At 38.6% G+C, this 208,970-nt stretch overlaps 1 protein-coding gene across 1 annotated transcript; it reads left to right on the forward strand.

The window, feature by feature from the left end:
* The first annotated feature begins 53,978 nt into the window (after nt 1-53,978).
* PAPPA2 (pappalysin 2) lies at nt 53,979-207,911 on the forward strand. Its single transcript, XM_088153871.1, has 22 exons — nt 53,979-54,945; nt 69,158-70,217; nt 93,203-93,348; nt 106,190-106,483; nt 109,437-109,629; nt 122,031-122,152; nt 127,034-127,523; nt 134,882-135,010; nt 136,155-136,246; nt 137,939-138,132; nt 141,297-141,428; nt 147,202-147,337; nt 148,878-149,088; nt 159,045-159,216; nt 167,469-167,646; nt 170,042-170,255; nt 184,232-184,400; nt 186,152-186,284; nt 189,372-189,481; nt 193,103-193,174; nt 199,468-199,566; nt 201,254-207,911. Exons 1-22 carry the CDS (start codon nt 54,435-54,437, stop codon nt 201,326-201,328), a joined length of 4,932 nt encoding a protein of 1,643 aa, XP_088009997.1. The 5' UTR covers nt 53,979-54,434; the 3' UTR covers nt 201,329-207,911.
* Nucleotides 207,912-208,970: the final 1,059 nt, after the last annotated feature.

Genomic DNA, 208,970 nt, shown 5'->3' on the forward strand with positions numbered 1-208,970 from the left:
GAAGTTCTTGGAGCCATTCTTCTATGAAAGGGTATGCATATGTGACCCTAAACTAAAATGCAAAATTTGCAGGTCCTACTGGTGGAGGCTCTGGACAAGAGACAGACAAACTTCTCAGAAGGAAGAGTATCTTAACGGTACCAACAACTTCTTCAGTCTGTCACATCCTTTCCTCAGGAGAACAGCCTTGAGGTCCAAAGTTTAAGGGGTTGTGATGTCAAAACAGTAACTATTCCTCCACAATGATATTCACACTGTTGGGATGTGTTAATTGAAGGATCCAGTGATCTTTGTGAATACTGGGCAACTGACAGCCAGTTGTGATCAGCTTGGCTTCAGCTGCTCAGCAATATCGCGTCCACCCACCAGTGTTCTTAGTGAAAGGGGTTTTCCATGGCAGGTGGCATTGTTACATTCTGTTGCCATTCTTTGGATTATGATTTAATGCAGTATTTGCTTTTCTCTAAAAGTTAACTTCTGATTCCTCAGCTTTCTTGAGGTCTCAGAAAGAACAACCCTACAGCTTCTCCAGCACCAGCTTCTCCTTTTCTCTTTCTGCTTTTCTTTTGGTTCTTTTCTTGGTTTGGTTTGGTTCATTCTTCCCAGTGACTGCCTTTGTCTGTGCTTCCTGGCTGTTGTTGCTTCTCTTACTGCTAAGACTCCCCCCCCCCTAATATTCACTTCATTATGCCATGTCCTACACTCTGGAGCAATAGAGAGCAGATTTTGATTTTTTAGATGTGATTTTCTTTCTTTTACTTTAAAAGTATTTATTTCTTTAAAGTATCTTTAAAAAGTATTATTGTGTCTCCCTCCCCTTCATCAGTCTTCTCAAGTCTGAACTCTTTAAATTCTAAGCATTTGGAACTAGTATATTCATGATTTAGAAACAATGCTTCTGCTGATGTAGCCTAAAATTACATTTTGCCTTTTTTGGTATCACACCATGTCACACTGATGGCTCATATTCCATTTGCAGACAGCTACAATTTCAAGATTTTTTTTACAAGTGCTATTACCAAATCAAATATCTCCCATCCTATACTTATGCATTTGGTTGCTGTTTCCAAAATGAAAAAAGTTCCATTTATCCCGGTTAACCTTCATTCTTTATTTTCAGCCCATTTCTATAATTTGAATACTCATCTATAGTACATGCTTTCTCACTCAATTTTGGGTCATCTGCAGATTTAATAACCACTTCCTCCACCTCTTTACCCAAGGCATTTATAAAAATATTGAAGAATAGAGGAATGAGGACTCCACCTTGTGGTATCCTTTTTAATAACTCACTCCAGTTTACTGAGGAATGATTGATAAGCATTCTCTGAGTATGATTTTTGGGCCAGATTATGTACCTACTTAAGTGTCATGATATCCAGCTTATATTTAACTAGAATGTCATTACTTAGAATGTCATAGGGTACTTCTGGTCCAACTACTATAATCAAACAGTGGTTTTATCAGAACTAGAAACAGATTTCTGCGCATTTTATTATTTGTTTTTATCTTATTTGTCTGGATGGCACCCCAAAGGTTCTGCCATCTTCTTGTCCCACCAAAGCAACAATGTCAGGACTTCAGGCAAAATGGCAATGTGCTAAGATGTAATTTATTTCTTTCTCCCTTTGAAAGTTACAGAGACAGCACTTGTCAGTTGTTTTTGAAGAAAGTTTTTAAACAGAAATACTAATTAAGTTCTTTCTGTTACTCCTGGTATTCGGGGGAGATAAAAATGCCTTGAAAATGTAAGAAGCCATCTCTCACTTTCATGCAGACTTCCTTCAGGCAGCTCCCCCCACCTCTGGCTTCTGGGGAGTGAGGCTTTGAGTGCACAATTATCAATATCCCCTCATAGGTTGGGACTCTGGCCGAAACTCCAGTTCAGAGACAGAAGTACATCTCTGCACCTCTTAGAATACAGTGCGAAAGTAGATCATATGGAGGAAAAAATATAATAATATTAGGAAAAAGTTTTTTAAAAAGCAAGAAGCTAAAGAATGAAGCAAATGAGACACTGAACGCAGCATTCGTTTTTCAACATACAATACTGAAAATGAAGCCTAAAGGATTGCGGGGGGGGGGGGGCGGGTTGTTTTTTTGTTTTTTGGCAAGAAACTCATACTCTTCCTGAAGGGAAAAAAATAGATGTGGACTGAACACATTTATATACATGAAAAATCAAATTTTGATTAGCAATTTTAATGACATCATATTTGAATTTATTGTTGAACAAGGTATTTTGGATTCTGAAGGATGTTATATAGTTTTGGTTGTTCAAAAGGAAATGCCAGATAGCTTTGAAAAAGTTTTCTGGCCCCACCTGATAAATGTAATACTGGCTCATTCACAGTTTCTGATCATGCACCCCTTTCTAACATTATTGATTTTGTAAGGGACCTAGGGAGACACTTAGTGGGAGGTAGTATTTTCATACTTTATTGGATGATCCTTGGTTTGCTGAACCACAGAGAGAAGGTATGGACAGATTTTTTTCAAACAAACAGTCAAAGCACTAGTAGATAATTTAAAGCATTTACAGTATGTAGTATACGATAATAGCCTAGGCATCTTAGGGAAAAAACACGTTCAAATTGTACTGCAAAAAAGTAGAAAAGGGGAAAAAAGCATTGAAATATTTTTGGCAGATCTTGTAGTCTGGATGCATATCAAGGTTTTAAATCAATTAAACTGGAGTTTTATCGATTACATGCATTAAATACTAAATACCAGCTAATGTGGGTGAAGCAAATGTATTGAGAGCTGGGAGAAAAAAACTGGGAAATATGGCTTCTGGCTTCAAACCACAATAACCCACAGGGAAAATTCACGGTGACTATGATGAAATTAACTTCCAGTTTATGGAGTTTTATACAGGGTCTGTTCAGCAAATAGAGAATTGTCTAGTGATCAGAGTGGTGTTTATTTTAATGAAACCGGTCTTCCAGAAATTTCAATTGTACGGTTGGGGAATTTTGCCTTACCTTTAATGGTGCAGGAGACTGGTAATACTATAGATATGATGAAATCTAGAAAAGCCCCCTGGAGTGAATAACCTCTGAGTGGCATTTAAAAAAATTAAGGGCACTGTAACTCCTATACGGATAGAGATAGACAAGAATCTTTTGAAAGATCTGGCCAGTCTCATACTACAAAGCTTATATAACAGTTATTTTAAAAACTGATAAGGATCCCATGAAATGTGCAAGTTATTGTCTAATATCTTCGATAGTCTGGATAATAAGATGTTAACAGTAACTTTGGTAAGATGATTACAAAAGACAGTACCTTCAGTACGATAATTTATCTATCACAATCGGGTTTTATGAAAGTCTTCAAATAATATGAATGTACAGTATAATAGCTTTATGCAGTTTGCTAATACAAGTGACACTACTCTTTCGGGTCAATTAGAAGCAGAAAAAAGTTTCAGCACAGTTAAATCAAGTTCCTGTACAAATTATGAAGACGTACAAATTTCCCATATAATTTTTTTTGGGGGGGGATAAAAAATGTATTGTTCCAATCTCTGGGGTCATGTAATTATGAATGGGATTGTTTTTTGTGTAGTCTAAATGCAATGCAGAATTTGTCAAAAATGCCATTTATCTCCTTTAATATTTAATTTGATACTGGTCCCCTGCTGTCTTTAATAAGATGAACTAGGGAATGCATGGGCCTGAACTGGATTATAAATTGTTACTATATGCAGATGATATTTTGGATTTTTTTTTGTTTAATAATTATGAAAGATCTTCACCTAAATTTGTTGAAATTATACAGTTACATGGGATATATCCTGGGTGTACAATAAACTGGAATATACTGTATCTAATATGCCTATTCACAATATTGCAGCTAAGAACGTAGATAAAGATTTAGAGTTCGTTTATTGCTCAGAATCTATCAAATACCTGGGGATTATAATTCCTAGGAAAACACTGTGTTTAGGTGAAGTAATTATTTTAAACTCCATTAATCAAATTAAAGGGCATATTAAGAGATGGATTAAACATTCCCCTCAGATTGTGAGGTAGAATGAATATGGTAAAAATGAACATTTGCATGAAGATTTATATATTTATTAAAAGGAATGCCAGTGTTGGCTCTGCTTAAATATTTTAATCAGAATGCCTAGTTAATGGTTAAATGGAACAAATACCCAGGATTTGTTTATGGAAGGAACAAATATCCAGGATCTCTTTCAAGCTACAGCTTTCATACAATGAAGGAACTTTTAATTTTCAATCTAAGAGGTTCTAATCTGCCACGGGGGTGGGGGGGCACCAGTAAGACAAAAGCAGTCAGAGATTAATGGGTCCCTATCAGTGGACTGATGTGTGGAGATAAGTTTGTGTGAACCGAACCAGTGTTCAATTTGTGGTTCATTTGTTTTCATTAATGTAGGTTTATTCTCTTTGTATAAGTTTCTATAAGGATCCATAGGCCAGCAAAATGATTACAATAGTCTTGAGTGGTGGGTGTCCACTTCATTTCCAGTGAGCCTATGATCCTGAGAGTTGAATTTCTCTGAGGAGAAATCTGAATCTGAGGAGACAGATAACATAACCCAGACATGGTATTTCCTGTGGACAGCGTGAAGAAGCTCATCTTGCTGTAATAAAGGGATGCAGGTAGTCCTTGACTTACGACCATTCGTTCAGCGACCATTTAAAGTTACAACGGTGCTGCATGAATATGGTTACGACCGGACCTTGGACTTCTGGCTGTCCCAGTACCTCCGCAGTCACGTGATTGCGATTTGGGAGCTTGGCCACTGGCTTGCACTTACAACTAGTTGCAGCACCCTGTGATCACATGATCACCATTTGTGACCTTCCCTGCTGGTTTCCCCAGAAAGTCATTGGGGAAGTCAGCAGGGAAAGTGGCAGGTTGCTGGGATAAATCTCTCCCACCCATGCACCCTCCCCCAGCCCTTCTGCACTCGCACTGCACCAGCCACTTGTGCACCCTCCCTCAGCCTCGCTGCACCTCTCGTGCACTCCTATGCACCCTCACACACCCTCCCCGAGCCTCACCACACCACCCTCACACACCATCCCTGGCCCTCACCACACCTCCCTCACGCCCTCATACACCCCCGTGCACTCTCACGCACCCTTCCCAAGCCTCGTCATGCTCCCTTGCACCCTCTGACCCTCACTGCACCATCCTCATGCACCCCAGCACATCCTCCCCAAGCCTTTCCACACCTCCCTTGCACCTTTGTGCATCCCCTCACACCCTCCCTGAGCCTTGCCGCACTCCCTCACGCATCCAGCAGCAGCCACTTACCTGCCTTCCAGCCTGCTTGCAAAGCCGCCTGGGACTTGCAACTTCCTTCCCCACTGACTTGGTTGTGATAAGCTGACAGGAAGTTGCCTTGCCTAACGACTGTGGCATTCGGTTAACAATGGCAACTGGGACTGCAGGGATTGCTGTTACTAAGTGATGCAGTTGCACTTTATGACCACATTGCTTAGCAATGGAAATTCCAGTCCCAATTGCCATCATAAGTCAAGGACTACCTATAGTTGAGTCTGGAACATTTATACTATTGTTTGGCTGAAATGTAAATTGTGAGCAGCAGGAACCTTTTATGGAAATGCAAACAATGAAGTTGCCTACTTACTAGGCTGAGTACTATCTACCCATGTTATCAAATTGTTGCCATTGCATCCCTGGGTCATAAATTAATTATTCATGACATCTTGTGACACCTTTAGCATCCTCTCCTTCACTATATAATCTTTATTTCTTTGAATACTCAGGGCTCTTGAATTCTTTGGCTGGGAGCCCAGTGATCTGTGTTTTCTTATATGCTAATAAAGTAGCCTTGTTGCAGTTTCCATGTGCTTTGGTTTTTCTTAAGGGTGGGCATTCTTCCTGCAACAAATGGTAATGTTCACAGTACCTAGATCATATCGCAACTGCCCCAAGATAAAAACCAGATTTAGTTTGTGACTGCCAATACTGTATGTTGTGAACTCTCAGTTACTTGAATCACATCCATGATTATCATGGCGGATATGAATTCCTGACTGTCCCAGATTCAACACTGCTGCAGAGGAGACTGAAGTCCTCAAAGACCACAGACCTTTTGCCATCAGTCTGGCAATGGAGTTTAGCAGCTCAAGGAGTGATGTTGCTGCAGAATATGGAGGCAAGTACAACAGCAGCAAACCCATCTCCTCTTTAGAACCTAGCTTCAGTCAGACAATCTCACATCCAGTGACCTATGGAGTGGGGCCTCTGCAAGCCCCCAAGGTCTCCCAAATGACAACTGCCATCCCACCCACCCCTGTCTTGGAGTCATGGCTGGTGCCAGCTCAAAGCCCAGGCGGGCATGTCTCTAAAAGGGGAACTGTCCCCGGTAGACCACTCAGATCTTGGTTATCCACACCAAATCACCTCATCCACAATTAAGTCAGGGATGAAGAAGATCTTATCACATACTGACCTGGCATTCAAAAGCATCATCACACCTTAAAAAACTAACGGTGACAGGATTGGATTTTAAAGGGGAGGGTTCCCCCCCCCCCCCCGGAGCAGGTTAGGAACAAGGACTAGTTTCTTGCCTCCCTTTTCCTACTAAAACAGTTTGATAGACAGCATTGTTCCATATAATCCTCTACTCTTGACCCATCACCCTCTCCAGATGGGGAAGGTGTTTTGTTCTGTTCAGTGTCCTACATATGCATCTCAGAACAGAGTAAGGCAGTATGAAATGCGCAGGAGCTGAAGGTCACCCTGTTTTTCTCTTCATAAAAACTTACAAGGGGTAGTAAGTGATCCAAGGTTTTCTAATGAAGAATGGAAGGCATTTGCTGATTCACCTTTGGCAACAAAGGTCTTTTGGCAACCCTTTATCTGGGTGTCTCTTTCCTGTCCTGTTTGATCAGGGAATGCTTTTGGACTGAAAACATGTTGCATATGCTTTACATGAAATGGCTACCATAATGGACTTTTTTGTTTAAGAAATGGTTACCGTGGGATGTGTGGCCAATTGAAAAACAGCAGCTTAACATAAGATAAGCTAGTGAGGTTGTGTCTGCCACAAATTCTGTCCTTTTAGGATGCCTCTATCACCCCAGTTTATCTTAATCTCTCTCTCTCTCTCTCTCTCTCTCTCTCTCTCTCTCTTTTTTTTTTAATGGGTGAATGGCATGCTTCCAAACAAAGCACTGAGTTGATGCTATGATTTTTATTTTCATTGAATGCCTATGGGGACACTTCTCGCTTGAAGGCATTCCTGGAAGTAAAGTTGCTCTTGGAAGCTCTCCCCTTTATTTTCAGCATGCCAGCTTCACAAAAATGAATACAAGTCTCTAAAATAATTCAAAACAGATGAGGTCCATATTCACAATTCCTGGGATTGTTGTGTTTGAAGCAATGAAATAGTCTTATCTCTTCTGTAAGATGTGGTTATATGTGTGTTTTGAGAGAGATTTTTTTACATGGAATGAGCAAGTGTGATGCATGTTTGTTCATCTGTTAGTCATGTCCTCCAGGCAATATACAAAGAATTGAAGTGCAAAAACTAAAATGTAATACAGGCAGTAATATAAAATACTACCATACAATGAAACAGCAATACACAGAACAACATAGAAGCAATAACCATTGCTTAAGGGATAAAATGCAATACTACCCATACAAGATTTGATTTGATTTGATGCTACCTGACTCTACTAGTATAGCGGTGCTATCTATCAGTACTTAAGAACAATGAAGAGATGTTTGGACCAGCCAACCTTTACTGAGTGAAAATGCTATTGAGGAAAGGTTTATTTCTGCAGTATTGTCTCTGACCACGAGAGGGCAGACTTAACTTAAAGGAGAAGAGGCTCTAATTTCTAGGCCATTTAAAAAGGAGATGAGATAAAATACCAGGATTTGTAATTAGAATAATAGGAAAAATTACATTCCAATACTGGGGTGGGGGGATGGGGGGGAAGAATGCACAGCCATTCAAATGAAATGAAAAGTGTACAATCCATTTCTGAGTGATTGATTTAATTAAGACAGTTAAACATGCTTAAATTTCTCCATTGAAATAAATGTGATCTACAAATGTTTAGCTTCAGTGATTGCATCCACATTCTTTAAAAAAATGCTTGCAATTTGGAGAGCCAGTTTCAGGAACCTCACTAAGCCATACTGGGTTGCTTCCAACAGTATTATAAAATTTTACAGCATTTGTGAAAATGAATACCTATACTGTGATGTGAATTTTCCTGACTCTACTTTGGTGGATGTACGCATGAAGCTGTCAAATTCTACAAAGCTTACTGAATGACCTCAGGCTAGTTTTTTTACATCTAGACTATATCACAGATGTTTTTTGGATGTTCAAATGGGCTTTTTTTTTCCTTTGGTCACTTGGCAGGCGTCTGGGTTGGTTGGGTTGACCCCAGAGTCAATATGTCATTGTTGGTGCTACTGAACTATGGATGTTTCTTATAATGGTTTTTCATGTTTTCAGATTAACAGTTTCTTATTTTACACTATTAAAATTGAGCCTTAAATTTTTCAGTTTATCTCCAATTTCCTTGCTGCTGTTCATTGCACCATCTACTTATGTTTGTGACCTCTATGTCACTGTCTGCAAATATTACACTGCAGCCATCAGCAACCTTGAAGTTGATTATATAGTGGGCTTCATCATACTGTATTCTTTGCTTGTTGTCAAAAACTTTCTTCATTATAGTATCGACTATGACACTGAAAGCAGGGATGAGATCACATAACGTTGCCTAATGCCATTTCAGATTGGGAATTCAGATGTACACACAGCGGCTGGAACTACTGCAAGTTTCTTGGAGTAGGCATATGATTTTTATGAACGTGTGTTCAGTTTTCAGTGCTTTCCAGAAAGCTAGCCAATATACACTCTTGAAAGCTGCTTGAATACAATGACTCTTCATTTGCTTCGTCAAATTCTTTCTTCCTTGAGTTGTCTGATGGTGAAAATCTGATCACGGCATCCTCAGTTTGGGCAGAAACCAGCTTGCTCTTGTCTGTACTTGCTGTTTTTGGAAACATAGTTGGTTGATTCCCATGAACATTTTTCCAGTGATTGGTAAAGGCTTATGCCCCAGTAGCTTTTGCATTGCAGCTGTTGCCATTTTTCAAAATAGGGATTATAATCACTTGTTTCTTTGAGTGCCAAATGAAAGTGAATGCAGTCGGTGAATGAGATGATCTCCACCAGTTCTGAGTCCCTTGGCTGTGACTCCATCCATTCCAGCTGCTTTACCATCTTACAGTAACTTTATTGCCAGTTATATTACATGTCTAGGCTTAGCATCTGAGGCCTAATTTTCTGGTGCTTTAATGAAATGGATCTGCTGGTGGTCCCTGTGGGACCTCCTCATGGTGGCATAGTTGTTGGAAAAATTCTCTCCATATTTGAAATTGCTCATTTGAAGATTGTACTCATGTTTTTGTGTGGCCTTTTCCAGTTCCAGGGCCACAGCATTCCAGCGTGCCTTACACTCTAGCTTTATCTGATGACAAACTTCAGACAAGTTTTACTTGACAAATCTGGCTCATTTGTGTTGGTCTCCCAAGTCTAAGCATATGTGAGATCCATCCTTATGTTTGGTGATGTATATGTGAGATCCATCCTTATGTTTGGTGATGACATTACCACATACAAAAAATAAATGCAACTTGCATTCTCTTAACATGAATTCCTGTCCCTTGATGCCCAGGAGGAATGTTCTTTCTGCAACATAGGTTTGAAAAACTAACTTCTCACTAACCATCTTGCCCTCCTATTTGTGTGTGATGTAATGGTCTGTGGGAATATCCTTGAGAGACAAGAAGAGAAAGAGCTGCAACCAGGACCAGCCAGCGGTCCGATAAGAGACATGTCAGTCCACAGAAGGAATGGAGGTGTAAAAAGCATCTCAGAAGGGACCCTCCCTGGATCCTTTGGTGGAATGCTGGCCTCTTGGACGCAAAAATGCCCCATTCTTAAGCTTTTCTTACTGGAACGTGTGGCTTGGTCTACACTTTTATCACATTTCTCCTCTGAGTAGTTTTTAACTCTTTTGCAATTTGAGGATGCATTCCAAGGTCTCTTGTTCTCAGTCTAATAAGAGACATATAAGTATTTCTTTCAATATTTGTTTTTGAGCAATGGGATTTGAGTCACTTGCATAAATATCAACTTTTAGCTTTCTTAATCCTGCTAAATTCTACGGAGCATTTAAAATGCCTTCTTTTACACTGTGATAATTTTATTTTCTTGGACGAAGCATGTTTCAATTTTCCAGGTGACTTGGAAATAGGCACCTTCACGGTGGGGTAGAGGGGAGAGGAATAAGGCATATGTAACCAGTTTCTCATATGGAATGGATGGGAATAAAAGGTTTTATAAAATGAGATTAGGTTGTGTCCAAATTTGGACTTAATCTTGATACAATCACATCCTAGCAATAGTTATTTTCCTTCTTCACACCATGATCTTGCTTTCATCTTATCAGCACACAACAGAGACCACCTTAACTCATTGTTAGCTGTGTTGGTATTAAAGTGGTATTTTCCCCCTTATTCCAACTTCATCCAAGGAAAGCCTTGAGGTATGTAAAATCTGTTACACTGTGCTCCCCTTATCTTGCAGGGAAGTCAAGTAACTGGGAACAGATATCACGGAGGCAAAATAGGGATCAATCAATGGGGACAAATTTTATGCTGGTATTGCTTTCTGCCAATTCAAGGATGGGTAGACAGCATTTATTAGTGGGAAAAGGTCTAAAAAAGTAACTTTTAAAACGAAAGCTCTGTAAAAGGGTAAGGAATCACTCTCTTTCCCATGTCTGTCGACAAAATAGTTGTTGCTATACAACAGTAAGCTAGTATCTGCCAAACTTTTCAGTAAATAAGGCTATGTTCACACACTGTGTAAAACCGTACTGTGTTTATATATTATTGGTTTAGTGTTATGAGTGAACCCAGCTATTGTAACTTGTTCAGCAAAACAAGGTTAAAGATTAAAGCAAGCTCTTAGCATGGCATAATATATGGATTCAGGCCATAGCACAGGATGGGGCACTGAGGTCTTGTGAGGGATTCAGCCTTGATGTCAGCCTTACAAGGTAGTTTAGACAAGAAGCACACCCAGAAGTACTAGCTTTAATTTTATTGTAAGGTTACATTAACAGAATCTTGCAAGACTGAAAGTACATCTCTCCCCCTTGCCTTTATAATCCAGGAAACTGGGGAAGGTTCCTTACCATGTCCCCATTCCTTCTATTAGCTAAGCTGCCTCATCTGACCATTGTCTAATCTGTGGCTCTTCCTCCTGTCTCCCAAGGTCATTTCCACAAACCATTACACTTCCAGCCCCTCTTCTGCAGTCCCCAAAACATCCAGAGCTCCCCCAATGGGCAGAGCAAAATTTTTAGCACATTTTATTTTTTTAAATATGACAAATGTTTCCTGTTTGGGGGGAAGAGCTTAAGGGGAAAAATGGATACCTCAAAACTTGAAACTCTCTTTTTATTCCTTAACTTCCTCTAACCCTGAAAGGGGCAAAAGTTTTGATCCTGCCCATCGCCTGCATTGTCTGTGACACTCAGATTTGCTACTCCATTAAAATGTAGCTTTCGGCACTAAAAAGGTTATGTATCATTGCATACAGAATGGTGCTAATTTACTAATGCCAAATTATTTAAGTGACACTTGCTACTTAAACTGTCTAATTAGACATTTTCCTTACTCCACTTTCACCATTCTTACATTGTTATTTCAAACTTGCTCCACATGGCCATTTTCTGATCTTAGCCTTTAATGTACACATTTTATTTTTTACTGCTGCCTGATTTATGCTAATTGAGACTCCCCCCCATTTCTCTGTGAAAACTGTTAGCTATCAATCTTTAATAAGATAATTTTACCGTAAAGAAATAGGACAGTCCTACTGAAGAGGAAAGTGTAATTAAAATCATACTTTTTCAATGGAAATATATAGAAAACAATAGCACTTTGCTCTTTGCACACCATGTTAGCTAGCCTTGGGTAGTAAAGAGTCATTTGCTTATATTATTAATTCACTACTACCACTTGAACAATTTTTCTAATTGTCTTCAAACTTTCAAAAACTCAAATTAATAAATAGGTTTAGGAAACTAAATCAAAATAAAAAGAAGTACAAATAATTTTCTTTTAGGCCCATACTTTTTAAGTACCGCTGATCTAGTAAAAACTGGATTTTAAGTTTCCAGTGTTGTGTGTTGTGTGTTGTGATAACAAACTTAGCAGTTAACACAGAAATAGAATTAATTTCTTATACTGCATCAATATATATTTCTTAAGAAACAAGAATAAAGAGCCAAAAGCAGGATTCATGCCAAAATGCTATTGCATGATTTCCTGATATTTTCAAGCATTTTTAACTAAAAGGAACAACTAATTGGGAGTCCCACCAAAGATAGTAATGTGTACCAATTTATGTACAATCCCACCAACACAATCTAGACATTTCTGTTAATTTATTGGACATAAAGATTTACTGAAATAGATTAAAAGTGATTCTATGCCACAAAGAGTTTTAATTAAATTTATCATTAAAATCCTCAAAACACCATTTATTTATTTGGTGAATTTATATAGCCACCCATCTCACATATATGACTCTGAGTGGCTTAAAGTTAAAAATACAAAAACAATACAACAAAAATTAAAAACCGAAAAACAATATAACAAAATAACAAAAAACATAACAACAAAAATCATTTAACAAACCATTTAAAAAAGTCTGTGGGAGAATGCACTCAATTTCCTTAGTAATACAGCCACTTTGCATGCTCCATATTCACATTACCAGATCCACAGGCTAGATGCAAAGCCATGTTTTCAGGACCTTCTGGAAGGTCAGCAGGGTTGGGGCCAATCTGACCTCGGGGGAATGATGTTCCAAAGGGCAGGTGCCGTGGCAGAAAAGGGTCTCCTCCTGTGTCCCACCAGATAATATTCCTTCATGGACGGGACCTGCAATATGCCCTTCCTGCCAGACCTGATGTGTTTGGATAGATGTGATTGGGTAGATGTGACTGGGGAGAGGTGGTTCCTCAAATAACCCAGCCTCATGCCATGTAGGGCTTTATAGGTCATTACCATCTTGATTTGAGCCCAGAAGCAAACTGGTAACCAGTGTAGCTCATGGAACAGAGGTATAACATGCACTGATCTAGGTGTGTACATAATTGCCCATGCTGCCATATTTTATACCAGCTGAAGTTTCTGGATGCTCTTCATGGGCAGCCCCCTGTAATGTGTGTTACAGTAATCCATGTGTGAGGTGACCAGGGCATGAGTGACTGAGCATAGGGCCTTCTAGTCCAGGAATGGGTGCAACTGACACACAAACCGAAGCTGCACAAAAGTCCTCCTAGCCATGACTACCATCTTCTCATCAAGCCAGAATTGTGAGTCCAGAATGACCCCCAGATTACACACCGTGTCTGTTTGGGGCAGTGCCACCCCATCAGACTAAAGATAGTAAATTCCCAGATCCTGGTGGACCTAAAACCCAAAGCTACTTAGTCTTGCCAGGGTTAAGCTGAAGCTTGTTGTTCCCCATCCAAACCCCCACAGCCTCCAGGCACTGAGACAGGATGTCAACAGCATTGCTTACTTCACTAGGGGTGAAGATATACAGCTGGGTATCATCAGCTTATTGATGATACCTCACCCTATGACTACAGATGTCCTCACCCAGCGGTTTCATGTAGATTTTAAACAGGAGCTGAGAAAGCACCAAACCCTGTGGCACCCCACAATGTAGGGGCTGAGGGCAGGACCTCTTACTTCCCAATCGACACCGACTAGAACCAGTCGCAAAAGAAGGAGAATCAGCACAAAACTGTGACCCCCCACCCCCATCCCTTGCAGCCAGTTCAGAAGGATATCCCTGTTTTCAAGACTTTCAAGAAATGCGTTGTGCCCTTGTGTCATATATAATACTGAAGTGATTCTCCTGATTTTAAACAAAGAGGATTTACACAATTCTTCAAATAATGTTAATTATTATAAACGAATGTCTTATGAAGGAATTAAGCAACCTAATTCATCTCAGTTCTACTGTAGATGAAATTTGTGGATATCTTTTTACAGAACATATTTATTAATATCAGGTTTCCATCAACAATTTAGTCTCAAGTTCTGTAAAATCCTCAGTTTTTCTATTCTTTGTACTGAACAAATTAGCTTTGGACTTTAAAAAAAAGGGGTGATGAAGGAAAGAGAAAGAAGAGAGAGATCAGAAGCTAAAGATTATTTCCACCAGTTCTAAACTTGTAAAGTTACTTAGAAGAAGAATACTTAAGAATAGTTTGAGACAGTTAAAGTTATTTTCTTAACATCAGGGAGAAATGATGTCCTCTAACTAATAGGAATCAAATCAACTTTGTTAATATGATTGAATTGTCTTAATTTGAAGAACACAATAACATTTCAAATTTTATATTCCTAAACTCTGTCATGCTTTTCCTTACATTGTAGATATTTATAGCTGTTATAAATTAAGATAAAATTTGTTGCCATACACGAATAAAAAAATAGGCAATGCAGTGGGAGGGGTTGAAACAAAGTAGAAACAAAGGAAGAATACTTATTTGGAAATATTCTATCAATCAGTGAAATTGAAAGTTGTTGCCCTGACTTTAATTCCAGTTTAATCTTGCTCAAAAGAGTGAGCAATTACATTCTTTTATTTAGTGCTGAGCTTAGTAATGATTTTTGCATATAAAAATCCAAATAGATTGATATGAAGCCCAATACAGTACCTTTTTGAAATTATCTTTATATGGAAACTGCAAGTAGTCTATCAGATCTAACTTCTAAACCTATTACTGACTAAAATGAATGCAGTTCAAACTGCAGTTGGGTTATATTTCTATTAGCATTTTCAACAAAAGTGAGCATGCCATCTACAGATTAATTGCCAGGGCTTTTATATATATATATATATATATATATATATATATATATATATATGCTGAGACTTTTATTGTTTGCTAGCAATATTATATTCTTTGTTCACACTTCCATATTGAGATCATACAGCATAGAAAAGAATGGGCTTCTTGATTTGATGCTTACGTATATTTGAAAAATATCCATATCTAATCCATTTGAAACCATCCAGGATTTAATATTATTTGAAAATATTATTATGATACTGCATATTTCATCTTCAGTTATAATTTGACTAAGATAATCTTTATGTTCATTCATTACTTTTGTGAGTTTATGATCCCATTATCCTCAGAACTGGTGGATGTATAACTAGAGAAATAATATTGTATAATTGCATTCTATATATCTTTTTTCTTGGATAATGGGACTTAATTTTTGTCGGTTATACTGGTAATAAAATTTTTATTCTCTTTCTGACTTCAGGAGCTAATAATTTTGAAGAATGATTTCCAAACGCAGAGTATCTATGTTACCAATAAATGAAAGTGATAAAAACTTTAGCATTTCCAGCTTTTGCATTTTATCCCTTTTTGCTTTTAAGCTTTGCTTCTTGCTGTGCTTATGGTATGTCTTCTAATGGCACCTTAGGGTTGCCATTAGACTACACTATGACTACACTATGTCCCACTTTTGTAGTTATGTTTGCTCTTTAACTTGAAAACAATTCTGTATTTCTTTTGAAGTTTAGTCTTGTAATCCAAGTGCTGCATAATAATTAAAGGCCTGATCACCATCTAAAACAATGGAAAGGTAAAAACAACGGATTAAAAAAATCTGGAGCATGATCAGAATTGTTATTGTGGCGATTGTACATTTATTAAATATGCAACTAGTTATAAATGAAGTTAGAATACCATGTATTCTTGAATAAATGTAATAAAACACAGAAGATATTCTTGACTGATAAAAAGTTGTCAACCTTCTAGATGTTTTCTTAATTCCTAGTTGTCTAGTTCATAGCACATCATGTACTACTCTTAATAGATACAATTTCTCTGGCACAATTCACTGCTTCAAGGATGATTATGCAGTTACATCATCTGCAGTTATCCAAAATCTATCTAGTTCCATACCAGTTGCTCCCTATAAGCTGATACGAAAATGAGACTCCTTGGTTCAAGCCAGCCTTCTTAATGTTGCCATGCTGGAGAATAACATGACCTGCTGGTTAAATTCTTTCTTATTTATTTATCTGGCAGATTATTATATGGCTCAATTCCAATGGCTCTTGGAAACTTTAAAAAAGGAGTCTGTCTCAAATCCAGTAGCAGTTAGTTCTATACTAAAGGTGTTTTCCATTAGGGCTGTGCTGATCCTCTGATGTGACACTTTATTTTTCCCCAGAAGGGCCTCAAAGCAGCTGTGTAGAACCTTGGAAACCGCTTCTTTGTGGTTTCTCACCACAGATCCAGTAGGTGCTTTGCTCAACACGTCAAAGGATCTGCACAAGACTACTGCTCAAATATATTATCTGTCCACTCGCTGCTCAACTGCTGGTTTGATTCTCATCCTTTTTTATTCCTTTGCTGCCATTTCAACAACTACCTTACTGAAAACTCTTACATCCTCAGATTTATTCCACGCTGAACCCACAAGATGCTCTTGTGTGGCTGTTTAGGTCATCAAATTCTCCAACAAAATTCTCTTCTTTGCTCTATATTCTTCCAATTATGTATCACAACCCATATCAGAGCATTATGCTCACAACATATCTCTTTCCAACAATCTGGAAATACTGAATTTTTCATCCATTTCATATGTCTTTTTCCAGTTTCCCCATTGGGGAACCAAACTTCCAAGAGGCTCTCCTCACTTCCTCAATCTGCCAGGTTTTCTATAACTGTGTCCTGAGATGACACCAAATCAATTATTATAACAGTGCCAGATTATACATAGCTAAATATAATCCATGAATCCTGATTTTCTAAAAGTTTTGTGTTTGAATTTGGCTGGTCGATTGTCATGTCTTCAAGCAGCAAGGTGATCCCAAGAATAAATGGGAACATGAGAGAATCTGGTGGCGCTTTAAGTATTATCATTGCTAGTGACTTTGTTAGAGGTTAGGCTGGTTCAGGAATAGAATATATTTAGAGATAGCCATTTCAAGTTACACACTTAGATAACTTTGATGTGAGCTGGTAGTGTGATAGCTCCTATTCTCTGCATACACACATGCGGGCTATCCCTAGATAAGTCAAATGTAACAAAGAACTAATGGTTCATAATCATCAAGTTCATTGAGAGCTAGTAGCACTCATATTGCCTCCTGGGACCTTTTTTACTTGGGCGTCTTTCCCAGGCCTCTTGCTCCAACAGCTTTCCAGAACAATATAAATAGTTTGCTAGAATGCTGCTTACAAATAAATATATATGAAATAACCCAAGATAGAAAAGGCCTTTCTCAGGAGAACCACCACCAATCTGTCTACAGTGGGCTGGATGGATCAATGGCAATTATATGCTCATTGGTATTGGAGCAGTAGTTTTTACTGCAGCACAAAAATTGGTAGTCTGTAAAGTCCAGCAAGACTCTGCTGTTTTCACTTAAGCAAGTGATTTGCCCTATATTTATTATCCTATTGTATTATTAATATATTTTTACTTAAAGCAATATGTTGTGGGTGGTAGTAAATCTGTCATTTTATTCATCATAGTTTATTCTCAGCGAGCGTACTCCTCTCACAGATATTTCTATGAACAGTGTTCATAGAAACATTTACAGTGTTTTACCAGCGGTTCTATCCTTACTCAACAATCAGTTCCAGTTGATGTGGAAGCCAGTGGCCTCTTACATGTGGAATGACACAAGATGTAGTTCCCTCCCTTCTACTTTTTTACATGAAGCTACTAGGAGTGGTCATCTGTCAATTTGAGATGTGGTATTACCAATATGCTGATGATATCCTATTGTACATCACCACCCTGAGCCACTGTCAGTCATCTGGTCAAAGTCTTTTTCCAGTTTCTGGAAGCTGTAAAGATCTGGATGGAAAAACAAGGTTATTTTGAATCCAAGCAAGACAGAGTTACTGTTTTTCATCAAGGTTCTCTGCCAATTGACCCTGAGAGAGCAGGTCTGTGGTTTAGGAGTCCTTCTATACTGTCATGGCTGGTGCTAGATGGGAAGGTGTCAACCTTACGAGGTAGTCCAGACAGGAAGCATGGCCAGATGAACTAATTATACTTTACTGTAATTTCTGTTAATATTATTAACAGAATGTTGCAAGTGTGAAAGTACATTTCTCTCCTGTCACCTTTACAGCCCAAGAAACTAGGGAGGGCCCCTTCTGAGACATTTGCCATGCCCACATTCCTTCTGTGGGCTAAGCTGCCTCTTATCCAACCATTCCCCTGCCTGTGGCTCTTCCCCCTATGTCCCAAGGTCATTCCCACATACCATTATAGCAGGTGAAGGCCCCGGCCCGGCGGTCCTTTGTCCAACCTCAGTTGGTACACCAGTTATGGCCCTATCTAGAGGGAGACAAACTCACAACAGTAATTCATGCTCTCATCATTGCAATGTGTTCTGTCCTGAAAGAGCACTTGGAAACTGCACTTGATGCAAAATGAAACACCACACGCGTTAATTGGCACTAGATGCTAACAGTACATAATCCTGTGTACAGATCCTGCACTTGTTTCCAATAACATTCTGAGTATAGTTTACAGGTTTGAGCTATAAAACCCTATGAAGCTTGTCTCCAAGGAACCTGCAGGATTGCCTCTTCCAGCTAGAATTGACCCATGCAATACATACATCTTGGGGAAAACTGCTTGTAATCACTCACTTTTGTGAAGTTAGAGGTGCTGAGACCAGAAGGAGAAGTGTCTCCAAAGCTATGTTGTTATGTAACATCTTTTCTCCTGAAAAAGACCTGCCCCTACACTGATGGTCTTCCTAAAAGCAAGTGAAGATGGAGTCTTCCAGAAGGCTATCTTATCTTATCTTATCTTATCTTATCTTATCTTATCTTATCTTATCTTATCTTATCTTATCTTATCTTATCTTATCATCTTTTAAATTTTGTTAAGATGATGCCACTTTGTAAAGTTTTGATATATTGTAGATTGTGTAGAGAGTAAAGAGGTAAGGAGATATGCAGGCTCCATTGCTAAGACAACAGGGGCCAAAGCATTGTTTAGGCTAGAATGTCCAGATAATGTTTGGAAACAGATCCCTGAACTATAAGAAGGAGGATGACTTCTTATAATCAGACTTGCAAAATTCTGTTATGACAGCCAATCTCATTAAAATAGTTTTAGTGCAGTTTAGTTCGGTGCAGTTGCTTTCTTGGTCTGATCTAACTAGTGGGGCTGGCAATTGTATGTTGTTTTGATTGTGATTTAGTTTTTTATTGGTTTTTTTTAATAGTATTTTATTGGAATTTTAGAATTACAAAGTTAAAAGTTAGAAATGAAAAAGAAAATTGAAAATACAAATTATAAAGAAAAGGAAAAGAAAAAGTGAGATAAAGTAAAAGAAAAAGAAAAAAGATATGAAAAATAGAGAACTTCCAATCTATCTCTTAGGAATAATAAGAGTATCATAAGTGCTAGTTTTTAATGCATTAAGTAGGAATAATTCTTTGTCAAAATATATCCCAGTACATTTATAATCTAATCTTCAAATCCCCATGTAAGCTTCGCCCCGCCTGCATTTTGTGATTTAGTTTTTTATTGTGATGCTTTATGTCATGGATCTTTTATTTTTTTTAGCACAAATGTCTTTTTTTTTTATACCACCAAGAGCCTGAAGATTCTGGTGATAAAATCAATCAATCAGTCAGTCAATCAATCAATCAATCAATCCACATGGGCAAATTTAGACTTCCAAGATTCTGTTACTGTAACTTTATAATAAAAGTAGCTTTAGAGGTAATAACTTTGGTTTCCTTGTCTGGTCTACCTTGAAGGGTTGACATCAACCTTGCAGGTCTGAATACGCTTCCCCCTCCCTCCCTTTATGTTCAAGAGAACAAGGGAGGGTCAATCTGAGAGGCTTTCTCAAATTACAATTCTGCTTCAGACTCAAATTTCTCTTGTCTGACCATTTTCTTGGTTCCAGCTCGTCCTCCTGTTCCTCAAAGTTATTGCTACTTCTCATTACGCAATCATGTAGCTCCTGGATAAAACACAGACTCCAAGGATAACCAAACTGTTGTGCCTGAGCCTGGTAGGAAAACACTTAGCAGCACTATGGAAGTGGGAAAGATTGAAAGTTAACAGAATTTCCTCACGGTTGATGCTTTCCAACTTGGATGAGCTAAGTCACTGGAATTTTTTTTTCTTGACATGGTCCCTAATGTAATTTTTTTTTTTTTTTTTTTTTTTTACAGAATGGGCTGTCAATTAAAAGATCTGTGTTTTAATCCTTCAACTCATGACTGGCCAGAAAATATCAGGCAGAGTGGAAGCAATCTGTATCTTCTAAATTCCATCATGCAGTTTCCTGGAACTAAAGTTGTCTGCGCTTCAAAATTGCCTTCCTCTCCTACTCATTGTTGCTGAGGCATCTGAGTTGCCTTTGAGAAAAAGGAAATGAGCTTGTATTCCAAACTTGCTTCAAGTTATTTTATTCTTTTAGGGAGTGCACAATAGTTAGGCAATATATACCTAACTGTTTCAGGACGTTTCTGCTCCATAAAATGCTTAGGCATTTCTGGCACCACAAACCCCTATCAAACAGACACAGTGACTCCTATAAATGCCAGTACTTTTAAAACGAGTCTCCCTCCCACAAAACAGCTCATAGTTCTCCATAAAGCATCACAGATGCCTGATCTAATGTGATTAACTGGAAGACATTCCCTCTGTACCAGAGATGTACAGTCTTTTGGGGCCAAGGGTTATGCTTGGCCATTGTGCAGCATTCTAGCCACTTTCCAAAAAGTGAGGGTGGGGCCAGGACGAAGACACTTGGATTTGATTTAAATTAAATATGAATGAAGTATATACAGTTAATATGATTACTCCCTATGTATTTAATCATTTCACCAAATTATTTTGTGAGCCACAAAATTAATATTCTGTGAGCCACATCTGAAGCTTTGGGATGCACGTTGTATATCCCTACATTGTTATCTCTCTAGCAGTTTCATAGGTTTAATCATTTTCCTTTTCATGCATTCTTAACACTAATATTAGGCACATAAATTTCACAGATGGGTTTTTTATTATATTAGATCATGATCTTTTGAGTCCAGCATTCCTTTTCCAAAGTAAGTTAAGATACCACTGGAGGTTAAAAGTCTTCCTGTGCTTTCTGTATCAGATAGTATTATCTTAAAATTTAAATTTATCTGATGATAAATTTATTCTTAAAATGGAAGTTCCATTTAGAGTGGTGGTAGAACTACTAGAGACAGTGGGCAGCACTTGGTGACTCATAGCAAATGGAGCCTGATGGACAGGCCTATAAGCAAAAATGATTTAAGGTAGCAGAAGAAGAAAGCCAGCACAATTCTATCCTTGTCTATTAAGATATTAATCCTTCTGTTAGAGATCCCAAGGAAAAACTAAAACCTTCAGATCAGACATAAGTTCTTACAGCCCAAGACATGGCAAGATTAGTTAGTTATCAAAAGTAATAACAAAATATAGCTGATAAAGATTTCCCCAAAAATCTTAATTTAAAATATCTGTACGTCTGGTTGTGGTTGAAGACAAAGGCACAAGAACAAGCCTTTGTTTAAGCACCAATCCTTGGACTATCTCAGTATTAATTCCCATCTCACTACTAGCATTATTGATGCTATATTACTTTTTCTCATTGCTATGTGATATGTTTTTCATTATAGTCCTATTCAAGATGACAGTAGCTCATAATAGAATATTGTCTTTAAAAAAACAACTTTTCTTTGAACCAATTGTAAAGAAAAAAAGCCAAAATGGGATAAACATTTATAGATCTATATACACTTGAGCTTGTAGAATAAAACATACATTTCCTATCCACAAGAAGTTTTAGATGTCACTCTTTTTGCATGGGCCATTTGGTTTCTTTTTTCTCTGGTATTATTATTACTATTTTTTTACTTTTCACATTAAAAAGAACAAAATAAGAAAGAATGGAATTGTTCTGCAAAAGCCATTCTAGCCTCTTTCCAGCAAAAATTACATCTGTTTGCACTGTCTCTGTGCCCCACCTATTCTGTTTTAACTTTCTATTTTATACCAATGGAAGAATAGCATCACAAATTCATTTTTAAAGAAAAGAAAGCTTACAGATACCCTTGAGAAAAGTAGAAGTGGGAAGAGTAGAATCTATTCTAATTCAGGGTGGGGAAGCAATTCATTCCATCAAGATACAAATTTACCTCTTCCTTTACCTCTTCATATCTTCTCAACCGATATATTAATCAGAACAAACTTGCACATATGTGATAAAAGCTGCAATGCTTTAAAAATATTTTAAAAATGGGTCTTTTGATGAAGAAAACATAAACAAAAACATTTATTAGGAAAGTTGTTTCCAAAAAGCATATTGGGAACTATGTAAAAAATGTTTTAGATCTTGGGGGCTCATACAGTATTTTCACTCATCCTGAATGAATGGAAGAGAGTCTTGGTGGGATAATTCATTGGCTGGAATGTAGCGGTGAAAAGAAACAATTTGCTCAAAAGACATGGAGGCAGTGAAAGGGAGGAGGATTCCCATTATATGTTAGAATTATCCATTCCTACTCAAAAATCCAAGTGAATGAGCTTAGCAGTGCTATAGAGACCATCTGGGTTAAAATAAGTGGAAGAAGCAATATCCTTGTTAGTTTCTACTCTTGCCCACCCAAACAAGGAAAAAGCATGACTGATGCCTTCCAAAACAAATTGCAGGTCTTCCAAAGAGGCATGAAGCCATAGTGATAAGAGAGTTAACTACCCTGACATCTGCTGGGGGCAAACTCTTCCATTCATGGCCAAGAAATTCCTGACTTGTTTTGCTATACACACAGTCCTTCAGACAGGAGATAGGCACAAGAGGACCAGCTATCCTTGACTTGATACTAACAAATAGGGAAGGCTTAGCTGAGAAAATGGAAGTAGCAGGAACAGTGGGGGAAAGTGACTATATAATGCTGAAATTTTTGAGTTTAAGGGAGAATGAGAGTAGTAAAACGTATATCTTGGGCATCAACAAAGATCATTTTAACAATCCAGCAAACTATAGACTGGTGCGTCTGACTTCAATATCTGGAAGATTCTATAGTAGTTCATAAAAAGATACATCTGTAACTACTTGAAAACAATATGGAAATTACCAGCGCTCAGCATGGATTTCACAGTAGCAAATCTTGCCAGAGTAAACATATCTCCTTTTACGATTTGGTAATAACCTTAAAAGGTTGTAAGAATGTTGCAGAAATGATTATCTTGACTTCAGCTAGGCATTTCATAAAGTGCACCATGGCATGATATACTGACAAGTACACAGTTCTTCATTAGGAAACAAAAGTCAAATGAACAGGTATAGGATGGGAGGTACCTGGCTTACTGATGGTATTTGTGGGGAAAGATCTTGGAATAAGCATTAGCTGTAAACTGAATATGAGCTGTAGTGTGATATGGCTGCGAAATTAGTTTCAGCCCTCGTCAAGAGAAGCATCATTTCCAAACCGTGGAAAATAATTGTTTTACTTTGATTTGCTTTGGTCAGGCCACACCCCAAGTACAGTGTCCAGTTCTGTCATTTTAGGAAGGATTCAGCAAAATTGGAATGGGGTTACGGAAGGGCAGTGAGGATGATCAGGAGACTACACACTAAATCCCCTGAAGAGATGCTAGGTATATTTAGCCTTGAGATTGTTCTCATTCCAGAGCGCACAACACAGAATAATAGATTTAAGTAAGTTACAGAAAGACAGAGTTCAATTTAATGTTGGGAGGGGGGAACTCTTAAACAATAAAAGGCTTTTTGACAGTGGAGCCAGTTACCTAGAGAGGTGACGGCCCCCCCTTTATTGGATGCGTTCACGTGGAGGCTGGACAGCCATCTGTTCAGGATGCTTTAATCTGAATCCTTGCATGGAGCAGAGGTTTGGCCTCAGGGGCCTAAAAGACCCTTCAAACTTTGTTATTCTCATGCATATGTTAAAAGAAATGCAAACACATTTTTGTGTACACATTTTTGCGCATACTTTATTTTTGCCAGGAAAAATTAGAAACTGGCAAAAGCAGAAAAGAGATGAATCACCCTGAAATTTGGTGGAGCTGTCTTGTCCTAAATACCTGAGACAGCATCATACTTAAGATTCTTGGGGCCTGGTGGAAAGCCACACAAGGGGGACACAAGGTTGTGATGAGCAGAGATCTAGACCTGGGGAAGATGGCCTGGGGCAGAGCACAGGAGGGAAGAATTGGTTCAGAGAGTACTACAAGTGGAAGGTGATGTATAGGAAGATGTATGGGGGTTGCAGCTCAGGGGAGACATTCATCCACTTCACTAAGCATAGTTTGTTTAACTCCATGCTATAACACAACATGCTAAGTCAAAACCAAACAAGCTACAGCATGGTTAAGTGCAATGTTTCAGTCTGGTCTTGCTCTCTTTCAGCACAGGGACCTATAGGTTTCATTCTCTTGGTAGTACCATACACCTTAAGAAACCATTCCAGCTTTTGAGAAGCCTGTGCTGTCTTCTCAGTTCATTCTTTAAGTTGGAAGTTTCCTTTGGGCAAAGTCCTGAACATCAAGGCCAAGTAAGCTGATGTAACAGCCAGGTGGGCCCATCGAGAAGTTATGCTTCTCTTTTGGGAAGCATTTACCCTTTGGAAAGGGCAGTGCAACACTACAGTTTCACACTCCTCCAAAGCAAACCTTCCCCTCCCTCCCTCTCTTCTCCCCACTGATTTAACAGTAACCCTCACTTCTTTCCAGATAGACTAAGCGGGCTGTGGCAGAGCCTGAAGTCCATGCAAATGAGGATTTATGAATGACAAGTGAAAATTGTCCAAGACAAACTGGATCTCAGTGAGAGATGAACCAGGCAGCTTTTCCTGTGTACTCAGTTTTATAGGAATGCACCTTGGGAAATCTTTTATAGAAGACTGCAAAAGAGGCCGGGCCAACTTTCCTCACTGATGTTGGTCATGTAATACAAACATAACTCAGGTAGCTGGATACCATTCAAGCAGTATCGAGTTATTTGTCACACCTCTAGAATTGTTGTCTCATGTTACCTTCCTAAAAACTCTAGGAGCAGATTTAATTGAGCTCTAAAGATGCCAGAAGCTGCCAAAGAACTCCATTCAATTTGCCCCAATACAGGTGTAGCACTTTATCCACTACCTTAGACTGGTGGTTTTGTTTTTTTGTTTTTTTTAATACATAGAGCATTTTTAGTTGTTATGAAGACTTTCTACAGATTCTATGGAAATTCCTGGGAGAAAATGAAGTAATTCCTCACAGTCATCTTGAAAATTATAATTGTTGTTATAATTTTATGCCATTAATTTAATAAAGCAGTCAACGTTTACTAAGAGATTAAAAACCAAAGAAATGTGCATCAGACAGCTAAAGTATACAGAATGTAGTTCAGGAAGGGAAAAAAGGAAAAAATGTGATTGAAGGGAACCATACAAAGCACTGAAATTCTGACCCTGATGGAAAACATTCAAAATATATTTCAGATGTTAAATGTTATTGAAAATATGAAAACAAAGTGATGTTTAAATTTGTTTCACAATATGGAAATACATTTCAAACAGAAAAATAAAATTATGCTTAAAACATAAACATATGTTTCAAGGATGGAAATATTAAAATATAAAGCTGATGATTTTTTAAAAAGGGAAAAGACAACAATTTGACCTAGACTATGCCACGTCTTAGTCCCATTAAAGTCAATGGGAATAAAATATATCCAGAATTATCCTCTACTTCCATTTACATCCAGATCACTGATGCATTGTCAAGCTGGTATTGTAGTATCCTGTGACTGCTGAGAAAGACTCTATTTGTAAAACTACAATAATGATGGGAAAGTTGTTTTCATTTCTAGACTTTCCTTTCATAAAGCAATAAGGCTATTCTACCCATTTCCTTCCTGAATACAAATTGAATCCATGCTACAGCCAGCAATCAGGATCAGAGTCCCCAACTATACTCCCATCCCATAGGGTGATGGGAAGCATCCCATGATACCATTTTAACAATCTTGCCACTCAACTTCCGGGGAAGAAATGGCAAACTCAAGATGCAGAGCTGATGACTATGGCAGAATGAAGAGCCAGCAAGTAGACCAGCTCTTTGTAATTCCTCTCAGGATAAGGAGAGGATTTGAGATTGCCCACAAGTACTCCATACAGTTGCTCCTCGTGAGGAGACTGCAAGACAGCCATCTTGCTCAAACCATGGTTGGCACCTTCAAAGGACACTGGGTTCACATACTTCCTTTTCACTTTTGGAAATTGCTTGTTAACTGCTTTTCTGCTATTAGGAACCTTTGGATCGGCACGTTTTACAGCACCGAGTGAGCTTCCTTCAATCCTTAGCGAAAGAAGTTTTAAATACAAGTTTAAGGACCTAATTTTTTTTTTTTTTGGAATAAACAGCAAAAGGGTGATCAAAACTTTGATTTTGGAAAATTACAAATCAATTAAGGGTCCAGATGGATTTGAAATAAGGTTTTAGAATTAATTGTAAGAATCCTTCCTGTGGGAAAATGCTTTTGTTTTGAATTCTCTTTAAAAAAATGATATGATGAGACCTTGAAGGTTGGACACTAGAGGGAACCAGAAGGAACTAAAGATTTCACTTAAAGGAGAAGAATTCTTACATTTGACTTACTAATACAGAATGAAGCAAAATATTTTAATATTAGACATACTGAAGGGTATTTTTGAACAATGGACTCAGAAGTTCATTTTAAGAGTGCCTGCCACTATAGATAGACTGTGTTTTAAAGTTGTTATGAAAGAGGAACAAGTTATATCTGACAAGACTGAGACTGATTTGAAAGTGGATTTAAAAATGACAGGCTACAAGAATGATATGGAAAAAGATGGTACACTGGGCATACAAAAGAAGCTGGCTGATGTCTTAATAATTCAAAGGGATATACAAACAACAAACCAAGAGAGTGACCTGAATAATTTTCCTATCCTGGATTTACAAAAGTTGGTTTATTTGATCAAGATTAAAATACATACGTTGTTATCTCTGGTAACCCTTAATGGACTTTTGCTGACATCAGAACTGAAATGACGAGGCTTTAAGGACCTGTTTATAGATAAGAGATGGGCTATAGGAAGAAGAGATCATTTGTTGTATTTTAAGAGAAGGTGATAAGTTACTAAAATTGTTTATACTTGTTGTGATGAAGGGGGAAGTAACTTCTTTTTCTTTATTCTTATTTTTTCTTTCTTTTCTATTCTTTCTATTTTTTCTTTTCTGAACTTTTTATTTTTTCTTTCTTTCTTTTTTAAGTTTGTATTATCTTTTTAATTATAATTTTTAATAAAATTACTATTAAAAAAAACATTCTTGCCACTCCTTCACCTTGACACAGGAGGAGAATCAGCATCACCAGAGTAGGGCTATTCTATTTAGCCATTTGCTTTGGGGATAACTTTCTGATCTGGTAAAATTTTGTTCTGCTTCTTAATAAATTTCTTAGAGGAAAAGTAATAAACCCAAGAGGAAGAATGATAATAAATAGGCAAGTCAGAGATTAACAGAATAAAAATGGAAATTATATGGTTGGTGACTTCTCAAAACCATAGCAGTACTCCAGAATGAGCTTCAATGCAAGAATAGCCTCAGACTTTAAAACAAGTTTTTCCTCAGTAAAATAAATCCTTGTATAGCTGAATTTCTTTTGATTTTGGATATTCGCATACACAAGGCACCAGGCTAGAAACCAGGAGACCATGAGTTCTAGTCCTGCCTTAGGCATGAAATCCAGCTAGGTGACTTTGGGCCAGTCACTCTCTCTCAGCCCAACTCACCTCACAGGGATGTTGTTGTGGGGAAAATAGGAGGAGGAAGGAGTATTGGGTATGTTCACTGCCTTGAGTTATTTATAAAAAATAAGAAAGGTAGGATAATAATTTTTTTTAAAAACTCACCTAAAGAAATGTTCAACAACTGGAGAAAGTCATTTAGAATTACTATAAAGGTCATTTTGATAGTTCTAAAGCTAGTAGATTGACTGGTCTCTTGCACTCAAACCAACCAACAATAAAAGGCCCATGTTATGTAAGTCTTATATAGAATGTGGATTGAAGTATCATCATGTGCGTGTATCAGAAGAGACACAACATTGCTTGACAACTGATAAGGATGCAAGATAACCAAAAGGGAGACATGGGTATCATTCAAAGTCTGAAGACAACTTCATACTTATTCTTTGAACTGTAATACAGCAGCTTTGCTATACGAGAGGTGTCAAGTCTCTCCTTGTTATTCTAACAAGCCGACTCTGTCCTTTACTGCAGAAGGAAGAAAGAGAGAAGAGGGTACCACCACATCTTCAATCTATTGCATAACTAAAGGCACACATTTTATAAGCACTCAAATGCTTATAATAAGCACTGACAGCACAATTCCACACCGAAATAAGCATATACAAAATATAATGAGTTACACAGTAACATGAAAAACAGTATGTATAAAATAAAACTATAGAAAGACACATAAGCAAATCCTAAATTCTTATTTCACTTCTCCACCGTTATGGCTTTTGAGACGAGCAATTTACTTGCATTAAGAAAAAGATTTGTAGCAAGTTACAAAATGCAAAAACATCCCGTGTTTCAAGGAACAAAAAACACAGAACAGAAAGAATCGTTGCAAATCATGGACATAATATTTGGAGAAGAGAATTTATTAGCTGGCATACTTGATTCAAAACAAAGACTCTCTCCCACCCACACAACCCCAGACACCGACACTATGGATGCAGTTTACCCGAAACTCCTCCATCTAATCTCCTCTCAGGTTTTCTCCCTCAGTCCCATCCCCATTAGACCCTTGGTACCTGCCTGGGCTAATGGAGTGACAGAGGAAACGACAAAAGGAGAATTTTGTAAAGAACCCTGAACACAAAGTGACAGCAGGGAATGCTGCTCTTTGAATATTGGATTAAGACTGTCTCCAGGCATATTGATATACCCATAAGAAAGCCGCCAGCCACTCCACTCGCTTTAGTATCCTATGAATATTTCAGTATCTGATTTAAGCTCTGTGAGAAAAAATAATTTCACTGCTCAAAGAACCTTTTTGGCTCCCAAAGCGCGTTCCCATCAAATGTCTGGCGGCTGCGTCAGCCGTGGGCTCACGGCATCTGACCACTAGAGCCACCCAACACTTTACGCTTTAGATAGCTGCCCAACGTAAGGAGGTCAAAGGCAGAAATTTGGTGGAGACTGATAGTTGATCTTGATTTCAAATGCATTTGCTGCTGAGGATTTCCCAGAAAGCCCATAGGTGCCCTCTTACCTCAGGTTTCCCTCCACAAAACAGTTTTTCCTAAACTGGGGCAGTGCAGTGCAGAAAAACTGGTAGTCAAAGGGTGGTTCCAAACCACCCTTCCGTCACTTTCCCCTCTCATACTTGCTTCATACAGTACTTTTCGACACTTGCAGCTGTAGCTAACAACCCGAGCTTCCCACTGCAGCTACTTCCTCTTGGTTATCCAGGCAAGAGGAAAATTGGTGAGCAGCTGTAAAGCAGCGCCTGGGCTATTCCTGGCCCACAGCATATCTCAGAGCCTCTTTAGACATTTTAGACACTAAAAGTCTCTCATGTTTTTGCTGTGACACAACATGCTCTGTTCTCATGAGAAATGGGTCTGAATCTCCCTTAGCAAGCAGTTCAACTTAGGGCATTCCAGGTCTCTTATAGTTCAGAATAAATGTATGGTTTCCCAACAAGGACAAGCTAAAAGAGTAGTTGATTCACAAGGAAAGATAATGATAAAAAGGCTGGTGATTTTCAGATGCTCAGACAAGTTACTGCTATTTAGCCACCACTTCTTCCAGCAAACCTGCCATGGATGGCTAGTCCCTGAAGGAGAACTCTGGGATCTCATTGGATCAGGTGGTGCCCAGGCTTGAATAAGTGCCAGAGGATTTTAGGATTTAAGTGGTTATGAAGCAAATGGTTACAGCCATTCACATGAATAGGGCAATCCATGCTAGACATTGCATGGAAAGATACATTAAAGGGGCTAGAGGGACATATGGAAGATGACACAAAGCACTTGGTGGAAAACACAGCAACTGATAAGGATTTACTTAAAATGTTTAAGTGTCTCTCTTAAAAAAATCAATGCAGTGTAAAGAATTTGCAGTTTACAATCCAGTTGTAAAGAATGGGTTGTTCTCAACTGCATTCTACAGGCACTGTCATACAGAGCCAGAAATTAGCTGCAGTTTCCTATTAGGTGACTATTCTTTGGAAAGCAGATTTGTTGCTGTTCTCTGTAATACATACATGAAATAGCTTTCAGCTTTGAATTTACTAGTTCTTCTGACCTAAATTATCACAATAATGTATAGCAATCTGAACATTCAAGAAGTTCTGATTAATTACTACTGCTATCCATTCATCACAGAATTGTGCCTTTGTGCCTTTTTCAAGACATTTCCACAGCAAAGTCAAAACTTCAGGCAGCCTTCTCAAACTAACCCAGTCCATCCTCCTTAAGAAAGAGAACAAAATCCTTTTTCTTTCCTAGAAACTTGTTCACAATCACAGAGGATAGCATTCCAGTTCTTCACAACCATTCAGAAAAGATGGAGTGGAATTTCCACCTCACTTTCCTAAGCTGACATCTTCCATTCATAACCATCAGACTATGGCTCTTATAATCTTCTGCCATCATGGTGAGTGGATGTGGAAATAGTGACTGTACTTTAAATATATATGGAAGATTCAGTTTTAGAGGGGAGGGGGGTAACTGTATCATTTCTGAGATTATCTAGCAAGATGATTCTAGGGATCACCAAGTCATGATCAACAGTCTCCACTACAGCTTGTGTTGACTCTGAGTGTGAAAGGTCTGTTTAAATAAATAAGTATCCACCTAAAATGTCAAAAGTTCCTTAGATAATACATGTTTTTTGCTTAGTTTTGCTACTTTTCCAGTTCATGCCCAAAGTAGCTCACAATGCCAAGAAGAAGTTCATAATTTAAAAAATCATGAAGTTTTTCCGATAATTAAATTTGACAAAATTTATATCATCATTCAAATATAAGTTTGCACTAAAGCTGAACAATATCCTGGGAATTCGTACAACAATATATCAGTAAAAACATACAGTCCAAATAGCAAGAAAAGTAATACAACTGTATTACAAAAGTAATACAAAATATGTCTCTAGCAGCAGTCCCAGAACTCAGCATTTTCAGTGGCAAAAGAAGCCCTTGTAACTGGAGTCAGCCAGGACTTCATGTCCCATGCCAAGGGGAGAAAAGTACATAGCCCAACCAAGCCCTTCAAGCATATTTAGATTCTGTGGTTGTATAAGCTTTAACAAATGAATGGTTCTGATGTCTGCTTCCTACATGTTGGTTCATGGATTGTGCCTTGAGCCTTTTGCCATTACTCTAGAGCAGTGTTTCTCAAGCTTAGCTACTTTAAGGTATGTGGATTTCAACTCCCAGAATTGGCTGGCTGGGGAATTCTGGAAGTTGAAGTCCACATGTCTTAAAGTTGCTAAGGTTGAGAAACATTGCTGTAGAGATCTGGAACTCAGTTCTGCAGGTGGGTTGAAACAGCCTGTATATCTCTAAGGCTCTCACTTTGAAATGGTCTGTCAAGCTCCTCTGTCTTTAAGGTTTCTCCAATTCCATGCATCTTTGAAATAAGTCTCATCAAACTTGGTGGGACATATACTAGGTCCTGGATTATGGTTGGGCTATATTGATGTTGGGCTGCATGTACCTCAGAACCAGTGATGCAGGGATGGGAAAAGGCCCACTGAAGAAAAAACAGTTGGTACCTAATGTTTCACTACATGCTTGGATGGATGAGAAGAATAAGTGATAAAAGCTCCTAACAAATAGTTAATAATAATCATAGCATGGTTACTTTTAAACAACCTGGAAGCCAAATACTTTTGAAATTAGGGCCAAAGGAGCATAAAACATTGAGAAATTTAACTACTTTGCAGATTTCTTTTCTTGCTTTCTTACTGAAATTATTCAGTTCTATCGATAACATAACGTGAATTCTGCAGAATCCTGAACTGGAGAAAAGGCTAGTTTAAGATCTATCGATAAATGTCTGGGACTTGTGCAAATCCATTGGTTTCTGGCTCCCAGTGTACAAATACAGCCACAGCCCAAAGACTCTTTTTTTTTTTATTTTGCACTGTTCTAATTAAGAGAGCTTGGGAATGAAATCCAATCTTGTGTCACTTCTGGTACTGAAAACAAATTCTTGAACAGCACTTGGCCTCTGCTCAGAAACATGCTGTTCCTTAATTTAAAGAGTACCTCTAGTTCTAACTCATTGTTTGATGCTTGGTCCCCAATGCTTTGGGCTGGAGATATATTTGACAGCATGTAGTGGGTGCTCTTGCAAAATAGCTGCTGGAGGAGATGGCCTAAGAGGAGTTTGCCCCATCACAAAGTGGTTGCTCTAGAGCAGTGTTTCCCAACCTTGGCAACTTTAAGATGTGTGGACTTCAACTCCCAGAATTCCCCAGCCTTCAACTTCTAAGAGTTGAAGTCCACACATCTTAAAGTTGCCAAGGTTGAGAAACACTGCTCTAGAGGACATATTCAGTTTCAAAACACCAGTCTGCTAGCATGCTATTTAGTACTCCCTTTAGTTCTCCTCCTTGCGGATCTCTCTCTTACCCATTTTTATCCTTTTTCTGACCAGATGAGTGCATTTTCAAGTTAATCACTAGGCTGTGCCACCCATACATTTATTTTCTAAGAAAACCAATGGTAGCCACAGGCATTTTTGGAGGCAAAGAAGATGTTGGAGGACCTGCCTGTGTTTCAAATTAAAACCATTTATTTTTAATTAAAAAAAATTTTTTTTGAAGAAGGAAGCCTGGCAGGTGAGCATGTAATGGCACCCCTATTGGTCATGTTGCAGATCAAATGCTTTGGAATTTCACAGATCCTTGAAGCCTGTATTCCATGTTATTCTGACATATGGGTGTTTCCAGATAAATCTTTTATTTAAATGTACAGTAATCACCTAGTCTCATTTACAACATTTTAGAGGGGCTACAAGTTGTTGTCTTTGATTTATAATCTCCATGTTTTCCTCAATACTTTTACAATCTTTCCTCTTGGAAAAACATCCATGAAGAAGGAAAAATTGGAACAGCTGAACTTAGTAGCTCTAGGAGTTCTGTGCATGGAAGCACTATTGAGCCACAGCACATCAAACCCCTGAAATGACCTTGTTGAAGTTGCCATACTTTTCACAGTGCTAAAAAGGTCCACTGTTGTGCCTTAGCTGGTACAGGTAACAGCAAGGAACATGATCTACCCATTCACTGCTTGTGTTTTGCATATATTAGGAAGAGCATTATGTTCTTTCCATAATAGATGAGAACAGGAGGCACACCATGACATAGAAATGCAGGTTTCTTTGCAACAAATAAGGGGAATCTAAAAAGACAGGTAAAATAAGCACACATTTTTATGCAACATAATGGTCTGCTGATTTATTCATTGGAATGACAAAACGAAAATTGAAAGAAGGAAAAAGATACAAGATATGGTTCACAGTAGAAAAACCTTTCTACTATGCTTCTGATTCAAACATGCTTTGAGAGATTCCTGCCCAGGTATCTCTCGAAGCATGTTTGAGAACATATAGGTTAGATAAATATATAAGTCAAAACTACTAAATCAGCATGCCTGTTACGTTAAACATAATGGGTTTCTATTATGAAGAAGAGTCATAGTTAGCTGAGCTTGCTCACTTGCATGTGTATGCAAGTGTGCACACAAAGACAGACGTAGACACTCTTGTCCTCTTCTAGTTCAGCCAGAAGGAAAATAAAAGCTCTTGCTTCTGTTGTAGGTAGACATAGTTTAGCATGTCACTGGAATACCAATTGTCATTAATCATTCTAATGATGGTGGTAAACCATGGTTTGAAATTGACTTGTTTCTACTAGCCATAATTAAGTTAACTTTGGTGGGACTGAATGGCATCACAAACCATAGTGGACATAAATGGAAATGAAAGGATTTTAAGGACTTGCTTTTCATCCTGTTCATGCAAACAGGTAAGCCAGAAGATCTTCTAAGTCAGGGATAGGCAACTTGGTATGTTTTTCTGCAATTTTGGGGGGTACTATAGTATTTTTTTAGAGTCAAAATTTCATGAAATCATATGTAAGAACCCATAGATCTGTTAAGGTTCAATTACATTTTACCATATAATGTACTATTATATAATAATATAATATTAGAGATATAGTGCTTAGGGTTGGACCAATTCATGGAAGTCACGGGGATCAATGGCTATTGGCCTTGATGGTGGTGGGACTGCCTCTGAAAGCCATGTGCTGGGAGACCAGTGGGCTTCCTTGTGCAGTTGGTTGGCCACTGTGAGAACAGACCACTGGACTAGATGAGCCGGGTGTCCAATGCAGCAGAGCACTGCTTATGTTCTTAGATTAAAGAGAACCATATTTCATTTTAACATGAATGATAATTTAATTTTGGAGGTTAGTAGAGACTGTCTAGCAGCAGTTTGGGTATCCAAGTGCTACTATGATAATTTCTGCCTTAATGATATGTGTGGAAGTATCTTTCCCAAATAAACATATAACAGTTGTGGAATGAAGAGCTTTGATTTATGAAATCTGTTAACCAAGGTGTTACACATAGCCCTGTCCTGCATCAAGAAAACTCATATTCTACTACAAGAATATCTGAAAATTGGGACATTTTGAAAATTCTTATCTCATGAATCAATGGAATACATATGCTGAACATTTTGGGTTTTTATTGCCAGCCTTGTGCTATTCAAAGAACTAAGACTTCAAAGACAAATGTAAGATTACAGTCTTATACACACTTATACAATCTTACTGTATTTAAGGTGTCTTATTTCTGTGATGATATCCGGTGGAAAATTATTCTCTACGTTCAGTGGAGGTTTAATTATGTTTATTGACTGTGTTCACAGAACACATTAAATCATGGTGAACTGAATTAACCCTATTTTCTGGATCCAAGCAAGAAACCCCAAAATTAACCAACCGCATTTTAATCTGACATGTTTATGCTAAGCCATACGCTAAGAGCCTTTGAAGTTGTTGCTAAGGCTGAGCAATGGGAGGCAAGGGAAGAAAGTTTGGAATGCCTTAGTGCTAATTCTCCTTCCCTGTTTGCTGAGAACTTCTACATCTGTAAAATATTAGTAAAAGTTGTATAAATGTGTGTAAAAACCTACACATATGCATCAGTAAAACACCTTCCCTAAAAGTATATTGGTGATTAAATACATGTAGAATTACTTCAATATTCCACTGTTTGCAGTATCTCCCCAGTGCTTTCTGTACCATTTCGTTTTTTTAAAAAAACAGAAATATTCTTTGTTTTTTACATTGATATTTAGGCAGATTATTTTGTTTACGTACACTCCAACAGTGATGCTTGCAATATGTAGAGATCTATGCAAGACAACAAATTTTCTAACAACATGTGTCTATTTCCATGCTTGTAGAACTGCAGCTGTTTGCAAAAACTTTAAATGTATCCAAGGGTAACTTCTAGGGGCAGCAAGGGAGCCATTGCCTTCTGTTCTGTGGATCTGGCTTTGCAGGTATTATCTAAAGGTATATACAAGGTTCTGAATGTACACAGGTTTCAAACATTTCATGCTTGAATATATGAGGAGGGGATGATTGCTGACACTCCCCTGACTCATGCCAATGCCCCCCCCCCCATCACTTGAGATTGTACTCTAGCCCTGTGCAATTCCCATTTTTCCATTACAGGAGTAATAACGATCCCATATGGAGAGATCACACTAGTCTACAGTGAAAGAAGCTGAAATGCATTGTGAAAGTTGAAATGCCCCATGCATTGTTATGCACACCTTTCATTCTAAGGCAGGAAATAAGGTTTTTCCAGGATAGCTGGCTGTTGCCATGCAGTGCTTCAACTCATAAGCAATGGGCAAGTCGTAGAAATGTAACTATTGTCCAGAAAATATGGTTCAATTTCTGGGCCTAGATTAACTGGGTAAAGGTGGCAAAATGTTTAAAAGCAATGTGTGGAATGTATGAGATGAAACAGGAAGCCCCATGCAGCTCAGATTTCTCTCTGACCAATTCAAAGCAAGAGGGACAGAGTATCGATGCCTGAGGATTTGCTGATGCAGCTGCTCTGAAACTAACCAGCACTGGGAAATCTTGGAAACCTCATTGCTGCCAAAAGCCATGACTGAACTGGACAAAGAGGAGACTGAGGAAGTGACCAGCAACATGAATGGAATCATCTGCAGTTGTAAGAAAGGAGTCTGGCTAAGTAAGAAAAAACTGCGTAATTTGAACTCGGGAATCTCATGTGCCAAAGAATCCAAAATTTCAGGCCAGGAGCATTTGTGAGAGGGGTGGAGGATAAAAAAAAAAATCAGGATGTTGGGCACAAGTGCACAAAGACCTACCCCTTTTTAATATACCTCTTCACTTTAATCATGTAATCATACTTGCCACGGTAACTTTTTTGATCCCACCCTGCAGATGTCCCTGTTTGGGATATGTAAGTTATGTCATTATCTTTCTCCAGTGGATGTGTTGGTTGAGCAGGATGGAATTGGTCCATTGTGGTTGCAGGGCATTAAGGGCAACTATTCTACTGGATCTTTGAGAATGTATTTCACATACCATTCAATAAAAATGAACAAAGTTAATGTTCCAAGTTCTTCAAGCCCTGCCATTCAGTCTGAAAAACTACCAAATGGATGGAGGGACTAACCCATAGCTTTCCCAGCCCTGCCTTATTGACGTTTATTTTATATTTTCTTCTATACCACTGCCTTCCAATGTGCCCCAGTTTTTTCCCACTAAAACAACCACTGACTTTGTCAGTTTCTCTCTGTCCAAGGCAACCAACTCAGAAGATTAAAATGGCAATACAAAGTATCCTGTTTTTGTCTTTATCTTGCTTTCCCTGGGCTTCTTACTCTCTGCTGTTGCTCATAACCAGCAGCAATTCAAAACAGCAGGTGAAGGAGGAGAAAATGACTGTGAGTTAACAGGGAATGTGAAACAGATCCTTAATTGCATTATTCTGGCAGACAGCCTCTATACCAGTGCTTCTCAACCTTGGCAACTTTAACACGGGTGGACTTCAACTCCCAGAATTCCCCAGCCAGCATGTCCACCCGTCTTACAGTTGCCAAGGTTGAGAAGCACTGCTCTATACTTTCTGAAGTGAGAATGTCCTTCCCTGGGGAACATCTGAGCTCTATATGCAGAACAGGAATGCATACTTTCAAGTGGAAGATTCCTGGACTACTTGTAGTCTGATGCTTTACTTAGGAGGAATATTAATATAAGACAATCAACAACCACCACAACAACCAGTTGAGGTTTACTTCTTCTATCTGTCTCTCAGAGGACCCTTATCATCAACTGTCCTGTGGGAAGAATCTAGAAATGTTTTGTTTTTAAATAATATTTATCATGTTTTTATTTATAATTGATTATATAGCTTGTAAAGGGCTTTGGGAGGACTATTATCCTAAAAGCCAGGATACATATATAATTTATATAAATAAATGCTATATTTAAGAAATATTAAATAGTCAATGCTTAGGCTGATTATCTCATGAGGGAAGGGATTTCTTCATAAATCTGGGGACAGGCAAGCTGGACTGGAAACAGGCACAACAAGCATTCAAGGATACAAGAGCCTCTGATAAGGAGGAGAAAAGCTAGTGACAGAATCCAGCAAATGCTGGGTCTCAAATGCAAGCCCTATTTATAGTGAAAACAAGGCTTAATTTTTTCATGGCTCTTTCTCTCAGTTGCACAATGTAATTGGCTTGATGTCACTTTCTTTTGGTAGGAAGGATGGTTTCTACCTATTTCTTGTTTGGGTAATGGACCAGTCTGGTTTTAGATTATTTGCTTCTGACCTTGTGAGAACTAGTTCCCATTTTCAGCTTGTAGACTACCCTATTTGTATTCTCAGTCATGGTCTTTGCACCACATATGAACCCATGGCCACAATTCATACATAGTGCTAAGTTAGGATTTCTTACACCATGGATTTTTGAGCATGCTGCAGTGTTCATTTTTTTTTATAGGATTACTTTAAGCCATAGTGTGAAGATTCACATATCATAACTCCTGTGGATGGATTCCGGTATCACATTACATTACCAGTTTAAGAATGAGTTCCGTTCCAAGGTCTGTCCTTTGTAAGCCAGAACAATATTACTGTAGAATACTGTATTATTGTATAATACTGTACAAGTAGTATTGTGTAATGAACTCAAACCATTGTGTATTTAATTTGAATCATTGTGCATTTCACTCAAATTTTGCTACAATAAGCTACATTCTTAACTATGGGTCATCCTTAAACTGGGTGTTCTTAATTTACAGGGACTACCTGTAAAGTGAAACAAGCCACTTTATGGTTTAGGTGTCTCACTATTCTGCCAGCAGTCATTTCTATTATGTATGACATCTCTCTCTCTCTCTCTCTCTCTCTCTCTCTCTCTCTCTCTCTTTCTCTCAGTCTCTCTCTCGTAAGATGGGTACAATCTTTGGTGCCAACTGCCCTTTTGCCACCCAAATTCCACTATCATTTTCCTCCCCTTCCCCTCCTACACTGTTTCCACATTAAAAACAAACAAACAACGTATGGGTTGCTAGTAGACAGCTGGGCTCAGTTTCAAACTCATTCATCAGGATTCCATCCTAGAGCTGGTTTCCAGTGCCAGGGTGTAGCAATTGAACACATACATCAGCTTCCCTTGCTAATAAAAGATTAACCTTTCCAGTACTTCTGGAAGAGATAGCCAAGTCCTTCACCAGAGTGGGCATCCCTGAAGACTGAATGCCCATTAGGTACAAAATATACTAGCCCACTGACTGGCCATGGCGGCTGGGAATTCAGGGTGTTTTAATCCAACATATCTGTAGGACTCTAGATTGAGTAGACTGAACTTGATTATATTTGCTACCCAAGCCTTATTAGCCAGATAATTTTCATACTTAGAACAACAAGAATACCAGAGTGTTGCTACTCGCTGATTTGTGAGGCTGATAAATCTGCTTCAATTGCCAGTATGAGGTTCTGCAATCCATTTCTTCTGGAAGGGCAACAGAGAGGTTGAGCAGTTCTTGTCCACATAAGCTAAGTGGATGCTCCAGACCAGGGATCTATGGGCTCTTCTGAGCTGAAGCCCACATTTTAAGTGGTGTTTGGAGATGCACCTAGGACAAAATCTTATTTTCATGGACATTTAACATTAAATAAAATTAAATATAATGAAGAGATTATTATCTAATCACATATTTAATATTTTTTTTCTCTGTCCCATTAAATTTACAATTCTGTAATAAGTTTCAGAAGTCTCTGAAACCTACATCCAATACTCCCAGGAGTCACCTATGGCCTTAGGGTCTCAGTTCATGCCAATAATGTTTTTCAACACGTTTGTAAAGAAAAACGCTTAAGTAAAACAATAGGAAAGAAGTCTACCAATACCGCTTTGCTCATTTGGTCAGAAAAAATTATATATTTGTGAATGATTAAATGGGAAGTGGGGCTTGTATGTCTCTCACACATGGCTTTCATTTCTTGGAAATAATCATCAGTTTGGGGTGGCTAAGAATGGAATAAAGAGAGCCTTTTTTAAAGCCATTGATATATCTTGTCATGTTCTTCATGCTGCTGAGGACCAGAGCCACATCTAAAACACTTAACCTAGCCTGAATTTTCACTGCTTTCTGTGTGTTTGTTAGCAAAGCTAAACCAACAAAATGACATGGGGGTAACTCTTTTTTCCACTAGTTTCTTTGTGATTTTTTTTTTTATTTCGAATTTATGGAGAAATATTCTTTTTGCTATTTTGTCAACCAAATGCCCATCCATCTTTTAAAAAGGTTTAAAAACCATTTTAAATTCTTCAATGTCAAAAGAGGGGAAGCATCATAAGTATCTCCTGCAATGCCTCATGGCTGCATAAAGGTTTGTCTGGGATGCCAGGAACCAACTAACATCACCTGCTGCTGAATAGATGCTTTGTGACTGGCCATATTCATCCCTGGAGCCAGCTTGGTGTAGTGGTTAAGGCATGAGGCTAGAAGCCAGAAGACTGTGAGTTCTAGTCCCGCCTTAGGCACGAAGCCAACTGGATGACCTGGGGCCAGTCAGTCTCTCTCAGCCCTAAGAAGGAGGCAATGGCAAACCATTTCTGAAAAGCCTGGCCAAGAAAACTAATCCAGGCAGTCACCAGGAGTAAAAAACTGACTCAAAGTCACCAAAAAACAAATGCCCCCCCCCCAAAAAAAACACCAAAAAATTTTGTGAGTGTACTTACTACATGCTATCAAAATCCTAAATCTGATCCTTGCCCACCTCTGCTAAGCCATTGTTTTTGTTTTAACCAACCGCAGGGCTTATAGATAATATTATGCCACAGGCCATGGTTTTAGGGCTATAAAAATCCACACGACCATCAGATGTCAGCAAAAGGTACAGAATCCTCTGTCCCCGGGTTTCTGCAGCCCAGATCAGGTCCACCTAATAAATCATAATGGCTGGGTTCATGTTTTACGCTGAATCAAAGCAATTTTCTTTGCGTTCCAAAGAAAACGTGAAAGCCATTGAAATAGGCTCAAGTGATACATCTCAAATGCATGGGTAGGAATATTCTTTTGCTTGACGTAACTGTTTATCAAGGAAATGGCATCCATTTGCATTTAGAAACCTTTACTACCCGCAGCCCCAGTATGACACTGGTGTGGGAAACTGAATGTAAAGAAACCGAGGTTCACATTCCACTTAGCTGTGGGCTCCCTGGGTAACCCAGGTTCCCAGTCTTTGCAGTGCCTGTTGTTCACCTTGCATTCTGAACAGAATTTTATAAGAGGAACAAACAATGACATTTTCCATTTGCAAAATTTCTATGCATTCACTTTTTCTTCTTTCCAAGAAAAAAAAAGGTTAAAGGGGAAAGCGCTGGATTAGCTGAACAAGGACCTTCTGAGTTGTTAGCTGAATAGGAGTCACTAGTCTGGAAGCACACTCACTCTCATTTCCTTAGTTTGTAAAATAAGAATTTCAGTATTCTCTTTCACCAGCATGCTAAGGAATACATGCTCCTATGTGTATTATATTAAGATATCTTGATTAACTGTCCTGTATGACAGGTCTCCTGCTGAAGACCTTTAAAATCATAACATTCTTTCCTGGGTCCCAGAGATATTTCTGTCCACTGCACCTGATTGTGTTTGCATGCCACATGGCCTGACACACAACCAGTTGTAGAGAGCACTCTTTGACTTGGAGCAGTGTTTCTCAACCTTGGCCACTTTTTAAGATGTGTGGACTTCAATTCCCAGGATTCCCCACCTAGCAAGGCTGGCTGGGTAATCCTGGGAGTTGAAGTCCACACATCTTAAAGTGGCCAAGGTTGAGAAACACTAACTTAGAGGAAGCAGGAGAATGGGGTACTGCCTAGGCTTGGGGACTGTCAAGTTTGGGTACTTATGCAACTCACACGAAGACCCCAAGCTGTAGATTTCCCAAAGGTGTCTGCAAGGCATGGTAAAAAGGACAAGGTAGCAGCCACAACGTGCAAAGTTCTGCCCAATTCTTATGCATGTTGCTATATAGTAGACAACCACCAATTTTCAAATATGCATATCCAAAGGAAGATAAGGGAGAAAACCAGAATATGAGTCTTTGGTAAAGGGCATACAAATACAGCAAATAAGTAAATCACTATATTGATGAAAGCGGGGAATGATATTTAATAAAGAACCGAAGATATTCAGAGCAGTTTAATCTGAAGAACAGAAGAACTTTAAGGCGAAGAGAAAGGGAATGCTATTACAGCAGCTAGAACAGACCCTCTGAACGGCCCCAGAATGTTTCTGTCCGCTGCTGATTGAACAATTTGTTGTAGTAGCATTGTGAGGATTAGAGAGAGAGAGAGAGAGAGAGACAAGATTGCACCTTTTGCAGCATGTAACCTAGCTCTGAGTTCTAATGCCATTGCCTCTCCAACCCCCCTTACCTCCCCTGGCCAGGGAAAAAGATAGGTTTTCATTGTGGAGAAGAATCTATTTACATGTTAATCCATCACATTATGAGGTTGCATAACTCCAAGCACAGTGGTCCACTTTCCAGGCACAGAGTAGCCAAGACATCCAGGACAATCACTGTATCCCTTCTCTCTCTCTCTCTCTTTCTCTCTTTCTCTCTTTCTCTCCCTCCCTCCCTCCCTCTCCTAGGTAATACTCCTTTGCCAATTGTGCCATCTTTCTGCATACTTTTTTGTTTGTTTGCTTCTTTATCCTTTCCCCATTGCCAGAAGAAATATTACCAATGGAGCTGGAGGAGTTCCAAGTGCTTAATGCACTAATAAGGAACTGGCTATAAAGCTTTCCAACATTACTTCAGACGTGCCATGGAAACTTTCTCTTTTCCATGAAAGAGCCAAAACGAAATAAGATAAGGCCTCAATGCCTCAGAACAAGATTTGGGGGGGTGGGGGGGTGGGGAGAAGGAGAGAGAACGAGCTCTGACCAAATCTGAAATTTCATTTCTGCATCAAGGAAAATTGGATGTGGCTCCCAACACTGGATTTTCAAAACGCTGATATTTTACCATTCCCAACCTTTCTCATTGTTGGTTTTGTTGCCTAGAAGCAATGGGAGCAATGCAAAAACTTTACATGATGAAGAGCCAGTTTTTAAGAATGGATATCTTTGTTGCAATGAAAGAGTGATTTCCTGAGCTAACCATTGTTTGACATACCATCCTATGCCTACAGCTTCTGTTCTGAGACCATCATATATCAGCTTATGTTGCACAGGCAACTCCTCCTTTAATTTTGATCTTTATCTCAAGATTTTACTCCTTCTCTTGAAAAACCTTAAAGTCTTGTGATGAAAATGGATGAGGCTGACTAGAAAAATTAGAGAAAAGCATGGAAACACTGGAGATGGCAAAGGAATCAATAGCAACTTAGCATGCCCAAGGAGGTTAAAATTATACATACTGAACACAGCTCCTTAAGACAAAATAGCACATTCATAGTGTAGTGATTTTGTGTCTTTCTACTTTTGGGAACTTGCCACAACCACATACATTTCAACGAATTTTCTACATCTGCTGCAGAATCCTTGGAAAATGCAGTGGACGCAAGAGTATTTTCTAGCATATGCCCCACATCGATCCTCTGTGAAAGAGGGTTCAGCCGCGTGCAACAAAACTTCAGATGTAGGCACAGAGCTAAATGCCTGAGACTGTCTCTGAAAGCACACTTACTGGCCTTGCACTGCAGAGAAAAATCAGTCGTTCTATACAAGATCAGCCCTCTTTCAAAATGCTTTGAATAGATCCTGTGCTGTGTCATGACAGCTTGAATGCATGTGATAGAAGACATTAAACTATACATTAACAGTGGAAGGTATTGAAATATTTTTTAAACTTAAAAAGTTAAAAGCACAAACTGATGAATTAAATAATGAGAATGGGAAGTGTAATGCAATAGTAAAACTCATGGGAAAGACTGTAATTTAAATTTAGTGTCAGATTGGGAAGAACAATTTTTTTTTTAAAACAAAGGAAATTGAAATTGAATAGAGCAAGCATACACAGTGAATCTCATTTCCCTCAAAAGAAGTTTTCAAGACATATTTTCCTTCATAAATTTTCATAAATTTAAGGAGAATTTTGCACAAGATCTGAGATATATAGAAGTTAGTTTTGGAAAGACACAGGAAATTTGATTGAAGAAAGACAGGATTTCTTACCACGTTGTTAAAAGAAGGGAACTCCTCTATAAATGGTATGAAAAACCATTTGAATTCAGAATAATTGTGACTCCTATAAAAGCACCACAACTGCCTTATATTCTATCAAATGTCCCAGCTCAGACAAATTTAAATACAATGAAAAGATGATAAAACTAATACTCACTTTTCCATCATTCAATATTTGCTGATCAGTAAGTATTTTTATTCATTCTTTTTAAACTATTTAACAATGACAATCATATATTATGTATACATATACATACATACTGATATATGTAGATAGACTACTGCAATGCGCTCTACATGGGGCTACCCTTGAAGAGTATCTGGAAGCTTCAGCTTCAGCTGGTCCAGAATGCAGCTGCGCAGGCTATTTTTGGGGCCCAAAGAAGGACCCATATAACACCACTGCTTCGTGAGCTGCATTGGGTACCAGTTTGCTTCTGGGTCCAATTCAAGGTGTTGGTTATCACCTTTAAAGCCCTACATGGCATTGGACCAGGTTACCTGAGGGACTGCCTCTCCCCCACGAGTTCATCCCATCCCACCCGATCACACAGAGAGGGCATGCTCCGGACCCCTTCACCAAAAGAACTCCAACTAACAGGGTCCAAAAGATGGGCCTTCTCTGCTGTAGCCCCCACCCTTTGGAATATCTTGCCCCTGGAGGTGAGATTGGCCCTCTCACTCCTGTCCTTTCAGAGGGATCTGAAGACCTGGCTCTGCCATCTGTCCCGGGGCGAGGAGGGGGATCATCAAGTGTGGGGTTGGCTTGTCCCTTAGTGGCCTGATGTTGCTGCCTTGAACCATCAGCCTCCTGGATTTTTTCCCTTTTATTTTTATTTTTGTGAATGTGAATTTTATAGGTTTTAATTGTATATTATTTATTGTTTTTCACATGCTAGCAAGGTTATGCTCAAAATCCTACAAGCTAGGCTTCAGCAGTACGTGAACCGAGAACTACCAGATGTACAAGCTGGGTTTTGAAGAGGCAGAGGAACTAGAGATCAAATTGCCAACATTCGCTGGATCATGGAGAAAGCACGAGAGTTCCAGAAAAACATCTACTTCTGCTTCATTGACTATGCAAAAGCCTTTGATTGTGTGGATCACAACAAGCTGTGGCAAATTCTTAAAGAGATGGGGGTACCAGACCATCTTACCTGTCTCCTGAGAAATCTGTATGCGGGCCAAGAAGCAACAGTTAGAACCAGTCACGGAACAACCGATTGGTTCAAAATAGGGAAAGGAGTACGACAAGGCTGTATACTGTCACCCTGCTTATTTAACCTATATGCAGAGTACATCATGAGAAATGCCAGGCTGGAAGAATCACAAGCCGGAATTAAGATTGCAGGGAGAATCATCAACAACCTCAGATATGCGGACGATACCACCCTAATGGCAGAAAGTGAAGAAGAACTAAAGAGCCTCTTGATGAGGGTGAAAGAGGAGAGTGTAAAAGCTGGCTTGAAACTCAACATTAAAAAAACTAAGATCATGGCATCTGGACCCATCAATTCCTGGCAAATAGAAGGGGTAGAAATGGAAGCAGTAACAGACTTCATTTATTTGGGCTCCAAGATCACCGCAGACGGAGACTGCAGCCATGAAATTAAAAGACACTTGCTCCTTGGGAGGAAAGCTATGGCAAACCTAGATAGCATATTAAAAAGCAGAGATGTCACCTTGCCGACAAAGATCCGCATAGTCAAAGCTATGGTTTTTCCAGTAGTAATGTATGGCTGTGAGAGCTGGACCATAAAGAAGGCTGAGTGCTGAAGAATTGATGCCTTTGAACTGTGGTGCTGGAGAAAACTCTTAAGAGTCCCCTGGACTGCTAGGAGGTCAAGCCAGTCAATCTTAAAGGAAATCAACCCTGATTGCTCATTGGAAGGACTGATAATGAAGCTCAAGCTCAGATACTTTGGTCACCTAATGCGAAGAGAGGAGTCTTTGGAAAAGACCCTGATGCTGGGAAAGATTGAAGGCAAAAGGATGAGATGTGACGGCAGAGGATGAGATGGTTAGATATCATCACTGAAGCAATGAGCATGAAACTGAGCAAACTCAGGGAGGCAGTGAAGGACAGGAAGGCCTGGCGCGATATGGTTCATGGGGTCACAAAGAGTCGGACACGACTTAACGACTGAACAACAACAACAACATTTATTGTTTTAACATGTTGTAAGCCTCCCAGAGTCCCCCATTGGGGGGAGATTGGCGGGGGACAAATTTAATAAATAATAAATAATTACCAGCATTAAATATTGTTAGATGGCCTGTCATATGACTTTTTCCAGTATTTTAGATTTTCTGGAATGCCTTTTGAGATTTTCTGGAATGCCTCTTGAGATTTATAAATGATAATACTTCATCATCAATATGCAGACTAACTTGAAAATTAAAACACTATTCACTATATTTAAATATTATTATTTACTTAATATATCAATACTCTCTCTATATATATGTACATATATGTGTGTGTGTGTATTGTGTATATGATGAATATGATGTAAATACACATTATCAGAAGATCATAACTAATACTGAAAATAGTTTAAAATGAAGAAGAAAAGTTTGATTGAAAAAAAGTGCACACCTAATTTTTTGGTTTCCTAAACTTCCCACAAACATTTCAATTCCAATGTATAGAAACTAACCGTTTTGTGAGAGAGCCACAATGGATAGTGACCATAGAAATATGTGGCTGACAGCAGTGTTGAGTAGGTCCTGGGCTGATGGGAAAGGACAAGACTTGCAATCTCTCTTCTCTTTTTCCCCCACACTCTTTACTTCTCAGATAATTAACTTGTAATTCACACATATTTTTCACAACTATCTCTCTCTCTATTTGTTTCTGTGAATGAAAGTGGAGAGGATAAATCTTCTTCATGTATCATATTAGGCACAGCACCAACAATTAGATGTAGGGAGTTAAGCATGAACAGATATTTACACACCATTATTTTCACTGAAATTTCCCTACCTGACAGTGCTATAGAGAAAGGCATGCATGAAGTCATCGCCATATACTTGCTTTCCCATTTAAGTAACGCTGATCTTTAGTTGTAAGCATAACTTATTTTATATGATCTGTATAGTTTAAGAAAGAGTCTGAAATAATTATTTTTCCTACAAGTATTTGTAAAAATGTGTACATATTCTATATGATCAAAGGCCTTTTCTGCAATTAAGTGTTTATATGTCCCTTTTTTTCTGGCATTAATAAGTATAACTACTGCTGTTGTTCTACCTTAAAACAAATTCTGTTATATACCCAGTTTTGTCAAAGAAATGTGTATTTAAACTACTTACAAAGAACATCCTGAATTACTCCATGGGGCAATATCATGTCACAAAGTTATGTCTTTCTTTAATGCTATGTAATCCTGGAATTTTATTTGGTTTCAGAGTCTGAATAATTTGCTCCATTTCTTGTGTTTAATGTCTGATCTCCTCACTAAAACCAGAAAAATTCAGTTTATCAAATATGATTAGGCTGATATAATTTATTTGTTTGGCTACAATAAATTCTTATTAATATGTAACAGATTTATTGTAAGGTATACGGGAATGACCTTGAGAGATGAGGGGAAGAGATGCTACCTAGGGAACAATTAGATAAAAGGGGGAGGAGCCCGCAGCTGCATAATGGGCACAGAAAGAAACTTAGAAAGGATCGGCCCTAACTTGTCGGGCTGTAAAAAGAGATGGTGGGAGATTTGTACTTTCAGACTTGCAAGATTGATATCAGCCTTCCTAGGTAGACGAGACAGAAAACATGACTGGATGAACTAATTCTACTTTATTGTAAGGCTACATTAACAGAATCTTGCAAGTCTGAAAGTACAAATCTCCCGCCATCTCTTTTTACAGCCTGATAAGTTAGGGCAGATCCTTTCTAAGTTTCTTTCTGTTTCCATTATATAGCTGTGGGTTCCTCCCCCTTTTATCTGATTTTTCTCTAGGCAACAACTCTTCCCCTCATCTCTCAAAGTCATTCCCACATACCATTACATTTGTGGATTAATTGCACTTAGTTACTTGTTGTTGCCTTCTAAATTATTAATAGTTTGTGAGCATATAAACTGTCCCAAATCTGATTTGGAATGGAATAAAAAATTATGATTTATTTGTTTTCTCTGGGGGATAGAGAATATCAGATAAACCCCATGAACAGCACGTAACAGAACTTCTGTTAATTTTCTACACTCATGTTTACTATCAGATTTTTAAGAATGTGCCCTGTTTCCCAAACCATGCTGTTCTTAGCAAATTCTTAATAATTTTCTGATTGAAAAATATTTCACTTTGATTATGAGCTGTAGTTGTATGACACTGTAGGTGTCCAAAGTTGGTCTATGGGAACCAAATATGGAAACCCTATATCTCATGAAGTGTTGTGGCTCACGAAATCTCGCACTTTATAATAAGTGGTTAGTCTTAAAAGGTGCTACCAGGCTCTTTCTGAACGTATACAGTAAGTAAGGCCCTTTCTTGATATCTCTAAATTATTTTTAACATCCTGGTCTTCAAGATTGCTGTTTTTTTCGAATAGCTTGAACAATGCTAAAGTATACAGACTGCTCTCTTGGAATGAAAAATAGGAGAAAACAATGAGTTTTATAACTCCTAGGCCTGACGTAGAGTGTGTACATTGTTTTAGAGATCTGTAAATAAAAATACAACAATGGATTAATGTTGCCAGTACATTATTATTTCATGAAAAGGGGTTTTGAGATTTTTGCCCAAATTTCATTTGGTGTTTCGCTGTTGAGATATTATTAGTTTAGTTCACTTGAGTGTGAAGTCTGAAATTATGCTGCTAATTTAGGCCCTATAGGTGACAAATATAAACTCCCTCTGTTCTTTATATCTCTAATATCCCAAGGCCCTTGGCAGTGGGATATTAGAGATGCTTCACAAAAATGTTTTAAAACCCTAAATGTTTATCTGCTTCTTACAAAAAAATTCAGGAGATGGTCCAATATCTGCTAGATCTGAAGAAATGGGCATTAGATAGGCATTCATGTAAATTGTTTTTTAATACATATTTCATGTTATGTTACTTAACATTTCTGCCACATGTTGATTTTTTTTCTAACCGTTCATGCCAGCTTTTATTACATTTAAAAAGTATCCTGTCACCAGCCTGCTGCAGGCAGACTGGGAAGAAAAGTTGACAGTTAGGAGACTGGAACTGTTATGAATATACTTTTTTATTGCTGGTTCACTCTGTGTCATAAATAAATGTACTTGGCTGGAAGGCAGTGGTCAAGCGTGTTACACATGCAGTAAATAAACTAGTAATTTTGGAGGAAGAGGCCAAAAGATAAGGTCTGAAATGTTTCATTATGTGCTATGATTCTTAAATTATTTATGGAGAACACCCCTCCCTCTCCCAACACACAGGATCCTTATTAATAACCCTGAGAGACAAGTCTTTGCTAATCCTTTATTACTTATGGAAAAATTGGCCTACCAAAAGGTGGTAGCAGCTTTTAAAAATCATGATAAGGATGCCTTTAAGCCCAGAATGGCTGACTTCTGAACGTTGCAGAGGCTTTGCAGAACATAAAACAAGTATGTTTGACCAACGTAATATTTGAAGAGCGCATCTGAATTCTATTGGCTTTCTGTCTTGCACTAAGTCAAAAAAAAATTTCTGCCTATTTATGCTTTGGATTTATACTACGGGGACAGGAAGTAGAACAATGTCACTTAAGCCTCACACGTGGAAATCCCCTTATAAGAACAGGAAATGTGCTTATTTTAGTGCCACATGGAAACATGGAAAGCAGTCCATGTTTCTCAAGAATATCACCTTTTGCCTTCTTGGGTGACTTTGGGCCAGTCACTCTCCCTCAGCCCAACTTACCTCACAGGGTTGCTGCTGTGGGGAAAATAGGAGGAGGAAGGAGTATTAGGTATGTTCACTGCCTTGAGTTATTTATAAAAAAAAATAAGAAAGGTGGGATTAAAAAAAATCTAAAAAACATTATCTGTAGAGATGGAAAATACATATGAGTATTATCCATATATCCCTATAACCAAAGTAAGTTCATCCCCATATTGTAGAGGGAGGCTGATCAAATACTGGATTATTTAAGCCTGGGCCACTTAACATAACCTTTCCCTGCATAATATAATTTACACACAGCCACATTTTCTTATATTTAAGTTTTATCTATTTTAGAAGTTATTTCTAAGTAAGCATACTTATGATTTAGAGTTCTTGATTTGAAAGAGGGCAGGAACATCTCACTCTTATCTTTGCAACATCAGTCTGGAGTACATATGTGTTTGTGGGTGCTCGTCCTTCATCCCATTTGCTGGTAGGCAGATCCTCCTCTTTTGTGAGCCCCAGATTCAAATCCTTCCCTTTCTGCAGCTCTCTTTGTCCTTGTTTGCCCTAACAGAGAACAGAGCAGCGTTTTCCTTCTCTCTCCCTGTTTATCCAGCCATTCCTTCCAATGCTCTTTCTTTATAAATATACCTGCACTAAATGAGATTCCGCTCCTGCCCTCTCAATTTCATTCACTGAACTTTTCCAACCAATTTTGTCACCCCCTCTTCTCTTAGGTCACCCCTAATTTTTTATAAGGAAAAAAAAAAGCAGGTCTCACTGTACTTTCTTAAATCTATTCCCTCCAAGTGTTTTTGTTTCGTTCTTTCTTCCTTTTCCTTTTCCTTTTTTTCAGATTTGAAAGCCTGTACCCTGGAAGGGGCCTCCCACTCCCAGCTTTTTGCTGGCAACCTTGCTTTTGCCTGATTGCCACAGATAGAGCTTTGGAGAGAAGAAAGAGAGTTAAAGACAGAAAGAGAAAAAAAGAGAGGGGGCGGTAATTCACCGATGAGATTTCAAAACAGATCACACTAGCCTTTGAAGACCCTCACTTGTGTAACATCAGGACATGAGCATTTTTTAAAAAAAAGTAGCCAACTTTCTGAAGTTTTCCCCCACCCCTCCCTTAAATGGGTTATTTTTGGCACAGAGTAGTTTTTCCTCCTCCTCTGACACTGCGGGTGGGTTTAAAACACTTTCAAAGTGCATGTGTGTGTCTCCTCTGAGGGCAGTGACTGCTGCAGGGTAAGTACTGCACAGGGAAGCTAGGGGGCAGCGTCTGCTTTATGTACTCTTGACCCCCTACCTTTTCTTTGTTTTTCCATATTTCTTCGGCCAGCTTTGGCAGAAAGTTCTAACACGTATAGGTTACTTTCCTGCACATGTCAAACAGAAGTTTTGCTTTAAACTAAATTCAAAAGGGAGAGGGAAGGATTGCCCAAAACCTTAGACTGGGGCTGAGTAGGTCGAGAGAGGAACATTTTCCTGTTTGGCTTGGTAAACTTCACGTAATGGAACTGAGGGAAAGCACGCCTGGGTTCCAGACTTTGCTTTACTCCTTCCTGGCTTTAAAGGCAAAGAATGTGAGATGGTACAAAATGTGAGATGGGGTGCCAGGAATGTGATGTTACCACAGTTGAAGCAGGAAGGAAATCCCAGGAATTCGAGCAAAGGGAGAAAGGAGAGGAGGAAGAGGCTGTCAGTCCCTAGAACCTTGTGGTGTCAGGCATGAAAACTGTCTGGTCTACATGAAATGAGCAGTGCAAAGGGAAAAGCATGCGTGTGGCACAGCAGATTTTAACTGGTGGCTGGAGGGAGTTCTAGATGCAATTGCTATTTGGAAAATCTGTATGAATGAATGGCTACAAGAGTTGAGCTCTTATTTACAAAACCTGGTTTTGTTTTCTCTTTTAAATGGAGAGAGCAAAGTGGCAAGAACCAATGTTTTTATTTAAAAGACAGCTTGTGCTGATTTTTGTGCTAAATTTGTGCTAAATTCAAGCACAAAAACGACTTCTGGGAGAGGGTAGGAGTTTCTTTTATTATTTATAGATCATTGTCCTTTTTCTTTTCACTCCTGTCTTTGGTGGCCCAGATATTCTACTCTGTTATACGCTCTGCTATTTTTCACATCAGTGGTAGCTCTTTTATTCTTATATTGAAATTCCAGCTACAATATCATAAGGTTGGCATTCCTGAGTTTTGCAATTATTTAAGAAGAAACAAAATCTTTAATATGAGGATTCACAAGGTCAACTAATGTATAGAGGAATTGGACATTATCTGCTATAAGGCTGGGGACTAATTTTGAAGAAGAAACAGGCGCATCTATAAATGTACATTTGCAGAAGATCATCTGTCCTTTTACGTACCCAGGGAAAATGTTACTTCTGCTCTGAAAAGAAAGGCAAACAAATGCGATACAGCTAATTCCAATTAGCAGTCCAGAAATTTTAAATCCCCCAAAACACCAGTGTAGAAACTCACAATCCTGGTGTTTGAGGAAGGCTTTGTCATATTACCTGTTCCCAAATCTACAAGAATATCCATAGGTTTGGAGATCTGCATCTGATTTGATTTTTTGGCTAAACGGATTACCTTTTCCCCAATTAGTAGCTGGGGGTGAGGGGGAGATGAAGATAGATAAACAAGCTGACCAAAGGATAAGGACACTTGGATTCTCTCTGAAATTGTCATAATGGTGTGGGTATGTTAATGAATTGTGTGTGTTACACATTAAAAGGTTTGCTTGAAAGCAGCCTGTGTGTTTCTAGTAGAGTTTGTGTGCACTCCATTCACTCTGCTGCCACCAGATCCAGAGGGCTGTCTAACCCCACCTGACTGATATCCCTAACCCCACAAGACAGTTTTCCTAGGCTACTTTGGCTATTTGGCATCTGTACCAGTCTAGAGGAGATGGAAGTTTTGCCACTCCACCCCATATTTTGGAATGGAACAATCTTGCTGCTCATCTCTAGCAAATGTTTACTATTATCTAATTCTCTTATTACAAAAGATTCTCTGCATATCAGCTGTAAGTCAGAGCACTGGAGATCTCTCCTGGTCCATTTAGGGAATTATTGGCATCCCTTTGGAACCAACTGTAAGGCTTTGATTGAATTTAATGACTCTGAATTGAACTGTTAATTAGATCTCAGCATTACTGACTTGCATAAAATGAATCCTAAAATGCCCTAATTCTAAGCGTATTTTTCTCAGAAAGTACCCTTTGGTCAAAGCTTCAATACTGTGTCAAAATGAGTATATTCAATTGAACTCAATGGGACTTACTTCAGAGTAAACAAGCAGAGGGATCAGGCAGCATGTCCAGAGCATTACTTCGGACTGTCTGAACTGTCGCAGGGTACCCAAAGACAAAGTGCTGAGTGTCAGGATTTTATTGGAAGACCAAGTACCACCAACATGTTTTTTTGCAAGACTTACTTCTCTGCAAATGTATTGAGGACAAGGATCCCCAGCAATTCTTAAGTCCAGATAACTCCAATTCAAAATCTAGAGGCTGAACACATTTACCTGTAAGTTAAAACACCAGGATTGGTCTGAAATCCACATCTATTTGCATGCAGTTTAATCCAGTATATGTGTTTACTGGGAATTAGGTACCTCTGAGTTGAAGGAGACTTGCGCTCATGTAAATGTGCATTAGGCTATAGATAATTATGCAGTGCTGGAGTTGCTGGTATGAGATGGGAAACAGGGCTGCTGCTGGTGAGTTGGGCTGCCTGTCCGTTATTTACTTAAAAATCAGCATATCAAGCCTAACATTAGTCAGGAATAAGTTCCGATTTCACTCAGTGGTGGCCCCCTTAGGCACATTTTCCTGGAAGTAAGCCCTGTTGATCACAGCAGTATTTAGCCCATAAAGCTGAGAGCAGCTTTCCCCAGACAGAAGGCACTTTGGCTCCCATCATCCCCAACCAACAGAATCCTTAGTGGGGACAAGCTGTTAAAGAAACTACAAGCAACTTCCAAAGCAGTGGGGAGGAGCCAGAGCTTGGAAGGTGGGAGCCAGGATAGAAGGGGCAGGGAGGGGAAAAAAGCAGGAGGTGGAGTAACAAGACAGAATTTATGAGGCTGGTCAACAGGAGCAGCAGCAGCATCAGTCTTTTTCAAGAAGGTAGGGAGGCTCCTCCGATCCATCCCTCTTCTGGCTACCTCTGTTTCTCTTACTCAGAAATCTAGCTGGACTCCCAGTTGCACATCTCCTAGAAGAACTGGGGATACCCCCAGCACAGAACCGCCACATCGTCCGCACTAACCTGCCTTTGACCTCAGGAGCGCAGCTCTTTGGAGAAGAGGAGGAAGACTCGCACCTGAGCGACCGAAAAACAGACAGAAAGAAAGAGAGCGCGAGAGAAAGCGCGAGAGATCGGGGAGGGACCGAACAAAGAGGCTTTGAGGATGATCTAACGATGCCGCGGGCGGCCACTTGTCCTCACGGATCCTTCTGGGAAGGGCGTTGCTGGCCGAAATGATGCTCCAAATCTTTCCTCGGCGCTCCAAGCAGAGAGACCAGAGGCAAAGCGCAACCTAAGCCTAGGAACGGTCCGGAGCAAAGAAACCCTCACGTGAAGGGGATCAAGCCGGGATCGGAAAGGGCCTAAGCGGGAGAGCGCCGTGAGAAAGCTGCGCGTCGGAGGATGGCTGGTCCACCCGTCTCGTCGCTCCTGGTGGCGGTCGTGTGCCTGCTGGGCGTGGAAGGCTCGCACCCCTCCTGGGGAAGGCAGAGCGAAAGCCGGTCTGCGGCATCCCTGGACGGGGAGCCCTGTTGGGTTAGCAAAGCCACAGCCGCGGCTCTCCCTCGGCACCCTTATGCGAGCTACCCGCGTCCAACAGTGGGAGCAGCAGCGCCGGCGGGGCGCAGAACGGCGCCCTCGAGGCTCCGCCGCGCTGCTAGTTCCGACGGGAGCAGCGTGGAAGACACGTGGGAAGAGAGCAACGTCTTCCCGCTACGCCCGCGCGCAAAAGCCGGGCCTTCTGCCGCAGCCGCGGGTTGGGCGCCGGATTCCGTCGCTGCGCTTTACTTCTCCGGCAGAGCCGAGCAACTGATGTTGCGGCCGGGAGCCCTCGCCGAGTTGCCCCGCGGCGAATTCACCATCGAAGCTTGGGTGAAGCCCGAGGGCGGGCAGAGCAATCCGGCGATCATCGCAGGTAAAGTTGTGGAAGTGGGGTAGGCTAGGCCCAAGGGGAGAACGGGGGCGCCTTGGCGTCCGTTCATAATTTATACGGGCTGATAGCGAACGTAGGTTCGTAAGAGGCTTAAGGGCAGAACTAGGCACAAACGACGGGCACGTGACCAGTGACGCGTGGTCGAATCTCCTGTCCTGTCAAAATAGCCGCGGAGAGTTTCAGTCGGGTCGGTGTCTTCGGACGTTGCATTACTTGAAGTTTCAGAGACTGTATCAGTCAGAGGGGAGAAGGGACGTCTGCAAGCAGCACAGAGCTAGAGTAGTTCATGTCAAGCCTAGAATCCTGCGTGCTCGCAGTTGGCTTGTCAGTGTACAGCACCATATATTGGTCAAAAGCATGATGAAAAGAAAGAAAGAAGGAAAGAAGGAAGGAAGGAAGGAAGGAAAACTGGCTAAGAGCTGTAATACCCAATAGACGTTTGGACTGGCTTTGATCTGTAGTTATCTTTTGCTTCCCCATTTCTTGATTTGCACTACTGATATAATGAATGCTGGTGTGCTCAACAGTTATATTCTGCATTCTATAGTTGTATAGTATGCATTCTCTATTTAGTGTTATATTAAACATGTTTAACTTCTTAGAGACACAAACCTGGCAGTTCAGGAATCCTCTTGTTCCTGTGTCAGAATGTAGTATTGAATGTACATTTCCCCCTCTTCTGTATTTTATTCTGCAGCAGACTGTCATGTGCAGTCTGTATGCAACAGCAACTTTTGCTATTTAAAGCTACCTTGCATGCATTATTCAGAAGGAAACTCAGTGAATTCAGAGAGGGAGACTGCTAGATTATTAGTGCCCTGCCTTGCTGGTTAGTCCAGCAAAAGCTGGTTCTCTAAAAAAAAATGGCTCTATCCAATCTGTGGTTTTGTTCTGGAAATATGAAAGCAGTTTAGGATGGGAAACACCTGGGAGATCTTGGTTGGACCTGGTTAATACTTGGTTGCCCATCCAAGGCTTTAGGCTAGACTGGAAGCTGAAAGACATCAGTGACAAACCACTTCCTACTGTTGCCAAGAACGTTACAGGATTTCAGCTCAACTCAGATCACACTTTACAGAATTTAAGCATGCTGTATTCCATAAGCAAGCAGCTTTGGGATCCTGTAGAGTTCTTGAAAGCCTGGTTTGTGATCCACCACTTGTGTTCATGGATCTCTTCCTACCACTTCCATTACAGTGCTGCTTGCTGTCTTTTACCCTGCCAGAATTTCCATTGGGATCACACTTCTGCTAGCAGGCAGTGACAGTTCTGAAAGAACACTCTGTGGTTGATTATGGGGTCCTTGCAGAGTGACAAAGATTGACTGGGGCTGTGAGTGGTCATAGAGTTTCAATTCCTGAAAGGTCCTATTCGTAGCTGCATTTCAACCATGTCAGTGGCTTGATGGAGCAGGTGAGGTGTTGGGGGAGCAGGAATGTGTGAAGAGTCAGTGGGGTATATGTTCACATGCATATGAAGTCTCCCAAGTCATTAGCCTTGTGGGCTAAAAAGGATTCTGGGCTCCTTTTGTATTGGAATATATTAAAATGCTAGAAAACAATGGGGTAGGTTCTAGGTCTACAGTAGAGGGAAAATATAATTGCCTAGGAACGTGACAGGAAGCCTCTTCCAGGGTATTCCTGTTAAAACTGCTGGCTTTAACACCCGTGCTAATGTGTGATGAGCGATTACATCCAAGTGGGTTTTGTCAGTGGTAGTTTCCCTGGCCCTTTGGATTGGCTTCCCCAGTGAGGCATACCTGGGTCTGATTTTATCATCTTTCTGGCACCAGGCAAGCTATTTTTATCCTCCTGAACCTTTTAATATATTGCTATGTCATTTTAAATAATTGGGATAAAGTTTTAAACGAATCTCTCCCCTTTTTATGCTTGCATTTTTTAATATATTGTAAATAATTGTTTTAATTTAAAAAGTGACATTGCAATTTCAGTATGTTGTAAGCCACTCTGGAAGAATTCTGTTTTGAAGGGTGCCATGTAATGTTTTTAAATAAGTAAATTGCAGTATCTCAGGGGTTTTCATCAAGCTGGATGATCCAAACAGCTAGAGGTGGGAGGGAGGGAATGATGAAAAAAATCCTGCAGTCCACCAAATATTGTAGCAGGGATGTCTGTATTTAGACCCTGTTGCAAGGTGGAAGTCATAGATTAAATGAATCAAACTGGTAAACTGCTGTAGATACCAGATTCTGGGATAAAGCAGCAGTGGCTTGTCTCACTGTTACTTAGTTCTGCCTCTAGCTTAAGAGAATTGCTTCCTGATAAGTCAGAAAGCAAATGTAAAAGTAAAAGAAAGTAGAAGCAAAAGTAAAGAGAAATATAACAATTTTTATTGTGAGATTACATTAGGTAATAAAGTAGTTAGTCAGTTGAAGCAAAATGCAGTACTGTCCAGCAAGATGAATTGGGTTGCAAAGTGTTTGTTTTCTATTATTATAAATCGTCAGTGTTACAGTTTTTCTTAAAACCATTGACCAACAGGGCTGCTTTGGATGCATCTGTTAAAAAAGGCGTAGGGAAAGGCTCCCCAGGTGGGGGCTGATACAGTATGCACGTGTCTTTTTCTCTTTTGGTGTCTTCGAGTCAGTTTTTGACTCCTTGCGACTGCCTGGACAAGTCGCTGCAGTTTTCTTGGCAAGGTTTTTCAGAAGTGGTTTGCCATGGCCTCCTTCCTCAGGCTGAGAGAGAATGATTGGCACAAGCTGTCATTCACCCAGCTGGCTTCGTGCCTAAGGCAGGACGAGAACTCTAGCCTTAATCACCACACCAAACTGGCTCTCTATAAGTCATGTAGATTGTACTATTTGATGCTACAAAGTATGTGTGTGTGTGTGTATAAATATATATATATATATATATATATATATATATATGTATGTATGTATGTATGTATGGTTAGCTTGCTATCTATTCAAGAACAAATGTTCTCTAGAGAGATTACAGTAAAGCCAGGATGTTAAAATAATTGGTGCATTCTGTTCATTTACGTAGGTTTGCCATGTGGTGGTTAACTGTTAAGTATTTCTGATTTTAATTGTGAGCTGCCCAGAATCACCCGTTGGGGGGAGATGGGCGGCATACAAATTTAATAATGAATAATAAATAAATAAATAAAATTCATCAGTAACGTTAAAGACAAATAAGTAAAAAACAATGGAGATGGAGCCCAAGCATTTGCAGATAAATGTAGCAATGAAATCAGGAAAGTGCCTCTTCCACAGCCTTTGAAGTTTATTGTATAGAATACAGGAGACAAATAATACAAGCCTGAAATCCTAGCATAGTGAGAATAAAGATATTTGACCTTTAGTGTGATGAGGCTCATAATTTCATTTATTTATTTATTTATTTAAATTTATTGGCCACCCAACTCCAGTGGACTCTGGGTGGCGCATAAAACTAAAAAAGACATAAAAACAGTTAAAGATATTAAATCAACAGGCAGCCTGGACTAAAATGCTCTAATAATAAAATCCACAAAACAAAAGAGGGGCTATTAAACAAATTACAAACGTCAGTCCTGACTACTATTATTATAAAAGAAATGTGTTGTTTTTTCAGACTTAGGGCTACAGCAAGCCTTTGGGTCACAGACTTATAGGGGCATATTCCAAAACAGTAGTATGCAGAACCTGGACAAAAGCTAAATTTAATAATATTTAAGTATCTTTAAATCATATTAAATTACATGAAATTAATTACATTCAGATAATGCAATTACTTAGCAGCTTTTGAAAGGGTTAAGAGGGCCACCCACAGAAGGTCACATAGGTTCCTGGATTAAAGCAATTGCTACACATAACATGGATGCAAATATGTTATTATGTATGGAAAATCATGAAACTGCAAATTGAAGTCCTGTTGAAGATTGGGAATGTGAAACCAACATTGTATTTCTAGAAGATCCGATAAAGATTTTTGAAACAAGTGATAAAACTTTAATAGAAGCAAGTCTTGCTAGCAATGAAGGATTTCAGCAATTCTGACATCTGCTGCAACTTTCATTATTATTTTTCTTCATTTTGCTTTGTTGACCAGTTCAACTTTCTGAAGCTGGAAGAAGGTGAATTTTGATTAAAAGGTGAATACATTGATGAAGTGGAAGTACAAAGAATTTTGAGAAACAGAGACTGCATCATCTTGGTATTTATAATGGCAAGGATCATGAAAATTGAGTCTATTTAGTTGTGTACCTTGGGTTTCAGAAAACTTATTAAAAAGTTGGGTGAGATTCCATGCTAGAAATTACGAAGAAGAGAAGAGTTCAAAAACAATTCCCATGAGAATGGAAAATAGGAGATGCACATGAGCTCTCTGATGATATTTTAAAATGACATGATCAGGAATATCATATAACTCAAGAGAATAGATTTGCTGGAACTCTAACCCCAAAATAAAGCTCTTGAGCGGTACTGAAAGAAGTAAAATAACTTATATTTGAGTATGCTGAGAACAAGAAGCTTAAGAAACTACATTAGAGTTGAAGTGAAAGTTGAGTTACTCAATATCTAGGTTGTCTCATCTTCACTCCAAGAAAAGTTACGTTCATCTGGGACAAGTATAACAAATGATATAAGGAGGCACTTTTTGCCATGGTAGATAAGGAGATTATTTAGAGAACTTAATTATTATATCAAAGATTTAACATTAATTATTATATCAAAAATATATTAGTCCAGTGGATTGTAACTAAATATTATGTTTTGTTCATAAGACCATACAATATTGGCTTCATACTAATGGGCTGCCATCAGTTGTTAGGAATTTAAAAAATATATTTGAAGACAACAATCCTGCTGCATTTGAGAAAACATTGACCAATGAATGGTACATGATATAGAGAAATGGGAAAAATTCTGGTGTCTAAATCCTCAGTTTCCAGACCTAATAGACATAATAAGTTATATATGGAAAAATTGCGTACTATCTGATTTATTCCTGCAGCTAGAAGATTCCATAATGGAAAACTGTTTCTCACAAGCAAAGGATATTTAGAAACAGAAGCTAGCATGCTGAGAAGAAGGTTGGGATAGAAACTTGCCATCTGAATTTTAGGTGGTAGGGTGCTGAACTATGCAGATGCCTGAGTACAGTCTGAAAGAAGGATAGGGAAAAACTTTGACTGCAATTCAAAAATTAGTAGAAATGCATACAAGCAAATGTATCTAATTTTTATTGATTTTTTTTTTAAATCCACAGTGGAAATTGGATGTGAGGCTAGAAAAATGAGAAACTGGATGTAATAAAAATTCCTAAATGCCTAAATGTCAATACTCTACTTACTGTTTGTAAGCAAAACACCTTTTTGATGCATAAAACACATCACCAAAATATGTAAACCTATCAAGTTAAATATGTCCCATTAAAACTATGTTGCAGCCTTACAAGTGTTTGAATCCTTCTACTCCCCCTGTAGTTTAAGCAGGCAGCTTAAAAGAGGTATCTGTCAAATTTCTAATGAACTCAGCAGTGCAGATATATAATTCTAAACTGGATTTAATTATCATACGTGGGCTTCTTTTAGATACCATGTAAAATAATCAAGATTAAGTAGTAGTAGTAGATCACATGCACAAATACATGCCAGGACATCTGTTCCCTATTAGAAAATGTAGAAATGAAGAAAGGTAGGTAGGTAGGTAGGTAGGTAAAGGAGGGAGGAAGGGAGGGATTGTGGCACATGGTAACTGCTCTGGAGATTCTTAGTGTATTCATGTCAGCCTCATGATTGGCCTTTTGCTTTTTCTGTTCCCTCACCGCTTTCTGGATAGTCTTCTTTGGCTGCAGTCCCTGGATGAGGTCCATCCTTACCACAGTGAGAAGGCAGTATAGCCACTTGATAAATGAGAGAAGGAGAAATGTCTGTAGTGTTCGATGGTTTAAGTTAAGTGCCATTAATAGGCTGATGACATGTGGCTCTGTTTTTCCTTGCCATCTGAAAGGTGAGGATACTGAGGTTTTGAAATGGAGATTAGCTGGAGCATTGGATTGAATAAGGGCTGGACAGAACAGGTCTCCACAAGATGGATGTAATATGAATAGCTGGCTTGCTAGTGTTTCTCCTGTTTCAGAGGGTGTTGCATTCACCTTAAGGGGTTTTGGAAAACCAAAGTCCCTCATGGCTTTTAGACAGCTTTAGACAGAGTGCCAGCTATTACCATTTATGGACAAGGATAATTTGCCATGGTGATTCATACTCTGAGCATTATGCTGGCAATACTACTAGATGTGTATTTTCCAAAAATTTTTGAATTGGAAGATTTTCCTCTGCTAATGATTCAGATTAGCATATTCAACTCAATTTCCTCATCTACACAAGCATTTGGGCTATATTATTTGTTGTGAATAAAAGTTAAATCTAATCTATTGGGGTTTGGGGTATGGGGTTTGAACATGTTAACATCGTTCAAATGTTTGAACATTTAGTAACATAACAGAGTTACCAAAAACTGTGATATGTGATATGCAGAAAAAATATTTTTATCAGAATGCTAGAAAAGTATTGGGCAATAGGAGTTTAGCTTCTCAAATTTTAGAATGTTCACCTGAATAGGGAATATTATACAACTCTAAGGCTGCCAAACTTGCCTGAAGTGGAAAATTTTTCATGGAAATGTTCAGCCTCCATAAAGTTTTCCAGCCCACATTTCTGACTACTACAATGCATTATTTACAGTGTTGACCTTGCAGAAAACTTGGAAATTTCAGTTGGCACAGAAAATTGTTGCTTGAAATTTGATTGGTATACCTAGGTTTATGCAATTTCTGCTAATTCTAAAAGGACACCACTGTATTTGCATATTTACACCACTTATCTTATACAGCTTGGGATATGAATGCTAAAGGAGGACTTCTTTGCATCCTAGAATATTTTATGGTGAAACTCTTCTTCTGAAGAGAGACATTTTAAATAAAGAAAATCTAAGTGATATTAAAATTAAACAAGATTGTTTCTCAGCAGATGTTAATGAGCAACATGATGGACAAAACTCTGTCTATGCTGGTTAGAACCCTAATTTTGAAAGTCTTAAGTTTTCAATGACAGGGAAGAAGTATGTTTCTTTATCAGACAGAGTGAACCTGGTAGAATTTGGTCCATTGGTTTTCTTATGATTTTTCATTCCAAAGCTAATGAGATACTCTTTTTGACATTTTGTCCAGGTATCTCAACATTGTGGTTTTATTGTTTATGTCAACATAATGCCATCCCAGTCCTGCAATACTTACCTTTGGAATCTTGGTAACATTATTTTGTTCACTCAGACTTTTAACTAGTCTGTTAGAATCAAGATTTTTTAAAAAAATTGTATTGTATCCTTTCAATGGATTCTACAGCACTAAGAATTCTAAATTAAACCACAACTAGAAGTTACTCTCCTGGAGAGACAAAAGGAGGAGAAGGTAGAAAAATGACAATTATAACAACAGCTTTTGGGGGGCCTATGGTTTGTCTTGTAAAAGGGCAACTTGGGCTGCGGGTTACAGGGGGATATGATGGGTAATGGGACTTGGAGGATTGGGGCTCAATATTTCCCCCCTTAATTTATCATTTTTTATGAAAAACTGTGGTGCTAAACATAGACCATTTTCCTTTGGGACTATGCTTGCAGGGTCCAGGAGAGGGCAAATAGGGTATACGGACTAGAATTGAAAACTCAATGCTCTAACATATTTTTTCTTTAATTGTGATTTGTTGCTTTTTGCACTTGCAGAATAAGTTTGTGGATATTAATATTTTACTATTTTTTTCAATCAGCTGTTTAAAAAATGACTGGGAGACAACCAGCTAAACACTCTATTTCATTTTGCTATACATGCTGTTAATTAAAGGCACAGTTAAGATTTAGAATGATAAAGAAGTATAGCATTAGGAGGTGCAGCATCATTAGACATAATCATCCTCTTACAGCAGAATTTCTAGTTTGCCTGTAATAGGTGAAGCCAAAGATGATGAAATAGCCTTTTTCAGGGATAACATATAATTCCTGAGAGCTCTGCATAAGGCTTCTTTTATATGTGTTGATTAATGCATTTACTAAAGGGGCCAAGTGCACCGTCAGTCATCATCTTCAAAGATTCATCAAGAGTTATTCTTCTGTGTTCATAAGTAGTTTGAGGTTTCATCCAAAAATGACATTTGGGTAACATTATAAGTAAATGATATCAGACTTTTAGCTGGAGAATCTTCACTGGCAGTGAAGGATTCAAAAGAAGTCAGTGGTCATTGCATTGATTCCTTGACAAGAGATTGGTTAAGGATATGATGTAGTTTCAGTACTGATAAAAAGACAGTGGTTTTGTTTTATACCTTTTCCAAGGCTATATTGGAGAGGGATTCTTTATTAATAAATCAAGTTATTTTTGTTTTGTTTTGTTTTCCAATAATGAAACCCATCAAGAGAGTTGTGTGCTGCAGATTCTGGAGAATGCAGAACTTTTAAAGAGGAATCATGCATGAGTAACACATTTGATTGAGTTGCAGCATTTATACAACTTTAATTTTGGGAATCCAAGAACAAAATAATTGTAAATAATGTGTGTATGTACAGTATTACCATTTTCCCATTAAAATATGCAAAAATTTATCATTGGGAGAATACTATGCATTAACAGAGCATATTCCAGAATGGCTGCTTTCCAATATATGATAAACTTTCCCTTTCTTTTTTAATTTTATAAATTACAATCCCTTTTATCCAGCAGCAAGTTTTACAAGTGAAAAATAAAAATTCATAACTGAGAAGAGATTAATTCTGTGATTAATTAATCACAGAAAACAAGTATTTTCTGTGAGATCCTGGTTATGCAAAGAAGAACCTTCCTGAATCAGGCTAAGGTCTACAGAATCCAGAAGCCTTGGAAAAATCCGAGTAATCTGCAGGCTGTGTGCTCTGGAAACTGGCCAGTGGACGCAACCATCAGACTACCTGCTAGATCCTGGTTTGTATCCTCTGTTCTGGTGAAGAATTACAAGAACCATTGTTCTTGGGTTGATCTGTGTGCTCCCATCACTTTGAATACTGGCAAGCATTGTGTTACTGGAAGGGCTTGAAACAGCCCAGATATTGGGCATCACAAATATAGGCATATGCAAATAAAGATGACTTCCTGCATCTTTAGTAGATGTGCAGAATATGGCATGCAAAACCTGACTGAAATATTAACTGTTGAGCATCTTGCTCTCTTTTGTTTATGGGTATCCTAAGTACATCCAGTCATGAAACTTAGAAATAGGTATGATCAAAATCAGGAAGAATAATAAGACTCTTGAAGCATTTTCATCTTTCAGTTCGGCTCATTCCTAATTGAATGTACAATATAGAGAACAGGACCAGTAACAATAATTCAAACCACATGGTTTTGTATGTTTCTTTTTTCTTTTTTCAGAAGAGGCTAAGCAGTGCAGGAGAAGGAGAGTTTTTTGGCTTGCTTGAAATTGTGAGCATAAATTATTCATATCTGAGGCATGAACTAACTGCTGAATCTTATGTCATGGGCCAGATTTCTCATTCCTCCTTTCATCTGCAAAAGTAATTGCTACCATCTTTGAAAACAGGTGGAGGCATCAGAGCTAATACATGTAACAACAGAAAAGAAAGAAAAACAGTAACACAGATAGGGAAAAATGGGTTGGGGGAAGAGGTAAGGGCAGGAAAAGAGTCTGTAGTTTGCAAAATGGCCTTTCCTGATATAGGGCATGAAGATTTTAGTATGTGGAAAGAAGCCTTTTCCCGTTTAGAGTAGAGCAGTTCCCATGAACAACTGATCCTCCTGGATGCCATTTTCCCCAAAGACAGATTTTTTTAAAAAGCCCATGTATTTAACAGTATAAACATGTTTACTGTACAAAGATTCATTAGATGGAAGAATGTATCTAAGAATTATCCAGAAATGTCAGGCATTCCTAAGGAAAGGATTGAAGGAGAGGAAGCTACAACCCAAAAGCATAAAGTCTTAATGCTCTTCATCTTTACCACCACAAAGCCAAAAAGCATTAGAAGACTATGATCCTGAAAGAAGAGCTGCTCTCTTCCTTCATTTCCCTGTTGGGCAATGAGAAAAGCCGACTGTATTTCTGTCCTGAATGATAAGGAAAGTTGGTAGAAGAAAGGGAAAAATGAGTTACTAGTACAGGATTGCATTGTCCTAACGTGCCCTGACAAATATGTGACAGGCTGTGAAAAAGAGAAGCATGAGGAAAGGAGCTGAAGAGGTGGGAATGGAAATAACATGGAACAAATGAAGGGGAAAATGTGCGAGTGGGTGAAGGTTAAAGTATGGGAGGAGGTGTTATGATAGATAATAAAACCCATGGATTTCTGGCCTCAACCGAAGAACTTGCAGGGAGGTGGGAACGTTTCTTTGAACAACCTTTGTTAAGAGCCACAGCCTCAGTTTTAAATAGTCGCTCTTATGTTTTTTCATAAATACCAGTTTGCATTTTAATAATCCAATTTAGGATTGGTTTTTGTTGGGTTGGCTTCAGTAGCAACACCAGTAGTTTTCCTGGAGGAGGCATTTGGGGCCGAGTTTCTTCATAAGGCTGGCCGGAGATATAAGGGGTTGTGGTTCAGTGATACCTTTTGCAAAATGAGAGAGTGATGGGTGAGCTAGACTTGTACCAGCTGCCTTTGCATCCAGATCCTGTCTCTGGCTTCTTCTGCTTCCACTTTCTGTATACCTATTCCTTTGCTGACCTCCCACTTGCTGGCTGCCTGACCATGGGAATTGCTTGTTCATTAAAGCTGTTGCTGGAGTAAAACTCTCTGATCCCATCTTCAGACACATACCTGGCCATATTCCCACTTGTTGGCCTGGCTTCTGAGACAAGACCCTGAAAACATTCTGAAGTTTTCCAAAGCAGGTTCTCTGGTTTTCCAGAGCAGGAAGAGCTGGGTCTGTAGCAAGGTAAAGCTTAGCACAGGGTGGTGGTGAAATTGAAGGGGAAGAAAGTAAGTTTGTCAGTAACCTACCGGATTGCAGCAGTGAAGGATCTGTGGGAACAATTTGAGATATTTGCAAGTAGGCAGAGAAGATTTTGCTCCACTCAGATATTTGGTATACTTGGACAAGATAATAAAATAATCATGAGGAAACAGAGCAAAACGTTGCCACTATTATTTCATTTAATTGTACAGTGACAGCTGACAAAGATGTAATCGTCCAAACAGTACAGAGTTAATCTTTCCTTTAGGATTAAGATTAAGAGACACTTCCGGGAAGAAATGGTGAACTGAAGACAGCTATGCTAATCATTTGTTGTATTTTAAGAGAAGGTGATAAATTACTAAAATTGTTTATACTTGTGATGAAGAGGGAAGTCATTTGCTTATATATTTCTTTTCTTTTTCTTTACTATATTTACTTTTCCTTCTTTTCTATTTTTCTATTTTTTTCTTGTCTGCACTTTCTGTTTTTTCTTTTTATTGTTTTCTTTTTTTATTTTGTATTAGCTTTTATCTTTTCAATTGTAAGATTTTCAGGGGCCTCAATTGTTATTTCTTTTTTGCTATTTTAATATAGAATATGATTGCAGTTTTTGTTTGTTGTCCAAGTGGCCATGTATATATGTTAAATACATAAATAGTTTAATATACTGCTCCAGCTGAATATCATGACATTTAGGAGAAAGGTATTGAATCTCTGTTCCTGGAGTTTTTGGTCCAACAAACATTTTTTTTCAATAATATTGGGAAAAGTGTGCATGATAGATATGCCTGTATTATTTAATGTACTGTGTATGCCTAAGCCCATGAAGTGAGGAAGGGGGGGGGGGAGTACATTCTCATGCTTAGTATGATGTCACGAATCCCTAAAAGAGAAGTTTAGTCTATAAGCAGAATTCAGTGAGGCTGTGGTGGAAAGTTTATGTTAAGTGATCCCTTTAGAGCGTTGTTTCTCAAACTTTGTGTATCATGAATCACTAAACAAACATTTGAAAAATGTGGAGACCATCCAGTTAAACAAACCCCTTCCTTTATATTTTTTATCTTTAAGGGAATGGCAATTCATGTTTTTCAGCAAATAAAATAATAATATAGTTGTCTTTGTGCATGACTTTCCCCTCATTTTAAAGGTCTTTTAAAACAAATAATGGTGGTAATATTTAATCCTCCTCCTCCTCATCATCTAGTTAATGTGGGAGGCTGTGGCAGATCACCTGGCAGATCTTGAGAGGTCACCCAGTGGCAGACAGACCACTCTTTGAGAAACACTGCTTTGGAGCAACGGTAATAAAGCTGAGATATTTTGATGGCTCTGTCAACTGACAAAAGCTTCCAGTGCAGAAGCTGTCTGCTGCCATGGAATATTTAACCCTAGAATTCTTTTATTGCATTAAAACAAACTTCTTAAACTGTAGGTATGTGAGCAGCTTTTGCTAAAAGCTTAGAAAATGGCCAGAAAATGAATAAAATTTCCTATGGGAATATATTGACATGTTGTGCTGTCAACTCTTCATTTTGGAAGCAGTAGTCATAACCTCATATTCATGAAAAGCAAATAAGAATTCAACATTCAAAGCTATTCATAGAAAACAAAACGTACTGAGGGGTACACGTACCTTCCCCCTCCCAGTTATGTTTTGTTATTTCTAAACCATGGTATTTATGGAGTTTCATATGTGCAAAGAAAAGGGCTATGACTGAAGTATCTTGCAATTTGCATTTAGTGCAAGTGTCAGAAGAATTTGACATTTTTCAGAGATTCACATTCACCTTTGAATCCTGTGAGAGAGGCAGGTTTTAGCCACCAAACATTTTGGCTCCAACGTTTCCCCCCATATTACTGAATTCCAGATGATCTGGGAAAGTAATTGGAACCCAAGGCTGAAAATAGTCTCTAATTTTCTTTCTGCCATGTTAATATTTGATCAATATGGAAATGAGGATGTGGGTATTTTTGAGATTTTTGACCTCATTTTTTTTCTTCATCAGTAAATTTTGTAGACCTTGATAATGTCTCTGGAATTTTAGTGTTGCACATGTTAAAATCTTTAATTATTCCAATCTTGAATGACAGGATGGGTGATGGTCACAACAGTGTATTTATATATGCGGCTAAAATGGCATTCTTTTTATCTGTATTTATAAGTTGGAAGAAGGAGGATTAGCAAACCTCTATGAATGTCAGGGCCAGGCCGTATGTGAAACTGGTATGTTTCTCCAGCAGATAGGACTGTATTCTATTAGGCAGATAGTTAAGACCTTGGGGTAAGGTATTCTATACTGATCTCATGAGCAGCGGCTATTTTGTATATTCTTAGTCCATCCTTCTTTGCACCTGAGTAGATGTTAGCCCTGCAGACCAATCTTCTGGTCTCTGCTACAAGGTTCTCAATTCAAGATCCCAAATTACAGGCTTTAAGGAGAACAGTAAGCAGCTCACAAGAAGCCCCAGTGAAATATACTTTACGTTTCTTCGTATTAAGGAGACATTTGGGATATTTCAGATTTTAATTTATTTAATTTAAATGGCATCTTTCTCGTTATGAAGAATGTATGTTTGGAAACATCTCTGTGTTGCTCTAATATTTGTCACCCTTTGTTTACTTGACATATAACAACAAATAATAATACTAATAAAACTAAAGAGGGATACATGATGCAAAATACTTGCAGGTACTTAATGTCCAAATAATAGTGGCCTAATTACAGAATGAAGAGTGATGTTCCCGAGTATACCCAGCTGTCTCAGCAAGCAATTGTATTAAGGACTTGTTTTCCAGAAGAAGGATGATCCTCACTGCGCAGGAAATACAGATGGGACTGACACCGGGAATTGTCAGACGGAGCCATTTGCTGTAATGCTCCTCTGGGGTTTTCCTTGCTCAGTCAGCACCAATTCTCTGGATAGCTCCGCTGGCAGAGGAAGAAGGCTGGCTGCAGAGCCGAACAAGTTGAATACTTGATACAGTGTGATATGCAAATGGTGTCTACAGTACTACTCTTTTACCTAAGTCATTAGACAAATCATTTTCATTAAACTGCAATTTCCAAGAGTCTTGGGGGGGAGGGGGGAGACATTCCAATCAGTTTAAATATGTAATTTTACTGCAGCTATGCCATGTGATATATACTGCTTCTGTTCTTGAGATGGGAGATGATATGGTGCTTTTACTAGCATTCCAGCTCTGCATTCTTTTTCCCTTTTTTCTCTCTGTCTCCTCCCTTCAGGTGTATTTGACAATTGCTCTCACATTGGCAGCGATAAGGGGTGGACTCTGGGCATCCGTTCGCAGGAGAATCCTGGGAGAAAGAACGCCCGTTTCTTCTTCTCACTCCGTACAGACCGTATCAAGAGGTCTGCCACTATATTGGCATACCACCGTTACCAGCTCCATACATGGATTCACGTGGCTGCCACTTACAGTGGGAAGGAGATGCTCCTGTATGTCAATGGCAAGCGGGTAGCTCGCAGCTCCCAGCAGTCTGGTGACCTTCACAGTCCCTTCATGGCCTCTTGCCGCACTTTGATCCTGGGAGGCAGCAACTCAGATGGACACAACTTCCGTGGCTACCTGGCTTTGCTGGCCCTTTGGAGCATTGCTGTGCCCCAAGAGAAACTCCAGAGGGCCTTCCTGAGAAAGTTTGAAGACAGAGAAACTTCCTTATTGCTCAGTGCAAAGTTCAGCCGTTTGCCACAGCAGTGGGTTACATTCAAGGATGGAGCCTACCCACAAGTAGAGATTATATATATACCAGAACCTCACGTTCTGTCTCCGCTTATACCCCCACTCTGTGGACAGACTGCCTGTGATAATGTGGAATTGATATCTCACTACAACAGCCACTGGCCCCTACGGAATGAGAAAGTAGTGCACTATCGTGTGGTCAATATCTATGACGATGATGGTCTCCATCCTATTGTGAGTGAGGAGCAGATTGCCCATCAGCACCAAGTGTTGAACGAGGCCTTTGGCCGCTATAACATCACTTGGCAACTTAGAATTCACAAAGTATATAATTCATTGCTCCGCTACCGTGCGATTCTGATGAACTGTGAGCCTGGAAAAATTGGCAATGAATTTTGCAACCCTGAGTGCAAGCACCCACTGACTGGTTATGATGGTGGTGACTGCCGTTGGCTGGGGCGCTGCTATGTCTGGGAGCGCCGGGATGGGGTTTGCAACATGGAATGCAACAATATGCTGCACAATTTTGATGATGGAGACTGTTGTAACCCCAAAGTAACTAACGTAAGGAAAACTTGCTTTGATCCAGACTCTCCACAAAGGTAAGCAGAAGCGGCCAAGGAATTGAGAGGGTGCTCTGCTACTGTCTGTCCCAAAGATTACAGTCTTTATGAGTAGATTTCTGTTTTGAAAATTTGCTTTTTCTTTCATTGACATAATGATAAACATCTAACTCAAAAGTTTATCTTACATTAATTTATAGTATTGCTGTTGTTATTAGTTACCCAAGTATAGATTGTCCTAAAACTTTCAAGCACTCTACTGACATTAGAAAAATAGTTTCTGCTAGGATCATCATCTAATAAAGATGATAAAAAGGGGAATTAAATTGTAGAGGGAAAGGAAAAAATAAGTTTTGGAGGAATAGCTTCTTTTTTGCTCAAAGGGGAGGCCATTTCTTAAAAACATTTGTGTTGCAGAAGTAGAATAACATTTCTCTGTTCCATGTTGCTATATTAAAGGCAGAAGAGTATTGAGAGTGGATGGCAAAAAGTATTCTTTTACAATTCCAGACAATTATTCCAATATGCCTTCCTTTGAATGGAACCACTATCAATCTTATGCCTTTTAGCTGAATGCTTCCTGCAAACACCAGCAGTCCATGGTTCTGACTTGTGGTGATCTTATTATCCAATGATGCTCCATGTCATTCTGCTCTGTGAGAACATTTACCTCTGTATCTTATAACTGGCCTCTTCTGCACATGAACTGCAGGATATGTGATAACTAAGGAGCCTAAGGCATGTGTCTCTGAGGCCTCTCTGCACAGTCTGCGCCTTGGGTCCTATTTAGTGTGGTAGACCCCTGCTTCCATGGATCTGGTGGTTAGTGCCTGTTCTTGTGCTGCTATGATTAGTACCTCAGTGCTGTCTTTCAGTCCAGCCCTTTCCATTGGTAGGATTTCCCAGTGTCAGCCAGCTCAGCTATCTGTCGATGGTACATCTTATGCAGGGTTGTGTCTTGCCATGGCACTTCCTCTACTTGAACTTCCTCCCACATCTGCCTCAGGCATTGTCTCAGCAGTTCATCTTTGGGTGCCATCTTTCTGATGTACTCTTGCATACTCTGGGTTTCATTCAGTTCAGTGGCTTTGACATGCACCAGATCCTGCCCAGCCTCTTTTCGGCTGGTGTACAGTCTCTGGGTGTTGGACTTGGGGTGAAAACTTCCGTACATTGTGAGGAGCTTCCGGGTCTTCACATCAGCAGCCTCCATGTCCTCCTTTGGCCAGCTCACTATACCGGCAAGGTATCTGATGACTGGCAGGGCGTATGTGTTGATGGCATGGATCTTGTTCTTCCCATTGAGCTGGCTCTTCAGGACCTGTCTTATCCTTTGGTGGTACCTGGATGTTGCTGTCTTCCTTGCCTCCTCCTCATGGTTCCCACATGATTGTGGGACACCAAGATACTTGTAACTGGTCTGTATGTCTTAATTACTATGTAGCACCTTGGTAGTTTCACCCCATCAGTCTTAATTACCTTCCCTCTTTTTACTACCATCCGGCCATACTTCTCCAGTCTGAATGACATCCCAATGTCCTTACTGTGGATCTGTGTCAGGTGGATCAGTGAGTTGATGTCCCATTCACTCTTAGCATACAGCTTGATGTCATCCATGTAGAGGAGGTGGCTGCTGATAGCTCTGCTTTTGAACTTGTATCTGTATCCAGTCCATGTGATTATATGGCTGAGGGGGTTCAAGCCTATGAAGAACAGCAGCAGGGACGGTGCATCACCTTGGTATATGCTGCACTTGATGGCCACTTGTGCGAGCTGTCTTGAGTTGACTTTCAGTGTTGTCCTCCACAGTCCCACTGAGTTCTTGAAGAAGGTCCTTAGTGTCCTGTTGACTTTGTATAGTGCCAGGCATTCACAGATCCATGTGTGCGGCACTGAGTTGTAGGCTTTCCTGTAGTCAATCCAGGCTGTGCTCAGATTGGTCTGGCTAGACTTTGAGTCTTGGGTGACTGCTCTGTCTATGAGCAACTGGTGTTTTGAACCTCTGGTGTTCTTCCCAATGCCCTTCTGAGCTGTGCTCATGTACTGGCCCATATGGTCCTATCGCTTGGCTACGATGCCTGATAAGACTTTCCATGTTGTGGGGAGGCAGATTATTGGCTGGTAGTTCCCTTGTGGGTTGTTTGTGGTCAGCATTGTCCTTCCTTGTGTTTGCCAGTCTGGGTGGGAGCCTGCTCTTAGCAGCTGATTCATCTGTGCTGCTAGGCATTCATGCACTGCTGTTAGTTTCTTTAGCCAGTAGGTGTGGATCATGTCTGGGCCAGGTGCTCTTGACCAGCTGTTGGATGTCTGCTACTGTGATGGTGATGGTTCTTGTTCTGGAAGATTGCTGTGGTCTCCTCTCAGGTCCTGCAGCCACTTTCCACTGGTATTGTGTGTCTTCTCTTTCTCCCATAAGTTCTTCCAGTACTGTTCAGTTTCTGCTGTTGGTGGCTCTGCTGTTACTGTGTTGTTGCACTGTGGTTGGGAGTACACCTTGGATGGTTCTTTGGAGAACAGAGCATTTATCTTCTTGGCATTTGCTTCTCTAGTATATCTCCTTAACCTGGCAGCCAGTGCTGTGAGCCTTTGTTTAGCAGTCTCTAGGGCTTCAGAAGGAGTCAGGCCCTTGTATTTTTTCAGTAGCCAAGTCTTATCCTTAATGTCTACACCCTTCTGTAGTTCCAACAACTGACTAACTTCTCTGTGAGTTGCCTTGATCTTAGCCTCCAACCTCATTTTCTTGGGGTGGGGGCATGTACTGGTATTCTTTTTGATCATGTAGCCAAGCATCTCCAGGATTATAGCTGCTGTAGCGTATACCAGTTGATTGGTTTGAGTTATGGTGGTAGTAGGGATTGTCATGAGACCTCTGTTAGCATCCTCTGGCATACTATCTGATGGTACTTCTCCACTGAGCCTTGGTAATTGGTCTCAAGGGTTGACAGTAGCTAGTTCATCTATGATCTTATGCCTCATATCAACTACTGTGCTCTGTAATGGAGGGGGCTGCAGTGACATTCCAGCTTCAAGTGTTGGCTGCACATCCAGTTGTTCTTCTGGGTCTTTTTGAGTCCGGGATGTAATGTGTAGTTGGACTATCTCAAGTTGTGAGAGTAGCTTCCTCTTCACTATGTTGAAACGTTGGGTAACTAGCTGTTTCACAGTTAGTGTGGATGTAGATCTTCTGTCCATACATAGTTCCTCATATGTTTCATATATTCTCTTGTCTTGTCCATCTATGGTTTGCTCCACTAATTGTTAGATTGTTGTGGTTTCCCAGCATCTTGTTAATCTGGGCAATGTCCAAGCCGGCATGACTCTCTCAGTTTGTGTCATTCTCATAGTGAATGCATTAGGGGGTCTTTGCCCAAGGACCCCTACTGGTAAGGTAAGTACCAGCTGGGATTTGAACCCCAGTCTCCTGTGTCAAAGGGCGGTGCTCCAACCACTATGCTATCCAGCTGTATCCATATATATATATATGTGTGTGTGTGTGTGTGTGTGTGTGTGTGTATGTATGGAGATATTGAGTTGCAGGTGTTACTATGAGATGCTTACCCGTGAAAAGCTTACATTATTTCTCAGCTGCTTTGTATTTTAACTTTTGTAATGTTTGTAATTGTTTTTATTTTATTTTAATTCTATTTAATTTAATTCTGTTCTCCATGCAGAGTCACTCATTGAGATGGGTGGCCATATAAATTGGATAAATAAATAAATAAATAAATAAATAAATGTGATAATATAAATTTAAAAGTAGTGTCTAAAACTATTTTTGGGGTGAACTGAATCTCTTACAACCTTACTATTTTGGATCAACTCAGTACTGAGGAAGCCATTTTCAAAACTTATGCAAAATTTGAATATTAATTCAATTTACCCCATGTGGCAGTTTATTCAACCTGAGGATTTATTATTTGGTTTATTTGGTCCAGATGTTATAATTGCTTCTCAGTTTCCACAGTCGTTATAGAGCAATTAACTGTGGTTCCTAAATCAGTGTGCCTTTTTAAAAGAAGTTGAAAGAAATAGATGAAATTAATATTATTTATGAAATCTCTGGAAGCTTGAAGTCCTGTCCTGGTTAACCAATACAAAGTCTCTAAGCTATATAAGGTTAGTTTCCTATGATCTTAAAATGAGATTAATATAATGAAGAATTTTCTGATGTATACTGCAGAGAATGTTTCATAAAATCTAATTACAATCTCTTTGCTATTGAAAATGCAGCTCAGGAGTTGGAACCTTAACTCATACAGTTTGGTCTTGTTCTATTTTGGTACATTTAGGGGTTACATCAAAAAGATTGTTAATATGATCCCGTTTCAGTTGATGCATGCTAGAGATGCATATGCCCTTTGTTATCTCGCCAGTATTAATCTAACAGTGTCCACAAGGGGGCCACAGCAGGCAAGATGCAGTCTCAGTGTCACAATTGATGCCCACTTCTTTTGTACATGCATGAACATTGCCTGCATGTACAAAAAGGCAAGGCTTCAGTTCTGATGCTGTGACTATCATCTTGTCTGTTTTATCCCATCCTGTGGACACTGCTGTTGGAATCTATCAAGACATCAAAAATTATGAACATGGGGACATGAGTTTGGCTAAAAGAATTATCCTACAACATTGGAAGACAAAGTCTACCCTGAGTTGCGACAGTGGATTGTTGATACAAAATGTTGTTTGTCAGCATTTGAAATAGTGGCTTTTTAATTTTATTTTGACAAAGGGGCAAGGAAAAAAACTTTTCAGCAATATGGTTGATGGGGAAGGGGAGTTCTGCTTATAATTTTTGAGGTGTTTTTTCCTTCTTTCCTTAATTTTTATTACAGTTATGTCTGAAGTGATAGTATTTTCTTAATACTGTTGTATGTAAACATACCCTTCTTCTGCTAGTCACCATAATAACATAAACACATTAGCATTGCTACCTTAATAATAAGCTTTGTAATTAATTTTCTCTGCAGTGTTAAGATGGCTTTCTCTTCTGTTTTGTGCTGAAAGACATAGGCATGGTATAATAATCATGATTATCTTTTTTTAGCAGTAGTTTGATTGGCTTTCCCTTCCTTTTCATTCATGTGTATGGTCTTTGAACTGCAGCTCTTGGTTTCTGAATTCTTAATAGAGTTTTCAACCTCCAGAGTCCTGTGAATCTCCTCCTGGAAGCTGAGCATTTTCCTGAAGCATGTAGGAAAGTGTAGCAATGCTGGGATACTAGTCAGGAGCTATTCCTGGGAAAAGAGCAGCAAGTACATCAAGTACAGGTGGGGGCTACTAGGACCTGAATTGCTCTCAGTTTAGGCATCAGGGATTATTAAAGTCAATTGCAAGCTTGTTTGCACCTGCACTAAGGGTTATTTGACTGTCACAGGTATTTGGTGGCAAATTGTTGGTCAAAAGCAAGATGCGCAATAAAAGTGACAAACATTCCTACCCCTAAAAGTGACACAGAGCACTTTTAGTGGGTCTGGAGCAGTGTTTTTCAACCTTGGCAGCTTCAAGATGTGTGGACTTCAACTCCCAGAATTCCCCAGCCAGCCATGCTGGCTGGGGAATTCTAAGAGTCGAAGTCCACACATCTTCAAGTTGCCAAGGTTGAGAAACACTGGTCTGGAGTCTGAAGAAATTAAACTGCCAATTACAGAAAATAATCTTTATGCCATGCTACCACCAACATTTAGTAGGAGGCCAGTAGAGGCTCCAGAGGCTACATTTTAGAGGAACGCTTTTGGTCCGTGGAATATAGGTTGCTTACTTCTGATCAGGACTTTATATGAATTTGGCAAAATGGACTGTAAGCCACAAAAGCTCAGCTATAATATATATGTATGTAAATTATTTAAATGTAAATATCAACTCTGCTACAGATATTTAACACATTTGTACCACTTAAACATTCCCAGTTACAGACTGAGAACTGAAATTTGGCAAATGGCCTGAGAATTCCTTGTTAGAGATTGCTTAGTTCTCTTTTCGATGGGAAGTCAGAATAACTGGTTTGAAGTCTCAGAGACAATCCCTTTTCCAACTGAACATTTTGACCATGAGTATGGAGGCCCTTTGAAGGGCTTAGTTTCGGGTATACCTGTGAGCACATCCTCTATTCTGAGTGTGTCTGTCTCTGCAGCCTAATAGAACAGCTTCTGCCTTGCATTGATGAAATTGCCCCCGATGTCCAGGGCCTATTTCTTTCCAAAACTAAAGATGCGTGTCAGCAAGAGAAGATTTTGGGATTTCTTCAAGACCAGTGGAAAGCCTTTCCAGAATTCTTTAGCTAACATTTCAGCTGGCAAATTCTTTTGAAACTGTTAGCGTTGTTCAATGAATAAATTGTTTTAAGTTTTCTTTGGCTCAAACAAGGTCATTATTTTAGAAAATAGGAACCATTCTTGTTCTGAGAAGGCAGACTAGAGGCCATGGAGCCTGGGGGCTTTATAGCCCAGCAGTCCAAATAAGCCTGAAAGAGGCCATAGGGGAGAAAGTTCCCAAAGCCAGGTACCCTTAGCTGCCAAAGTCAACATGGTAGGGAGAGAAATTGAGTAGGATTTTAATTTTTTAAGATTTTTCTCTGCTACAGAGTTTAAAATTTGATCCTTGTATTACAGATTATTCCCAATAAATTATTGAGAGGTGTGCGTGTATGTATGTATGTATGTATGTATGTATATTCCAAAGAACAAGAAAAGCTTTTAGTCTACCACCTTGTGTAATGTCTGCTCTAACCTGGAACTTCAAATATCTTGGATATAAAAATCTGTTTGGATTTACAAAAAAAAAAAATAAAATGAAAGGAGAAGGAAAGAATGTTTATTACAAAAACATAAGCATTACAAATATATGTGGTATTAATACATTTATTATGTTATATAGGATTTGTTATCCCAGCACCATATTAATGGATATTTAATTTTTTTTACTGTTTTGACCCTTAGATCGAAAAATAAGCTTTACTGAAGCATCAGGGAGATGCTTGAGGACAATGATTGATAAGGTCTCTGTGTCTTGGTGACTTTCTTCCTGTAGTTCTTTTGATAGGATTGCTCATAATCTCCTCTGCTAGCCTGTTGGGTGGTTTGCTGGCATCTTCAGGAAATACACACTATACAAAATCTCTAACATTTTCAAAAATAACATTCCTTCTCCAACTGCAAGTCTAAGAGCTGGAAAGTAGGATCTTGCTGTTATTCAGCTGGAAAGCTCAGTTCCTCAAAGTTAATTAGTATCTACCCAATTCCTTATTAAAGTCAGTATTCTACGCTTTCAAAATGTAAATATGTCTGCAGGTGCCTTACCTAGAGATGAATGAACAATTGGGAAAATACCACAGTAAATAATAAAAATCTAAATGAAACCCAAACATGCTTCTTTTTATATTAAGTGATTCCATCTACCCTGCCTTTAATTTTAATTGAAGAATGTGTCAACAATAAAAGCATGGCTTTTGTTTATGTGATCACAATCAGTGCTTGAAAAACGATGCTTCCCTTCAGTCCAGATAGCAAGGACTGAAATATCTATTTATTGACAGAACCAGCGGAAAATGCTTGAAACAACACCTCAAGTGAACTTTAGCTTATAAATGAAAAACGAGAAAGGGAAGGAAAGAAATTGATGTTTTTCATTTGGGTTTGGACTCTAATTCCCAGCCAGCAGGTCAGTTACAGTTTTGGCTGGGAATTCTGGGTTGTAGTTGTAACACATCTGGAGAGAACAGGAATGGGAAGGCTGATATAGGGGGTCACCTTTGTCATCACCTCATGTACACTTGTGTATGTTGTGCTATTGATCAAGCAAACGCATATTTCTGAACCAGAAAGTTGAATTTTGAAAGAGGAAATTAGGACACTGACTGTCCTAATTTTATAAATCAATTTTATTTTCTGTTGGCCCTTTGAGGAAACAGACTTGGCGAGGACTACTGGAACTCTACTTTATTGTGGAAGGGTATAATAACAGAATCTTATAATAACAGAGATTCATTCATCTTCTCTTTCTCTCTCTACCAAACAGAATCAAGGCAGGACAATTTTGAATTTCTTTGTCCTTCCTCTGTTTCCAAGCAAATCTGGTGTTTAGCTAATCTGGCTCCTCTCTACTTTTCGAATGTGCTGTAATCTGCTTTATTTCATCCTAACCATATTCTGTTAAGTAGGTCACTTCTTCTTCTGTATTCTTCATTACTTCTTATGTATAAAGGATGCAAGAGAGTGATTTGCCCGAGACCAAACGATCTCATGGCAAAGTTGTTATTTGAACCTCAAGTCTCTAAAGGACCTGCTTTACCATGCTGCTGCTCAAAATAATTTTTGACTATTGTGGGGGAAAAAAATGAAGAGAAAGAAAGGAACAAAGATGATAATGATCAAGCCCCATCTAGCTAAAAGTCCTAGATGGGAAGACTGGTATTGTTAATGGAAAGAGAAACAGAAGGAGAGCTTATTCTGATACCTTGCAGCTGCCTTTAATTTGACTCAAAAAGTCAGGAAGATAAGGCATAGAATTTAAACGTTAGAATGACATCTCTTTTATTCCGTGTTAATAAAAATAAAATAAATTATAGTGAAAGCATAGTAGGTGCTGTATGCTGTTTGGAATAGTTCCATCTTAACCAGTTTCTGGAATATTGTTACAAATGAGGCAAGCCATGATCCTAAAAGATTGTGGAAGGTGAAGACTGGAACTATAAGACCTTCTCTCAGGTTGACTATACCTAATAGACCAATTCTGGTTGGAGAGGGTGGGCCAGCAGGTGCCTAGGTACCATGGTATATAGAGCTTTGTAGGTCAAGCCAACACTTTGCATTGCACTTCTTGGCAACCGGCAGGGCCCTTGGCATAGGTATAATGTGAGCCTGGAGGATAAACCTGCCAATGAGTTTCAAAGGCTCTTTGATTTCTGTTTTCTGCAATAGGTTGTCTGAGTAGGCATGGCTTCTGTCTTGTCTATGAGCTTCTGCTTTTAGCAAGTTCCTGACTGTGAGGTTAAGTGTCTGAAGAGACAAGATTATTTGCTCTGTCTGGCAGAAAGCCTGGCACTCTTCTGAAAGACTTCTACAAGAAGAATCCTGTTCTGTCTGTAGCACCTTAACTCCAAAGATGCCTGCTCCTTCCTATATTCAGTGTTCCTGGAAGCATATTCTATTAAATTGTGATTGTTTCTGAGTAAACAGGAAAAAAATTGCTTTCCTGGAAATCCCTTTGTTGTTTTGTTGGAAAAGGAATCTGCCTCTTTACTTCAAAATGCTACAGTATTGGGATGTGTGGATATCCTACAAATGATTTTTCTGATATGTATTTTTAAAACTAGTTTACATGAGCAGGAACCTGTGACTGGTCTTGTCTGTCACACTAATGGGTGTTACAATAGATGATTTTGTGATTGCTTCTTTACCTTCTTCTCTGCCAACCCACCAAAATATTCTGGGTTTTTTTCCCCCAAATGTCATGACAACCTTATAAGGAGTGTCTCTGTGATTCAACCATTGTTGACTTTTTTTTGGTCCCTAGAGTTTCTAATAAATCAATAGGTAAGTAAGTAATTACATTTCTTCCTTCTTTCTTTTCTAATCACCTGATCATGAACACCATAGTGACACAGGCTCAATTAGCAGCTAGGTTGACTATCTCCTTTGGTGGCTGCTTTTAGTCTGCTTCAAAGTACCAATATCTATACCAATATTTCTCTTGGAGAAAGGAACCTCACCTTAGCATCTCCCTGAAGAAATACATAGTTCAAGTCTTCCATGTGGAAGCCATTGCCTTTATAAGCAACAAATGGCCATTTTTTTTACCACGCTGTTAATTGTGCATCCAAGAATATTGCTGTAGTGTAATGGTATGTGGGAATGACCTTGGGAGACAGGGGGAAGAGCTTGCAAGATTTTGTTAATGTAACCTTACAGTAAAGTAGAATTAGTTCATCTGGGCATGCTTCCTGTCTGGACTACCTCACAAGGCTGACATCAGTCTGAAAGTACATTCCTCCCCCATCACCTTTACAACCCAACAACCTAGAGAGGGTCCCTTCTCAGACATTTGCCACACCCAAATTCCTTCTGTGGAGTAGGCTGCCTCATATCTGCCCATTGCCCTGGCTTTAGCTCTTCCCCCTGTCTCCCAAGGTCATTTCCACATAGCATAACAAGTACTGATAGTGCTATGCACGTATACCTGGCTAGATTCTTCTAGACTTCCTAATGATGCCCATATTCAATGAAGCAGGTTTGTTCAGCATGCAGAAAATGACAGTGGCCTGCATTGTGTTCAGAAGTTGTATGATACAGCTAATCCTATGGACATTGCTCTGCAATCTGCCTCCAGAACTTGATCTCTGAAATGGAGTTGATTCCACACATATCTTCAGTACTCTCTTGCATGTAATCTTGCTATATTTTTCAGATTCAACTCTGGGCAATTACCAAAACCCAAATCTATTCTGTGTCATGCCTCCCTAGGAAGTATTTTTGTTTGTCATGCCCAAAAATCACAACTAGATTTTCCTACCCAATTTGGTCACAAGCCTTTTCTTTCCTATATGCTTGAGAATAGATTATTTGGTTCACTGAGTCCTTTCCGTTCAGAAGGGTTACACTGTAGTATTTCATGTTTTTTCTCTATTAGGAATGAGTACAGAAAGTCCACTGATTCCTCAGCTTCTACTTTTTAATACTTCATAATACTAAAAAAAATGGATGGTGGTACATCTTGTTCTAAATCTGAAGGATGTGAATGATACCTTGGCAAATATACTGCTACTCTTTTGCCATATTGACTAGCAAAAACTGCTTGAGTTGAGTTGCCAACCAGAACAGATGCATTCCCGTAGGGGTAGATTGCTTGCTGCAGATCCATCAAATCTTCAGGATATGGTTATGAGTAAAACAGAGCTTTATATCAGTGCACCCCAGGATACTTCAGATGATTTGGTCTCTGAGAAAACTTTTTTCTTTGCTATGAAGAACTCTATTCAACATATTCTAATTGTTTCCCTTTTAATCAGCCAGGTTTATTAACAAGATTTGCAACAAAATAATGATGTATTTTGATCACCTCTTGGTGGAACTGAAAATCATAGTATCAAGCCCCCTTCAGCAGGGCATGATCAAGGAAGCAAAACTTACACAGACTTCAGTGAGGTATTTTAATGCAAGGATTAGGGTTAAAATACAATGGAAACTGTGATAAGAACCTCTAGCCCTCTTTTGTTAATGAATTCATTAAGGCAGAATCTCTTTCAACATATTGAATCTCTTCTTTCCAGTCTTTTTGCAAGCCAGACCAGGTTCCTATTTTTGAGATAAACTACTAACAAACTCTTCTCCATCAGTGTACTGCTTCTATCTAGCATTACTATCTCTTCTTTCTCAGCCTCCTCATAGACTACCACACATGGTTTCTGGAACTGCTTCATGTAGTGGGAGGCAACTATGCAAACTTCCACCTTGGGATGATCTCCTCTCTATAACCAAGGTCAGATTCTTCATCCCAATTCATTTATTTTCTGTTGGATGACATGGAGGGTTCTCCCCCATTAATTATCTTCCTCCTGGTCCAACAGTTGCTGGAAACTACCTATCAGCTTTCAGTTACTTGTGTGTTCATGGACAACTTTCTGCCAATTTGTTGCAGCTGAACATATCAAAATTCTTTTCCACAAATTCCTTGCAACTGTTGATTAACAAACAAATAATGTCTAGTCTAGTCCATATAACTTGTTCTCACCTTTCCTTCCCAAGAAACAGATATCAGCAAGCCCTTTTGAAAAGCTACTTGCCCCCTGACTTTCTTATAAGGAAGGTGATGGTTTTAGTAATAATCACAGGTGCCTCTTGGGCCACTGAATTTCAGGTGTTCCAGATCTGCATTACTTAAATTGACACAAAGACAAATTCTTTGTCCAGATGCATATTTTATTCTCAAGGTAGTTTCCACTTTTGGTATGCCTCAAGACATCATGTTCTATTTTTCTTCTCAACTCTACCAACCAGATGGACTCTATGGTGCTGATGTCAGACATTCTACCTTATAAGTACTGAGCCATTTCTCTCAATGTTTCTCATGTTTGAGCATGAAGGTTGTTTCATTTGCCTATTATCTTGGTGGTTTGCCAATCCCGAATGATGTCGAAGATAATTCTGCTAGTCCCACTGCTTTGTCATGGGGCATTTCCTCCAGGACATTTTGTGATCCAATTCATCTACATTTGTGAAACACTACGGGTCCAGTGTGGTATTTCCTTTGGTAAAGTAGTACCTTTTTTCTAACATCATAAGATCACCTGTTCTATCCCTCTAGGTGAGTTCAGCATTCTCTAGTCAGCTCCAAGTCACAGAGATAGCAAAGAATAGCAGCAGGTTGCTTACTTGTAACTGTGATTGTTCAGGCAGTTGTTTATATATTGACAAAACTCTTTTGCCTTCCATACTACAGATGGTTAATCTGTAATCATGAAATAATGTGGTAGGAAGAAACTGAAATTGAGAGAAATATATAGACAGGTGGGGGCAGTTCAGGTCAACTAGAGAATATTGTGGAATGCTGCTTCGGATAGGCATACATTTCTTCAGTGTAAATACACAGATAATCATTTGAGTAATCAGTTGCAGGTAAGCTATTTCTCCATGGAGTTTCACATCCTTAAGTCTCCACCAGAAGTCTGCAGTTATTTGAGTTTTTTGAGCTTGAAAAAAAAAGTACTCATGTTGCCCAAATTTTGTTCTGAGCTCAGGACAAATCAGGAGCATGTTGAACAGTAATTGTCTATTCTGAGTATCATAATTGGCATCTTGTCTTGTAAGTTGTAATTGTTAATTTTTTTCCCCCCAAAATGCTTTTTGTTTTTTGCAGTTACTCCTAGGACAAACATACATAGTTGCTCTTTGCTGGGCTAATCTCTGCTTGTTCGGAAGGCTACAGAAATGCTAAAACAATTGCTTTGATTGTTTATTCAGGGGGATTTGTTTTTAACCTTACTGCAGAAAATAACTGGGCGGGGATGGTAGGTAGCATGAACTACCACCTTATCTGCTTTTGTGGCCTTGGGTTGAAAAATGAGAAGGCCTGGCCTTGCTCTAAATTCTCATCTTTTCCTATGGCTGGAACACTTGAGGAAAATTAATTTTTATTCCATACAGAATATGTGAGATGCTCCAGGTTTTGTCCATTTGGACACGCAAACTCAAACAATTCCAGTGAACCTATTGAGTGGGGAGGCTTTCCCCTAAACTTGACACAACACATATTTTTTTCATTTTGGGCACCCCCCTGCTGTTTATCTAAAAGTGGGATGACTTCAAACCATAGATGTCTTGTGCCCAGCTCTTTTAATCTAAATTTCTAAACTTTGCAGGGCATCTGCAGATCACTTGGCTTTCTGGTGATGTCATCCCATTTAGCTATGGTGAAAGCTGGCTCTTTGCCGGTTATCCATTCAGGATCTCACTCAGACAAGTTTGTAAGGTTATAATGTAAATAGCCAGGACTCTAATGCTGGAAATTCTTGCTGTGTTTTTGCAGTGCCTGCCACTTAAAAGGAATTTTACTACCCTTTTCGATTTGTGGGTGCTTTTAAACTGTCTGCTGGCGAATCTGCATGCCAGACTCATGCGGCTCCTGAGCCATTAAGCTTTAGTCGGTCAATATTTTGCTTTTTCAAAAATCTATTAAGTTCCATTTGCAAGGGGTTACTGCTTGTGTGATTGATTCTGTCTACCAGCTAACATTCAAAACAAAACAAAACAAAAAATCAGAACAAACCTCAAGGAGACAGAGCAAGAGAGCAGAAAAAGCTAGATTTATCCCTGAGGAAAACAGTATCGTATTATATGTTGCAAATTGAAATTTTTCTCTTATGTACAGTTTACATCATCCATATGAAGTCAGGGCAGTGCTTGTGGGTCTTATCCTCATTGTATTCTAAAATAAAAATACCTACAGTTTAAGAGAGTTAGAGGTGATGACTAGTGAATATAATCTAGTACACTTTGTGATTATACAGATAGTGTAATTACAGGTACAGATACCTGTAAATTGGCAAAATTTTGCTCTTTCTGCTTCAGGATACCTGGTGCTTGTGGGTTTTCACTGAACTGAGACTTGCTTGTTCTCCAAGTTTATTTCTGATCACCTCTGGTAACTCTTGCCCTTTCATGTGGCCGGTGGCTTTGTTCCCTAATTGTAATTATTATTTTTGCTCCAGTGTGTGACCTTGCGTAACTATTGTTACCTCCTCCTAATTGCACCAGCCACTCCTTTCTACGCACAGCTAAAAGGAGAGTGCCAGAAACAGGAGGCTGGCATTATCCTAGTCACCTACCTCTGTTTCATTCCTCACTTGCTGCAGTTACTTTTTGCAGCAAAGGAAGAAGCAGGTAAGCTAGTGCTATGTCAGAAAAGTAAGCTAGTCATATGTCAGAAGGGTGAGAAGGCCACTCCCTATTTGGCAGGGAAGGAGAGGGTAGGAGCAGCACAGCACCTTGGCTTTGGGAGGAAGAGGAGAAGTCGGGGGGGGGGGATGTCGAGTAATGGGAAGTTGCTGCTTGCTTACAGTGCTTTTTCCTAGTACAGGATCTAAGCCATTTAATTTGCAGGGTTAAATGTTTTGGCTTTCCAAGATTCCTATGGCCTCATAGGTGCATGTGAGGGAGTGTTGATCTAAGACTGGTGTGTCCCTTGTATGCAAGGGGCCTATTTCATAACCCTCAGTATGGTTTTGGACAGGACTGACCTATACTCTACTGTGCTTCCAGAAATGATATCCTTGCTGGAAATGGATCAGTACTGGGCTATTGCAGTGGACTTTCTTTTGATGGGTTGGGGAACAAATAACCCTGATCCACCTTTGGACACTGAGGGATTTGGGTGGACTCCAGGTAACTCTGGAGGATATTTTCTAAGATCTGGTCAACAACAGTACAAGCAATGTGGTTTGAGACATGGAATAACAAACTCTTCTGTGTGCTTGATATGATGGCTTTGAAGTACCCCTTGTTCTGCAGTAGATCCTTTGGGTTCCGTAGTATATGTAACTTTTCAGGTAATCAAGTATGAGAGTAGATGGCTTGGTGACTTTTGTGCCACTCTTAGAGTGGAATCCAACTACTCACATGGAAGTGGAAGGAGAAAAAGAAGCAATTGGCTTTCTCCTTGAATGTGCTCACAGACTATTAGCCAGTTGAGCTCTTTGGGATTATCTTGCAGATGATTTGGCTTTTTAACAAATGATGGCTGGTGTGTAGTAGCCTATATCTGTTAGAGCACTTCAGGGAGCCAGGGGCTGAAGGTTCTGCTTTATAATGGTTCTGATCCTAGCTCTCTGTGCAATCCTAGCAGACAATATTGAATGAATATTATACTAGGGAAAGTGGTCCTGCACTTTCTTCCTTTCTTCCCTTTATTTAACATCTACAGTATATGAGGCTGCTGGAAGAATCATGTGGGTTTGGAACTATTACCATCAGTATGTGCAGAGGTATTGGCTGGGGAGAGGGAGGCAGTGATTCAGTGAGTGTCACTCTGTTGTGCCACAAACTCTGCCCCTTTTGTACATGTGTCATGGCATCACATACTTGTATGTATGAGATTGAGCTTATGTTATGACACTTGTTTCTTAATTCGAATGGTTTGGAAATTGAAGCTGGCCTAGAATATAGCAGTGCAAGTATTGAGTGGCACCTGTTGGAGTTGCCACATCACTCCCATACTGAAACACCTGCACTGAGTTGCTGAGTTGCTGATTATTTTCTGAGCCCAATTCAAGCTGTTGTCTGTGATATTACATGCTTAGGTCCAAGTTACTGCAGGACTGCTTATTTCCTTACGCTGTGCTCTGAGCTCCTAAATAACGAATGGGACATCTCTTGAGATCCCATCATAGATAATGGTTAAAATCAATGATTCTGCTTTTTCCCTAGTGAGACCTACAGTGGTGCTTAGAAGTTTGTGAACCCTTTTGAATTTCTGCATAAATATGACCTAAAACGTGATCTGTTCTCCATACAAGTCCTAAAACTAGAGGAGAATCCAGTTAAACAAATGAGTCAAAAATATTATACTTGTTCATTTATTTATTGAGGAAAATGAGCCACAGCTACATGTATTTTCAACCAACCCTTTTAAACTTTGGCTTCCATGGGATTTATCATTGTATTATCTGATCATAATTTTGTAAGCCATCCAGAGCTACTGAATCAGGGTTCATGCAAACCCACCTAGCAACAGTAGCATCAACAATAATAAATAATACCTAGTAAAACATCTGTTAGAAGGATTTGTACATCTAGCCATTATTGCTTTTAGAACATGGTTTATGGATTAATGTGTTGTATGAAATCCAAATGTGGTTTATTCAGCAAACCATTGCTTAATATAATGAATTCCAGTCACTGAATTCTAGTCATGGAACCCCTTATAGGAGTTGCCAGCATATTCCCCAGTCTTCTCAGTGCCTGTTGGAGTTGTATGTTAAGTAACATACAAGTTACTTAAAAAAAATGTTTATTATTATGGTTCTTGTTGTTTTGAGAATGGTTTTTGAATTGAAGCAGAGGATGTCAGGCATTGGGAAACTATTGCCAGAGACCTTAGGTTAAACACAGCTGTTTAGCCACCTCTTTCACATCTTCAAAATAATCTTGCTCAGGAGTTTCTGAATTACTGCTAAGCCTCTTCTTAGCCTCTACAGCATCACCACAAAAAAGTCCAACACAAGAGTTCAGCTATTCATTGATGTATCAGAGGGTTGACTCTTTCAATACAACAGGAATCTCAAGCTTGCCTTAAGTGATTTTAGGGTTCTGCCTCACTGAGGTTCATCGCTAAAAGCAGACCAGTGAAGAAGAGCTGTTCCCCCTTTTTTCATGACAGATAACTATAACTGCTTGTGCCTTGTTGCTTTCTTTTCCCTTATCAGGATTATCTAGTTGCCTCTGTGGCTCATCATTTTCAGTTTGTTTCTCTTTTGAGGTAGAGAAACCCACGTCCTGCTGCTTCCATAGTGCTTCCTGTCATTTTTACTTCCAATATTCCTTAGTCTGTGATTTTCCATGATCTCCGTGATAGGCCGATTAAAAACAGAAGCTGCCCCAAATGCCAGGGAGTACGTATTCTAAACAAGCCATTTTCCTCTATTGTAACAGGTGTGTGTCGTAAGTTGATGGACTGAACTCTACTTGCAGCAATAACAGTGCAAGTTCCAACAAAAAGATATAGATGGGAAAATGAAGTAAAGGTCCATAAGGCAAAATAGAACAAGCTCTGTAACCCAGTGATAAAGCATTGAGAATGTAGGTAGCAGATAAAAAAAAATATAGCTAGCTTCCGAAATTTCTAAAAAATATCTGGTCTTATAGATGGCATAGCGTTAGTGTAGTATAACAAAAGTCCAGCTGACTGGCTTTTTGGTGAAGACTACTACTTTTGTTTTAAAATACTTGATGGCAAGTCTTTCTTCACTGCAGTATGTTTCCGGGACCCAAAAGCTCATTTGAGTTGTGAAGGGAACGGCAGCAGCATCTCTGCATAGTGCTAAAATATGTTGATTGCCCAATTTGAGTGGGTAGAAATCAGTGTTTTCAAGAGCTTGAATTATGGCATTAATATCAATGCTTAAAAAGAGCAGGGCAAGTATACCACCTTGCTTCACTCTTTTTTTTTTTTTTGTTAATTGGAACTGGCATGGAAAGATGGCACAGGGCACAACCTAAACTGCATTTGAGTAATTGTGTATAGCTGCATAATCAGAAGCTTTGCTATAAATAAAATCTTGTGACTCAGGTGGTGGTTTTAGTGAATCATTTGTCACTGGCCACACATGTTCTGTGCATTCTGTACTACAAACGGTTCTTATATCCCTGTACATGTGAAGGAAAATACGTGGTAACAGTTGCTGGATTTATTACATGGCTGTCCATAGTACTGGGGAAATAAATGTATATGTAGGAATGATAGAATGATTTCCCTCTGTCAGGCTGCACAGAGCTGTCAAACACAAGAAGTGAGAACTACATGGATTTCAGAAAGGCATTTTTAATATTCTGGTGAAAACATTATCTTAAAAATTGTAAATTTCCTGGCTGATTTATAGGGAGTCAGTTAAGGTAGAATCACTTTGAAATGCTTCCTTCTGGGTTGGTTACCTCTTCTCATATAAACTGAATTCACTCCCCTGCTTCCTTTGCACCATCTCTCACACCTTCTTACTCTAGATGACTCCCCAAAGAGTTAGAAGGTTATAGGCTGAATCAGAAGGGCACATGGTGTTCCTTCACTTAAGTACAATGTTTTGGAGACTTTGGAGTTTGAAGAAATAGCCAGTCCATTTGCAAATTGAAGTAGAGATCCCTGACTTTGAATTTGGCATGCTGAATTAGGAGTCTGTCAAGAATATTGAATTAATATCACTTCTGCTTTAAAATTACGTCCAGATGCATAAGAGAGTGGAATATAATGGAATTTTGGCAATTATGTCATCTCCTACAGGCCATTCAAAGTTACAGTTGAAGAGTGTTCTCTACTGCTGGTGGATTGTTCAGGCAAATTTTCTAGCAATTTGTTTTGCATGTGTGTACAAATGTATTAATGCACGCACTTGTGTAATTTCTGTAGCTTATCTTAGATGAAACTTCTTAGAGAATCCAAGAAGGTAATGTTGGTAATTTGTTCTGGTTGTTAATTCCCTTATTGATCTGAGCAGCTGTTTGCACTGGTCCACAGTGGTACAGTTTGTAGCTGGAAGTTGCTGTCTTTCATCAGAGGAACATCCTAGGCTGGCAAAATAATAATAATAATAATAGTAATAATAATAATAAATCGATATGCCACCTGACTCCCAGTGACTAAAGAGTTACAGTCCAATTCTTTTATTCTGTCTTAATTAAAAGTAATTTTGTTGGCATTATCTTCTCTGTGTCATCAGTTAATTAAACAAGTATTTCAGCCTCAGTGAACCTCTTGTCAAAATCATCTGTTTCACATAGTTGAGAAAGTGCCAGAAAAGAGCATTACCCCCAGTGGGAGCTTCTTATTCTGTAATCCCTGTTTTGAAGAGTCCTGTTTATTTTGCAACTGGTGGTTTTACTAATTTTCTTCAGAAGTAGGAGGTAACAACTACTGGGCAGGAATGAGACTGACATCTTGAACCAGCTTGTTTTGTTTTGATTTTGTTTCTAGTGTTGGTTGCTTGTCTTCTATTCATCTGTGAGGAAGGGGTAGCAGTTGAACAACAATGAAAATGCTTTGAGCTCCCTCTTAATATATACTGTTTTAGACATGGATAAGATTCTGGGTCAGAAGGCAACTCATCACTGAGGTCAGGACCAGTATGTCTTGTCATTGCCCATTTTATAACTTCTGGGAAAATTCAATAGAAGAGGCATTCTTGTTTTCTGCAGGGATTCACCAAAGATAGGTTAATGAGTGACTGAAGAATTGGGCTGAAATTCCTCTCCTGAAAATACTGATCCCATACCATAAGCTTTCATCACCAGGATTGTTAAGTTCGCTCTGATGAGAGATCACAACCAGTTTCACAATCTAATACAGAGCAAAACTGGATTTTACATTAACTATGTGGTTAGCAACTATGCCTATTTTTAAAAAAGAATTCTCAAAGCAGGGGTTTTCATCAGGACTGCAACTTGTTGGGATTGACAAAAGTGCACATTTGTAGAGATTGGACCCTCTTGATTTTTTAAATTAATGCTTTCTATTTTGTACTGTTCTGTGCATTAGATATATTTGATCTCATTTTATCTGACTGGATTTCTGCTACTGATACATAGAAATGCTGACCCGAAGGACTTAGCACTTAGTAAATGTTTCTCGAGCAGGGTTCTAGGGAACTGAGTCTTGTCACTGTGCATAGAATGTCAGGATGTTTGCCATTCAGAGTGGGATCCCATAATAGATGAAATGAAACTACAGTGGTACCTCTAGTTACGAACGCCCCTACTTACGAATTTTTCGAGATACGACCAGCTCCGGCCCCAAAAATTTACCTCAACTTGTGAACTCGCCTCGACTTATGAACCGGATCCGCGGCCATTTTCCGCCCGTTCCACGTGGTCCATGGCCATTTTCCCCCCGTTCCATGTGGTCCGCGGCCATTTTCCGCCCGTTCCACGTGGTCCACGGCCATTTTCCGCCCGTTCCACGTGGTCCGCAGCCATTTTTCTGCCCCTGACATGTGGTCCGCGGCCATTTTTCCGCCCCTGACGCATGGTCCGCGGACGCCGGAATGGATTAACGGTAACTACATTGAACCTTATGGGAAAATTTGCCTTGTGTTGCGACCAATTTGAGTTGCGACCAGAGTCACGTAATGGATTAAATTCGTAACTTGAGGTTCCACTGTATTATTATACATTGGTATATTTTTCAGCAATGACTAGGGGTTCATCACAATGCTTCTGCATGGTCCCTGTACTATATTCTTTTGGCCTGTGAGATCTTGAGGCCAAAACAAGCCAAGTCAAAATGAGGTAGTTTGACACTGCATTTTCTTCATTCACACACTCCTATATATTCCATTGCTTTAATAATGGGCAAGAAAGAGGAAAAAGAGGAAGGGTATTGCCTGTATGTAATGGGAAGTATTGAGGGTACTCAAGTTCCTCTGATTGTAGCCCTGTTCACATAAAAGCTTTGTGTATAGATCTCCACTTGAGAGCAACAGGAAGCAGCCTTTCTCTTCCCTGCCTTGTGCTGTGATGTTGGTGAGGTGTTAGTTATACATGGTGCAACTTTTGTCTGCAGTATTCATGGCATAAGCTCTGCATGTAGACCAAGGTTCTCTATTGTGGACTATTGTGCAGTATTGTAGACAGCTCCCCTTAGGGTGGGGAGAGGCTACTCACTCCCATGTTGAAATCTATGTGTGAAGGTACTGCCTTAATAAGGTTAGTATGTGCGCACGCCTTTGAGTCTGTTTTTGACTCTTGGCAACTGCCTGGACTAGTCCCTACAGTTTTCTTGGCAAGGTTTTTTTGGAAGTGGTTTGCCCTGGCCTCCTTCCTAGGGCTGAGATAGAGAGAGAGATTGGCCCAAAATCACCCAGATGGCTTCATGCCTCAGGCAGGACTAGAACTCACAGTATCCTGGTTTCTAGCTTGATATCTTAGCCACTACACCAAATTGGCTCAAATAAAGCTAGTAGGAAAATTAAAAGCAGCTCTAATGACCTGCTATAGATGACAAAAAGCAAGTTACGATTCCCCGCAACCCCACCCCTGCTGCTGCTGCTTATTAGAAGTATTTGCAAAAAATAAATAAATAATAATTTGTTCCATTTTATTCTAGTTCATCCCAGTCTTATTCTCCTTGTTCTCCTCTTCTTATTTCTCTGGTACATGGCAAACTGTCGACACACACAAGCTGAAACCTGATTCTAGAATGGGAGATGAGCAATGAGGCTTGTTTTTTAACAATGATAGAAAATCTAGCTTCTCAACTTGAAAAAAGAGAGAAGCAAGAAAGGGAGAAAGCTTTCATTGAAGTGTCTGTGGGCTTTTTAAATTTTGCTATTCATTGGGAGTATGAGTACATCAAAACAAGCCCCAAACCTTTTTGGAAATGGATCTTCTGCCATTGATGGCTTAACTTGATCTCTTGGGTGCGCTGCTTCTCAGTTGAAGAGCTGGAAAAGAAAAAGAGCTGGAAAATAGAAGTGTGCTGTGAAAATTTGGAAATAATTGGCTGGGTTCCATGTTAGCAGGTCCCCATTTCTCCCTTAATATAACAGAAGCAAAGGTAAATGTGTATCTTTTTACCTTATTTGGTAATATACTGAATGTATGTAAAGACCAGAACTTTAAGGAAATCTTCAGTTGGTGCACATGTCATATGACTTGATTGCTGTCATCTCAAATGAAGTGAAATAATTGTTGCTGGGTTCTTCTTTCTCTTTTTGTTGGCTGCCCCTTAATATAACATTAGATCATAGCATCCAGGTATGCATTAATATGCCAATAATTTGCAGTGGATCCTCTGATTAGAAACCATAGTAGGGAGAGGGAGGTGAGGGACATGCAGAAAGCATAAGTGAATGAAATCAACACAGATACTTTTTTAAGACAGTCCCAAACACTAGTGGAGACATCAGGAAGGAAAGTTACTCAAAGGAGTTGCTCCTTCCAGACTTGATTTGGTCTTTCTAATGTCCTGGCTCATCTCTCGTAAAAAGGTTCATGATTGGATATCTATGCTGGGTTTGTAGGCTGTGGCTGAAACATGCTACTTTTCAACATCTAGTTGTTGCATTTGTTGCTTCTTTGGAATAATACTTTTAAAAATCTTAGGGTGATTTGTAATGAAATTAAAGAAACAGAGAGAAAAATTATTAATGTTGTGGGTCCTGTAGGCAGTGGGGGAAAAAATCCCTCTACAGAGGCAGCAGAGATAACCCTCTAAATATGATGGACCTCAACTCAAATAGGGTCTACCCAAGACATAAAAAAGCTTCCTACCTGGAACTTAAAATCAGAAGGGAGGAGTTTGGGCCAGGCTTTGGCACAAATAGCTGGGTCTAATAAGTTGTACGGTCTTGATGTAATAAAATAAATAGGATCCCACTCCTGTTGCAACTTTTTTGTTCCTTGCTCTAATGCTATGATCTTGTCCCTGATATTTTATTACAAGACATTAATAGCAGCCACTGCTGAATCAAGGGATTTTGTTGGAAGCCCTTGGATCTGCCTTAAGAAGAGATCATTCTCTGAACCGTAGCTCACATGGGTCTAAAAAACACCTGAAGTGTAATGTAAAGAATATATCAGTCCACTGATGTTTCTTCTGACTGGCTCCAATTCTTCCCAAACTCAAGAAGAGGCTTTTCCCAGCCTCTACCTTTGGCTTGAGATCCTTTTAAATGCTGGAGTTTAAATATGGAACAGCCTTGTTTGCAGTATACATGTTCCGCTCATGAAGCTGTTCAGGGAGGACAATGACTTTTTAAATACTAAATTGTATTGTGATTTATCTGTATAGTTATTAACTTTCACCTTTTCCCTCTACCAACTCTGCAGGGCATATATGAGCATGAAGGAACTTAAGGAGGTCCTTCAGCTGAACAGCACACACTTCCTCAATATCTATTTTGCCAGCTCTGTGCAGGAAGAGCTAGCTGGTGCTGGCACCTGGCCTTGGGACAAGGATGCCCTCAGCCACCTGGGTAAGTATAGCTCTTGAGGCTTATCAATTGACTCAACAGGATCCTTTTTCATGACATAAACCCAGTTTAGGCTAGCACAGTAATGTGCGGTCATTTCAGCCTTGAGGGTTGTATTGGGAATGTGGGTGGCATTCTGTGGAAGAGAGTGGGCAGAGTCAAGGCAAAATCTGATTTTTCCTTTTGTTATTTTTGTAATTTTTTTCATCTCCTTTCATTATTTTAATGGGAAATTGTCTTTAAATGTTGGGAGGTATGCAACCAATGGTTTATCATGCTCCCCATTTAAAGATAATGATTCTTCTTAAAAGGTGAGGCTTTCCTTTCCTCCTACCACCTTCTATTGTTTTCTGTCTTTTCTGCTCCTTCCATGAGTAGAAAATATGGTCAATCTTGATGGCAGTACTCAGATCAGCCTCATACATATTAATGAACATAGAGCACAGTTAATCAGGAACTCCATAGTATCTTTGCAGAACTAGCCCTTTAAATGAGGTTTCCTTAGGAGACCTTCAATATAAATATACATTCTACAGGTCTTTGGGGTTGGCTTTAAGAAAATGCTCTTCTCAACAAGATATTAATAATGGTACAAAGTTAGGGCCTCCACTTTCCTTTCACCTCCTTGGCTCAGGTACCTTTTGACAATTACCTACATTTTTGTGACATTTTCATGTACGTAAGAAAAAAACATTTTCGTATTTTTTTTTAATTTAAAAGGAAATATTATAAAATACATATCTTATTTATTGGATCACTCAAGTGGGTCAATTTTTTTTCTCCAAAGTGCACCTGGAAAAAGTAGCCATCTATCCATTTTTATTCAAAAGTTTTTTTATGTAGTTACTCCTCATGTAAGAATGTCTGTGGGAGCGTCTGCACAATTTCAGATTTTAAAATCTTATTTCATTTATGACCATGGATATAAACCAAAAGGAAATATATGCAGCAAGACAACAGAAACAATGTAACATATACACTAACTTCAAATTATAAAGTTAGTGACCCTTCTGAACAATATCTGTCAAGTGTGACATGTGCTGAAAAGAAACTTAGCACCTTTCAAGCTGATTTTGTCATGTTAGTTGGACACAAAAGTAACATAAAATGTGTCAGGCCAACCTGGATATTTTGTTAAAGAGGAGATTTATACTAAATGAACTATTTATTCTTTTATTTACTGGATTTATATAGTCACCCATCTCACGCACGTGACTGTGGCTTACAAAATTAAAAACAATAAAAACATATACAAAAATATGAAATCCATAGGAGCTGGAAAAGAAGATAATTCAGCGTTCAACACAGCCAGGCAACAGGCTCCATTCCACACTTGGAGCCCCAGGCTCAGGCACAGAGCTACGTCCTCAGGCTTTACAAAAGGACAACGGGATTGGGGCCAACCTGATCTCTGGAGGGATGGCATTCCAGAGGGTAGGTGCCATGACAGAAAAGGCTGTCCTCCTGGGCCCCCCCAGCTGTCACTCCTTAGCTGATGGCACCCAGAGCATGCAACTTCTGCCAGAACAGATAGGATGGGTTGAAACAACCGGGGAGAGACGGTCCTGGAAGTAACCCTTATAGAAGTTATGGCTCTTGCTCCTTATTTGCCTACCAGCGGGTTCCGTAATCACAACAAGGATATCTTTGAATGCATTCTACATGATATATCTGTATAATAATGATGTAACTGAGTTCTTGATTAATAAAAGTTTTCAGAACCTGCCTGTGCAAATTTATCTGCTGTTGGGCAAAAGCTTTTTGGACATGAGATTTTACAACCAGCGGTGGGCGAAAAAGGAACACGAGCCAGAGTTGCAATTATGGGTCATTGTTTTGGTTGCCCTAGAGGCACATGGATAAACATAGCCTCTGAATATGGTACTTTCATGTATATTCCTTGTGGAAGGCTGCCAACTGGAGCACAGTGAAATGTGCTAATGACATCATCCTATGCTATTTTGGAATATTGAGCTGGTTTAAGTACCCAGCTGGCCTTTTGTTGTAGATCTGTATGCCTAAATGGATTGATTTTGTTATCTTTCCTGATGAGACTGACAGTCTATATTTAGGGTCCTCTGTATGAGCTCTAGTTTGTCATGATCATCAGTCATTGTGCTGATAGTAGATAAAGAGAAACCCAAGTGAAGTAATTTCTTCTCTAATGTGTGCTTCCAAAATGAGGGAATTTATCTACCAGAATTAAGGATGACATTTTAATTTTACCAAAGATCAAATGTTCTTTACTCACTGACTGGGCCAAACATTGTTTAGTCCTGTCTTAATACAGAGAACTGCATTTGAGACCAAGGGTGGTCTTGCAATCCATTGGGCATTTTGTGCCATGTAAGTTAAAGGTCCATTGCATCTTGGAGGTAGCACCAAGTTACTTCAAGCATTTCACTTGTTTCATGACTTGTCCTTCTGAAGTCCATTTTAGCATGTTGGTTTCATAGCAAAACCAAGTGTTTAGTTTTAGAGTAATTAATTGATAGCAAATGTTCCTTACAGCAAAGAAACGATTCAAGAATCTTCTTCAAGCTATTGGGGTTTGAGAATAAATTATGAGATTGTCTGCTTATAATAATACTGAGAGATGCCCAGAAGCCAGCTTCAATGAGTGATAATTTGGCCTTTCTAAATGTTAAGATCACAGAAGCGATGTAATAATTCAAAATCAACACCCCGCAATACAGTTTAACCCGTGTGCATGTTGGAATTTCTCCTTTAAATAAGTTGCAGCATTGCAGCAGTTTCCAGCAAATGTTTTTGTATAACATACAAATCAAAAGTAGCAGATGGTGGCCAGTTGTGGAGCTCAGTTGTTCTTTGCCAAAATAATTACAAAATATTAAATCAAAAGTACATTTAAGATTAACAAGTGCTGCATACAGGGCAGCATTTGGTTTGGTGCCATGTTTTTCAGCCAAATGTGATAAAATTAAAGCCTGTTTCATTAATGAGCAGCCTGAGTAAAAGCCTGCTTGCTCATCTGCTATTAAGTTTTCTGCTTCAGTTCAGTCCAAAACTCTATCATAAAGAAGTAGAGTCTACCATTTATTTACTGTGCTAATAGAAAGGCAGTTCAAATGAAATTCACTTCCATGTTGTTATAGTTCAGAATAATCATTACAGTTCCCCAGCCATTGAAAATTTGGGCTGAATGATGTGTAAAAACAAATAAAGAGGCCAGGAGTGGTGCCCACCAATCTAGGTGGCTCTTAATTGCTTTAGAAGGGATGAAATCTATACTTGATGCTCTGACTGATTGCAGTCTCTTGGTTAGTACTGCAATATCAGAAGTTGTTCAGGGAGCCAGTTGGATGGCAGTTCAACAGTATCAAGATCTAGGGTCAGCTTCCCATTCTGTCCTTTAGCAAATAATTTATAAATTTTATCTTCCCACCCAACCATGTAGATGTGACAATCTCAACCCGAGGGCTTCTGGGAAGAAGTCTGGCAGCTACTTGCCAGAACAAGGACTTCTGCCAATCATACAGCAGAAGCTTGATCCAGATGCAGAGGTTGCCGTTTCGTTTTTGATTAAAACTTGTTTTTCATTTCTTGATCCAGATGCTGTGATTGATAGTGTGTTGGTTTTACATTTTTGAAAGGCCTTAATTTAAGAAATCTTCACCAAGCCAGTACTTCTCTCTCTCTCTCTGTAAGTAGTTATTTTTAACCCTTGATTTGGAAGTCATCAGTAGAGGACATTGTACATGGTAGAGCCATTCGGTATTATCAAGCAGAGTACTGCCCTAGATAGCTGTGATATGAAATCAAATCTGAAGATGGATGATATTGAGAGGACGGTCTTATCCAAGAAGAAGAAATTCCAGTTTCAGGATTGGCACAGGGAGTTGCTTCAGCGAAAAGTTTAGATTGGGTGGCATGTAGGTCAAGTGTTCTGGATATAGTGATTAGATATCAGTAGCTAATAGGGATGTAGAAAACACTCCAAGTATGTACAATTCTGTGTACAGAAGAGCTGGTTTGGGGTGGTCTGTGCCTGAATTGAAACATTTTGGATATTTTAGCCTGCATATAGAACAAACAGGATTTTTTTCCTTTTTATTATTATAAATCTTGATACATTGTATTGTTTCAATACAATGATGCTTATATATGATATGATTAGAGATTATTAACATTCCATTATTTAGATAGCTTAAAATATTGAAAATAGAGAAATGAAAGAAAAATGCTATCAATATTAATTACAATTTAGGTTGTCAATATTAAAAGCATAAAAGTATTTGGCTTTTTCATTCAAAGTTAAATATAACATTAAAAAAAGAACTGCTGTAACTCACATCATAGTATTGGTTATATAATAATGGTTTCAATCTTAAGCTAATTATTTAATATTAAAATCTCCATTATATTGTATGGTGTGTGTGTGTGTGTGTATAATGTTGATAAAAGGAAAAAAAGACAAAGCAAATTTAACAACAGTAAAATACTTTAAAAAGAAAAAAGAAGGAAATAATAATAATAAAAAGAACTGTTGATTTCTGACTCCCCCCTTTTTATACATTTGCTAATTTGCAATATTTGTGGGCATTCAGGCCCCTTTAAAAACCAGATTGTAAGTGTTTGTATTTACTATGCTGTGTGATGTGTTGTAAACAGAGTTGTTTTGTTCTAGATATAAGTGGAAAGAGTTGCTCCAGGCAAGAGTGGTTTGGGAGGAATAAGAGTGGGGGGGGAATGCCAAGGCTGAAGGATTTCCTCCATGGAAATGTGTAGATCTGAGTAACAGCAGTAGCAGTTGAGGGGAGGCAGTAGAAAGGGAGTAGAGAAAACCCTGGAAAGACAGGGGGGCTGGTACAGTGGAGTGATATCCTGGGCAGGGAGCCTGTTCCTTATTGTTGAAACCATCATAGTATAAAGAAGAGGAATGTAGGCCAGTACAGCAGAGCAGTGGTTTTGGGAGGCAGGGAAAGGAAGGCACTGGGAAGATTAGTGGCAGGCCAGCCAGTGCATTATACTTTGTCAGAACATTAGTGATGGTGGCTGAGGGAAAGGGTGGGAATGAAGGGAGGTCCTGGGAAGATCGGGCCATGCAGATGAGGAGATTGTGCACCAGTCTTGTCCTACTTGCCCAATAAAACTACTACAAGATCCCTCCAGATTTTGATCCAAAATGTGCTAAATTTTGTTTTTGCCAACCATGACCAATCCAATACAGTTTGGCAGAGCTTTCAGAAGGCTTGAAATGTTTGAAACAAAAATGTTTTCTGTTTTGTCCACACTTCTCTTATTTAGTATGCAAATTATTTTATATTGATTTAGCAGGCCTGCTAAACTGCAAGAAACAGCCATATAATCAATGCTTGAGTTCCTATTTGTAGCACGATATGTAAATTCACCCAGATTATCACTTGGTACAGCATCATTTGTAGATCTAAATTACCAAATGTTTAGTGTGAACAGAGACTTGCATAATGCTCATTGAGTGTTTAAACAGTAAGAGAACTGCTATTAAATTTTCAGGGAGGTAGAGATTTAACTTCTCCATAGTCGCTGGGAGTCGGGCAGCATATAAATTTAATATATTATTATTATTATTCTCAAATAATATTTTGTCATGCCAATTGTTGGATTAAAATCTGCTAATATAAAATATGCTTTTGAGTGCATCTGCCTCAAATCTTTAACATAATAATCTTAGACTACACATTCCAAACAATAGCACGTTTGAATTGATTGAATTATATACCTTGATTAGCAGTAGTCTGATGTTTCTACTTTTTTCAACCACAGTTATTGCAATAGATATACTAATGAAGATACAGAGCACCCTTGCCCTTCCTCTTCCATCTCCTTGGGTTGCATTTAAAAGATGGGAAATAAATCTGTTCAGGTGTAAGTAATACACAAGCCAGGTCTGCCAGTCAAGTAAGATGTCAAAATTAGATAAGAATTTGAAAACCAAAATATATTTAGATTTGTTTTTGAACCCAGCAATATCTCAGGTGACAACTATTTTGGACATTTCTCTTAACGGTGTAAGATTGGGTGTTTTTCAGTGATTTCATCACTACACATGCATCAACATTATAAGCTAAAGAAGAAATTTCTAAAGCAGTTAAGCTTTTTTTTCATGATACTGATGATACTGAACTAATTTTGAATCAAGTTGATGTGAGTTTGCCAATTATGCACCTGAGCCTGCAGATTTTGCTCCATAAAATACACCGCCCAGAGTCACATTTTGTAAGTTTTGTCTGCATGCGTGCCTAAATAAATAAATGGTGCCCTGCTGAAATTGACCAAGGAGCTATTTTTTCCAGCCCCCGTCTATAAATAGGCCAACCAAATGCTTCCAAGAAGCCCCTAAGAAAGGCAACAAATCTCTCCTATTTTTGCCTTTAGCCACTGGTATTTATAGATACACTTTTTTTTTTTAAATAAAATTTTTTATTCTTTACAACAAACACAAAACATACATAAACAAACAAGAACATACAAAGGCATAAAAAAAAAACATCTTCCATTTTATACCGTGTGTCAACCAGTTACCAAATCGTTGGTGCCCCTTTCATAATCTTCACTCACTTTATTTTATATAAATTCTCATATCATCTATTCAAAATATACTTGTATACTTATCAATTATCAATTATTAATCATTTGTAGCTAGTCTATAAAATCATTTATTACAAGAAATTTTAGCTTTCATTATAGGATTAGTAATACATTTTTATCCATCGATTATATATGTATATATATATAATAATTAATATCAAATTTCTATTATAAAATTTCCTAATCCATTACATTACTATATTTTCTCATCTAACCATTAATAAAACAAATCCCGTGTCATATAAAATTGCTTATCTTCTTACTCTAATTTCAAATATCAATTTAACTCATCTCTGCACATTCCATAATTTTCAATAACTTCCTCCTGCATAGATACTTTTTCATTCTTCCAATTCTTAAAAGTTACAGTTCTAACCACTGTCAAAACATACTTCATTCTTCACTACATGTTTCAACAAAAATATCTCTAGTTTAAAATCTATATGTTACTATGTCCAACCATATATAAATTTTAGTCTAATATCTTAAAACATTTAGAATCAAATACAATTCTTTACTATATATCTCAGTTTTATACCTTATTCAAACGCTTGCATAGTTTTAAGTTCACCCTTTTCATTCAATATCCCAAAATATCTAACTGTTTATTCCTTTTTCTATATTATTGGATAAGAGAAAGCAATAATAAATGTCCTTTCAAACATTCTGCTTTTTGAAGCTTCTGTCAGTTCCATCATTGTTGTATTCCCCTCGTTTTTTCTTTAGGCATCTGAAGTAGTTTCTTTCAATATTGTTTTACTTCTTCTTCTTAAGTATTCTCTTAGTACAATTTTCCATTATAATCTTGTATAATCTTTTTCTCACCCTCATTACCAAGAACAAGTCTGTCCCTCTTCATTTATCAATTGATTAACCCTTTTTGATTCTCAGTTTATAAGCCTTAAAATAGTTCTGTTTAGTGTTTCTGATTTCTTGTGCTATTTCTTCCTTTTCCATTGATCCCGTTTTATGTTTAATTAAGTCCATTTTAGCTTTGATGTCTTTTTTTTTTTATTGCGGGAATTTCTGCAGCTCTTCTTCCAGTTTTTTATAGTCATCCTCGATAGTTTAAAAATCTTTTTCTGCATTGTGTTTCTCGTATAGTCTATTATCAAACCCCTTGTATAGACCTTCATTAAGTCAAAGGATTCTTTATCTTTGTTCTTGCCAAGAGAAAGAAAAAAAAAAGAGAAAAAAAGAAAAAAGAAGAGGAGGGGAAAGGCTAGGTCTCTTTAAAAGTCCAATTGGGGGGGGGGGGGGATAGAGAGCAAAGCAAAGCTTCTACCAGAAAGAAGAGCTACTGCCACTAAACAAAGCTCTTGTGACTAACTCAAACTTTCCATCTTGAATATTTTCAAAATCGCTTTCAACTCCGCTTTCTTATTTATAGTTATTCGGATGGCACCTGTACAAACATGCACATTCCACTATCTTTTTAGAAAGCCCAAAGTCCTTGAGTATACGTCACAATGAAAAGAAAAACACTATATCAAGCCTCTAGATGGCAGTGCAACTTTCTTTCATTTACTTTCTCTTAACTCCACTTTCCCCATTTCCAAAACAAAAAATATAGGTTTCTTCTAACAATAAAAAAAATCTTAATCAAAAAAGAAGCTTGAGATAAAAGATTATTGAGTATTGAAAAGAAAAAGCCAGTCCAGTTAAAAATATATTTTTTTAAAAGAAAAACATCTTGCCAATTCCACTAAAAAGGGAAAGTTAAAAAACAAAGTTTTTTCCCCCTTTTTTTTTATAAGGCTCAATCTCGCCGCTTAATCCACTTTTCTTCACTTTTAAAAATCTCTTTAAGTTACTTAAGGTGTTCTCTAAGAATAGTTGAATAGTAAAGGTCCATCTCACCCGGTTGACACACCTCTCCTTCTTCTTCCTTTGGAGCTGTCCCGGCTTTCGCAGTCATTGAATGGCTGCCTCTCCTCCGCCGGCTTCAAGAGCTTCTCCTGGGATCAATCTGGGACTTGCGGTGTCCCTGAGATCCGCAGGACGCGCCCTTTGCAATCACCGTCTCTACGGGACGGCTTAGGTCCATCGGGACCATCCGGGGGGGGAGATATCGGCTGCGATCCTGGGAGCCCAGGATCGCCCGCCGTATCGCCGCAACGCCAGCTCCGCCCTCCATAGATACACTTTTGAATATAGAGATTCCCCTTTGCTTTTACAAGTAATGGCCTCTTCTTCATTCATTTGTATAATTATACTTTCCCCTTGGGTGCCCAGTATATAACTTTCCATATGTTGTGGGACTCACAGTACCTTATTCTGTTGGGCATGTTGACTAGAGTTGCTGAAATTTGTGATCCAGTAATTCAGGGGCCACTAGTACCTTGTGGCAGTTACTTCTAGAAGTCACTAAGCATTCTGTATTTTCTTTTAATTTTTACTTGGATGACTTCAGACTTTCCTTTCATTCTATGTTCTTGTATACAGTACATAACTTTATTGATCTCTCTCATCTCATTCACCCAAGTCTTAGATGTTACAAATATTCCTATAGAGCCTGGCTTTCTTTGGAGAGGTCCATTTGCCTGTAAAAATATACATCTGGTTCTCACCTTGTTACCCAAGAAAATAATAAAAATATTGGCTATTCCTAACCCAAGAACTCTAGTTGCACCATCTAGCTGCACACCATGCTGTATTATCCCAACTTAGGCCTATACCCCACGTGGGGCTTTTAACTTCTGCACTCTCTGTTGGTCATCATGTGCAGTCTTGTGGAAAGTTCAAGCAGCTTCAGTTTCTCCCAACATATTCTTCATGACTATCCATCCCCATCACTGTAATACTTCCTTGTCAGACGACTCAGCTTAGAAAAGTTGAGATTTTAGAGTCACAGTGTCAGGTCTTGTTGCAATAATCAGCATTGACCTTTCAGCTTTGTTGGTCAGTTCCAAATTGTCAGAGGCATCAATGTCTTCTATGGTGAAGTGCTTGCTTGAATACTTGTAGCCTGCTGAGCATTTTATGAAGGGATAAGTTCCTGTGTGGTAAATTCTCTGTTCCTAAACAGATGCCAAAACACTGGCCTTTGGAAAAGAAGGATTATTAACTTGCTCAGGTTGTGATTTCTAAGCAAAGTCCTTTGTGAACTCATTTCACACCTCTTACCTTTCATATTTGATGTGAAAGTCCTGGCCTTTGTGAGGCCACTTGCTAATGGCTTAAAAGATTTGAGAAAGCTGATTCACATCAAGCCCACAGGTAAAAAGCGGCAATGCATGGAGAGGCCGCAACAGATGCAAGAGGGGGAAGGGAGTGATTTGCGTTCAGGCACCAAATGTCTTTAGAATTGCTGCCTCATTTTTCATAGACCTTCATTGGGATAATCAGTTGGGCTTTGACCAGCTAACCAAAACTTTCACAAGAAAGGAGAGGATTCTCAAATGCAATTTTTTTTTTTTTTTTTGCCCATGTTGAAAGCAAGCTAGAAACCATAAAGAAAGAGGGAATTAGGTCCAACATTGTCATGATACATTTAGCAGTGCCTTTCTCTCATTTGGGCTTAAAGATGGGAGTAGTCAGGTACCTTGTGACCTCAGCAAACATACTCACTGTTCTTCCTCCTCTATTTGGAGATTCTGATCACATATTTAATACGTTACATTATTAGAAACTCACTTTAGTGAGAGACAGAGAAAGGGAGAGAAATGATAGTAACCATCCAACCAACCAACCAACCAACCAACCAACCAACCAGAAGGCACTGATTTTATGAAATAGTGAAGTTAAGATTTAGGTTTTAGAAATCAAGAGATGTTTTTCACTTTCTAAACATGATCATGACATAAAAATAGGATGTCAGCATTAAAACAGCAATATTGATTTCATGAGTTATTTGATAGTATTTGTTGAAAGTCAAATAATAAGTGGTACATTGAGAATATGTGACTTGTTAATTGACAAAGACTTTAGCGCTAGTAAGAGAACAGATCAATCTCATATAAAAGAAAGAAGAATTCCTGTGGAAGTCTCATAAATAATGGTGGAAATTAATGGCCATATAACTTTGATAAATAAATAAATAATCTAAAAATAGCCATTGAAGTTTCACATACGTTAGAACCTTTCCATAGTTCAGGGCTTAGAGGGTGGACCTAGCATTAACTTTTTGAGCTCAGTTGCTCCTGTATGAAGTTATTCAGAAGCCTGAAGGAGATAAAAGAAGAAACTATCACCAGCTTCATGGTCATCCAATTTGATATCAAATAATATGTTTGGGTGAGTTTGAAGCGTATTTGAACCACCTCTCCTCATTATCTGGAAGGAGACATACTATTTTGTTCTTCCTCTCAGATAGTTATGTTAGTTACTTCCATTCTGCTCAAACTATCTATACTTTGGTTGTCCCCAGTAAGAAAATATAGTCTGTAGCTGGACTAAGGTGTATATCCACTGACTGGGAAAAATTGCAACTTGGATTCACTTTTGTCTATGGTTCTGGTTGTAAGTCTGACACTTATATATAAGTGGATAAGGGGATGTTTAACAAATGGAGAGTCTTCTCAAATAGCTAACTTACATTTGAAAGACTTTAGCACATGACTGACTTTGAATTTTAATTTTTATTAAAGATGTTAAGTACAATAGTAAAAGCAAATACAAATTAAACTCAGAAAAAGAGAGAGAATAAAAAGTGCAAAGAAAGAAGAAGAAAAATAGGAAAAAAAGAAAAGTAGAATAAAGAAAAAGAAAAGAAGTATGTAAAGAAGTCTTCATCACAAGTAAAAACAAATTTGATAATTGATCACCCACTATAAAGTTGCAAACAAATATCTCTTCTTCCGATAACTCTTCCCATATCTTTATGCAAATCCATATATCATCAATTTTTCAGTCCTAGTGCCAGCAAAAAGTCTGTAAAGGGTTACCAGAGTTTTATAAAAACATGTCTTATTTTAACCTTGATCAAACAAACCAACATTATATTCATTTCTTTTACTTCTAACAATCTTGATCTTTAATTCATTCAGATGTTGTCTTTCTTTTTCCCATCGCAGAGGCTTCTTTGAGGTTTTTGCAGACCACTTTTCCACAAATCCAGTGGAAAGCCATTATCCAGGTCATTGTCTTGGTTTGTCTTTTGGGCCTCTCCTTAGCCTCAGCCAGCTTCTTTTCTGTATCTAGTAAAAAGACCTTATCAGGATCATTCTCTTGGCTGTTCTCTATCTTGTAATCCAGACTTTTTCCTGTCATTTGTATTTCCAGTTTGAATGCCTTGTCTGTTTTGTAATTCACACATTTCTTTATCCAATATTTCTGATTCCACTATTTCTGCATTAAGCAAAATTTGTTTCATATCTGTCATTCCTTCCCTAACATATTTTAGACACATAGAAGCAGATATCATTACTGATATTGTAGATATTGTGGCTACTAATTTCTGGCCCCATTCTTCGAAAATCTCCTTTAATATTTCAAATGTGGTAGTATTTTGTGTCATTTTGTAAATCCCAAACCTAAAGGAAAGTGGGTTTTTTTTTTTTTGCCTGGACTTTAGTCCCCTCCAATTTAAATGATAAGATCTCTTAACTCTGTTATGACTTGTGGTAGTCAAAATAATTCTGGTTCTCACAAAAAGCTGTTTATTTTATATAGTTAATTCCAAAATCCTATAGTAAAAGTTTCAGTGTTTGAAATTTGTCTGGACCCTTAATATGTTTATAACTTTCTTCAAAATCTTGTTTAGCTTTTTGCTGTTTATTTCAAATTCCTTAAGTTCTTAAACTTATAGTTAATTTTTCTTTTGTTCGGGAATACAGTAAAGATGCACTCACCAGGTGACTTTTCAGACTTGTCATTCCGAAGGCCTCTAATAGTCTTAAGATATTTAAATAAGCAATTTCTAAAAGTGATTAGAAGTGAGGTTAAAGCGAACTTGGTGTCCTTTAGAAGGTGCTGCTGTGATTGTGAACTTGATGGTTAATCCCTTTGTCTCCCAGCACTCCGACTCACTGGAGATTGCTATCCTATGGTCTTATTGCGAGGAGCAACTGTCATCTCCTTGTCTGGAAAGGTTCCAAAGAACCCAACTACTTACTTCAAGCAGCTTTCCCACTTGTTTATCTGCTTAGAGTGCTTATGCATGGACATGTGGGCCATAAAGAGCCCCTTCCCAAAAGTAGAACCTACTTCCCATGGTGTTTGGGCACACCTTTATATTCATTTATCTCAGAATTCCAGACGGTTTACCCATATTCTTCTCTATGAATGACATTCAGTGCACTTCCAATTTCAGGTGGAGTAGTTCTCAATCCAGCTTACTATGGGATGCCAGGCCATACAAATACTATGATCCATGAAATAGGACACGTCTTGGGACTCTATCATGTCTTTAAGGGTGTGGATGAAAGAGACTCCTGTGATGATCCCTGCAGGGAGACAACACCATCCATGGAAACTGGAGATCTCTGTGCTGACACTGCACCTACACTCAAAAGCAAAGTCTGTCGGGACCCAGATCCAATCAATGACACCTGTGGCCATACTCCTTTCTCTGGAACTCCCTTCAACAATTATATGAGCTATACAGGTAAGGGAAGAAAACACTGTTCCTTTGTCTGATTCAGAGATGGGTATCAACTGGCGTGTACAATCCAGAGATGTGAGAGCCATAAAACATCCCAGTAGCAAAATCCTAGTTGCCCTGATTTTACTAAGAAGTATTGGGGATAGGTGACGTATGAGCTGTATGTTTAAAAAGTTTGGGTATCTTCATTTTTAGTTCTAATGAATTTAGGTTGGAAAATAAAGTGGCAACTTTTTAGAGAAAAGTCTTGGGGTCCCACATAGAATCCCACTGGCATTCTTAAGAAATAAAAAGGCAGTTCATGTTTCTGTGCCCCCTTCCCAGAAGAAAAAGGTGGGCTGGGTCAGTACAAAGCATCCATTCAGCTAGAAGGTATGATAGAGCATATCTCCTGGTTTGGCCATTTTTTCATGGTGACCATCTATGACAACTTCTCAAAATCCCACATATATACACAGACCCCCAAAGTTTTACTCCCCTGATTTGGGGATTATTAGCACCAGGGATTTTGTTATGCTCTACCTGGCAGAAAGACTCAGCTGGAAAAGTAGAATTTACCCACCACTGCTAATGTGCATTTAAATTAGCCTGTATGCAAGCAAAGATGCAAATTATCTGCAGATCCAATGCAGTTAAATTTTCAGTAAGCTTCTCAGTATCCTATTAATACTGGAAGTAATGGTTTACAGTAAAATTGGCTGATCTGGATCTGCCAAGAGTCAGGCAGCAGAATGAACTCTGAGCTAAGGCTTTGATTGGAGGACAAAGTATAAGTTTAAAACCTGCCAAAACAAGTACATGTATATTTGAATTGTATGTGTAAGGCAGTACCTCTGATATGAATTCTTTGCTCCTTTAGGTCTTTAAAGGTAGTATTTGCCTTTTGAATTATGGAATTCTGCAATTGTGTCTCTGTTTGCTGGGGGAAATGGAAGATGATATGTGTTTCAAAGCCAGTGAATTTTCATGTGAGAATGATCCCTTCAGATACCTCACTTTCCTGCTTAGGGAATGTTAGTGTTTTAGGGAACCATCAGTATCTTTGTCATATCAGTGGCCATAACTTAAAATTCCAGCCTCATATCAAATCTAATTTCATACTTAGCGAGCAAGCTAAAAGGATAGTAATGTGTTAAAGGAAACAATTAATGGGGGATGTACTGGTGTACAACAGCGAAGTGTTTGTCCACCTGTGTGGTAAAGCTACTCTGCACAATCCTATATGTTCTGTTGGGACATTTGCCCATTTGAAATATTTTCTCAGTTCCAGTGGGGCCTAGAATCCTACATGTGTAATATGCATTATAGGAATTTCATTTCCAGTGCAGAAATGTAGCATATTTTCAGCTGTCAAGATAGATTTTTAACTCGTGCAAGCATAGCCAGCTGAGGTTTCAAAGTACTAGAAGGATATCAGGAATATAAGGTTGCAAAGTAGTCTATTCTGCCACCTGGAATTCAATTCCATGCTCTTCAATAACAGGAATGTCCTCCTAATTTTAAAAAAAAATCCTTATAAGGAATGACAGAAGTGTCTGTAGCACGTACAAGAAGAATGAGGTTCAGCCTCCAGAGAGTCACTCATTTTATCTAAATTTGCTGTCCATTTTAATTGCTCTATTTCTGTGCTTCCAGCTGCAACTAAGCATGTTAGTAGAAACCAATCCAAGCACTTACCTGTTCTATCTTGGTATATTGGATTATTATTAAAGGCATAGTAATGCAGCCAGTTAAAAATGGCATTCATGTTTCAGGCCAGGTACTTTGGTAAGAAGTATGAATTCAGATGAACCTCTGGAGTCCTTGGGGTTCTCTGAGCTTGGTTGTTTTCTTGCAAAGCTCAGAGAACCCCAAGGACTCCACAGTTCAACCCTGAGCTACACATATTCTCTTCTATTAGAGAACCTTTCTGCCAAACAGAACCTTTCTCTTGTCAAATCTCAGATTATCAACTTCATCCAACAAATTTCCTTGATGAGGCACTGGTTCTGAACTTTGACTGCCTCTTCTGTATTAGAAAACCAGGAAAAGGCAAAATTGGTGACATCTTAACATTGGTGAAAATTTTCATGGCATTAACATGAAGACTGAGTTCCGAAAGAAGCTAGAACATTATCACTATGTGTATTATTTTTACCATATGGACTGTATTTTAATGAAACCAGTGTCAGTATTCTGTATTTCAGTTTTTTTGTGCTTGGGCATTCAAACACATTACATTATACATAATTACCCCTCTTCCACATCCTTCAGTTTGGTGGTATCTTGGAATGGCAAAGCAGCCTGTTGGTTTTCACGCTGGGGTCAGTTGACAGTGTTTGAGTACTGTATTTTCTTTGCTTAGAACTTTGAGACCACTCATTCATTATTTCTGAAAATATATGCATTATTTATGCTTTTAGCTTTCTTACTCTGTATGCCTCTCTTCTGTCTGTAGCATCCAATATCAAGGAAGACAACACTGTTGATCACTTACAAGAGGATATGTGATTAAATATTACAGACGGAGTGCCATCTTTTGGCAGATGGATGGAATAACATGAGCAGACAGAATTTTATGTTAGGGAGAATGTTAATACTCTAGAAAAAATGTGCAGGAGAATTTTTGGCATGATGAAAACGCCTAAGAAGCAGATGACCTATAAAGAGCTCAGAGGATGGATATTCAGACAGATGAAAGAGAGAAAAAATGTGCCAAGGTCAAGAGGCAATGGATATAATCACAATAACATGACTTTGATCTAGTTTAGAAAAAGATCTAAATAGCAATAAAATATGATAGTATTAGGTCAAGAATCTTAAGGGAGATTATAGGATCTAATATTATTGCAAGTTTTCAAAGTAAGATGTCTACTCTGGCCATGAAAGGAATTTACTGATGGATTTCCTAACTCCTCATCTGAATCCAGTGTTGGTTTTCAGGTTGTTTGGTAAGCTGCCTTTCTTACTCCCACAGATGACAATTGCACGGACAGTTTTACTCCAAACCAAGTGGCACGAATGCATTGCTATCTGGATCTGGTATACCAGCAGTGGACTCAGAGCAGAAAACCCACTCCTGTCCCTGTGCCACCTGTGGTCGTTGGTCAGAGCCAGGATACACTCACCATACACTGGCTGCCTCCCATTAGTGGAATGCTTTATGAAAGGTAAGTGAATAGTGCTAGGTGAAGGAGAAGAAGGAATCTTAGAAAAGCATGTCTATAGGGACATGAAAGAACCTGTCTTAATTTGTCCACTAGATTTAGTGCGGAGATTTCAGGGCCTGATAACTGAGTCTGGCAGCACTTACTTCTCCTTATCCTTGGTCTACACATAGCAACTCTTCCTGTTCTTTCTTAGCTGCAACAGTTAATAGTTAACCTCAGATTTTAACCTTTATTTAATGTTTTCTAAGTGCTGGAATCTGTTTTCACTCACCTTTCTACTTGAAGGAGAAGAATACAACATCCTTGTGCTATTGAGGATGTTTCAAAAAGACATCTTTTTTAGAGAATATTTTATAGCTATGAGTTCAGTTATAAATTTCAGTAGTTATGTCTCTCCCATCTTGCTTAAACTTTCTGCCAATCCTCTCTTCTTACACAACGGGTAAATTTAAAGCAGGGCTAGGTAGCCTGCTGCTCTCCAGATGTTTTGGATTGCAACTAGGTTTGATGTGAGCTGAATTCCAAAACAACTGAATAGCTCCAGGGTCCCTGTCCCTGACCTAGGCTCAGGAAGTCCAGTTTGCTTTTCTTTTTCTTGATAGATTTAAGCATTTTCATATCAATCCTAATTGTTGGGTCAGATGTCATAATCTGTTAATTGTGTGGCATGCAACCACATCAGGACAACAATTGTGGTAGGAGGGAGGAGTGTTTTTCCTGGCACTTCATAATATGATGAGGCATGTGTGTGTATGTGTGTGTGTGGGGGTAATCTTTACAACTCCAGATGCAAATCATCCTCCCCCCACCCCCACCCCCACCCCCCAACAATGGCTAGGATTGCATTTTTTAAAAAAAGGCTTTGCTGCCCACTGCACAATTAACCAAGCTTGTAGTTTGAAACTCAGTAATATAGTGAAGGATAAATAGTCTATATCCTGGAATAGTCCATATCCCAGAAATTCCTCCAATGTCTACATTCACTGCTGAACTGGAAACTGTGAGATAGCTGTGGATTTCCTGCCATGTTCTCTTCCTTTTACTTATCTATCCAACTGTTTTTCTCCTCCATTACACATGGCCTCTGCAACATAGATTGTGGTGATAAGAAAAATGATAATTTAAACAGGAATTGAGATATTTCAGCTGTTCTTCCAGGGAAAGTCTCTTTTGTACAAACGAGAAGGGTGAGCTGAAGGTGATCTATGTACTTCGAGATGTTGAGAAATATTTTTGGTGCATCATGAGGATTAACAACTGCCTTTTATTATGTATATGAGCAACTGAACTGTCCCTTGTGCACTGTCCCAGAACATCTGAATTATGATGAAGCTGAAAATCTAAAACAGTGGGACTTATATGGTCCAGGGAAATCCAGATGTTGCTGCTGTTGCCATTGAGCCCTTTTGAGACAATTTCTTTCTTCCTAATCTTCCTAATCATATACTCCAAAAGCATCTTTATGTTTTACTATAATTGAACTTGCGTTTGCACTTCTCTTCTGGTGCAGTGATTAGAAGAGTAGGTGTTCACTTTCACTTTTTAATCAGTCACAGTTAAGGGTTATGTCTAGACAAGCAGATAATTATGCCTAAACTTAAAATAAAAATAAGCTACTTCAAATCACAGTTTATCTTTGGATGTAGTAGCAAATTGGAAGTTTTCAAAGTCCTCATAGATACTCAGAAGATTGGAAAAGTTCCCCTTAAAATTAAAAGAGGGGCAACAGTTTAGGGTTTCCCTATGTGTTAGAGGTGGAACTGGTGCTATGCCATTATTTTTCAGATGTACAGAATATATATAGCGATCCCTGTTGGAAAAAAACACGTAAGACCAATTTTTCCAACCTCAGTGTTTGTCACATAAGCTGGACTTCAACTTCTAGAATGCTTAGCTAACTTGACCTAAGGCCATGAGAGTTGCAGTTCGAGATATTTCGAGGGGACCAGGTTAAGAATCTTGGAGCAGGCAAGTGCTCTTGTTGGCCCAGCAATACCCCAGCAGACCAATTTGGTCAACTTTGTTTTGACCATGATCTGCAGTGTTCCCTCTGTTGTCCCCTTTCATCACTGTGCGCACGTAGTTCTTTCAATGGGAAGTTGTTTACATGAACATGTGTACCTTGGGAAAGCTGCATTGGCCTTCTACTGAGGAATTTAAGGAGGCAAAGAAGGTGATGAAGATGATTGGCAATTTCTCTCATCTGTTTGCCAGTTGGCAAAATCTTTTCTGGGCTTTATATACGAGGGGAGTTGGGGGAACAGACACTTATTTGTACAGCTGTTATTCTAAACGTAAAAAGATTTTGATCTTTCTGCAGTAATAGACAGGAGACATAGAGCTATGCTGGAGATGTACATGTAACTGCAGGTATGAATTCAGAATTCAGAAATAACCAAGGCAAACGCAATGCATTGCTGCCATCCTTCAGCCAGTAAACTGTCACTGGATTGAACGTGCACGTATTTATTTGGTTGGTTGCTTTTTATCACTTTTATTTTTGGGGGACAGTTTTTTGCCCCAAGGCAAATGTTTTGGTAATTGTTTGACATCTTAAATCCCTATGTATGTTAAAGTAAAATCATGAGTGATTGGAGATCATCAGCAGGCCTTGGGATATGTAATATGTAAAAATATTTACTCCCAATAATTGAAAGCCTCATCCAAATAAGGTGAGTCCTTGCTGTTAATGCTGAGCAAAGCAGCTTTTCATAGAATCATGGAACCAGAGGATCATAGAGAGGTGGGGATCCTAGAGATCACCCAGTCCACCTCCTGCTCACTGTTGGATCTGGTAGTACATCTGTGACAAATAAACATCCAGGCCCTGTTTGAAGGCCTCTAGTAAAGGAGAATTCACCACGTCATTTGACAGCCTGTTCTACTAGGTGACAGCTTATACAGTCACGAAATTCCTCCTGATGTCTAGCCTGATTCAGTATCCTCATATTTTTAACCTACTGGTTCTGGTCCTGCCCATCCTGCCCTGTGGGACAATAAGTCTACTTCTCCTTTATATATTTGAGGACTGCTGTTTTATATCTTAAGTCACCTTAGGTACACTAAGCAAGCCCAAATCCTTTAACTGTTCCTCTTAGGGCTTGGTTTCCAATCATTCACTATCTTGGTAGCTCTCCTCTGAACTTCCTCCCCTCTGTCATTGTCCTTTAGAATTGTGATGCCCAGAACTGAACAGGGTACTCTGAGTGGCATCCGACCAGGGCAGAGCAATTAGAGGTAGAACAATTACCTTCTGTGATTTGGACTCTGTGTTTCTGTTGATGCAGCCCAAGATAGCATTTGCTTTTTTAGCAGCTGCATCACATTACCGGCTCAGGTTTAACTTGTGGTCAACAAGAACATTCAGATCCTTTTCCCATGTGGTACAGCCAAGCTAGGTCTCCCCCGTCCATTCAGTCTGGCAGGAGAGTCATGTTGCATTGGTTAAGGGGGCTCGTCTTTCCGGATCCAAGAAGTGTGCCTTTTCTGTTGCAGTGCCTGCCCTTTGGAATGCCATTCCCTCTGAGATTAGGTTGACCCTGACCCTCCTGGCTTTTCACAAAGCTTGAAGACCTGGATGTGTTCCCAGGCATGGGGTTAGTTAGACCCCATGAAGTTGTTGACTTGTACCTAGGTTGCTAATACAAGTATTGAGGCTTTATGTTGTTTGTATTTTTATTTTAAATGCTGTTAGCCACCCTGAGTTGCCATCATGAGATGGGCAGCCAGCTAAATTGAACTAATTAATAAATAAAAATAAAATAAATCATGTATTTATGCCTTACATTTTTTCCTGTGTTGATGCAGAACTTTATATTTTCCCCTGTCAAATGCTGTCCTATTGATTTCAGCCCACTGCTCCTGCCTGTCTAGATCTTTTCACACTCTTTCAGGCTGCAAAAACTGTTAGTTGTAATCCTGGAACCCCTGATCAAGAGGCAAAGCTCCAGAGCTAGAAAATTATCTGTGTTTGAGTGAACATTTTTGTTTCCCCTTTAGTTTTTCACAGAACCCCACCAGGCTTCTCACAGTTTCTCAGAACACCATTTGAAAAGTATTAGCCACCCTTCCCAGCTTTTTGTGATCTGAAAACTTTATAAGCATCTCTCCAGATAGCTCCTATTTTGAAGATATACAGGGACAAGGATCTGATTCAGTACTTGGACATTTTGGAGGGAGTAGCCTCCAGCCTCTGCTGTTGGGTTCTTGGTGTTCTCCTTTTCCGAGTCTGAGCTGGACATCACGTCCACTTACAGGGCTGTTGGTTTGCAAAGCTGATTTTTTTTTTTTTAAGGCGATGTATCTCAGAGCTGGCACTTTTAAAGAATTCTCTTATTTTTTGGACTTAAATATGCAATATCTTAGCCCTTTTATCAACAGCAGTGGCTGTATTTCTTTCTGCACTTCTTCAACTGTTTTCTTTTTCTGAAAACTTTAAAGACTCCCGCTAATAATTGCTGCATGGAGAAGTAGGCTCTGTGATCTTTTATTTAAGTCGTTTATAGTATTTCTGTGGTTAACCAAGAGATGCCTTTCCTTTGGGTTGCTTCTATGGCTTTCCATCACCCCTGCACTCCAGATGGTATTAGGGATGGGAAGTTAAAGCAAATGTAGTATGTCTGGAAAAGGCTCAGGCACTTGTTCCTGTTCTGACACTGTCTACCACTGTTACAACTTTGTCCTTGGTATCAACACTATCAGTCCTACTAATATTTGCCTCTAGGCCCCTGAATACCAACCAAAGGACATTGGGAGACGTATACCAGCAATCAACCGAATCATAAGTTTTGCAAGCCAAAGGATGAATCTGACATTGCATCTTTATTTCTGAGACACTATTGTTATCTTCTCTGGTCCTCAAGTGACTACTTTCCTGTCTCAGAAGGATAGGCCATATGAGGAACAATTATACTTGCTCCACATGGCTGCTGCCATGTGTCTAGGCAGGGTGTGAAGTCAAGGGGTTCAGCCACCCTAGCCTGGGAAAAGAGCCAGGTCTTTAAGGCCCTCCAGAACACCACCAATGTGAGAGCCACCCAGGTCTCAGGGGGAACCTCATTCCAGAAGTCAGGCACCCCAACAGAAAGGCATGCTTCCAGCGTCCTGATAGATGGCACTGCTGGATGGAAGGGACCCAAAGTGCACCAACCCAGTTGGATTGAGCTGACTGGGCTGATACAACAGGGGATCTGTGGTCCTTCAAGTAACCAGGCCCTGTACCATGTAGAACTTTATAGTTCATAACCATCATCTTGAGTCACTCATGGAAGGAAAGTGGCAACCAGTGCAGCTCACAAAACAGGGATGTCACATTACAGAGTGAGATGGGTAGAGAGAGAGTGAAGGGTAATGGAAGTAGGAGCTAATGTGGCTAATAGGGTGGATCTCGTGCCCTGATCTTATTTCCTCCTGTTTCTGGGTAGGCTCTGCTAAATGCAGAATCAGTCACATGTATACAGCCATGCACTGGAGCAAAGCATCTTTTTAAGGAGATGTAGCACATACAAAGTAGTTAGTTTTACAAGTAATAGGGAATGATTAGCTTGAACAGTCATTTGTTCTTTTTTTAAAAAAAAAAACTATGAAAGTATTTTATTTATATAAATATAGTACCCCTGTGTGCAGAAGCACATACACATAGAGAAATGTAAATATTATTTACATTTCAGAGGAGAATTCTTGTTATGCCCATCTTATAGCACTGGCACTGACTACTAATGCTAATAATCTTAACTTTAGTCTTCAGTCTGAAAACCTTTGCTCATTCCTACTGTAAATTCTTATCTTTTTAGTTTAAGTTTAAGCTGGAATTTTTTTTAGACTTGCTTAGACATACTCTAGAATATAGTTACATTGAGAGCCAAAGCGCTTCCCAAGACAAGTCTCCAACAATGGGAAAATCCAATGGAAATTAACTATCCAGTATAAGAGATTCCAGACTCTTGGTTTAAAAACAGAATTGGCAGTGGCTAAGCGGTTGTGCTTGGCCTGAAATGTTAGACAACAGTTTCCCGTGGAATCTAGATAACTGACTTGGCCACCACCATCATTGTCTTCACAGCTGGCAATTCAGACCGATATAGTTGCCACCAGATACAACAACTAAAATCATGCCAAATATTGAACCAGGCTTTAGAGGTAGAGGATACTCGATCAGCAGATAAAATACTTTATCTGGATGTAAAACACAAAACATTTTCTAAGGTAAATGAAGCAACAAAATAGTTAAAGAAAAAAAGAAGGAACCCTGAAAATGGAGTTAGACATCTAAGGAGAACACAGCCTAGACCTTGTTGAGGCAAAGATCAGAAGGTTCACTTGCTCTATAGAGGTAACCCAGGTCAGTCTTAGCCTTTAGAAAACAACCTACAAAAATGTAGGGTGCTCAATGTGATGAAAACACAACTGGTTCCTCGATTTAAGGGCTGCTATTGGGTGCTGATCAAAGGCCACAAAAGACTCAGCAGTTCTGGAAACATGCTAAGAATATATAGAATAGTGGCTTCAGTGTCAACAGGGGGAAAAATGCCTTCCAGAGTTCTGTTTTGTTTTATTTGTTTTTAATTTAGCAGTGGATTGATAAAGAAAAAAAATGTTAATATGGGACAATCATGATGTTCAGTTGCCATTCTGACTTTCCTAACATTTTGGCAGTTTTGAAGTGTTTTACCTATCAAAGCTCTTGGTTGTCTGAATCAAAGATTCTCCCTTTGAGTCTATTTGAAGGCCTTTTTTTTTTTTTTTTGTTTGGATAGGCAGACATTGTCAGGTATTGGAAGTTCTGACTCTTTGATTTAGTTAACCAAAGAAGCAAACCTTGTTTTTTTAAAAATATATATTTTATTGGTGAAATACAACAACCAGAAGATATGGTGAAGTACAACCAAAAATATAACAGTGCTAATAAAATCAGAAAAGAATATACAGAATAGTGATTTAATGAGTGACATTTGAAGAAACTAAAAACATATCTATAAAGTGTTAATATAGTACTAGCACATATTATTAAATCTAGTCATAAAGACCATCTGTTGCTCCAACCTCTCAGTTTTGGTATATGTTATTTCAATACAATGATATTTATATAATATACTTAGGAAGCAGACCTTGTTTTTTTTATACTAATTAAAGTTTACAACTACAAAGATAAAAGACTAATACAAAGAAAAATTTAAAATGTGAAAAGAGAAAGAAAAGTGCAGAGAGAGAGAAAAAAGAGAAGAAAAAAGGGGAAAAAATAAGAAGAGATATATAAAAAAAATGACTCCCCCTCCCTCCAGACAAGTATAAACAATTTCAGTAACTTAACATCTCCTCTAGTTTTTCAGTAAAAAAATCTCTTCTTCCCATATCTCATCTCTTATCAATAAACAAATTGTAAAAACTTATTCAGTCCTACTCAGCAAAAGTCCATTAAGAGCCACCAGAAATAATAACAAATATATTTTAACCTTAATCAAATAAATCCATCTGATATTCCAACTTATCACTTTCTCTGAGGAATAAAGCAAAAGAAATCTATCCCCATTTATAGCTCGCCATTCAGTCCTGGTCAAAAAGAAATTCCATTCATAGTTACCAGAAACCACAACATCTATATTTTAACCCTGGTCAAATAAATTTACTTTGTATTCATTCTGTTTACTTTTTAAAAGCTTGATCTTTAATCCCTTCAAATAATATCCCACAAGTGGATTTCTTATCATTTTCTCTTTGTTTCCTCTCAGGAACAGCTTCAGTAGTTTAACATGTCCCTTTTGTAAATCCAAGATAAGAAGGCTATCCAAGTCACTCTTCTGATTCATTATTTGTATGTCCCCTTTAGTAATTAAAACATTGGCCAGTTTCATTTGTAAATCCATTGTGGCATCTTTTTCCATATAACTCTTATATTCTGGCATTTTAAAATCTGTTTTCAAATCCACATTATCTTTTTTCTTATCACTCCTGTAGTCTGGCATTTTTTTAAAATCCATTTTCAAATCCAATTCAAGTCAGGCTCAGTCTCTGTTTTGTCCAGTAAAATGTGTTCCTCTTCTGTAGCCTCTGTTATTCCATTTTTATAGTGGCAGACAGTCTTGAAAGTAATTTCTGAATACATTGTTCCCAGGCAGCCTTAATTTCTTCTATAGACAGATAATATTGCTCCATTGTATTAATAGGTCTCTTCTCCTTTAATTGTAATCCTTAGTCCTCTCTGGTTCCCTCTAGTCAACCTTCAATGTTCCTTCTTATCATATGTTTATTTTCCAATTAACAAAACTTTCCCATGGGAGGATTTCTTACAGTTAATTTCAAAATCTTTGTATATACTTTTATAAAATTTTAAACAAACCACAGAAAATATTCTTTTAAGTCTGTCTGGTCCCTTAACTTTCCAAAATCAACATTCTAGTCCCTCTTTTGCTGTTTTCCAAAAATTAAAACTTTTGTTTTTAGTCCTTAAACTTGCATGAAACTGCTTTCATCCAGGATAGAAGAAAGCTCTCCCAGCATAATGAAACTTGCCCTTCAGAAGGTTCTTAACATCTGAAAGATCAATAACAAGCAATTTCTTAAAATAATTAAGAGAGGAAGTGGGCAAACTCAATGTCCTTTTGAAGGCACTGAACTGCTGTTTAGGCAAGATGATTTTCCCCCAGCTCCCAGAGCTCTCAAACCCACCGGAGATTGCTATCCTATGATCACTTCATGGGGAGCCTCTGTATGAAGCAAACTTATGGGTGATCCAAGTCCTCTCCTTAATCTGGAGAGGGGTCCCGAGGAGCCGATCCATTGACTGGTTCCTCTTTCTGCCGTAGCAGTCCATCATTGCTTCCCCGGAAGTCCGAAGCAGACCTCGTTTTAATTAATGAAAAGGCTGGATAAATAGCCATAAAGTTCTAGCATTGATGACTAGCTTTTGCTTCTAACAGCCATTAAAGTTCTTTGTTGGCTGTTTTTCTAGGAAAAATGGTAATATTATGCTAGTGCATTTGGATTATGTTCAAGGAAAATGTAAATCACAGACTACATGTGAACAGAAAGCCAACATGTCTGAACTCCCCTGAACATTCTTCAGCCCAAGGAGTGGCAAGCGTTTTACTTGCTGGTTTAACTAAGCCAGGGAGTATTTCTTCAGTGCTTTGAAAGTTTGAGAGTGCGTGTGTCTGCTTGGGTGAAAGGGGAAGCTCTCTGGTTGCATAGATTTCCTTTCCTATTGAACTTTGATCAATATGCATGTATTGATATATGCAATAGGTGGCAGCAGAGCAAGAGAAACAGGAACCTTTCTGTAAAAAAATAGGGTGAATTTGTTTGGGTTTTCAGCCTTCCTGCCATGTCACACTCAGTACATATATACCTACATGCTACCTCTTTTGGGGTAAGCAAAATTATGCAGAGCACAGAAGAAGGATGAGAGCCAAGTAATTTAAAGGTGTGAACTAAGGAAAAGAAAAAGAGCTAACACTAGTTTACACCAACACCATCACTATTAACACCTTTCCATACGTTCTTCTCCTTGTAAAGCAACCTTGTTTCCACCGTTCCATGTGCCACTTAAAAGATGGCCTGTTGGTTTTTAAACATCCTACTCTTGTTTTTGAAGATCTCAACAGGTTTTTGAAGTTCTTGCTTTTTTGAGAATCTCAAAACATTGAGGCTTTTGTTTTGCCACATACACTTCTTAAGTACCCCATTCCTACTGCATTCACATTTACTTATTTATTTGTTTAACTTCTACACTGCCCAGTTCCCAGTGAAACATAAATTATTGTTGATTATGTAAGGTATTTAACATTTACTGCAGATCATTCAGGTTCTCTGCCAACAGCACATCAACTGCATTCAAAACTGCACATGTATTCACACCCCTGCCTATCACGCTTCTAAGGGTGCCACAAACATTTATTATAAATTTCCCACAAAGATATTAAAAAACCAAGAGGACATCACACTTCCTTGTCTTAATCCCTGCTTATTGCTGAACCGTTCACTAAGCATTCCATTTATTTTCACACGTGCTTTACTTCCATCATGTAACATCTCTTTTATCACACTCAGCAATAGGTTTTCGCTTTCACATTCATGCAGAACATTCCATAATTCTTGCCAGTACATTTTATTCTGTACTTTCGCTAAACCCACAGAATTACAGTGAACGTTTGTTTTCAGATTTGTACGTTTCACAGTGACTACTGAAGACCAAAAAGACCACACTGCGTACCTCCTGCCCAGCATAAAATCACACTCCACTTCTCAAATGTTGTTTATTATTGCTACTTGTATCCTTTCAGTTATAATTCAGTTATAATTCTTCCAGACATCTTTCTCATCATATTTAATAAACTAATCTCCCAGAAGTTTTTACATGCATTCTTGCTATCTTTCTCTTTCTATATGGGAATGTTCTTCCAATCGTCAGGTACAAATGCAGTCTCCACATGTCCGTTAAACAATTTGTGCTACCATTCCATAAGCAAACCAAATCTGTATTCTAATATTTCTCCAGTTAGACCATTTGCACGATCACTCTTACCATTTTTTCCACATTGTAACAGGATTGATGACTTCCTTCTCATTTTTTTGACACTAACATTTATAGCATTCATTTCAATTCCATTTCTGATACATCACTATCATTCCCAAACAGATTTAAGATGCACTCCCAGCATTCCCTCAGTGGAATTTTATCTGAAAAGATTTTATCACTTTTATTTTCATTGCTCCTTGTTTAGCACTCTTCACCCATTCCAAAACAATTTTTATTTCCATCAAAATCATGCTGTGTTTTCTCTTTCTTAACCTCTCCTTGCTCCTGGTAACTATTACCTTTTTGTCTTTATAGACTTGATGCAATTTCTTTCTCTGATCCTAATTTGTATAGCAATCATTCTCTTATATGCATTTTTCCATTCACAGCTCTTTTGTTTCATCATTCCACCAAACATTATTATTTTCCGTATGTCCCATTAGCATACCTCTACATGCTTCTGTGACACTTTGCAACATAATTCTTTCCACACTGTTCCAAGTAGCTTCCACGTTTGTTTTCCTTACATTCACTTTCTATACATTGTGTTGGAAGATTAATCTAACACTTTTTCATATAGGACTTGTACTTTTTCTTCCTGTAACTGTTCTACTTCTTTATTTACATGTTCCTTTTTTCCCCCAAGATCCTCTTTTATCCCTACCAAAAATTGACCTGTTGCACATTACACATTACCTTTGTATCCACTAATTCTTTCAGTTCTTCATCATAAACATATCAATCACTATTTTCGATTTCTATACCATGTGTGCATATGAACATAAACAACATGCTTGAAACAAACTCTTTTTATAAGTTGATATGAAATAATCACAGTTCTCATTTATTCTTGAGTCTCTAAGTGGCCCAATCATTTTTTTTTTCTGTACTTCTGTACTCTATCATGTCATTCCTATATACCTATTAATGCTATATATTAGAATAATTTCGCCTCTAAACCTTATTCATTCAGAATGTTGCACAGTTTTTCTCAGAATTGTTATCTGGTTCTTAACTTTCGTCTGTCAACAAACAAAGGATTCCTACTTTCAGATGCACCCCAGTAACAACCTCAATGATACCAATTCACACTTTCTGATATACATTTTAGCTCTTTCATTCATAATTAAACCTAGACATTGACTACTCTGCACGTATTCTTTAATTCCACTTCATGTGATCAGATCAACTTCAATCAGATCTATATTCAAATTACATCTCTTCTCTTAGATTGACAGATACACAATATATTCTTTCTTTCATTTTTTTCCTGTTTATTTATTTGATTTATATAGCTGCTCATCTCACACAAGTAACTCTGGGTGGCTTATGAGACTTAAGACACAGGAAACCCAGAACATAGTTCATGCTCTTTGCCATTTATTCCTCTCATAGTTCAAGCTGCAATCTTCAGGATGCCATGGTCAATACCAGATAGGCCAATTCATGTTTATCTCTGCCACTAATTGTGGCTTTTGTCAGTTGAGTCTTTCAAATAATGCTTTTTAGTAAGACTGAGAAGGAGTAGATTAGCTTACCAGTCTACCTATGCCACATTCAGCATTCCCTCTGAATCATAATGACAAGTCAGTTTTGGCATATTTGGTCAATATGACAGAAGTGCCACTAAAGCCAGTTTTGCTCCATGCTAGTCCATGCAAATTAAGGCCTCTAATCTAGAGATTACCATAAAGTTGCCTGCATCCCAACAAATAAAAGATAAGAGACAGTATTGGCACATATGTAGGTTGCTCATACCTTGTGTATTAGGATATCAGGAAAGTGTAAGTAGGAAGTTAGGCAGAATTCTGGGGGAAAAGTCTGAGTTAAAAGGGAGTGAACACATTCATTTCTCTTCCCTCTCTCCCTTTCTTTCTCTGTTTTTTAGAGAGTCAGGGAACCTCTGCGGAAATTGTGCTGAAGATGGAACTTTCAGCCAGTATGTACATGAGGCCTCTTCTCCTCTAATCTGTGATTCTTCTGGTTATTGGACTCCAAAGGAGGCAGTAGGTAAAGGTCCCAGCTCTTTTTTTCTATGACAAAGGGGTTATCACATATGGCTTGGTATCCCATCAGCTGTTGCTGTGTATTCTGCCAGAAAACTCTCTGTGCAGACCAAGAAGAACTTGAAGGGCTTCAGTGGAGCTGTGCAAAGTCTTTGAGTGTCTCCAGCTGTTTTGTGGCTTTGAGGAGTGCATCCAGAGGAGGAGATCTAGACAAGCTCTCTTTCTCTCTTTCCCTTCTAAAACAGAATGAAATAACAATACTGTGCAAATCATTCAACAAATAATATAATTCCATGTAAATTAAATATGACATAGACCTTTAAAAGAGAGAGCACAAGCTTTCTACTGATTTAATAATGTTTTGAGCAAAATTGCTCTTTCTGGCCCCAGTCTACAGATTGCTTAAACTTCTGTGAAGGTGAGTTGATATGTGTGTGTTGGAGAAAAGAGGGAATTTCAGTGGAAGGAGAAAAATTCTTTAATGGTTATTAAGGGTACACCTATCATATGTTGAATATATTAGTTACTTCAGGAGCCTAAAGATGGACAGAAAAGGTAAGATTATAAAAAAGTTAAAAAACAAGAGAATCCCAAACTGCCTTCCCAGGATAATAATAAAAAAGTAATCCATACTATTACATTGGCTGTATTCTCTTGTAATGCAAAGCTAGAGTTTTGAAAATGTGGTTCATCGAATGGACTCCTTGCACATAAAGTTAACCCTTCATGGTAAGGTTAAGTATCAAAAGCAAACAAAAACCTCTATGTCTTTGTTTTATATGTGAATGCAGTCATTATTTCAGCAGTGTTTACAGTCTGCCAGAAGCACGTGCATATTGTTGTGCCCATATTGCAGAATGGAAATTGAGAGACAGTGGCTTGGGCAAGACATTCCTGGGACCTGCTCTCTAAATCCATTTGCCAGGAGAATTGGGTGGATGGATTTGCAGCAATAATAAGTGTGGTCTAAGACAGTACGCTTGAATCTTTCTGTGCCAGCCAATCCTTCCCTCCCAATGCCCCCTGCAGTTCATCAATTTCTTGATGTTTCCAGTAAGGTTTTAGTGGTAGGGGGAGATAGAGGTTTCATAATATTCTGTCCTGCTTTACTGTGCCTGGAAGAGAGACAGCAGCCAAGGTTCCTGGTTCCTGGATTAACTATGCCAGTTATAATTCCAGACAGAATGCTTCTACTTCCTATTACCTCCTTTTTCAGTGTGTTCCCCATAGCAGCTTTGGAGGGAAATGCAGAATAGTTCCCTTGGAAGCATGGCACGACCTCTTGGGCACGGGTACCATAGAAACTATGACCCATATCTGCCTTTATTGCCAGTTTTACAGGGACATTCACCTTCAGCTGATTACCCTTCTTTAATCTAAATTTCTGGGGCCCTCTAATAAATTTTATTTATACTCCTTATTAGATGATCAAGATAATTTTACTTCTCTAAGTGTAGCAAAATTTTATTATGTTACATGTAAACTTTGCCCATAAGTGGTCAGCAACAAATGACATCGTTTAGATGCTTTATTTTATTATGTACGGCCCATGACTGCACTAATGTAATTCTCTTATCTATAGCCATCAGACTGATAAAAATTATGCCCATAAATTTGTATTCCACTTCTTATTATTAATTCTTCAGCTTACTAGTGTCATTGGCATTCCTTTCTATATACCACTTTATTTTACACCGTACCATTATAGTTACAGTATCAGTATTAAATATAGTTTTTCTTGTAGCTGTTTGTGAGATAGCAATTTTACATTTTGGTTAACTATTCCTCATTATTTTTGGTGGTTATTCCACAGTTTTATTTATTAACATCCAAATTATATAAATCTATACTTCAGCATATTTATTCTTGTCTTCATAATCTTAACCTCACAATTTAAACTATATTGGCACCACAATTTTATTTTGTGCCAGTGACTTAGTCATTTCTCATTGTATATAAACTAAACTACTAACACAATGGGATGGTTGTAATTTTATCATTAAATGTTGATTTATCCGGTCGATGACCAAAATAAAAATAGCAGTACTACTACTACTGAACTCCTTTTACAGTCACTAAAAGGAAGATACTTTCCTTCTCCTTGTGAAGGCATTATTTCTTCTTCATTGCTCAACAATAGTTGGATTTAATGTCTATTACATTAGTCATTTATTTATTATTAACATACTTTCTCTATTTTGCTTTTAAAAGTCCTAAGCTCTGCCATCCTTCTGTATCGTTGGAAAAACTTTTTTTTTTTTGTTTCTAGCATTTTTCCTGCATGGGCAGGGTCTGCTTTTCGGATCACCGAAAGTTGATTTGTTGGTTGTGACAGGAATTGACCAACTGGCTTGTTGCCTGAACCTGACATCGGGGGGGGGGGTGAGAGAAAGGGACTGGCCCAAAGTCACCCAGCCGACTTTCATGCCTACGGCAAGACTAGAACTCACAGTCTCCTGGTTTCTAGCCTGGAGCCTTAACCATTAGACCAAACTGGCTCTCGATTTGTTGGAAAATTACTGTGAATAATTTACAATTTAGTTTGCACCCAAGCACACATACTACTCAGTTCAGCTGGCAAAACATATAGCTTGAGGTTTATTTATTAAACATCAATAAACCTTTTAAAAAATCCAGTGAAGTGGCAAAACAGGACAAAAAGCAGGCAAAAACAGGGAAGGAGGGAGAGACATAAACAGCAGGCAAGAGATGAGATAGGGAGATGACTTAATGTCAACAATCTACATTATCAGTATCTATCTAATGAAAGGGACAGAACTTGCCAGAGTCACAGGAAACGATACTGGGGGTAACTAGCATGAACTAGCACAAAAAGAGAATGGGTTTTGATGATTCCAGCTTTATCCTTTTTATGTACATAATGGAAACGGAATAGAAATGGAAAGACATCAGCACAGTACTCAACAAGCAGCTCATCAGGAAGCAGTTTCTGTTCCCCCAATATGAAAATTCTGCCTTACATACATATTGCTGAACAAGTATTATATGGTAACTCATTGGGGAAATCTTTGTGAGGAAGAGTATGTGTTACTATAGTCTTTAGCATCATTTAGCCAAGGGTAAATTAGAAGTGTCTGAGAATGTTTACTGCTTTTTCCTCCCCTCTTTCTCCTATTTTCCACCTGGTGATTTTCTCAGCCTCACCAGTGTTTGAGTGGGAGACACACACACCCCTCCCTCAGGGAACTTCAGGCCTGGGAAGCTGAAAAGACATCCCGGGGCAGTGGCAAATCACTTCTCTCTCTGTGCCAAAAAAACTTCATGGACACATGTGTGAAGTCACCTGGAGCTGAGCTTGGCTTGAGGAAGCATTTACTGTTTTATCCTTGAATTTCAGTCAGATCCCAGAAACTTACAAGCACAGTGATCGTATAATGAATTTTTCCTGCATGTCAGGTTGCAACTAGAGATACTACATGTTAAACTCCATAGACCCATACACAGATATCCCCTAATTTCCTGCTCATAGAAAACGGTTGTCAGGAAGAATAGTATGCACAACTTTCTCTGTTGTGTGTATTAGTTTTGTGTGTCGTGTGTAGTGTTGTCTTCCCTCCCTCCCTCCCTCCCTCCCTCCCTCCCTCCCTCTTTCTTTCTTTCGTTCTTTCTTTCTTTCTTTCTTTCTTTCTTTCTTTCTTTCTTTCTTTCTTTCTTTCTTTCTTTCTTTCTCCTGTGTGTCATCGAACTGGTACTAACTGTAATTCAGTGTATGCTGCTTTTGTCAGCTATCTGAAAAGATATAGTCCAGGGAAGGTGGTGTTTTACATCAGTGCTGATCGTGTGTTTTTGCTCTTGCTTTAGGCATTCTTTGACACTATATGTAGAAGACTCTATGTGGAAACGGGCAACTCCCAATTGGCAGGCACTGCCTCTGCCCTCAATTCAGGGATGCCAGGTGACCCCTAGATGTTGCCCATGCAACTCAGCAGCAAAATCTCAGTTGTTAGCAGCCTGATTTTCTGCTTTTCTGCATAAATCAAGCACAAAATAAGCATAGGAAGATTCCACATGGTTAATTTACCCATTTTGTATGTAAGTTGAAATTTTCCAAAAGGAAAAAAATAATATATTAATTATTTTACTATATTGTTCTTGTTGAGTGTGGCTTCCAGATACATAAAAGCTGTCCATTTTTAATATGCGGTATTTGTCCAGAACAAAATATAAGTCTAAAGCCTGAAAGACTCATGTCCTTTCACGTGGGGGAAAGCTTTTTACAAATTAATGCAGAGCCATTTGATTATTTTGAAAGTAATTATTTTAAGACAGGGGAAATACCTGTTCAGAAAAAAGACTTTATCCTCCCCCGCACTCCCCCCCCCCCCCCGGGGCTCTTAGCAATTGTTCAGATTCCTGTATCTGCCATTCTTTTTCAGCAGTGTTAAGTCTATCAGGAATAGTATATTATATGAGAAGTTAGAATGCTATGTTCCAGTCACATTTATTTACGTATTGATAACAGAAATGAAATTGAAGTGGATTAAAAATTTGGCTCTCATTAAGGGAAGGTAGATCCTATTTCCAAATCTCAATTTCTTCTTCCCCATGTCCCTATGGCCCTGGTTTTGAAATTCCAGATCGCCTTGCTTATTTATTTATTTAGTTTTTTAATCCCACCTTTAATATTTTTAAAAATAACTCAAGGCAGCAAACATACCTAATACTCCTTCCTCCTGCTATTTTCCCATAACAACAACCCTGTGAGGTGAGTTGGGCTGAGAGTGACTGGCCCAAAGTCACCCAGCTGGCTTTCATGCCTAAGACAGGACTAGAACCCACAGCCTCCTGCTTTCTAGCCTGGTGCCTTAACCACTAGACCAAACTGGCTATCCAGGAAACTCTTCCATTCCTTTTGTCTTTCTAGGACCTCCAGATGTAACTCAACCCTGTGAAACCAGCTTGCAGGCCTGGAGCCCTGAATTTAATCTGTTTAATGTGAGCATGACCACTCCTTGCCTTAAGCCCCTTGGTTGCATTTTGGAGCTCTACTTCCTATATCCTGTGTATTCTGACTCTTTATTGATATGGGCTACAAATTTCTCCACCAATTCCAAAGTTCTGTCCGATGTTGAGATCCTGACGGAGCATGGGGATTCTGTACACCTTGGACCAATGGATACATTCTGTGACATTCCCCTCACGGTGAAACTGAACCTTACCAAGAAAGTGTCTGGCATAAAGATTTACACGTTTGATGAGAAGATGGAGATAGATGCTGCACAATTGATCTCCACACCACACAGTCCACTTTGTTCAAACTGCAAACCTGTGAGGTACAGGGTTCTGCGGGACCCCCCATTCCATGATGGATCCCCAGCGATGGTGATGCAGCCAGGAAGAAAGTTTATTGACAAGTGAGTGAAAAGATTAGTGTTCAGGAATCTACAGGCTTCTGCAAAGACATTCTGGGCCTCTCCCCTTTGTTTCCCATTTTCTTTCTTTTCTTTCATTTTTTTTTTAAATAAGACTCCAGCTCTTCCCCAATCAGAAAAAACAGGTGAGTCAGACTTTACTATGTATAAATCTGCTCATAATTCCAGTGTTCTGTCTAATGAAAGCAGAGTCAATGAGATAATTGATTAGCACTTGAACATTTGAACTTTAAGATATTTACTACATTTAAATTAATTTCAGAATGTTAAGAATATTAGCATTCAGGTTTTTATGCTAGAGAAGTTGTGCTACCAGTAAATCCTTGTTCCTGCTTACTCACCCCATACCCATTAACCTGCTTTTAACCTGTTGGGTTGGCTGCTCCTGTCTCCAGTTTCTTCAGTCCTTCATTGTTAGCAGAACTTATATAAAAACTGTAACAACGTTATCCTTACATTTCTTAAGTTTCACATTTTTGAGTGGGTGATTACAAACTCTTACAAAGGAAGACTGTCATTCACAGATAGTGCTTCCCTTTAGCAACTTGGAGGCAAAGCTTATAGGAATTTTCCACTGAGAGAAATCATCCTCTCACTTGGAATCACAGACAGCAATTAATGTAACACAAATAATATGTACTTTTGAAGATTTCTCTGAAAACACAATTATTGCAGATTTTGAGAGGCATCAAGAACCACATTTTACTATGTTATGCTAATTGCTTTGGCTGCCTCTGTGATTCTAGGTCCCATGTAGGAATTTCCTGCATCAATAGTTGGGGTAACATTTCTAAGGAACCACTTACTTGTATATCAGTGGATATGCTGGAGATACTGGACAAATCTGGCCCTGCTTTGTTTTGACAGCTTAATAGATAAAATCCAGAGTCTTTACTGATGTGGCTCCTTTATTTCTTTTTTTGTAAGGATTCACAAAACACACCCTTTATTTTGGTTTGTGGGGTAGATTTGGTTGGCATTTTGACAACTCTAATGAATATTGTGTTGAGTTTTTTGCCTATTATTGGTTACTCTGATAGCCATTCTGGAAAGTATTGAATGAAGAACACTACACCAATGCCTTAAATAAATTTAGTTTAAATAATCCCTCATTGTGTTTCTAAGTTTATGAATCACTTTGAGCTATTGGAAAAGTATTGTGGGATTTTTTAAAATAATAATAAAATTATATTCTTCTTTAGGAAGGGCGCAAACTTGGTCTGTGTCCATCTGTCTAATAGCTGTGCTTTTACCCAGTTTTTCAGTTAATTGCAAATTGGTTGGCTGCTGCTTGGCTGCATTTATCCCAGAAAACAAGGTTGAGCTGCGTGTTTCCACTATTTTCGTGACTACCGACTACTTGTCATCCATTGAGGATCCGTGCAGAGCAGTAGTTAGCTTGCTCATTTGTCAATAGCATTTCAGGTCTTACCACTCTGGGGGTACCTGCAGAGAGATTCCCATGCTATGAGATGAACTATCCCAGCTCCCAGCTGCTCCTGCACTGCATTCCTGCATGGAGATAAGGTCCGATAACTTTTGGAACACGTTATCAGTGTTTCTAGTAGAGCATGAACAGCAGTAGTTCAGATTTAGCGTGCCCATGAAAGAGCTTTTTTTCTCCTCCCCTGAACTTTGGAAATTTGAAAATGAAAAGTTGATTCTTAACCTGGAATCTTATAATTCAGTTAAGCTGGTGGTACGTTAGGTGGTTGGAGGAAGTGACAAATGGGTAAAGAAACAGCCCGTCCATCCTAAATAATCTTCAGATTCTGAAGACTCTTAGCAGCTCTCGGGAGCCATGATGTAGGGCAGATTGGAAGTGCCGCTTTGCCACTGGGGCAAAGGTAATAAGGGCTGGGATGCACATTAAAAGCAGCAGGTAAGTTGGTAGATTGACATGGGATAGGACTGCCGGTAGGACAAGAGACAACAACCTGCTTCTTTACTACCATTGTCACAGCTCTTGCTGTGGCAGTACTGATAATGAGAATGAAAAATCTGCATTTAAACACATATTTAACGCATACCTATTTTCTCCCAAAATAATGTTTCAACACAAATGTGTGTTTTTTGCTCTCAGAACTGAGAACATTTTGAAAGTGCAAAAGATAGTTATGTTTCAATCACTTATTGAAACATATCAGATAACATTTATCTGAAAGGTATGGATCAAGTTAGTTATGTTAGTAAAAATAAAATTATTCAGGCATCCTCCCTTGTGATTTATTCTTAACCTAGAAACGATCCTGACTTTTCCTGACCTGGTTACCAGGTCAGACACCAAATCACACTCAAGTAATTTGGAAGGTCCCCCTCTCAAAAAGAGAACCAAAAAAACCAAAGTTGTGACCTCTATGTTCCTGTGGCTAACATGGTTTCTGGAATTGTTCTTCCAAAGACTGAGATGAACTCAGAGGAGTTCATGATCTCAGATATCAGAAAACCGTTCATGCCTTAACTTTTTGGCTAAGTCCAGTTTAGAATCCATGCAATTAACTTCAAAAGTCAATTTCGTAGAATTGTTGATTGCATTTTCTTTTTTTCTAGAGGATAAATGAGATATCCCTCCCAAGTAAATTGTTATGGAGATAAAGTAGATCAATGTGTTTTTTTTGTCTCTAAGAAATGTGCAAGGATGTTGTCCCTAAAAGCTCTCTCTTTGCAATTTCAGACCTCCTGGAATCAATTTACCAAATTGAAATGGATAAAATTTATCACATCTAAGTGAACATTTAATGCTGCATTATAATCTTCTTTCTTGCAGAAACTGCTCTCTGCCAGTAGCCACATTCCCACTGGTGGATGAAAAGCTACAGCTCTTCTTTTTATACATGAGAAAGAACAAACTGTTAAGTCCTTGAAAGCATTCAGTAGTATCATGCTTTGGGTTTTACAGATCATAAAAGGAAGCAAAAAGGGAATACTCAATGAATGAAAGAATTATGATTTAATTATAGCTTGCCTAGTACACAAGAACATATACCCTAGAATAAGAATTTTTATAATTTTCATATTGGCACATTCAATTTCTTTTACATTGTTCAATAAAATAAAGTTTTGAGAATGATTTTCATTTTCTTTTATTCAACTTTACAAGTTTATATAGATATTTTACATTTTTTACATAATTCATTTTACAAGAAACTCAATTTTGAGATCTCTGGTCTTTATGTACAATAATTTTGATATTTTAAGCATACATTGTTATGCTTAAACTATAACCAAAGGAATTTTGCCTCATGAAATTTGCACGTATACTTCTTGACATAATTTTTTTCTTGTTATTTAAATCCAACAGAATGGTGCATTTTGTTATATAATATATGATTATACCACTGAAGATTAGTTTCATTTCACATTACTAGCTGACTTATGCTCCATAAGGATTCCTGGTCAATTTACAGAAAAGCTTCCTCAATCTGACACAGCAGCATATCTCTGGAAATTGCCATTGCACACTGAAGGAAATTGTTCCTCCCTTTCCAGTGATAAATTCCAAAGCAGTAGTTTCCCCTTTAATTATTTCTTGTTCAAACCAGAAAACAATGAATCTTGCCTGGATACTGGGATTCGTGATGGTTTAAATGGAATATTTTGAAGTGTCATGTGAAATCCCAGCAGTGTTTTCTATTCTGTTTTAGAAAGTATCACATCTAAACAGGCTTTTCACTTGCAAGGAATTTATTATTACTTGATACAGTAGACATTATTCTCTGTTTGTTAACAGTCAGTTGCCTATGACATTCACTGCAGTTGCTAATCCTTTGGATTGAGAAACCCCTTGGCAAGGCTAAACAGCACAAGTGAGATTGTATGAAGAATCATCACATATCACCAGTTTCTATGAACTCTGGTTGGTTTTTCTGATGTGCAAACTGCTACCTGGGAATAGCATGTGTTAACATGCCAGGACAAGACAATAACCAAAAGACATAAAGGCCTAAAAGAACAAGACTTCAGATCTTCAGTTAGAAGTATCCAGACTGCTTCAATAAGGAAAAGATCTCTTCTTTCATACTACAGAAGATGTATTTTCCTGGATGAAGATATGCATTGCCAAAGCAACATGGTTGGACCGGGTTTTATTGTAGATGTAGGATCTCCTGTATGTTTTTCCTCATTTAGCTTGATTGGTAAAGCTTCTAAAACGGTATTCTGGCTAGCAGGTCTTGATTCCCAGTTGGAATGCCCTGAAGGCAAGATCTCATTTAGGGTCCAGCTGAATGTTAGGATTTGAAGTGACTTCTGACTGTTGAAATTGAAAGGTTCCTCCTAGCCAGGATGGGGTGCAACTAGGACCTGTTAAAACTGTAATTACCTACACTGGAACCTGCTAGTATGCTGCACAGAAAAGCATATATTGGGCCATTGGATCTGGATGGGATGCTTTTTCACAGCAATTCTGTGCTCACATTGTAAAAGACAAATCTCACCGCCTTTTTCATTAAGGAGCAAGCCATGCTCTGTCTCCCTCCTAGAAATCATTACAAGACTTTTCCAGGAATAAGGATATCTTCTGAAATTCTCAACCAGTAAACTATTTTCTTCTTGGAATATTGCAGAAACACAAAATTTAGGCACCAATTTATTAGGTGCCTCTGTGCTTCTTGCATGGAAAGTTCAATTCTGAGTAGCCACAGCTTTTCTGGGAGCTGGTGGATTGTAAGTCAGAAGCCTTCCCTGTTACAATACAGTATATACCAAATTCCCTCTCACCCCTATGGGTGGTCTGTGTCTTCCTCAGTCTCGGGCCCTCTACCAGAGGCCTGGGAGTTTGAGGGTTCTGTGCAGTATCTGAGCTGTTCCTAGCACTGCACTCTTCTGGACAGAGAGCTATGATGTTGTTCCTGGGATCTGTTGGAGCCATTCTCCCAGCTTAGGAGTCACAGCCCCGAATGCTTCTGCCCCCACTAGGACCACTTTGGCCTTTACTTTCCACATCCTCTCTAGTTCCTCCTTCAGGCCCTGGTACTTCTCCAGCTTCTCATACTCCTTCCTGATGGTGCTGTCACTTGGCACAGCTACATCTATCACCACTGCTGTCCTCTGATCCTTGTCTATTACCACGATGTCTGGTTGATTCGCCAGTAACTACCTGTCTATCTGGATCTGGAAGTCCCACGGGAACTTAGCCCTGTTATTCTCCATGACCTTCTGTAGAATCTCGCATCTGGACTTGGGAGGGTCTAGCCGATTCACTGTGCAGATGTTCCTGTACACAATGCCAGCTACTTGGTTGTGCTGTTCAGTGTATGCTGTTCCTGCCTGCATCTTACACTCTGCCACTATGTGTTGGACTATCTCTGAGGCCTTTCTGCACCTTGAGTCCTGCCTAGTGTGATAGACTCCTGCTTCTATGGATCTGGTGTTTAGTGCCTGTTCTTATGCTGCTATGATCAGTGCCTCAGTGCTGACTTTTAGTCCAGCCACTGGTAGGATTTCCCAGTGTCAGCCAACTCAGCTATTTGTGGATGGTACATCTTATGCAGCGTTGTGTCTTGCCATGACACTTCCTCTGCTTGAACTTCTTCCCATGTCTGCCTGTGCCTCAGGCATTGTCTCAGCAGTTCATCTTTGGGTGCCATCTTACTGATGTACTCCTGGATGCTCTGGATTTCATCCAGGACTGGAAACTTCCGTACATTGTGAGGAGCTTCCAGGTCTTCACGTCGGCAGCTTCCATGTCCTCCTTTGGCCAGCTCATTATACTGGCAAGGTATCTGATGACTGGCAGGGCATACGTGTTGATGGCATGGATCTTGTTCTTCCCATTGAGCTGGTTCTTTAGGACCTGTCTTATCCTTTGGTAGTACTTGGATGTTGCTGTCTTCCTTGCCTCCTCCTCATGGTTCCCACATGACTGTGGGATTCCAAGATACTTGTAACTGGTCTGTATGTCTGCTATGTAGCACCTTGGTAGTTTCACCCCATCGGTCTTAACGACCTTCCCTCTCTTTACTATCATTCTGCTACACTTCTCCAGTCCGAATGACATCCCAATGTCCTCACTGTAGATCCGTGTCAGGTGGATCAGTGAGTTGATGTCTCATTACTCTTAGCATACAGCTTGATATCATCCATGTAGAGGAGGTGGCTGATGGTGTTTCCACTCTTGAACCTGTATCCGTATCCAGTCCTTGTGATTATCTGTCTGAAGGGGTTTAAGCCTATGCAGAATAGCAGCGGAGACAGTGCATCACTTTGGTATATGCCGTGTTTGATGGCCCTTGTTCGAGCTGTCTTGAGTTGACTTCCAGCATTGTCCTCCACAGTCCCATTGAGTTCTTGAGGAAGGTCCTTAGCGTCCTGCTGACTTTGTATAATGCCAGGCTTTCACAGATCCATGTGTGTGACATTGAATCATAGGCCTTCTTATAGGCAGTCCAGGCTGTGCTCAGGTTGGTCTGCCTAAACTTTGAGTCTTGGGCAACTGCTCTATTTATGAGCAATTGGTGTTTTGAGCCTCTGGTGTTCTTCCCAATGACCACCTGAGCTATGCTTATGTACTGGTCCTGTAGCTTGTGGCTATGATGCCTGATAGGACTTTCCATGTTGTGGAGAGGCAGGTTAGTGGCTGGTAGTTGAATGGCGCTGCTCCCTTGTGGAGGTCTTTCATGATCAGCACTGTCTTTCCTTGTCTGGATGGGAGCCTGCTGTTAGCCAGCACGACTGTCTTTGTTAATGTCAGTCTCATATCTGAGGTAGGCAGGTGAAGCATTAGGGGGGCTTTGCCCAAGGACCCCTACTGGTAAGGTGGGTACCAGCTGGGATTCAAACCCCGGTCTCCTGCATCAAAGGGTGGCACTCTAACCTCTATGCTATCCAGCTGCTACATATACATATATTGTCTAATCACACCCAAACCCCACCAAAACTGGCAGGGCAAGCTACTGTATATAAACAGGGGGCAAAACCTGCACTCACTCATACTAATGATGTTACCGAGTTGTGTAATGAAATGTCTGCAAGCAAACAGCCAAGCTCAGAGAGCACCAAGGACTCCACAGTTCAACCCTGAACCACATATATTCTCTTCCATTGAAAAAATTGTCTCTCAGCTATTGGCTTACAAATTTGGAGATTGACGTCCCATGATTCTTCTCATAGCACCTCTATTACTAATATTCACAGAGGAAAGTAAAAAAAAAAAAAATCTGGGTACATAATAAATGGGGCATCCTTGGAGTATGGAAATGTGTCATGGGAGGATATGGGATATTTTGAGTCTATGGACCATAGTTGCCTTTTCCTAGTGTGTATCTTTGTGCAATGTAGAAAAATGCCTTTTATGGCTTGCTTCCGTCTCAAGGTATAATTCTGCCTACTTACTTCCCCAGGGAAGTCACAATTGGCCAACGATACCAGTACCAAGTGCAGGCTGTAGCAGGAGCTGCTATAAGTGAAGCCTCCCCACCTCTGTTCCACATCCATGGCTCTTCCTATTGTGGGGACGGGCAAGTAAGCAGGTGAGTACCAATTTTTGAAGATGACTTTTTAAAAGTATGGTTTGATTGAGCTGGCAGCTGCTGCAGTACCATATCTCAGACAGTTCCTGTTTTCCAGGCATACTCACCACCTCTCCCCCCTAGTGCCCTTGGAAGCTGCTTTAGAATATTCTTGTTGTAAGGAATTTCTGGCCCCAATTAGATGAGCATTCAAATGAATATATATTGAAATGCCCGTTTCAATATATTCAGGAAACCTGAATATATATTGAAATGCCCGTTTGCCTATTTGGTTTCAGTGGGACTCACAACAAAATGCTAGCTAACCCTTTGTTTTTATCAGAGAAGAAATGTTTATTCAAGTTTGCAACAAAAGCAGGATAGTTCCAGATTAACTCTGCCTAAAAAAAAATCTTTATCCTATTATTTCAGAAAATGTAAAAATATTTTCATCCTATTATTTCTGTATTATTACTCATATATGGCAGGTGGGGAGTTGAAACTGAGAATGATCAGCTAATTGAAGGTTTTACAAGGAGGCTGAAGGAGAAGCAACATTTGAACTAAAGTATTGGATGTTTTGTATAGAGAAATGTTTTACCTGAAACCTCCCTCAGAGATGTTTGAAGTAGAATGGGCAACTTTTTTCAGCCAGGGACCAAACTTTTTATTTGGTTGAGCCTCTGATGGCCATAGATGGTATGACTAGTGACGTAATTGCTTCTGGAATGACCAAGGGCCACAATTTCAGGCCTTTGGAGAGGTTTGGAGGTTTAAAAGAAAGTTTGTCCCTTTGATTCCTGCCCTACGCCCAGCAAAAAATCATGAGATTTGATGAGATCTGGGAGTTTTTAAAGGGATGAAATGGTTCTTTAAGCATTCCAGCAAGGATTAGAAAGAACAGATGTTCTGTTTGAAAGGAAAGGCAATAAATGGAAAGGCAATGGAAACGAGGAATCTAGGATTCCTTGATAATCCTATTACTTCCCATGGAAGTAGAATAACATTGATTTTTAAAAATGGAGAATGTAGTTCAGTCAGCTGTGTTGTAATACATCCTTACCCTGGAGAAGCTGTTGTAAGAAGGTGAAAAAGATAATGCATGTGAGCTCCAAATGCTCTAAGTACCATATAAATGTTAAAAATGCTAATATTATTTTTTTAGGAGTCTTGTAGAGGAATGCGATGATGGAAACCTGTTAGATGGGGATGGTTGCTCTAGAAACTGTAAAAAAGAAAGAGGATTCCACTGTGTTGGTGAGTCTAGAAAAGTTACCCCACTGTTATTCATTTCATTATGATTTTACTGTAGCCTTGTCTCGTTTACATATACATTTTTGAATCTCATATTTGAGAGTTCAGAAATTTGAAAGGAACCAATCTTACAACAAGTTTAACAAAGATAGGTCTGGCTTTGGTTTGTTTAGCTCTGTTAGTTCAGTTATCTATTGCTATTTTATCTGTATCAGTATGTTTGAAGCTGGATCTGTAGCCAGCAACTTTATCATTAGAAGAATGAAATACTTGGTTGGTTCTCTACATTAAAAATGACAGACAGATAGAAGAAAATCAGAGGGATGTGTGTGAGTATGTGTTTCTAATTCAACTTTGAGCTGTGCTTTTTTTCTATGTGCAATTTTAAGTTTTTAATATAAAGGAGCATTCCAAAAAAGGCATGTATTATCTGATGTGGTACCATGTATAATGTCTCAGCATTTTTTCTTCTCCTTTTGTTCTAAAGCAGTCCTGAGCTTCTCAAATATTACTTTCTGGAAATAGTTGTTGATGACCACCCAATCCTGGGAAATATGAGTTTATGGTGGAATCTGAAGGCTATAGAGGAGTTCGGAATTTATTTTTATTTAAGAAACCTATATGTTGCCTTTCAGGCCAGAGTCTTTCAACACATAGGTAAAACTGTTTATCTTCTGCATTTAGAGGACATTTGAGTTCAGAGTTCCAGATTTCTTCTCCCAACGCCTTTGTCAAACAACATTGACAATAAAATAAAATCTTGAGGCACATCGATGACCCTGATGTGGAGGAAAAGTTACCCAGCCTGATTGTTTTAGATCCCTCCATCATGACATCCAAAGCAATATAGATATGACAGTATAATCAAATGATCATCTGGGCTTACACAAAGAATATTTGACCTTTAGAAAAACTCCATTTCTTGCAATTGCCAAACACATTTTTTTTTTTCTTCCTAGTGTTTTTCCCGCAGGTGCAGGTTCTGCTTTTTTCAGATCAACTGAATGTTGATCAATTAGTTGCGGCAGGAATTGACTGACCAGCTTGTCACCTGAGCCTGACGTTGTTGTTGTGCAAACACAATGGTGGTAGAGAAATAAGCTTACTTTTAATGAAAAGAGCAGTCAATGCCTCAACCCATGATAGATGTGTTCCCATGATAGAGCAATCACACTATCACATTCAGAAAAATCCATCATTATTTCTTACCACCACCCTTCTCTTTACACAAAATTCTGCCTCTCTGCAATTTGCTATGGGTATTCCTCATGATAGAAGGCATATTTGCTGCACATTTGGCACATCACATTCTGCCTCAAAACTCAAAATGTAAGATCGTGTATAAAGAGGCCTAATCTAAGTTATTTAAAATACATTTTAAAGAAGCCTAGTCTAAGAATGCTGATTTCTATGGAAGCAGGCAGACTTTGTCCTCTCTATATTTAGCTTTCCCTAAATTTCTTTCCATTCTGAAGTAAAACAAAACAAAATCACAACAATGTTGATAATAGGCATTTAAAAGAATGTAACTCAAACTCTCCTGGATCAATATTTATAGAATTTAGAATTCTTCAGCTGTTCACAGTGGTCTTTGCAAATGTACCTTTCAGGCATGAGGTGGGGGAAGGAAGATCTACCTAAACGATAGGTATAAATTTGAGATTTATCATCCTAGCATACTTTTGACTTTTGCAGGTGAACCAAGCCTGTGCTACATCCATGAAGGTGATGGCATCTGTGAGCCATTTGAGGAAAGCAGCAGCATTGTGGATTGTGGTCTCTTCACCCCTGAAGAGTATGTGGATCAGTGGGCATCAGATGCCTATGCATCCCACCAAGATGAGAAAACGTGCCCAGTCTCCATGGTGATTGGAGAACCTCTTGTGAAGGTGCTTGTTTTTTTCTTTTCCTTCACAAAAATGGCTGTCCTGAACATCCTAAGTCAGCCAGCTGTTGTTTCTGCTTTAAAATGCATAAATTACATTCTTCTGCAAAATGGAGGAGCAATTTCATCCCCAGAGGATATGAGGCATTCTAGGTTCTGCCACTCCTGTACTTTTCCCTCAGTATCTCTTCCTTGGCAACCATGAACAGCTCCTTTGTTCTCTTACATTTAGGTCAGTGGTAGACCACATACTTTGCACTTAGAAGTTCCATTTTTTATCTTTGGCATCACCACTTAAAGATTTAAGGAGCTGAATTTTGGTGTTTTTCTGGAGAACTAGGCCTTGTGATTTCCAGTGGTCTGGGCTATTCTATGTCAGGTTACAAATGAGAACTTAAGTGTTTAAATGCTGCATTGCTCTATCCCCAGCCTAGTAGGGTTGGATCACAGGTTCTTCTGGATTCAGATGCAATGATGTCACCCACATGAGTGCTTTGGGCTTTATTCCAGGGCAGTATAAGGAAGTAACAGAATAACGTAAGATGAGACAGCAATCAAAGAATATTCAAGACTACAAGAATACAGTCAGAGAAAGTAAGAAGGAGCTATGTCTCTTATGTCAGTCAGGGAACTCCAAGGGGCTGACGGGGGGCCAGCAACTATCCAGCACCCTCCCAGTTAGGTCTGCATCGAAGTCCATCCATGTGGGTTTCTGACTAATTATATACTGTAGGCTCTGAATCACCATTAGTCCCATCTGTGTTTGATGGTCTCATCTCACTGGAGTTTGCCAAGGGCAAGCCAATCTTACCTTGGGGTTGGCACCTATTCCTGCCAAGCATAAGACCATCAGGGTTAAAGAATATTTGTTTATATCCGGTTTCTATCATTTTTTTAAAAAAAATAATTAATTAAATTAAATTAATTAAATTATTTTAATTTAATTTAAATAAAATTTAATTTAAATAAAAATATAAATTAAAAATTAAAAAAATAAATTATTTAATTTAAATAAAAATAAAGTTAAGGAGTATCTGTTTCCCAAGGTGTTTTGTTTGACAATGAAAAAGATCATTCTACTCTACACAGGTGTCTCCCCAAGGGCAGGACAAAACAAAATATAACCCCAAGAATAACCCTTTAGAGACTAAAATAAATGCTTAATTTCTGTTTTATACACTTAACCACGACATGAGAATGTAAAGTTCTATATACCATGCACCCAAGGGAAGGCGATACAGACCAGTATCTAATCTCTCCTCCCTAATCTTCCAGTAAAACTGCCAGCATTACAAATGCTTGCATTTTAAATACTTTCTCATAAAATGTCTCATGCCACAAGGATTAGGCAACCAAATACTTATAGTTTTGTGCCTGATATCCTAGTTTTCTATATGCGGATGGCTGTGGCTAGTTTAGTTTTGTATAGAGTAGCAGTCAATAAGATGAACCCCATCTACAACTCAGAATGGGGCTGCCTGGTTATAGATATGCTGCTGCAGGAACCAGATCCCCACAGACAGCCATCCTCATGCAGAAACCACTGTGTAAATGATTAAAACTCTGAACACGTTTTTCTAATTTTCAACTTTCTGCCCTTATTTATTTAACAGAACAAAGAAAAAATTATCTATGGAAAAAAACAAAGAACAGCATCGTGTGTGTATGTGTGTATATATATAGGTGTACTAACCTGCGTTGTGCAGTTCCCAGTGAAAGCAACTCCTTTGATACCAAGGTAGATTCAAAGGAAAGTTCATTTGTTAAGGACTGGTATACAGGTCAAGAGCATTGCTGAAACTGAAGCCCACACGTGCCAAAAGTTACTTTTATTTCTTTTCCCTTTGCACTTCCCCCCTGGTCTCACATTGAATGCTGGTTAGCAGTCCATCTGCGCCTAATAGCTCTCCCCCCACCCCCTTATCATCGTAATGGCAGAAACGAAGCAAGCAAGCTAGCAGGATAATTGATTGATTGCGGAGGTTCTGACAATAGGCTTCTCACTTGTGTATTTAAAGTTTTACACAATGGTTTTTAACCATACAGCTGGTCCTCAGGTTGCAACAGCAATTGGGACCGTAATTTCCATTGCTAAGCGATGCAGTCGTAAAGCGCAACATTATGTGACCGCATCACTTAGCGATGGCAATCCCAGCAGTCTCGGTTGCTGTTGTAACCTCAGGACTGTGTGGATTGTTAAGTGGGAAGAGGTGGGAATCCCAGCCAGGCAGGCCAGCAGGTGCTGCTTGGGGGGGATGTGTGTCACAGGCAGGTGCTCTGGAGCCCAGGTGGGTGCTGTGGGGAGGTGGCGTGGACAGGCGCCACAGAGCATGGGCAGGTATGTGGGTGCCACCGAGGGGCAGGGGGTGCAGCAGGCAGACACTACAGAGCATGGGCAGGTGAAAAAATGGTGGGAGCAACTTCCAACTTCCTGCTGGCTTTCCCATTGTCTTTGCTTGTGGGAAGCTGGCAGGGAATGTTGGAAATCACAATCACATGACTGCAGCTTGCTACAACGTTGTAATCGCAAGCTGGGCACCAAGTGTCCAGATCACAATCATGTCACCATGGGGATGCTGCAATGGCCAGAACTCTGAGGACCGATTGTACGTCCCCCTTGTTCAACACCATCGTGACTTTGAACAGTCGCTGAACAACTGGTTATAACCTGAGGACTACCTATATCTCATTGTAATCATCCATACATATTATAATATAGCTTTATATATCCAAATCTATCATTCTCCTGTGCCCGGACCCAAGTTATAATCCTCAAAAGAAGGTTCTCTGATGAGAGGATGAGATTTGAAGAGATAGCAGTAAAGCTTTCCTATCTTGTTGGCTTTCTGAGGAAAACAATGGCAGCTGCTATTTTATATACGTGTGTATGTGTGTGGGTATAAACAAAAGTTTTAAAAAATAGAATTTCTGAAAGAAACAAATAAAATGTTTATCATTTAGTTGTTTCTAATTCTAAATTCCAGTACTTTTATTAGTTCAGTTCAGGGTCACAAATATTGCACAAATTTCCATACTGAGCTGGCATAAGTATTGTCCTAATATGAATTTTGGATTTTTGTTATGGTTCCCTTGCTTTTCATATTATTTCTGAGGTAATAAAACAGTATGTCTCCAACTCCAGGAAGCATTGAACTCTCTTCTTCTTAGGTTTGCAGGCCTCATCATCAAGAGACACTGGACAATGAATCACAGCTGGCTTGGTTTCCTTGTATGAAGCATGAAGTTCTTCAGGATACAGAGAGGGAGAAAATACATTTGAATGACAGAATTTGGCTGAAAGTGAGTGGATCTGGCAGTCACTTAATGAGTACATATTGAGAAAAAAGTGGCACTTAATATGTGCATGCCAATCTCCAGGTTGATCATACTGAGTTTTGGCAGTTGTGATTTAACTGTTAAGCACTATATACTGCTAAATGCTTCACTACAACTTTGAGTACACTATAATATGTGATGTTTTACTAGGCTGTTATTGTCCTTTTTCTCCAGAGCTATTTCTGGGATGAATGGCTGAATGAAAAGCCCAACTCACTGTGACTGAGAGATGAAAAATACAGAACCCTTATACTTACATGTAATGCTGCTGTATAATGCTTTTTCTTACAATTCCAATCACCTCATATTTTTCCCCCAGCTAGAAATTCCCAAAATTATTTTAAAATAATTAAAAACGTAGATTTCCTTTCCTATAGGGATAGGTGAACAAAAATGAGTGGGTTTTTTTTCATTTAGAAAAATAGATGAACCTATAAAATTAATTTTGGGTAGAGATTCCCCATATTAGTACCCTGGGTACTTTTCTTACAACATTTGAGACACTTTTCACCAGAATCTTAAATGTTCCACTGAAATCAAAGCATCTTAACTTCCTAACATGCATGCATGTGTGTGTGTGTGTGTTGTGTCTATATATAAAGATGGATGGATGGATGGATGGATGGATGGATGGATGGATGGATGGATGGATGGATGGATGGATACACACACACACACACACATCTAAGAATAAGGACTCTAAGAATGCCTTACAGAAGACAGTCAATAGAATTTGCTCTGTTTAGCTATGTATTGGCTTGCACAATACATCAGTAAAACTATTAAGTGACTTAACCACTAACAATGGCTTCCATTCACTTCCAAAGTACTGAATGGCTTGGAAGAAAGAAGAAGACAAGATAGCAAAGATAAGTTTTCTTTAGGTGAATCCTTCATATTTTGATTTGAAAATCAAGAACGGTATCTGTGCTTTCATCTTCCTTCTTCCTTCTTGAAGAATCACTTCTTGGTTTGATTGAACCATAGTTTATTCTTGCACCCAATGAGGTTTAATATGTGAACCTAACAATGCTTGAGGAAGGCTACTTTCACAGAATCTTGGACATTTTGATTGGACACATATAAGCTTCTGTTACTTGCTCTGAAAATGAGAACGGTGCATCTTAAATCTAAAGATACAAATCAGGTTGGGTTGCTTTAAAATGAAGACGTATTGAATTCTATGTGCATCACTGCCTGGAAGAGAGTAAGTCTCCTCGAACATCCCAGTTGAAAACTCACCAAGTTGACAGCATTGTACAAATGAAGGAAGGAGTGAAAACCTGCAATGGTCCTCTCTGTGTCCACAAAGCCAGAAATGGGCTGTTGTACTAAAATTCTAAGAGGCATGAGAATGAGATAAATGACTAGAGATGAGTTGGCAGGGTTAATTCAGCAGGATTATTATAATAATCTATGCATCTTCTATTCTATTACTTGTCAGTAAGCTGTCATACTTTTCCAATTTTCTTATTCTATCAATGTATTCTTTTACAATGAGCATAGAATTCTCAACATTAAATGTGTGCATCATCTACTTCTGCTTATGTTGATTGATGTATTACATGCCATCAAGTTGCTGTTGACCAAATAGACCACCATCTCTCATTTGGGCAGCCTTAACCATAAACTTGGTGGTGGTCCTAACTGCATTTACATTTACCTGCTGAAGGAGATAAGGCAATCTAATGTTAGGGTCCCAGTGAACTATCCTAACAAATAATGGGCTTAAATACAGTCCAGCAGTTCTGATTTTGTCCTGGTAAAGGCCATTCTTTGACCCTGTGTCAGCCCATAGTCATGTATTTTTCTGTTTTACATGGCCTTTTGTTCTTGGCCAATCATTTTAGACCTTTAGTGATGGTAAGCAACTCTGTGTGAGCACTGACATCCAGGACTCTCTATTTGATGATTTCCTTGGCCTGTTGTTGGACCAAAATGAGGACAATGACATGTTCTGGGATTCCCATTTTTCTGAGCACATTCCAAGGTTTGACATGATCGACACAATCAAAGGCATTTCTATAGTCAATGAAGCACAGATTAACTTATTCTTGGTATTGTTTGGCTTGCTCAATTATCCAGTGTGCATCAGCAATAGCATCTCTTGTTCCTTGGCATTTTCTGGCATCTCCCTTTCCATATAGAGCTCTAATCTGCATTGGATGATCCTAAGCATTATTTTGCCTGCACATAAAATCAGTGATATTGCACAATAGTTTCCATGCTCTGTTAAGTTTCCCTTCTTTGGTATTGGAAGGTAAGACGACTTCTTCCAATATGTTGATCATTGTATTGTTCTCCAGATTTGCTTGGAATAGTTTGCTTAGAATCTTTACTAATACTTCTGTTGTTTGCCATATTTCTGTAGATATTCTATCAATTCCTATAGCCTTCTGACTTGGTAATAAACAGCTGATCTAACTTCATCTTCGAGTATTAATACTTGTAAATAGGGAATATTTTGTAAGGTATCCTGACTGTTAATATTTCTGTTATTCCAAAGTTCAGTATATTCCTTTCATCTTTGTTTAACCTTTTTTGAATCAGTTGCTATCTGTTCATTGGTCTCCTTTAACATACCAGTTTGGAGTTAGAACCTCCTTCTGAGTTTGGAGATCTTTTGAAATACTTTTCTTGTTTCTTTTCTGTTTCCATCTCCAATGTCTTTACAAATGTCATTGTAATACTGCTTTTTGTCCCTTCCAACAGTTGTCTGAAATTCTGTGCTAAGTTCCTTCCTGAGATCCTTGTCTTTTTTGGCTTTGGCTTCTCTTCTCCTCTTGGCAGTTTACACCATCTGTTCTGACATCCAGTTTACTTTCTTCTATTTCTTGATCTTCGAAGTCTCTTTTCACACACATGCTTAATAACTTCTTTGATTTCATTCCATAGTTCCTTTGGTTCCCTATCAATGAGGTTCAGGATTTCAAAGCAATTCCTGATGTTTTTGAAAATGTTGGGTATATGCTGAAAATCATATAGTGGAAACTGGCTTTCTTCTTCCACTTTAACATATCTTAAAACTTGCACATAAACAATTCATGATCTGTTTCAGTCTGTCCCTGGTCACATCTTTGCTGTTTTAACTGAGGTGTTCTACCACCTTATGCCAATAATAGAATCAATTTGATTTCAATCTACTCCATCTAATGATGTCCATTTAAATAGGCACTGTTTTGTTTGTTTGAAGTCTGTGTTAGCAATGAAGAAATCCTTTGGCAGAAATGGATAAGGCATTCTCCTGCTTTATTTCTGCTTCCTAGTTCATACAGTTGAACTATGTTTTCTTCCTTACTATTTCTAGCTTTGGCATTCCAGTCGCCAACCCCAAGCAGCATATGTTGCTTGCATATTCTGCCAGTTTTACGTTGAACTTGACCGTACAACTCATCAACCTCCTCTTCTTCTGCATCAGTTGTTGGAGTATAAACTTGTATAACTGTTTATGTTATACAACTTGTTTAACATATTAAAAAGTTGTCTGCAAAGTCTAATTGATATTATTCGGTCATTAACTGCATTGTACCTAAATATTGTCTTCCTGACTATGAAAGCAACAGTGTTGTTTCTATGTTTTTCACATCCTGAATAGTATGATTTTCTGACTGAAAGTGTCCAATTCCAGCCTATTTCAGTTTGCTGATGCCTAAGGTATCAAAGTGTGGGTGATTTGTTTCACCATTTACTGTGTTGAACTTTCCCTTCATCATGTTTTTGACATTCCATTTTTCAACTGTAATTCCTTGCAGCTTCAGATTTTCTTTTTCTGCATGGTAGAATCAGTAACTAGGCATCTCAAAGGCTTTAACCATATCATAAACACCATCAGATCCTCAGCAATTTCTCAATAGCATGTTGAGTGCCATCAGTCTGAGGGCCTCAACATCATGCACTATATTGTCAGTCTCTTTAGATTGTCCATCTATGTGGAGGGTTTGGTAAAACACAGGAGCGGTATTGCTTTCTCCTGCATAGTATGAAATGATACCTATGCCGTTGTCATTGAAGTGATCATCCACTTCCAACATCTTATATTGCTGCTTCCCAATATAGGTGCCTGCTAGCTTTAGCTAGACAGCTGGGATAACTGCATGCCTTGAGTGACCCTGTTGGGAGTATTCTTCAACATCCCTCCCAGGAACACCCCTTCCATCTTACAATGAGGCAGAATAGTATCAAAACAGAGAAGAAAATATGTTGAATGTAAAATGAATTAGAGAATAATCAAATAACACTTAATAACAAATGTAAGCTACCTACTTTTAAAATAATTTTATTAAATAATTTTTCATAAGTAAAAAACAAATCTAATTAAGAAAAAAGAAGAAGGAAAGAGAAAAGACAGAAAAAAGATAATAAAGTGCAAGTGAAAAAAAAGGAAAACAAAAGAGTGAAATAACTAAAGAAACTAACATAGATGACTTCCAATCTTCTTTTCAATAGATATTAACAAACCCATCACCCCTTCCCTCTTAACTACTCCAGAAATCCTTTCAGCCCCTTATTTAATTCTCATATTTTTCAATCATTAAGTCCATAAATCATCATTTCCCTTTCTCTTCTTTTAGCAAAAAGTCCATAAAAAGTTTCTAGTCTTTTAAGAAAGCACTTACTGTTTTCTCCCTGATCAAAGAGATCAGTTTTGCCATTTCCACAAATGTAAGCTACCTACTTTTTAGATTGTGAGTTTTGTTTTGTTTTTGGGTTCTTTAAGAGTTGATTTACACTCCAATAATTTTTGGAGGGTAATGCTATCTCTGTACTATGGATGAGGATATACATGGTAAGAGATCAGTGGCTCGTTTAATTACTGGCTAAGATAAAATTACAGCTCACAATTTTCATTATTGCAGTGGAGTGGCTTATCAAGTTGGTATCCTTGACTATATACTATTAGTTTTCAAACAATTGCACTGCTTATTTTACAAATTACATACCTCTGGCTTCCATGATGCATCTCCAGAAATGACCAAGAGATGGCCTTGAAGAACACAGGTGCTGAATCACATGTTTCAAATAACATTAATATGTGGATAGCACCCCCACCTCTACTCTGTTGTTGCACAAAGGTGAAAGTGTCCATTTGTGGGAATTCATTCTCTTACCCCAGTATCTCTCTGGTTCACAGGTGATGTCTAGCCATGGAGAAAATAGGTAATAATAGCTGAGTCAGAGAAGGAAGGAAAACTGTTTAGCAAACAGGTTTGTGAGAATCAGAAGAGGACTTCCCAGGTTGAATGTCTGGAAATCCTCAGAGTGATCCTTGATAATCTAGAATATCCATGTGCTAATACTGAAAAGAAGGATTAAGATAAACTTCAGATCCTATCAACTGGAAATTTCTTGCAGTGGGTCCATGGGAAGCCAGTTCCTACCTCACTTATTGGGCTTCAGTTTTCCCTAGTGAAACTACCATATTGCTTAACATTAACTACAGTGCATGTTCTTATATATGGTTCTTTATTGGCTGGACTTTCCTGAGAATGAAATAGGCAGTTAAAAGGATTGCCAGAATAAGAATCCCTGAGAGATCAAAGGATAATTTTTAAGAGTGATTTAAGTAGCCAAACTAAATGAATTCAATTTCAGATTTAAATAGGAAAATTCTAGGATTGCAGGGATGAGTGAGATGTTGCAGAAGAGATTCTGTTTTTCTGTCACTTGTGTGATGAATCTGTTGTTTTTGCGCATGCCATAACTTACACAACCTTTGCCATATACTGGTGTTCTTCAGGTGTGTTTCAACCGACCCAGTATGGCTACTTCACTCTTTGTTTTCTTGGCATCTGTGGGCATTTCCAGTGGTGACCATCTCAAGCCATCTATGACAATACACTTAGGTGACATAAGTGGGCACAACTATTTCCTTGGTGAGTCTGTAAGTGATTAAAAATTTACCTAGGCTCTTATATGAAGTTAACATACAATATTTTCTTTTCTTTCTTTGCTTCTTGTGAGGAACAGATTGAACCAAATGCATTAATAAGATTGGAGGGGTATTCTTTCTTTCTTTTTTCCCAGACAGCTGCAGGTGATTTGGCAAAGGAAATACAAAGTGTAGATTGATCCTGACTTTGCCCAAATAAGCATATTTTGTAGCATATTTGCGTATGATATGCAAAAACTGTTTGACTAGATAGATCAATATATATGTAGAATACCAAGGGAAACAAACCATTGCTTTAATTCTGTGCTCAGTGTTACATAAGCAGCAGCCCATTTGATGTTAATGGGCTGCCTCATGTCAAAACCACAGATAATAGCTTTGAATGAAACTCCCTCCACCCTCAAAAGAAATCCTTTCAAAGCTTGCAGGTCGGAGAAAACTCTAATTTAGAATCTCTTCTAAAACAAACTTTTATGTTCTGGATCATTTTATGTTGAGCAACGTTTATGTGTTTGAACTACCTGCAATCTGAAATGTCACTGCTCAGCAGTGTGTGCCTGTCTGTTTTAGTTCTAAGTTGCTTTATAGTTTTAAGCAAAAGGACTTTACAAAGAAGCTCTTATTTCCTGCTACCTTGTCAGTATGTTACATGCTTTCAAAGCACTGATTTTCAAGTTTCCTACTTTGCAGAATGGTGCTAACATCTACTAGTCTATTTAGGATCCTGTGAATCTACTGTCCAGGCTCCTGTTCCTTGAAGAAGATTATGAAGTCTTTACAGAACACTGGCATGGCTTTATGGGCCTGGCCACATATCTTTCTAAACACATCAAAAGCCATATATGTATTGCAGTGATAGATTGGTAGTAGTGAACGTACTGTTTTTCAGGAGTGCTCTGAAAGATAGTTTGAAAACTATATATTTAGCTCTCTGTATGAATTTAGACTAGAGATGCCAATGACGTTCTCTCATGGCAAGATTGGAAACAGATTTTCATATCTTACCTTCAAACTGAACTACTTTAAACTGCATAAGCACCCAACATCTCCTCTAGATTTTGGTGCAAATCCGAAGTCTGTGCTGCTTTAATCCTGCCTAGCCATCCCTGCCACTCTTTAAAGCAGCTTTCCCAGATTTGGCCCTCTTCAGATTTGTTGATTCCCAGATAGCAGTTGAAATCCTAGTACATTTTCAGGGTGTTGAATTGGGCAATATTAACATACCATTTCTCTTCCCTTTCCCTTGATTTAGAGGTGGGACAGGAACAGACTTCCCTGTACTGCCACCCTGCACTCTTATCCTCATGTACCATTGCTCTGCATTAAGGGAAAGGAAAGAAATGCTGCAATGACATCATGGCAAAGTTGTGAGGGCTATAACTCTCCAAGCTTTTGGATTTTCTCCCACCCTCTGTTAAAACCAATCCCCCAAAAAACCTCAGGAACTCTTACCTATTTTTAATTTAGAGGGATTTCACCATTATTATTTTTTTAAATCTACTTTTTCCTTTAATTTCTCTCAGCTACATCAGAGCTGTCATGTCAGCAGAATCCACTGGTCATCAACATGACTGGAAAAATTGCCTCCCACCAAATCACCTATGCCTTGTTCAATTTCTCCTCTCTCTCTGTGGGCATCTCTGCAGTGGCTTTGCGAACTCATTTGCCATCTGATTCTTCCAGCCCAAGTAATTGTCTCCCAGAGCATGAAGGTCGTGGTTGCCAGAGACACAGGTAACTAGATGTTTGGAATAACATATGGGTCTCTAATTACTGCTGCAGCTGAAATAAAATTTAGCACAATTTTTTTAAAATCTAAGTTTTATGTAAATAGAGGTAGGATTTTGTTCACTTTGTTTCATCCTTGTAATGTGAAGAATTATTAGAACATAAGAATCCTGCTAGATCAGGCCAGAGGTCCTTTTAGCCCACCATTCTGTGTCACATGGTGGCCAACTGGATGCATTTGGGTAGCTGTTAAACTCGGATTGGAAAGCAGTTGGGTTAGGGTGTCACTTCCCAACAACCAGTATTTAAGGCACTCTGTTTATGATTTAAGAGTAATAAATAAATGGCTGTCAACATTTGTAGCCGCTAACTGCCTGCTCCTTTGTGAACCTGTTTGGTTCCCTTTTAAAGCCACTCATTTTTAGGCTGCCATTTAACTCTGCACTGTCTCATAAAATATTAACTTTTGTTGGTTCTGAATCTCTATGCATTTAGTTTGTGGGTAACCTCAAGTTCTCACGTTGTGAAAGGAGAAGAACCTCTGTTCATGATATCTATGGCATGTGTGATTTTGTGTTCTGTCTTATTCACCTTTGTCCCAAGCCAAAGAGCTCCATCTACTAGGGGAGTTGCTCCAACCCCCGACACATTACACATTTTTGCATCTTTTCTAGCTGTATAATATTCTTAAGGTACAGTGACCAGAACTGGAGTCAAATGGGCTTTCATCATAGATTTGCATATGCGTGTTATTATATTGGCAGTTCCCTTCCTAATTATTCCAAGTATACAAGTTACCCTTTTATAGCAGCTGCATGCTGGGTTGACATTTTCATCACTCTGTCTACCATGGCTTCAGGATACCTTTTCTGGTCAGGTGAAGTCTGGATCTTTTGTGCCCAATACACTGGTTTGTATGTAGGTAGGTAGTTTGATCATTTTTGCCATCTACACTGGTAGATCCAATTTGAAGTATTTGAATATATATGCATGCCATTCTTCCTTTGGGATGTTGTGTGGTCTCCTCTTCAAATTCTGAACAGATTTGCACCTGCAATTATTGCACTTTCGTTAGGAACCTGAAATAATTACAAACACTCCTGAAGGCATTCAGGACTTAATACTTTCTTAAGTCATATTAATTGCAAATAAATTTTAAGTAGCTTATAGGAACCTACAATATGCGGCTGCTTTGCTCCCACTCCTGTGAGGATTCTCAGAGCCACTGTCTTCAAGTGTGAAGGTTTTGTCCTATATGTAGCACTCTTAGACACAGCCAACTCAAGCAGATTTTACAAGGCTTGGTTTACTTCTGAATGGCATGCAATGTTGTGGAAAAGTTACATGTGATTAGCTTTGCTCCTGTGGTTGTGTGATCAGCTCACACAGTAATTCCCATGCAGACAACATATTTGGAAGGCTAACCCTAACACAGTGGAAACAGTTCTGGAGGTTGCAATTGCTACACTTCCCTACTTCATGTTTATTAAATAATATTTAATAGGAGATCTGTATCCCACCTTTCATTCAGGAGCTCAGGCTGGCTTACCTAGTGTCCCCCACCCCTCCCGTTTTTTCCTACAACCACAGCCCTCTGAGGTAGGTTGGGCTGAGGCAGAGTGTCTGGTCCAAAGTCACCCAGTGGGCTTCTTTGGCTGACAATGAACTAGAACTTGACCTGTAATTCAACCTATTAATAACTGTATCACACTGGCTCCCTTATTCACCTGAGCTTTGTTCGCAGTGTTATTTTAAACTGCAGCTGGTATCTTACATACTAGAATACTGTGTGTATTTCAGAGAGGGCACAACTTGCCATATTCACAGGCCTTAGTATAGATTGGATTTTGTGTGAGAGGTCTTTAATAATATTTAGACCTTCAACTGCTGCAAGATGCTGCCGCAAAGGTCTAGCCGTTTCTAGAGCATTTATTTCGATGTGGTATAATTTTGTAGCCTCCCATTTAGCTTTGGGGTGCAATTCAACATTTCAACTTTTAAAACTCTTAACATTGTGGGATCATGAGTCTGAAGGATTTATATGAACCTAGTGTTGCCTTGATGATAAACAGTAGTCTGATGATCTGAAGCTAATACATTGTCATTGCTCAGCCAAATGGGATCAGGGAATGTGAGGCTGGGTTTTAAAGGAAGCTGCTTCTTAAGGGAAATAGGGTACAGGAAATGTTGCCTTTAGTAGTCCCATTCTGAGGTCTTTAGTTTAAAGGACTGCAGTATGAGGGTCTGTGTTTTGTTTAGTAACTAGAATCTACAAAGTACTAAAGATCCAGCTGTGTCCCCCTATTTCATTTTAGAAACCTGGTTGCTTGGGTCAGGTAATCTACTAAAAAGTAACTGGGACTTCTTGGGGGGAGAAGGCAGAGAGGGGATTTTATACTGTCTAAGAAGCTATGGCACATGTCATTGTATTATAAAAATGGCTCATGAAGATAAAGAAAACAGCATTTTCACAGTTACAGTATGATCTCAGTGCACTTCATTCCAGGGAATGAAGGTGCTGAAATCTGAAATGATTAATCCGTATGCAAGGACATTGAGTTACTTTGACAGGTCATTCATTCATTCATTAAGAAGCTGCACATGTGTTGATCCAAATTGTAATTTAAATGTAGTCTATATTGTAAAGAGATAATACTCTTGCTATATGGCCAGTCTTAATATTATCTGGATTTTTGAAGGAGAAGGATAAAAGGACTTTAAAAGATTGACTGCATCTAAGATTGAGTTGACACATTTCTCTGATAAAAAAGAAGATTTAAGTAAATCTTATCTAGAGCAGGAGTAAGGGGGGGAAAAACCTGTTTATCTCTGAGGCATACACAATCAGTAATTTAAATGAGTTTAATAAAAATTGCTTGTCTGATTAGCTTTTGGGAATGCTAAACACATTTTCATTTTGTACAAGAATTTTCACACACTATGTGATAGGAAATTCTGGGTTCTTACTTTAGTGATAAACCTGTCTCTGTGCTATCCTATTTCTGGCTGCAGCTGGAAGCTTGCATGGAAAAAATATCTACATGTTCAAGACTGTGTCAGGATGAGACAGGTTTTGCATAGCCTGATTCCTGACATACTAATTTTCTGTGTGTAGGGATAATTATTTAATCGCAGGGATTGGCAGCCTTTTGGTGTCCAGGGACTGCATAGTAGTTTTCGAGGGGCTTGGAATTGCAAAGTGATGGGGTCACATTATCTCCTGGTAGGACTGCATTTGGGGAGGAAGACTTCAGTTTATAACTGTGGTAGTGTATACTTATCACCAGTACAGTGGGTGCCTGTTCCAAACCCAAGTACAGCTTAATATCATCCATGTAGAGGAGGTGGCTGATGGTGATTCCACTCTTGAACTTGTACCCGTATCCAGTCCTTGTGATTATCTGGCTGAAGGGGTTTAAGCCTATGCAGAACAGCAGCGGGGACAGTGTTCAGTTTCTGCTGCTAGTGGCTCTTCTGTTACTATGTAGTTGCACTGCAGTTGGGAGTACACTTTGGATGGTTCTTTGGAGAACAGGGCATTTATCTTCTTGGCCTCTGCTTCTCTAGTGTATCTCCTTAGCCTGGCAACCAGCGCTGTGAGCCTTTCAGATGGATTCAGGCTCATGTATTTTCTCAGTAGCTGAGTCTTATGCTTAATCCCCACACCCTTCTGTAGTTCCACCACCTGACTGACTTCTCTCTGAGTTGCCTTGATCTTAGCCTCCAACCTCATTTTCCGGGGGGGGGGTATGAACTACTATTCTGCTTGATTGTGTAGCCAAGCATTTCCAGGATTACAGCAGCTGTAACATATACCAGTTCATTGGTTTGAGTTATGGTGGTAGTAGGGATTGTCTGGAGGGCTCTATTGGCCTCTTCTAGCATACTATCTGATGGTACTTCTCCACTGAGCCTTGGTAATTGGTCTCGAGGGTTGACTGTAGCTAGTTTATCCATGATCTTGTGCCTCATATCAGCTGCTGTGCTCTGTAATGGAGGAGGTGGCAGTGACGTTCCAGCTTCAGGTGTTGGCTGTGTATCCAGTTATTCTTCCAGGTCTGCTTAGTCCAGGTTGTAATGTGGAGTTGTTCTATCTCAAGTTGTGAGAGCAGCTTCCTCTTCATTATGTTGAAGCACTGGGTAACTAGTTGTCTCTCAGTGTGGATGTAGGTCTTCTATCTATCCATAGTCCCCTCATACGTTTCATATTTCCCCTCTCTTTAGGTCTACTGTTGTAGTAGCATTCCATCAATTCCAAGTTCTCTTGTCTTGTCCATGTATGGTTTGTTCCAGTAGCCCACTTATTATCAGATTGTCCTGGTTCCCCAACATCTGACATGGACCTTGTTAATCCAGGCGATGTCCGAGCCAGCCTGACTCTCTTAGTTTGTGTCACTCTCATATTTGAGGTAGGCAGGTGAAGCGTTAGGGGGTCTTTTGCCCAAGGAGCCCTACTTTTGCCTTTGAACCCGTCTCCTGCATCAAAGGCGGTGCTCTAACCACTATGCTATCCAGCTGCTTATATATATATATATATATATATATATATATATATATATATATATATAATTTATTAAATTTATATGCTCCCTGACTCCCAGCAACTCTGAGTGGTTTACAAATTGTTAAAAAAATTTTAAAACAAGGAAACACCACAAAAAACACAGAAAGAAAAAAACAGGAACAAAATGGCAGAGAAAACAAACCTGTATGTGAACAAAGAAGAAGAAGGGGCATCAGTGATCCTCACTAAAGGCCTGGGTAAAGAGCCACGTTTTCAGGGCCCTTTGAAATACCAGTAGGGTGTAATCAGTGGGAACAACTAAAACTATTTTTTTCCTTTTTGTTATGTTATTATAAATCTTGATACATTGTATTGTTTCAATACAATTATGTTTATTCAATATTAATTGAAAATTATTGACATTCTGTTCTTTAGATAACTTAGAGGGTTGGAAATAGAGAAGAGAAGTATTCTGTCGGTATGAATTACAATTTAGGATGTCAGTATTAGAAACATAAAGTTATTTGACTTCTTTATCCAAAGTTGAGTATAACATTGAAAAAAGGACTGCTGTGAATTGCATCAAAGTCTTTGCTGTATGAAGCTCATTACTTAGTATTAAAGTCTCCATTGTATTGAATATATATATATATATGTATGTATGTATGTATGTATGTATGTATGTATGTATGTATGTATGTTAATAAAAGGAAAAATAGATAAATGAAGCAAATTTAACAAGAATTAATTTTTGTCAAATAAAATTGATGTATACTTGAAACACAAACAAGAATCCTTACCTCTTTGAGGGAGAATCTTGTTGTAGATCTAATTAGAAATAGAGAGTAAGAGTTTGCTAGAAAATACATTATAGGCCACCTCTGATAAAATAGAAGATTAAAGAACAGGGATACTTTTTACAGTATATCATTTAACTGGAAATCCACTAAGGTTTTCCTCAACTTCATAAATATAACTGTCACCACTATTTCTTGAGAAGGTCATTTGAGCTTGATAACCTGATCCTATGAGAGCATAACATTCTGTTAAAAAAAGTTGGTCTCATTATTTGTTGATGAAGAATGGAGACTATATAATTTGGAATAAAACTAAAAAAACTTGTCAAAGCTGGAATCTACACTTTCCCATAGGTATCAAGAATAAGAGAGTATAGTGTGTAGCTTAATTTGTTTATATCTAAAAGTCAATGCATTACAGGATTTCCCACTCTTTTTCCAGTATTATTGCTATTATATTTAATATTTATTTACAATTTTATCAGAATGAATTTACATGATACTACATATGAAGTTTATATCTAGCAGAAAAAGACATTTGTAATTCTGGAGATGGATATGTAAAGATTAATAATGCTCTAACTATTTTCTTAAAGATTTAATTTCCACAGTTTCTTCTTTTTAAATGAAGCATGTACAATAATATTATTTCAAATTAATACATTCGCAGTATCCTGTACCAAAACCAATGGTGTACAGTTAGTCGTTGTTTAGCAACCACAATTGGGACCGACAATTTGGTCAGTAAGTGAAATGGCCACTAAGTGAAACCACAACTGTACTTATGATACTTCAGCTTTCCTTTGCTTTACACAGCTGTAAAGGTCATAAATGCGAGGATTGATTTCAAAATTAATTTTTCATCACTGTTGTAACTGCAAACAGTCGCTAAATGAGGCAGTTGCTAAACTACATGCAGTCAAATCCTTATTGAAAGAATGTTGCTATTTTCTGTTCTATCTTCTTAATAATTATTCAGTAGGGATATCTCAGATATCTTAGAAATCACTTAAAATGGTGTGTAAATTATTATTTTGAAATAAGACTATAAGCGTCAGAGTATAGTTGGAATATACATCTGTGTTGCAGGGTTAAGTTAGGCACTGAAGAATTTTAATTTTAGATAGTGAAGAATAAGATAACACAAGATGAATTACATGGAAAAAAACTGTATTAAAGAACAAAAAGAGAAAGGTTTAAAAAACACTGAAATTCTTGCAAAATATTACACATTTGTAAATATAATTGGACTGCAGTTGGTATAAACTAACTTCAGGTTTTTTGTTTCATAATGAAATTAAGAACAGACCATAATGAGAGCCAATGTGGTATAGTAGTTAAGGTATTGGACTAGGAATGGAGAAACCCTGATTGAAGTCTACCCTTAGCCATTGAAACTTGCTGCGTGCTTTGGGCTAGTCATTGTTTCTCCATCCATCTTACATGATCCCCCTGTAAACCTTCTTGAGTTCCTGAAGAAAAGGTGGGATAGAAATTGACCAAATAAATAAACATATTTCTCACATGTATACTGTACAAGTTGTCCAGTCTTGGAGTAAACCTTTGTAACTATTGATAGATGATTTCTGAGGAGAGATGATTAAACAATTTAAGGAAATTTATAACATAACTGAGTGTTCTATCTCAAAAGGGTTAGTGTAGAACTGGAAAAGACCCCCAAAAGTGCAGACAAAAGGTTTTTTGCATTCTTTTCTTGGACACATGCAATGCTGTCATAGTTAAATACATGAAGGAGAAGATACCTTTCATCTACTCAAAACTTCTGGCAAACCCTAGAGAAAGGGCTAAAGCCCTGCCTAGTTAGGTTTTGAAAGCTCAGTTTCAGTCCTAAAGCCTAATTGCAAGGTGAAAGGGATGATTTTTAAAACCCTAACCAGATTGCAACCTCACTGTTCAAGAGTATTCAAAATTTGTCAGGGGTCTCTTTTTTTTTTTGCATCCCACCTTTGGTAACAGGATAGGGAATAAGCAGAGGGACTTTTTGGCTAAGGCTCTACAGATGGTCAAGCTGATGCTGGAATTGGTTATATTTTGGTGCCACCTGAAGACTTAGCTCTCCTCTCTGGCTATGGAGCTCTGTGGACCCTAGTTCTTATCAAGTTGCAACTATATTAAATTGTTAACTACTGTTTTGGTGGTGCTGTGCTTGTATTATTTTGTTGTGGTTTATTTTTTTCGTTTGTACCCTGCCTCCTTAAAGTCATTGCAATAGGGCAGATGATTAATATTTAAACAAAATAAAGATCCAGAATCTGGGTTCTGGGAATAAACAATTGAAGAAGAATGTTGTTTTCAGGAGTTGCATATGTATTTCTTGGAAAAATTTCTTGTAAGTTGCCCTAAGAAAACTTTTGTTTTAAAGAGTGGCTCATAAATTTTTCAAGTAAGTAAGCTAAAATAAATTTTGATGGCTGGTTTGTGTTAGAAGCAAATGCTGAACTAAAAAAAAAAGTTGAAGAAAATGTTGAAACTGTGTTTTAATCCAACATCACTAATTATGTTAACTGGAAAATGCTCTACGTTACCTGTTGTTTCTCTCCCTTTGTTTCATTAGTTTTTCATATTTCCCCTCCATCCCATCATTTTCTTGTTTATATTTTAGGAGTCTTTTTCACAAATAACTCTCTGCCTTTCCTTCTGATTTTTTAAGTTCTTTAATCCTCCCTCCCCTATTTTAATACTGTTCCTCTTCAATTTCAATAACTTTTTGTAAGTATAGAATTATTAAGTGTTCTGTGGGTTCCAGCAGTTTGTAACTAATGCTGAATTTTGAAAATTATTCATTTTATGTCATAACATTTGTTACATCTTTTTCCTAGAATCAGTGATTTGTGGAGTAGTGTCCTTGATTTTCTCTGTATGATTATTTTTAAATAATGTTCCTATGACAACAGAGTAGCTGATACAAACAAATGCTTTTCATTCATTTGCAGATGGAATGTCTTTAAATCTTTTCATTAGGGATAGCAGACACAATGGGATCTTCAAATATAACTTGTACAAAGGATGGGGGGTTGATGGAGAAAGAAGACAAATGCTCACATAATATTATCAGCAGAAGAATGATATATGATGAACCCAACAACCCAAACCAAGCCAAGGAAGGAATATTCTGTGTCATATGTAATTAGTACTGAAGATTAAGAAGAAATGTAGAATTTCATGGAGATGAGAAAGGCATACGTATATGGTTATTTAGGAAATGATGCAATACATTTGGGTCATGAAGTTAAGAGGTCCAGATTCTTAGCCATTTGCAGCATGGAAGATTCATGATCTGTCCAAAAGCATCAGAGCTGCTGCTCATGTCTAATAATCTGCCAAGTATTTGCTTTTCTCCACTCTCATTTTCAGAATTCAAGTCAACCATCAGAAAAACAGGTGTAAAAATGTATGTGGCTTTTGAGTTACATTTCATAGCCCATCAAGGACCTGATAAACTTTCCTGTTTGATTTGCTTTCTTGAATACAGTAATAACAGGATTTTCAAACATCTGGTTGGTTATAATAGGTCCTTATTTAACTGTCATTAGGTTGGTGAGTTGATCTGATGCAGGGTTTGGTTAAATCAGTGTGCTTGACTCAGTTGGTTGCAACCAAAGGAGACTAAACAGTGGTTCATCACATTTTCTTTATTGCTACTTCTACAAAATGGCTCTTGAGTACAGTGCTAATCCTTCAGCACAAGGAAGTCTATGTGGCAGACCAGCAGAATTGGTGCTAAATATACTGTCTTAACTGTTCAAATTATTTCCCTGTTATCAGGATCATCAATTCCACTTGCTTTCCATTTAGGAGCACTGAGCGAAGCCATTATTTAGACTCTTTATTTCTCTGCAGTCACTTTTATAACATGCTAAAAAAGAATGTGTCTTGTTCTTCAATGTAATATGACCATTTTAAATAGTATGGATGTACAAAACGTAGGTGCTTCCTTTCAATGAAGATTCCAGTGAAGCAAGCCTTCATTGTTGCTTTATGAGAAACATGGTCTCCTTCCTTCTGAAAGCAAAGCAAAGTGATCAACTTTCTTCACCTTGTTTTGCTTTAGAATCCTTCTCCATGCTAAAGAAGAAGGCCAAGAGGACCTTTTTCCTACAATGCTGGTCATAGTTCTTTGAAGTTCAGTGGCTTCAGCAAGCACAACCAGCCTGGAGTATTTTTGCTATGTTCTCATGTTGTTCCAGGCTAGGTAGCTTCAGCACCCACTACAGTCAGACTTGGTTGCTCAGCGTGGAATCATTTTGGCCAGAAATGTTGGAAGAGAAGACTTCTGGTCCAAGCATTGCCCTGAAGTGATTGAGGCTGAATCGGGTCACTTGTTTGCTTCAGTATTTTTTTTTAAATAGGTTGATTTCAACTATTGTTTAAGTACTTATATTTATATGGGAAACAGTAATTTCTAATAATTGAAAATCTCCATAGCTGAGAAGAAATCTGCTCATGTAATAAAATAGTTCGTGTTGATTTAAGGAGGTTTAGTGTTTAGAAGTCAATATTTATGTCTCTGCTACAAGATTTGCTGCTGCTGCTGTTGTTGTTACTGTTGTTTTGGAGCACTATAGACTATTTTTTCTCCCTTTCTCTGTGTGTGTATCTGTGTTATGTGTGTACATGTGCCCCCTTTCTCTTTCCAACAGCTGCACCCAACATACCTGTAGAGAGCAGGGAAGCTGCGTGCTTCCACAGATCCATCATGCTACCCTTGCAAACTGTACTTCCAGTAGCCGGGGGCACATGGAGTGTGTTATTTCTTGTGAAAGGGGTTTTGTTCTCCATGTTAAACATGGACATTTGCTGCGCCCAAGACAGGTAAGTAGATTGGAGTTATGAATGTCATTGCAGATGTGCTTTATCAAAAAAAGCATTTCTTTCTATTGGATATCTGATATTTGGGGAAAGGGGAGCGGTGCTTGCAACATTAGTAGTCATGTGGCAGTAATGAAACCTTGACATTTCTTGCCTGAACTCACAAAATAATTTGAAATGTTCAAGAATAATACAGTACCTTCCCCAGTGGTCTTTTAATTTTAAGTGAATGATAAAGAGAAGCTAATGAAGCAAGAGGACAGAATCTGAGGCAAATGTAGATGCTTGAGAAATGGACTTTCAGAATTAAGCCCCACAAATATGTGCAAGCTTTCTCATTTTATTTTATTCCATTTATTATTCAGTTTTATTGAAGGCAATTTAGTGCAGTATATGTAAAAATTTCAAACAGTCTTTCAACAATGAGTTGACCAGGCCTGAACTTGTTAAGATCAGTATTATAGCTTGGTTTATACACGTTTTATGAGACTGAATACCTATGTGAGTTTTCAGATGATGTTCCAGGCAGATTTCAATGTGCTTGCATGAGTTTGCTGAGATCTTGTAAGGTTTCATGAACTCATGAGATTTCAGTGTTTATAAAACTCTGTTTGCAAGGATAAAATATGTTTGTATCTAAAGAAAAGGGGACAGTTGAAAAGGACATTTATAAACAACTCCTTCAAGTGTTCATAAATGGTATACAGTGAGGCAAAATGAAAATGGGATGGTACCAGCTTCATTCCTCCATTTGTTTATAGAGTTGTTCTTCAAAGTTTCCTCATCAACATGGAGATGTTGGAATGGAGAAGTTAGTACATGTATTTGTTCCAATTTTGCCTCACATTTATAGTTTGTGAATACCTGGAGAGGGTTGTAAAGATGTGTTTACAACCCAAAGTTAACTTTCTCCTGCAAAATATTTCCTTCTGTAACTTTGATGTTTCAGCATAGCTTTTCATATTTTTTAAAAATAGCCTTTAGTTAGGATACCTGGTTTTGACTTGTGCCTTTTATTGCATTCGTATATTTTTCCTCCAGCTCCCTCATTGCTATGTGCCAAAAAATATTTTAACTGTTGGCAAAAGTTTAAAATACTGGGCATGGAGACGGAACAATTCTCTGCAAATAATAACTATCTACGGAATTTACTTTCAGTGGAAAAAAAAAGTTTTCATTGTGCCATATTAGTTCCTTTGGCGCGTTTGGTGTACTTTGTCATGGATGAGGTCAAAGTGATCTCTGATGTAGCATTGAGTCAGCTAGTTGTCCTCTGAAAGGTTGAATGGATATAGTGTCATATATTGTCAAAGAAACCCAGTTGTGAATTAGGAAATTCTTGGTTCATATTTTATTTCCAGGTATTTGTCTCTCAGTTACACTGTGTCTCAACTACGCTGTCCTCTGTTTCCACTATGGAAATGATAATACAGTGGTACCTCAGGTCACGAACGCTTCTGTTCACGACCAATTCGGGTCATGAACAGCACCGTTCGCAAAATTTTGCTTCTATCTGCGAACTCCGCATCGGGTGACGAACAGGATCCACAGCCATTTTCCCTGCCGTGACACGTGGTCGTGGCTTCCTGTAGGGAGGGGGACTCTCCCTCCAAACAATAACCGCCTCTCCACCCGCCTTCCTGTCCTCCACGCCAGAAGTCGCCTCAAGCAAGGTTAGCGTTCTCTCTCTTCGTACTGCACTGTACTGTATTTTGTTTCATATTTTTGTGGTTTAAAAAAAAAATACATATGGTTCAGAACGGATTAACCGTAATTACATTGAACCTTATGGGAAAATTTGATTCGGGATGCGACCAAAATCGGTTGGCGACCAAATTCGTAGGGGTCAGACGAATTAACCGTATTTACATTGAACCTTATGGGAAAATTTGATTCGGGTCGCGACCAATTCGGGTCGCGACCAGAGTTGCGGAACGAATTAAGTTCATGACCCGAGGTACCACTGTAATGCTAATCAACCTTATAGAATTTTCATTGTCAACTACAAATGAAGTATTTTGAAAGTATATGGAAATGGTTAATATTAATAGTAATATTAGTCTTTATAGACTAACTGGACGTGATCATCAATGGATGCTGCTTGCTGTGTTGCCTTATTTCTCATTACGAACAAAGCACAAGAACTATAAACATGCAAGTTAAGCTGACTGCCCCAGACATTTAGCTGGGAACCATGCATTTACCTGCTATCTCTTAATTAGCTGAAAGTGCAAAAGTAAATAACAACTTTTCACTTATAAAATATCACTTATAAAAAACTCCAGAAAACAGGAAAAAAGGAGTAATGGGAAATAGATGCTACATTTCAGAACTGTTTGATATAAGTAAGCAACAGACAAAACCCTCTAGAGTAAACCTTCCAAGAGCTCTTTCCTGCTTGTTGAATCTTATGGACATAAGTAGATTGGCCGGCTCTTCTTACTCCAGTTTCTTTTTCATGACCATGGACAGGTTCCTTTTCCCATGATTTTCTTACTTCTGCCCTTGAGTGCTTACGGTCACCTTCTTGGGCCTGCAGGCCTCTCCTCAGCTTCCCTAGCCTGCCCTTGAACACACCTGCCTTTAGTGATTTTTGAAGCATTACATACTTCAATTACATACAAGTTGCAAGAAAAAGAATGAAAACATCCCGGTGTGTGTTTTTTTTCAGGGGGGGAGGAGAGAATGTCCCTGTATACGTATAGGTAAAATAGGGAGGATGGATGGATGGATGGATGGATGGATGGATGGATGGATGGATAGATAGATAGATAGATAGATAGATAGATAGATAGATAGATAGATAGATAGATAGATATTCAGCACTGATTTTTTCTCCTGGGGACACTCTGAATAAAAACATGCATAAGAACCAATAGCAGTCTCAGTTGTCTGAATGCAACCAACAAAAAACTCACTTAATTTCCCTCAGTCGCTTAATTCCACCCACTGAATCCTGAAGATAGAACAAAGGCAACAGAGTAAAGAGAGTGACTGAAATTCTAAACAAATGCAGTACATTACGTCTGGCAGCATTTGTTTCAGGTTTTACTTGTGGAAAACCACATTCTTATTAGTAGCAAAGCACAATATGAAAAAGACGGCTGAAGTATTTACACTGTAATATTGTGTAATTCATTACGATCTCAAAACATGAGAAAAAACAAAGCAAACTAGATATATTTTCCTAAACAATAGTCACAGCAGTAAAATAAACTCCACCTAATTTATGAAAATGATAAACAATTCAGTTTTTCTCTTTTGCAGTTTTTACTGTTATGACTTATGAGATAACTTAATGTGCACTGTGCATTGTTTGTAACACAACTTTACTATTTTAAATGGATAGTAGTGCTGAAGAAAGATGAATAAGAATCAATTCTAACTTCTCTCTTCCTCTGGATCCATAATATTCATGTTTCTTTTTCGTTGAAATACTTGGATCTCCTGTCAGTTTGCCCTTACTTCCTTCAGGGATGTGCAAATATATATATGTGTGTGGGGGGAAAAAGTTGCCTTAATGATCTTGTTTGGATAAACAGAGGGAATAAATAGATTAAATAAATAAATAATATACAGTGCAGGTGTGGGAATAACAAATGCAACATTGACTAATAGCCTGTTATTGAGATTAATGGCAGAAGACCTCCTGAGTTGAACTGCACCACTAAAGATGCAACATCTAACCTTACATTGCATAAATAACTCTCTTATCTCTATTTAGGCAAGTGCATCTTGGATTGAGAAAAGAGTGTTCTTAAATGTTCTTTCTTGCTTTAAAATATTTTTTAAAATTGAAACAAAGTTAAATTTACTACTTTTAATGTTTACATGCTTGGCAATCCAGCAAGAAACATTGGTAGAAAAGAATTCTTGGCTGTGAAACCTGCTGTTGGATTGTTTATTTCTTTTCTACTAAGCACAATCAAAAAAACTCTTGGCGGCTTATAATAACATCAAGTTACATCAACACATCTGCAGTAGAAAACAATAAAAATAGTAAATAACAGTCTAAAATTACCATAAAACCCAATGCATTGAAAAGTCCTCAGAAACAGCACCCAAAATAACCAGCATTAGAAGCTTTGCTAATGAACCAGGAGAGTTGATAGGAGGAAGACTGAAGGCTATCATGACTAACTGCTCTTCTGGATGGTGACACCAAAGCACTGCTGTCCAGTGAAGGAGCTGAAAGAAAAATATGCTGGCTTAAAGAAGTGCTTGAGAGCCACTTTGATGTAGTGGTTAAGGCAGCAGGCTAGAAACTGGGAGACTGAGTTTTAGTCCTGCTTTGGGCACAAAGCCGGCTGGGTGACCGTGGGCCAGTCACTTTTTCTCAGCCCTAGGAAGGAGACGAGGGCCAGCCACTTCCGAAAAACCTTGCCAAGGAAACTGCAGGGACTTGTCCAGGCAGTCTCCGATTGAATGGATTAAAAAAAAAACCCCGCTAACTGCACTTTCACACCCTGTTTTGCCTCGGCAGTAATGCAGAGTAGAGGTTCTTTCCACACCAAAAGCAGAAGAAGGAGAGAGATAGAGTGGGGAACATCTCCTTTGGTGCCCAAGACTGGCAGCTGAAGACCCATGGGTCTCCTGCTGTCAGTTTTCTGATCCCTCTATGGGATGGAGGACTAATATCAAAGAAACAGCCAAAAAAACAAACAAATGGATCATTGAACAAGTCAATCCAGTGTTCTCACTGCAGGCATTAATGACCAGGCTTAAATTATCCTACTTCAGACACATTATTCAAAGACCTAGCTCTCTAGAGAAGGCTCTAATGTTGGGAAAAGTAGAAGGGAAGAGAAGAAGAGGATGACTAGCAGCAAGGTGGATGGACTCAGTTACAGTAGCGATGTTAGAAGACCTGAAAGATCAGGTTAGGGATAGATTGTCATGGAGAAAATCTATCTATATGGCTGGTAAAAGTCAGCACAGGCTTGATGGCACATAATCACATTAAATCAACATCAAAGAAGTCATTCTGCTCTACTTCTCCCCACCTCAGCACCCATGGATTTGGACCACAGTTTTCTCCCTATTTGTATCAAGGTTCAACTTGTACCATTTTAGATCCATGAAGGCAAATTTGACATTTGCTTCATATGCAACATGAAGCTCCCAGTTGTTGTTGTTTTTTAAATACTTATAGAAATCCGCATTGGTGGGCTTTTCCTTCAGGCACTGTAGTAGTACATAGAGTGTATCTATCTGCAAATTTTGAAGAAGAACAGGTATGGCTCTGATCATCTCATGTCTCATTGCCCTAGAGATGTCCCTTCCCTCATTTCCCCTACATATTTGTAATTAGTCACAGATAAAATTGTATGCTATATATCAAACAAAAATCTAGTTGGCTCTGTGAGGTCAGACAGGTAGCTACTTTAAATGGTAGACAGAATAGGGCTTCAGAATTCATGCAGTTCATTTATATCTGCATGATTGGCAAACTCAGAATGAATTATGAAAAACAAATGGTACAGTCAATTATGCAAAATGGGAACATATTCACATTTGTTAAAAACACATAATTTGTATAGGCTGCTTTTTGGACCTGGAATATAGATTGCGTAAGAACAGAATATTTACTGAAAGTCTTGGCGTTTCTGCTTAGCACTGTCTTAGAACTAATTAATATGAACTGCTGTGTTACTGCTTTTCCTCCAAAGGATGTCAGCTTTTTCTCTTCCCTTGTAATTCTGTCTTTTTGGTTTATAAGATTGGAGTCAGGGAACTATTTTCATTTCATTCGTTGGATTTCTAAGCCAGTTTGGAAAAACATTTTTTATACTGATTGATATGATATACAGTACTGTGCAAAAGTTTTAGGCAGGTGTGAAAAAATGCTGTAAAGTAAGAATGCTTTCAAAAATATATATTATAATTGTTTATGTTTATCAATTTACAAAATGCAAAGTGAACAAACAGAAGAGAAATCCCAATCAAATCAATATTTGGTGTGACCACCCTTTGCTTTCAAAACAGCATCAATTCTTCCAGGTACACTTGGACACAGTTTTGGAAGGAACTCGGCAGGTAGGTTGTTCCAGACATCTTGGAAAACTAACCACAGATCTCCTGTGGATGTTGGCTGCCTCAGATCCTTCTGTCTCTTCATGTAATCCCAGACAGACTCAATGATGTTGAGATCAGGGCTCTGTGAGGGCCAAACCATCACTTCCAGGACTCCTTTTTCTTTTTTACACTGAAGATTGTTCTTAATGACATTGGCTGTATGTTTGGGATCATTGTCCTGCTGCAGAATAAATTTGGGGCCAGTCGCACACCTCCCTGATGGTATGGCCTGATGGATAAGTATCTACCTGTATTTCTCAGCATTGAGGACACCACTAACCCTGACCAAATCTCCAACTCCATTTGCAGAAATGCAGCCCCAAACTTGCAAGAAACCTCCACCATGCTTCACTGTTGCCTGTAGACACTCATTATTGTACCGCTCTCCAGCCCTTTGGCAAACAGACTGCCTCCTGCTACAGCCAAATGTTTCAGATTTTGACTCATCAGTCCAGAGGACCTGCTGCCATTTTTCTGCACCCCAGTTCCTATGTTTTCATGCATTGTTGATTCACTTAGCCTTGTTTCCATGTCAGAGGTATGGCTTTTTGGGCGCAATTCTTCCATGAAGACCACTTCTGGCCAGACTTCTCTGGACAGTAGATGGGTGTACCTGGGTCCCACTGGTTTCTGCCAGCTCTGTGCTGATGGCACTGCTGGACATCTTCCAATGTCAAAGGGAAGTAAGCATGATGTGTCTTTCATCTGCTGCATTAAGTTTCCTTGGTCGACCACTGCATCTACGGTCCTCAGTGTGGCCCGTTTCTTTGTGCTTCTTCAAAAGAGCTTGAACAGCACATCTTGAAACCCCAGTCTGCTTTGAAATTTTTGCCTGGGAGAGACCTTGCTGATGCAGTCTAACTACCTTGTCTCTTGTTGCCATGCTCAGTCTTTCCATGGTGTATGACCTGTGACATGAAACTGTCTTCCACAACCTCACCTTAGTAGCAGAGTTTGGCTGTTCCTCACCCAGTTTTAAGCCTCCTACACAGCTGTTTCTGTTTCAGTTAATGACTGTGTTTCAACTTACATGTGAAAGTGATGATTATTAGCACCTGCTTGGCATAATTGGCTAATCATACACCTGACTATAATCCTACAAGAGTCCTGACTTTGTGCAAGTGTACAAAGTGTGCAAGTGTAAGAACTGATGCTGTTTTGAAGAAAAAGGGTGGTCGCACCAAATATTGATTTGATTTGGATTTGTCTTCTGTTCGCTCACTTTGCATTTTGTAAATTGATAAACATAAACAATTATAATATATATTTTGAAAGCATTCTTACTTTACAGCATTTTTTCACACCTGCCTAAAACTTTTGCACAGTACTGTACATAGCCACATATTGTCACACAAATGACTTTGGGTGGCTTACAAGGATTAAAAATACAGAAACCCACAATATATAACCCCAGGTGCCCAAAAATAAACAATAATCCCACTCACAGGAAAAGAAAAAAAGCACACTGATAGCAGTTCAGCTCATCTATCCAACTGTCCCAAATGCCGGGGGAAGCAGCCAAGGTTCAAGGCCTACCAAAAGGCTAAAAGGGTTGGGGCCATCCATATCTCCAGGGGGATGCTGTTCCATGGACAGGTGCTGCCACTGAGGAGGCCCAACTCTGGGGTCCAACAAATGGCATTGTTTAATAAAAGGGACCCAGAGCAAGCCTTCTCTGTTAAAACTGGAGGGATGAACAGAAACATTGGGAGAAAGGTGGTCCCATAAGTAGCCTGGCCCCATGCCATAGACAACAGGAGAAGTAAATAAATAGTATAAAGAGTAAGGGAAAGGAGTGACAAAACCTAGTAGTGCCACTGCTACCAGGGCTGTGAACCAAAGTGGCCAAGTGGCCAAAGATACTCCCCTTTTTAAGAATCATTTGCTTATGATTCAGGATGTATGACTAAAATGAAAACTGAGGAATTGCTTTTTTCATGGAGTTATGGGCAAAAGTAAAGGAGGTAAATTTCAGTTTGCCTGTGTCTTAGCTCAGATTGAAATGAACTAGCAGATAACCTGTTAGGCACTTGGTTCATTTCCAAACTAATCTCTTGTTAAAAGTGAATGACTAGCCCAAACCCCTAAGTTAATGGTAGTTTCACATAGCTCTACCAATATTGAAATTAGGAGTGACTAATTTCTTGATTTTTCTTGACCCGTCTACTTTTCTTTCCCAGAAAGAGATCTTGCTGACTTGTAGCTCTGGGCACTGGGACAGATCAGTGACATGTAACCCTATTGACTGCCAATTTCCAGACCAATCTCACGTCCTTTATGCAGAGTTCTCCTGCCCTAAAGGCACCACGTTCCTGAAGCGATGCTTCCTTTCCTGTATCAAGCCAGCAAAACTCCAAGGTAGGATAGACATTCTCAGGCAGATTTGGATGGCAGAACAAAGTTCCAGAAAATTACACCTGTGTCTTTGCTAATCTTGTAAGAGCATTGCCTGCATAAGTTCAGAAGAAAGTGCTAAACATGTGAATTTTGTTATGTATTTGTATACTGAGCTGCCGCAAGCCATAAAAATAAGAGCCAAGGAAACTCTGGTCCCTTTCAGTCTAAGGTCCACAGCATGGAGCAAAGAAAGAGATACAATGCTAGAGTGGCCACTGTCCAGTGTGCCCAGTCACACATCAGCCGCAGGATGCAGGTTGGTTCTCTTATAGGACCACTGACCTATTCCCACTCACACTGCTGCCTCAAACTGGGTGTCCAAAAACCTCCAGCACACCAAGGATGGGCATACCCAGGTCACAACTGTCATTGCAGTTTATGGAAACTAGCCAAATTGGAGCAGCTGCCAACGTAGTGCTGTCACTTGCATCACTGCCAACATGTAGGATACAGTCAACACCGCCACCATATAGCTACTTTATCAGCCTTCAAGCTACACTCTGCTAGCCAGATAAATCAGCAAACAACTGACCAGCATTGCTGCTAAAAAATGCCCTCCACTAACTGGACTCTTCAGCTATGTGTCCACATTCAGGGCAGATCTAAGATCGTCTGCCAGCCACCCAACCATTCTCTAGCTGTCCAGCAGATCACTCCCAGTGGTCTGCTCCTCACCAGCTTCCTCCCCCCCCAAAACTGCCACCACTACCATTTCTTGTGCTGTGCCAGACTCTCCGGTCCAACTCTCGACCATGAGCACCTCCATCAACTATCCTCCCAGACACCTTCAACATGCCAACACCACCCACCTGGAGCTCCGGCAACAACCGCCTGGCTTTGACTCCATCTTAAAAACAAAACAAACAAAAAGCGGTGTCTGCAACAAACTGCAATGATGCCAGAATGACAACATGTGAATGTAACATCATGCAAATCCTGTATTATATGCTTGCGGCTTGACATCTGATGCAAGTATGTTAAGTCATAGTATTTCTATAATGACTGCACACATATTTTGTCATTTGTCCTTACCCTTCCCCTCTTGGATGCTCATGATATAAAACACATTTTACAGAATGCCATATTGGGGTTTGCATCCTTTATTACTTCTCTTTGAAGTTTTATCTAGTCACTTCCGTGCTGTTGCCAAGAAAACTGCATGGATGTGCCCAAGAAATCACCAGAAGTTGAGCTCAATGTAAGAGATTCTTTACATGTTATAATTATGGTGACAGCAGCATAATTATGGGGGGGGGGTCCATTATTTTCTTTCAAAGTATCTTTGATGAAGCTGAAGTACTGGGGAGGAATTGTGACTGCAAGTGGGAGACACATCTATCCCAGTATGTCCAAATCAATGCTCCATCTGGAGATTTTGAAATTCTGAGAAAAAAAAATTAACAAATGCTAAGTATTTTAAGGAGTTAAGCTGCTGTCCACCAGACCTTGTAATATATCCCTAATCCCCATTTCCCTTTCTCTGAATTTGGCAGCTCTGAATGAGACACTGAATTATTTGGAACTTTTCTTTGCAGTAAATACTTAAAAGTTCCCAGTGAACATATAAGTGCAACAATTTATGGATGAAATGTAAAATTAGCTTAGGCTCCTGGGAAGTACATGGTTCTTTGGGTTTGAGGAAATGGGATCTTCTAGACCCTTCAGTGTAGGCAAGATCAGTGTAGGCAAGATCACTCAGAATCTTGGAATGCACCTGTACTTTAATGCAGTTAGGGTATGGTAACAAAATCTTGAAAGCCTGTCAAAGCCCCTCTCTACTTCAGCTTATACCTACCACAATCAAAGCAAAGTTGTTTTTAGTTTCTTTCTCATGCTTTACAGGACTCAGATATCTTTTCTATAATGGCTTGGCAATCCCCTCCCCTTTCTGAGTGAAACTCACATTCCATCACACCAAGCTGTGAAGGGCATCTCTCTCCTTCACAAGCGCCAGCCATTATACTGGGGACTAAGGATACCTCTTTCTGTTCCTGATTATGAATGAAAGATGCAGTGTGACTACTTGCCTTGCAGTGTTATTGCTTGCATCTTCCAGAAAATAAATGTGGCATTTGCCAGATAAAAGCTGTATTTCACACTGCCAAAGAACAATAGAGAAAGATGGTGCAAACAGAGAGCTTAGCATTTCCTATTGTAACTATTCATTGCTATTGTATACTGTGCATACTACTTGGAGACAGATTGAAGCAGCCTAAAAGTCTGTCCAAATAAACAAATAAAGGGTGAGGGTAGAGAAAACTGGGCCAGAGTACAATTCAGCCTAAGGTTCAAGATAACTGGTTATCCCACACTCTGAGTAGGTTTGTTTCTTTTTCTTTCTCTTGCTTGAAATCAGGGGTTAATCAGTGGATCACCTGCCTGGAGGATGGACTCTGGTCACTTCCAGAAGCTTACTGCAAACTGGAGTGCGACCCTCCAGGCCCAGTTGCCAATGCTGAGCTTTTGCTACCTCGATGCAAGCAAGGGAATCATGATGTGGGATCTGTCTGTCGCTACAAGTGTAAGCCTGGATACCATGTAGCAGAAACAAAAGATGAAAAGCCCAGGAAGTGAGTAGCACCATGTCTCCTGTTGATATTTCTTCTGCTCTGTCTTCTTCCTTAGCATCAGTACTTTAATTTTGAGTTCTTTGGAGCTCTATAAGCTTTGTATTTTGCAAAGGTATGATGGATGTTCAGTTTTATTACTTGCTGGCATTGATTAGCGTAAAAATGACAAGAGGAGATTAAAATAAATCAGCTGAGCAGACTATAAAGGCAGCCTCATCTAGAGTGCATTGTAGTAGTCTATAAAAGGGTAGTGATGAAGGCATGAATCACTGTAGCAAGGTCCTCTCACCCGCATCTTATGTAAACCCTCAACTACATATTATATATTCTATGTATATATGGGTACTATATTCAAAGTATGTAACTGATCCATAAAATAAATGCAATTAAATAAAATATAAATAAAGTATAATTAAAATATCAGAAACAGAATTAACAGTTAAATTTGGTGATCAAAATCATTTTTGCCCTTTTCCTAAATATTGGGAGAATGGGAGCCTAGCCCTCCCCTTGGGGAGTGCATTCATAGCTTAGGAGTAACACAGGCAAGGGCCTCTTCTATGTATCAGAACCTGAGCTTCCAACAGTAGGGGGACCTTCAAAAGATCCTCTCTGGCTGATCCAAGTAATCATGCAGATTCATAGTGGGAGGCACTAAGTCATTCAGGATTTGAAAGGTCAACACAAGCATCTCTATTTGGATAGGCTGTTGGAAACCAGTGCTGATCTTTCAGTACATATGGTACATGTGATCCCTTTATCTTGCACTGGCCAATAGCTTGGCCCCCACATTTTCTACCAATTGTACTTTTCAGAAGTACGGCTGCATAAAATAAGTTGCAGTAGTCAGGGTAGATTGTAACTAAAGTGTAGATAGCCATTATATGTACTGAATGCATATATTCAGAGAAAGTGTTCACCAAATGTACATGAGGGAATATATACACAAAAATGCATGTATCAGGAAGGATCCACATAAAAGTACATATGAATGTTCATGTACAATGTGGTGCAGGAATGTTCTGAAGTGCACTTAATGCTGAAAAATCACTGAATAAAATCAAAATGAAAAGTTGTGCTGTCTCTGTGGAAACCATGAAGTTTCATTGCTTTCATTTGAATCATGTTTGGAAATGAATTATTTCTGAACAAAAGTTTAATCAGATAAGAGCAACACGCTCTGTGAAAATAATAATTAAAAAGGTTGAACACTTATGGAAAGTGGGGGGGCAATTGGTGTTATATTCTGAAACAAGCATTGACATTTGAAGAGCAAAGGTGGAAGAAGCTACGTGCTTCACATTGCAAGGAAGACAAGGCTGATGTCATATGAGATACATAGCCCTTTCTCCTCCTCCTCTTCTATAATCAGGGCTTCAAATATCTATTCAGAAATGAATCTGCACACAATTCATTTTTACATTAAGTGCAGGTGTTGCTATATGGATGAAGGAATGCAAATGCTATCACAGATCTCCACTGGCAATGGAAAGTCAGTTGGAGGTTATATGTTTAATATGCCCTTTCTGTGTTTTAAATGCAGAGGAATGTATGTGCCTTCTCTAGTTTGTCAGATTAGGGCATGCCCTTGACTCTTCCACCTGCTTCACTCATGTTCTGGTCTAAGTTACTGCTGTATACTTAATATTCTGTGAGCATCTTTCCATTAGTGCTAAATTTCCTCTGGTTAGATAAATTTATTTTTAATGTTCCAATTATAGTTACAGAAAGATGTACACAGATTCCTGTCTCCTGATCTTGTGATTGGGTGCTTTGAAAGAATCAAAACAATGATTACATTCAGAAACATGAAAAATAATTAGACATTAAATATGAAAAGTGGTTATAGGATTGCTGTAGGTTTATTCCCTTTTTTGGCTGACAACGTTTCTGGGAGGCTATGACTTTTCTTTGAGAGGCAGAAAAGACTCAGCTGTTATAGTGAACCATTGGGGGAAAAAGTTTCTTCTAGATTGTAAATATGTCTTCACTCCCTCATTTACAATAGGAAAAACATGCTAGTTTCCCTCATACTTCCTGTATGTATATGTATCTGTGCACATTTGTCTGTGGTTTTGCAAAGAAAATCTCAGAGGCTGTTCTGAAATACAGTAGTTGATTAAAAATATAAATTTAAGTCTTCAAAAGCTTCTGGGTGCCATGACACCAGACCCTGTTGCATTCCAAATCCTGAGAGTTATAAATGGTGGCATGCCAGCAAATGTTTGTTCAATCACCTTTCCCAACACTAGTGAACATAGTATCATGGTGCTACATCACATGGGTTGAATGAAGGAAGATCAATAACACATATCCAAAGATACATTGGAAGCTTCAGGAACAAAATACTGAACCTTTCTGAGGGAGGTGGAGTGGAGGTAGACCCAGCTTCATTTCAGGTGCTGTGTAATGGCTGACTTGAGCTTGGGAGGCAGAGCAAGATAAAAATTTTCTCACAAGTTGCCCCATTGGGCTGCTGAACCACTTCAGATGTTTCCCAATAAAGCTAGAAACATTGTGGTCTAAAGGAAAAGTTGATTTGCAATCCAACAGCTTTCCTAGCTCTCCTAATTGTGTTCTTTTAATTAGTTATGACAATGTTTTAATGCAGGACAAGCCCAGGCATTGATTCTTGGCATCTTGAGAACATTATTGAATCTACTAGTACCCCAGGATAATGTGAGCCATTGTAGTTTTCACAATAACTTGGAGTAATACTATATTGGATGCCCCAGATATTGTATGAAATCAAAATCAAATGCTAAAGGGAAGCCCACTGCCTGCCAAAAATAATTTTTTTCCCAAGCTTCCTCAAACTTGGAGCCATCTTAACTGGCTGCTTACAGGTAGTCCTCACTTAATGACCCTAATTTGGATCGGCAACTCTGCCACTAAGCAAAGCAGTCGCTAAGTGGAAAATCATGTGACCATGACTGTGCTTTCCAGCTGGAAAGAGACAGGACTACTCAGTTTCACACCTTTGGCTTTTGTTTGTCTCCCAACCACTCCCCTGCTCTTTGGAATGCTCCAGTACCTGCTTACTATCTTGTACACATTGAAATCCCTCTCCAATTTCTTTGCTTTGGCGGGGGGGGGGGAGGAGGGAGGGTCAGGCAAAGGAGAGATTGCCTACAGAAATCACTTGCTTTTTTTCCTCCTCATCCCCTTCGCAGAGCAGAGAGATTGGAGAGGAAGAGATTTCAAGCGAGTATTGTAGGCTGCCGGCATGATCGCATTGCTTTTGATGTGTAGAATTCTAAGAATATTCCTTCTACCATTGAGAAGTAGGTGCCATTGAACAACAAAAGACTTCTCTGTGTTCTGTCACATAGAATAATCCTGGATCCATACAGTGATATCCCTTAAATGTCCTGAATCCAATCCTTTCTTTTGCTTCCCATTCTATCTATTCCATTCATAAACAACCACATAATGTAAACTACTACTGTATATTTAAGATTAGGCTAATTTACAAGTGACAAAATTACATTTGTCAAAACTCTGTTTTTTATGAAATACAAAATTCTAGATTTCCATATTTATTAAAATGATATTTCTCTGTTGATAAAATTTACATTGCTCATCATATTAGCACATTCACAAGATTGGTCTTCCTTTGCAGTATAAACTTATCATTATGTTTGTAAATACTTTATTTGTAGGTTTGTGGTTTTCTGTCCCCTTAAGTTTATTAGCTAGGTTTGCTAAACAATGATTGCAACAGGGGAGAAAGGCAAGATGGATTGAATCTGCACCACCATCCCCTTTGCCACCACCACTTTTGGTTCAATTTGTTGTCTTTTAAATATTCCCCAAATCTGGTTCACAGACTATCATCTGATAACTCAGAAATATGCATGTTCATATTTTAAGAAACAGATTTGTGTGGTTGTGTGTATTCGAATTATTGTTGACTCCTGGCGACTGCCTGGACAAGTCCCTGCAGTTTTCTTGGCAAGATTTTTCAGAAGTGGTTTGCCATGGCCTCCTTCCTCAGGCTGAGAGAGTGACTGGCCCAAGGTCACCCAGCTGGTTTCATGTGTAAGGTGGGACTAGAACTTACAGTCTCCTGATTTCTAACCTGGTACATTAACCACTACACCAAACTGGCTCTCAGAAGACAGATTACTTGTGACTAAAAGCTAAAGACAAGAGGAACTGTGACAGTGCTCATGTCTGTCTGTCTGTCTGTCTGCTCTTTTCCCTTGAAACCTTCTCTTCACGCTTACCCTCTCTCCTTTTTCTTTCTTGGTGAAAGCAGGAAAGATGCCTAATTACAGTACCTTCACATCCTCACTTCTCCCAGTAGGCCTCCTATTATCCAAACAGGCAACAACTCAGATCTGAGTTAGAAAAGAGTAAAAAGAGGTGGATATGGGGAAGGCAAATGGAAATAAACAGAGAGGGGGCTGGAAAACTTTCAGAAAGGCCAGTGTGGGTGAATTAGGATACAACTAGGATGGTCAAAATGTAGCTTGGCAGTAAGACATCTAACATTAACTGGAAATGTATGCAGGACTTTTCATGTTTTTGCACCAAAATAATTCCAGGGACTGTGCCAAGTAAACCCATTTTTTTCCCCTCGAAAAACGGCATTCCAAATAAATTATGAAAATCATATTCATGTTTGCTTGTTTTTACAAAGTAAACCTGCTCATTTGGCAAGATTTACTTTCATATGCTGAAGGTTTCTGAATCCTGCCAATACCGTATAAAGTTACAAATCACAGGAGGATTTAGTCACTGTGTTTCCAGCTTTGACTGTTATAGCAAGAGGGACTTAATTTTACTCCATTGAAGGATAGTCCTAGATGCAACATGTTCAAAGGCACCTCCCTTTAACATAAATGTGTACAGTCAAGCAGAAAAGATGTGGGCAAACTAAAAGTGAAGAGCATGGAAGCATTGTAAAATCAATTTTTATCTATATTATGGATTGCAGCTAAAAATGAGAAAGGAAAAATAGCAAGGAAGTTGGGGACAGAAGTTATATTCCTGGAGGAATGCAACTGTTTTATAATGCCAAGGATTACTCTATAATTGCAACATTTTCTTTAAACAACCTACCAGCCTTTTTCTTTAAACAGCAGTATTAAGATCTTTGATATTTTATCCAGAAATACTAATCCAATGGACATTCGTAGATTTTCAGGAAATGACCAAATCATAATTGGCCAGAATTTAAAGTATTAAAGAATGTTAATCCAGTTTTTTGCAAACCTTTGATAACTGAGGCAGACTTCTAATTTGCTTGAAAATAGTGGCAAATTTTATTCTTGCATCTCAAAAAGTTTGATTTTATATTGTATAAGAGTAAGAACTCTGTAGCCTCAGTGGAGACCTTCCCCTAGAATTCCTGTAGGAGTCTGTTCCAGGCACACCTTCTCACCAGGTGAGTAATTCTGCCCTTCTCTGCAGTATGATTTAATGGCTATATTCTCACAATTCTTTAACCCAAGACTACCAGCACACAACTGTGATGTTCCCACAGCATGGTATGGACTAACAATTATACTGTATTATGGCATAATGTTATAGCACACTGTATAAACCAGGCTAAAACAATGGCTTGGTTCCCACATTTTGCTGAATGACCCAATCCCAATTTAGCTCTAATCTAGTGTATGATGTGAAGCTGACTATTCAGTTCTTGTTAATGAAAAGCTAAAGTAGAATTGCCCATCACCAATGGAGGCTATAGAAGACATACTGAGGATCAGATGGCTCAAATTCTGTTAACTCCAGAAAATGTTGCCACTGCTGTTTTGCTTCTCTTAATGGGAATGCTATGACTAGTAATTAAGACTTTCTTTTAAAGTAGCCTAACTGTGGAGACCCAAGAGTTTGATTCAGACCAGAATAAGTCATAGGATTTAGAGTATCAAGCCATAGTGTAAAATGTGTAATACAGAAGAAAACAGTAGTTTAAAACTGCTTCCATTTTTTTCTGCTTTATATCTGTAGACCAAAAGTTTGAGCTAGATGTATATGTCTTCCATCAATTCTGTGTTCCTATTTCTGTGGTGGCATCAACCTTTGGAATTAGACAGATGGCTGTAATAACATGTATTTTTGCACAGCTGTATTGTATCTAACTTTTTTGATCTATTTATTATGCTATCAGTTAGGTATTCTGTTTACTGGCCAGCAATATTTAAATATGAAAATAAACCAAAAATTATTTGTCAGTTTAGCAAGCATCACATCCCTTTGGAATGAGCTTAAATTGAGCTTGTACCTCTTTCTTGGGTATCGCTCTTATCCTTGGATGCATTTTATTCTTCACACATATCAACACACTGTACCCTGATACTCAATCCATTGCATAGCATTTAGAATTGCTTTCTAGCAGCTAGAATGCATTCAAATCTGACATTTTCTTCAGTCATATGGATAGTGGATAATAAGCACTGGTTAAAATCAGTGTTCTAGTGAGAATTAATTTGCTGAGTCTGAGCTTGGTTGTTTTCTTGCAAATGTTTCATTACTTGGCTAGGTAACAGCACTGAAGATGTTACCTAGCCAGGTAATGAAATATTTGCAAGAAAACAACCAAGCTTAGAGAACCCCAAGGACTCGACAGTTCAACCCTAAACTACACATATTCTCTTCTCTTGGTAGTTAATTTGTCAAATATCAATAAAACTTTGTATATTGACCTGGGACTTTCCAGTTTACTCCAGTCCTATTGTCATGACAAAAATCAAGCATTCTTCTTGCAGCTATTATTGACTCCGCAGAAGAAGCTTCCATCAGTGACACAGGGTTGGTGGACTTGTTTTTGTTAGGGTATTGGGGCACGTAGAAACATCTTTTTTTAAAGTCATCTGTGTAATTCAACTCACTACTGGAATACATGCAGAAGCTATTTATTTATTTGTTATTTATTTGTTTGCCAGAAAAGCATATGTGTGAAATATATTTCCATTCTGCATGCTTTACTATATGTTTATATATTGTATATATTTACAAATGACAGTTTTATAATCGATTTTTGCCTAAGTCTACCACTAAGGGAGGGAATGTTGCCACAGACCACCCTTTCCCAACATAAAAACTGCCTCACCCCCACATGATAGAATATTATCCTTATAATTTTTGCTCTTCGAGTGAAGAATTAGATGTAAGGGGGGGGTTGTTCCCCATTAATGTTTTACCACACACTGAGAAATGGTGAGAGAATTGGATACTATCAGGGTGATCAGTTTTATTATAATCCAATTTACTATTGACTACTTTTCTTTCTTTTTCCTCCTTTGTTGCTTGGAATAATTGAATCTCCTGCTCCAACAGAGCATGTTGGTTTAGGGACTAATTTATTGCCCTTTTTCTTGGCACCCAAATCTGGCCACTGTTAACATCCATTTGGGAAATAGCCAGCTGTTTGCTGTACGGGTTGTGATGTTTTCAAGATTGACCTTGAGGCCTGCACATCAAACGCGGCTGTAGCAGGGTCTCATCCATCATCTTGTGGCTTTCAATGTTGCCCTTTCAGTGTTGGATGGATTTTTAGAACTATTTTACTTTTGTTCTGGCTCCATTGCTAATCCTAAATAAATGTCTGTTTTTAGGATCAGAAGAAAGGCTAATGGCTCTGTTGCAAAGTAATGTTTAGAGTGAGTTTTAAAACTCTTGTTCCCACTTCCTTTCTTAGTCTTCTTGCTTGATCCTTTTTTGGTGCCTCTCAGTAAACTGGATGCTTAGTTGGCTATGTGAACAGATGCTTAATTCCCCTACACATACAAGCACACACACAATGTTTCAGGGTTAGGTAAGGACACACATATTTTTCAGGCACCTGGTGATTTTCTTTAGAGGATTTTGCTGAGGATTAATGTGTCAGAGTGAACTGCACAGACTAATTCTTGCATCAAGCTTTACTTAGGTACAAAATCACCAGGCGCTGTAACTAACTTCTTTGTGTTGTTTTTTAAGGAAAGATACTTATTGATGGCTGTTGGCTAGTAAGTGGTGATATACTCTGCTCAGTAAGGGGCTGATAGAAACCATTTGGCAGTTTAAATAAAGACAGTGAGAAATAAGTGCTTTTTTGTAGAGCTGGCAAAGAACCATTTTGACAAGCAGCATTTTGTTGTTTATGGATACTGAGTCAGCTTTAAAGACAATCACTAGGAAGAGTCTATGTGCTTGCTTTTCCCTATTCAGTCTGTTTCTGAGTAAATAAAGAAATAAATATTGTATATACTTCACAGTACAGACAATAAATTCTCTAGTGATTGTTCTTGGAATTTCCAACTGCCCAGGGCAGTGGGAAGTGCAAAACTGTTGTTTCTTTCCACCTTGAATCTCCAACAACAGCATGCTGTTCTATTTTCCAGAGCTACTACTGTATTGAGATTACTAAAGCCAGTGTTACTGAGATTACTAATGTCATAATCCAAGTACTTTAGTGATGGTATAGACAGCCAGGAGCTGCTGCTTCCCTGCTTTTGTTTGTGATCCCCTCGAGCTTTCTTGCCTGCTCAAAACAATCAAAGCCTGGCTTACTTGTGGATGGGTTCACCACAGGGTGAGTATATCTTGTCATCAGTATCGTAGGGATGGTCACACAAAGGGAATTGAGGTACTTGTGGACCTGCTGGAGAGCAAAAGTAAAGGCTAAGAGTTGAAAGGAAGAACGCAGATAATATGCTTCCAGGAAAATGGCTGCAGAGGGCTTTCTGTTTGCTTTGCCTGGAGGGGAAACATGGATGTCTGGCTTGGACCCAGAGATATTTGAAGAGTTTGATCGTTGTGAGTTCTAACAGACACTGCCCCTTACAGGCTAATGAGCCCATTGGAATGTCACTCTCCCTCTGATTCTACTCTTCTTCAAACGTTGCAGCTCGGTGCTTGGCTTAGACATTCATATGAGTTTATTTTTTAAAAACTCCTGGCAGTTTAATTTGGGAATGGAATTGCTCTCTGCCCTCTGGATAGAGTAAGTGGAATAAGTTCATTCTAAAAGTAAAAAAGAGTGAGCTCAATCAAGAATACCATAGATAAGAAATGAATTCATGCATTTCTACCTACACATATTAGTTGCTTTTCTCATTATGAATGAATATGTATTTTAAGGTCTCACGTATATCAGTGTCCATTTATCTTCTTTGATGTTTCGTTGTTATGGAAACAGCATTAGGAAAGAACTACAGTGTCAACTAGTGGTGACATCTGTGTCTCCAGAGCAATTGTTTCAAATAACTGACTTTCTAGTTTTCATACTTTTTAATGGAACTTTTAAAACTTCTCCAGTCCTACCTGCTGAATTTCCCTACCTTCTGTCCTACTCCTTTGTGAAATGCTTACTATCTAAGATATAACTGCACAGGAATCATTTTTCCCCTGCAGTGCTGCATGGATGTTGCTGCATGTAGAAGAAACAAAAGAAAACCAGTGCACGGGTACAAAGAAGAGTAATTTTTATTTTTTTTTAAAGAAAGAGTAATTCCATGTCTCCCTCTTGCATGCCTATACTGGGATACAACTAGTCAAGGATTTTATTTCCCAAACTGGCCAATAATATATTTTGGAATTCTCACAGTGCAGTATGAATTTTTTTTTTCAGCTAGTATTTGGTGCTCAGAATGTACTAAAAAATTTTAAAATATGGACTGCCAGATTAGAATGAATTCAGCATCCTATATGCTCCAGAGGCTATCAAAGCAATTGCTTTCTTGTGTATTTTACTTCTTGACACATTCAGTAATACCTAGTCTAAGGAAGAGAGAGTGAGTAATAATTGTTGATAGATCTATTCTTTATGAATTTGTAAAGCCATCTAAGCCAGTGGTTATAATTGCACCTTGTGATAACAATTTCAGTAAATTGAGTGGTGAATTAATTTCCTTTTTCTGTCTTGAAGGTTCTGCCAATCAGATTTCATTAGTATTGGCTTTATGAAAGAGGAAGATCAAAATCTCTTTACCCACATAAGTGTCTACTTTGTCCTCTCTAATGTATGCTTACACTGAACTATCTTGCAGAATATATAATAGCTATAAAGATTGTAGAATGGAAGAGGCCTGTAGATAGAAAAACAATTTCTGGAAGAAGTAGTTGAGGGTCAACAAGCAAAGCAGTGATGCTTAATTGCTTATGAAATCTAGCTTTGAAAGTCCATTAGAAAAATGCTGAAAAACAATTAAATAGATAACCCTGATATGTTTGCCACGTCTCATTAAAAATGTTTACTTGGATCTTCCATAACCATCACATTTTATAAACAGCAGTTATATCTCAGACTGGAAGAAATGTTTGAATATAATGGTAAATCATATTTGTTGAGGATTTGGGGTTTATTATTCATGAGCAGACAGAATGCTGTGTGATCTACTGCTTAATTCTTTTATCAGCAGAAGTAGCTAAACTAACCAGACATCCAACAAACTAACTAGAATCCAAAGACAGAAGAGGTTTTCTGTTTTGGGGTTGTTATGAGTGGGATAAACCAGGCTTTTTAAATTTCTAGTTAGTTTAGCTACTTCTACTGGGTAATAGTGAAATGGATGGCACTTCTCAGGAGTGGTGTCAGGATGCTCAACAGTTCTGGTTTATTTTTATGTCCATAATAGACCCCACATAAGTCCTATACCAAGATCTAAATCTGTAAATGGAATGAAGGGATATTATTATATCTGAAATTCAAGGGGTAAATAAAGTCAGCTTCAAGCAATGGAGCATGCAAGTCATGCCAGGGTGATTTTATACCAGAGTGAGGCTATGATAAACTTGGAGCTTTAAGGTTTAAAAAAACACAAGAAGAACTTATGTAGGACATGAAAGGACATTTACACAGTTAGATGATTACATAGGTTTTTATCTTAAAAGACAAGATTAACAGCTAGAGCAAAAGACATTTGCTATTTGCTTTAGTCAACTTCAAGAATCAAGGAATCTCCTGCTTTGTATCTAGGGAAAGGTCTAGAACTTGGCAGGGGACAATGCAGAGCTGAAGAGCCGTCTTGGGAGTTCATAAATTGTGGAGCCTGGATTAGGAAGAGATCAATTGCTTTAGTAGGGCAGGCTATTGAAAGGTAATAAAAGTAAAAATAGGTTCCTCTTGCCATACGTCTTTTTTTTAAAGACATTTTATAGTTAATAACTGCTATGTTTATTAATACTAGAGTTGATTTTATAACAGTAGAAACTATTGGCTTATTGCTCTTCAGAAACAGTAGTTCAAGGAACTATCTGTAGATGGGTCTTAAGTCCATGAGCAGATGTCTTTCATTAGATCCACCAGAGAGCTGCTGCTTGTCATCATCCTCAGTGAGGGCTTCATGGCTATGCCTTCACCAGGTCAGAGGCTTCTGGGCTGTCTTCCTTTGCAATACATTATATAAGGTTTTGACAAGGCTAAGAAAGTGAACGGGCAGCTTTCCCACCCCTTTTCTTATGAAGTATAAAGTAAAGCAATATTGTTCAGCAGCACAAGTTGCCGTTCCTGTATTTTTTTATTTTTATTTTGTTGGCCACAGAACCTCTTTTCTTTACCAGAGAGATATTAACACGTTGGACAGAATTCAGAGGAAAGCCACAAAAATGACAAAGGGCTGGAGAGAGTAACTTCACAGAGGCCTCTGTGCCAAGCCAAAACTGTATAGTTTCAGGATGATGAAGAGAAAGGGGCACAGGAACTGGCTGTATGTTTCAAATGGATTTGAATAGGAATCAGAGAAGGGGGCCTTGTTAGGGAAGTTGCAAAGTGGAATTTGTTTCCTTGTGGGAATATGAGAGCCTCGAGAAGCCCGAGGCTGAAGCAGGGCAAGCAAACATCCTTTTGGATTATATGGAGCATTGGGGCACAACATAGCTGGCTGTGCTCCTGGCTAAGTGATCCTGCATCTGTACAATTCAAAGGCTGACGTCTCTCCCCCAAAGATAATACTTTGATCCAAGTCAGAAAGCTGATGCTCAGGTGTGCGTAGTTCTGATTTCTAAATTATACTTCTAAAGTATCACTTTAATTTATTCTGATTTGGTAAGCAGGATTATTACCCTTGATTATGCCAACATTTTCTGCAAATATTGCAGTGTTTAAGGTGTGGTTCTTGTGTCTCTGAGTCACTGTAGATTCTTTGCTTAAAATAAAATCAATCCACGTTTTCCAAAAAATATCAAGGTGCAAATTCAAAGGAAATCATGCAGATCAGAACTACAAATTGCACAGATGTTGTTTGTAAGTAAGATGCTCTGTAGTGCAGTATGAAGTTACTGCTTTTTAAAATAACCATGTGTTAAAATGTACTGTTATAAAATAGCATTCAAGTTAACATTGTTGGTCTGCTAATTTGCAAAGTGCCTATGAGTGATTAGCATTGTTGTAGTACATTGTTTTATATTTTGCATTTGGCTTCTGAGTGGCATACTAGGGTTTTCAGTCCTAAAAATAGCTGGACCCAATATACAAATTAAATTTTATTTACTTGTAACGTTGCCATGTACTTGATATCCCTTTGCTGTTACATTAAACATTACATTACAGCAGCCACTTTTGCATGAGCTCCGGAGACTTGCACAGCCTTTAGGCTTCAGTTTGTACATTCCCTCTTCTTTTATGCCAGCCTGAAATGTAGTGCTAAAACCAACTTTTCCCCACATCCTATTATAATTAGGACAACTTAATTTTGTGTATTAATTTTGCTACTGAGAGCACAAAAGTCTTGTATGACCTTCCAATAAGTTCTTGGGGGGATATGTTTCCATACTATTCAGAGAAAGCAGCCAGTCCATTTTTCACCCAAGTTTCGGGGCGGGGGGGTTGGTTTGTTTTTTTTTTAACACATAACTGATCATGGAGCCCTGAACTCAGTGTGATGTTAGGACAATGGCCTTATTGGCTGACACAGAGTCTGACTGAGTCTTGGAATGCTCAGTTTTGTGTACTTAGCTCTTCCAGTGCTCCCTGCCTGGTCAGTCTCTGCCAGCACAAATCTGGGCTTCCATTATGTTGCTGTTTAGATGCCTTCATATACTAAAGATCCTTTCTTCCCCTCTCTGTGGTATGTTTTCAGATGAATCATAAGGAAGTAGACAATTGCAGTGTCTTGCTCATCTTCCATTACTATTTTTTCTTTCTTTTCTCATTTTGCTTTCTAATTTCCCTTGTTTCTATCTTTATCTTTTGCAGAATGCTGAATCATCAGCATGCAACATTCTTTAGCACAGCTACTTCTCCCTCCTTTCCTTTAGCTTCTTGGTTAAGACTTTAGTCACTTACCTTGCATGTAGATTTTTATTTTATTTTACCAGTAAAATGCATTTTCAGGAAAAGTTTTGACCTCATCCCTGTCACTCCCATGTATTTTACAATAGCATTCTATTGCTTATATCAAAATTTCTAAAATCATGTGCTGTGCTCCTATAGCATTTGATAAACATGCTGATTTCTGAGCTTGCTCTGTTTTCCAGCAAAACATAGTCAGGGCTGCAATGCAAAGGCATGTTCCAAATTCTCCACTTGCTGTTTATTGGAGGAGCTTATTCTCACAATGTGGAAAAATAAACCTTTCACATGAAGGGTCGGAATAAAAAAAATAAATATATAGACAGTTCTGTTGGTTATGGTGCGGCAGTACAGTGGTGTCTTCCAGAAGTAAACGCAGCCATGTTCAGAACATGTCCTTGGAGGCTATGAAATGTATTAACAGAGTTGAGAAAAGCAGGAGAGAAAGCACAGGAAAGAACTAGCTATGGGAGGGGCTTGAGATGCAGTTTTGAGCTAAAATTCTTTTGTATTCCTGCCTGAAGTAACCCGTCTAGATAGGAGAGGGAAGGAGAAGGTGGACGTCACAGTGGAATTTGTACTCTTTGCTTGACAGAAGTATTCAGACTGGGTTGCATTCTTTGAGATGCTAGACCTGAATTCCAAAAGCCATCACAAAATACTGTTGATGGCTTAATTTTGGGAGTTGTTGTTTTGATACAGGGGTGCAGTAAAGTAACCACTTCCTCTTTTGTTCCTAAATCCCCAGAACGTTTCTGAATATCCACTGCCTTGAAACTGGCTTCTGGGAGGAAGGGAGCTGTGTTCCTGTGGTTTGTAAACCACCCCCACCAGTCTTTGAAGGGATGTATAACTGCACCAATGGCTTTGAGCTTGATAGTCAGTGTGTGCTCAGCTGTGGTCCAAAGAGTAAGACGGTAAGTTTATGGTCAGGTTGCAAATAGTCCAGATGTGATGGAAAACCTGAGTGAGGAGGTCCAAGGTCATAGGGAGAGGGAGAAGAATCTCAAGCATCTCCTCAGCCTGCAGCCTGAGCATGTGAAAACTAAGAGGATGAGACTGGCACCACCCTAAGGAATTCAGAGTGTTTAGTTGCTGTCGTTGGGGTTAGAGTTAGTCTGGTTAGATTCTGTCTAGTAGGTATAAGCTAATAAAGTAACTGAACTGTTCCTGAATCCTCCCACTGAGTTTCTTGGCTGAACCTGACATCAGGTTTCCATTGGGTTGGGAGGCTGAATTTTGGCCCATTTGGCAGCTTCAGCTTCAGTTTTACCAAATGCTGACTGCCATATTTTGCCCTGCTTACTTGCATCTCTTGAATTTGGTTTTAATCTGTAATAAAAGGAGAGTGAGCAACTGGGCCTGTTCAGCAGTGAGAGGGGGGAAGAGAATTTATTTTCCTGCCCCTTCCATGAATTCCTTATAAAACAATCACACCAATGTATTACTCATTAATGAATGTAGAATGCAGGTAGTCCTTGCTTACCGACTGCCTCATTTACCAACCATTTGAAGTTACGATGCTGCTGAAAATAATAACTTTATGACTAATGCCTGCATTTATGACTTTCATAGTGTCTGTCAGTCAGGTGGTCACCATTACAGTCAGTACGCGTTATCCTATGCCTGACCTGTTGTTTTTGTTTTTTCCCCCTTGCAGAGCATAGAGATTGGAGAGGAATGGATTACAAGAGAGTAAGCAGGCACACAGTGGGGAATACACACTGAAAGGATTGTAGTGGTGCTTGGGGCTGGGAGCCATGAGTGTGCTATGCAAACAGCCCAGTGTGTGCCTGCTTACTCTCTTGTAACCCTTGCCCCTGCTCTGTGGGGGGGGGGGACAGGTCAGACATAGGAGAAATTGCCTACAAAGATTGCTTGTTTTTTCTCCCCCCCCGCCCTTCGCAGAGTGGAGAGATTGGAGAGGAAAGGATTACACGAGAGCAAGCAGGCACACAATGGGGAATACAGTGAACTGTTTGTGTAGCGTGCTCACAGCTGCCAGTGCCAGCACATTACTTTCAATGTGTATTCCCCATTGTGTGCCTGCTTACTCTTTGTAATCCCTTCCTCTCCAATGAATATCAATACAAACATTAATTCCCTTCTTGCTAATTATCCCAGCGCTGGGGTGAACATTCCAAAGGGTGGGGGGAGTAGGGAAAAGGAAAGCACAGTCATGGTCATGTGATTTCCCACTTAGCGACCATTTCACTTAGTGATGGAGTTACCAGTCCCAATTGTGGTCACTAAACGAGGACTACCTGTATTTACTTTCCTTGATTCTGAATTTATAATACATGTTAAAATGCCATGGATTACATCAGTGTGTGTGTCGGAAGACTGAAGAATACCTACCACCTGCCCAAAAATCTTACTTTAGATTTTTGAGATTGAAAACTGATTAATATCAATTCTAAGGATTTTCCCCATAAAACCTACAAAACTAGTACATAGCATTTAATGGATTTTCTACCAAATGGGCAACAATAGTACCAATAAAAATACTGACAAATCACAATCACAGTAGAGCATTTGTACCAATTTTATAAAAGCCATATTTGGGCAATTAAAACTTGGGTGACGTTGACTAGAGCGAACTTGGTAACAAAGAGGGACTTTAAATACCAGGGAGTTCATGAATTAACCTGGTTCTTTTATGCTTCAGCTTCCAATCCTTTGCACTAAAGATGGCTTGTGGACCAAGGAATTTAACTTATGTGAAGAACTGCAAGGAGAGTGTGCACCACCGCAGGAACTTAATTCAGTGGAATACAATTGTGAGCAAGGTTATGGAATTGGTAAGGTTTACAGTTTCTGACCATCCCTTTCACTTAAACTCTGCTATCAAGTTCTATTTGCAGATTTGTGGAATAGGTTATATTTGAGGCTTCAGTTTCCAAACTTGTTTTAAAATTAATGGTCTGAAATGTTTACATTTATAGCACGTCTCTGTTTTCTTTCTACTTTAGCTTTCTGCTGCTGTTTTAAAATCAAATATTCTGCTTAGACATTCATATTTGCAAAACATCTTATTATCAATAGAGCTTTACCACAAACAGTGATTCAGAGCACTCACAATAGGGACAAGAAGGTATTCACAGGTAGGTCCCACAGACAAGCAACAAAAACATTTTTCTCTCTTTGATTCACATTAAATGTTTACTTTGGAAACCAGGAAGAATGGAGGGTGGTGGTGATAGAGAGGGAAGTGGTATAATTATCAAAAGGAAAGATGAAATAATATGGAAAAGGCTGCATAGCCTAGTTCTTACGCATCTCTCCCAACTGTTAGCTTTATTCTTAAAGCAAATAGTCTTTAATCCCTGAATTTTCTTCCATTGAGATTAAGCTGATGAAAAACATCTCCCCGCCCCTGAGTTTTTCCAAGAGATTAGTACATGCAGAGGAGTCTTAGATATAAAATAAAAATTCATTATTCATAAAGGATGGGAATATTAATATAGATCTCAGAAGCTTGCTGTGATATGTTAAGTTATCAGAAAGTGACTTTGGGAAAGAAGAACAGCACTATATCAACCATAAAAAATGATGAATCTCTTTATTTCCTGTTGCTTTAGTTTACAAAAAGAAAAAGAAGAAAAATACAAACAAAGGGAAAAAAGAAGAAAGAAATTCTGTTTTTAAACATCAGACCTTGATCAGATTGGATATTGATCAGTTTTTCCCTTATGTCAGTAAAGATATAATTTATAGGATCTGAAGAGAAACCGGAGTATCCAAGATAATGAAATCAACGGCCAACCCTTTTTAAACATGCTCTGGGGTGTGCTGTAAGCATGTTAAGAAACTTCTGTTGAATTAATATTAGCTTAAGATTGATGAAATGACTTCTGAGTAATGCCATGTGGGACAATGATTATGTGCTGAGATTTTTCTAGCCATGCTTCTAGCTTTTTCAAAGCAGATCTGAAACTGAAATTGGCAAAGAAGAAATAGGTGCAATAAGTAGCTTTGAAAACCTGTACTCCGTGATATTTAATATTCTTTAGGACCATTAATCACAGATTTTTAACATAGGGTATTCCAGTTCTATTCCTTGCATGTAACTGATGCTCCTTGATTGCCTGTTAAAAATACTGCAGATTTTGAATAATCCGAAATGCTGCTCCATATTGATAATAAATCAGGAGCTTTACATGAAGCTAATGCATCTGGACCAAATTGTGAAATCAAAATATGTTTTAATTGAATACACTGTCATTCCACAGTTTTAATTGAAATTACTTTTGCAGGAACTCAGACTTTTAAACAACTGGGTTAGCAATAAGTTGACGTAAAGTGTTAATAGCCCATGATTCAAAGAGAGAGAGGGGGTGGGGGGTGGGGGTTCCCTGCCATTATCATGTGTCATACATTTATCATATGAATAAGATCAAAATTGTGATTCCATGCCAAGATCTTCCATATCTGCTTTGCAGGCTTTCACGCTGGAGTTACAATAGAGTTTTGTATAAAAAGGGTCTTGATTGCTTAGATTCCATAGAGAAATGGAGGTCAAAATGTATACCCAGTAATAAAGTTGAAAGTCTGGAAAGTTAAAGCTTCTCATCATGTCCATAATTTAGATAAAGAAAACTAGAGGTTAGTCCTCCCCTTAAACATTCTTAATATTAAACTGCTTAAAGTACATTAAAGATGGAATTCCTCTGGGTACACAGATTAGTCTTGAAGTATTTTCATTTTCAATTACCTGAGTAACCTACAGTTTACCAAAAGAAATCAGATGATAGCTTGTACAATCAGTGGAATCTTTCAGTCTTTTATATCACAGGTATGAAAGCAAGTTAGAAAAACTTTATTCAAAAGAGCATCATTATGAACTTCCAACTATATAGGTGCATGGCTAGATATTACAGTAGGATCTATATTACATTTACCTATCCAATCAACTAAGGACTGAGATACAATCAAGCTGGGAATCTGATGTAGGATTGGAAGGGGGAGGAGATAATATTGTGCATGTATAGCTTTTGCAAAGTGATATCTTTTGCATATATTTTTGCTTAAATATTTATTTCTTCCAGACTGTCAAATGTAAAAATGGAAACAAAATTGTAGGAGGCAAGAGAAACAGGGAGCAATGGGGCAAGGGGGACTTCAGTTACAGGAAATCCTTGCTTAACTACCACAATAGGGACCTGAAAAATGGTCATTAAGTGGAGTGGTCATTAAGTAAGTCACCACATGACTGGACCTGATTTTACAACCATATTTATGACAGTCGTTAAGCAAATCACGTGGCTTGTAGGCGAATCCACTTCCCCAATGGGCTTTTTTGCCAGAATTTGCTTAACGACCATGTGATTCACTTAACATGATTCGCTTAACGACCATTGTGAAAAAGGTTGCAAATCGCGATCACATGACTGCAGGGGTGGGGTGATGGTTTACGATGGTGATAAGTGTGAATACAGGTTGTAAAGCACTTTTTCCAAGGCTGTTGTAACTTGGATCTGTCGTTAAACAAATAGCAGAGAGGCAGTGAAGGACAGGAAAGTCTGGCGTGATATGGTTCATGGGGTCATGAAGAGTCGGACACGACTTAACGACTGAACAACAACAACAACAACAAAACCTGTACAACTAATAACTGTTGTGTGGAGGTGGAGGGGAAAAAAATAGCATCCTAAGCCCTGGGATGTCATGTAAGCCCCAATCACGTGATCTAGATTTTCTCTCCCTCTTTTTTTTTAAATCAAAGATTCTCACAAACAAGTTGATGAATGAAGTCTCATATGTACAAGAACGATATATTGTTTTGTGTTCTCAAATTGGAGATCATGCAAATCCTCATGGAAGTCCATGGCATCTAAATATCTCTCAGTGGAAATTATAATCTGCTACCTCTCTCTTTTCTGTTCCAGGGGCTGCATGCATACCTTCCTGTCTGTTTCTTCCAAGGGATCCTGTGACATTGCCTGAAAATGTCACTGCTGATACCATGGACCATAAATTAAAGCCTACCAAAGTCCAGGTAAAAAGAAAGGGAAGTGCTACAACTTTGAAAGTGGAATATATTGGCTTTTAGTCTGCTTGCCTGGAACTGTGGAAAGTGTTGACCTAAGGCCACAGATTCTTCCATGATCTGATGTATCTCTCCATCCTGCACTGCAGTTTCTGTAGGAAAGGTATGAGAGTGATTAGCGAGTGTGGCTAGGAGCAAAAGAATTCATGGAAGAAGTTGTTTTTGAAAAGAGCTTAAAGCAGTGTTGTTCAAACTTGGCCACTTTAAGATGAGTGGACTTCATGGCTGGCTGGGGAATTCTGGGAGTTGAAGTCCACTCATCTTAAAGTGGCCAAGTTTGGACAACACTGGCTTAAAGGGTTATGATGTGCAAGATGCCCATCTTCCTCCTTTCGCTGGCTGCATATCAGTATAGCTTGGATTTCCAGTTAAAGGTGCAAGTTTTTTCTCCATACTTACTTAATACACCTCTTCTCAGTGTGTACACTTGGGATTCTAATGTTCTGAATATTTTAAAAAGAAACTTTCATTATCAAAACATTATTACAATCATCCTGAACTGGAAAAGCAAAGCTACATTTTTATCTGGGGAGAATGTCAATTATTCTTTCCCTTTTTAAGAAGTCCAGTCTAGGCCTAGTGTTTGAAAATGATTTGGTTGTGGCTGCAGAGGGTAGCTTTGGCCACAAGCTGTAGGTAACAACCAGTGGAATCCTGTTGTTCTGTTTTTGACTTGCAAGATTGATGTCAGCCCAACAAAGTAGAGCAGACTAAGAAACCAATGCCATATAGGTCAGGACTACTTCTTTTGTAACCGCTATAGTAACAGAATCTTACAAGTCTGAATGTGCTTCCCCCTCCCTTACTTTATCTTCATGTGAACTAGAGTGGGCCTTGTCTGAGATGTTTACTCATGTTATTTTCTTGGCCTGGGCTCAAGCCCCTCTTATCTGACCATTGCCTTGGTAATGGCTCTTCCTCCTGTCCTTCAAGGCCATTCCCTCTGCTGTCTACACCATCCCACATTATCTGTTCTGACTTTTTGATGTGTACTAAGCTTCATTGATTATCTGCTTGCTATTATGAAATATGACACCTGAAGTTTCACCCATGCAGCCAATAGATGAAAGATTGTACTCCCTTGAAAGGTCTTCATGGGGAAGTCAAAACATTGCTAACTCTTCTGGCAATATAGTGTTTTGAAATCATTGCTTCCCATAGCCTATGATGAAGTAATTATGGAACAAGTGGCCAACCAGACTAGCGGTGGGAAAAGACAACAATGAGGTATTAATGGCTGGAAACAATTGGTATATAGATTTAAGAACTTCACTTACTCATGATTTTTAAATAAAGAATGTAGACATACCAAGCACCTTTCTTGCTTGGTTGATACTTGGGAAGGAACACTAGTTGAGTGTCTGCCCTGGTATTCTTTCAAGCTCATTCTGGGAAGAAGAAATGCATAGGTACAGAAAAAAATAGGAAAAAGTAGTCTGAAAACATCTGTGGATTATTTGTCTGCATCCCAAATTATCATGATACACCCTGCTTTTGGCATCCTGAATCTCCGACACTGATGTTTAGTTTTTTCTAGTTGCATCCTCATCGCTCTCAGTGGAATGGCTAAAATACCTCAGATATTATAATTCTGTTGTTTTCTCTAACTTGAGTCTGTCTGAAAATGAAACTGAAGCATATGGCTGGCACAGAGACATTTAAAATAAAAGCAGATTGTGTTGTTATGGAGCAGAATCACAACTTAAGATTATCTTTCTCCTCATGGGAATTTTCAGGATTATCAGAGATTCATTCCTTTAGACACTGTTGTGTGTCAGATTACATAAACCCTGCAGTTGTGCTGCAGATTATGTCCAAACAGGGGAAGAAGGTATTTCAAAGTGCACTTCAGGATATGCTCTTTGAGGTCTGCAATTCTGAAGTGGAATGCTCTTGAAGTTATCCTATTGTTGTTTTTTTGTGAAACATTTTCCCTTCCAGCTTAAACTCCTTTACGAAGTGGAAGTGTTCTCCTGGGAATAGGGAAACAGAAAAGGGAATAGAGAAACAGAAATATTAGGAGGAGGTTTTGTTATTGTGAAACTAAATTATTCCCATTGCCAGGAGCTGCCACTAAACTTTCTTTCTTTCTTTCTTTCTTTCTTTCTTTCTTTCTTTCTTTCTTTCTTTCTTTCTTTCTTTCTTTCTTTCTTTCTTTCTTTCTTTCTTTCTTTCTTTCTTTCTTTCTTTCTTTCTTTCTTTCTTTCTTTCTTTCTTTCTTTCTTTCTTTCTTTCTTTCTTTCTTTCTCATTTTCTTGATCCTTTTGTATATTTTCAAATCACTTCTCTTCCTCGACTTGATGGTCTGTGAACTTCAATGGCATTGTTGAATCATTGTCTCCAAGAGGTGTCTGCCATACAGATCAGGGTGAAGTAGGAAGAACAATGAAGTGGATTAGGGAACTGGGCTGGACTGATTTGGATCAAGCAGGCTGAAATATGCCAACTGGATTCAATGATTATAAATGCAGTAATCTATATGTATTTATAATTTATTCAAAGAAGCAGAAATCATTACATATATGAATCTACTTCTGTTCATTATGTGGAAACAAGCTGAGTATGTCAAGAGAAACACTGAAATAAGTTGAATGTGGTGAGAATGGGGTGCTTCAGAAATGTGTGTGACAAAACGAGATAAGAGTCAAGAATGAATGAGTGCTGAGTGAATGTGGATGGAATACAGAAGGGTGTGCAGTCTGAAAGAAGCACTTTGAGATGGATTGTTCATGTAGAGCAAATGAATAAGGATTAAATTGCAAAATAAATATATGAAAGAAGACTGAATGGTTTAAGATGGGGAAGACTGAGAAAGCTGTGGTTGGAAGGAGTTCATGAGATCCTCAAAAAGAGAAAATTGAGAATTTCACAGAACAAAAGGCAAAATATAAAAGAGTAAATGGAGACTTTAAAAGCAAGGATGCTTTTTAAGTGTAGAAAAATACAGAAAGATATAGTGAAAACTGTAAACTAGTTTTAGTTACGTTTCCTTTTGTTTTTCTTATCTCAGGACTTTACTACGCTTGGCTTAGTATTTCACTACATATTTCCCATTACATATAAATTAGCCTTGATATTATAGGGGTGATGTGAATGCTTCTACAAAGTATATTGATACTTGATCGAAAAGTATAGGCATGTTTTGAGGCTAGCTAAGAACAATATTATTTTCTTTCTATCTTTGTTTTGTGGGGATCGGTAGGCCTACAAGTCAAATGTTCTTACTGCTTTTACTAACATCTTTCAAAGGTAAGTTTGTAACCTAGATTTTTTAAAGAAGGATGATGCAAATCTTGAAATTTTCTGGAATGAAAATTCTTTACCAAATGGGAGATCATGTGTAGAATTTGTAATTTCATGCACATGGAATCTTTAACATTGCATACATATAGAGTCTAATAGAACTTTGGTGAAATAGGGTATATATCATTCTTAGAGTAATCTATATTATCAACTTTTTTGGATTAATATTATGAATAGTATTATATAAGTACCCTAAATAAATAAAAAACTATAGAACGCTTGCTCTTAATCTCTGGCCAATGCAAAACTCTTTTTATCTCTCTTCAGAGTATCGTGTGTACTGGAAGACTGGAATGGTATCCCGATCCAAAAGCTATTCATTGTATTACTTCTTGTGAGGTAAGAAATATTCTGTCTGTCTGTCTGTGTCTCTCTCTCATCTGCCAAAGGAACATTTAGGGCAAAACTTTTGTGCCTCTGTTGCCCCGCCTGTTTGGCCCTAATGAGGTCCTTCAGATTCAATCCAATCAGATGGTTTTTTATTTAATGAATGAATGAATGCCTACTATGTTGGCCTACCCACTTTGGAGGGAGGACTCTGAAAGCCACAAAAGGGTTGTTGACAGCAGCAAGTGGTCCCTGGGCTGCATTTTTACATCCCTGAGCTTGATCTAAACATGCACCAGAAATGTCTTCTGTGATGATCAAAGAAATGATGCCTCTTCAAACTGAAAATAAATGAATTTTCTACTGTTCCTGTAATCCATCTGGAAGAAGAAATCTGACCTCTTGAGTAGTTCATTCCCTGCTGCAATACTTTTTTAATCTGCATAGGATTCTTAAATTAGGGAGTGTTCAAATGTGTGATCTCGCACTGCACTTTGAATTGGTATAACCCATTCTATCATGTCTGGAAGTTCACTCATTTCTTCTTTCATTTTGTAAGTAGAATCAGTCTGCATTTATTTGGGTCAACTCTGGATTAAAATCTAGTGCTGATTCTAATTGCTGAATAAAAAGTCTTTCTCCATGTTCTTTTGTCATTTAACAAGTAAAGACTTCCTAAGGCATATGGGTGTGATGTCCGAAAGCAGTTAGCACCTTCTCAGAGAGATTCATCACAAAGTGTGGGGTTATATATATATAATCCTTGTTCCTAATTTCCTAGCAATTTTGGGAACCATAGTTCTTTGAGAAAAACTAGGGAGAGGATTAGTAATAGAGGTCTCCACATTTTATCAAATGACATACAATTTTAAAAAATGCTATGGTAGGTAAATTGCTATAATTCTGATTCTGGTGTGCCCTTCGTGTTGTGGTCCAACGAGACCCTTTTCCTAGTCTTAAAAAAATGGCAACTTTATGATGTAATTTGGATTACTTCTAACTCTTCTTTCTTCTTTGTCTGATGCCAGAATAGCTAAACTTTGTTTTTCCCCTCTGGCCATTAATCTTTCTTTCTGACTTTTTCAGTCTCTCTGTGCCAGGAATTAAGTGCAGTGAGGAGTGAAGCATGTGTAAATTCACAAGGAGGGTGCAAAAAAGGGGAAAGGGAAAAGCATTTGGAAAGTTCATTAGCCATAATGATAGTGGTGCAATAAACTTTGAATTACGGATGCTCCAGGTCACTTTAGTCTTGTGCTATCATGAGAAGAACAGATGGCACAGAAAGCTGTTTCATGTTTCCCTTTTTGGAACTGGCCTTTTTCAAACAAGGGCCAAGTGCACTTTTTTCTTCTTCTTTTTCCTCTCTCTCTCTTTTTCTTTTTTGTTGCTGAAAGCAGAATTTACACAAAGCCATCTTATTTTTTCTAATTTAATATTCTGGAACAGATAGTTGTCTATCAAATATGACTAAGAATTTCAAATATATTTGTTAATTTAAAATTTCCTTCAGTCCTTGTCCTGAGATCCTCGTTGTTCTCTAAAAGAAATCTGGGAATTGCTTTTTCTTCCCTCCCTGCAGATTTTTCCCCATGGTTCTCTTTCACTTGTAAGAAGCTCCTCATAGGCAGATATTATATTATTCTGGTGATCAGATGCAAACAGAGAACACTACCACAAAAAGCAAAGCCAGTTGGAATACTGTCAGCTGCCAATTCCTGTCTTAAACTCAAGTATTTTGAATCAACCCTGGAGTCGAGTCACCTGAGTTACACGGTGGGATTCAGAGGAGATATCAGTATTTTGTGAAATCACCTCAAGAGACCAAAACAGAGGGAGAGACAGGCCATGGTTCTGATATAGTCTGGCAACTGTTCTTTTTAAGTTTTTGAGGAATGGGGTCTTCTGCTCATATCCCCTTGGAGCTCTTTCTAGCTACGATGTTTGAAAGCAAGTGGAAGTTGAGATGGGGAATAGATACAAATTGCCATGCAAGCTCTAAATAGTCATCTCAGTTAAAAATAAAAAGTCCCAAATTCTCTGCCAAACCCCATTTTTAGCAGCTTTTCAGGCCTCCACTCCTCTCCTCCCATGACAAGTGTGGGCCTTGGTCACCAGCAGACTGCCGTTCTGTAGAAAGCCTACTTGAAGGCAGTTTACAGTGTTGAAACAAACGTATATTGAAGTAGAAGCCTTGGCGTGTTACTATGGGAAGTACGGCAGAGGGCTTGTAGTTAGAAAATAGAGATTGTAGCATATAGTTTGGGCATAAGGCAATAGGAGCTTTTAGAAGTATATGAACATGCATCTTTCATAAGTTTGGTGCAAGGGAAATGAGGTGGCAAAATAGGTTTATAAAAAATCCAAATAGCAGAAATGAGCTGCAGAAGGAACACCATACCAATAGAAGCAAATGTGGGCCTGGAAACCGGTTGCTCCTTCAGTGCTGCAAAACAATCAGTCATCTGCAGTGAAGGGAAGTGCCAGTTTCCCTGACATCCATGTTACAAAATTTGCTTGTTTACACATATGTATGCACAAAGGTAGGCTGGATTTGATGCAGTGAGCCCTGGATATGGCAGTTAACTGAACATCCCCAAAGGCAAAGAAAGAAACAAGGTCCTTTAGAAGCATTTATTTTATTAAAATGACTGATGAATTTAAATCATAGTTCAGGGGATTTAGAATCATATGTCCAAAGATGCAAAAACTGAAGATGTTAGCAGTAGAATTGGCCTCTTCTTTGATTACCTTCCATCTTCCCAAGCTTCAAGGTCTTCTCCAATTACTCGCCTTTGCATTATGTGTCCAAAATATCTAAGTTTTAGCTTCATTATCAGTGCTTCAAGTTAGTTTTATTTCATGTTGTATTGCATTATTTGTTGTTGCAGTCCAAGGTAGCCTCTAAAATTTTCTCCACCATTACAGTGCAAGGAAATATATTTTTCTTGGCTCAGCCTTTCTGATGGTCCAGCTTTCACAACTGTGTGTTACAATTGGAATGAGCACTGCCTTGACAATATATACCTTTGTTATTTATGTGATATCACTACACTTTAATATTGTGTCTGCATTTGTCAAAGTCTTACATACATGCTTTTCAGTAAATTCATATGACTCAGAAGACACCAGTAGCAAAAACATCAACAAAAGATATGAGTTTTAGATTGAAATCTAGGGATTTGGTTTGATTGGGTATGTGCCACAGCTAAAGCCAAATGAGTAGAAGTACATAATACCTCATCTTCAAGAGCTAGTGACTTTTTCAAAAGTCCTATGAGTTCCTGCTTAACAGTTAGAAACAGGTGTCTCAACTGGACAACCAGTTGAACCATCCCAAAATATCAAAAATAAGAACTGACCCTTATCTTTTACTCTGTCTCGAAAGATTCTGGTAGGATGTTTAGATGCTTGGGCTGAGGTTTCAGGGATCATCTGAGTAACTCAAGTTCTCCTCAGAGTGACTGCATGTGACCTCTTCTGGGATCCACAAACAACTTCTGCAGCTGCAAAACAGCAAGATTACTGGGGGTAAAGTGGAAACTTAATTCTGGCACTCCTTTAAAGACTGACTCTGGTTGGGTCGAGTACTAACCTCCTTACTCAATTCCATTAACTCTTCTCTCCAGATCCCTAAGGACTAAAAACCTAGAAACAAACCAGCTAATTTCTGCCCAAGTAGCCTTCTAAGTATTCTCAGAAAACTATACACTAGTTTCTGACTGACTTGCTGATCCAGTCATAAATTCAAATCTAATAAACCTGTCATTGAGTGTATATGATCACTTATTCCAACATCAACAAGAAGTTGAGAGTTCAGTAGGTAGAACTGCTTTGTGAATTGTTTTACTTCATCAGTTTGAATCAATCCATCCATTGTTTGAATATCCTGTCACTGAGCACTGTCTGGGGTGTTGAACCAGATAGATTTCTTGTGCCCATCCAGTTAATTATATTGGTTGATTGCTAAATTAAAAGGAAAATAAAACAGATTAAGCTAGATCTGTGTCAGTTCAAAAACTGTGTGGCATTACTGAAATGCATGTAAGGATCTCTCCAAGGGTTTTTAGATACAACTTACCTGAGTAATAATTTTAAGGCTGTAGTAATGAGACCATAAAGTTTTGTGGTTCATTTATCCCTTCATGCTGGAAATTAACCTTGCCTTCCAAATAAGTCCATAAAGGTTATCGTCCTCTTGCTTACAAACACTATATAAATCGTTTGTGGAACATTAAAAGCCTGGAAAAGAAATGGGATCTCATTTATATTTTTGCAAAAATGCTGTTTTGTTGGCACTGATGTGGAGGAGTAGCTATTTATTTATTTAGACTTTAATTAGGAAACACAGAAGAATGCTTTCTAGGCCTTGGTGGAGACTTCTCATGTTTGTCAGGGGATGGAGTTCAAACTGTGAAAAGCTGGGAATGATTTCCTGCTTGAACAACAGTTCAGGATCTTCCTTTTATCTCTTTTATTCTGTGAACCTGAATGGGAACTCTGTAAGTAACTGGAAAAAGATGGGTTGTACTTCCTCTCCTAGGTCAGAGAGAAGAAGCAACTGGGTAAAAGAGTTTGCAATACCTGTTTGTTTGCTCTGAGAAACAAATTGTCATGCATTACAGCAAGATTTATCATGTTATTGTTTGAGAGCATCTGTGTGTGCAGAATAGTAATATTTGGTGAGTACAGAAAAAAAGGAAAGATAATTCAGAAGTATGAGACAACTGTAGTCAAGTATTTCTGCTTTGCAAAATGCTAAACATTACTCTCTGTTGTGTTCTGTCTCTTCAATATATTGTTCAGCTAGAATCCAGATTTCCAAGAGCAAAATAATTGAAACACTAAAAGTGCGCTGTGTATTGGCTCTTACAGTGGTTATTTTATTATAGCATTCCCATTATATCAATTATGGTTTAGAGTTCATTCTGGCTTATTTTAGGTTAAGTGATGGAAAATCTAACTGAAGTTCCAAGCATGCCAGAATGTGAAGGACCTGAGTTCTGGTTACTTACCATTCCAAGTGGTCCACCCACCCTACAGTTCACATTACTTAGCAATAGTTGGGTATAAACTGTGGTTTGAACTAATTTGAGCCCATGATTTCCAACATATTTTAGGCATCACTTTATTATTATTTTTTTTGCTTTAGTTTTTCCTCTCATTATTTTTATCTTCCATTTTTCCTCCCATACAAATTTTTAACATGAATTATCATGGTTGCCCATGAATAAATGTCGTAGATGCCCAAGTTTATCCCAGCTTGAATATATTTTGGGCCATTTGAAGTGGTTGGGGGGAAAGCAAGAGTCATATAATATGAGGACAACTTATCTTTTCCTCATCCCAGCATCTCCTCTGTACAGATGCTGATCTGGAAGTCATTTTAAACCAGCATTCACTACAATAGGCAGTTGGTACCTGTATTTGGAAACTATATAAAATGTGTTTTTCTGGCTTTACAAATGAATCATCATCTAGGTAAACAAACCGTATTGTTTGGAGTATGGCAATAAAAGGGGGAGAGGGTCAGATTATCTCTCTCCTTAGTTATACTGGTTCTCTTCCTTACCTGCTGTTCTTTAGGAATTCAATAGAGGGGTGATGTTGCCACAGCATCCTCAATAACCTTGTATCTTGAACTTGGTCACAGGCATAATGCATCAAAACATTCCTCCTTGGTTACATAAAAGCAAGTTCTTTTATTATAGCATTTCAAAAAAGGTTGTAATGGTGACTGAACAGGGTCCATTTGCAATTAAGCAGTATAATTCCGCTGATGCTGAGAATTATTCCACATTTTTCTTAAGATGGTATGATGGTGGTCAAAGATGGCTTTCCTGTTGGATATATCCAGTATTTGTTTTGCCAAATCACATTTAAACATGGTAATCTATTAATGATAGCAAATTATCACCCTCTCATTAACTTCATATAACTCAAAATTATATATGAACTTGATTTCATTTAATTTAAGTTGACTTCTTTTGAATGTCATGAATGGGTATCATTTTGTGGTATCACCCAGCATAATCATTCCTTGGAGTCATTTGGTCATCTGTTTATGTAAGTCATGCACATCTGCATTTTCAGCCATGATTGCCAGATCGGTAATATGTATATATGTTTATTGATTCTTGTCATTGAAGATCCTCAATAGAGCTGCTTAGATTTCCTTTTTCTCTTCTTCTACAAAAATCTGTGTTACCATAAATTAGTTGTTTCTAACGTGTGGATGCCAGACATAATTGTTTGCTATGTTTTTCTCTGTTGCTCTTTGTTCACCGAATGCTTTTTTCTCTTTATAGCCTTTCCATGCCGATGGGTGGTGTGACACCATCAACAACCGAGCCTATTGTCAGTATGATGGTGGTGACTGTTGTTCCTCCACAGTCTCCTCAAAGAAGGTAACTGAGAGGCTAGTTATCCATTTCAGAAAAGGGAATATGCCTCATATACTTGCAGATAAGCCAAGAATTTTAGGTGCCAAAATGCGCCCAAAAGATCCGGTTTGGCTTATCCATGAATATATACAGTAATACTTCTTTAAAGTGCTGCATTTCCTATATATACTCGCGGGTAAGCCCATCCGCAGATGAGTCAACCCTCAAATTTTTAACCAAAAAACCATGAAAAATGTGGGATGGCTTATCTGTGGGTGGTGCATTTTTCATGATACTTTAGTTAAAACGTCGAGGCTTGGTTTATCTGCAGATGGGCTTATCCGTGAGTGTCCATGGTAACTTACATTTATCGGTAGAGTCCTGTTCCAGGACTTCTGTGTATAAGTGGTATGCTTGGCCTGTTGTGTATAAATGTAGGTGAGGAATTAACCAAAAATGAAGATGAAGGGTTTTGTTAGTTTGCTTGCTTTTTAAACAATCATGGCAAGATCCTTCCTTTATAAACGATGTATTTTAGGTGGCCCAGAGGTATCAAAAAGAGGACATTTGTGTCATTTGCCAAAGAAATCCTCTCAAACGTTCAAGGTTGCTCAAAGGATGGCCCTGAAGAAGTTGATGGCTGGTGTAGAAAGCACAGGCAGAATTCACAGGGTCTTTTTCAAGTCATGCTACACATACAGTGAGGACAGGGAACTCTCCAAAAAGAAACTACTGACTGTTGGGGCAACACAAAGAGACCAGCCCATAAAAGTGTCTCTGGCTTTCCCTAACTACTTCTTGTGATACTAGATCTCCTTTAAGGGCAGCTCTTTCAGGTACTTATTGTACTGAATGAGCTCCCATTTCCTATAAGGCTATGGATGAAGACAAATAGAGCTCCAGGTATATACAGATTACCTTTTTTGAAAACATTTATCATAGTGCACAGGTAAAACTGGTGTGTTTCATCCTATGAGAAGTGCTTCATGAAGTGTGTTACAGATTTCATCAGTGGCAGAACAGGAGGGGTGTGCATGCTACATTAGATTTAAAAAGCCGCCAAATCAAGAAGACTCAAGGTGGTGTGCAGAATAAAAATCATAATCAAAACACACAAAGAGAGAAGTACCAAGGCACTGAGGAACTATGCAAAAAAGAATGTTTCAACCCCTCATCATCAGTCAAGCAGGATCACAAATTGGCACGGCTTCTGGCCTCTTTGAAAAGCCATGTTTTGAAAGCTTTTCTAAAGGAGAGGAGAATTGAGGGAACTATTTCAGCCCTTACACATAGCATCTCTCTGCTGATCATTAAAGCAACTCCTTTGTCATAATGCAACCTGGGGAAAAAAAGTTGCTCTAGTGGATAACAGAGAGAACTATCATGCTTTTTAGCAAGCGTGCCCTGTTAGGTTTCCCAAATTGAGCAGAACCTGTAAGCAGATCAGAATTTAGTTTCTGCCATTGTTGCATACAGAAATGAAACTATCTTAAGCCAGTGCTGCAGGTGGAAACTGATTTGGTTTTATTCTGTTTCAGTTCTGTCGGTACTTTTTCCCCTTGCTCTTAGAGTTCTGCTCTCTATAATATATTGGATATCATCTTGGATAATTTGGGGGATGAATGGCTGATAAATAGTTCTAGTACATATAGTTCTAATTCGCTGAGTTAAGCCTCTGTTCCTAAATGCCACCGTTCTTCAAATCCTTCAGGTTGTTCTGTTTCCTAATGGCTGTGATCAGGACGAGTGCACCTGCCGGGATCCAGCAGCAGAAGAGAATCAGTAGCAGCAGCAGCAGCAGCAGCCAGGACACGTTGTGCTGCCAAGGCTCAAAATGGAGGGAATGATGAAGGCTTGAAGGAGAGCATAAATAAGAGAACTGCAAAGGCTGAGGAAAAGGATTCAGGGGAAGTCTGGTCATAAAGGCCCTGCACTTGATGTGTAAGTGCACAAAGGAGAAAGGAAATTATGAAGAAAGGAGAGGAGAGCGAGCAAGAAAATGAACACTTTTACCACCTTTGGTCAACTTCTTTTCCATCAGAACTGAAACACAAGATAGCCTTGTCAACTCTGCTGGCAAACTAAACTGGATCTAAATGGAGCCTTGAAGCTTCCTTCCTTGCATTGCCGCGTCAGTGGTTTGCCACTTAAACTGTGTCTTTTGCTCTGACGTTCATCGGTATGCTCCCCTCTAGAGCTTGATTTAGCAAAGCGGGGAGGGAAATGTGATCTGTCTGCAAATATTTAAACATAATTTTATTACAAATCTATATAATATTTTATTTGCTATTTAGTAAGCTAAAACATGCTGCTGTGAAATACACTACAATAGAAATGCGGGGTCATGTAACGAACTTTCCCAGAAATCCAGCAAATTCCAAGGGTACCTTATAAATGTCCCAATTAAGCGGTAAATGCTTTTTTCTTAAATTAAATCACATCAGGCTGCAGAGTTAAAGTCATGTGTGGGAATGCTTTTTTGGTCAGCAGCTGCCTGCCCTCCTAGCACATGGAAACAATACCTGCTTTTTTACTGGGCAGACATAAATACCCATCCCTCTATTTCCTAAAGCACAGAAATGGAGTAATGAATAGTAAGCTAAAAAAAATGGAAGGCATGAGATAAAAGAAAAGGAAATATAGCTCAATGTATTTTAAACCCACACCATTTACTATACCTCTCCGCGCATTTCTACCCTTCCAAATCATCCTTCCTTCTATTGTGTCATACCTCGCTTTATACTAGTTGGTTCTTTCAACTTCCCACCTCTTTCTTTCAGAAGATTTCATCTGCTCCATCCAACCTTTCTCTTTCTTCCCTTACTTTTGACTCATTCACTCTTTCTTCATATATTTATTTTGCAATTAAATCCTCATTCTCTTTATAAGAGCATACCACCTCAATGTACTTCTCTTGTATTGAGTCAATCAATGTTTATTCAACATCCATTCAGTCCTGACTCTGAAGACACTTTTTAAGCACCCCACTCAAGCTATATTCTGCTTACCTTCACTTGGATGTATCTCCTGACATTCTGAACTCTCACTTCCTGATAACAAAGAAGGCAGAAGCATGCTGTTAAGCAAAACCACTTTTGCATTTGACAAACATTCATTCTGCACAACAGACCAAATACTACCCATTAGCTTTTGCCTAGCATTTTCATCTCTTAAAAATTTTCTATCCATTTCATTTTCCCATCTTTAGTAAACGTTATAGGGAGATACATAAACTCATTTACTTCCTCTAGTTTTTTTTAGCATTTATGTAGGAGTAATAGACATGCTTCAAACACAACTACCTTGATCTTTGATACATTGATTTTTAAATCCACATTATTTATTCTGGCAGTCTACCCATCTAACATTTGCTGCAAATCGTTCACACATGTTGCCAACCAACACATTTCAAGGATTCCTTATACAGTTATCCATAAATACATTAAGCAGTCAATGGGACATGACCCTCTATTTATTCTCACACATGCTTATTTCCATCACCACTCTTACCACATTCAGCAGTCAACTTTCAACTCTGCTCATTCAAAACATCCATAATTCAAATTTATTCACATTATTATATACTTTCTCTAAATCAGTGAGTGCATAATTTGGTTTATGTTTCATTTTCATACATTTCTGCTAAGAAGCTAAAAACTGGTTGCTCACCCCTTGCCTGTTATAAAGCTGGATTGCTTCTTATTGTATGTTCTAGCCATTCAATTAGAATTCTGCCAAATATGTTCCCAAGTACACGTAACAAACTAATCCCACTACAGTGTGTTATTCAATCTTGCTATCTTTCCTTGAACAGAAATAGTAACAACATTCTTCCAATTATCAGACTCAGATGCAGCCTTCCCATTAAATGAGCCAGCCATTCTGTAAGCAAATCACATCTATATTTTAAAATTTATACCATCTACACCTGCAATTTTACCATTTCTCAACATTCTCAGAGTATTTATGATAGCCCTTTCATCATTTTTCCCCCTTGGACACTAATATTTATAGTATTTTTATATATATAATTTTTATTTAAAATTTTGATTATAATAAAATCCAGTGCAAACTAAAGAAAGAAAAGCAAATAGAAGGAGTAAAAAGTGGAAGAAAAAAGAAAAAAGGATGAAAAAAGAAAAGTAAGAATATAGTAAAGAGAAAAGAAATATAAAAAGAAGTTACTTCCAATCTTCATCACAAGTATAAGCAAATTTAGTAACTCTTCACCCCCCTCTAAGGCTACAAACATTTATCTCTTCATCCCATATCCCATCCCTTATCAATAAACAAATCCATAAAGCACTGTCTTTTCAGTCCTGGTGCCAGCAGAAAGTCCATAAAGGGTTACCAGAAGTAACAACATATCTTATTTTAACCTTGATCAAATAAACCAACTTTTTATTCCTTCGTTTTACTTCTAATAGTCTTAAATTTTAGTTCAATCAAATATTGTCATAAGATTCAATTTCTCTTCATTTCTTCTTTGTCCCATCGCACAGAGTTCTTCAAGGCTTTAACAAATCTTTTCTCTTTAAGAAAAAATAACCCAGGTCACTCTCTTGGTTTGTCATTTGTATTTCCCTTTTAAACTCAGCCAGTTTCTTTTGTAGACCCAGTGAAACATCTTTTTCTAAGTCATTATCTTGGCCTGTCAGTTGTAAATCCACTTTTGACACCATCTCTGTCTTGTCAGATAAAATTTGTTCTACATCTGTCATTTCTTCAATAATAACTTTTGGACATAGACTGTTCATAGAAGCTGACATCATTACTGACATTGTTGATATTGTGGCTACTGTTTTCTGATTTCATTTGTCAAAAGTCTTCTTCAGTATTTTCATTGTTATAACACTTTGCAACATTTTACAGGCTTGTAAACCTTTCCTCTACCTAAAAACTAGTGTCCAGATTTTGAAATGAAATTGTTTATCTTTGTTTTGTCTTGTAAAAAACAAAACACAATCTATTTCCCACCAGAAGCTGTTTGTATAATTAATTCCAAAATCTTATTGTAACAGTTTCAATATTCCAATTTTATCTGGACTCTTAATCCATTTACTGTATAACCTTCTAAGATCAAAATCTTATTTAGCTTTTTGCTGTTTATTTCAGATTCTTTAAATTCTTAAGTGTATGATTAAAAATTTCTTTCATTCAGGAATGAAGGCAGACTCACCCAGTGTTTTCAGACTTGTTGGTCTGAAGGTCTATATTAGCTTAGAAGTAGTTAATGAGCAATTTTTGAAAGTAATTAGTGAGGTTTGCAAACTTAGCGTCCTTTAAAAGGTTCTGCCATGGTGGTGATCAAGATGGCCAATTCCGTTGTCTCCTGGCACTCAAACCCATAGAAAACCACTGTCCTGTGCTCTCCTCATGAGGGACAGCCATCTGGAGCACATGTGAACAATCTCCCATCATCTCCTTATCTGGAGAGGTTCCAAGGAACTGGTTTACTCACTGGTTCTTTGGTCTTTGTCGTGGTCATTGGCTCCACTTTCACAGAGCCATCTTCAGTTTGTCATACATCCCCTGGAAGTCCGGACACTAATATTTACAGAATTAATTTCAGATCTACTCTCCAAAATATCCCTGTCATTCTTCTACAAATATCTCTAGCTCTTCCAACTTTTGCTTCAGCTTCAGCCCAAAATTACTCTGTGTTTTCTCTGCCTCTTAATTTTACCATCCCTTGCTCTCTTTTTCTCTATATGTATATTATACAGTATCTTTCATCTGTATTTTTTGCAGCAACTATTCTTTTATGTGCTTTTGTTTGCTTTTCTTTCTTCACTTCATTTAGCATTCTTTTTCATAATTCCCATTAGCTTTTCTCCACCCGCTTTTGTGGCACTCTGTAATTTTTTTCTTTTGGTTCCCACCAGCTTCCACATCTTCTTTTTATGTCCATTTCCATTCATTCTGTTTGAGGAGTAATCTACCTTTCAGTACTTTTCATACTGAACTTGTACGTCCTCTTCTTGCAAGTCAGAAAAGGAAAGGATAAAGGACACAGTTATTTACTAATTCTCTTTTAGCCAACTTTGTAGTTTGGTGTATAAAGATTGTATGTCTTCAGGAAATAACAGCCTGAAGAGATACCATCCAGGGCAAGTCCACTTGATTCTGCTCATTGTATATACTGGCCACATCATGGGTATTTAATGTATGCCTCCACATCTTCCTTCAAACTCAAGATATATATAATGCCTGTAAAGGAAATATGACATCAAAACCCAGAAATTAGAAGTTTAGCTATCTATACTATAACATCACAATATAAAAAGGAAAAAAAAAACCCAGTTCTTAACAATTAGTGTATTAAACTACTCTCCCAATCCATGTTTTATCTATTTAAATCCAAAAAGACAATTTTTTGAAAGCTTTCTGAATGGTCACTACTGATAGGCTTTTCCTCATCACTAGGCATGTGTAGATCAGATACTGTCTAGCATATGTAATATTTAGTTCATGGTGCAGAATTCCAGTAGGGTCGTTCTTGTGATTTTTTAAAAAACATATTTTGAATTTAAAAATCCATACCAAAATTTGTCATGCATCCCTTGAGTCTGACACCTTAATTGCCTCATTTTGGTCCTCTTCATCTGAGGATGACCATGACATCTGTAGAGATAATGGGGTGACTTCATCTCTTTCTGGCCCATCTACAATTTTTGAAGAAATTTGAATGCTAGTTGGACTTTGTATATGAAGATTGTTAGTATTGCCATGGACCTGCTGGGTACAAAATGCATTCCCAGGAGGATTCGTAGTGCAATTCTTTTGTGTCCCTATTATCCCCAGTATGTTACTTTAAAAGCCCACAGGAATACTATTTAGTTAACATAGTTTAATGGGTTAAAGGACCTGAACATAGTGAAATAGTTCAACACCCAGAAAGTTCTGTGTGGCTTGTGACCCTCTGTCTGGGTTCAAAAGCAAATGGGGGGGTGTGTGCAAAATTGGGGGGGGGCATGCACACACAAAGCAGGACTGATTCTAGGAATTGCTACTTAAGCCAACAGTTGCCTTATCCAAGCAAAGTACAACTGGGGACTCCAGCAGGGAGAGAAACTGCTCAAAGTTACCTGCAGCTGTAGCCAGTGTTAATTTTTAAAAAAGCATCAATTTATGTCATCTCTTATTTGACCCAGAGACTCATATACTGCATCTAAGTAGAAACAGGTATTTGAAATGTGATTGCACTGTTGGCTAATCTAGAATAAGTTCTACTGTCTGGATTTGTGTTCGCTAATATGAATTAAAATAAATACATAGGTAGAAAACAGTTTAAGAGGCAGAGAAGCATTGAGGCCTAATTCAGAAAGATCTGTAGACCCTCTAGGACTTTGAAAGCATGTCATCGCATATTTTTAATTGGGAAATTTGCCAAATTTCCCACCCCCCTCCCCAAATCAGGCTTTTACTTCCTTTTTTACAAAAAGAAAAAAAGGAATATAAAAGTTTTCCAGATTAAAATTTTAAAGAGGTACATCTTTATTTATTGGTTATGTATGGATGAAGCAAATATATTTAGGAACTCATGTATCATATTTGTACTCTCTCCAAAGGATGAAATGTAATTGAGTGGCATGGTGATTTCCACAGCAGCACAACTCTTTTTATTCACTTTTGTGTTTCACTCAAAATTATGTCCTGAGAAACAAGATTGTCCCTGTCACCAGCATGAAATGCCAGTTTGCTCTTAACAACATGAAGAAGTTACTATGAGGGTGAATCCAGAGGAAGGCTTAGTCTTCTCTTCCCTAGCCATCCTGCATTCTACAGGATGCCCTAGCCATCTAAAGCAGCCTTTTAGGAAACATAAGGAACAAATGCAAAGATCATCTTGGTGCCTGTTAAACATTACTCTGGTTTGACCCGTAGAGGTAGAGACACTCTAAGGATTGGTCACAAGAAATTGGTTTTGTTTTCTGGTGTTTGGGGGAAGATATAATCTGTACTCCCAGCTGCTGTGTCTTCAACGCCTTGGTCACCTCATATGATACTTCCTGAGTTTTTGAAATTCAGCTCCAAGCCCTACAGCAATCAAATGTGTAAATTTCACTGATTGGCAGCCTTCCACCCACTGACTGGATGGTTTCCCCATTTGCTTCAAACAGCATTAAACTAGCTAATTTTCTCAAGTTAGGTGCCGAAGAGTTAGAAGTTGTACTTCTGTGAATATAGCATTGGGGATGAAGATTATTACATTCCTCCACTAGAGCTGATTGAAGATATCCATTGAGGAAAGGTAATTTTAGTGAATTGCTCGTTTTTACAGTATGGGACTATGGGATTGCCTTTAGCAACATGGCACATCATGTCCCCTTTTGGAAGGACAGCTTTATTCACAGTCGAGGCTGCTATTTTTTGTTTTTATTTTGTATTTGATAATTATTTTTTATAAAAATCTATAAAATTAAATAATCTACTGATCCATCTGTGTCTTACTCCATCTTGTTACCTCTGATGTGAAATGAGGGGTATTTCCGAGAAAGAAAATCCATCTCAGCATGACTTCTCTAGGACAGTAATTTGGCAAAAAAGAATATCAATATATTGTCCCTGAAGCTAAATATAAACCTGCTGGGCTGCAGACTAGCCTTTGCTAGTGAAGGAAATAGTTCGGTTGCTGACTTGCATTTCAGTGCCTTGGAATTAACACATGGAAGTTCTTGGAGATCCAAAGTATGGAGTTCAACATGGGGAGATACATTTCTTCCCAGCAGGAACCAAGGAAGAAAAGCCCAGAATAATCCTATAGCTCTTTTTCCTTTTTTCACTTTAATGTCTAATACCAGATAAAGAGTCTTGCCAGAAATGCTGCAATATTAAATGACTCTCAGGCACTGAGGCCCGATGTTACACTTGCTGTCACGATGTGCTATTTGCCCTGTTTGGATCACTGTGGGAATATATGGCTTAGCCAGAACCCTTCTCTATCCATGTTTTTACAATTTGCCTCATGCAGTAATAGGAATGCCTTTCTAAAGTGCACACTTACCCTACAACACACTATGCCTTTCATTTATAGTGGATGATCTGCCCTATGTATTTTGTTGTAGCTGGTACCCAAGAAACCCTGGGAACGGTAGCTGCAAATTGCAGCCTGAACCATTTTCCCCAGCTTGGAGATCTACCAATGTCTTGGACTACTGGCAAGCTACATCTGGAGCTAGAAGATGCCACCTTGTGAACATTACAATTCTGATAAAGTCAGTGCTATGAGTTATAGCCCAGTGTTTACATTAGGATTGTAGATGGCACCTGTGTTGTTAGGTGTGTTTAGTCTTAATATTTAACAGCAATTCAGGACTACAGGATCTGAAATTGTGATTTTCCCTTACCCTTACCTATCATCAGTTGTTATTCAGATGTGTACTTACTTTCTCCTGTTGGTTGAAAAAATTGGGCATATGTAATAC

This window comes from Python bivittatus, unplaced genomic scaffold (assembly GCF_059951505.1).
Source record: "Python bivittatus isolate LINGU-HERP-01145 unplaced genomic scaffold, Pbiv_v1 ctg000700_np1212, whole genome shotgun sequence".
NCBI lineage: Eukaryota > Metazoa > Chordata > Lepidosauria > Squamata > Pythonidae > Python > Python bivittatus.

Bases quoted from the DNA above. Each gene is read 5' to 3' on its own strand.
- PAPPA2 (XM_088153871.1), top strand. From the start codon at position 54,435: ATGGCTGGTCCACCCGTCTCGTCGCTCCTGGTGGCGGTCGTGTGCCTG. The intron at 149,089-159,044 runs GTAACTAGATGT...TCTTTCCAACAG, and splicing joins CGTGGTTGCCAGAGACACAG to CTGCACCCAACATACCTGTA. The intron at 199,567-201,253 runs GTAACTGAGAGG...CAAATCCTTCAG, and splicing joins CCACAGTCTCCTCAAAGAAG to GTTGTTCTGTTTCCTAATGG.